This window comes from Cygnus olor, chromosome 3 (genome assembly GCF_009769625.2).
Source record: "Cygnus olor isolate bCygOlo1 chromosome 3, bCygOlo1.pri.v2, whole genome shotgun sequence".
Classification (NCBI taxonomy): domain Eukaryota; kingdom Metazoa; phylum Chordata; class Aves; order Anseriformes; family Anatidae; genus Cygnus; species Cygnus olor.
Genome location: NC_049171.1, coordinates 26890912 through 27179269, shown reverse-complemented (window position 1 = coordinate 27179269; position 288358 = coordinate 26890912). Strand labels below are relative to the sequence as shown.

Genomic DNA, 288358 nt, shown 5'->3' with positions numbered 1-288358 from the left:
ATTTCATGGGCAGGTCTAAAACCAGCTTGCAAACAGAATAAACTTTTGGCGGTAGTTTAAATGCACTGCACAGCCATGCTTCCCTGTCTCTCTCTATGAAGTTACACCGGTGTGAAAAAAGAGCTTTGTAATAAACTCTCTTCCTCAGAGAGGCAAGAACCTATTCCAGTGTAATCGACCTTCAGAGTGGTGTAACAAAATGTGCATTTCCATAAATTACAACCCTTGAATGCATAACAATGAGCATATTGCTTTTTTAATACCCCATCTATCCCAGAAGCCCATCTCCAGCACTAGCTGTTAGGGAATCTGGGTGGAAAAGTGTGAGAACAGAACAAAAGCATACACTTTTCCCCTGAGTGCCATCCCATCTCACTGATCCCTACTGGAGGGATATTCTGAGCCTGATGTGCTTTCTATATTTAGACACATAGGTGAGATATCATGAGATTCTACATAATAACATATACAAGTCTTTTCCACTTCTCTGCATGATTTGCTGCATTTTGCAGAATACATACACCTGCGGTTCTCATTCCAGGTTTCCCTGCTGGTATTCAGGACGGCTCATGGGTTCTTTCTAATCTCCTCATATCTGGCTCATCAGACTCCCAGTATTTCATTCCCTTCTGTTCATTTCCTGCAATTTTTAGAGGAATTGCTCCATTATTTGTTCTGTCATGGAGATCTTGTTTTGCTCACCCATCCTTTGTGTGTGTGTGTGTGTGTATCTGTGTGTGTGAGTGACCTGCAGCAGAAAACCCATGTAATTCTCTGTATGAAAATAGTGGAATTTTTTTTTTTGTATGACAAAGTAGGAGATTTTCTTTCATTCTTGGTCAAATTATTGGCTGTCCTCTGAAATAAGAAGGCTTTATGTATTTTATGTATATTTCAACTGTGCTTCTACACATACATTATTCTTGAATGTATTGTAAAAACTGTTTGTAAAAGATACATTGTTTCACTTTTACAGGTAAAACAACAATAAATTTATGCAGATTATGACATCTTTGAATATTTTTAGGGATTAGTTTGGTGGGTTTTTTTCCTTTTACTTCTTCCAGTTCAGGGTAATGGCAAATGAAATGTATTTAATTGCCAAAAAAAAAAAAAAGGTTTAAATGTCTGCCTCATTGAAAAAATATGTTTGATTAAAACTTCCAATTTAACATCTACTTTTTCCAAAATTTTATGTATGTAGAGGAATAACTAGGTATTATGTTATAGACAAGACTATAGGCAAAATATGGACAAAAGTAAATACTGAGTGACAAGAATAGCATGAATGCAGGATGATGATGATGACGTGAAGAAATGACCTGGAGAATGATGATTCACACACACACACACACAAAAAAAAAAAAAAAAAAAAAAAAAGAAATTTTGGAATGATTATTATTTTTGTACGAGTTGTTCTTAGTTCACATAAAATATTATTTCTACCCAACCTCTTCATTAGTTTGTGCTGGATTTAAAGATTCTATTTACACAGATAAGGGCACTTGCTCTAACAAATGATCCCCATCCTAGGCCAACATGTACAGACTCTCTTTATCTCAATACCTAACGTTGCAGGCTATGTTGCCAAGGGGAGTATCATAGAACAGATTTCCTTACACATCTGCTGCATCTCACCCGGGAAGCTTCCTCAGTGCTGAACCTTCTCTTAAGATGTGGACAGACCTTTAGTCTCAATAAGTGATCTCCAGCAATTATTCCACAAAAGTACAGGAATGAACACAATATATATGAGACTGGGATGATGAGGGGCAAAATAAGGAAGGAAATTTTTGTCAGTGTAGGTATACTTAGCGAGCTCTGTATGCGGCAGTTGAGTCTCAGATAGCCTCAGGGGTTTCCAAAGAGGGCTTTCCTGCAAAAAACTTGGTGTTATGGGAATAAATTAGAAGCTGCAAGTAGTGAATAGGACAGATTTGTACAAGAAGAAAAATGAAGGTAACAAATGTGAAGGTAAAGGGAAAAGTTTTGCAACATGGAAAAGCAGAGGAATTTAACAGGAACAAGAATTCTGCAAAAATATACAGAACATTATGGTGATTTCCTTGAAATAACTTTGTATCCAAAAGAAAACTAGATCAGACTTGACATTAATAGGTTATGAGCTTGTGGGTTTATGTTATTACAGAACTTAAAAATATATATATATAGGTGTAGAGGAATCTATGTGCACTGTGGAGCAATACCACTCTTTCTCACTCAGTTTTTCCTTTTTCCAGTGTTTCTCCATATTTATTCAAGGTGCACTGGAGTAATATAAGCTTATATTTTCTCCTTTTTCAGTACTGTATACTTGAACAAGACAAATAACAAATTTCTCTTAGGTTGTCAGGCTAGTAGGAGATAGCATTTTTTCCTATAACTAAAGCTGCAGTTTCTACAACCATGTCCTGTCAATTCAGCTGTGTATTTTTAAACAGAGATGGTACTTTATCAATATCATCCAGGTTTTCCTATGCATCTGTTTTAGATTATGGAAAAAGCCATACAGTCTTTGCAGAATATATCTTTAAACCCTTTTCTGTTAAGACCCTAGTTAGCCTGCCAATTAGGTACTCACTCTTGGATCTTCAGTTGCTCACATATTTATTTCACAAGTAGAGGTGTATTCCTATATCATATCTTGTAGATCCTACCTGATGCTACATTTTTCAGGAAATGAATACTTCTTAATCATCAATGTCATCAAATTGGTCATCAAATCAATCAGGCCTATTTTTTACAGTAGGAAAGTGAAGTTCTTAGTCTCATGTTCTTCTCCAAGCCACCCGAAGAACAGTTTGGGAAGGGAACAGGGTGTAGGCAGTCACTGTCTCATGAAGACAAAGAAACATGTATAGGGTATATCACTGGCCTCAAAGCCAGAGAGCCAGCCAAAACTTTGCCTTGGCAGGTGCAGGTACAAAATTTGCACCCACAGGGGAGGCCTTGGTTGAGTACATGTAATGATTTGAAATAGGTATGATTGGAAAATATCAGTTAATTTGAATATGAGCTCTGGAAATTAATATGGACTTAACTAGCTTCTTTGTTTGAAACTCAAATGTTCTAGCTGTCTAAACTGAAAGATTTAAAATGTAAAACATGGAGTGGTCCAGCTGAACTAGTCTGCAGAAATGTCTTCACACACAAAGAAACCAAGCTTATGTACCCTTTGGTGCTACATCAACATCAGAAAGCTGAAGAAACCCCACCTCTTACCAGTTCCCAACTTCTGTTCTGAATTCTTTCCATTTTACTTCCCATACATACACTGGAGAATATATTAATCCTAAAAATATACTGGAGTAGCAAAATAGTTATCTAAATAATCCATTCTGGCAAATTCCTTACTCTGCATGGAACAAGGCACAGGAAAGAAAAGTTCAGTAATTACCCATTAGAAACATGAAACATAAGGCAAAATAAAAGTAAACACAAAACCAAATTACATTAAAAACACACATCACACACACAGAAAATTGCTGGTCTCTACTATTTGAAAAACCCCTGCTTTGTTAATGAAGAGCTAAACAAGCATTATCATCACAGGATTTCAGGGTGGTAAACCAAGAAGGGAGAATAACATTTTGCTGACTTGACAAGTCTAATATTTTGAGAATAATTTTTTGCCTCAGAATATTTTATAAAAGGGTGAAATTATAGGATAATAATAATTTCTTTTTCTACCTTTCTATGTACTTCATATGAATCCATAAATGTGAGAGGTTTTAGTGTTTTGTTTCTTTTTGGATCATCTCTTTTTCTGAGCTTACATTTTTGCTTGATTCAATCTAAAAGTGCATTATCCAAATTTAACAGGTAAATTTCGGGACAGAAGATCTTTCTAGGTGATAAAGCCAAGAAACTCCTTTATCACAGTGAACAGCTGAGAGTGATCATTTTTAACCTTATCTTTAGAGACATGAAGTATAGAGTAATCTAATAGTTTTTAAGGAATTATTTTTTTAATAATATTCTGTAAAAAGCAGGCTTCTCAAATTTGGAATCCATCTATATCAGCTTAGATGTAATAACAACATAAAAACACATATTTATATAAGCCTTTGACTGGGAAATGAGAAGTCAGGAAGATTACTTTTTCTCATTATACTATTTATTAGAACATAATCTTGAACTTAAACTGAGCTGCACCTACTTCTTTTGAACATATTGAGGATAATTTCTGTGTGGGTACAGGAGAAAAATATTTTTTCATTAGCCACTGTCTTGGTGCTAGTTACAGCAAAGTCCTTCCACCATTCTATAGCATTTGTTTTTTAAAACTTCTTTTGTCTATTCAAAAGGGATTATAATTAGCACTTATCTGTCATTTTGAAGTCTAATTAGTTAGCCTTGCATTCTTATTAAATTATGAAGAGTTGAAGGTCATGTCATACATCATTTCAAAAGTAAATGTCCCCTCTGTTTTTAATACAGTCCTGAAATTTACCACTTTTACAGATATGACATTTGGCATTAAAGATTTCAACATTGTTAGAACACGGGTTAAAAAGAAAAATCCAAGTTTTAAAAAGTGTATTGATTTCTTATTTATAAGGAGGAATTTGATTTATTATATTCACTTTCTAAAATCACTGCAGAGATTTATACTAACAAATCTCAATTGCTTTGCTGGAGTTACTCCGGTGTATTTTGGAACAATCAAACACAGAACTTAGTCCAATTACCATGTTTGTGAACATTTGCAAGGTCGTGTCCTCTTCTCCCTGTCCTACCAAATATAGAAGCAGGATCCTCCAGTGGCAATGGAGAGATTTTTTGTGATGGAGGAAGATGGAGCTGGGAAAGGGTCCGGAGACCAGGCAGTCATGGGGGTGGGGAAAAGCAGAGGCATGGGAAGCAATTCCCAGGTCCCCTGAAAAGGGCACACAGGGGCAGAGCCAGGGGAGGGCTCAGGGTTACCCACAAGAGAGAGGTGGGAGACTGCAGGCTGCAGGTTTCACTTGTGGATGGCCCTGGATAAGACAGCTTTTTAGAGAAGAAGATTGCAGTCCACAGATGTTGCCTTTTGTTTTCATGACCCACACTACAGATGATACTATTTCCTTTATGGCCTTGGCTGAAGAGTCCTGGCTGTTCAGCATCTCCTAGGTGCTCCTTAGCCCAAAAGGCAGCCCCGGGGTACCCTCTCCATGCTGCAGGCAGACTGTTTAGTATGAAAAAAACTCCACATGAGCCTGTAAAGGAATAGGTCACTTCTGTGTGTTTCTCTCTGGTTTCCAGGTCTGTGCTCAGAAGCTGCACCTGCAGTTGTTGTATGGGCTGCTAAGGGAAGAATTTACACTTGGAAGAAACTGGACATTAAGAATCAGCTGCAAAGGTTTCAGTGACCTTGGTGTTTTGCTTATTACAGCTCCTATAACTGAACTCAGAATATTTGTTAAAGATGAAATATTCTGCAGCAGAATTGTTTCATTTTTCAAAATAATTTAGAAATAAAAATTCATCTGTGTTCTGATTTGTATGTAGTCAGTACTTCAGACATTACCTTTGGGTCTGTATCAGTATAGCTCAAGCAATAGATTTAAATGGATAATATTTTTTTCCTGTGGTTTCTTGTTCTCCAAGGCTCTCTGATGGATTTTAGTTTTAAGGCTTCACTGTGCATTTTGCTGCCAAGTTAACAAAACAACTGGGATTCTTTCCAGGTAAATCCACATGCGCCTGCACCGTACTTGCCTTTAAGTAGTAAGCTCAGAGGGAAGGGGGGAGATGTGAAAGATCTCAACAAACCAAGTGCAAAGTGGTAAATCCAACTACATGTCAATGTGGTGAAACCCTGGAAGCCCTTCATAAGGAGGTTTGCATATCTTTCACTTCTGTCTTAACAAACTGGCAAATATCTCGATTGGCTTGAGCAGAGCTTCTAGTAAGTATTCCAGAATAATTCTCTGTGGTGGATGATCCATGTCTGGGGGTCAGCCACTTCTTCGATAGCTACAGCTACAGAGTTACCGCTGAAGATTATTAACTTGCTCTAAACTTACAGCTGAAGATGGGAAATAGGGCGCACACCAAAGAATATCAGTCTTATGTTTTTCTCAAACTGAAATGTGGGGAAGTAGCAGGGAAAATGAAAGGTTGAAATTAGAGCACCTGGTGGGAAGCATGAGCTTCTTCCAGACAAAGAGGAAATTCTAACTCTTCTAATAGCCTACTACAGTGACTTGGAAAAAAAAATTTAAAAAAAAATTAAAAAAGCAACAGCACACCACATTTCAACTTCATAAACATTATTGCTCTCTACAACTACCTGAAAGATAGCTAGTTTCCTGAAGCACCCAGGAATATACTCATTTGATGTAGCCTCACTATTCCCATACAAGCCCACATTTTTACTTGCAGTAATACCCTAAAAAAACAAGTAAATCATTCTCAATCTCAGTTAGATCTCAGTTCAATCTCAAGATCAGCCTCAGGTCTTACACTGTTAACTATCACATCTGGACTTTAACATGGAAGCTAAGTCCCCATGCATTTTTCTGTAAATAATAATAATAATAGGAGAAGTTTAAAAAAAAAAAAAAAAAAAAAAAAAGAATGCAAATCTTTGTACCTGCTCAACTGAGAGGCTGAGGATGCTGTCAATATGCTGAGCCTACTTTTTCCCCATGTGATAAATTTGAACTAAATAGTTTTTGACATTTTTTAGGGCAAGTCAGAGTCAAAGCAAACCAGTCACCTGGTTTATACCTTAGGCATATCCAAGCAGGATAACCAGAGGACAACCATTAATCATCAACAAATTACAAAGCAATCACCATGCCAAGTCAAAGGTAAAATCAATTACAGTGACAATTAAAGTGGTCAGATATCAGACTTGAAAGCCTTGCAGTTAATAGATGTTCTAATACAAAATAGCAGATCCTATAGACTTCAGAGTACTCCCCAGAAGAAATAAAACAGTTAATAAGCTAAAAACAAAACTTTGTATAGAAATTAACCTAGTGAACTGACCTCCTCCTTTGCAAAGAATAACTGTTAGTCAAAGTAATGACAATATTTAATATTAAAAGCTTGTAACAATCCCAATTACTTTTGGCTATAACTATATTGCTAGGAAGATGAGGAGACAAGAAATCAGCACCTTTCTTTTCTCTGAAACGAGTGGTGAAAAGGCAAAGTGTGGATTTCATAGTGGTCGGTGTCAAAAGGAATACAAATTGCGCCTTCTACTCCTATTCCTGGAATGAAGCAAAATCTACCTAGACTTTTCTAACCTACCGTTCCGTGCAGCTAATTGTGTTCTTCCATTAACATACTACATAGCATGCATGTTTTTTAACTTGGGTTGAAGATGTTAAAGAGAGCTGAGTTCAAATGTGAATTTCAGGTACAAAGAAAAGCAACACTCAGTAAGGAGAAAGAAGATCCTACCATGTGAGAGGGACATGAAAGTTCAGGAGAATGAAGAGAATTCAGGTATCAGCCTCCCAACAGAAACTCAGACTGATATAAATACACAGTGTCTGGTCTGAGGATAAATTGCCATCTATCTGCCTGCCTGAGATCATGAAAGCAGATACCTCCTGAGAAGACCATGAAGACACCAGTAGAAACATTACTGGTGGACCTGGATTCCTAAATGTATTTCCTTAATTTAGAGTGGCACCTCCTCCAGAGAGCTCCCTCAGGCATCTAGACTGCAAGCAGGACCTGTATTTCTGAAGAAAAAAAACACCCCTAAATCAGTTTACATTCACATTTCTTCCAAGGGACAGCCACAGAAAAATGGCTCAGCTCATCAAGGATCTTTGGCATGGGGTCCATAGTTAACATTAGCGGAAAAGAGCATCCCACTCTGTTATATCTGGGTTCTACTTCTTATTTCATTCTTATCATCATTTGCCTTCAGAATTTCTCTATACTATGGATCAAAATTGCTAGGGTTACAGATTTGAAAATTTGTTGCAGGTATGCCCTATTTTGAATTCTCAACTGGACAAATTCACTTCATAACAGATAGCAGATGGACAATGCATTCAAGCAAAAGGAATTAATGAATTAATGCACAAACTCACCTTCCTTGCCTACTAGAAGTAAAACCTTGAAAGAATCTTTTGTCCTTTAAAAACATTTATTCAAAAATAATAATATATTCATATAAAGATACATTTGAAAAACATCTGTCTATAATAAAAAATGACAAAAGCTAGCAAAGAAAATGTAAGAGTCCAAAAATGCATGCAAACTGCTCTCATGCTTATACTTTCTGACAGGGAGTCAGCACAAGCAGGCCCATGCCTTTCAAACCTCTGTTTTTGTTTCCATGAAGTAATTATGAAATGGCATCTGTTTATCACTATGAAAATGGATGTACTCAGTAATTGAATCCAATGTACAGAATAACTAACTACATACGTAAGTATTCTTTAAAAGTGAAATGGGCTGAAGCCTAGCTTATCTTCACCGACAAGTTTCACCATGGGCCAAAGCTCATGTGCTTATTATTGATTTTTAAAGGGAAACTTTCTTAAATATATGTTTATTTAACTTGTTGCTGGAATTTCAGTTTAACAGTCCACAGAAAACGGTAGCAATATATTGCTTTAGTATTATTTTAATTTTAACCATGAAATAGTTTTGTTGTGTTTTTTTTTTCCTATCAAAAAATGGGGCCATAATGAGCACTGTTAACTGTCTCAAACTGTAGGCACTGCAGTGACTATTTTTCTCTAGCTACAAATATTATATGTTTTAATCAGCTGAGGTCAATAAATGTTTCACCACTTGGACCAAAAAAATGTTACTTTAATGCTTCTATCATGGAAAGCTTTTATCTGAGAGAATCTATAATATTTTAAAACATTTACAATTTAATATTAAAACCTTGAACTTCTGCAACTCATTTATCTCCAAATATTAATCAATTCATATAATGATGACTAGTCAAAATTATCAGTGTTTACAAGGCCAAATATTTCCATATTTCCAAATAGATATGGCCATCTTCTTTAGGTTGTGGGGCTACTTTTATTCCTAGATGGATGCCAAAGGTTGAAGCAGCCACACATGTGAGGCACTGCACCTGGCTCAATAAATTGTAAAGGATTTGTCCTGGCTCTACAGGATGTAAGTGTCCTTGTCCTCTCCTTTCCATGCAGTCATACCTCTGTCTGCCTGTCTTTCAAACAATATATTCCAGAGGCCAAATATATCTCCCTTGCATGCTAAGTCCTAGTATGCCAGGACCTAGGCCATCAGCCATCCTTCTCTGTTTTAGATATGCCTTACTTTTTCATATTTTTGTAATTTACTTCAATGGTTAACTTATTCAAAATTATTTTTCCCTGCACTTATCATTAGCCTTCAATAACATTTTATGTACCGAAGTCATGAAAGTAAAATCACCTGCTCAACAAAAAATGGAACACATCTTTGAAACAAAAGAAATTAAGACTCAGGAAATTTGAATTTGGTTTCTTTAGTTCATCACTAACTTACTGTGTGTCCTTGAGCTTTCTGTATTTCTAGATTCCATTTGCAAAATGACAAAAATAATAATTAAATACATTCTGTGCACACTGATACATTCTATGTTATACACAAACACCGTTGTCCTTCAATATTTTAAAGCCTTTATTACAGGCCTGTCTCTCAAGCTTTCAGTGTTAAAGCTAGGTTGTGTTAAACACAAAATGGTAAATTAGAACAAGGCTGCTCTTGTAAAAGGAAAACACAAATATGCTGGGTGAGACAAATTGAAATACAGAATTTTTTCCGCCCACTGGACTTCTGCAGGATAAACTGTTACTTGCAGCCTTGCTTTCTGGTACAGCAAATTTCAGCATTTTTCCAAGTCAGAGCAAAAGACACCCGGCTAAGCACCCGTGAAGCTCTGTTCCCAGTTACTTCCCAAGACAGCCACATCTGTGAGCAGACGCCTGTTCTTCAGGACAGACAAGATCGCTCCTCTGTGGGGAACCTGTTTCCCCCATTGTCCATCACACCTGCATCTCCAGGGACATCCTCCAGTAGTGCACATTCAGGTTTTGTCTAGCAATGAAGAGTAGAGCCCCCAGACAAAGTGTTTGGTCCAAACAGCAGGCAACCACCAGAATAGTTGTTAGGTTCTTCTCTGCTTTTTTACCTGCAAAATACTGGCATATCAATCAAGCAAGATGAAAATAGACACACCTATATGCTCCAGCAGTCCTCCTACCCCAAGTTTGTAAAGTCCTTTGCATTATAGGGAACTGCTAGACCCTTTACAGGTCTCTTATATACACCTGTCCACAGACAACATTGTCCTTGTGCTGCAGGCTGGAGACCCTGTAGTTCTAAAACTAATTTGCTTGTTTTCATCTTGCACCTTCATTACTCTAAAAATGAAAGCTCTTTGAATCACTTATTTCTTAGCTGGACCATGTAAGTTCTGTGACAATCCCCCAGAGACCAGCTTGCCAAATAAAAATAAATTGTGCTGCCATAAGTGTTATGAAAAATCTACTACCCAGCAGAATATCTCCTCGTTATAATGAAAAATATCAATTGCATTATGGCTTGATTTTTTTTTCTGTCTGAATGATAAAGGCTCAGCAGACTGATTGCTTCCTGTATAGCAAAAAGGTCATTCTATAAACTGAAAGTTGAGATCATTGGACAATCTAGGACTACATGGGATTTTGTTTAACTGGAAATGTTAAATAAATGCATAACGACCCAGAAGCAGTTTCACAATTTTTACAGCAATTCCAAAGGAGCAGATACCATTAAATTATTCGATACATTTCCAAGGAATTGTGTGATGATGCTGTAGATATCACAGAGACAGCGGCAGAGGAAAAAATAGACATAAAGTTAACAGTATTAGGGAGGAGATCTCAGTCTAGGACCTCTGGAGACTACAGGTCTGACAAACATTTGTTGATGATTCAGTAGTGTTTGAATTAAAAGACAGAATGAAAAGAGGGTGAGATAAGCACTAGAGGTTGGGGGGAAGGGGGGGGGAGGAGTTAGAACCTATAAATAATCATAGGCTCCAACAAGACTAAAATCCATTTGTACCTATTATGTTAAAATAAGACATTAGAGGAATGTTATGCTCCACAGTATGGTCATTAAAAATAAAAAGGCATAAAAAATCCACCAAAACTTGCTGAAATAATGCAACAGGTGCCTAGAAAATTTATTGAAGATCAACAACACTGTCTGTGAAACAGTTTAAACTGCAGAGGTGGCAGAAGAGGTATTCAGCAGCTAAAAAGTTCAGAAAGCCCAGTGAGATACTCATCCTGAAAAAAATGTCCAGCCAGCAGAAACTGTGTTATATGTTGATATAGATAAAGACATATGTTTTCACTCTAGGCTGCAGTTTAATGTTGGAACAACGTGACCTCATTTTAAATAAGCTAGCTCAGGTGAAGCAGTATAAATGCTATGCTATGCTATGCTGCAGTATTTATTCTGCAAAGGCAATTAGAGCTCTCTCAGCTTGTATGGCTAGCTTCCTTCTAATGAGTTTGATTGCTACTTGCTTATCAAAGCAATCTAGCTCACTGAAAGCTATTTCCAATATCTCTCCAGTCTTTAAAAGATACATGAACACAGATGTCACAATAATGTAAGACCAAAACAAACATTATTGAGACCACTGTGCCAGTTTCCTCTCTGGTAAGGGAAAGAATACTGAACAAATTCTACTGAGATACCTCAAATAAGCAAAAAAGTCTGAAAAACAGACATGAGGGCAATGTCAGCAACCCATATAAATAATAGTCTTAAAGGCTGGAAATTACAGGGGCAAATCAGTGGCTTAGTTGCATTCTTCTAGAAATATTTCCTGAGAAACCAGTCTTTGGCCCAATATCAAGTCTAACAACAGGTAATTTCAGGTAATTTCAGCTTTACTACCTGGAGTAAGTCTGGAGTAGACTTAAAATGGAAAGTAACTTCCCACTGCACAGATTCAGAAGTTGAGGCACCACTTCTCTTCTTCCACTTTACCCTCACATCAAAACATAGCAAGAGAAACCCCTCCTTCCTTATTCTTAGGTCCCTAGTCCATATAGTAGCTCTGTTAATTGAATCTCTTTTATATCACAGTATTACAGAATGGCTGAGGTTGGAAGGGAACTCTGGAGGTCATCTTGTCCAACCCCTGATCAGGCTCATGTGTTAGATCTATTTGTTCCTTAATACAATACCAAGACAGCTGCTTTGTAGATATATTTCATTTGTCAAAGGCTTATATTTATCAAACCTGTGGTAATCTGGTTCACTTTTCAGACTCCTTTATGTTTACCTTCTAGTGAGTTAAGCATCTTTTTACTTGATTGTTATCAAGTAATTCTTCTTCAGGATAAAGTAAAAAAATAAATTTCAACTGCCTTTAAGAGTCTTGCAATTTTATATCTTAACTAGAACTTTAAACAAATCCCCCTTTAATTATATTATTTTCTGTAGTAGTGGGAAATCTACTCTGCTATAGCAAAAATCGACTCATCTACTGCAGCTCAATTTTGACTTGTAATTAAATTCTCTACTGCTGAAAGTGGCATCTTCTAAAACATCTTTAAGATTTTGTCCATGACAAATGTTCTTGGAACTGCCTGCACAGTAAGGTTTAATTGATGACAAGAACAAGTAAATAGAAGAAAGAATCAACACAAATTTCACCTATTGCCTTCAATGTTTCCATGAGAGACAAATCTGTTCATCGATTATTTCAGAAGCAACTGTCCTATTTACCCACTTCAAGAACCCTTTACTGGGAATGCACTCAGGTAAGGAACCTATTCCATAAAAGCAAGACTACATATTCAGCCTACCAGGATTTAAACGCGGAACCTTTCCCCACAAAAGTTCGGGAGGGTGGGAGGGGTTGTTTTGGGGTTTTCTTTTTTTGTTGTTGTTTTGTTTTTCCCCACACAAAATGTATGAACTTGATCTCCCTCAATGCAAAAGAAAACATGTAAACTTTAATGACCACTCATTATATAGTCATTCTGGCAGAGGAGAATCCTTGCTTGTGATGTCCAACACGACAAAATTCAGGCTAAATAGCTAAAATTCAGGAAAGATAAAAGCAACTGAAAACTTATCTTATAATGGTCATAGTCAGAGGCATTGATTTGTCACACAAAGATGCATACACACCCACATATACAAAATAATTGGTCTTTGTATTTTTTTATTCTTTCTTCAACCACAACACAGAATCTTACAAATTTTACTACTAAGCAACCAAGAGAACAGTAGACATTATACAGTTCCATGCAGAGCTACCTTATGCACAAATGGGGTCTAAAATTCTGGGTAAATTTCAGCCCTAGACACAACCTGCTGATGCCTTAAAAAAACAATTGGAAAATGAAAGGAAGTAAAAGGGCTATACAGAAATCTTAAATCCAAATAGTAGATCTGTTCTTATTCCTAGAATCAAATGAACTGATCTTCCAAACACATCTCAGGGTTTGATCCAAGTTTCAAACAAGGTAACTATGAACCTATCTAAGAGGCCCTCCAAGTCTCTAGCAAAGGAAAAGAATTGTTGGTTGTCGTACAAACCAATACATTTCTTTAGATCAGATTGGCTGTATGCCTTGGTTCAGCCACAATTGCATTTGAATGTCTCTAATGAATTCCCAACCTTCAAGCACATATACAGTCACCTATAGCCTTTACAGCTGTTTCCAACTGCAAAAGGGTCACCACATACCTGTCTCAAGTAAAACTAGGAAAGATAGTGTTCTGTTGTCAGAATGAGTAAAACATGTCGACAAGCATTACAAAAAAAGTAATGATACCTTCTTTGGTAACAGCATTAGGTACTTTGAAGTTATTTTTACAGGTCTTCACTTAAGTATACTTTGGGGCAAAAAAAACTTTTCACTGAATTCAGAGTACAGGAAATAATGACTGCACTGCTGGCTTAAATGCTTCTTTCTATAGCAAGACTGGAAACATGGAGTGCCTTTGTGCTCTGAAATTCTCACCTAGACGTTGATGGGATAGGTGGGATTCATCCCATCTTACTCAGAAAACAAGTTGTCGAGTAAGCTGGCAAGATAAGAATGGCTATCTAAAATGGGTGAGGTGAATCAATCAACGTAGGCACGTTTTTGTAACCATTGATGATAGCAGGACTCTAGCACACCTACCTGAAATATGGCAGTTAGGAGAATTAGTCACAGTGCAACCCCACTATGTGTTGTATGCCAATCTCAAATAAAAAAAAAAAAATGGCCTTCAGCATCTTTATTGACACTCCCACCAAAGTCAGTCTCAGTATTATGTTACTGCCATTGTGAGATTGCTATATCAGAGTCTCTAGCAAAGACAGTCTATGACAGTGCTATATCTAGAATCTCTAAAGAGAGAGGAGAGGAGAGGAGAGGAGAGGAGAGGAGAGGAGAGGAGAGGAGGAGAGAGGAGGAGAGAGGAGGAGAGAGGAGGAGAGAGGAGGAGAGAGGAGGAGAGAGGAGGAGAGAGGAGGAGAGAGGAGGAGAGGAGAGGAGAGGAGAGGAGAGGAGAGGAGAGGAGAGGAGAGGAGAGGAGGAGGAGAGTGAGGACTAGAAAAAGAGAGGATCAGTGAAATAGAGATGAAGAAAACGGAAGGAAATGGAAAGCAAAAAACAGAAAGGAGCAAGAAGTGGACAAGAAAGAAGATGTAATTATTCCACTTACTCCAATTAATCCAAATGATTAAAAAGTTATAAAGAATTATACGATATCCTTTATGAGTAATATTTGCTGATAAGTCAACCTTGATCCTGCAAATTTTTAAGGGTAAAATCCAATATAACTCTTTGAGGAGCAGCAAACTATAATAGCCTACAGGTTGATAGCAATAGTATTTCATTGTTGTGAAAGCTAAATAAATTTAGCTTGTCGTTGGAAAAATGAAAACAAAGGCATTTTTTTTGAATAATTATGTCTGTAAAACTAATGCAATTTTGCAAATCCATGTCAGTAAAAAGATATCATTCCCTAACACCTACCTGCAATATAACACAAAAGAGTTGTTATTGTATCAAAGTGAGTCAACAGGAGAAACGCAGTCTCATTTGAGTTCTTATTATTTATATTATTTCTACTAAATCGGCTGCCTAGATAGTTGAAGTAAAATTCATGTCAGCATGGGAGCATTAATGCCTCTAATCTGAACAGAAGAATCTTGAAACTTTAGTCTGAATGAAAGGTAGCACTGTCCATTTAATTCAAAGGCCTTCTTTTGTCATTTGTTTTTGTTTGTTGGTCTTAACCTATCACGGATCCTCTAAATTGCTTTATGTGGAAAGAAAAAACTTTGTGAAAGTAATCAGCTTGTAAACTGTTTGCTGAAGAATAACATAAACTGGTCCTGCTGACTATATATTATTTCACTACTTTGTGTCTGAAATCATGTAAGACAGTTTATAACTAAACAAGGTATCGCCTTCTTACCAATCATATGCTGCCATAATCCAATTTACTGGAGTAAAATCCATTTTACAGGGATACAAAGAATATATAGGCTGATACACTGATAACATATAAACCTCCTAATACAAAATATACGGCTCAAATCAATTTGCCAGTTCAAGTTTATTGCTTACTAGTTTACTAGCTTACTAGCTTACTTTATTGCTTACTTTTCTCTTTACATTTTTCTGTGAGACACTATGTAAACTAAAAAGAGATTATAGTGTTTGTGAGAAGTAAAATCTAGAATACCCAAACAGGAGACAAACCAAGTATATTTTAAAATGTGAGCAAATTCACTAGTAGCAATGATTATGATCAGACATGGTATTGAAAGAATAGGGATTTCTAATCTCTGAAATATGGTTCAGTTGTGCTCACTGTGGACCAGGACCTGCAAGACATTGTGCTGAATATCAGATACTATTCTATTCTATTCTAAATAATAGGCACATGTTTATCTATTTTTTTTGTCGGCTTTCCAGACCAAACTGCTTCACAACACTCTAGCAAGATATGGTTCCATGTTGGAAGAAAGTTTTTCAACAGATTTTCAAGATTACAGTTCTGGGAAAGAAAAGTGCAGATTCTGGTACACTTTGTAGTCCAAGAAGATTATTTGCAGTAAGTGTGTGTGTGTGTGTGTGTGTTTGTGCACGTGTGTGTTAAATTCCTTCTTCTTATGTTTGTCTAGCTGCACTTTATTATATAAAAATTATTGACATGACCATATCCAAATGGAAAAGAAATGCCTTTGCTCCTGGTGAGATTCATGCTCTTGAACTTTATATATAGACTCAGTCTAAACTGGAACAGAGATTTCTCTACACTACAGTCCCTGTTGTGCTTGAATAAGCCTGAAAACAGTAAGCTCACATAGACTTCATAGTGTAGCCACAGTGCTACTGCTACATGGTAATTAGTTTAGTGAGGCTTTCACTTCAGTGTTTCCTCAGTTACCTTGATGCTTGAGGTAGCCAGGTTATCTCCACCACAAGCTGAAATCACTGCTATAGCAGTGAGAGATGAATGGGATTGTTGTTCAGTCCTCTGTGAGGACTGAAGACCAGTTCTGGCCTCAGTCATTGGTAGGTTATGTGATTAAAGGATAGCCACCATCAACATTATGGCCTGGCAAAGAACAGAGGAGCTACAACAAGCAGAGAAACCTAGTGACCTGAGCAGTGCAAACTGAAGCACACAGGGGCAGCTGTGCCTAACACTATCAGAGAAGGATTAATCTACTGTGGGTGGGAAACCCACTGGGAGAAGTTTGTGAGACTTTCTTCCAGGAGAAAGTTTCTCCCAGGAACACCATCGGATCATTGCTTAATGTGATATAGGACTTCTAGCGTGATGAAGGGGAGTTTGGGACAGAGAATAGAGAATTTTGGAGAATGGGTAAACCTTGCTATGGGATGTTTAGAGAGAAGAGCCAAAAGTGAAGAAAGGGGAGGATCAAGGTCAACCAGGGAGGAAAAGAAAGGGAAAAGGGAATAAAGGGAACAAAAAGGGTCAGTTGAATACAGTTTACTAGTCAGTACGCTTGTCTGTCCAAATTCTGCACCTGATCACTGCAATGTCCTGCCATCTTACTCTTGGGGCACTTGTATGTCCAGGTGCCAGCAACGGGGTGATTAGGGATATGGGGCCAGCTACTGAGTAGATCAAGTGGCTAAGGCCAGCAATTGGAGAGATGCATTTAAAGTGCATGTGTATGTAGATATATATGTATGTGTATACTCCACTAGTGGACTTCAATCCTGAACAAATAGAGGAGAGAGGAACATGATCAGGCTGTCCATGCTGTTCATGCTTGTGCAAGAACTATATCTTTATGTGTGACGCTGACGAGGTGCTGTTTTCTATCTGTGCTGACCTCTGTGGCTGCCTCTGTATGTACATGTGTGTCAGTAACATGCATCAGCATTGCTGCTGGCTGAACCAGGGCATAGGGAGACACAGCAGCCCCCCAGACTTGGGGTTAGCAGATGGAGCAACCTCTGTGTCACTTTGGCCATCTTCTGCTGAACTCCAGAGTGTCCCTTGTGAATTTCTTGGCATCTGGCCACCAAGATGACCACAGCTCATCCTACTCAGAATTACTGTAACCCCTCTGACTGCAGGACAGATAAGTCACATCTTGAAGGATCATATCCCCATAGTCATCTCAGATTGCTAAGCAGTGTGACAGCTTTTCACCTCTACCAATTCAGGTCTGAATTTAAGCTTATGTAAGACTCCTAAGAGTCTCTGTATCAATTAACAAACCCTGGGGTTCTAGTTCCCTAAAAGATGCTGTTTCGTCTTTTGCTAATGAAAACAAAACTTACTCTTACTTTTTATATTTCAACTACTTTAATGGTAAATTCATACTGTGATAAACACCTTGTATAAAAGTGGATTCCAAGAAAGAAATGCAGAACATGCATTCAAATTAATATCAAAAGTTCTGAATAATATTAATGTTTAAAACACCTGTAAATAATTTTTAGATTTAGATTATAGCAGTCAGAATCCTGTAAGCAAACACAAAAATAAGACAGTGACAGTCTTTATATCAGCAGTCTGTATTTCTGAAAGTAGCAGAAGAATGTGAATCTGATGCAGCTCAACAGAAAAAGAAAACAAAAGAAACCTAACAGAAATTTCATCTCAGTCAGTGATATCTAACACTAAATCTTAAATGATTATGGTTGAATAACTGAAATTGCTATAGAAAAGTTTGTAGAAATATTTGGGGAGGATTATATTAGCTTTCAAGGAGAAAATCCTACTAGACAGTCAAGTCCATCTGCCTTCAAAAGCAGCATACTGCTACTGACCAGGAGACAGATCAAATATTAAAATAATAACTTGCTCTTAGCCAAAAAGCTGTAAAAATATGTATGTATTTACATTTAGTTTCCTTATTAGAGGAACTACTGTCCAGTTCTAAACAAATAGAACAGACCTTTCACCTTAATTTTGTCTTTTGTGAACTTTTCTTGTTTGCTTGTTTGTTTAAAAAGAAAAAAACAGATGCACCGTGGATTCTGACCTTACTTTTTTTTTTTAACAAGTAGCCTTGACACCTATTTGTGGAACTGCACTTAAAAAGATTCTGAAAGTAAAAGATACTCTGGGCTATAAAAACACATTGCTGTTTTAAGTATTGTGTTGTGACATTTCTATGATATTGCCAAGGCAATGCATTAAGCCACAACTCTGTCCACACAAATATAATCCACCTCTTTTCATTTTTCTTCTTTATAAATATCATATACCTGATAAAGAATACCTTGCAGGTATCCATTATGAATCAGACTGCATCTAGCCTATGTAACCACAACCATAATTTATTGTTTTCCTTTTCCTTTTCTATCCAAGCCATTAATTAATTCTTAACTCTCCCTCAAATTAATTTCCTTCCTGTTTCTGAACCATCAGCTCTGCTCCCTTCACAGGCAGATCCTTCAGAAAATTGCTCTCATAATGGCCACTTAACTTTGCTCATCTTTTTCCCCTTCACTACCATCATCAACCTTGTTTCCTTCTTTATCCCTTGGATCTATCCTCCTCTCTTTGCAAGCCAAAGGTACTCAGTGTTATCCCTTTTGCCCAGTTTTCACTTTAGCCATACTTGGATGTTTGGAATTTTTTCTATCACTTGTCTTCCTCTTCCACTCTTTCTACCCTCTCCCTTAAAGACTCCCTCACATTTCTTCCTATGCGCTTTTTCTCTGTGCTGCATCTATTCCCTCTCTAGTTTGGTTAATGCCTCAGAAAAACTGTGTGATTTTTTACTTATTTTAAACTAACAATAATTTATTGCACTGTTTCAGAATACTAGATTTGCCTAGTAATCTAGCCAACCTCTTCTTGCTTGCTGTATTTCCAACAATGTGACACTTGCATGCATGGTTACACAGGAGCTCAAAAGAAAAAAAAAAAAAAAAAAAAAAAAAAAAAAAAAGAAAAGTCAAAGATTTATATCCTCTGGGATAAGCCTTTCACAATGTTAGGTTAGTTTGTGGGATGTGGATTCCAGGCTACATAGACCTGAGACTGACAAAGTCACATTTTAAGGGGAGTCATCTAACGGAAATGTGGATGCTTCCATGACGATGTCTATCAAAGAAAGACTAGGCTGACTTTACACCTGCCTGTGTTAAAAATTCCAGTGATTCTCAATGGAGAGTTCCTTAAACAGAAATTTTTCTTCTTAGAGTCAGTACCTTCTCTTCCTTTTCATGTGCCTAAAAGTGTCTTAGGCATCTGTGTTAGCTGTCTTGCTTCATCTCACATCACCAGTAATCTTGCCATGTAGCCCTGCACAGTTTGAATTTCTGCCTATACCATATATCAGTTCCAAAGTATATTTTAGTAACTGCTCTGAAGACCATAAACAAGGGAATATTATAGAGCACAAGCCTCCCCAGGATGAATCAATTCTCACTGACCCAGAGAAACAAATGAAATACAACCTCATTCAATAGAAAATGTAGCCTTGTCTGTTTAGAATGAATAAGAACATCATCAAACTCAAAGTACAGACATTAACACTGAAACAGTTATAGACCAAGTCCAAAGTCCATCGACTTAGGCTAAGCTCTTGACGATTTCAATGAGTTTTGACCCACCTGCTTGCAAATTAGGACCTTCTGCAAGTCCAGCCTGAAAGAAAAAGAGCATTTTCTTGTCAATCTCATACAAAGTTATTCAGCATAAAGATTTCTATCGAGCACCTCTGATTTCTTGGCAGCAAGCCTGAATATTTCCAGTCATAGTTATAAAATTGTTCTGGATTTATTCTATGATTACTCTGTTATGAATATGTTTGTCACTTCTGCTCAAGACCAGCTTTCTTCCAATTACCTCAAATCTGAATAGGATATGCATGTTTTTTAATAAGCCTTCAGCCATTGCAACACTCTTATGCCTTGTTTACATCAGGACACATTAATCAGCAGCAGATAAATCAAGGTAAAAATTATCTCTACAATTAGTCTTCTCTGTGATGTGAAAATGGTGATGTGTATTTCCTTGTATATTCAAATACATCTTTTATTTGCCAGCTGTGGACAAACAATGTCATAAACAAGAACTGAATTATTGTGCGTTATGAGAGCAATCTAAAGGGAAAAAAAGGATATTCACATTAAATCTTTTAAATCTATTTTATGTTTCCAGATATTAAATGCAGTTTCATTCTGAAAATAATTTTTAGCACATAATTTATGTGGTTTCAACATTAATTCACAGCAATACAATAGTTAATCTCTAATATTTCTTAAGTGTCACTTTACAAATATTCTGAATATATTCTCTCTAACTTTCGATACACCAGCAAACAAATACCCTGTAGAATATAAAAAAGAAAAAAATATTTATAATAGCACTCACTCTTCCTGAGATATGAGAAAGCACAGTAAGATCTTCTATATCCTATTCAATAAAACCTTTACAGATTTCAGAAAATATTTTAGGAAATTATATCTATAGAAACTAAAAATCAGGAAGTTATGCTATTTCTGTTACTTTGTACATCTCAGAACTTAAAGACTGTCCTAGGTAGTTTGAAAAGCACAATGCCTTGATTTGTTTGTACCTTTTGTCCTTTTGTTAAACAGAGAAAAGCCCCAGGAGACATTATTTCATCTTTCACTGTTCACAAGCTTGGGATACAAATGTATCTAGTCCAATTTTATTTACTGTACTCTCTTAACTTTTGCTATTTCTTTGGGAACTGGCAGATTGAAAATAGCAAAAGCAATGGCAAAGATTTCATAAATATAGCGCTACTTTCACAGTTTTACCAAGTGCTCTGTCCTAAGGTAAGCAGACAGACAATTTCCACATCTCTTTTCTTCCCCATACACATTCAGGTCCTTTCACAGTAACATCTGCCCGGGCTATTGATCAAAGTTATCAGACTGTTGAGTCTAATACTTACATATTTATAACTCGTACTTTCAGAGTATATGCTCAATAGGTCACATCAGTCTGTGATGTAACTTCATAGAAACCAATATTTGCACCAGTAGTGACATGGAAACAATTTCTCAGGGTTGGTACAAGCTGCACATCATCTGTTTTCATCTGCTGTTCTCATGTAAAGCATGCTGCAGCACTGAGTTGCATATTGCCAGCAACATATATCTACAGCAGCTCTTAATTTCCTTTTTCAGATTCCTGTCTCAGACATTTTAATTCAATAACATTCTTATTTCCATGTCTTTTAATGTCATGTTGTTTATGACAGCGCTACTTCTCTCAGCGCACCACTACACTTACAGCATACTGAAAACCAATACCAAGCCACAAGAAGCCAGAAAATTTTCCTATAGTGTTAACTTCTGGTGTCAATGTAAGTATGCATATGTTCATGCATTATTTTTATGTGGCAGTATATATGACAGGATACCAAAGAAGTTACCTAGCCCAGATCCTACCTTAAATTTAAATTTAAAAAACGCTTTATGCAAATACATTTGGTGTTTCCTCATTAAGATAATATATTTTTTCCTTTCTGTATAATTTAAAATTTAATTGTTAAATGACCTGACTGTGTATCTGCATTTCTACTACTTAAAAAGTGAACATACACATTCAGAAAATCCAGATGTACAAGAGTACATTAAAAATGAGGAATTTTTATTTCACTTTGCATGGAATAACATTTCATATGTTTTGCTTTGAGTTTGTGATTAAACCTTTTTGAGTCTTATTAACATATGTCATATTTTGCCAGATTTCAGGAAGACTATGCATAGACTAAATTTGCCAGACCTTTCAGTATAGATAGCAGAGCTGTCTTGATAGTTGAAATCTGCTAATTTACAAGTGGTTTTAGATTTTCTTATGAGTATTTCACACACAATGTTATTATTCATCAAATAAAAATTCAGTCTGATTATACAGGACCCATGCCTCAAGAGGGACCCATGATTTATTCCTATCCTTCAAGTATTAGAAATATGGTGCGCTGTCAACCAGTCCCTGTGCTCATTCAGAAACAAGACCCCTGGAAGCAGGCAACATGGACAGATTCAGCAGAGGCTTCTGTAAACAAAGCTGACAGTTTAAGATCTCTTTAGAACAAATTTGACTTTCAGATTCTCTCAGGAAACAGAACATCACACCACAGTAATACATAAGCAACTTTCACTGTGGCAGCTATATGTTTAAATTTTATGAAGTAACGTTACATAAGGCATTACTTCCAATTGCATAATACACTTCAAAGCTTGACTGTGTACTTTTTTCACATACAAAAATTCTTTTTTTCAAGCAAGTGATTTCTATCCTTTTTTCTTTATATTTATGCCACATTTCCTTTTCTCTAGTAACAAAGTTTCTTCAACATAAGCACAAAACTTTTCTATAATCCCTTCAAAACTTGCCTCTCAAATTTTACTAGTCACTCACACTAAGTAAACAGCAGTTGAAATGCTATCTCTTAAAAAAATGAATAGAAAGTGTTTGTATCCTTGCTATGACATTTTTCAGCAAATTATATTTAAATTATTCCCAAAAGGCCAAATTGTTTATTACATGTTGAAAATTCTACTGTCTCGTTTAAGATAAGATGTGGACTTTATATGATAAATTACATATCAACTATTATTTTATATTTAATGTTTCAGCTGCAGCAGATGATATCAAAAGACTATTTCAACTACGAAAAGCAAGAGATATTGCCACTAATATTTACTTTTACCAGTTTCATAAGATACATTATAAGTAAATATCTTGCATACAATAACTAACCAGCTGCTAAAAAAATAGATTAGCATGGCAATTAAATCACATGTAAAGAAAATTATCTATGCTGTGAATTAGCTCCAGGCCAGGGTCACAACCCAGATTAGCATGCTGTCCATGTATGGACTGTACCTTTTTTTTCCCCCAGTTTCTACTTTTAAAGAAAACTCATCACAAAAGTTTAAAAACAATATGTTTTAAATTTGAGCACAGATTGCTCCCCTTTCACAAGTAAATTGAATAACAACCTGAGGCTGAAGAAAAGGTCATTCACTAAGGGGAGATTTCCAACTAGAGAAGCTGTCTTCCTTGTCCTTCCCTCTCTCCACCTGGAGCCATGCTCTTGCTGAGCTTTTGGCCCAGTAGTGGAAATCATTTGACTCTGCACTTAAATAGTACAACCAAAAAAGTGAACAGTCTTCTGAATAACCTCACTCTGAGATATGATAAGCAGAAGCACTAGTGCTGGGAGAGATGGGAGCATGTGACCTATTGGAAGACCAGAGAAGCATTGTCCCCTTTCAGCTACTGCGTCCATCATCCTGCCTAGCACCTTCTATCCATTCAGAGGGAAGCAACATGAAAGAAGTAACTGTGAGACAGAGGAGAATATGTGGAAAATAAATGTTTTGGCTTCTCTCTAATTGAGAGGCATCAACTATGTGAACACAGATAGATAGTCTCCTGAGAATATTTTCATGCCCTGTTTAATTGCAGATAGATAGATAGTGATGGTGTTGTCAGCTTCACCCAACGAGATGCTGCTGCTTTTGAGTTTACTGGAGTTGGTTCTTTGTGAGAATTTACATGAGACTGTTGGCTGTAAAATAGCAACCCCCTGCTAACACCTTAAAGAAACAACAATGTTGGCAAAGAAGTCTGTCATATATAGTGGGCTAGCAGCTCCATTTTAATAGGGATAAAGACAGACCTAGTTTTACCACACACTTCAGAGAAATTTTTGGCAAGGACAACTTAATTAATCCCATTATAGCTATAAGGGTCCTGTTCTGAAGTGAATTTACACAAACTGTGATATCCGATGAGCAAATAATAGCTGTTCTTCGGTATGATGCTTTGGTGATAATTATGTCTGGAAATACTTCTGTAGATGTAAATATTAAGAAGCTGTCAGGACAGGATCTATAACTGTAATGTACAATCTTGATATGTAGGTTAGCATAATTTCTGCTCAGACAAAGAACATGTTTAAGAAGGCCTACCTTTTTTCTTTTCCAAAGTTGTCTGTATTTTTGGTGTCCTTCTGAGTTGGTCTCTGACAGAAAACAAAATTATATTACTCAGAATATAATCCTATGAACAGCATTATGCAATTGTTCATCCAGCACTGGGCTACTCTGCCTTTCACACTCACACATCAAGTTTAGCTACAAATCCAACCTACTTTCTCTAATACAACAGAAGATTTATTTTGCCACCTGTTTTCATGTTCAGCACCTTCATTTGCAAAAGCAATGAGCTGCAGTGTAACTGATTGCTTTAAGTAATACAGGGACAGAGATGGAATTTTCCATTAGGACTTTAATTGTTCATTTGTACAAGACATAAGCTAGTGAATTGCAAAATAAAAACCTCAGGGATTATTGACCATAAGACTGATACTGAATTCTAAAGCTTGGACTTGAGGTCTAAAACTTCATAACATAAATCGGTTCTTTCAGATTCAGTAAACAATTTGACTATTACCAAACCAAGAATACTGCCCTGATGAGGAAAGTGTAAAATGTGACCAGCCTGAAGATTCATTGCTTTCCATGCCAGGGTAACACCTACTCAAGCAGACTTTAATATTTTAATGTTTTATTGCAGGATTGCTTCCCACAGGAATAAGTACCTATAGTGCGGTGATAGTAATCACTCATCAGCTGAATATCTATTCTGCATCCAACATTTTTAGTAACACAGATTAATCTGTGTTAGCATTAGTTAACTTAGAGAACCTTGTCCAGGAGGACAGCAGGTCAGAGCATCAGGAATATTATTATAAGGTCTACAGGATCTCTAACAGTTTGTGCAAATATGTCCTCACTTAAATGTCTATTCAAAAGTCTGCACATTTAAGTCAGCTGTAATTTCTACTCAGTTTTACACTAATTATTGGCATGCTGCCTGTGTAACTTTGATTTATTATCTTGTTTTTCAAAAGCAAGGACTCTAGAAGCTCCCAGTACTGTTAATCCTGGGAGATGCTCAGGTAGAAAACTGGATTCAGGAAAAATTCTGGGAAGTATTTATGATACAGAGTTAGTAAAACATTGAAACTGATACAGAAAATAGGGAGTAATCCATGCCTATCAGAGCTTACTGTATCACTAAGTCTCCATTCAACGGTAGGATGTGAATTGAAGTATTTGCTTATGACTCACCATCCACAACTAACATATTGATTGGTTCACTTCACAAAACAGATTTAGCGCTGACAGACAAGATCTTCTTTGGAAGCCTCTGCACAGCAAATGTACTTCATCACCTCCTGGGAGTGGAAAACATAATGATCTAAACAAGTGTTTTTGCTTTGGGCAATTTTAAATCACACCCATGACAAGGACATACAGTCAAGGTGAGTAGATTAAATCCAATCCAAAATAAAGTCTCTTAATAGGGCTGATGTAGGACTATCTTAATGATAATGCACATACTCTTATCAGGCTAATGTAGCCCATACTACACAGAATGCAGCAGCTCCTGGATTCCTATCTAAATATAATTCCAAAATAATTTTTGTTACAATCATTTATAAGGACCTAATAAGTGCTTACACACTATTTTAGGAGAAACCTGTATGGGATTTCTAAGCCTAATCCAGTACCAAAATGAACTCAGTAGACATCTTGCCATCTGAGTTTTCATCTAATTAAGGTTAATTCATAATTAAAATGAATGTCTTTTTTTTCACAGTAGTGCAATACTGAACCAGTAAAATCAATGCGACAGGCAGGAAATCAAATTTCACTGGAGGAAAAAAAAAAAAAAAAAAAGACAAAGCTATGACTTTCAGACCTACATATTTAAACTGTCATTTATGTGTGCATATTCATAATCCCTAAATCAAGCACTTTTCAAAATATTGTTTGGGAATTACATTAGGTAATAAAGTATTAACCAAAATACAGACCTGTACATAAAATTAATCAGTGAACTTATGAAACAGGAGATTTTCAGACACATTAGGCAAGGATTCACTCTATAAAGCAACTTCTAAATTCAGCCCTATGAAATGTATCCCATCCCTCTCTATCATGTATCCCATTAGTTCCCTTGATGTCTTCATTGGCTGCTGCTTCTCAGCCAGGGACCTCCCAACAACCTGACTGCCTACAGCTTGAAATGTCTGTCCCAATATCTGCCCTGCTTCCTACGACTTATCTCTTATCCTAAGTTTCTATTAGTTATCCAATAACGTGTATCAAAGCATGTATTTGTGAAAATATGTTAATAGCTATCAGACCTGGCAACATAAGAGGATAGATTTTCAAACTTTTAGCTGGGTCAACATCCACCTGATTTCTACTCAGTCCTGTAGTAATGTATCTTTCCAACATGTTTTATTTTATGCCATCTTTCTAATTTCTATGTGTTACAATAGTTGCAACTTCTTTGTGTCAGACTTGTGAGCAACTGAAGCCTTGGTAATACGATAGAGAGTGATTAATTGTTTTGTTAACATTTATAACAAAAGGCCAACCCTCAGCAGGTCAATTGTCTTTAGAGTAAATTAGGTAATAATCCATCAAACAGTTGTCAGAACCCCATAAAGATATGAGCATAAGTGTACACTGACAAATTCATTACGTGAAAATCATACAGATGATGGCATGAGAATATTTTGTAGTTCCCTTAAGCACCAGGTATGAAACGTAATTTCTGAACTGCAGCTTGCCATATTTTACTGAATCTGTGATAATAAATAACGGTCATCTGGAAGTGGCATACCACTGGCAATAGAACCACAATATGTTCACTAGCTGTGACAGCAACAGGATCTGCCAAGGAACGGCAAGGAAGAGGCAAGTTAAGGATCAGCTGAAGGAATCAACTTTCAAACTTATGTCACCTGCATCCCCTTGCGCACCCTAGAGAGACATGCAGACATACGCTTGTTCTCTGCCTTAACTCCCAGAAAATGGCGATCCAAGTTCCCAGTTTGGAAAGGATCTGTGATGTGCCCTGGCCAGGACTCTATACAAATGTCTAAAGGACCACAATTTTGGGGTGTACCAAAGCACCTACGCAGACTTGAGTCCAATCCCTAGTTCTAGTCTGATCCCCAGACTCTCCAAAGCCCAAAAGTCTGTCTGTTACTCAGACAGAGCCAACAGAGCACCCAGCCACCAGCCTAGGTGTTCACTGAACAGATGTACTACTTGAAAGCAACAAATAGTAAAACTCCATTGGGTGGCCCCAGAAAAGGAAAGGCAAAGCTACTCACAAAGGGTCTTTAGATGTAGTCAGTCTCTGTCTGGAGCATGTCAACCTTTTGCCATAGCTGTTTTCTAAGATAGAACTGAAAATTCAGCTTGGACACCTGTGTAGCCATATTGACATAACCTAATATAGGTGCCTAACTTAGCAAATAAGATGCAACAGCACTGACATTCAAGAGAGCAATGAGCAATCACACTGTTATGGAGTTATTGCAGAGAGGTAGTCACAGCATTCCCATTAGATGCTTGCAGTAGCTGTTCTTCCTATCCAGGGCATTGCAATGACTGTCTTCCCTTAACTGCATAGGGAACGCGGGCCTAGCATCTCTGGTTAGCAAATGGTCTGAATCATAAGTTAGACATCATCATTAGCTGGTCTGAATATAGGCCATTGCAATTATCTGCACCTGTTGCAAAGGGACAAAACCAATAGTGTCGTTAGTTATTCCCATTAACCCTGCAAACCATGAATGGATTGTATTAAAGGGACTCCACAGGTAATTTCCAGCAGTTTGCTTCAATTAATACCCATCTTACCTTTCCTTTTCAAAATTAATGATAGCTCATAAAAATTATAACATGAAAAGATTATACATATAACACCTGCACAGAAGCATTTTAATTCTCTAATATTTTTATACAGTTCATTTCAGTGACTTCAACCAGTCAGAGCAAATGTTTTTTCTGGAAAATCAGGTTACACTGCGGAGAAACACAATGGTAGTTGATAGGAAATGGAGACTGAGGCACTCAGGTGGGGTTCTAGATAATTGGCACTCAGCTGTAATTCAAAATTATATTGTAGCTAAAATGTGAACATTTCCCAGAAACCTAACAACTATTTTTAGCTCTCCGTTTAACTGCAATAATGTCACCAATAGATGTTTTCTTCTGGCAAATTAGGTTTCAGTTAATAAGAGACATTAAATCCATTTTACATTAAACCTTTAACTAGGTTTTTTTAACTTGTTTCTTTCTCATGTGCCTTTTGAGATCTTTTGTTTGTTCCATCAGAGTCAGTTTAAATTAAAACTCATGTGGTACTCCTTGAAATGCATGATAAAAAGCACCTGACAATATCAAGAGGTTAAGTAGCCATGATCTGTGCGCTGTCCATACCACAGCTGACAAGAAGATGCAGTTTGATACCATATCTAATTTGCTGTGACATTCAAGTTTTAAGTGATGTTCAAGGAGATGGAAGGGCTGGCTCTGAACATATCCTAACGTGTGCTGGTCTTCTGTCTGTTAACTTGCTAATGAACCATGATTGAGTAAAGTAATGAAGAGTTTACAGAGAGCCCCAGGAAACCAATTTCCAATTTTGCGACCAGCAGGCTTTAACTTCACTGCAGCCTTTGCTAATTTTGTCTAGAAGAGGACTTCTATACTGAATGCCATTTCTGCTTTGTAAATCAGACAGACTTTTCTAATCCCTGAATACTTACTTGCTAATGAATGTCTCTTCTTCAGATCCATTTTATTTCCATCTGTAGTTGTTAAAAATAGGCTAACTGAAAAATGATTACTGAGAGAAATGAAATTATAATCACTGAAAATCAGAGGAACTGATAGGCTTGTGGAGAGAAGGAGATTTTAATCTTCAGTCTGACCTAAGATGAACTGTGGAGAAAAATGCAAGAGAAATACAGCAGATTAATCTTCAGGAAAAGAAAAAATCAACATGAAAACTTTTATACATGATGCCCATATGTGACTGTAAGGAACCAGTGCTTCTACCCACCCTGTGTACACAGAGCTCTACGTACAGTCTATAGAATAACATTTGCTTCAAAAATCTTTCTCTGGAGCTAGCATCTTCAGTGTTTGTCACACAGGATAGCCAAAGACAGATGGAAAGAATCAACAGAAAAGTAAAAGAGGAGAAAAAGCAAATGTCAAGACAAAAGATAGATTTCTAAGGACAGGTTTCCTACATGTCTCTCTTCTGAACAGACAGGTTTCTATACCGAGGCCTGCTGTAAATTACAAAGACCACACTTGTTTTGTTTCCCTTTGTTTCAATAAAACATCATTTGAAAGTCTCAATTTTCAAAGAAGATAACTGTGTCTTCTATGGCTGAACATGACTAGTACAGCTCTTATGAATTCTGGGTGCTGCTTTCAATTCTCTGTTCAAAAGGTACTTAAAAGTAGGGTGTACTTTCACATGTCAGGGCATCTCCAGATTAAATATTTGAGATATTGATGATCATTGAAGGAGTCATGCTTCATAATTAGCAACAAGAAAAGAGGCTTTTTTTTTTTTTACTTCAGTAGTGAGGGAAAAAAAGCATTATCGGGGAACATCGGTCTGGGTTTCTGCCTCCGATGCTGTTAGCTCACTCAACCTTCTACTTATCTCAGCTGAATGAAGAATTCTGAGTTACTGTAGATCCTATTGACAGTGAAATACATTGTTCCATTTAATAGCTGCACATATTAATAGGCATTCCATTTTCACAGCAAACCCTGATGGATACATAATCTACATGTATTGTTATTTACTTAATAAATCAAATTTCTGCTTTCCCAGAAAATAACCAGTATCTCCAGTAACGAATAGAAGCTTATTAGGGTCTCAAAACTCCTGCCATAATCAGAAGTTTTTAAGAGAAACACTGTTAGAAAGTACAGACATTTTCTTCAGAAATTTTAAAATCTTAGAAAAACAACTACAACCTGGGAAGAGAATACTACCTGCAGAACCAATATACCACAAATCTTGGCACATGATGTCTCAGATGAAACTTTTTTTTTTTAATGTGAGTTTTATGAACGTCTGTCTATCATTAAATCTGCAAGCACACATATAGCATAGATTACAAAGAAATTTGACATATTGAGAAATGCTAATGAGACATACCCCATCGAACAAGCTCTATAAATCCCTCACAATGACATCGTCAGGCAAAAACCTGAATAAGTTTTACACTAAGCCTTGAAGGTCAACAAAAATAGTCGTGGTCCAAGCTGCAGAATTAAAATCAAGATTCAGGGCTACTACAGCAGTTATATTCTGACAAGGCTTTTGAAGATCTGCTCAAGGACTGTAGATAACCTTAATTGCTATAGGACTAGATAGGGAATGACACACCCAGCACCAGGTCTTGAATTTGCACAGGACAATAAAATTCCATCAAATAATTTATAAAAATGCATGCAATGCTGATGATGAGAGCAAAGATTTTTAGCATTTTAGATTGCACTGCTTCCCAGGACCACCTGAAAAAGAAATGAGGGTTTAAATGCCTTTTGAGAGTCATGTATACGTCATCATCTGAGGCAATCTAGTGCTTGTGCACCAGAAGGGATACCAGGCTGGTCCAGTGCCCAGTCCAAGCCAGACCTTGCCTTTCAGCTCAGCTTCTTGGCTCACATTTGCTTCCATAACATTTGGAGGGGAGTTGGGAGAATCCTGCAGCTCTCTGTCCAGGTGTGGCAATTGACAACACTTAGCTCTCACTGACAGTAGTACCCTGTGCACCCTGATGCCCTCATACCAAACAGAACAGATGCTTACAGCTGTCACTGGAATGGTTGGGGACAAGAAGCAAGTAGCTGTGGTGCATGGACAAACTAGTCTTAATAGTGATTGGTGGGAACAGATGCCTCCTGTGAGAGGCCCAGAAGCACCAAGATTTTAGGATTAGATTACCAGAGGGCTGGAGACCACAAAGACCTATGGGGACATAAGTGGTCTTTTGCCATTGCTGCTAAAGAGGGACACCTTACCTTACCTTACCTGACCTATCTTGACTGACTGAAAAATCAGAGGTGATAAGCCTCTTGTAAACTCATGAACAATACATAAGTTTTTAAAGCTTCTTGGGACAGAGGTTATGTTCTTCCATACGACTAAAACTTGGAGGTACATGTGTAGGCTGCAAATAGCAAAAGAATAGAGATGGAAGAAAGAAGATGGAAACAAGGGAGATGTGAATCCCACAGATTATATGTTATCTTTCAGTGAGCAAAGTTAATCCATTTGTTTTAAAAGCCTGTAGGAGACAAGCCCTTTGAGGAATAAACTTCTTCAGTAAACAGACTTGTGCAATCATTTTCTTCGGCCAAATGAAATTGATTCAGGTTATTAATAGCTGCATAATGAAAGGCTTACCATTTCTTTTTAGAACTCACTGCACTGTACACCATTATTAGGGAAAAAAAAAAAAACAGTCTATATTGTATAGAATTCCAAAGCCACTAATTGAAAATGTATTATGAAAAGCAATGCATGAGATACTTTATTCAGTTCCAGTAACAGATTCAATGACATTTGCAGCAATAGCTCTCTATTACCTACATTGTATTACTTGGTAAATTTAGCAGAAAGAAGGGGATGGGAAAATATGAACACAAGAAATATGAAAATAATGAAACTTTAATGTAGCACAAAAAGTGTGACAGATGTAATACCACAAAGAGTCATTAAATACTTCCCAGTCCATCTCTTTTTATCTCTCTCACCCTGTCACTATCAATTATTCCTAATGTTTCTCCTTATTCCTGCCAGACTTAAAAAAAACAAAATTAATTTATGCTTTTTGCTTGTTATCTCTCCATCTAAACTGGCTACTGACATTTCAAGATGCTGAACCATGGGATACAAAATCACTTTTATTGGAGAAAAATATAACCTTTCTATGAGACAAGCCATGAGTCATTTTAGTATTTGTTTGTTTCTAGTGCTCACAACTTTATTAAAAATTCTAAACTAAAGTAATGGTTACAGTTCTTAGCTAACCTCCTTATCTTATATTTACTTTTAGTTTTCAGGCCCACAACATATTCCAGCAGAACTTATATTAGTCTCTTTAGCATGGATCAATGCAGATGAAACTGTGCCCTGAGCAGAACTCATTTGTCCTTGTCAGTTGTGGATACCCAACTAATATACTTACAATAAAATTACACTGAAATAGCCTTATCTTATTAGGTTTACTTAAAGTAATAAGTGCTATTAGGTCTTTAAGACCTAATTTAAAGTTGCAATAGCCCACAAGGATGTACTGAATTCACCTAAAGCAGTATTTTATATTGCAAACTGAAATAGTCTAGCATATAGAATTAAACCATTTTTTTCCAATAAAAGTAAGATGTTCCCTCTGCAGACAAAATAATGCTGAAACTAAATTAATTATTGCATAATTCTGTTACTTCTTCACAGTTCAAAAAATATTTAAAAAATACAGAGGTCCAATCTGTTCCAGTCCAACTTATTTGAATATTTAGAGGGATGGATATGTATTAGGGTGATGTAAGTTGCAAGATTGGAGTTGTCTAATTTTTACAGTGGGACAGAAAGGGTACTTTCTACAACTTTGGCAGATTCATTTGTGGATGTTAGGGCCCTGTTCTTTTTCATTTTGAAATATACTTTTGCAAGAGTCATTAAAGTCACATTCAGGAGTGCATTACAAAATAATGGGGAAAAACATTATATGTAACTCTTGAAAAAAATCTCATCCTGAATGAATAGTTTTCCATTTCCTTCACATTTTGAATGTACAGAACTGCCTTTTTTAACGTAGGACTTAATTATATGTTTAGAATAAATTGGATTAGTTCTGTGTGAAGTAAATATTGAAAGATTGGGAATATATATATGGAAAATACAACTGTCACAAGTTAAATTACCAGTTCTGCAAAATACGATTGTATCTTATACCAGTGACACTATTCAAAATACAAAGTAATACATTTGCTTACATATATTTAAGACACAGAATCTGGTAATATGAGTATGAAGAACCAGGAATATTACACCAATAACATCTATTCTGTTGGCAAATCTGAGATACAGAGAAAATCAATGATGACCATTGCATATTTCAATCACCTTTAGCTAGAAGGAGGTTCTAGACATTTTCGATTTGTAGGTGGGAATTTCGCTATGGAAATGAAATTGCTAGTGAAGAGATACACCGTAGCCATTTTCAATAGAAATTGCACAAGATATTTTAGACTGAGGTAGCCAAACTTCTGGCCAGAATGGCTCAAAGATACAGGGTGTCTCTTGGCATCCCAATGAAAGCCCTTCTGACTTTATTCTCCCAGTTTATATACTGGAACTTTCCTCAATTTCCCTGCTCAGAATATAACACTAGGAATGAATATCATGATCAAGACAGCCTCCCGCACGGTCATGAAATCCAACACACAAGAAAGCCTAACACACAGAGTCTATCACCCCCAACTCTTGTTTTCATCTGGTTTTGATGGTAAAGAGGGAAATATGTATTTTGCCATGCAAGCAGGCCAAGAGGGAATGTCTCCTGTAGCCTGAGTTCCTTAAAAAAAAAAAAAAAAAAAAAAAAAACTTTAATTAGAATATATAAACATATATAGAGATTTCATTTAAACATAAGGTATATTTTTATAGTGAGGATGACTGAACACTGTAACAATTGCCCAGAGAGGCTATGGAGACTCTGCTCTTGGACATATTCAAAATCTGACTGGACATGGCCCTGAGCAACGTGTTCTACTTTACCCTGCTCTGAGCAGGAGAGGGGTTGGACTAGACATTCTCCAGAGATCTCTTCCAGCCTCAGTGATAGTGTTGTTCTGTGAGGAACTGAAGTTTCTGGGCAGAACTGCTACATTAGGTACTCCAGTCCCTTTTTAAAATGGGGCATAATTATGTTTGTGCTACTTGGTATGATGATTTTTACACAAATTCCTTTTCTTGTAGTTCATATATTATGATTTCCCAATTCTGTAGATAATGTGTTAGCATGCCTCTAAATAAGTTATCTATCACTCAGCCTGAATTCTTAAAGAATAAGAAAGGATCAATCCACCTGAGATTTTAACAGTTAGTATTTCAAGAGGGAAATGGGAATTAGCTACTCTTGAAACATACAGAATGTAATTTAACATTTCTGTCTAGGAATGCTCTTTGTCCACTTAACTACAAAGAATGAAGCTTCATAGATTATGTCAGTAACATGTACTATAAAATTAGTTTGGTGGATGCCTAAAAAATGTGTTCTCAATTAGTTCTTATGTTTTTTTTCTGTGTTCTCTCAGAAAAAACATTGAGGGGGAATAATTTATGGCAATATCTTACAAGTGATTTTTTAATGAGGTAATTGCCATGAATAATATGGCTTTCAAACTCATGTTCTTGGTAGGAGTTCTTAGGTTAGACATCACTTTCATTGGTCTTGTTAACTGTTATGAAATTCAGTTTGAGTTTACCACATTATCCACCTTTTTCCTGCCTGCTTCAGTGCCTGCACAGGTCTCTCCCTTGTCTTTTACAAAGATGAAAATCATCGATATTCTCCCACTGACATGTCTGTGGGTCCTCTTGAAAGAGTTGACTTGGCTTTTGCCAAGATCCAAGCTATATTCAGCTCAGGTCTCCAGGATACTCCTTTCTGAGTGGTCTGAGCTGCCCCTGTCTCTGATGGTGTGACAGGAGCCCATAGGTTTGAGGCAACCCTGCATGGACTGTTTTCTTACAGAGATAACCTGGAAGACCAGAATAGCTTTTAAATTCAAAGACACTTTTCTTCTTCTTCTTCTTCTTCTTTTTAGAATATAAACTAGTGTGCTTCACTATTATGTAAAAAATACTCAAAGGAATTGTGTCAGTTAAAATCTGACAAAACCTTGTGATTTTACACCATGCTGCTTTTTGGATAATATACCCTTGTCCTGTGGACCTCTACTTGCACACTCGGCTTCAGCTGACTAACTCGAAGAATTTCCAAGATGCAGCAAAATCTGCACAATCTCCTCTGATCCCCTCCATCACTCCTGAAACCTTTCTGTCCCTTCCCTTCTCTTTCCAGTAATCCGTCAGCGTCTGTATTAACTGCAGGCCCCCACCTCCTTGCTGTGCCTCTTTGATTGCTTCTCCTTCTCATGTCATGCAGTCCTTCTGACTTTCTCTCCTCAAGAACCTGTTAAAGAGCAACTTCCCCGCCCCAGGAGGCTTCTGCCCTAGCCAGTTCTGCTTCTTACAGGAACACTACATGAAAGCTGAGAACAAGGCACGTACGTCTTCAGCTGAAGATTTTTTTAGTAATTTTTTCTTTCTGTCTAATCATCCTTAGTATTTTGAATCTTTTTGTTGGTGTAGACATCTAGCAGCTTCTAACCTCTGCAGTGCTATGGTTTGAGTCAGTTCTCACTGTTCAGCTCAGCAACCTCCTAACCCACAATGATGTTTTATGCCAGAAAACAATGAACATCCATCACTGGATGCTGGTTGTTTTTTTATTAGCTGGAAATGAACTAAGAAATGTGCAATGAGAGTTTTAGTGCCAATTCCAGACAGATAACTAAACAACAGAGATGACATACAAACACTAGCTTTTTCAAAGTTAATAATAATCTCTAAATCAGCAAAGTTGTATGCTGTGCTGAACTAGAAATTGGCAAACAACTTGCTGAGTGCTGTCTAACTCAAACACTAGCCACCTACTGTTTTACTCCAGAAAACTGAATCTGTAGAAGGAAAAAAATGTTTCTAGTCCTCTATGCAAAAAGAAGCTTTTAAAACCAAACTACCAACATGGTTCATTAAAAAATAAATGTTCAAAATGTTATTTCATGTGTGGATGAGTATGAAATGCAGTTATGAATATGAAAAAACATGTATTGTCTTTTCCCCTTTGAAGATGTTGGGATTTAATGATTAGATGTAAAAATCAGATCCTAAAAACTTGTATATTTCTTTTCTTAAGATTCTGAGACAGTGTTCCAGGTTTGGTTATGGCCTTGGTAAAGAATGAGGCTGCTTTGCACATAGGAGCAGACTCTGAGAGTGAGGCAGGGGCCAGCAGCTTCATGGGGCCAGGAGCAGCTGGGGCTCCCCAGGACTGTCAGGGCTGGCCCTGGCACCAGGTCCCAGCCCAGCCCTACCACCCCAGCCAGGAGCAGGTCAGCTGGGGGCACCATGGCAGCCTCAGCCCCAGGCGTTGGTACCTCCCTGGGAGAGGGGTTGGGCCAAGGCCAATCCAGGACATCGGCCTGCAGGTGGGCCTGGCTTGGTGGGACCCATGGCCAGGCAGGACAAGTCTATTCGGGTGCTGCAGACTGGCCCTGCTGATGGCTCTGGGACTGGCATGGGGTCCTGGGCCAACAACAGCATGGGTGGAGCCACAGGGGGTGGGCAGAGGCAGGATTGGTGGTGCAGTCAGGGCTTGGACACATACACAGAGTATCATATCACAGAATCATAAAATCATAGAATATAGAATCATAGAATGGCTCGGGTTGGAAGGGACCTTAAAGATCATCTAACTCCAACCCCCCCCTGCCATAGACAGGGATGCCACCCACTAGATCAAGTTGGCCAAGCCTCCATCTAGCCTGGCCTTGAACACCTCCAGGGATGAGGCACCCACAACTTCTCTTGGCAGCCTGTTCCAGTGCCTCACTACTCTTACAATAAAGAATTTCTTCCTAATGTGTAATCTAAATCTATCCTCTTTTAGTTTAAGACCATTCCCCCTTGTCCTATCTTTATCGACCTGAGTAAAGGGTCCTTCTCTATCCTTTTTATAAGACCCCTTTAAGTACTGAAAAGCCACAACAAGGTTTCCCCAGAGCCTTCTCTCTCCAGGCTGAACATCCCCAGCTCTCTCAGCTTTTCTTCATAGGAGTAATGGCCTTTCTGACCATTCTGGCTGACCAGGACAACTGATTAAAGAAAATAAAGCAAATAAACATAACATTTGGAAGTTTGAGATGGGCAAAATTAGAAAAATACACTTTTTTAGTCAACAGATCAACGGGAGAAACTGAGTACAAGGAGCCAAATACTTATTATGACAGCTGTGAAAAACAAATGCTTTGCAAGTGCCATAGGGTTTGGAATACCTGCTAATGCACCAGAAGTTGTAAAAAACCCTGGAGGGATTTTCTACAGGGAAATGATCTAAAACAGACTTGAGTTGTTTGCAAATTTATGTCAGGCCTGTAAATATTAGGTAGTATCATATAATATGGAGAGCCCAAGAATGCAGATTAATCTGAAAACCTCTTCAGACACAAAGAAAATACTCTGTAAAGTCCTGTGTGAGAGAGTGACTTCTCTTTTTACATGTTATTAAGAAACACATAAAAACAGTCTCAGTAGTTTTTTGTATTTTGTCTGTTTGACTACTGAATACTTCACCTGAGTTAGAAATGCAGGTCAAGCTAAGCATATGAGCTTAATTTTTCAAAGAAATCAGATGGTAGATTCATCCCATACGGACAGTAAAATCTGCTAGTTAATAAGAAACCATAAAATTTAGACTTTCCATCAACCCCTAAACATTAAAACTGTCAAAAGACAGATAACAATACCAAAGGGTCATAGGATTTGTCAGAGAAAAATTGCTAGCACGAAGACCGCTTCTTAGGAAAGCAGTGAAGCATATGCTTAAATCAAAGCAAAAAGTTTGGAAGTTTGGTATAAAAGAAAATCTGCATTTTGCCCATGATTATGTACATACTGTGGACACACTCTAAGCTAATGACTGCTACCATATGCCAAAAAATAAATGTAAAGTCTCCTGTTACTTCAATGGATTTGAACCAGCCAAGTTAGCAACTATGTGAATGTTTATGTATCATCAGAGAAACTCAATGAAAAACCATCTTTTCTGGTCTTCCTCACTTTTGCTCAATTTTTCACATCAAGTATGTAATCTGAAAGTTCCACTCATTAGAGTAATACTATTGTAAAGCAGACCAACTAATGCATAATGCAATTTTTATATCAATATTCATATTTCTTCCCACAGCAACTGTTGTAAGGGTGTGGTGCTTTGTGCCACTAAACTGTAAATCAAATTGTTCAATATTCTAAGAATTTCTTTACTTGCAACTTCAATACTATTTCAGGGTTACTAAGTATCTTTTATACTACAGAATACAATTTTCTAAAGAAAAAATATTTGTGTAATACATCTCAGTTTAAATATTATCAAAGATATAATATCCTAAGGACTCTGAAATAAAGAACTTCTGAGAAATTAATATGAGTTGTTTTCCAGAAACACCCCGACCTCACAGACCTAACATTTAATGCCTTAAGTTTTAAACATATTTGAAGTTAATCATTGTCCAGTACAAGATTTAAAAAATAAATAAATACATAAATAAAACCGCCAATTTTTTAAGATCTACAACTTCAGCTGTATACAAAACAGACTGACTGCTATGTTAATATGAAAGGCTGAGATACTAAAGTGAAGAAATACTTCAGTACTAAGATCCACTTTCCATAATTTAAACAGTTTGAATCATAGATGCCTTGTGAGGAGTCTCTATAAAGAAAATTCAGAAGTTCTCTGTGTATTCAGTGAAGATGGCCTTCATGCCCATCGGAGCAAAATCTGACTACAGACTGTTGTTGGAAATTAAGAGTACTGTATCCTGTTGCAAATCCCTGTATAGTTATTTTAGTCCTAGTCTGAGAGATAGCAAAGAATGTATAGACTGCAGAATATTTTTTCTTGTTTGGAAAGCACCCAACACAACAGCTAATGCCAGGTAAAAGAAAGTAAAACTGTGCTGAGATTTCACAGGGAATCAGAACAAGGAGACCTGCTTTGAATCAGAGGATATCTTGCCTCAAATGATAAATTGACTTAAATGAGTTGACCAAGAGAATTGAAGTGCAACTTTACTTGGGACTTTTGTTTTCCCCTTTATTCCTACAAACTGCATGGATAGGGAAAAAAAAAAAAATAATAATAATAATAAAACTACACAGGACAAGAACTACGCTAGGGTTCAAGCTGGTTTTGCCCTCCTTAGTCAGGGCATGTGTGTGATGGAATGCTTTGTATCTGGAAGAAATTACTTGACAAGCATAAAAAATGAGAAAAGAATCTAGAAATCCTTGTGTTAAATCCAAACTGACAGCATCCCTCAGCCGACAGGTTTGAGTTAACCTTTAGTCCCATATAAAAATGCACCAGTTTTTGTATGCTGCTCTGAAACAGAATGTTTACAGATCTTAGTTCATCCATCATCAGAGTAAGAAGGTAGAAAATAATTTGCATAACAGTTGTAATTCAAAAGTACACATCTTGGTTCTTGAACCAGCTCAGGTTTTCACTGTAGTAAAGCAGCAAACTAGCTGTCAAGCACAATTGCAAGTGATAAGGGAAAAAGAAGTTGCTGAATAAAAAGCTCAAGTATGTACTAAGTACATTATTCTATTGTTAACAAGTCTATTTACTCCTGCGTTCGCATTACTGTCAATAATTTTTTGTTACATCCTGGGGCTTTAAGATTCTGCAACTTGCTTCTGTGCTGACTTCTGCTGAAAATGGAAGAGAGATTTTGGCAGTTGTAGCTGTATACTGTAGGGGAAAAAATGTTAAGAAGCCTGAATGTCTGCAAGATACCTTAGAACTTCAGAGATGTGAAACCATTTTACACCCTTCCTGTATGAATATCATTCACTAAAGCTGTAGGAACTGCTTTGACAGAAACACTCTCAACTCAGCATATCTCCAGCAAATTAAATTAAGACTCTAAGAGAGGCTGCTCTGGATTCCAGCCAAATTTCCCCACAATCCATGACCCTACAGCATTTCACCAAGTCCACCCTTGTAGCGTAGGGATTAGAAGCATAGGGTTTCCAGCTCTGATACAATTTATCTGTTGGGATTCAAGAGTCTGTTTGGGGCAGATGCGCTGGCTGGAATGAGTTAGGACCAGAGAATGTGCCAAGTCCTCTTGGCCAAGACAAGTTGTGCAGACTAAAGCAAAGGTAGAGGAGGAATATTGCCTGCATTCAGTTATTAAGAGCATGTGAGCCAGCTGTAGGGTTGATTTTCTGCATTTTAAATACTTGTGTTAGGGAAAATATTTGCACTTTTTTTTGACTGCAGGGGAAGACAAGGCTATGTAAATTCAGACTGCAACATCTATTGTGTGATACATAATCTCAGGTAAGATTAACTCCTCTTCCAATTACCCTACTTGGCATCTGGAAACACTTGCTCTAAAGAAAGCTTGACTCCCACATGATGGCATGACTTTTGGATCCATAGAACAGTAATGCCTAACAGTTGAAACCCCACCTCAGAAGCTGACTATTGAAATGCGTGGCAGTGAAGCTCACATCTGTCAATAATGGTAATTTACCTGGGTAAAGATCAATAGGATCAATGGCATTGTTTTAGAAGGATTTGAGCCAAACAAAAGTTTTGAAAAGCAAGAGTTTTTGCAGGAAGGAAACTGTCCATTTTAGTCATTTCTAATAATGGAACCAACTTCTAATGCTGTCACCACACACTTGGTAAAAATATACCTTAACTCACTGGTGTATGTCTTCTGCCTCTCTTACCATCTGTGTCCATCAAAGCAGTGTGATATGTTTTACCAAAAAAAGAAAAAAAAAATGTGTTTTCATAACACTGAGAGATTTCCTGTGGTAAATTTTCATAGTGATTAAAATGGAGTGGCTCAAAAACTGACACAGAACCAGATCATCAGCAAATGGCTGTCAATGGCTCACTGACCTCACTAGAACTGGCTGTTCACCACTATCTGCGATATCTAGTTTTACTCACTTTCTGTTTCTTGGTTTAATGCAAACTTAGTGCAGGAATACTGTCCAAGCTAAGTAATTATTGTACTTTCTTATGCAGTGGGTTACTGCTGGAGAGCAGCCAGCTGCCCACCCAGATGCTCACTCACTCTCCCTCCTCAACAGGACGGGGCAGAAAAATAGGATGAAAAAGTTTGTGCGTTAAGATAAAGACAGGGAGATTGCTTAGCAGTTACTGTTGTTGACAAAACAGAATCAACTTGAGCAAAATTAATTTAATTTGCTGCTAATTAAGATAGATTTGGGTACTGAGAAACAAAGACAAATATTAACACTTTCACCCTCTTTATTCTGCAACCTTGTTGTTCGCACTACTGTTTTTCACTCTTTTTATTTCCTTCTCCCCTGTCTGCTAGGCATTTTTACCCTTCCTTAAATACATTCCCCAGAGGCCCTACCATCTTGGCTGCTGGGCCCTGCCATGCGCTGCAATGGGGCCATTGGAGCCAGATGGAACCATCTGGGGCCAGCATGGGGCAGCCCCGGCCTCTCCTCACAGAGGCCACACTGTAGCGCTCCACTACCAAAAACTTGCCACCTATGCACAGTACATTTATGCTTGAAGTTTTTACTTCTTTTTGGTGTTAATTCCATCATACACAGTTGGCTTACTGAGTCTTCTCTTAATGCACTAATGTTCTTCTAAGAGGAAAGTTAGTCATTTGCAGCTAGACTTCACAGAGTGCACAGTTCTCTAAGACGTGCTAAAAAGATGGTCAAAGACCTCGGACATAAAGCCTTTGAAGAGAGGTGAAGAGAAATCAGCTTATTTAGTCTGAGGAAAAGAAAACTAAGGGGTGATTTAGTATCTGCCTGCAACTATTTGAAAGGCAGTAACAATGATGAGAGAACCAACCTCTTCTCAGTACTGTAAGGTGATGTGGACATAACTTTGTGGTCTGGAAGACACCAGTTGGATATAAGGAAGAAAATTTTCACCATGAGAGTAGTGCAGCATTGGAAAATTTTGCTCAGACTATAAAACCACCATCCTTGTAGTTCATTAGTTGGCTAGCCAAAGTCAAATCTGATCTCATCTAATGTTGATAGATCCACCTCTGCAGCAGTTGTCCAGCTTCTGTGGGAGTTTGGACTACTTGTTATGCAGAGCTCACTTCTAACAAACATTTCTATAATTTTGTGATTATCACTTTTCACCCCTTTGTCAATAAAAATAGCCAGCACTGGATCATGCAGAGCCATACATTTGAAGACTGAGAGACACAATGATTTTGCTTAATCCATACTACTCAAGTAGAACTCTACCTGCTCTCTACTAAGGAGCCTTCTTCAGTTTTATTTTAAAAAGATATATTAATTTAGGGAAGATTATAGAAATATGTAGTCATAGATAAAAAGGGTTCTGTAGCAGTTATTCTTTACCTCTTATTATTGAAAAATACCTCAGATGTATTTATTCTATGAAAATTTTCCTGAGATGGTAAAAGATCAGATTGCTGATTGGAACTATCCACATACCAAATATCCCACACTGAACAGCTACTAGTACCTGGACACAATTTTTGGATTTTTCCTCATAAACCTCACTGCTAAACTGTAAATAACGCTTCTCATTTGATATAATCTGGATTATCCAATATTTAAGTCCTTCAGCAGGTACAATTATTTTCATAAGACAACTAGGTATATATTTGATACTCTTCAGCATCTAATCATGATTTGGAAAGAATATTTATTTTAACTTTTATTTTAAAAGATGTGTAACCTGTCTTAGCAAATAAAGATATATAAATAGGTATACTCTGCCAAACAATATAAAACACCTACAAAAAGTTTTGTGAGAAACAACATTAAAAAAGGTTATTTCACTCCAATATTTTTGTGAGGTTTATGTCTGTTGTAATTCTTTTTTTCACTGGCAAGTCTCAGGTGTGCAATCTTCTATAGCACTTCAGAAATCACTTTGTAGAATATAGATGTGACAAATCTTGCATTCAATGACATTTGAATAGATTCCAATACCTTTGAAGTTGTCATGACCTCCTTTTGCAAACTCTTTGAGACCTACAGATGAAAAGTACTGTAAGATACTATATAGATATCTAATTCTCTGCACACTTAGGGTCAACTTCTATTTATTTTCATTTATTTGTCACATCAAACAATGTTTAAATTGTGGATTTACTGAATGTTCAGAAATCATTTCCATCTGCATCACTGAAAGTCACTTTTTGCCTTGTGGCCATATTCTGGAGAATTTCCAGAGCCACCTGCTGAAATGGACAATTTCAACAGCTAGTTATATTTTGGTATTGTTTATGTATAACCTGTTTGTCTGTATACTCAGAGAGAGAAAAAAATAATAATAATCTTTTCAGATATCTGCCTGTAATGTTCTTCCAACAATATACCCTGTCTGAAAACTGTCATTTACTAGTACAGTCTGTCCAGAGTAAGACTTGATGGAGTCTAGTCAGAATCACAAGCACATTCTGCCTACATGCCAAATAACAAAATGCAGACAGCCACTCTTACACAACGTAAAGTGTGGGCTTATTGTCTTTGACTCCGAATGACATCAATTTCTAATTAAAGCTACACCTCTTTTAACTAAAGCAGCCTTGTATCCTGCTCTTTTGGTTCATGAATGAAGCTTGTGCAAATTAATTCTTGTGGTTGTACCCTAAATGCATTTTTTTAACAGCCATGAAAGAGCAAAAAGCTAACTTTCCAATTGGAAAGGCAGAAGATGTGAGACAATCGCTGTCATAACCTATCCTTTAGCTCTGAGCAGTACCAACTAGCCAGTCAGCTGTGTTGTAAGTGGAGTCACCAGAATGTACTTTGCCTGCAGCTTTTGCTGCTGCATGATGATTTAGTTGTTCCTTCTCCTTACCCCAAAGAACGAATTAATCTCTAAGTTCCTAGTGCTGTGCACAGTACATGAAGCCATACCCAGCATGGGACTAAGATGCATCACTCTGCCTAGCTTATGGTTTTGGAGCATGTGATATCCATCACTGTAGACAGGTCTGCATGGCAAATCAGGTGGGGACAGTCTGGGTAAAGGAGTGTATCATGTATGTTCTGTCTTTCTTGTACTCAGGGCAGGCAAAGCCTGATTCCCAGGCACATGATGTGGAGTGACTGACATTCACACTATGTGCAGGGTGCAAATCTTGGTGCAGATTCTCTTCTCTCCATTTTGTGTGGGTGTGTTGTTTCTTTTTTCTCATCTCAAGGTTCACCCCATATCAGTGACTGGGAATGAACTGCTATGTATTTCCAATATGGATAATCATAGTACTAGCACTGATATGTACCAAAACAGAGATAGGATCTATTTTGAAATAGAGACACACCTAAACATTGTTACACTACTTATCGTAGCTTAGCAAGTACATTTAGGGCTTTATTCTTGGTACCCCTGAAATGCTGCATTGTACTCTATAGATGTTTCTATTTGTAGGTAACTTTATTTACAAGGATCTGCTATATTTATACTATTCTCATAAACCACTAAAAAATAAGGGCCACTTACTCTCAGGAATTGTTTTCTGCTATATTTGCTATCATATTTTTTTTGCTACATTAAATCTCTGTTATTAAAGAAAAGAGGTAATCCTAGGCTTTCATTGAATGATACGGAAGTGTCATTGCTAAAGAGAACTACATTAGGAAAATGCATATTTTTAAATTTTTGTGTAGAGTTGCAGAAAGGAAAAAAAAAAAAGGAAAGAAAGAAAGAGAATGTTCTGCCTTTATTTTGCATGTGGTGCACAGTATTTCCAAAAGTAGGATTATGAGAACTCTTTATAATTTTCTTATGAAAAAATAATGGAACTTTTAATGAACCCTAAATGCAACATTATCTTTTTTTTTTTTTCTGAGAAAAGTTCAGATGGCTTGGCAGTATTCTAAGATTTGTTGGGAAACAAAGGCAAATGTTCAGCTAGTACTGCCATGTATTATTTAGTAGAAAAACAGAAATCTGTTTGTGGGAAATTAAGCTACAATTTAGAAATGAAAATCAGATGAGGCAATTCAAATCCCTAAAGTCTGAAAAAATGTTGTATTAATTGTAAACAACTACTGGAAAATTAGTTTAAGCATTATCAATATAATTTTTTATCTTGCAATCCAGGTACAATATCTGCTTTTGAATACCATATCAATTCCCTTCTCGAATGTCAAGCCAGTAGTGATCTGAATTCTATTGTTCAGGACACCAGATGACAAGAGATCATTTTTTGCTAATACTATGATCCTTTCACCTTTTGCACTGTGCAACTTCCTGCACTACCCATCTTGAGCCTTCAGGCACTTCCATTCCATGTCTACATAGACCAAGAAGGTAGGTATGTAGCTCATGAGGCAGAAAAGTAAGCTGAAGGGCAGACTGTGCAAGCCCAAAGGGGGCTAAGATGGTGATGAATAAATCTAAATTAGAAAATAATAAAAGAAATCAATAGCTGAGGAAATTCTTTTTTTTCATTTGTTCACACAGGGCCCAGGTAAATGTACAGTTCAATGTGTTTAAACAACAAAATATAAGACCCTGCAGAGACTGACTTTAAAACTATAACAGGCAGTAAATGCCAAGTGGGAAACGGGGAACTATATGAGCTGACAGACACTGCAAGCACAAGACCAAACAACCAAGTGGAAGTCTGACTTGGCATCAGGATGTTTTAATGGCCACAGAGGGAACTTCTTGGGTGATGTTTCCCTTGGAGCAGTGGGGACACTTACAAATTTAATGGTAATTTTCAGCTTGATAAACTTATGAAAGGATTTACACAAGTACTTGTCTGTGACTGCTTTGTGCTTTCCTTAGTGAACTAAGGCACCCCATCTAGTACTGTGTGTCCTGTGTGTGCTTCTACCTTCTAAAAGGTATCAGATTGACACCCAATTTACTGAGCCTTTTTGTTTGTTTTTTTTTGGTAGATTATTTCAGTCTAAAAAGCTTACATTGTAACTTGATAATATAAATCAAGGGTGGGATCATAGGATCATAGAGTGGCTATCCACCATTTGTGGATAAGAAACTGAAACACAGAGAGGAACAGCCAAATACACACAAGAATTTAGACAATTCAGTCTGGGTCTATGCAGCACAATGGGATGCTGTCTAGAGAAAACAATTTCTGAAGAAGTAGAACCACAAAGTGTGGGAAAGAGATACTGGTTTGGGCCCCAAAAGCAGTGTAGCCATAGTAGAGATCCAACATCTTTGTTCACGCTGGGAAAGGAAACTGTTCAGAACCATCCTCTAGGTTTTGGGCCAAATGGTACACCACAGATTGCATCCATACAGCTACACTCTCTTACCCACCACAACCACCACAACATGGTAGCTTGACAAAAAGCCTGTTAAGAATGTTCCTTCACAAATGCAAAATCTCATACATGTTTTGGGGTTTATCTGGAAGAGTGCCAGCTGGCCCCAGGCCAAAACCACACTATGAACTGCATGCTGCATAGATGGGTACATGCTCAATCTTGTTCCTAACTTCTCTTCTCAGCTTAATATTATAGATGCAGCCACAAGAACTAACTAAACTAGGCACTGCGTTGTATTGTTACAGCTGTAATGCTTCCCTTTGAAGTTCCCATAAATTCAGAAAAAGTTCAGAACTCTCACAATTCTGAACCTGTTAATTTTCTTTTTCAGAAGAAAAAAACACTTTTCCTGCTACTACCAATATGAGGACAGATTTTTTTAATGAAATAAGCCCAAAGTTTTGAATTTATTTTATCAGTATCCCAATTTTTATTTCTAATATCTTTGCACCTTAGTATGCAAACAAACAAAAAAAAAAGTAAGTGTAGAAAAGTCATCATAGTTTTTATCCAGTTAAACTCTATTTCTCAGAAACATTTTACCGCTTCACTTCTAGACTGTGGATGTCCCAGAATGAAAGTTATACAGTATAGCAAGACAGCCTCCAGAAGACTAAGGGAATGCTCATGGACCATCTGCACTGTTAGGAAATAAATTCTGATGGTTGAAAGATTTCAGCCACTCTCCATCTGAGCTGTATTTGAGCAGTGTTATGGATACCTTCCTGACTTTTCCATCTAGTGGATGCATAGGCACTTGGAGTTAAGAAAATGGTTTTGCCTGTATAATGCACAGTTAAGAGCTCATTAGATACCTTAGGTAAACTAAAGTTGTGTGGGTGGAGCCTATACTTACTTCCTTTGAACAGGCAATTCCTGTTGTGTAATACCTGAAGAACAGCCAAATGGAGGCACAGTTGACACCGTTGCTTTCCTGTGCTTCATTTCAGTGATTTAAAAATGTGACTGTAACATCACTTCTAAGACTCATGAAATTCTGGTGCAATTGATTGCTTGCCACAGCCACTTGTCCCATTAAGATGTTTCTGTAACAAATATATTGTAACTTAATCTTGCTTTGGAAAAGCAGAAGCTCAAGAGAAGAACTCTGATAATGTTAAATATATATATATGTGTGTATATATATATTACATATATATAAGTATGTATATATTTAGAGACAAATATCTTTGTCTAAATTAGGTCTTTTTGTCTCTGAGTACCAACATGAGATTTTTCATCTGATAAAAGCAGAAACCAAATAACAATGCATTTGCTTCTGAAGCTTACTGAGTAAGGTGAATTTTGATTGACAAAGCAGAGTAGAAGCATGTTACACTGTGATTAACCTTTACTTCATTATTTCAGTAAGTTGCTCTATCTCTACATTTCGTAATAACTAATCCTGTTTTAGAATGATGGATGTTTAATTATTTGTATGTTATCTCTCTGAGCTTCTCACAGAATTTTACTTTACCTCTACTGATAAATATATGGAATATACATATAAAAAGGCTGAATATATTTTTGATGCTAATTGAGCATGGCCAATTTTGATTCACAAAACCATCCGGAAGTGTGTTGTCTTGTGAGCTTATCATTTTAATCATAACATGCTCATCTTTAAATTTCATTAAAATTAAGCCAGTATTAAGATAGATTTAAGTTATTGATATTTTATCTCTTCTAACTTACAAATGTATTTTTATCTCTACTGATAAAGAATGAATTTTTATCACTTCACAATGCACAGGCACCAGAAAATGTGCAGCGCTGAATGGCAATGACATAGTCTCTTCTGAGTCATTGTACGGTATATCATGAAATGTCATACAGTAACTTCTTTTTGCTTCAGGGGACCATTGCTCACCCTTATAATTAAAGGAACCAGTAACACTGGGGTTTTTAGACTGGAATGGGAAAAGTTAAACTTACTCATGATAATGGATTGTTTCAGTGAAGGCTGGATTTCATTATAAACTTCATTTGTAAAAGAAATATGAAAATTATCCTTGGCTATGGGAATATATCTATATTTTCTACTGCCAGATGCTGGGAAAGGAAAGATTAAAACTTTCTTATGAATTTCTTTATTTTTTTGTAATATCAGTTAGCAAACTCAGCATAGCAGACCCATTGCAATGGTCATTTCAGCCCACCTTTAGTACAGTCTAATGCTTTGCTCTGTGAAGTTCACACGGACTTTGACTGGTTTCTTCAAGGACTGGCAGGCTTGCCTTATGCACACATTCTGTAGGAATGAGATACTCATTCAGATACTGGAAAGTAGCTAGAAGTTCATGTTCTGGTAAGCTGGAACCATTAATGAAAATAGGAATTGACACAGCACCATGAGAGAAGGAGATGAAGAGGATACACTTTGATAGGAAGCCTTATCTCCCACCAGCATCCCAGCAAGTACGCTGGGATGCTGCTCATCACCACTTTATTGAAGGCCCTAGAGAACATCAGTGCAACCATGAGACCTCTTCCTGGTTTGGCCCACCTGAAAAAAAGGATTGGAGACAAGACTAACGAGATGGTGCCAGGTGCATAAATTCAGTCTGTATCCAGAGTAACTGTTTTGGCTGACTGTCAATCCAGAATCTGGATTGCTGACCGAAAGATTAGTCATTTTGAGTCACAAATGTCAACAAAGAGCCATGTTTTTCACACTGCTTCTTGTCCTCTATTTCTCTTTCTATCTGTCTGTTTTGTTAAAGCAAGAATAGCAGCAGACCTTAAAGGTGAGTTAAATATCCTCCATTAAGAGCTGTATGACAAATCACAGAACTCTAATGTCTTACACAAAGGCTTTTTCCTTTCCAATAAACAGGGAATTGAAAGTAGCTTTCGCTCTGGGATTTATCATCCAAACTTCAATTTATTGAGAGTAATACACTAATACTGCTAAACTTAAAAGCAAGAAAGCAATTCAATTTCACTTGCTGGGAACAGCAATATTACTGTTATCTGTTGGAGAGAGCTCAAGGTATTCTCAGCCTTTCAGTTTTCCTCTTATCTCCCCTGGATTTTAAGCATATTTTTCATTGTAAAACTCTCCAACTATCCCACAGGCGGACTGACTTTTTATTGGCTTGCCCTTCTATGCTAGGTCAAATTTCCCATATTTTCTCTAATTTGCTGTAATTAATTTCTTTGTTTCTGAGGATTTTTAGACAAACTGGAAAAAATAGTTCTTCCAATTAGTAGAGCAACAGGATGCAGAGGCTTGTTCACATTTTCTTTCCGGACTAAAGAGAATTGAGGCAGAGAAAAAGTGTTGCTTATCAGTTTCATATCTTTATTATGTCTCCTACATTATTGATTTGATTTCTAGACTATTGCTGCAGTCTACCCACTTACAGTTTTGTCCTTTGCTTTGCCTAGCATCTCATAACAACAGAGATATCATTAGCAATATTTAGGTTATTTTCTACTGGAGAAGTTTTGAAGGAACCCCTAACCCAGAGCTACAATTACAGTAAATAGCAGTACACAAAATTACATCTTACATTAATAGACACTTGCATATGGTACTGATACATATATAGCTACAATTTCTATAAGCAATTAGACTCTGAGATCCCCCTTCTGGGAGGCTCCTAGCTTTTACCAGAAGTACCTTTCATCTAAAAATTATGGTATTTTGAGATGGTTGAGATGGCTGAGAAGGTAACTTCTTTTACACTGCCTGTTTTATATTCAAAACACTTTATCCCAGTCTGGGGTAGTTTTATCCATCAATCACAGTCAAAACAGGTAAATGGGTGAATCATATGAAATCTTTATAGACAAACAGGAAAATACTGAGATTGCTTAGCTAGGACAATAATAGTGACTGAGAGGATGAGGATCATGAAAAGCAAAGGGAAAAAAAAAAAACATAATGAGATTCTATCTACTGTTATATAGCCTGGATAGAAATAACTTTTGCAGTGTGAAAACAAGACAGTTTTTCAAGCTAGACAAATAACAGTTTTGTAGGACCTGCTTTGAAAATCTACTTTTGAATACCCCAATAATAAATAAATAATAAATATCAATTTTCTTTTCAGACTACAAAAAGAAATACACTCACTTCAGCAGTGCTTAATTTCAAAAAGAATTATATTTAAAAATGAGAAAAACTGCCAGAGAGAAGCCATAAGAGGAAGCCAGAACTGCTAAATGTTGGCAGACAACATATTAGGTATTCAAAACAAACATGCACCACTAGCCAAAATACTTTTAGAAACATCACAAGGAAGAAAGCCAGCATGGATCAGCAACACAATAAGGGAGGCTATTTGAAATAAAAAGATGTCTTTCAAAAATTTGAAAGAAAGAAAGAAAGAAAGAAAGAAAGAAAGAAAGAAAGAAAGAAAGAAAGAAAGAAAGAAAGAAAGAAAAAGAAAAAGAAAGAAAGAAAGAAAGAAAGAAGGAATGTTGAATGGGAAAAAATAAAAAATGACAAAAAAAAAAAAAGAATTTCAGGTACAACATATAGAAATATATTAGCCTGTCCTAAATCCTTGTTCAAAGATGTATTTGGAGAGAGCAGCCTCCCCAGAGAGGCCTCTGAAAAGGTGGTCAAGGTATAAAATACAACTCAGAAAAGACAAGACTAGAAGAGAAACATGAAATATTTCTTTCCAATCCAAGTTAACCAGCAAGCAAGAAAAAGTTTGATGAGATACCTGTGTGACAACCCTTTTTACAAGAAATATATTGGAGGAGTAATCTAGAATTGGAGGGAAAGCAGAAGGTATGAGCACCCTTTAGCATGTTTGAGTTTTGTTCATTTCCTTCATTTCTGTGGACATATGCATTCCACTTACAGAACCAAAGTTTCCAGGGTGGTGAAGTCCATGATTAATTTCTAATTTCTAAAGCTTTCATTTTTAAGAATTTACTAACTGAAAGTCTTGAACAAAGGCTCTGGTTGTCTTTTTCGAGATGCTTTTCCAACTATTCTTCATTAAATGATGCAGTGAGCATCGTCTGTATAGCTGCTTTAGGAGAAAACAAGGTTGCCAGGGCTATAAACCTAGAAATGTGTCTCTTGCCATGTTAAATGTCCTTACAGCCTTACTTACCAGAGATACATTTAATCACTTCTAAGCCAATACTTCTCTGAAGCAGAGGACTGTCCAAAAATAAGCTAAAGAAAGTGCTGTAAACTGTTCTTTTACAAGGTTTGGGAATTTTTTTGAGCTACTAGTGTTATGGCTCATCATAAATAATGATGATCAGTTAGAAACCAGACACTAAATGTAGCTGATCCAAGCCGTGCTTCCCAAGGGTAGAATTGATCTTACCTGATATTAGCCTTATAAACATCAGGCATCATGTCTAAACTATCAGTTTAGGCTTCCTCTGTAGTTTGAGAGATGTGCTTTCAATACATGATTCATCCTACCAGTTTTAATATGAATGAATGGAGAAGCACCTATCTTGCTCCTCTTCAAAGCCAGGAGTTAATTCCAGTGTCTGTGCTTCTAACTTTTCACAGATAAAAAATCAGGTTGGATAAATCTAGGTCTGACAGATTCATGAACATCTTTAAAAGGTTTTTTTCCTTCTGAATACAGAAGGGCCAGATGTCTGAATCAGAGAGTAAATCAGAAGCAAGGTGTTTTTTAGAAGTGTAAATCATGTCAACACACAGGGTTTTCATGAAAAGCTACACTAGCTAAATCCCATTAAAGCAAACGAATAAATAAATAAATAAATATAAAAATAAAAGAAGCAAATAGTTTATTGAATATATTAAATTAAACTTGATATATAAGTGACTGAAATATTTTCACATTAGTTGTTATCTAAAGTAAAACCTCAGGAAGAAAGTTTAACAATGTATAATCTTGTGCATGTGTGTGTAAACAGATACATCTATGATATCTTTGCACACAGTTAGTAACAATAGGAGGTAAATCTAATGATAGAAGGTAAACATGCACTTTGGATATTGTTCTAAAGTTGTTCCCTTGACTATTAAACATTAAATATTGTGCTCCTCTGTATGGGAAGGCACACATCTGAAAAAGCTGTATTAATATTTCAGCTTCATTTTGGAAATTGGTATATGTGATTACACTGTGAGCTTTCATTTCCATAAAAAAAATGGGCACCTAGAACTGTCACTACTATGGAGAAGAAATAATGCCTTCCCTTAATTAAGTAACTCGTGTACAGCTATGCCTTTTTCCTTAAGTAATATTGTTTTAATATAAAACTGATTTTCTCAACTCTATAGATGGGGCCAGGGCTTTCCCCTGAGCTCAGATTAGCAATTTGGAAATCATTCGACATGACAGTTTGAACCAACTTAAACGTGGAAGAACAGAAACACACTCTTGTTCATCTCAGCAGAATTACTTACGTCAGAGCCAAAACCAGTTAATTTGCTGTTCAAAAAGCTCAACAGAAAGATCTTTTTTTTTTTCTTTTTTTTTTCTTTTATGTCACAATAGCCTAGTAAGTGTGACAAAGGGGATGAAAAAGAATAAATAAACAGATGGGCTATACTGAAATTAAGGTCACTGTGCATGAATTCAGAAGTAATGTGATCAAGAACCATGCAAAGACATGATTCAATTACAAGAGTACAGCTCTCACAAACATGTGGAAACAATACTGTTTTCACACATATTAACCAATCAGTTCTAGCTTCACACAGAACTCTCAGACCTTAACCCCTTAACACCATAAATTGTTTTTAAAAGTGTAAAACTAAAACAGGCAGGGGTTAAAGAAGACATTTTTACTTAAACTAATTCCACAATTGTAGTAATGAAGACTCTGCAACTGGTTTGGGTTCATCTTTCACTGCAATATGTGGCAATCAGAAAGTAATAACTAATAAATCTAATAAAATCCTCCTCTTAATTTCACATAAACAAAGGTCCGTCTTACCAGGCTGCCAAATAGGGATTTGCACCACCCACCAAGCAAGTGAGTCCAGCCAAGAATGGTTATTATTTGTGACCAAGATGCATCTGAAGGACTGACAGATTTCACATTAGCTATCAAATTTCAAATGCCTTGTCTAAAGCAGACAGGCTTCTTGGAACTGAATGACAAGGAAATGCTGGCCAGTTTTTCCCTCAGAATTTCCAGGGCTTCATAACTTTAGTTATAGCACAAAATAAGCTTCTAGTGGGCACAAATGAGCAAGCAAGAATAGTAACTCTTGAAAAAATAAAGGAACTGGTATGCTTCATATCTAATTCAGGTTTTATTAGTATCTTGTAAGAAGATTTATCACCAATAGATCAATACTTCTTTTACCTAAACTGCTATTAATAGTTTAAAATTTAAGAAAACATTCTGAAATATTAATCCAGCACTGGAATAACTTGACATTTCAGTAGGGATATTTCCATATCAGAAGTGGGGGGGAGGGGGGGGACGACAGCGTGGTATTTCTATATTTTTAGGAACAGGCAAAACATAAGTCTGTCAGGAAAGATTTAAATAGAAGGTTTGAATAGTCCTGGTTCAGTTGTGACCCATGGGAGGGAATAGTGACTTCCCTTTCAATCCTATTTTCTGTAAGAAACTCATCCCAAAAGTAGTTTTTCTTCATTTTAAGCGGTTTTCTAGGGATAGTAATAGAAAAGAAGTGATTCTTCAGCATCTTTTCCTCGTTAAAATTTGTTTCATTGATGACAAGAGGTGAAATGTATTTCTGCTGTGAAAAGACGATTTTACTAATCCAATTCTCAAAGTCTACCAAATATGTAAAATAAGGTAATTACGGTAGCTTGTAGTCAAGAACACTTTGTTCACCTCCTTGTTGCTAGTACATACCTCCTTTCAATATTGGTTACCTTATTTTTTTCTTTTTTGTTTAATTTTCTGCTTTGTTTAACAGAAAATACAACACAATAATATTGACTGCAGAAGATTCATGAGCCTTTTAAAATTAGTATATGTTTCAGGGAAACGTTCCAAATTTAGATTGTGGCATTACCAAATAAGATTATGTAATACTTCCATTGCTTTTGAAATTAATTTTCTTCATGTAAATTAAATCTTATAGATAAATATGCTGTTCAATGAAACAGATGGAATGTAGCCCCTTTAAGGCATAGATTTACACATTTCTTCTGAACAGATGAGATATTGATCCAAACACTTAGTTATTATTATTTCTGCTAGTCAGAGTCAAAGATGCCCCATTTCACTAGACAAAAATATGGCTGCAGATGCACAATAACAGGGAAAAGGAATAAGTTGAAGATGGGGATTTTGATTTATGAAAGAGTACAACAGACACATAAAATGAGAATAGAAGATTACAAAAAGGAAGAAATAAATGCTTAATGGGGACCAGGTGGAGTGGAACACAAACCAACAGCTGAAAAATAACCCTTGATTGTCATACTGGAGGACAGAATCAGCCTCAGCCAACACAACTCCCCTTCTTACTCCACAGTATTGCACATATCCTTAAAATTTAATACCATGGAACATGATCAATGAAGACTGAAAAATACAGGCCAACTTTAACAGGGTTTTCTTGTTTTCTCTAGCCCAAAGTGCCAGTAAAAGAAAAAGAGAAAGGCAACTAGATACTTAGAAAAACAAGTGAAAGAAGAACACTAAACAGCAAGGGAGCATGTATCCTACTGATTTTCTTGACTTCTACATTATTCTTAACAAAATTCCTTAACTCTTTTCCTTTTACTTTTATTTTTCCTGTTTCTTTTTCCTTTCCTTTTTCCTTTTCTTTTTCCTTCCTTTCTTTCCCTCTTTTTTCTCTTTCCTTCTCTTTTCTCTTCTTTCTCTTCTTTCTTTTCCTCCCTCCCTCCCTCCCTCCCTCCCTTCCTTCCTTCGTTCCTTCCTTCCTTCCTTTCCTTCCTTCTTGCTGCAACATGGTTTAATTTTTCAATTCAAAGAGTTATTGGTATAAAGCATGCCTCATTAGTTTCTAGGAGGTAGCTAGTCTTCATTAATTCAGTTCTCACTTCATTTGCTTTGCATACAGTCATAATTAGCTTCAGAATAACTTAGGTAACTTCAGCAGATTTATAGCTTCAGTTTATTCTGTGTTTGGGTTTTTCCTGTTGTTTCAGCGTGTTGTATGGGTTTTAAAAAATCAAGAACAGCAACGGTTGCTTTAGGGAATAATTTCATGTTGCAATTTTTAGAGCAACAATCTCTCTAAATCCCTGTCTGCTCAGCTACGTAAATAGTTCAAACATTAAATCTTACACAAACTCAGATGATTTTTTCTTTAAAATGCACAGAAATTCCTATTCTGCATGCATTCTTTTCCATGTCTCATGTTCCAGTCTCTCTACATGATCTATATGGCTGCAGAGGAACCCACCCATACTGTTCAGAGCTAAGGAAGGAATCATGTCAGTCATTTATTGATGTCCTTCTAACTAAAAAAGGGTATGGTTTATTTACTGGGGATGTACTGCTGTAGTAAGAATACACGCACAGTACCACTTTTAGGTCCAACTGGCTTACATAGGCTGAGAAGACACCATTTCTATTTTAAGAAAGGCGAAGAGGAAACAGCTGAAGAGAACACAGCCACAGTACCTCCTGACCCCTGTGTAAGGTTGATAGGAAGTGTGTCAGTATGTCAGTATAATTAGTACGTCAGCCCACCTCCCTGATGAACTGATGATCTCTTTCTTTTTGAGGCAATGCCCCATTCCACTAGAGTGGGCCATATTGACTGAGAGGAAGGAGGGGAAATAAACCCTTCAGAGAAGTCCCAGAACGTTTACATAAACTGTCACTGTCTTGGCACAAGTACCAAGGTAACACTACAAGAAAGATGGAAACTCTCCCAGGAAGAAGGTACAGTAATTAGCAGAGATATTCCTAGACACTTCTGATGCTGTAAAGGAGCTTCAGTTAAAAACACCTGTGTCAGAAATAAGGAGTCCAGTCCCCAAAAGGTGACATTTAAGAACTGAGCCAGTCAGAGCAGAGGACAAGGGCAGGAGTTATAAATACAACAAATAGATTGAGAATAAAGCTGCAAAGCCTGTTGTTTTCCTCACTTAAATAAAAGTCACCCTCAAAGCTCTGGAATGTGTGTGCATTCACTGTGTGCATGTATTGTTGTGCTATCTGGAAAGTCCACCAAAAACTCCAGTATTTGCCAAAGAAAACCAGAAACCTATGAGTTACTGCTCCATAGCTATTATAAATTTTCCTTCCTTAAAAAGCCAGTTCACATAGTCTGAAACAAAGTGAGGTTCTGAGGAGGTTTTACCAATAAGCTGCAAGTTCAGTTCATGGTAGGAGAGAAGTGGTACTGTAAATGTTAATAACCTGCCAAAGTCTTATTAATTGCTCCATGTGGACTGCTAAGTCATGGCTTCTCTGTAGCAGTCCATATGCTGGAGGTACATTAACTTGCAGAATAGTTCTCCCCCATGGTCAGCCAACATGTGAGCAGGCAGCAGGGCCAGGCTGATGGTGTTCCCAGCACACTCCACATGTCTCTAAGAAATTTGTTTTATTTGCTCTGCAGCACCATGTTCACTTTCCTCAAGAGTTGGACTCTGAGGGATGTCATCAGTCCACACCTCTGCCACTTGGCAAGCCAAAGCCTAGCACTTAGTGATATCCTTATATCTGTCATAAAACCCTTGGTGATTTCAGCCTTCGTGTTCATGGGAATGATTAAATGACAACTTTTCAGCAGCAGGCCATCTTGCAGAGCAAATTGCTGACTAGGAGCCAAACATGCAGCAAATTGAGCTGATTTAGTATGTGAAAGACTAACGCTCCTGGCAAAGCCTCATAAGCAGAAAATGTGTTGGAGCAGCTTGTTGTGCTCATCAGATTTCAGACAGTTCCTGGTACCTGAAGGGAAACAAGGGCAACCTGTTTTCAGTAAACCCTGAGTAACCTGTCCCAGATGATTGGCTCTGTGATATCCTTACCATACAAGGGTAAAATAAATGTTTATCATATTGGACCTGCAACCTTGCAAGAACAAAAGAGAGATGAGCTGTTTAATTGAGGAGATGGGTAGATATAGTTTGTAATCTGGTTTGATGTAGAAATCTCAGAACTTGCTTGCCTGGTTAAGTGCAAGAGATCTTTGTATCTGCACATATCCCCTCCCTGAAGAGGGACTCTTTATCAGGGAGTGTAGTGATGGCAAGTGTAGTGAGATGGAGTGTAGTGAGGGCAAGGGGTAATGGCTTTAAACTAAAAGAGGGTAGGTATCAATTAAGTATTAGGAAGTTCTTCACTGAGAGGGTGGTGAGGCACTGGCACAGGCTGCCCAGAGAAGGTGTGGATGCCTCATCCCTGGAGGTGTTCAAGGCCAGGTTGGACGGGGCTTTGAGCAATCTGTTCTGGTGGGAGGTGTCCCAGCCCATGGCAGGGAGGTTGGAATTAGATGATCTTCAATGTGCCTTCGAACTCAAACCATTCTCTGATTTTATGATATGTTTTTCTTATTTGTCAGATAGGTTGTTTTGTAAATATCTGGTGTTCAGATTCTCCTGTCTACTTTGTACCATAGAACTCATTCTGATTTCATTCTCCTTTTGCCATAGCCTTTTGTGCTACAGTCTCACTCAGCCACCAGGCCTGACTGCCCTTACCCCAATGTGAGGTGCAGGTTCCTTTGGCCGGCAGGTACCAGGATGTCTAGTCAGCTGTGGGAGCAGTATCCTAATAGTGGGAGGTGGCTGGCAATGATGCTTCTCAGACTTCTATGTGCCCAACACCACAAAATATTCAGAAGGAAATCAAGGTGCCCTTCTTAGCCTCTAAAAACTCCATATGATATGCCTACTCATAATATGAAAGCCCTATAAAAATAACAAAAGTGTTACTGAAAGAAAATTAAAGAGGGGTGGATTAAAGGGTACAGGCTAACACACTAATGTATATAAAACATCAGGTTGCAGTCCTGTCCTGACATATATGTGAGAACAGCAGAGCAGTGACAGTCCTTGTGAAAAATACTGCTCAGTTCAGTACCTAGTAATGTCTGTTTAAAATACGTCCTTAACTAATGTATATGCAATCGGTAATGTCTCTGTTTAAGGTATGGGGAATACAGGGTTATCATTTTTTAAGTCTGAGAACAGTTACTCAAGGTCTGTAAGGGAAAGCTGCAGGGTAGCTGTTCTAGAATATCAGGAGAGTTCACCACAGGGACATTGCTGTTTTCCCAAATAAATGTCATGTTCTGCACAGGGTGGAGTGGAGCGTGGCTGGGAGGCAGGGACAGAGATGGAGTGCAGGGTTCTTTGTGGATGTTAAAAGAAAGGACCAACAATAAATAGCATATTTAAATAGCTGCTTTAAGAAGACAGAATAAAAAGAGGACTACAGAGAGCAAGTAAATCTTATGTCCATTCAAATGCTGGGAACTTGTGCTTGGTCTCTGCAGCACACTGTGGAAAATCCATCTGGGTTTCATCTGATACTGCATGGAAGCAGGGGTCCCAGCATCTCTAGTCCTCTTTTTATTAGATTTTCTTTAATATGCCATTTGTTGTTGGGCCTTTCTTACTGACGTCTGCAAAGAGCCCTGCACCATCTCCCCACTACCCACCCACATCTCTGTCCCCAGTGCACAACATGCATCCAGACAACTGTTATTACAGAATAGCTGTGGCACTTTAAATTCATAGCCTACCTTAATGATTTCCCTGTGCAGCAAGATGCTTCTCACTGACAAATATGACACACAGTCAGAGGCTACTGCTTACAGCAGAAAAGAAATGCCTGAAAACAATTTGAGAAACTTTAATTCCTGGGCCTGCAGAAGCTGGAACAGTTCTTTGTCAATTTTCAGGGTGATGATCTTGCTTTTCTCATCCCAATTATCCACCACGTAAACGGAGAGGTCTTAGGTGAAGTACCTAAGGTTGTCCATGCCTCATTCTAGCATGGAACCTTTCTTCTACAAACACTAAAAGAGATCATGACAGACCTGGCAGGATATGGGGACTAATTGCTAAAATAATCCATATTTTATACTGGGGAAAGTTTTGCAAAGTTGTTGTTAATATTTGGAAAATACTACTCCCTGCTTAATGCATCAGTAGTCTGCTTCACATGTTTTCTAGTTAGAATACAGCAATGAGATGTACAAAGTCATCAACAAACGTTTTTATGTGGATTTTCTCCAATTTTTCTTTTCTAATTGCTTGCCATTTAAAGATTCAGTCAAAAGACTTTAAAAGTTTGCTATAATAAGGCAAAGACTGCTGAAACAGAACGTAGGTTCAGCTTTAAAAGACTGTCTCTTAGTTTTTGAGAGATGCAACAAATTGCTTTAAAAAATTACAAGCAATGCTGTGAAAGTTCCAACATCTGGAAAAGCATTTTTGTTGCTCACCGACATGAATAGTCTCTAATTATACTGAGCATCTCTACACCAAGAAGCAGGGTTTATCAGCACCAGACGCAGGGCCGCAATCAAATGTGCACTGTGAATTCTAGCTCCCAAAACTTAAAGATGCATTGAAAAGTTATAATGAAGTGTACAATTGGGAACATTTATTGGTGATTTTGTCCCAGTATGAGCCAAGCAATTGTCTGAAATCATTGGAAGCTGGTCTGTTGGCTATTCAAGGTCTAGACTGAAGAGCTGATTGAGCTTGCATATAATTTTTTAACTCCTTAAGCTTTCTGACTTCAAACCAATAGGGATGCATGCTGTATGATTGAGAGGAACTTCGACTAAGTGCATTCAAAATCTGCCATTATATCTTGATATAGTCCAGCTTTTGAACACTTCAGGCTTGATTTCCTGTTCTAAGTGGAAGGCAGCAACAAGACTGGAGGGCCTGGGGCCATTTCTGCTGCTCATTGTCATAATTCAGCATGAAGCCAAGAAATTTCAGCAATAAACGTGGGCCTAGATCCCTGTGGCCTCTCAAATCTTTTTTAGCCAGGCACTGTCAGCAGAAACACTCCAACCATATCCTCACATCAATTTCACAAAGGTGTCTGAAAGAGCCTGAAATCTTTGCACTGCTTTTAGCCACTTAAGCATACAAATTTCCTGATGGTCATAACCATTTCATGTGTCCCTCTCTAGTTGTTATAAAGGTTTGTTATGTGATGAAGAAGTGCAATATTATTGCAGTTCATTTGTCAATTGAAGGCATCAGTCTAAGCACTGTCACTTTTTAAGAAATCAGCTTTTAAGAAAAAAAAGTCTCTCTTCATTAATAAGCAGGTTTTCATGTAAGAGGAAGATGGAGATAACATTTCAGATACCATCCAGTGTATATCTATCACTTACCTAAGAAAAAGTAACCAGGAATCTTGCTTGAATACCAAAAGAAATTGATTATACTAGGATACAGGTTACACAATACTGTTCAACATTTGAAAGAGGTGAAGCAGATCGCCGAGGATTATTATCTAAAAGACAACTAAATTTCTGGATTTTTTAAAAAAGACAACAAAAAAAAATCACCTCTGTGACCTATGCCTAATACAAAGCCCATCTAATATATATGTTGCCAATAAGTGTTTTGCCACCTTTTTGAAGCTGATGCTCGTAGTTTCTATCCACTGTAAGAAACGCTGGCTTGCCTCCCAGCCATACAGACCAAATCGTCTTTGCAGCTCCAGACAGTGGGAGGAATAATGCTGAATCTCCCACCCAAGGAGGGTGAACTGGGGTAGACCTAAAGGACCTTTAGCAAATGGGCATCAGACTGCAGCTGTCTATTTTTTATGTGCAAAGAAAGGAGGGGGTGAAGGACACTGTGAATGAATTTGGAGAAAGAATAATGGTTACCCATGCTGTCAAAATAAGCATAGGTAGATAACGGAGAGGCCACCTAGTACATAAGCTTCCAACTGTGATGAATTCTTTGGGTTAAGTGAATTGAAATAGAGGATAGTCTACCAAAAACCTGAAACAGGCTCTTAAAGTGCCATCCATTGACCAGAAAGCCTTTCCTTCCCTCTGAGCCAGTCCAGATGCAGCTGAATGCATCTCCTGGCTATGCAGAGCTGAGCTGTCCTGACAGCGGGGCTCCTAGCGAATGCCTGTAGATCCCAGATCAGCACCAAAGCCACTGATCACCTTCTCCCAAAGCCTTGCAAGTGCTCCCCCTTCTAGAAGAGCAGGCAGAACATAGCCTTTATAAAACCACCACCAAAAGCCAAATAATAAATCAATATTCTTTCAGTCTGAAATTAAAACCAATGGCAGAATGGCAGAAATTTGTTTTAAATTAGACTTGAATTGCTTTCAGCAAAAAGATATTTGAAAGCATCATGAGCAGATTGAAGGTTCCCAAGAAATGGCAGCTGCCAACATCAGTAATCCCCGAATTGCTGCAGAGAACAAAAGAGCTTATCCCATTGAATTAGGAGGTGGAAAGCCACTGCAGCCCAAAGTGGCTGGGTGTGTGAGAAACACATATTTTTAAATGAGTGTTAAGTGGGTCAAATTATAAACATGAAAAAAGCTTGATATTTCCAAGAATATGGAAGCCTACCAGTGTAACTGAATGCAGCCTGAATTACAAAACTGCAGATTTTTGTTCTGCCAGGATTCAGTTTTATGAGTGTTTAATCAGTCACCCTAACAGTAAGACAAAGCTGTGAGCTGCCTTGCTTGCTCACCAGAGTGTGTTGTTGGCATTATCCTCTAATGACACAACAAATTCCATAGATGAATTTTGCTGCAAAAGCACTTTCTCTCATTTTCACCTTAAAAAATAAAACTGTACAGTAATTAACTTCACAGCAGTTTCATTTGGCAAAGTAATACTGTACATGGAATAAAATATTCATTAATAATTGACTATGAAAACTGTAGTTAAAGTATGTGCAGCTAATTTAATAGCTAGCAGCTATGAGAATTCAGAGGGCACGGTTCTTTGCATGAACAAAATATTTCAAGCCAATAGTGTCTGAGAGAGATTTTGTAAAGAATAGCTGTAGTAAAACTGCAAAAGTCCCACTACAAAAAGGGGTAGAGAGAAAATTACTGGGGATTCAGAGAGCACTATGTAGTGTGCAGATTTTTGATCCATAATACACAAAACTTCTGAGAATAAGATCCTTGATAATGTCTCCAAACCCAAGTAGTATATTTCTTCAAAAAATTTACAAAGGACAGCCATGGTTTCTTTTCAGTGAGGACTCAAATTACAAGGAAACAATACTGCATTAAACATAATGAAATTTGATAGCAACACATGATGACATGGTGGAATACAGAATGAAGCCACTGAAAAGTGTGCATTGAATCAAGACTTCTGTTTCCAAGTTAACACTCTAGACTTATCTTTTTACACTGTCTTTCCAGTCCATTAAATCCAATTTGCTATTCCTTAATGGGAAACAAAACACATTCCTACTTACCACATTTGATTGTGATATGTTCTCTCTCACTCTCTCTTCTTTTTTGTGTGTATCGAAACTTGCAAAGTAATTTTACTGGCTCTATTGGGTTTACGCAGCAGGGTTTTGGTAGCGGGGGCTGCAGGAGTGGCCTCTGTGAGAGGAGTCCAGCAGCTGCCCCATGTTAGATAAGGGTCAGTTTCAGATGGCTCCAAAGGGACCCGCCGCTGGCCAGAGCCAAGCAAATAAGCAAAGTTGTTTGCACCTCTGTGAGAGCAGATTTAAGAAAGGGGAAGAAAAAAAAATGCTGTACAACTGCAGCTGGGAGAGTGAGGAGTGAGAAGCAGCCCTGCAGCCCACAACGTCAGTGCAGAAGGAGGGCAGGAGGTACCCAGGCCACAGCAGAAGTTCCCCTGCAGCCTGTGGAGAGGCCCCTGGGGGAGCAGATGGATGTGGCCCAAAGGAAGAAGATAAACCAGAAGCAGAGAATTTATATGTCTTTCTAAAAAGAAGCATTATAAACCAGCATATGAAAATGTTTTTAAAAGAAAAGACATTATGACATAATGACCATTGGATCCGCTGAAGTTACAGAACATCATTTGGTACAGAATGCAGAAATACATTTGCTAAGAAATATAAAAACACGTTTTTAAGATTGTTTTCTATTCTCTCTCAAGTGATCAGATCTGAATCCAGGATCACTCTTTCTTTGACACTTCAGTGTATTAGGAACCATGGTCCAGATTCAGACCTTTCAACAGATTAAATGGACAGGATCCTGTTCTACTTAATAGTAGACATCATAGTTTAAGTCTAAACTCCCACTGTAGTCTGTGGAAATCTCCTATAAAATTCGAACTCAAGATATTCTATAAATCTATAAAATTGCCTGAAGAGCTTCTGAGCTTCTGAGCTGACCAGCCCCAAGGAGATCTGTTCAGCTGCCCACACAAATTCTTCCCACCTTGTCCAAAAACTGCACAGACCGATAAAGTTACACGAGACCTATAAGAGAGTCATGCAATTAAATGGTCACCTGTGTGTTTACAGATGCCACAGGACACCCAAGATATTTGCACAGGCTGAATGGACATGATGTAGGACTCACAGGAGATCTTTGCTTCCTGGAGAGGCAGCTCAAGCCTGGGTAGCAAACCTCACCTATCTAACCAGAACCAGCTGCTAAAAGAAGGTGACTGAATCTCATTATAGATTGCCACAGAGACAGATGGAGTGCTTGTAGATAACTAAACATCTTAGACATCTTATTTTGAATTAAATCCCACCATAAAAGCCTGCATGTGAAATCCAACTTCTCCAAATTTCAAACCAGATCACAGCGTTCTGGGTCACTTAACCACCAGAGACCCAAATAAGCAAACAAGCATTGTTCATGTTGAGTAACTTTAAAACCCATATCCCAAAATTGCCTCTAGCCTTCAGGCCAGGTGCATATCCTATCAAGGACAATCACGCCTGTCCCCATCTGTGCATCTAACATTTCTCAACTGGAGATATATGAAATCTTTTTACTTTATTTAACTCTGGAAAAAAGAAGCGAGCTTAATCTCTTGCTGGAACAAAAACCAAACACATCCTTCTATTTACTTATTTTTCCTAGTTGTTTCAAAACTTCCAACTGCAAAAAGAGAGAAAAAAAAATCTACCCTCATGCAGTAAAAATAGATTCTGATTAGTGAAATGGAAAGTTTGGCAACTGGCATTGAAAGGCCTGTCTGTTCAAATTCTTCTTCAGACAGCATTTCCAGTTACGAGCGCAGAAAATACTGTATGTAGGCATTTACAACTCTTCCATGCCATCATTATAATCACATTTCTCATTTAGATCCTGTAAACTGAAAACAATTACAAAATTCACTAAAGGAAATACAAATATATACTTGTTCTTTGGAGTGTCTAGGAACTTACATAATCATCTTTCATCACATACACAGAGTCTTGCTACAATTTCAAACATAAAGTAAAAAAACACTAGAGGTGAGTATTGTCTCAGAGACATTTAATAGCAGAAGAACAGAAGCTCATTAACAGTACCCGCAGCATACAACAATTTTGGATAGCAAATGAGAGCTAAATTTCCTATTGTAAACATGGGATGAATGTAGAGAACCGGTTTCATCATTACACTGACTTTTAACTAGGATCCTTATTCTTGGAAAGTACCTACAGTTTTTTAAAGGTTTTAAGTAGCCAGGACATCTGTCACTTTCAAAAGAAAAGTAAAGTTTCATAATAGGAGAAAACTAGAAGAATTATTTGCATTTTTAATATACCCATCACCTGCAAATTACCAATTAGATTATCATTCAATGAGAAAAGGGGAAAAAGTTTCTTTCTCAAAACCAAATTTTTAAAGCAGAATAAAAAGAGCAGGAACTAGGCAGTCAGCCATAGCCTGATGTTTTTATAGCTCACTACCAAGAGAAAGCTAATGCTACTCTGGTGAAAGATTCCCAATGATACAGAGGTGATCTTCCTAACATCACCGAAACCCGGTACAAATCAGCAGTTTAGCAATGAAGAGTCCGTGCAGTGGAAAGTTTTGCTTTCTAAAGAGTAACAGTTGAATTTCATCCAGCTGAAGGCAGAGGTGCACAAAAGCAAGCTTCACTCCGTTCACAGAGGAAGTAGCATTACTTTGCCCCAGAGAGAAAAGCAGAGAGGATTTACTCCAGAGGAAGTTAATATGTGAACTAGCAGAGCAAGCTGCCCATCCAGGAGGCACAAACATGGACGGTTCACACTTGCACCTCTGTTAGAAATCAGTTACTGAACATTACAGGAGAATTTCCAAGAGCTGAGATGAGAGCATAATACATGGTTAAATTTGACCAAGAGGAAAATAAAACAGCAGATTTAGTTTTCTTTTTTTATCAATATGTCACCTGACTTTTTTTAGGCTGACTTCTCTTTGTTTACTCCCAAAACCAACTAGCACTCTAATTACATTAAAAGAAAGAAAGGGGAAAAAAAAAAGCTAATGGATTATAAATGAAAAGAGAACAGGATTAAAGTCCATTGCATAGCAAAGGCAGACAACCTGCTTAGCAGCAGGCAGTGATTCTATAAAGTGCAAAGATAACATTTATTCGCACTTTTATTCAGGCTTATCTAAGGAAAGCTTTCATTTATTTTCAAACTCCCAAAATGAAATCATTCACCATTTAAACAAGAGAGCTGATCAAGAGATTCCAAACTTCAGAATGTGATGGACTAGCAAAGATCTAACATTTGAAATTGCCAACTACACGAGGATTTTTGGTAGCATTCCAAAAGTTTCTGTGATACTTCACATAAAGCTGATGAGCTTCACATAAAATAAAATCACATTTATAATTTGAGTGAGGGTCTTGGGATTCAGTGTTTCCAGGTACTCCTGTATCCCCAAAATCAGGTCAACTACTTCAGTTTTTAGATACAGCCTCATCTTCCTTTCTCTATAGTTTCAAGTTATGTCAATTTTTATCTTCTCTATTAACTAACACAATCTATAAATAATTGTGTCTATGAAACCCCTTATGATCTTGGGTTGAAATGTGTTCTCACTGTCACTTTCACTTGTGCATACTCTCTCTTTATGTATATGGATTTATGTGATTATTTTGCCTGAGAAAAGAACAGCTGGCCTTCAGGTGTTTGGCTCTCTTGAAAATGTATTTCCATGCTTCATAAGCACGTAAAGTAGTTTTGTTTGCATATTCTCCTCTCAATTTGATTTTATTGAGACCAGGGGAATAGAATATGCAACACCAAGCTGCTTTTCTGATCTTTTTCCCTTTTTAAAAGAAGGACTTGTTTCTTCTCATTGCTATAGTTACTCAGCACAGTACATATGCCCTTTCAATTCTGAGTGTTGCTAAACTCTGAACAAAATGTGGTGGGGCTTTATCCTGTCAAATGCCATTCAAAAATAGCTCAGTATACAAATAACCTGTTACTGTGTGTCTACATTACTGGAAAGTCTGTGTGCCGTGTGGATGGAGAGGCTTAAACCAAACAAGTTAAAACTAACATCTTCAAAGCTAAGTGGCCAATCATCACTCAAAGTTATTTGATACTGAGATCATCCATGGGCCTCTCTGTGTACCCAGTGTACTGCACAGCAGCTAAAGAATCCCACTGTACACAGAGGAGAACAAACAGACACAAACATAATGCCAGTTTCTTTTCTGTTTTATTAACAGAGCCTCTCCTGATGCTCTAGAGACCAGATTTCCTGACTGGTCAAAGGCAAGGCAGAACAGCAACGATTTTGGATTGTTCACTTCCTCCTGTATGCAAACACACAGAAGTCAATCAGCAGAGGTATTTTCTGGGATACAGAATATTCCCTAAGCTGTATAGATCCAGATGCTCATTTAATACTCCACGCCAGTTCTGTTCTTCCTGACTCAATCATTTCTCTTACTTTCTTTGCCATGCTGGCCTACTTCTGAGGCAGAAGATGGTGCCCAGCCCTGCACAGAAATATCTGACTCCTGGGCAGACACTTGCTGGCCAGCCATAAAGATTTGGCAGAAGCAGGGTTCAGAGCAATTTGGGCTTCTCTTTGAAAGTGGATAGCATGGGGCCTTCTCAACCCATTTCCCTACCTAATTTGTGCTATGCATAGGACTGATTACCTCCCTAGCCTGATATCTACAGGCATCTGTCTATGCAGTACATCAGTTCTCTGAAAGGATATAGTCTTTGTCCTTTTTCAGAAGTTGGTCCTTCGGAGACACGGCGATGAACATGGCCATTGAGGTACTACAGGGGTGGCAAGGTGAACAGGCGTGACGCTAATCTCATACTGGAAATAATGTCCCTGACTACTCCACCGTCACTGCCCAATAGCAGAGGTGTGGCCAGCTTGGGTGGGCCCCTGCTGCTAGTGTCCTATGGGCAGCGCAGCAAAATGGTGTAAGCCAAAACAAGTGAGCACTGCCCCAATTAGTCTACCATTCCTGTGTCAGTGGGAGATTAGTCTTTGAGCACCTTTTAAATTACACAGGTCTGCCCATACCTAGGGTTGCTGTGAAAAGGACAGGATAATTTCATGCACAATATATATCCAGCCATAATACTGTACATGTGAAAAACAAGATCGTGATTACCCACACACTTCAAATTTGTATTTTGGGGCATGCAGAGATGAGCAGAAGTCAGGAACAGTTACTACTACTAGCAGGTTTCCAGACACCAATTTAGATTCATAAGGAAGTTTTTGACATCCCAATGACAGCCTGCTTTTTGTCTTTTAACATTTCCCAACATGTTATTAAGACACTTTTTAATAGCAAGCTTCACTGAAATTCTTGCAAGTCCCTATATTAACTATTGATACATCATAAAAATGGATATGGTCGGTATCAATATCAATATCCACAGGTTTTCTGAAACAAGCGTGCTCTAGGCTCCCTCTCATCTGAGTGCAGCAAGAATGACATCTCCCCGAGGGTCTAGAAAACAGTAAAAAATGCCACTGCTGAAGATATGATCAATACATTTTTAAATCCTCAAAGGAATGCTTGTATGATTTATCCCAGATGGGCGCGAAGTCTGTTTTATGTAGTTCATAACGAACTTGGCCTTTTGAGGAAGCAGGATGTCTGAATTTGCTACACAATGTTATCAAAGATCCACAGAAGTTCTGATGTGCTATTAAACACTGGCATTTAATCTGTGTGTTTCGTCTTATGCCTCTGCTATCACGTTTATCAATCATGTCCTAATTACCATGGCAAGGTTTCTCACAGTACACATTCTGCTGCCTTTAACTTTAGACTTGTAGCTTTTGCACTTGCTTCAAAGCTTCTTTTAATACTGCTAATCTCCTGTGTTTGCAAAATATAAGCATCATGGGTACTAAATTTCAATCCTGTCAGGAATTCTGGTCTCATACATTTTCTTTTGGATGACTTCTGGTGTTCTTGTGCTGGTAAATGGAAAGTAGCAGAGGAATCACTGGATTAAAAACTTGTCTCTTTGATATGATCAGGTCAGGGTAAAATTTGGAAGACTGTGCCATCTGCAACTACTCAGTAACTTCAGTCTATTCACTGTCAATCTACTCACCATCTATCTTCTAGATGTCTCCTGCACTAAGATGCAAGCACAGCTTTCTTGCTTTCTTCTTTTATTACACACTACCACAACAGATGCAAACAATGACTTGTCAGTTCGTTCATTTTATGCCATTCTTGGTCTTCCTCCCAGTACAGTCCTTCTTGTTTCTGAAAATCTTTGACCATGCCCCACTTGACATACTTTTCCTTCTTCCAACAGAATTTACATTAGCTATATTTGAAAAAGACATTTGTGATGACCATCATCTCATCTCCCTCTTGTGTTTTGTGAGGTTTTACTTCTGCATCTCTATTCTTAAGTGTTGGTTAACAGCTTTCATATGTCTTATTCACTAAACTTCCTTTGTGGGACAGAGGATGTGGAGCAGAACTCAGTATACCTCTTCTCCTAAACTTTGATCTATGTAATTTGCACCTGGTACTACTCTACACTTTCCCAGATGAGCATTAGGATTTTTACTTTATTTTCTGCTGCCTGAAGAAGACAGGTGTGCACCCAATATATACCATGTTTCACGTTTATGTGTCTAAAGAAGTTTTATAAACAATCTGCTAGCTAGGCACTTACAGACCCTGTCTGCCCTTTCTGGGAATGAGACTGTCTGTACTAACAACATCAAAGCAATGAAAACAACATCATTAAAAACAGTTTGGGGAAAAACAAAGGAGTACAGTTTCACACAAAAAAAAATCCTCTCTGGCATTCCCAGTTTTAATTCTCCAGTATTGAGTGTAATATAATTTTATTCTTCCATCTGTCTATGTATAGTATATGTGAAGCTGGGGACAACTTACAGTGACTAAATCAATTTTGAAGTAGTACAGATGCATCTATAGGTGAGAGAATACTAACATATTCACCCCCTTGAGGTGTTCTAAGAAGCAGGTTTCTTCCTTTATTCATGCTTCAAGAGCCATTATTGAATATGGGGTGGTCTTCTGACGTCCTGGCACCAAAAATGTGTTGTATTCTACAACAGAAGACAGCAAACATGAAAAGGCTATTTGAAAGACTTGGGGATTTCTAAGCTTGGTATTATTTCACGTTGTCAGCAAAGTTAATCTAAATGTTTCTTTTATAAAGTCCTTACCTCAGTTAAAACAGCAGCTTCTAATTGTGGGGGTTTCACGCATAAATGACAAAACATGATCCAGCTCATTTAACAATAAAAACATTATAAATAACTAAAATGATCACTATATTGGATATATTCATCCATCACTGTTCATTCAGTAATGTTTGATTAATTTCCCTGGCTATAAGTGGGACTTATTACTCCTCTGTTATGCACAAATGTTATAATTTGGAGGATAACTTATTGCAAACCTCAGTATCTCTGTGTTCCCTTGGAGAAATCCCAGGCAAACTAATGATTTTCATTTCAGACTCTCATTTCACTCTGCACTTTTCATTGCTGTGAGGGGTTTGTGATGATCTCAAAATGTTTACCCAAGCAAAACAAAACTAAAATTCATCTAAGGTACCCAGAAGTCTACTGTAGTAGTACACTTGGAAAAAGTGTGTTATTTTATTTGGTATTGTTGGCTTAATGAAATGCGAATGTGTAACCTATTTTATTTATTTATTTATTACTTTCATGTAAACCCACATTATCAATACTGACACAAAAGCAATATATTTGCAGGTCCAGAAATAAAACAGTCCTCTTCCTGTAGCTAATTAAAGTCAGCTTAATGTCCTTTTCTTAAGCCACAGTCTGTAGTAGGTTGTCGTATGGAATAAAATTTGTCACGTGTTTCATTACATGTAACTGTCATTTATATTTCATCTTCTATCTTCATAAATAAGCTATCTTGTACATCATAAATATGCTACCATAAATAAAGATGTGAAAAATAACATAAAAGAAGAATAACTCCCTTATATGGTGTATGTGAACTTTTTATGAAATAATTTATCTGAACTCTTTTTTATGTTGACAACTTCAGAAACAAAATCCATCACTTGCAAAGTAATATATGAAGAGTAACAAAATGTCCTGTGTACCAACTCCAGCATGTGTATGGAAGAAAGGAGGGACACGTGAAAACTCAGAAAGGAGACAGCAGCAGGTAAGTATTCTGGTCAAAATCAGCCATTAAAACCACTACTGAAAATAGTGTTGTTTTGTTCTCCCTCCAGTGTCACTCCTGAAATGTGCCATCTTCTAGGTAGCACAAGTTGTAAAACCGATACACAATAATTTTCTTGGCAGTCACAATTTAGTGATCTATTAAAATATATTAAAGACTTATCTTTAGGCTCCAGATCCCTGAATCCGTCAACCAGAGCTAAAGCAATAAAAGCTTGCTGAGGGCAGAGGCTTTGGGACTCATTTTCAGAACTGCTGAGCAACCTCAGCCATCAAAGTCACAGCTGCAGGTACCCAGCACAATAAAAAATAAATTAAAAAATAAAAAAATAAAAGACCTCTATTCTGTCTGCTGGTTTCTTTCTCCTGCACTGACACCGAATAGAGAAAAACTTCTTTTGTTCCTCTCCCAATAAGTCAACTCTCACATTTCCATAACTAATCTCACATTAGTTTGTTAAACTCAGAATCAGTCACTGAGCAGTAGCAACAAATTTTGCTTGGTCACACCAAAGAACTTACAAATGCTAAGGTAGACAGGGCAAGAGCTAGGAGTAGCCATTAAAATTATGTCATTGTGAAAAGGGGAGATCAGGTGAAGCTGGACAGTCTCCTTGTCTTGCCACTGAAACTACAGACTATTGAGTTAAAACCTTCATAGGGAATACTTGACAATAATTCATGAAGAAACTGTGTTTATTGGAAATGAAACAATTTTTTCATTGTATGGACTAAATTTGCATTAGGGGGAGTTGGAATGACAATATTTGGATTTGCATTTCAAATGTGTCTTTCACTTCTCCATAGATTTAGAACTGTTTATACCTAGGGTTATGACTTAAACCAGTTTAGAGATATGAATCATGCCTGAAATTCAGATCCAGAACTAAGAACTGCAGTTCAGAGCTTGAAAATGTCCAGATGTTGGTTTTTTTTGTTCAGTCATTTGGAGTACATACATGATTGCATATCATCCCAGCTAGGAACCTACCTAGCTGAATGTATTTCCTCCTGCTCCAGGTGCTACACTGAGTTGAAGATGTGTTCTGGTTAACTAGAAAACTTTCCTATACAAGGAGTTGTGATGGGATTGCCAAAACTTCTGAGATGCACACGAGATAACACTGTTGCCAGCTCCCCCACCATTGCTACTTTGCTCATGATAATGATATTTTTCCTCAAGCTCCATCTTCTCAAATGAGAGTCTCAGTTTCTGTTATGTTAAAAAAAAAAAAAAAAAAAAAAAAGGATTTCTAGTTCTTTCTGTTGCAAGAGAAAATTTGAAAAGTTTTAAAATGAGACTTCAGAACACTCTAATGTTTTAGAAACATCAGTACAAATAAATGGATCTTTAGACTTATTATTACTTTTTATTATTATTTGGATTTTTTTAAACTTGTTAAGATTCATCTGGGAAATCTGTTTCACTGTTTGTTAATGCACAAAATTTGTAATGATGAAAAATACACAGAAGCTTCTTCATGCCAGTGAGTGGGAATACCAAGAGAGATACAGAAGATATTTACAGAAGATATTTTTGGATATTTTCGATACCTCTTAGCTAGGTAGTATAAATTGCCACTGGGAAGACAGCTGCTATGACCTGCCTTCACTATGTTTTATTTTCCTTTCAGAGCAGAAATCAAAGCACATGTGGTAGGCCTGTATGAACAGCGCAGCTTGCACCATGTATGTGAGCCCTAAAGTCCTAGCTAGAGGCTGGCTGGAAGACAGCTAGCTCACGGGGAGAAGGCTGTAAAGGGAAATAAAGTCACTATCAATTTGTTACTGGTTAACAGAAGTATGAAGTCAACAAACTCAAAGACCAGAAATTGTTCAGTCTCATATACCAAATGCTAGGGTGACAAGAAGGGCGAAGTGGAAATTCCTGTGGAGAAGAGGACGTGATTTAATTGGCAACAATGAATCCAAGAACAATGCTTCATATTATTGGAATGTTAGAATCACAAGGGAAGGTCTGGAAAAGAGAGGTGAGTAGATAGTGTGCTACATGGCAGAAAAAACATTTCTTGTGGAATAAATGAGGACTCTGCGCAGCAGGTTCTGCACATAGTGTTATACAGATCAACATGCTCCTAAAGGCCAAGAGAGTCTAATAATGGGGTGTGATACAGACAAGCAAATCAGCTTGGCGAAGAGAATAAGTCAGCCTCCTGTAATGAGATAAAATAAAAGCTCTCCAACAGGAGATTTGGTTGGGCAGGAGGCTGCCAGTGGCAAACGGGATTAGAGGTTCTGGCCGATTCAGATGATAATTGACAAACACAAACTCTACCACAGAAGTTACACGAGTTGACTTTGTTTTGGGAGAAGTTACGGATAAAGGGATGAATTAATCACTTGTCTGTGATAGGGGCAGATGCCTATTGCTAGCTGTCAAACTGCATTAAGGTTACCTGGGGTTCAGCTTTCTCTTTGCTGGGTTCTACTCTGAGTCCTGAAATTATTCCAGAATACTGCCAGTTTGTTTAAACAATAATCAAGAGATAGGGCATTCATGTTCGGTGAAATTAAAGTTGTTGCTTATTTTGTTTATCTTAACCCAGCATGGCAAAAGATGAGTGGCCTTCAGGAACACGATCTACAGAAGAAAACCTGATAAATCCTGTACAATCTGCCCCAGCTGAGTTGTGCCTCTGTTAAATCTTTTCAGTATCACATGGAGCACGTAGGCAGAATGCGTGCCCCCACACAAAGCGCCTGAAAACAGAAATATAAAAAAATCTATTTAAAAATGCAATTGCTTGTAATGAAACCAGAAAAAAAAAAAAAAAAAAAAAAAAAAAAAGTAGTGTGCAGTGTGCAGAGCTGTCAGCACCAGATAAACCCCAGGGATACTCCTGGGAGAAGTATCTTCGTAATGACAGCTCTGAAAAACCTATGACACATCCCAACATCTTTATATGCTGTCAATGTAAGGTGAACAGGGCTTGAATCTCACTGCACCACCCTCGTACACTCCTTCCTGGCACTGGCAGAGCCTGAGAGGCAGCTGAGGCATGGATCACCGTCATATGACGTGGAGAACCTTCTCTAGCCCTGGCCAGGGACAACCTGAAACCGTGTTGTGGTAAAAATACTCGTTCATTAATCTGGAAAGTTTATGGTGCGCACGTTCACAAACATTCATTAAGTACTCACAATTTGCTGTTTGGGACGGTCTCTTAGATTTCATTGTCCTGGTTTATGCAGAATTAAAAGCCTCATTCCCAAGCAACATCTTTAGGGGGATAATTACATTAACTGGATTTTGTCTGTGTATGTATATTTCCGTAATATGTGGTCATGACATTCTTTTTTATTATTATTATTATTTTCTTATTATTATTTCTGCTATCCAGATTGCATGGGACATGGCTATGCAAACCGTGGAAGCCATAAACCATATAATCCTAAACCACCTGGATTTTTATTTTGCCAACTGTACTCTTTAGAACCATCTCCAGGCAGGAATTTGCAAAGAATGTTGTGTGCTTGGTTTATTCTGTCACACGATAGATATGGCTTGAGTTTTGAAAACATGCTAAACTTATTTTCTTATTCCCTTTTCCTTTAATGTGGCCAACCTGGAATTGCACCCATACGAAGCAGAAGCATGAAAGTCAGAAGCCATCAGTAACAGGCACAGACAGGGAAAAAAAATCATCTGCCCATTGGGAGGTTTTGGGAGAGGCTGGAGAGTTTGCACAGCAAGTCACAGTCATTAACTCCTTCCTCTGCTGTGAGTACATTTGAGGAAACTGTAAGAACTGTGTCAAGGTCACGTTTACCCAGTTCTAATGAAGCAATGTATAAATCACAAATTGTTAACCATCCGCTGGGAATAAAAGTGTAATTTTTTTTTCTTAACAGCTAAGTAATTAAAAAGGCAAATGTGTTCCATATTGAAAGAATGTTACTATATTAGATATGGGAATGGCCCATGACCATGTGACATTATTAATATGACCAAAAATGATCTGGTCTCTTAAATTACTTTATTTCCCTTAGCAGACTATTAATTTCAGGTTAGTAATTTAAATTGCATTAGTAACTGACTGCTTAAAAGTGGCATTTCATTTCATTTTCAAAGTTGTTCCTCTTTTAATTTCTTCTCCTTCTACCCACAGGGTTCTGTTTATTTTAATTGGGAGTTACTTATGCCAGATTGTGTACTGACTCTCCATGACATTTTTTAAATAGGCTGTTCTTTTCAAACCCACCATACTGCGGAAAGAATCACTAGAAGTAACAAAGAGAATTTGAAATCCAATCTCACTTGAATGGAGAGTCTCTCTCTTCAAGCTGCAAAATGACCTAATAATTTCATAGACACTGTCTGCTTTTGCTTGATTCTGTCACCCTTCCTCATAGTTATTAGCAATGTCTTTTGCAAGGAGTGCCAGTAAAATCAGTGAGGGAGGCAAATAATACATTTTACTTAAGTAATCTATTTTACACAATGGAGAAAACATAAGATGGCTACTTTCTCCAATGTGGAAATATACAATATGAGACAATAATTATGTAAGTGTTCCTGTTCTATTAGTTTTGTCACAAAATTACAAAATACATTTACCTCTTTCCCATTAAAGGCAATATTTGCATTGCAATTTAATTCTTCCTTTGCCACAGCATGTTTCCTTGGTAACCAAAAACTTCCCCACAATGAATGACGAGCAACACAACCAATTACTTTACAGTGATGTTTACTGAAAAAGCAGCACTTACCATCAGCAACCACACAGTGGTATCTAAGATACGGTAGTATTTCTTAATCAAGTGGTAGGTGCTGATCATGTAAAAACAATGCGGAGGGGGAGAGAAAGAGAGAAAACTGACAAAGATTTGTAATCAGTGCTGAATGGGGAACATTTTGCTACTATATGGCTGAAACAAAATCTGTCTTGACTTCCTAGGAAAGCTGAACTGGAACAGAAAAATACCTGGGAATTTTTGCCAAAGAGGTTACTTTACTTTATCCCTTATTCAGTTTTGAATGAGGTGCTTACTTGGTACCCACCAGGTGTGCATTCTTGTACGGAAAACAGCAAAAGTGTCAGCAGTGTATCTTTCTAGTGGATGAAATGTGACCTGCAGTTTTGTACTCCAATATGTTGGCATCTCAGTTAAATGGATACTGCTGGCCTACCTTAATAAAACAACCAAGCAAAGGGTTAGTACCCACCGTATCCACTGCCTGCATGCTCTAATGCACACCGTACAAGGTGCTTGATGAATCACAGGTTAGAGAGAGCCAGCTAAGGCAATGTCTTCTGACTGAGATTTCTTCAGGATAAAAGACCTCACTTGAGTAAAGAAGAGTTAAAAGCAGGAGACAGAAGTGTGTAGGTACATGATCATAAATTAATCTTGTATGATTGAACAGGAGCACAAAGATGCCATCTTTGTTACTCAGACCTTAGTCTTAACAGACACAAAAAGGAAGAAAATCAGAGTAGAGACACAGCAAAAAATGGTTGTCTTCCAGGAAGTAGACTTTCCAATGCAATTGAATCCTGATGTATTCAAGATAGTATCTAGACCAGCAACAAAGAGGATTTTTTTCACCTTATACACAAAGTCTGTTTCCATTTCAGGTTTGTTCATTCATTTGTTTTCAAGACAAAATGCATGAGAGCTGTTTAAAAATAATAAAAGTAAAACCTTACAAAACAGCACTTTGATGTTCTTTAATATTTAGTATATAATTAATAAAGAAAACTGGTGAATTCATAGGATTTGTGGAAACTTGTGTTCAAACACTCTAGAAACACTTTAGTGCATGAACTGAAATAACTCTGTAATCCAAATAATTACATTGGTCATTCTGTTACCACTAACTGATATAGCTCATGGCAACTGCAGTGTAACAGCTACCAGATTTTTTGGAAGAAAGATGTAAGTTCCATAGGAATCAAAGAAAAGAATGTGTTGCTTTTCCAACACCTGCAGTGTTTCCAGTTAAATCACAACCTCAGTGATGCCTCTTATTATAGCATTACTAAAAATAGTATTGATGAAAAATTATAGTACCATTTTTTCCTGGCATATAATAGAATAGAAAATAAAGAATACCTACTGATTTTAAAAATTAGTAGAAACAGGTTGAATCAATTCTCCTCATAAATGGCATGATACGCCAGTGCAGCTTTACTTACAGTTCTGAAGATTCTCAGTGATAATGATAAGAGTTAGCTAACTGGAAAAGACAGAAAAAATCCCGTAATCAGCTTACTGTGATTAAATATCCATATAAGAAGTAAACAAATTCTTCTCTTTAAGAACAGCTTTAAATTGGATACACTACAGATCACACAACATCTGGAATTCTTCATTGATAAATGAAGCACTAAGCATATCCATAAAACATGCTCCTTTGATGAATTCAGATGCACATACTACATCTCAACACTCCGCTTTTATTTGAAGGAACGTGATAGCAGAAACTCGCCATTATATCATGTGCATGTTACACAGTCCTAAAGAGACTAAAATACTGTACAGAAATGCAGAACAAATGACCCAACACATCATATTTTGGTAACTTTTAAAAAGAATATGAGTAAGAATAAACTTGTTTTGCAACCCCAGATCTGAGGAAGTCGTAGTACCTCCAATGCTAACTACATGTTCTTCTTACTTCAATAGAAGAGAGGTCTGGTATTATGGCAAGGACATGACTGTGAGGATTTTTTTATTGTTAACTGCTGTTAAAAATATTGATCTAACCAGTAAGTGAAATATGGTGCTGAATGACCAGGTCTGAAGGCTCCAAGAAGTATTTCCAAGACTAAAATTGCTACTTTTAGCAATGGATGGGGATCTGATGTATAAACTGTTCATAGACCCTGAGAATCACCAAGTCTGGAGCTATTGAAGAGAAGTAGTTCTGTTTTCTAACTGTTTTCTTACTTCTTAAAGGAAGTATCTTTGGTATTTTGCCTGCACAAAATTATACATAGCTCTTAATTATGTGCTTTAGAGGCCCCTGAGAAAATGGTTAAACTTAGCCAAAGCTATTAAGCATTAGTGGCTATTAAAGGCTGGTGAGTATTGCAGAGAGTTATTAGTTTCCTTGTGATCCCGTAACAAGTTTTTCACAGTGGCTGGCTTCTTTTGGTGAGTTCTTCTGTAGCTGTACTACTTATAATCAGAAACTCGACAAAGTGCTGCAGCGTCTAAAGGCTGGAGTGGGCTGGCATCATCTGTTCCTGACAACAGACAGGGGGAATTCAAACACCATATGCTTTAATCTGCAAAACGCCTACTTCCAAATCCAAGTGCCCCGTAAAATTATCTTCCTGCAGAATTCAAAGTCATTTGCAAATCTGCTTCTGTTAAACAAGCTCAGAAATAAGATTAATGGAGTAATGAAATTAACTCTGCACCAAACCAGCTTTATCTTCTGAGTCTTTCTGCAGGTTCTGAATTTCCATGACTCCTTTGCAATCACATTTTTGCAGGACTCTAGTCAAAATTGTTTATCATCTTTCCTGCAGTAAATACAGGTTCTCTCTTGCTAGAGTAGCATAGCTCTCTTTGTGACATCTGGAGATTAGACAAAGTCAAACATCATTAAAAAAAATGCTTAGCTTCATTCTTTTTTCTTTGTTTCTTTAATTAATTCATGTCAATTGGTTTGAATATTTTAAACATACCGAAACAAATTCACAGATACCTTGGAAAAGTGATGCTTTTATGTCATATCACCAGGTCTTGTTATTAGCATCACTCTTGTTCTAATTACCAAACGTACGAACACTGCATGCTGCAGTCCTGCTGAGATCTTCTGCAGTGCCTGGAGGTGATACTACAGGAGAGACACAACTTGCTTGTATAATGTACCCACGTGATCTTTTATCGCTCTCTGGTAACGAAGACTCAGTAGTAAGTCAATTAAAAGTGTTAAAGCTACTGGTAGACTAGCAGGTAAATACTGACAGTGTGGCAAATTGAGAATCTCGTTTTGGTATCAAGGCAAGAAGGATGGTTTAATGGAGGTGTAACAGAGGGCTGAAAGCTCTGTGTAGATAGCCAAGGATAAAGCCACCCTTGGAGCACAGTGCACAGGGATGTTAATTGGCTGTTGTGAGAATGCAGAAGGGAAGAACACTGGGTATGTGCTGCATTTCTTCAGCTGAGGCGTGAGCAAATGCAGACTTCTGATCTGTGAAATTAATACATATATGTGTTTCTTATTGTATTTTTTGTGGCAGGGAGGCTAGCACAGCAATTACATAGTATATTTTTCTTTTTTTATTTTAAATGGATTTGCGTGAAAAGCTCATAGTACCTGGAAAAAAAGAAAAAAAAAAAAGCCAGGAAAACTTTTTGTTCAAGCTACATTATCCAGAACATTTTGTAGCTTTCCAAAATGGTCTAAACAGGACAATACCAACCCAGGGATAGATGGTTATTCCTTTTCTCAGACTGACACAAAAGACTTCCAGTTGGAAGGAAATTGTGCTGTGACTCATATGCCATCGAGTGACTGTTTGTGAAATACAAAGGGTTCCATGTATGATAATAAAAGAGAATGGAAAAATTTAAAACAAATTTTATGGCGTTATCAGCCCATCAGGAAGTGATTCAACTCCAGAAAGTCTTCATTTTTTATTTTGAAATCCAAATTCCTCTCTGCCAAACCCTGGTCAGGTTCATCTTTCATTTCTGTTGCAGCAGACTCAGATGCCTGTGATGTGTTACAGAACTGTTTCCCTTAAACCAAACAACTCAGCTTTGTTATCAGAGCTATGTGCAGAAACACTACTTCAGCCTAAAATTGAATGAAAATCTATTTTCAGCTTTTATATTGAGTACATTTACTTCTCCACTAGGATAAGAAGACTTATCAGAGGCACACAGTGCTTAAAAGAATTATTGATTTTTAGAAATTAAAGCCAGTTTCACATAGCTCTGGGCTTCAATGAGTCATAAAAGCCCATCAACAGTTAGCTCAGATCGTTTTTGTTCCTGGAAGACAGTGATAGGTTCTTGTGAACTGACAGGTGCAAATGTATGCAGTGAGAAAACTTCTGAAGTAATTTTTGAAGTGGGACTCTAAGCAGAAAGAGGTTGATTTTAGCTAACCTACAACCAGCTCAGTACAGAGACAAATTTGTATTGAAATGAGGTCACAACATGAGGGATGGCTGAGACTCAAACCTGTCAATGCTCATGCAAGATGTTTATCTGAACCTCCAGAGTCTTCAAAGCTGTGTTTTAAAAAAAAAATTATTTCATGAGAACTGGTATTTTTCTCTTCTTGTGACACTTCCACCTCATAGTAATGCAAAAAAATAAATAAATAAATAAAATGCCAGATCACAGTCTCCAGGTCAGCACTTCTTCAACTTGATTCTTTCAACATACGTGAAGATCGAAAAGGTAGAAATACAATTTAAAACTGAAAGGAAAACATCTTAAGGAAATAAGATAATACATTTCTTAAGAACTGTGATAAGTTTTTTTGGATGTTTCTGTCACATGATGACTCAATGTATTTCTTTAGCAGATGTTCCATTACAGATGACTGTCTAGAAAAAACACTACTTTTCTCACACAAAACTTGTATCAGACCCTGCGTGAATTCAGACATATTCAAATATGGAAAATGTCTGCTTTCATACTCAATATGTGAGTAAGCAAAATGCTGTAATTACTATCATTAAAATTAAGTTATTACTCAGACATAGGCCTCTGATTCCCAGTATCCCATCCTATATCAAGAAATCATCAGGTATTCTGGCACCACTGAAATGCACAAAGGTCCCTGACAAAGAGCAAGGAAGAACTCACAGGTGTTTATCTCTTCCTATAATTTCTTCATTGCTATTTACCTCCCACCAACAACGGTAGGCAGTTTGGCAGTATTTGACAGTTTGGTCAGTGTTTCCCAAACTGTGGGAAAAGTAGCAGGGTTCACAGTTTCATCTGTCATGAGTTAATGGACGCGTGTCTCCTGCCCAACTATAGCGTCTAACTCTTCCCCATTTTCAGTTAGAGACTGTCCATAAGATCTAAAAAATGGGTTGAGTTTTCCCTTTCACTCATTATAATATTTGTTCTTGTCATCAGTATTGTCTTCACAAGATCTAGATGTCAGAGGATTCTCTTCTCAGCACACAAACCTTTCCAGGCATTTCATACACATGGGTGCTTTGTATGGTTAGGGTTGCTGTTGGTACCCGGCTGGGCCATTCTAGCAGATAGCAGTACCATAGGATAATTAAGGTGTGGAGGGACCTCAGGAGGCCTCTAGTCCAACCCACAGCTCTAAGAAAGATCAGTTATAGAGTTTATCAGGGTTTCATCCAGCTGGGTCTTGAAATCCTCCAAGGGCAGAGACTGCACCACCTCTCTGACCAACCTGCTGTATGGCATAGCTGTCCTCATGGTGAATAACCTCTTCCTTTTATTTATTTATTTTTAGTATTTTATTTGTTATTTTATTATTGCTTTTATTTGTTTACTTCGTTCTTAATCTGTCTCTCTCATATCTGTTTATGCCTCCTGTCTCTCATCCTCCTGCCACACACTGCTGGAAAGAGGCCGTCTCTGTCTTCTGTTGTTCTGCACCATCCTTAAGCTGTTGGACTTCTGGAATTTCTGCCATTTGTCCATAAGGCTTTGCTTAGGGTTCATTCAATTCTCATTACATCTTTCTAAAGGCAGTTTGTCTTTTACTGTTGATCAAAGGAGGACATTTTGTTCCTCTGCCTTGCTGCACATACCAGTAAGTTATCTAAGTAATTCTTGTTGGGTCAAGGAAACTACCTTCTTCTTACCTAGGAAAAGTAAATTCTTAAATGTTTCTTCTCCAGCATCAAGCCAAGAATTCTAGTTTGGAGTACCAAGCAACTTTGAGAAATGCTGAGAACTCCCAGGTCCCATAAGGTGAGGCACAATTTATTCTCATATCAAGTAGCAAGGTGCTTGGGTATGCTTCACTTCACATTGCAGTTGCAGGAGAACAGCTGATGAGTTGAACTATGAATATAGGAGCCATCTTCATGCTTAATGTGAACAAGATATTACTGGACTTCTTTCATTTGCAAACTTTGCATCATAACAGCACTATTGAACCTTTTAGTTTAGGTTTAGAAATCCTAAACATGCAGCTGAAGCTAATTCTCCTACTTCTCAGTTAGATGGGCTGAAAGCACAGCCAGACTTTAATAATAGTTATCTGAGAAGTGCTAAGATGCTCGCCTCATTTCTATGATGTTTCTTACCCTCGTTTTTGTGCTCCAGTCCCATGAGTCAAAATCGCACCATTTAAAAACTCAAAAGCAAGCAATTACAGTTTAATCTTTAAATAATCTGTATAACAAAGGGATCTAGGACCATCTATAAAATGACACTTGAGGATTAGTTGATCCAGGTTATACACACTATTTCCAAAAGCTCTCTTTCAGACCATATGAGTGATTTGCACACCAGTGTAAATCATTGCTTTCTCAGCAGTAACATTCCTGTAAACTGGTATTAATGTCAAATTTATACTCATAAAAACATGCAAACTTAAAGAATAAATGACAGGCATTGATTTAATTTCTTCTCATGCATATATTTGCATAGTATTTACAGATTAATAAATGAGGCATACCTCACGTGTAAATCAATATCTGCCCTCCCTGTACAGTGCAAACTTCATTATTCATGCTCTTACACTATGTTGAATAAAACTTTAAAGATACATGTAAAACTGTTGTGGATTGCTTTGAAGGACACAGGTAAGGTCATTATCCTAGAAAGAGAGAACAGAGATGTAGAGCATTTTACGAGTTCCACTCTGTTCTTTTCTCCAGTCTTTCACATTCTTTTCCCTGTTTCCAACCCTGTCATACAGAGGTGAGAGCATCTCAAAGGGTCATTGTGAGGTGTTACTAGTGAATGTTTGTAAATGTCTGAGAAAATGATAATTATTTTACAGGCATGAATGCCTTCTAATTTATAGTGTCATTAAGCCATTTCCTAACCTTGTAAATGCATGTGAAGTGATTGCTTACATTTCAATGAAAGGAAATTGCATGAAAAACAAAGGACAGCCTTTGTTTCCCATCTTTCCGTAGAACTTTATCGCCATACATTGGTATCATGATTCATATATGATTAATGTTATAAATTAAGACAACATAATTTCAGCCCCATTCTGCTCCCTTTACTCAAACAAGCCACTTTATGGAAGACATTCCTTGTATAGTGAAACAAGTCCCATAAGCTCATCTCTGCAAAACATATTGAGGACAAATAGGGTGAGGATACAGGGAGAGAGAAGAATGGTGATATACTCAGCAAAACACAGCAATTGTTACATCCCCAGAGGAAAAGTGCCAGCAACAAGAAGCTTGATCAACATTTAGGCCATATTGGCATCACTACCAATGACTAACACTGGTCAGCTGTGTGGTGTAATGGGCACTGGACCGAGGCTATCCCAACTAACAGATGGAACAGAATTCACCATGACAACATTAAGTGTCCCTTTAGTCCCGAGCCTGCTTATGACAATAAAAGTTTCCTGACCAAAACTACAGGAGCTTCATAGCTTCCCAAGACCACGCACGTTGCTTGAGCATCAGGTTCTTTCTTACTTCCATGCTGAAATTCTTCAAGTGTATTCCCCTCATGTTTCTCTGTCTCAGAGACAACATCCACCCCAAAACTTATATATTCCCTACTAAGAAACCGGTACATCCCTAGCGTTTTTCATGTCATGTGCCATACTGGCTAAAACAAACCATCTGATTTTCCCCATTCTTCCTATCCCATTACAATTCTAGTCTCCCCTCTGTTAGCTTAATCTGACTAAAGCTTGTACCAATTAAACACAAAGGCCCAGTGAGGACAAGAGGCAAAACAACAGGTAGAGGAACCCAGTGACCTGACCAGTGGAAAATGGATTTCGCAGGGTCAGCTGCACCTGGGGCTATCAGAGGATAAGGATTAACCCACTATCTCAGGTAGGAAACCCACTGAGATGAGCCAGACAAAGAAACTGCCTCCCAGGAGCACCATGCAAACAGAAGGATATCATTGCCTGCTGGAGTGTAGGACTTATGGGATGCAGGAGAATCTGGGATAGAACAGAGAGACTTCTGAGACTGCATAAAACTTACTACAGCATGTTTTAAGTCAATTGTGGCACTAAGGGAGATGGTTTAGTGATGGGACTTGGTAGGTCAGGTTGATGGTTGGAGTTGATGGTCTTAAAGGTCTTTTCCAACCTAGATGATTCTATGATTCTGTGATTATGGGATGTCTAGGGGAAAGACCACAGGCAGGGAAAGAAGGGACTGAGGTGAACCACAGAGAAAGAATCATGGGGTAGCAGTGAGTAGTTCGGACAAAAGAAGCCAGTCACGAAAAAAAAAAAAAGCTGCTGATCAGTGCACATCTGACTGAGCACTGTCCTTAATTATGGTAGTCTCTCCTTTTTTCTTACTAAATCCCTTTTTCTAATTATCTTCTGTATGGCTGCATTCTCTTCTGACCCTAAGTGGGTGTTCCCTAACAGCCTTCAAATCAGAGTGGCCATTGAGTAAGGTATGAGGTACAAGGGACCACAAGCCTAGCAAGCTCAGAGGTCTTGGGGTGAGCAACTGGAGGATGCCAGGGCCTGGGGACCAGTTTCTGGGTATAATGAGCATTTAAAAATGGCTTTTGGATAAACCCATAGCATTTCAGTGTGTGTGAAAGCACTGCTCTTTGTGGTAATTTCTATGGCCAACCATATTAGTGATGTGTATACATGCCTCACTACTGGCTGAACTTACAGACAGGAATGGCAGCAGTCTGGCTCTACTGAACTGGGCCAGCAGGTATCACATCAGTTCCCACTGTCATTGTCACTGGATTTGTCTCCAGTGGACCAGTAGGCATAAATCTCCTTAAGGCAGAAATCTCATAAATCTCCTAGATATTAAGCTGACCATACCCAGTGACCTCCAGCACCTTCCCCATACGAAAAGGATGAACGTTCTCTTCCCTCAACAACACATCAAGTGTCTACATGACCCCAGATTCTTGCAGGAAATATCAAATCATTCCAGTCTCTCCTTCCCACACTATGATCACATGGATCCTTTCTTTCTCCATAACTATTATTTTTGTGTTACCTTTGTAAGAGAGGTGGACAGAGCTGAGGTTAGGAATATCATCATGCCATGCCACATAATATGTTCCCACCAATCTACAGACACTATTGAACGTTCTGTGCCCAGAACCTAAAATCCTTCACATACCTTGTTTGAATTGTTCTGGTTTCCAAATCTGCAGTAAAACTGGCAGAAGCCAGCCCTCTGTATCTGGGCTAGTAATACTGTATGAATCAAAGCTGTATTGCTTCCAAGCAGAGAAATGCTATCACATTGAACCTGGAATTCATTTTGCTTTTCCATAACTGAACAAAACCAAAGCTGACAAATCCTTGGAGCTGAATTCTGGAAAAGAAAAAAAAAAAAAAACAAAAAACAAAAAAACAAAAAAAAAAAAAAAAAAAAAAAAAAAAAAAAAAACAGAAGAGGCCATAGAGTCTTTTGGGAACTCATCTCTCACCTGAAAATGGGAGCTGGGAAACAGGAGAGGATGCTGAAAGGGTAGGCTGGTCAGCTGCTAGAGCAGAGGAAGCTGTGAGCCCTTATTGCTCAAGCCAAGCACAGAAAGCCAATGCTATGAATTTATGAAGATAAAATGGGACCAGAAAAACCTTCTCCATGCCCTGCCTGATCCTATAAACCCTGGCACGTTGCACCACGCAATCTAATCTTTTATAGTTGACAGCACTATTGGTTCTTCATAATATGAAAGAAAATAAATCCTCAAGAAAAAAAAATAAAAAAAAAGCTCACATAAAAGCATGGTTTAACTTTTGTTTTACTTCTCAAACACCTTTTGCTCTCCCTGACTGATCTTAGCTTGATCAAATGGAAAACAAATCTCCACAGAAATAACACAGCTGTCTTTCTGGGCTCTTAGATCATTTGGAGGAGAGGAGAGGGCACTCAGAACTTAAAAGTGTTGTTTTCTGGTTTTCTTCCCTCCTTCTCAATATCCCCCAAAACAGAGAGTGGAAATGGTGGTGAAGCACTTAAAGGCAGGAAGGGCTAAACCTTCAAGTTTCTTAGCAAAGTAGAAAAGTAAAAAGAAGCTTAAAGAATACTAGTGGTCGTGGCAGCAGGGAGATTGAACTATAAAGCTTTCAAAAATGTTTAAACATAAATTTTCAAGCATGCCGAATTTTAATATTCAGCCTTCAAATGCTATGGGCACAAACTGGAACACAAGAAGCTCTGTCTAAATATCGTGAAGCACTTCTTTACTCTACAGATGATGGAGCACTGGCACAGGCTGTCCAGAGGGGCTGCAGAATCTCCTCCTTGAAGATCTTCAAAAGCCACCTGGACATATGCCTGGGCGCCCTGCTCTGGGTGCTTGAGCAGGGGTTGGACCAGATGCCCCCCTTCCCACCTCAGCCATTCTATGGTTCTGTGAAATTCTGAGGCCACAAGGTCGGGAACAAACACAGTAAGAGAGCTCAGAGTTCTTCTGTCATTTATACGGGAGAGAAACAAGAATGAAAAATGAAAGGAGCAAGACAGCAGCCACGCTTACAGCAGCCATAAGCATCTACAACTATGCAAATGTAGGAGGTTGACCAAGGGATGGGGAAACAGGATGGCAAAACTGCCCATTTGATCTTATCATATTTCTCACACAGTATGAATGAAAACTACAAAAGCATATGGAAAATATCTCTTTTGAGGGACATACTAGGCTGTGCATTGACAGAAACCTGACACAGGAACTTAAAAAGAATATCAATAGAAAACAAGGGGATAAAAGGACAATAGGAGAGCACTGTCAGTGCCAAAGTAAAAGCAAGATTAGGACCTAGGCACCTGAAGGAATAAAAAAATATTATCTCACTACAGCCTACACAAGTGTACAACCAGCCTTGCAGGATACCACCAGCACTCAGTTGCAACAGAGAGGTGAATGACACAGCCTGACTGATCCTGTTCCAGCCGAGGTGTCATAAGGCTCACAGAGGAAAAAAGAAAAAAAAATATCTTTTTATCCCTTGTTTCTAATGGTTATTTTTGTTATTGTTCTTCAGCAGCAAAAACAAAAACACTGAAAAACTGTACTGAACAGCAAACTAAAACATGCCTACGGCGAGAGACAGCTTTTTAAACTTCCGTCTCACTAGTGTCTGTCTATATGAATAATGTCACCATGTCACTGCCTTTCCTGCATTCTGTTGCAGTATATTCTCTCCCCACTTTTATTATGCTATTCTATTTCAACTTGATGAATTATCTATATTACATTTTTTTGAGAAACATTCCCTCTAGGGATGGACATACTTAGTTTAGAAAGTTTCCATCAGAAAAAGGAAAAGAAAAGGAGAAGAGAAAAAGAAATTTCCACATCTCCACTGTTTCTAAGCTACCCTTGGGAGTTGGACATAATTATCCACATTCTGCCATTGCCAGCCACTTCTTAGCAAAATCAGTGTATTTGGGGGGGGGGGGGGGGGGGGAGTGGAAATCAGTGTTACTGAGAAGTGATGCTTAGGCAAGCCCAGACAGAAGGAAAAAGGAATTTGTTAGCAGAGAGCAAGAATGGGAAGCTGAAAACAAAAGACAGGGGCAAGTTAAATAGTTTCATTGGCATTAGGATTGTTTTTATCTTCTCTTCTCCATTATTCTACAAGTGATGTGCTTACTCATTCAATCAAAGACAACAGTTTCAGTAACATCCTCTTTGAAAGTAGTGCAAAATAGCTTGCCCCACAGCAGCCAATAGTACAGAGTAGGAGTGTTCACTCTAGGTTACATAGCAAAGTAGTCTTCACCTCTGACAGAGATTTTTTGAGGTCAATTTGAGTTCCAAATCTGTGACTCTGTGAATATAGTTTTCACTTTGTCCTTCTCAGCAACATCAGGAAAAGAAGTACCTGCTAAGTCACTTTTTTTTTTTTTTTTTTTTTGAGTACGTTTCCTAACAGATTTGGTTACATTTCTGCATTCCAGCAGACTCCACAGGCCAGGCACACATGGTTTGGCTTGTTTGCCATTGTTACAGCAGCCTATACTTTCATGTGAATATGGAAACCCATTCTCATGGTGTCAGCCTCCAATAGAAATTCAACGGGAACATGTAAGCTTCTGTTCTGTTGGGTTACTGCAGACACACTTTTATGCTAGGGACTTGTTTTGTCAGTGTTGTAGTTTTGGACAAGGAGGCCCTGTAGACATTTTTTATATGAGAAAAAAAAAAAAGTCATTTTTTGGAAAATAAGTTTTAGCAGCTGAGCTGGGTTTCAAATAAATCTGTAACTAATATGCTACTGTGAAAATCTTTATAGGACTAACGGACTAATTAGTCCTTGAAGAACTGTAAGCCAACTTTCCTACATAGGATGATGCCAGTGCAAAGCCTTCTTCTCACCTTTTTCACTAACAGCTTTTTAAGAATTCTTAATAATTAACTTTCACAAGTGCCTGTTTGTTTAGAACTAGAAAATGGTTCCTATGCATATGCATGTTCAGTTAAAATCCAAAATATTCTGCAAACAATCTTCAAAATTCCACATATAGCACAAAAACATTACTCGTTTAATGCCACAAATTATTCCTTGTCAAAGATACAGCTCATTGCTATATGTTTCCTACCTAAAGGGAATGATCCACCTAGAGAGCCCAGTAGCTAAACAAGTCTGCATGACTTAAACTGAAATGAGGTAGCATGAGAAGTCCTGCAAACTGTAACATTTCTTACTGAAGACCAATATGATAAGTTTTAGACTTGTAGTCTAGCTATAATTTTGTCTCGCCAGTTATTATATTCCTGCCAACCTTTCCTTTTGTTTTGCATTTCCCATGCTCTTCTGGAGAAATTGTATAGGTTTCTATTCATCTCAAAACAGACCAACTGAGTTCTCCATGGATTTGTGACATTCACAGGTGTGTTTCTGCAGTGGCCATATGTTCTTGTTGCCCAGTTGCAATTTGGCTACAATAACGCTGAGACGAACATGATTTCTCAAATGGCTTCTTCCTAAAAAGCAGAGCACTTGGAGATTTACTACTGCCTCATTGAGAAAAGATGTTTGTGAGGGTCCCAGCTACATTTATTGCTTCTTGCAAGATTGGAGATGCAGATCATTTCTAGGACATTAAGATGGACCCCAGAAAGGTCTAAAGCTGGGAAAAATGGTCTTCATATCCTGTGGCTTCCTATCAAGGAGACATGTCCTGAATTTTCATTACCAGGCACAGTACATTTTAACATGGGACAGAAGAAAGAAGCTCCATCAGCAATTTCACCCTTGTTTTGCAGGGCCCCAAAATCTGATACTCTCTCATGATCAGAAATATATATATATATATATATACACACATACGTATACAAATATACATGTGTGTGTATATATATATATATATATATATATATATATACACAAAAGTTGGTATAGTAAAGTTACTCTTTGGTCCCTGCTATTTATCAACATTCATATGATTATGATCAGAGGGCTGGAGCACTTATCCCTATCCTATGAAGAAAGGCTGAGAGAGCCAGGGATGTTCAGCCTGAAGAACAGAAAGCTCCAGGGTGAGCTTATTGCAGCTTTTAAATACTTAAAGGGGGGTTATAAAATAGATGAGAATGACTTTTTTCTTGGGCAGATAATAGGACAAGGGAAAATAGTTTTAAACTAAAAAAGGGGAGATTTAGGTTAGATGTTAGGAGGAAATTCTTCACTCAGAGTGAAGCACTGGAACACATTGCCCAGAGAAGCTGTGGATGCCCCATCCCTGGAGGTGTTCAAGGCGAGGCTGGATGGGGCCCTGGGCAACCTGATCTAGTGGGTGGCATCCCTGCCCATAGCAGGGGGAGCTGGAATTAGATGATCTTTAAGGTCCCTTCCAACCCAAGTCATTCTATGATTCATGACCTTGAAAAGACATTTGCATTTAAGAAGAGGACTTTACTGCTTGACCTACGAATTTCTTTGATGTAATCCCATTCATTCCACATATTCAGAATATATATGTTTATATTCAGTTTTACTGAATAAATAAGCTCTAAACAGGTTGTTTCCTGGAGGACTCCTGATGTTTGTCACAATAGAGAGTTCATTGTCTACAGATCTTTTCCTCCCTTCTTTTAAGGTCACATTTTGAACTCCTTTTTCTGGTCTTTAACTGCATCAGCTATATACAGGACATCACGGCACAGAAGCCATTTGGCTGACACAAGAGCTCTGCTCAGAGCTCACCATGCAACTCAATAAACTAGGCAGTAGTCCCTATTATGTATAGTTTGGGAACACAGACCTCATGGTAATGGCCATTAGCATCCAGATCAAAATTGTGTAAAAGGCCATCCTTATAGGGCAGTCACTGGAGGATGCCCCACTGTTCTTCACATCATACTGCTTAGTCCTTACCTGAAAGTTGTTTCTATTATGAGCATTTTTGCCATCTCCCCAGACAGTAGCTTTGGATGGATTTTTCCTAGATATTGAAAACAGAGCCTATCATGATGTATATAAGCAAAGATGATGTATATATGATGTATATATCATGATTTATATAAGCAAAGCAGTTCAACAAATTCAAAAAACATACTCTTGTCCAGGTTCGCATCTTTCTTGAACATACAACAACCATTCGTTTCTCTGCATGGCAGGGGAGGAAGTTATACATTTTGGAAGAAGTTCGTACAACAGAATTCATTACTACATTTCCATGTTTTTTTACACACGTTCTCTTGGGATGACAAATTATTACTTCATTTAATGTGCTTACTCTTTAGTGCCTTAAAAGAATTATCATATTCTTAGCTAAGAGCTTCATTACACATAATCTTGACTCTTTTGGTCTAAGTATCCTTATATTTCACAGAGGGGAAAAAGAAGGTTTGGAGGCACCTTGTAACACGGTTATTTTTTTCTTGACTAGATGTCTCATTACAGATCAGAAGTCAAAACATGTTTTAACTCTGACTGCGATAGGTCTGTTCTTAGATGGAAGGCTACTCACTTGACAGCACTACTGACAGTCCTTGAGTGCAATGCCACCATTCCCACCCTAAAAGAGAGATACATTTTATTTCAATTATTGGGAAAGAACCCTAAAGAATCACTATTCAGAGTCACTCTTCTAATTGCACCTAGCCAAAAGCAAGAACAGCCTGGAGGTATGGCTTTGCAGTGGGCTAGGTTAAGTTAGGTCCTCAAATTAACAGCTACCTGTAGGCTTACTTGAGGAGGCTCTATTCTCTGAGGCCAACTTTGCTCACTTAGAATTAGTAAGGGGATTCAGAGTCGAGCTTTATAGACTGAAACTAGAGAAGGATGCTGCAGCCCATTCTCAGTGGGAGCTCTACGCCTTTCAATTTCATACTTTATTCCTTGCTTGAAAAAGCCCAACTCTGATGACCTCCGATTATATTGCACAGCCATTTCTTTTCCCATAACTTTGTACATAGTAGAACAGAGGAGACTAAAAGGAATTTCAAAGGAATGATTTTTCAACGGGAAAATGTCTTTCAGTGCTGCACTTATGTGTTCTATATTATGTCCAAAGTTCTGGATGCATATGCAGAAAAATTCTTTTTAGTGTTCCTAATAAATCTAAATAGATACACAAAATTCAAACTTCATAATGACCAGCAAACTCCAAAGTAAACATGAATTTTAAAGTCATATTTCATTTTCAATAAATGACCATCTCACAATCTCATTGAAATGTATAATGGTCAACTAATGACTATTTCACAATACTGCATTCAAACAGCAAAACTTGAAGAAAGAAATATATATATATTTACAATTTCCTAGAAGATATATTTTTCAAAGCCTTATCATCTTAACAAGAAATTTCATCCACACTGAAAGAGAAAAGGGGGAAAATAGCTTAATACACAGGGTACTTTTCTGTAGTATGATTTCTCAGCAGTCTCTTGGTCAAAAGAAATTAGAGGCACTAAACTTTATGAATTTCTTGAGAGCCTTTAACATGTTGTTCCAATTATTAAAGGTGCTAGGCCAAAATAATATAGATTACCTTTATCTTTTAAAGGTCCCTGAAAAACATTCAAGTATCTGGTGTAGTCTTGAAGAAGGTAAAGTATGACTGTCTCCCGTAACCAAATCTGTCCCCTTTCGACTCTATATTCAGCAGCTACATCTGTTCTCTTTTGACCCATGATAAGGTAATAAACTCCCAGATCTCAGTGTGGCCTGTACTGGCTGAAATTATTGCAGTTTTGCAGTAAAGTAATTTTTCTAGTGAAACAACGCTGCAGACTTAAAACACACAGAGCATATAAACCAAAGTTAATTGGGCACGTAATGGTTCTTGAGCCATAAGGTTAAGTAGTGAAAAACAAGGAGATAAACAAATCCCATACACCAGACTACAGTGGATGCCATGTTGCAGTTGATGTAATACACTGCTCAGCTTTCCTTCAGAATGAAAGAAGTGTTAGGGAGTGAAGTGGAGCAAATAATGCCATACGTTAACTGAAACGATAGTCGTCGTATTAATTCAGTAAAGTGCTGTATCAGAGCAGCCCTTCTCATCTTGTAGAAATTTATCACAGAACTGTTTCACAGTTAGAAACTACTGGATTTAGTTCCTAACAAAAAAAGACATTAAACCTTGTTAAAAAAACTGACCAACCTCTCTATAAAAATAACACATTTTGCAATTATGATGCTGCACTGCCAACTTTGTTTTTAAGAGGTTGGTTACACGAGAGGTTCTTTCTGCACATAACACTATTTCCAGAACCAGCTACTCTGAATGCAGGATCACAGTCTACTGCTAGCAGGACAAGGTCTCACAGTTGTGGAGGTGTTTTTGTCTGTCACCATTTGCTTCTTTGCAAGGTTTAGGTTTTTATACACTACCAAAACAGTCCAACAAGCCGAATCCATTTCATCAATTTTACTTATTTTTCCAAGGCATTTTCAGTTTCACTTTCTTCTACTAAAGCTATTATTTTGCTTTTAAAACTGAAAGCTATTCTTTAAGCACAGAAGACTTTTACTGCTTCTTGGTAATACATATTTAGACTTCACATTCCTTTGATTTAGGAGGTTTTGTAGGTGTACATTTTCTAAGCATCTAAATATCTAAAATCTGCTTTCAGAGATTAAAGCAACTGGTTCACAGATACCTCCTTTCAGCCACCTTTCATCTAGGATTGGATTTTCTTGCTCAGCTTTAAACAGAAAACAACTTCTTATGCTTTAATGCTTACACTTGTCAATTAAAACAATATAGTAACTGTTATAACCTCAACTACAACAATAGCAAACATTCCTTCTGTGAATCAAAACCAGGAATTTTTCAATAATGTGAGACAAAGTAATAGGTTGAATCATTCCAGAATGAAAATAATGATTTCATGCCACAGACAAGCGATGCTTATGAAGCAGTCACTAATCTTGAAAATTTAAGCCAAGCTGGAAATGCTTTCTAGACCACTAGCATAAGCCATTTAAGGCTATATAGAGAGTGATTTATACTTTCATATAAAAAGGCTGTTTGTAGCTATCACCTTCCCTTCTCTGCAGATTATTTTTATGCAGCTTGACACAGGGCGACGTAAGTACTGTATTCTAGAAACATGGATATATGCATTCTACTACATAAATGTGAGGAAAGGGAGAATCCAAACAGCGTTTAGCAAGCAGGGTGAGCAAGCATTCTACACAAAATGGCAGTAGATGCTGTCTTAGCTCTTTCAAAATTCAGAAAAGGGGGGAAAGAAATTAGTAAAGGTGTCATGCAAAATATCATCCAGATGCCTGAAATGCCACAAAAGCCTAAAGTTTCCAAACTAAAATTTTACACACACATGCACACTTTTTTACTGCTTAGAAATTCTGTCATTGTGCTGGACTGATTGTTCCCTTCTCCTTTGGAGGGAATTTCTTCCAAAGTAGATATTCTTGAATCCAAAACCAAAAGAGACTTGATGTAATAAGTACACAGTAAGTTTATCATTCACTGTGTTGCTGAACATAATTATTAAAAGTGGGTAGAAGAAAGAAAAATAGTGGTGCCTTACTTTCCTTTTGCTGTACCTCCATAACTGGGACACCTCCCAGAATGAGAGAGAAGAGAAAACCCTATGAGAGCTACTAGCCTAATGGGGTGTTGGTCATAACTCCCTTACAGAAAAGCTACATGCTTCTGTGCAGAAAAATCTGCTTAAAACTAAAGGTGTTTTTCATGCCTCATTCACAGCACAATGCAAAGAGCTGCCTAACAATAGGGAGAGCAGGAGAGAGGATTTCTGATTTTTGAGGGCACACCGGGAAAGCGATCCTGTTTTCAAGTCTGTGCTCCCAGAAATGTTCATTCTGGGATGAAATAGAGGAAAAATGTAGTTGGAAAGGCTTGAAGTTGTTTTTTCTCAAAGATAAATTGGGCATCTAAAGATCTCATCCAGTGCTAAAATGGTCTCTCTTACTCTCAGTTAGATGCAGTAGGGTCTTTTTTCAAGTTATTTAATATCATATCCTTCTTTTAAAGTTACAGTTTCTAACTGCAGATAGCAGACACTATCAGAAATCATAAGAACAGAGCGCTGAAAAGCACTTAAACCCAACAGGATATTTTGAAGCATTCTTAGACCACCCCTAGCAGATGTTTGTTTCAGCTGTTCTTCAAATCCCAAATTCCACAAGCTCCTTAACACAGTCTCTTCCAGGTTTTCACAATTTAACAATGAGAAAGCTTTTCTTAATATCCAGTTAAATCTCCTTTCCTCCAAATACAACTGCTTTCTCTTTTTCATGTTCCCAGTGATAACAGGGAACATTTGATCACAGGCATCATTACAAAAACCTTTAACATACCAGAAAATGTCTCTATCCCCTCTTTCATCTTCTCAACTTTTGATTTAAAAAAAATAAAAAAATAAAAAATAAAAAATAAACAAACAAAAACGGCAGTTCCCTCAACCTTGTTTTGTTCCTTGGGTTTCATAAATCTCTCATAATTGCTAATGCTCTTTCTCTCCAATTTGTTTACATCTTTCTTGAGGTTCAGTACACAACACTGGACACAGTTCTCCAGATAATCTCACTAGTGCCAAGTGGAGTGAAATAATTACCTCCCCTGTCTGACATAACCTCTTCCTTATAATAATTCCAGAATAAGATTAAGTTTCTGGCAACAGCTTTGTTTCTCAGCCTTATTTGTATGCATCTCACATTATAATCCCCTGCCGCTATGAGAAGTACCATTGTCTACTTATTTTCACCTTTCAAGTATTTGAGTTTAATACTTCCCTCTGAAGAACAATATCTTGTATTTGCCCTTATTTCATATTGCTGATACCACAGTATTTATTCAAACTATTAGCTCATATGAAGGATTTTGTTGATGCCGTTTTGATCCCTTTTCATATAACAATTTGGATGAAGATTTCATATATTTCTGTGATTTCCTGTATATTCTTGGCTTGATCAAGATCTAGTCTTCCCATTTTCTTACTTCCCTCACATTCTTCACCCAACCAACCAACATCTTCATTCTCTCAGCATTTTTTCTAATTCTTGTTCTCTTTTACTAGGAAGAAATCAGAGAACTATTAATAATTTTTTCCTACCTTGGAAGAAAGGAAGGTCACCCTTGAAAATATAAAAGTGTTACAAAAGGTACCTGAAATAAAACAGAAAATAACAATTTGCACCGAAAATGGAAATATATACAAATTGGGACCCAAAACTATTCCATTGATATACATTATTACCTGAATTTGATATACATTATTACCTGAAATGAGAGACTTTGTAGGTTAATTTGTATCACAGGTCTACTTAATGTAATGTAGAAGATGTTATATTGCTCATAAAGGTAGATGTCAATGAGCATATATGTCAATGAGCAAACTAAATGATTCAACAACAAAACTGACCCATTGGAAAGAGTTTTTTGAAGAAGAAAAGACCATAGATACTCTAATGATTGACTTTTCCCTACAGAGCCAAGCCAGGAGGAACTGACATAGAATTTATTTTGAAAATTTGCATTTTGATTATTCCTATGACAATTGTTTTGAAATTAAATGGCACAGAGAGACATTAGGAGTTTCTAACCAATGGGTGAAAATGGTTGCAAATACCAAGGGAAAGGGCATCTGGAAAAAATGTGAGAGCGAGTTAAGAGGAAAGGAGAACATGAATAAAAACAGCAGCACTTAAGAAGACAGCCTTCAATATATTGAGGCAATTTCAAGATAAAATATCCTGGGAGGATAATCATGGTGCAAAATTTTTAAAGAGACTGAATTCCTTAAAGAAACTCTATTAAGGGCAAATATGCAAACAATCCCACCACAGAGGAAAGGAAGTATAGCCAAGAGGCTGACGTTGCTAAATCTCAAGTGCTCTATGGACTTCAAACCCAAGGAGAAGATATACAGGAACAGTGATGAGGTCAGCTTAAAAATAAAAAAAAAAAAGGAAAAAAAAGAGAAAAGTTACACCACAAGTAGGGACTCTCCATGTCCCCAGACTTAGCCATGTTCCTATTCTGAACATTTTTCTTACCTAGAAGTTTTCTATACCAATCTGAATTTCTCTTACTGCATTTTTATGTTTTCCTTGTCCAAAATGAAAAACATTTTTTTACATTGTTTATTTTACTTTTTTTTTTTTTTAATGTACCCCAAACCTTTTAGCTTGCTCCCTTTCATCTTCTCTTCTAATCCTTAGATTAACGCTTTGCATTTTCAACATGGCATCACAACTTCATTCAGTACAAGAGTTGCTATTCATTATATTGTTTTAACCTTCTTATTCAGTTTCTGGTCCATATCTCTTCTGCTTTTTCTTTTTTTTTTCATTAAACGTATATATGGAAGCTCTACACAAATCACAAAATTGCCTATTTTGTCCTGACTGTTTCCTTTGTGATGCACTACATTTGGGAGTTTTGGAAGCATTAATTATTTTTTCTCCACAATACAGTTATGAGATATATGATATTCTTTTTTCACTGAATACTTGGGAACCTGAGGCATAGATTTTCAAGTGAAAGTAGTTAAAGTTTTCATTGATTACTGATGCCCATGTTTAACAACATAGGAGAGTGACCCTTCATATTTCCTACATGCTCAAAGCATAGTTCCACCAGGCATAGCTGGAGATGTTAAGTATTATCTGCTTTAGCAAATTTGTCCTTAGATGTAACACACTGAGAATGTATTCATGGCCTAAAGATTTAAATGACTTACCCAGCACCACATGGCTACGCTCCAGCAGTGAAAGGAATAAAACCTAGTTTTCCAAAACAGCACTCTACTTCCTTTAAATATTAATCAATGGCTCTTTAAGCAAAGGTCATATCACAGTGTATAGAAGGAGATCAAAATTTGCATGGGTAATCATGACCCTGGTTTTTGTATTCTGCTTTTGTAACTTCTACAGTATTCTAAAGAGTAGTCAGATGTTCTTGCTGTGCTCACTTCTAATACTTAGTTTATGATTCTGATTTTGGTTTAAAAGTCAGATATCCCAAGAAATTGAAATCTCTGTGTTCTGAACAGATAAAATTCTCAGGCTCCCCAGTATAGTTATCTTTGTATTGTATCCAGATAAGATTCAGTGTTGGACTGGTGGAGGATTTTCGTGTCCATGCTGTTCATATACCACAATGCCAAGCAGAGCCAGATTAGTAACAGAGTGTGTCACTGGGGAGCAGATTCCTGACTCTGGAGTCAGAGAAATAATTTGCTTGTAGCTATGGAAGGGCACATTTCTTCTTACCAGGAAATTTAAACACAGACAGATTCACAAAACCTGCTTATCACATGTGGTTCACAGCCAGTCCAGCATATCTGCCAGCTTGTCCCGCCCCACGTTGTACTAAATGGGAAAAAATCTAAACATAATGGATTTAGTAAAACCATCCTACCTACACTACGCAAAAGAGAAGGCACCTGTAAAGGAGCAGTCGGTGTGCTATAGGGGACAGGCCATGCTCCCTGCTTCTGGCTGTGTCTGAAGGGAGATGGCTTGCCCAGGAGTCCAGACCCCATCAACAGCCAAGGAGACACAGCATGTGGCATGTCAAGGCAAGACTGTCATCAAAGGCCTGGCCAAAGCTTAGGAAATCAGGGTCTGTCTACAGTAAAAAAAAAAAAAAAAAAAAAAAAAAAAAAAAAAAAAAAGGTACTACAAGAAGTGCAAAGAGGCAGGAAAAACTGGTGCTAGGCAGATCAGGAATCACAGCCAAAATAAAGTGAGTTTTGAAGCTGGACGAGGAACAAGGCTTACAGAGCTGGGCTGGAGACAAGATCAATAGCAGGACTGGAGACAGCTCACAAGGTCTGAGGGTGTCTCCTCCATGCACACACACTTACCTGCCAACAACCCATCACCAGGAGGAGTCATAGCCGGAGGACAGCACCCCCTAAGGCAGGCATTGTGGGCAGGAGCTCCCACCTACAGGGAACCAGCTTCTGAAACCATCCCCTCTTGATGGCTTTCATCTCACAACATGTCAAGTACCCAGCATCACACAGAGAGGAAAATTCATATTTGATGAGGGTTTAGGCCCAAATACAAAAATGATCAACTGCATCAGTATGATGCATGCACACCTCAAACACATCAAAAGTAAAAAACATGTCATAAATATGAGAAGAATACTCGTTTCACTACTTACAGGGATTACGATTCTTTTGCTTTTAAAGAAGTGTTAATTCCCTCATTCCTTTACCTTTTTAGTGTCAAAACTGACACAGTAAAAGTGTTGTTGAATCCTGGCAAAAACATCAGAAAAAGAATGAAAATGAGTAGAATTTTGATAATATCTGCATCTGATCCCCAACATCACAAGAGAGTCAGGGAAGTAACTACAGTGCTAGAAAGATACTTTATGTGAAAAGAATACCTTTTTCTTTTTTTTTAGATCTAAGCCTTGCAACATCAAATAGAAGGAAATAACTTGTGTATGGCAAGGAACCCTGTGTGGATGACAGAAAAATATCTTCACACATATTCCCAGCTAAATTCCGGCTGGAGCGGACACACTCTTTGTGAATCGTGAACAGGGTACAAAAAGAGAGCAAAGCATTTGAAATAAACTCAGTGCTACAGTCAGGACTTGAGTCCTATACTCAGACTTGGCACTTTGTTTTCTGGTCTTGGTTCCACAGATTGACTGTACCTCTGTAAAACAGATGCCTCAAAGGAGAGCTGTGCCACTCTGTACACTGTGTTTATGCTAGTAAGCTGAACAATCCCAGCAAATACAACCAGGCACTCAATTATCTCTCCAGGGAATTGTTAGCACTGGCACAGATCTGGCCTCTGCTTCCAGATGATTTCTGGGCTTAATCAGGAATTAGAAGAGGCCAAAAACCTTGCTCAATAGGCATGCTGGGTATCAGAGGAAAGATTTTAGTAGTGCGTTATTAGCAGGTCATTTCAAGTCAGTTGGTCTCAGTGCCAAACAACACTCTTGAACACATCTAATTTGTTAGTATAGGCACAGCCTGAGTGTCTGTAAACTGCTTTGATGCAGAATTCAAGGAAGCTGTGTGTACAAATGCACAGGCATCAGTAAGCCTGCAAACAGGCAGCCTCCGGTGACTCCAGCATGGGCAACCTCAGCATTCCCCAACATGCCCCCAACAGAAGGATGTGCCAAAGCAAACTGTCACAGTATTAATAGTCCATTTCAGGACAAAGTCATCCAGATTCATTTCAGCTGCCTTCACCCATGAGTTAAACTAATCTAGCTAGTTTTAAACTCATCTGTATTAGGAACAGCTGAGCTACCATGGGCATTACATTCACTGCAAGAGAAAAATAAACCCCAGAGGACAGATCAAAGAGGCAGCATGGGGACAGAAGTTTCTGACTCTTCTAACTACACGAGAGGACACCCACCTACACTCTAAGATGGATTTGTCCAACGGCGGGAATAGAGCAGCAGTATACCTGTTCATAATTGTATGTTTTTCTAATAAAAGCTCTTCTTCAGAATAAAGAATTAAACCAAAGTAGGAAGTGGCAAAATTGATGTTACTGTATTTTTGTTCTGTAGCTGCAGAGTGGGTAAAGTACCTAGAAGGGAAACAAAGGTGAATATTAGCTGATTGCCTTGGGTAAAGTTAATGGCATGCACCTTCACATACAGCTTGATCATACCATAGAATCAGAGAATTATTTAGGATGGAATATTAAGATTGTCAAGTCCAACCACCAGCCTGACACTACCACATCCACCACTAAACTATGTCCCCAAGTGCCACGTCCACACATCTCTTAGATACCTCCAGGGACAGCGACTCCACCTCTTCCCTGGGCAGCCTGTTCCAATCCTAACCACCCTTTCTGTGAAGAAATCTTACCTGATATCTAAACCACCCCAGAAGCAACTTGAGATGGTTTCCTCACATCCTATCACTTGTCACTTGACAAAAGAGATCGACACCCTCTTCCCTGCAATCTCCATTCAGGTAGTTGTGAAGAGTGATGAGGTCTCCCCTCAGCCTAAACAAGCCCAGTTCCCTCAGATGCTCTTTATATGTCTGTCTATTATAAGATTTGAGGGAAAAAAAAAAAAAGGCATTTTAATATTTTTTGCTAATTATTTAGACCTTTCCTATGCTTCTACGCATAACAAAGAAGTAACTGAAAATTACAGAAATCTAAAATATATTATTTTTACAGGAATATATACAGACAATCCAGAAGAATGAATGTTGGAAGCTTTGCAAGTCTTTTTACATTGATTCTATTTACATCCTTCTTGGCACACCACTGAAAAATAAAATCTTCTGTCATCACAAAATGAGTGTGCAGATCTACAGACCTGATTCAGACTCCTTTTACAAATGTCAAGGCAGAATTAGACACCTCAACTGGTTTCTCCAACATCATTTTCAGTCAGATGTCTTCAATCTGTAGAGCCCTAAAAACTTTTCAGAGAAATGTGAAGATCCTTGTAGAGCAAATTTAAGCCTATTCTGGCTTGTTTTTCATGCATTTTCCAGACCCTTTTAGACACAGGCAACTCATTATCAGGTTTTAGGTTGCAAATCAGTGATCAAATGGAAACAAAAGTGTGTCACCTTTCCATTTTACCATAAAAGAAAATTATTTAGGAAAATTTCAGCTGCCGAAACAGCAGCTGTAATTCAGCTGGGATCAGGATGGACCCAATCCGTTCACAGCTTCACAACACTTTTGAATGACCAAAAGCATCAAATGTTCACGTGATGTAATACAGATTGATGTCAATGAGGAGCCACATGCAAAATCATAGAGCCATAGAATCACAGAATGGTTTGGGTTGGAAGGGACTTTAAAGATCATCTAACTCCACACCCCTCCCCTGCCATGGGCAGGGACACCTCCTACCAGACCAGGTTGCTCAAAGCCCCATCCAGCCTGGCCTTGAGCACTTCCAGGGATGGGGCATCCACAGCTTCTCTGGGCAACCAGAAACCAACATGGAGGTCATTCCCTATGGGAATTCACCACAGGATGGTAGAGCTGCAGGGTTTACTCAGCAGAGCTGGGAAGGAGGCATTTGGGTTGCCTTTAAGCTGTGCACTGTTTCAGCTTTATGAATCAGAAGCTGGTATTTCTATAATGCAATTGATGTAGGGCATCATAATTTCATATTATACTCAATTCTATATCCACATTCTACATTAAAAGGTGACTTCCCCCTCCATTCATATTTTCTCCAAAGAAATTATACTTTTTTCAGTGCTCTTTAATTCTTCCAGATGTTTTTTTGGGAGACAGAGAACTGACCATGGCTCTTTCTGTTCATGTATGTGTCCTTTCCACTCCTACAACCTCCTACTGTGAGGTTTTATTTCGCAGAATTGAAAATGTCTGATGTCCTCCTTTCTCCAACCCATGGTTTCCCATCAAGATAAGTCCACTTCATCCACTTCAATCATTCCTGGCATGTATCTTCCTGTCCATTCCCTACATAGTGAAATACTACCTCTCTCACAAGAGTGATATATTCTAAGGGTCCGTCAGACAAGTGGCTCCTCTGCATGTTATTCCCCATCATCAGTCCAGCCACAATATGTGTCTCTACCTGGCAGACAGCCATGACTGTCCCCACACCTTCTTCTTAGCCCTCTAGATCTTCAGGTTTCTGTCTGCCCTTTATATCTTTGCAGCAAAGAATATTGTCGTCACCTCTCACAACCAAATGTACCCAGTTCAACTCCTACAGGATCCATCCACTTTCTTTATGACTTCCTCCAGAGTTCTCTATAAATACAATCCAAAAAAAAAAAAAAAAGTATACCACACATTTACAGCAATATGTAATTTGCAAGAAGAGACATTATAAGCACATTGTTTTAAATATAGAGCCTGATTTTCTTCTTGTCTATGGAATACATTAATACTACAGAGCAGCAGGCAACACTGTAGGAAATAATGTCACAGTGTTGTAGGAACTGTGTAGGAAGTCGCAATGCAGGAGGGGGAGGTGATTTTATTTTTAAACAAAACCAATTTTAGTCCTTCATACTCAACTTCTCACATCCACATACTCACAACTCCAAAATGTGTGAGCCCAAGCCATCTGTCCCGCATACAGGCAAGAGACCATGCACGTGCAGGTGCTGTGTTTAGGAGTCCTTGCAGTGAAGTGGGGATGAGGGACATTGACAAAGGTTGAATCCTTCTCACATCTGGGCTTCATTTATGCTGATGACCAGGTGCTGGCTTTAGATATACTTTCTTGTACACATTAGGAACTGGTGGTTTCTTCATCCCGATCTCCACCTCCCTGAGTAAAGAGAATTTGCTCATTGCCCTTTGTTTCCAAGTCTTAGTGGGAAGCTGCAGACAGACACGTGCAAGGATTTTGCTGAGCATCAACTCGTGCTGTTCTCACAGCCCTTCTCCTTCCTCAGTGTCTCCACACCCAGATATTCCCAGTCTTAATATTTCTGTAATAATTCTCTATAATGTCATCTACAAGAGAAAGCTTCTAGGATTCTGGGTTGCAATACGCATGTGGAATAGGGATAAGAGTTCAAAAATGGCTGTTTCTTCAGAAGAAGATGCCTACAATACCTATTTGGCATGTAGGGTGGATTGAATTTGTACCCAAGGACTAATATAATAATAGAGGACTCTGTCCTGTGAATCACATATGCTTATTGCATTATTGCGAACAGCCCACTATGAGTAGCTGGAAACTGCAGAAATGCAAAATCAGTTTTTCACTTGCTACTCTCAAGGTTCATTTATGGCTCTCAGAGCCTCTGTAAAATCTCATCGAGGGCAATGCATTGCTTTTAAATAAATTGATTGTTAGGAAATTTCCAGCAATAATCATAATTACTTTAGTACTGAGTAAGACAAAAGTTCCTATAAAAACCCTTCCAAGCAATTCTTTCCACAGAAGACCACACATGTTGGCAAATGGCAGACTGTTGATAGGAAACAGTTATGCTTACAGGTCTCTTTATGTGCTCACAGCAATCAACCTAACACAGAAATTGTGAGCAAAATAGGAAACAGTCTTCTGCATTAACCATATGAAATCTAGAAATAAAAATTAGACCACAGATGACTGTATTTTTCTGGCTTGCTCCAGATCCACACTCCAGGAGACATCCTCAATTCCTGCGCTCCAAACTCAGTCTCTTGGAATATCAAGCCACTTATACTCCCTAAACACTACGTTGAGATGCCAGAGATTTCCTACTTCCTAATCCCTAACTTTCTCTTCCAAATATTAGCAATAGTCCTGCCGTAAAATTGAAACTCACTTTAGTGGGCATTACTTCCTTCTCACATATTACTCATTTCAGACCTTGGCTTCTTAGAAGAAAAAAAAAATTTACTTCTCTTCCACAGAGAAGCTAGAAATCAAGTTTGTAATTCCTGGGGAAGGACCAAGCTATTGCAGTTGCACACAATAACAACACAGCAACAACATATAAAATATGAAATATTAAAAAAGAAAAAGAGAGAGAGTATAGGTACTTGTCTGTGTGCCCCTTCAGGTGGATATGGCATTAAAACAGCATGCAAGTGATGTTCACTCACCCTGCTTGTCTATGCCCTTTTAAGATCTATTCTTTATTCCACCATTGAAAATTATTCATTTTTTCTTTTATTTTGTTATTTCAATTACATTGATAGAAGAGCTTCTGACAAAAAAAGTATTAACGCCTCTAAAAATTCAGCACTGAGTGCATTGGTGGATACCTCAGATTTCTGTGGAGCTGGTGCTGCTAATAACGGTAATAACAACGGGGAGTTGTGTGATGCTCCCATGGGAGAAAGAGCTTCCCCGGGCTCCAAGACAAGCTCATTTGTGCAGGTGCATTTCCATCCTCTCTGTTTTGTCATCCTGAAACAGAAAGCCAGCAGTGAGCTACCCTGGCAAAACAGCATTTGTTGGAAGTGAAGGACCATCCGACATCCCTGAAGAAGAGAAGAGAAAAGAGCTTAATCTAAATATGTCAGTGGCTCCATGCATAGCCAGGGGATTGCCTGCATTCAACCCTCAATATGAATTTCATGCTGAGACTTGGCAATGGGAGTGATTTGCAACATCATGTTTTAGAGAGCTAAGGTCACTGTGGGGCTAGGAGGTAGTCTGTGCCCAAATATCTGATTTCAGACCTTTACAAAAATATTTAAAAAAGGAATTGTAGTGAAATTTTTATAAAAAATGCCTAAAAACATATGATGGGATCCCTAGAGACCTGCACCCTGCTCAGCTTCCCACCCAAGAACAAATCTCACTATGTGAAGCAGGCATTGTGCTAAAATAATGCTTCTTGTGTAAACTGAAATGGCACACAACCCGCTAGCCTCATTTAGTAAACACTTCTCATATGTAATACAATAAAATATAATGGAAAAGATATCTAGTTAACTTAATATTGAAGTCATCATGACTTTTTTACTTAAAGCTCTAAGTAATGCATGATTTTTAACACAGCAGTATAATTATTAGACTATTTCCAACAACTGCATTTCACAGCTGCGTACACATTTATTCATATATATATGACTTACACTTATATATGATGTGCTGCAAGTTTATGCAAGAGAAAACATTTTACTCAGAGAGAGCCGTGTCAGCTGATCTCATATATTTTAGGGTAGAAGATCTGCTGAAGAAGTCAGGTCTCCAGATTACAAACTGGGAACCTGTCCCATGAAAGTGTCTCTGATAAACAACTTGCAGTAATAGCATCCAACAACATGTTGCCATCCAGCTATGCAAAATCAGAAGCCTGTGCACATCAAGGGAGACTAGAAGAAACAGTCCTTCAATCCCTCTTTGAGTAAATAACTTAGATTTTTATGCAGCGAATCATCACATCCAGCCCTACAAAAGGAAACCATCTGCTGAGTTTAAGTTTTTAAACACTGTGCACATGAAGTTTTCATCTGTATTGTCAGTTCGTGCTTTTTTTCAGATGTTTTGTAACACACCTGGAAATGAAGACATTTTTGTTTCTGCACAGAACAGGGCTGCAGAGCAAGATTGCATCTGCCAGAAATGACATATCTTTGCCTCCGTGCAATGCACTGACTGCTTGACAAACAGAAGCCATCCCGATAGTGTCACGAGTCCGTACAGGTGTGATGGAGTGCCACTCTTCATGCAGAGCTCTGATTTATCTGACTGCTGTGAAAAACATGCCCAGGTAGCAAGGCAATTTCCGGGCAGCCACCGAGGAGGAGCACACACCATTCCAGCTGGGAACAACATCAATGAAATTTCTGCATGTGGCGGTGCCGCTGCCCACCTGCCCTGCTCACGTCGCTCTGACCGAAACGGAGGGGAGAAGGAGCCTGAAGTGAAAGGAAGCTGGCTTCACTCCCCATGGGCACAGCTGGGCGTTTTGCATCTTTGGCAGTCCATATTAAAATCGTCCTGCAGTCTGGGTAGCTGTGCTTTTAATGTGTACAAACAAGAAGAAACATTTGTACGGACCTGAAGATGAGCACTTTTAAAGGCAGGCATTTTATCAGAGCATCCTGACTGGGAGAGGATCCTACTTAAAACTGTTGAATATTTTAATAACGTCACCCTTGGGAGCAAAACATAGAGCTGACATTACTACGTGGGCTGGCTAGAAACAGAGTTACAAGGATGGAAAATTTTCTCTCATATTATTCACTGAAACAATAAAAGTGACAAGAGCAAAAGTAACCTTTTTTTGCTGTACATTCCTGGATGAGCTTTCTCAGAACCCGTGGTCAGAAATACATAACAATTTAGCATTGCAAAGAGCAGATGAAAAAAAAAAAAAAAAAGAGTACATTGCTTTTGCTCACATCTGTTTGCTTGCACTGAAATGGCAGTAAGTAAGTGTAAGAAGGAAATTCCAAAAGCACTTCAAACTTGGCCTGAACTTGACTTCAAAACTGACAGACATTGCTGCAGGATTTTTCTTTCTCCCCCTGGACCCACTGGGCATGAAGGGTGCTCAGCACCTTGCAGGAGCAAAGCATTTCCTTCCTTTTCTTGCCACGTGTCTCTTCCTTTCAGATAGTCTCTGTTGCCTCCATGCCTTCTCCTTGCTGCTTCCTTATTCCTGACAGCATGACCACTCTATTTAGGTACGTGTTCCAGTGCACATCGTAGGCAACCCCACTCTAACTCTAGCTATCAGTTTTCTTGTCAAAACACATCCACTTCACATTTTCTGTAGCTTTTGTCTAAGCACAGCAGTGCTCCCATGTTCATGTTCCTCTCTCTATATCCTTTCCTGCAACCCTGCCCAGCTGCTAGAGCACACGGAGCTCTCCTGGTGGGGACAGAGGAACTTGGGAACATGGTACTTCGAACACGTGCTGCTGGCTGCACTGTTTCTTACTGACTCTTTGTCAGCTTACCAAGGTCAGGCAGGAGACACATGCCCAGGAGGAAGCATGTGTAGGATGATTCCCTGCACTGTGTCAGTGCTCTTTAGTAGTTAGATGATATGATTAACTAAATTTCATGTTGTATGATGAGCAGCTCTAAATTAATCTTAAGTTTTGGATTTTATCGAGACACGTATGTATACTTCTACTTCTTGTGTTTGAATAAAAAATGTGGGGAAAAAAAATCAGAAATCCATGAGAACATAGCACATTTCTGTCAACCCATACTATACGATCTGAAAAATATCATTTTTACCATATTAAAATACCATATTAAAACACCTGTGCAATGACATATAGTTCACAGTGTCAAGAGCCATGCAAGTGTAAACCATCTTTCTCCACAGCTGCCACCTTGTGTTAGGAGAGCAAAGTCTCTTAGAACAGTCAGCAGCAGGAATATTTTTGGTCTCAAGTGTGCACAAGGCCACCTGCATGTTCTCTAAACCAGTAGGGCAAAAACGATGCTGTGCCTCCTCGTGGCACTGGAAAGTCTGGTGGAGCGAGCAGGAAATCCTGAGCTGTAACTAATCCGACACAGCAATTGATTCATTATGTGGCCTTAGGCAAATCCCTGCACTCCTCTGCTTTCATTTCCCCATCCGTAAAGTGAGAACAGCAGCACACGCTTCACAGGGATGCTGCGACTGAGGGCTGCAGTGATGCCAGTGCCTCATAGCCGCTTCTGCCAAGGGAACTTTAGCCTGCCCATATAGAAAACAAAGCCAGTTCATTCCCATGGTGCAGGCTCAGTGGAGCAAAAACAGAATTGTGTGGAGGAAATTACCAAATTAGAGAGCAGAAAGCAGAGCCTGGAAAACAGAGGCTGAAAAGACATTGCATTCAAAGAGGCACCAGCTCCTTTGGGAATCACTGAGCCTCCTCTGGCAACTCATAATTTCTGCTTTTTCTAACTCCTTTTGGAAGTTTTGGCAAAGTCCATGAGGTGGAAAATTTACCTGAGGTTGAATTTAAAAGCCATTTGTTGCGACTGTGATTCTGAAATCTAAAGGAAACTTTTTATGCAGACATTAGAGCCAACATTATCAAATCCACAAACAATATTAATTTTCTGTGTATGACATGTTTCTCTTCCGAATGGCTCCTAACTATCGCCAAGCAGCCTTCATTTGTATAGAGTAGTGCAAAATGCAGTACGTATTATCAAGAAGAAAAACACCAACAATTGAGGCACTCTATCAAAGTCTATCATATATTCACTGAGGCTCAACCACAGCAAACAACAACATGTGCCAATGCCAGCAATGGGGGGAAGATGCATTTACAAGATAAAGCTCAGCCTCCTCCATGCTAAAACACCCACCAGAACAGATGAAGGCTGTGCATGACTACTGCTGGGAAGGTTTACCTACAGCCGCAATAGCAGGCAGTAATTGAAAATGTCTGTCCCATTCTCCGTCCCTGTGCGACAGGACAGCTGTGATATGTCTTCTGACTCTGCCATCCTCTGCCAAGTCAATCCTCTCATTAGCTTCCTTAAACACCACCTGTCCCTGTTGAGAAATTGCTCTGAAACAACAACAACAAAGTGTCAAACTCCACTCTTACTGGGAAGCTACCTGCAAGCATCACGGGTGTAAGAGCAAGGTGCGCGGCCTGAGCAATGACACGTGTTTTGACCTTTCCCTGGGCTTTAATGACCTGATCTTTTAGATCTAAAAACTAACAGGGCACTTATTTTTATGCTGGTTATTGGAGGGAAGGCTGAAATGCATCGTTGTGAATTATTTCCAACAGCTAGTCCACCGTTTATACAGACACAGGATTTAATCAGTGGAGGAAAGATTTTCAGTTTTGCACATAACTGTCCACTTTATAGGGAGTCATGAAAGTTATATTTGATCTGATCCCTTTTCCTAGTTCTTGGGCACCTCTTTACAGGCAGCCTGGATCCCTGTCAATGGCTTAAGAATGATCTTCTGCACTTGCCTGACACATATTGTCATTACTCAACTGAGTCCCACAGATTTATGTTAATTACAGCCATTAATCTGCCAGTGCCTCTACAAGCCCATGTTCCTGCCTTCAGTATAAGTCATCCCTTTTATTTACATAGTCATCAGCTTTTTTTTCCACATAGCTGAGTCACCAGTCCCAATAGAGTGACGACACTTCGTGTTTCTTTGAACTCTCTTGCTGACGTCTATTCTGTACTTGCTGTATGAATTTTGAGATGAGGGCTGTTGTGACCTTCTCTGGAGATCTACGCAAAACCTTCTGACTTTTTTTCAGCCAAGATGAATCCATTGGCAGAGCAAGGTGGGGGGCATGCACCTCATATTCCTGGCTATAACATTGCACAGAACAAGCCTTCACAGGAATCCTACCACATTAAAATTACTTTCTTATAGTAGAGAATGGCATAGTAAGTGTCCCCAGCCACACAGATACAGGCCTGGGCACTGCACTCACCTAGAGACATTAGAAGACAATTACCGTGCAAAGCAGGGAATTGCAATCTGACAGCACAGAAGTTTAGTCATAGATGGTGCTATCTGTGTTAGAATGGATGGCACAGCATCATCCACTGCAATGTCTGCAAATACAAACCCTAGACTAGGTTAAATAGTCCTTCTGTAATCTTCCCTGCAGTGGGTTCTCCACGTTAGCTTGTGACAGGAATATGAGAGAAAGGGTGAGGGAAGGAGACAGCTATTTTCCTTCCATTCTATTTGATGCATTGAGTGTAGTTTTTCCTATTCTGTGTCAATAATTCATCACAATTGCATGCAGTGCCTCCAAGATCCACTTGCAGCTTGTAGAGCCCCACAATGTGTCCTTGCAGTTTCACAGCAAATCCTCCTTTTGAACCTACAATGCTGCTTTCCAATCCCCACACTGAGGGCTAAGGATGGAGCAGCAGATCACCGGGACTTCAGCCATGAGAAAGGCCCAGAAGGATTTCGGGAGTATCATATAAGAAGATAAGGATTAATTTGAATTCCAAGGACCTAATTGCACAGCCACTGCAAGCCTATGTGGTGGTTTTACGCTGCTACGCAGCTGAGCTCCACCACAATCGCTTTCTCACTCCCCCTCCTCAAAGGAAAAGAGGGAGAAAATATGAGGGAAAGGGCTCAAGGGTTGAGATAAGGACAGGGAGATCACTCAACTATTATCACCATGGGCAAAACAGACTCAGTACTGGGAGATTAATGTAATTTATTACCTATTATTAGCAAACTAGAGTAATGAGAACTAAAAACAAACCAAAAATGTCTTCCACTCCATCCAGCCTCTTCTACCTCCTCCCCTCAGGCAGCACAGAGGAACAGGGAATGAGGACTGCGGTCAGTCCCTAACGCTTTGTCCCCACCGCTCCCTCACGGTTCCGCTCTGCCCCTGCTCCACGTGGGGTCCCTCCCACGGGATGCCGTCCTTCCTGAACTGAGCCTGTGGGGGCTGCCCACAGGCAGCAGCTCTTCAAGAACTGCTCCCACATGGCTCTGTACCATGGGGTCCAACCCCCAGGAGCAAACTGCTCCAGCACGGGGGCAGCTCCCCCCAGGCCCCCTGCTCCTGTGTGGGCTCCTCCACAGGCTGCAGCTCCGGCCCGGGGCCTGCTCCTGCGGGGGCTCTCCATGGACCGCAGCCTCCTCCAGGCCACATCCACCTGCTCCACGGGGGGCTCCTCCACGGGCTGCAGCGTGGAGATCTGCTCCATGTGGGACCCATGGGCTGCAGGGGGACAGCCTGCTCCACCAGAGGCCTCTCCACAGGCCACAGGGGAACTTCTGCTGCATGCCTGGAACACCTCCCTGCCCTCCTGCTGCACTGACCTTGGGAGCTGCAGGGCTGGTTCTCACTCCTCATTCACCTGCTGTTGTTGCGCAGCAGCTTTTTATTTTTTTTTTTTTCCTTTTCTTCAATCTGCTGTCCCAGAGGACCACCCAGCATCACTCCATGGCTTGGCTCTGGACAGCAGTAGGTCCCTTTTGGAGCCTGCTGGAGCTGGCTCTGATCTGACATGGGGCAGCTGCTGGGCTCTGCTCACAGAGGCCACCCCTGCAGCTACCCTGCTACCAAAACCTCCAAAACCTGGCCCTGTAAACCCAATACAACCCAGCAGGCTCAAACTGCAGGAAAAGCTTCTTCATCTGCAGCTGGGGTTTGAGGACAGGCACTGCAGCACATGAGGCTCTTCTAAAAGGTTAAGCAATTTATTTTTCATGTCCATGAAAGTACTTGGGCCTTGGGAATAATTCCCATCTCCCTCTCTGCTTCTGTTCAGCCCTGATACACATTAAAGTACTAACACATGGCTAATGCCATTGCTAGCCTGGCTTATAGCCCTCTGCCTGTTTTTCCAGTTTCTAAGCATTAACCATCTTGGAGAAATGTGCCAAAGAAGTATTTGAAACACATTCAAAAATAAACAGCTGGAGCAATAAAGGGGTGGATGCACAGGGGCTACTCATTACAGTCCCTCCTACAAAATGCCTTGAAAACAAAGAAGATTAAGTTGATGGGCAATTACTTTAAGATGCAAAAGGAGTTGAGGAAACCAGTGCATTCATTAGAACTGTGCAGGTAGCAGCAGGCTATTGTCAGCACCTAAATCATGATCTTTAGTACAGCAGTGACTAATGGCTTCATTTTGCCACAAGGACACAGTCAATAGCAAGGTGCTGTTGTACTAGCATGAATACTGTAGGATGGGTGCTGTGGTTCACAAGACGGTTTATCCTTCCTAGCTCCCAGAGGAAAGGGGTTTACTGCTGGAGTGTATTTGTGCCAAATTATCATACCCACATTGGCCAGAAAGTAGTGGAAAAGCAGTGTGAGTCTGCCCATTCCTCTTCCCTTGCCCATTTGTTCCCAAAGGATGGGAAAAAGCAAAATGTTTTCCTGATTACCCCTGCCTAGTCAGACCCAGTTTCCCAAATAACAGCATATGAAGTCTGCAAGGCAGGTAGCCCATAGGCACAAATCCAGATCTCTGATGCCTGAGCTGTCTACTGCTGTTCTGAAAGAAGAGACTTGCAACTCAGGTAGGATGTTGATAAAATATCACCATCATTCCTCCTGAAAGTGAATCAATTTATCACAATGTTGTTGGCTTTTATTCCAGAAATTCCAGATATGAAGTGAAAAATATTATGGTACTACATATTTTGTGGTAATAAATTAATATAATTACATATTTAATACCATCTATAAAATGCTCTTCCTAAAGAGAAAACAGGTATTTTTCTGCTGTTATGATATTCCTGGCAGTTGATAGAAATGCAAAGTTAAACAACAGAACCACCTTTAATTTCACAGTCTGTGATTCTTTCATAAAATTTTTAAAGATCAATTATGTCCCATCAATGCAGAAGTCAGGCTGAACTAAGTGATTTATGCACAAATAGCCTCATACAGGCAATGGGGAGAATGAGCGGTTCATCTGTTAAACGTATATTCAAGGAACTGTTATTTTTGGCACCGTATTGTACCTTACCATTACATCAATCTTTCCAATTCTTCATATTTCTATCGTGGTGGCATCTTGTTGTACACGTAGCTCTGTGCAACCTTCAGAAAACATACGCAGATGAATAAAACAGAAATTGAAATCAGGGAGCAATTGTTTACTGATGGGACTGAGCAATATCCCAAACACAAAGTGGAAAAGGTGAATTAACGTTTTTTCAAAGCCATCTTCATTTTTTAGGTTTGTTTAATCATAAGAAAAGATGAATTTGCTTTCCTTTCCTCTGGAAAATAGGGGAAGTGTTTTGGATTCCAATAGAAGCTGAAAACATGACTGGGCTTGACTTTTGAAGAAACGACATAGCAATAGCTTGTTGGGCATTTAATTTAAATGGAAGGCTTGCCTAAAAACTAAAGGAACTCTTCCTCATCTGGAGCAGGGGTAAGCACCTGATATCCTGCTACCAACACTCAATCAAGTTTCTGAAAACCAGTTCTCAGAGAAGCTGGAAATATCAACTAGTTAGTAAACAGTGTTAAAGCTTGTGTGCTCTGGTGAGAGCTGAAGAGAAGCGTGTTTGTCTTATTTTTGCTTCTACAGTCCCTAGGAATCAGTAATTTTATCACCAGGTACCTCTCAGCACTGCCACAAGACAGCAGGCAGTGCCCATGTTAATGGAGCACACGCAGGACCTGGCATTTCCCTTTCACACTTCCATGCTGCAAAGGTAAGGTCAGGAGAAGAGTGGAGGGGCAGGATTTCTCCCAGACAGTGGCACGACGGAGCAAATTCTTGGCATATGCTGACACCTCTGTGAGTCTGAGAAATGGTCTGCAAAGTCAGTATGGAACCAGAGATCTTCAGAAGTGTTTGGGGAGTAAAGCAGTACTCAGTCCAAATTCTAAAGGAACAAAGAAATTCTACCAGAGAGAAGAAGAAGGCAATATGTATTCAATTTCTAACAGAGCACAGCAGCAACATTTGGAAATCCTTTTCACATTAAGGCTGTGATCATCCAGTGGAGTAAATGAGTTGAGGTACATCTTTAAAAACCTCCCTGTAAAATATATAATTGGAGGACGTTACAACAATGCGAGCCTTATTGCACTTCTAAACCTATTATCTACAGGACAGAGTTACAACACAATCATACCCAAAAAAACCTCCCTAGAAAACAGGAAAGCAGAGATTTTTCTACCAGCATTGGGGTGACCATGAGAGAATCTAGAAAATATGTTTCAGTTTGGGCCTGATTTATTATTTGTTTGTGGCTGAGCCCCTAAGCACTGCAGAAAGAAGACCTTTTGGGCTGCTTCATACTGTGGAGGTGGATGGTGGATGGATGGCTCTGCCCTCAGACCAGCGCAGCACTCCCTCTCATTCATAATGGTACCTGGGTGGGGAGACCAGAATGTGACTATTTCGGTGCGTTGCAGGAAGTTACAATCAAATCCCCTCTTTCCTCAAAAAAAAATAATAAAATAAAATAAAATCCATAAAGGCTCACAGTCCTGTATAATACAGCAGTCACCACAGCTCTTAGAAGGAGAATGAAAGAAGCAGGGCCTGAAAATAGGAGCACAGCCTATTTTCAGAGGCAGTTCCTCTGCCGTGTTCTTACATGCTCTGAGCACACAGTACTCCCAGAACGTCATGTTTTATTGATCATCCCATACTCAAGTTTAGCTAATGGATGGTACCAGTTATTCAACCTGTTGGTAGGGGAGAGATATTAATCATGCTCGAACGCAAATATGACTCACAAGACCATGCTATTTGCAGATTTTATGCACCAGCTAGAGCACTATAGACTACAATTCAAATACAGAAGGGATTTTGAAAAACAGAGTAGAATGACTGACTCAACATGGTTTTGTATCCAGTAATCACTTATTTTCATTCAAAATGAGAACATAACACAGCCAAATGAAAGCTGTGGTTTTCATCCACTTTCCATTGGCATGAGTGAGGCATCTATCCAGCAGATCACTTAGGAGCACATTTTACCTTCAGCACACAGTGTAATGCCACTTTTACCCACCCAACAGGGTAGCAAGAGCTTCTGCTTTGCTGGACTGCATCCTGAATAATCACTTACCACACAAGACAAGGGAAAATACAGTATTTTCTCCTAGATAGCCATTTTAACCTCTTATTTGAGCAAACAGAGCACAAACTGAAGGTTCAGCCTAGCTGGCAGGAAAGCTTATTTTGTTAGTAATGGGAATTTAATCTATAGTAGGAATCGCAGGGGAGGGGGAAGCAGGGACAAAATAATTTCAAACAAACCCGCCTGAACACATGATCGCAGCTCTCCAAGAGGCACCTTGCTTTGAGGTTGCTGGCACTGACGAGAAAGGTTTTATTATTTTCCCTTGGAGAACAGCAGGCACAGGAAGGAAAGGGAAACCTTCTACTCTTCAGCCTGGAAGGGGTTGCAGCAAACAGATATGGACAGCTGCAGCACAGCCACCCTTAACAGAGGCTACTTCTTGCAAATGAGCAGGCTGGGGGTGGAAAGGAGTTTCTGTGAGGTAAGGGTATTAATCCTCTTCCTTCCTGGAAGGGATGAAGCAGGATCATATCTCAGGATGGCCAATTGCACCTACATTGAAGAAAGTGTGAGAGGCTTGAAGTCTCCGTAAACGTCACATTGCTTTTGTTACTATATAGTAATATAACAGGCAGGTTTTTGTTCCCATTTCTCTGCTATGCTGAGTTTCTTCCTGAGCTTACTCTTCCTTTCAGAATTTTGCTTTGCTGCAGCTTTGTTTTCCTTTGTAAAGGAGAAGAGCACCAGCATCTCCTGTGGCTTAGGAAGGACTGTAAAGCTTTGAAAGGACCTCTGGGCCTGCCGCCTGGCTGCATCAGACAGCAAAGGATTCACGTACTATTGAATTATGGTATTCTGTGGCCAAAGGAAGCAGCAAGGGAACACCACGCTTGCTGGCTGCTAGCACAGCTGCTGAAGCACCTTTTCACAGATTTTAAACATCAGCTCTCTCTCCTGCAGCAGCTATGTTGCATAAACAGCATACGTGATGCCTGAGCTTTCAAGCTGGCATCCACACCCTCAAAGCACTTAACGTGTCTTCTGGTGGTGTTAGTCTAAAAGTGTATGTAAATGTGTATATATATTCTTGCATTACTGAATTATGTCATACACACATACAGAAATGCAATCATCCCATATGCAAGGTAGGCATGTTTACCTCACAACACAGACACCTCTAAAGTCCTGTGGAACATTATATCGATATTATATACTGTAGAACAGAATCAGGTTTTGTAGTATTTAAATATAAAATATTTATAGTTTTTCATTTTATAATTATAGGTGCCCAGACTTTAGAAAATGTTGCAGGTATACACACAAATGTGACTCTTGGTGCATACATTTACGATATCACATGCGCATGTATACTGCACATATAAAATCACAGGCAATACATATATATACATTCTCTGTAACATGAAAATGTTATTATTTGAGGAGAGAATATAACAGCATGTTTCCAGGGAAATTATAGCTAGGGTCTTTAAGCACATCACTCCTCTGCCCATATGGAAAGTGTTTGAGGTAGTGGGGTAATGAGAGTATGCTGAGACCTCACACTTGCATGCAAGGCAGAAGTTTGCAAGGATATCTAGGAGGACATACCTTTTTCTCAGGCTCCTAGTGACTGCTGAGGAGACATTCCCTCTCACAGAGCTGAAGCACTACCAAGGCACTGGTGACTCCCATCTTTTTTCTCAGCACAATCTTCCACCAAAATGAAGAAGGCAGCATTTTGAAGATAACAATGAAACATTTCGAAAGCATCAGTGAATCTACTCCTTCTCCTCCTCCTTTGACAACCATACACACACACAGTCAAATACACGTGCAGATTATCTCTCCTTATATTTATGAATATATTTCTTTAACATGTACATACATGCTCAACATAGAGGGGCTTTATGGGAGTTAAGGACAAATGGTTAAAAGCGTGTAAAAACATAAACAGTTCTACATATGCACAGATTATCTAGGACTGACTGCTATTCACAAGCAAATCAAATGCAAGCAAATGCAGAAAACAGCACAAGGCTGTGTCTTTTACCTATTTTATTTATTTATAACATTTATGGAGGGTTTTGCAAAGCTAATTCTCAACCGTTACTTGCCATTTTACAAGCATGTTTAACATCTGCCGTGTCAGGTAAATGTGTAGCTATTTACTCTTCTGTAGAGATGGTGCTGATTGCATAAAGGAGCAGGTGTATTTCTTGGGTAATACAGCTGAAACAGAAATATTTTGTCCCAGGGGAAACCAGCCATGATGTACGAAATGTGCTGAGGACACAGGACGCAGTGCTTACTAGGAAAACCTCAACAAATTTCCCTGCAAGGTACACATAAGGAGCATCGCCACCAGGTACCTGAACACGCTGTAATGAAATTATTGCACTGACAACAGCAGACTTTGTTCTTCAGATGGGGAGGCCAACAGCAAATTCCCTTCTCAGCATGAGAGTAACAAAGCCTTTTCTCCCTCTCACTCTCTCTCAGGCACACACACACACACTTTGCAGACAACATCCCCTTATATGCTGCTCTTTTCTTTTGGGAACATAGACGTCCTGACTCTGCAAGTGTGTGCAGCTGGCAAGAAGCCTGCTGTACGGCTTCATTACTGTGATGGTTGTGAACCAAGTTAACACCTATCACCTTCTGCTCCTGTGTTGGTACTGCCGTTTGCTCTATGGGCTCTTCTCCCATATTTGACCTCAGATTACAGCCCCTACCCATCGCTCTGTCTGCCTTGATGTTGTTCCTCTAAAAAACAAAGTTCTTCTCCCCCATGATAGGTGTTCAACTCCCCTTTCTCTGTTTTAGCTTGGCTTTGCTCTCTATTCATCCAGCCAGAAATAAAACCACCCCCAAGCCATAACACACATAGGCAGCCTGTCTTTGCACAAAGTTATCCAGATATTTACTACATAATTTGGTATCTCAGTCCTTAATGGGCTCTACTCTGACTGCAGGCAGATCTAGTCAAGGTGTGTTAATTAGCAAGCAGTCAGACATATGCAGTATTGGCCTGGTAATTATCCACTGAAAATTTTCATCTTCCTAAAGTGTTTTTGAGCCCATCTAAATTGCTTCCCATCAGCCCAGCGGGGCTGATTCAGAGGTAGTGACTTGTACAATACAAAGAGGGTGAATTCCACTAATGAAAAATCCTCCCTGTGAGTAGTATGCAAATGGGATTTGTTTTATCCTTTAGAGTCATCAACTCAAAATGCTGAATGGCTGCCCCACTCATTAGAGCAAAGGCGTCATGCTGGATATATAAGCTGCCCTCTATCCCTGTTGTTATCCTCAGTAAAATTCACGCTCAGGAAGAACTGCACGGTAAATCTCATTCACTGAGAGACACAGCACAGAGGAACGAGGCTCTTGCAGAGGGTATATATAGTGTCACACTGCAGCTTTTTCACTTTTGAAAGCCTGAGTGGTTTCCAAATGCTGTACCTTTCATTGTACACTCTGCTCACAATCTGGAAATTCATAAAATGGTTTTTACTTTAGAATTTTGCAGAAAGGGCAAGGAAATACTGTTTTGCTGTCACAGTTCAGTTTTAGGTGCTGTTCTGACTTAAGAAGCTGCAAGAGACCATGGCCTCTTGCCTGATGGAGGACTTCCTCTGTGGATTTCTAACAACTCTTTGATCTGAGGCTTCACAGTGTGATACATGGATTGACTGCAAGACACAGTGATGCCACTGAGGTTTGAGTGTTGTTTCACTGGTATAGAATTGCACTAGCTCCCCGTGTCTCCAGTGTCATTTAATTTGATCTTTCTTGAGCTTCTTCCCTGACATTTCTAACCATACAGCAGATTTTTGTAGGGCGCAGAACACCAGATGGTTCTCAACTTTTTGCAAATGCAGTGGCCTACCATGGTATTTCTCTCCTTTGTGGTAGTGCTTTCCTAGAATTTTCCTCCATACTTCCATCACTTCCATACAAGTACATTCAGAGATGAGAAGAATTCTGAAAAAAAAAATGAGAACAGACCTTGCAGGAGGTGAGTTTGTCATTATTCTCTTTAATGGCATTGATTTCCTTTTCATTTTCACTGCTGAAGAGAAAGGAAGAACTGTAAATAAAAGAATAATGCTACTGTCACACTGACATACTGTAATGAACAGCACAATACACCATGAATGAAAAACACAGGAAAGCAGTTCTGCAAAACTACCATTTCCAGGGTCATAGGTGATGTATTTATGGAGTTTTATTTTTTCCTGGCTTACTGTGTAATGGAATCATTGAAATGCAGAAGCAGAAGGTGCTCAAGTGGTCATGTAGGACAGCCCTCAGTGAGACTTTTAACATCCTCCAAGGACGGGGAGTTCGGCATCCTGCTGCACCTCCCCTGGTGTTTGGTGAGCAAGGCTGCAGATGCCCCAGCTGTCACAGTACAGGAGGTGCTGCACCTATCCAGCACATTCCTTCTGCCCCCACAGTGCAGCCCTGGACCTGTGTGGCAAGGGTGAGCTGAGGAAGACTTTGGCCCAGAGCAGATCACTGCTGCACCAGTATCTCACCCTAGTACCCTCCTGAACTGCCTTTTGGGCACACCAGAGACAGACAACAGGCTGAATACCTCTTGCCCAGCTTGCTCATCTGAACTTAACCCAAGACAGTCTATAACTGTATGTGTTGCATCCACCATAGAGAGAAAGCTTTTCCTAATATCTCAACTAAATCTTCTCCTGATGCAAATTAGACTAATTTATTCTGGTCTTTCTGCAGAAGGTAAACCACAGCATAAATGATGAGTTCCAGAGAGATCTTGTTCCTTGCTCCTGTCATACTCCAAGCTAAAGCATAACCCTAAGTGTTTTGAGACTTATACTTCTCAAATAAGACTGTCATAAACATAATCGAGCAAGAAGGCAAAGATAGAAAGCTTTGCCATTTCTTAATGAGTAAGAGGCTTGGAAACACCTCTTTTCCGGTGATGCTGTGAGACTCGGAGTAACAACCCTAAATGGTAAAGTCAGAGACAGCCTGAGAAGATGACCTGGAAAACTTGTTTTGGTGATGATCTGTAACAAATGAAAGTAAGTCTGCTTGAATGGAAATATTTCCTGACATAACTATTTAGAGATATTTGAGTTCATCAATAAGTCAGACCCAAAAGGGATGAAGCTATTTGCACTTATTCAATCAAATCTTATTGAAAATGACCTTCATGAAAAAGAGCTTTAATGCTGCTGGAGAAAGAGGCCTGGGATGGGGGTGTTAAACACCACTGTAAGCTAGTTAATAAGGTAAAAGAAAAAAAAAGGGATTTGTTTTGTAATTGCAAGAGAAGCACAGAGGATATTGTGAATTCTTCTAGGTTTCGGCAGGCTACCAGTCACAGCGACTTTGACCCTCTTGTATCTACCGATCATATGCTCATATTTTACTTGATCCTGGTCACAGTTCTTTAATCCTTCTTATAGAGCAGAATTTACTGAAACAGATTATTGTACAGCAAGGTCTTTGCTATTTCCCTTGCTGTATTTATCTCTCCTGAGACTTGTGTAGGAAACTAATCAGAGCATCAGCTTCTTTCCATCCGTGCAGAAGCATGAAAGGTTATGAGCTTCACTGTTCAAGACTGCCTTACAGCTCAGTATTTTAAATGTGACTATTTGAAAGAGAACTAAACCTCAGAAAACACCATAAATTTCTGTGAAGGATACGTATGCTTCTGCAAGTTAAACTTAGTTAGCAAGACTGAATTACTGTTAACCTTAGTATACACATGCAACAGAAGGAAGGAGTAAATGCCATGACACCACACTGAGAAAGGCCTTTACAAGAAAGGAAAAAAATACATATGTGAAATGTTAAAGTACTTGGAAGCAGTGAATCTGAGTATTAGTGTCCATATGGGGAATTTATGTGGTACTCAGATTCAGCTGTCCTTATGGGGTCAGATATTTTGCACTACAGGCATAACAGTAAGGTTTTAGCTTTCGTGCCCACTACAGTTTCTGAAGCTGGTTTTCTGAATACTTCTTTGCCTATCAAGCATTCACAGCCAGAGTAGGAATAAAGATCAATGTATTTTTAACTTACTTACATGGTACATTTGTTACAGATTATGCCATTTTGAAGACAGAAAACAAGCCTTAGAGCATGACAGGGAAGCAGACCTTCAGCCAGAAATGAGTTCTGCCTATAGGAAAAGATGCATGAGAAAACACACATAGATGAAGAATCATTGTATGTCGGACATTTAATCACAGGCAGAAGGAAAGCCACAAGGAGAAACAGCAATGATTTAACTGTACACCAACAAATACAAGCTGGAACTACATGAAGATCATCTAGAGACAACCCAAAAAGCTAATACAGCAGGCAATCACTGGCTCAGAGCTGTCAGTGTGACTGTATGTTACCGGCCAGATTTTTGTAGAATAAACCTTCAAGCAGCCGGGTTTATTTATATAAAGTGTTAGTTACAAAGAAAGAAAAAGGCAGAAAAGAGAACAGGTGTTGAGGGTAACTGGGCTGCCAGATAGTTTGTGGGAACCTCATGGGCAGTAGCCTGGTCCTCTGGGCCATGCTGAACAATACAAAACATGAACAAGAAGGGCTTCAAAAGCCTGACCATCACCCAGAGGCCTGAGGTGAGGCAGATACTGTCTGAAGCCAGAGCAGCAATCTAAGGGGTTGAGGCAGGCTGGCTAGGCCCAGCGCAGCAGCAGGCCTCTACACTGGACCCAGCCCAGGCCAAGGAGCTGCGAGATGGTCATTTAAGAAAGGGACTTCAACTCCTGCAGCTGAAAGCAGCTCCTCCAAGGCAAACCTGTGACAAGGATGTGTTTGGACTACCGTACTGACTACTGCAAGATCATGCTGGTCCTGGTTACATCTACATGAAGCACCAAGTTAAAGCACTGTCTGTCTGCTCCACCACGTGAAATGGGCTCCACAGAGCTTCCTGGTCCTGTAGAACATACCAGCACAGGGACAAGCAAAGGACACATCACAGCCTTTCCCAGGCACCGTGATTCAAACTGACATACATCACTGAACCGCTCTCCCAAGCCGTTTGCATTTACAAAATGAGGAACTCACACTTGAAGTTCATATTTTTACTGGTTACTGAACTTCTGATGCTTTTCTCAGGTAGTTTTTGGATATCCATATTGCCTTCCTGCGATATCAAGGTATCTGGAAGGCTATGCAATGTGTTTGAGAAGCAGAAGACAGGCTGAAGTCCAGCACTCCCTCACAGAAGAGTCAATATAGCCGCATGATATTTGCAAGTAGTTTCAGCAACATAAAATGTAAAGGACATAAAGATGCAACTGAACGCTGCTAGCTTGTGTATGCCAGACAAAATCAAACTGTCGCTCACTCCAGTGTATTCAGAGGCTTTTTGGAGGCATTGCACAGCTTGTGATCAAGAAGAGTACATCAGCACCACCTCCAGGCAGCTGCCTATTTCCATAGATTTATGGAACAAAGAACAGCAGGAGAGGAAAAATCTGATCTCTATGTGGGAAAACAGCAAAATGATGCTATCCATGCACTAATGGTAACATTTTCAATTCCTGTAATAGCCTTTTAATCCCCAGAGCACCAAGATACATCCTTGATATTTGGGAGCGATGATCTTAAAGGTAGGTGACGCTTTAAATGAATTCAGTACACTATACAGGGCAAGATGAGACATGAACGCACCAACACATTCTTGAAACATGAAGATTAAGGTGAAGTAAGCCCCAAAACTCTCCCAACGTCACATGTTGTCATCTGACAATCAAAGCACTCCAAAATTTTAGTACACAGGACTGAAAGAGTTTTTTGAATTGTACATAAAGACTTTGCAGTAAGAGAGTCCGAGTACATGCCTGCTTTACTTGGAGGAGTCTACTTACTCCTCAGCCCATCACAGACCATTTTGTAGCCAGGACTGTGGTCTACTTAAAAAAGCCAGAAAAGTAATGTCAATATTTGTCTGGAGCAAAGAGAATAAGCAATCCAGAGATAAGTGCTGGCAGTTTCCTTCAGAAAGTGTTGGATCCTGTACCTGAACATGACAGCCTTGCAAAGGGCAGCAGGTTGATAATCAGTGCTGTGAAGAGGACCAAGACAGCTTCCTAGCTGTTTCTTTGAACACTTGACAGTGCAAAATGGTGATGTAGGAGGGAAATTGCTAAAGCATAAAAGATTCCCTGACTCTTGAAACTTGCATGGAGAAAAAAGGACAGGAACTCTTTCAATACCAAATGATATTATATTATACTTATGCAAGTTTTTGAAGTTGTGAGATTACTCAAACAGAAGCTCTGGTAACCAGGAGGAGGGCCAACTGACAGACTGAGGCCTGTTTATGTCTGGGGGAAGGACTGAGGTCCTCAAATAGAGGTAAAATAAACCTTATAATTTTTAACTAAAACTAAAAAAAAAAAAAAATTTGTTGGAAGAAATCCTAACTTCAGTGTCTCAGAAGGAAGCTGCAAACTTCAGCATTTCATGAAAGCTGAATAATGAACTCTCAGGATCTGCACTGAGGGCTTCTAATTGAAGGGTTAGAAAACTCATTTTCTCACTCCCAAACTTCACTGAAAAGGTTCTCAGGAGTCCTCTTCTTTTTCTGGCATGTATAGCTCTCTTCACTTTATTGTGGCCAAATACAATTTCTAATATACATCAATAGAAGAGCTATTTGCAAGTATTAGCAAGGGTTAGCACCTTTTTTCCTGACATAGATGCAAGGCCTTTATTTTTATAAGGATTTAATTTATTAGTCATTTTAAAGGTGATTTAAGGATAGCTTTTCTAAATTGCTCATTCACTGAAAAAAGTGTCATGAGTGAATTTGGCTTCTGTGGGCATACAGAATGATGCTCCAAGGACAGATTCATTCCCTCTGCTCTTCAGTCTTCTGAGGAAGAGTCACCCAGGCAAATTTCACTCCGGTGCTTTTAGCAGTTTAAGTTCCAGTAAACCCGAGGAGAGAAGGGTTTTTTCTCTGATTCAGAACTGACTGAATCTCACAGATTTTGCTCTAAAAATTAAGCTGATCGGGGAATAAAGCAATGTCTAAATCTGCTTGGAATCAGGAGGAGGGAATATTAATGTGAGATGTGTCACAACCTTGTTTCTTACCTACCACTCCCCGAGCATACTGAAAACATGATACAGCATCCTTACCCAAAAAATCAGCTGAAAGTGTCTGTTTTACTGGTCAGAAAGTTACCAAAGGAGGAGGCCAGGCAGCACACATACATGAAAAAAAATAAATAAAAAAAATACGTAGGTACCTCTGCTTAAATGCAATATTTTCACATTCCATTAAAGCTTAATATCTCAAAGCAATATCAAGTCAGTTTCTAAATGGATATCCAACACCTATTTCTAGTCCCAGACTTTCCTGAGATGTTGATACTGAACCTTAAAATTCAAGAGAAGGGAATGATTGTTTCCTGAGCAGTGCATGGCTCCATCTCAGGTGGCTATGTTGTGATGGTGGCAATCAAGATTCTAAGGCTGAAAATATTTTTCTTTACCATTAATACCCAATGTCCACTCCGATTGATCAATGTTTTCAAACACTGTGAATGCAGTTTTGCTTTGGTCTGTGCAGCAACATCTTGTGCAAAACTGAAGTTTTTACAGGACAGAATTGAGCCAAGCTTCTTCACTGATGTTCAAAGCAAATACCTACCTTCATTCATCAGATACCTCGTTATAATAGATGCATTCTTTCTATAAGTGCATTCAAATATATGATACTGTGCAGCATATGTTTGACAAGTGGGACAGTAGGAATTCATGTTCCCAAGCTAGGGGATAGATAGTTATTCAAGTCTGTTATAAAAAGTAGAAAGCGAGCATTGGTATTATTTATCTTTCCTATAAAGGAGAAAAATAATGATTATTAAAAAGTCTAGGTAGCTGGAAATTAATTCAGGAGAAACACTGATAAACAAAAATACAGCCCATAAACCCTGTGCTTACACCACTTTCATAAACTATAAATAAACAATTTCTTAATGACAAATAGATATAAGCATAATAGTCATTTTCTCTTAAAAGGGGCCTCAGGATCAACTGAGAAGTTTGGCTTACTAAAACGTGCTCACATTTTGCAACAAAATGAAATAATTCAAGTTAGAAACTTTTAATTAAAAGAGCTTTATAAATTGCATTCATTATGTATGCTTGCAGTGATATATTTCTTTGCTCTCTAGAGCAATCTGTTTTCCTTGGTCTCTTTTTCTTTCACTTAATAAATTATCCTCATTTACACAAAATGTTAATGCCACGCTCTTTATTAATAGGATAAATATGGACTTCAGTAACAACAAATTATGTGGTGTCACTGTTAAATGATCTGCCCCTTTCCAGCTTAAGTTCACTGTTGAACACCAAGCCTGCCAACGGGTTGGCAGCTGCTGTTTGCAGCACAATGCAAGACTTTTAAGGCAAAGCTTTCGGAAATTGCTCCTTTGGGGTGGTCTAACACCATCTGAGGTTTGCCGTGCCTGAGTTCGAAACAAGGCTGTGAGCACTCCCCTCTCTGCATTGACCTTCCTCCCACTGTGCTGGGTTAGGATGCTCAGGGAAGCCAGTGGCAGGGCTGACCAACTCTATTTCTTTGCTGATTTGAAGAGTTTGTCATTTAAACACATTTAAGACATAAGCCCCCAAATATATTACGTTTTCTCACAGATTTTGGCTGCTATGCCAGATGCTTCATCTTACAGAGACCACACAAAGACAGCTTGATGGAAAAGGGCAAAGACTGCTTCCATGGTAGCATTAACAAGCTGCAAGGCTTATGCAAAGCTAGCAGAGTATCTTGCTTTTCTTATAAAACCTTACTGATTTTTTTTTTCCTGTTAAGTACATTATGGCTCTAATAATAATTCTAGTCCAGCTGCTAAGCCATGCAGTTTCAAATCCATGTGCTGCAAGCAGGGTACCTAACTCTGTGTGAGGGCATCTAAACACAGCTGGCTTGGTTTGGTACCGTGCACTTGGAAAGTCAAGGGAAATTAACTGCTTAGAGGAGGATTGCACTTGTCTCTAGTTAGGGAAATGCTGAGCCCTCCTGGGGAAATACCGTACCTCTAAAGGAATTGTTTTTTGTGCAGCTGCTATATTAAATAAAAATAAGTTTAAATTTTCCAGCCATCATCTGGTGAGCTCTGCCTTGCCTTTTATTGTGTCACTGGTACACTGATCACCTTAAAGACACACACATGCAGCACAGAAACCACCCTTAAGCACCAGCCCAGCCCTCTCCATACTAGCCCAGGCTTTTGCATTTCCTCAATCTGTTGACAGGACTGATCTCAAACCATCTGGTGGCAATTTCCCTGCATTTCCCCGACTCTTACACACCACTTTCAGAACATAACAACAGTAGAGAGAACAGTATTAGTGCCACCTGCAATATGCTTAAGAATTAGTGAGTCCTCTCATGTAAAATAATCCACCTATTTCATCAATAAATTATGGCATGTGTTTTAAAGGAGACTTTTGAGTTTGGCAGAAGAGTTTTCCTGAAGGCTGGACTTGTTCCCATTTCTGGGATCATGACACACAATGCCTACAGGTAACCTGCTTGCAGCTCTTCCATTTTTATACAGTAGGTCGGCAAGACCGTTTCCAAACTTGCACCTTCCCTTGCCATTGTTCCTCCACGCTGCCCCAAAACACAAGAACAAAAACACAAGACACAGCCTTCTGTAGTCAAAAAATAACAGTTTTGGCACCCAGGTGGCAAGAAGAAGACAGCCACCTGATGCAAAAACAGGGGACAAGGAAGAAACCATGGAAGGACTAGGTGAGGGCAAGAAATGGTTAGGGACTGGATAGGAAGTCAGGAGAAGCTAACAGTGAGGTTAGCTGAGAAAGAGCTTTCTTGGGAGGACTTGAGAGGACTGAGGAAGAGACCATGATGGATGGGTCAAGAAGGGTCTCTAATCACCAATGGAACTTCCCCTCCAAAGTGCAGAAATTCAAATTCCTCAGTCTCACCACACCCCTGATATCAGCCATAACCTACAAAGCACCTTGGAAAGGGCACTTTTAATTCTACTTTACTGCTGGAAAACATAGACAATGACATTCTGAAGCGGCTATCAGTTATTCTACCACTGAAGTGCCAAAGGTCTGTGCGATAGAAGGTTCCAGCTCCATCAATGGACAGTCCCTCATGAAAATGGAAACTTTAGGGATTTTTTTTCAGCTTTGCTTCTAAACATGCCAGGAATCGATTGGCATTTCATCAAAGATTCAGAAGTTAAAAAACAGTAGAATTAAGGTTTTACAGACAGTATCACTTTGTGCTAATTCACCATGACAGAGTTAATAACTACAGAAGCATGTCATTATGCTTTTTAAAGGACCTCCCATATAATTTAGCATATAAAATAGCCAGTGCTCAACTAAATGAACAGATTTTGTTGTCATTGTTCAGTGTGATGCCCCAGGCCTTGCATGCCACAATATTGTTTACCAACCAAGCAGATGGGATGCATCTAAGCTTCAATGTCTTCAGTGCAGGCAGCCATTCCTGAGCTGGCCATCTACATTCTCTTTAAAACAAAGAAGAGGAAATAGGCAGTTATGGGAAGCAATTCTTGAGACAAAGTTGAAAAGCCTCATTTAGGATAAGATAAATTACGTCCTGTAAGCGCATGCTTCTCATCATCAAAAGGCAAGGTACAAACATCAATACCCAGGTAGGATAAATTTATAGCCTGATATTTTTCCAGACTCCTTATGCATGGCTTTTAATCCCTTCAGTGGTAGTTGTTGAGTCTTTTTGAGACTTCTCTTGAGAACTGGACATGGATATACCCAGTCAGGTTCTAAAAACTGAGATCTTTATATCCAGTGGCCATTTGAGAAAGGTCAGTGGACAGGCAACAGCTGGGAGTTTTGTGGCAGAGCTGAGGGAAGACCCTCTCCCAGGGCCATAGTATTCCCTCAGATAAGAAACTGTGCTTTCCCTAATTTACAGTTCTCTCAGCTTCAGTTTGGGCATTTTCTATTTGCAGGCAATTTTGCAACCAAGTGACCCTTAGGATGTAAGCTGTGCATGTGCATAGCAAAGGTATAAGACTGGAAAATGAAGGCTATATCAAGGGTATCACATGCAAAGGTATTCCTGATTGCTTTAGGACTACTGCAGATGACTTCCAGAGGGTCAGCAAACAGACAAAGCTTATTTGCTCTGCATAGATGGCAGAGGTTTTAGAGCAATTTTCAAAGGTGTTTACTGTCTTCATCCCAACAGAGAAAAAAGCAGGCTGAAGAGCTGATCATATTGCAGCCTGAGAAAATATGGAGACAGACAAGACTACCAAGAGAGGGGTCAAGATCTGCAGTAAATCACCTGCTTAGTTTCCTTAAGGAATAGGGCTCATTCCTAGCCTACCTCTGGGCAGAACTGTCTTTTTCTGTCCTTGGCCTGATCCTACACCAAAAAAAGCAATCTTTTTTGACCTTTACAGATACTCATTTAAATGTAATATGCATTTCTTTCCAGTATCATCCTGACATTCCTTCTCAAAACACCCTGCCCTCTGCTGTCCTGCAGGCAGGAGCCCTTGCAAAGGTTGGTGTTCATGATATCTGATTATAAAGAAATCAGGAAAGAGCGCAGAAGGCATCAAGAAAATGAGTTGCCTGGCTCAAAAAAAGTCTTTTAGTAAAACGCCAGACTAAATATGCGTTCAGCTGCACACCTCAGCAGAGCCAGTAACATATGCCTGAAAACAAGGTATGCAAATGGGCATACTTAGTTATGGAAAATGAGCTGCATTAAGAGGAAAACTTAATGTAACCACAAAGCTAATGGTTTCTATCACCATGTGCTTGTTCATATTTCCTTGTGGCATTTTTGACATGAAGCTTAGTCTGGAATGGAAGAGATAAATATGTATTTCATTTGGCAGCCTGGCCTAGATAAACAGTATATCACTTTTGTGGATACAGGATTTACAAATGTCTCTGGAGACTAGAAACTCTTGACAATCCTCAACACAGTAATTGATCTTGCTTGCTGGCCTTTTGCATTTATATCACTTTGGTCTCTTGTATGTTAAATAATTCAAGCATCTTATTTTCTGATTGCAGAGGTTTTTTTAAGTGGCACGAGCCTGCAGAGTAAAGAAATGGTAACAGTAGGCTCCTGGGTGGTAGATAACTTTGGTAACAGTATTTTGTTCTTGTTGCAAGTGTGAGCTACACTAGTGCCTATTTATATTTTTCTTGAATAAATCAAAGTTTGAATTCCAAAAATAAAGGCAGAAATGTTTCTTTTGTGGGGAAAAATAGTGGTTAAATAAATGTATTTATTTTTGAGGACACGAGCATATTAACAATATGTTTAACCCTTACTAAGGAAGGGTACCTCTGCTATTCAGGTGAAAAAGCACGTATCACTTCTTGTGCAAAAGCTTAATGCAACATAAATAATTAACCACTAAATGTGGATTCATTGACTGCTTTCCCAAGAGAAGCTGTGCTTGCAGTATGTTTCACACCTGGTTTATGTTAGCTCCTGTCAAAATATTCCTTATAAACATACGGAAGGGTCATTTTAATCCCCTGTAAGTAGATTGACTTGAAAGTACTCAGTGGAGGAATGCTGGTGACAACCAGTCAGCGCTAAGAACATTTTCAGGATTTCCCTAATTAACCTTTCAAGCCTGAATGAGCTACTCTAGAGTAAATCTGCAGAAAATACAACTGGAAGATACCCTGCGATGTCCCTCAGCTTGTGCTAAATGGGAGGCCTTCTGGCTCTTCCCCCTCTGGGGCAGGACTTGCTATACAGAATTACACCCACCCAAACGCATCCTTCCTCCTTGCTGAGGAGAGCAGTGTGGCCATCACACAGGACATGATGGTAGCAGCCACAGGGCCTGGGTCCCCTTCTTACTGCGCTTGTTCCCCTTGGTCACTGGTGGCCATGCACCACTGCCTGCTGCTGTGCTTCACAGGGACCTCGTCGCCTCTCTGCACCACAAAGGAATTTCATGCTCCAAGACAGTGTCTGCATACATTGGAGGTAAGACAAAAAAAGCAATGTTCACATGTGGTCTAATAAATACTTAGTAGCCCATTACAAACTAACAAAAGTTCCTAATGCTGCTCCTACGATTCTAAACAGATTTGACTGCAGAAAAACCCTGCATTCAAGTTGTTACGTTCTTTTAAAGGCTACTCTAAGCATACAGCATACAAAAAACATGGCGGAAGGTGTTATTTTTAGCATTTTATAGGCTTATTTTTGCTTCCACAAGTATGTTTAAGATGGAGAGTACAATATACATTACAGCATTCAAAGGGTATGTTCAGCTTGTGGTTTGGCAAAAGCCCTGCTTGGAGACATACTCAAGGTTTTCTGCCTTTGACAGCTTTATGCTCTTGTTATCAGCATGTTCATCTTCTCTTGGGGTTTTAGCATTCTGAATGTTCCTGCTACGGTGTCTTCAAATCAAAATAATGAGACACAAGCAGGCACTATCTTACATATGTCATTGTCGGTAATTGACAGGGACTGCTTACTTGCAGACCCTCATGGCTGTAACCCAGGCAAAGAGCTTAAACTCCGTATTGAACCATAACTCTAAATTTAGAACCATTATGGTCCTTTATTAATAATAGCAATACTCAGCACTTGCGTATAGCTGTGCCTTTTATAGGAGAATCTTGAACATGCACTGCAAGCAATAAATAAGCCACAAAACATCCTTGGGTAGTTCAGAATGATTATTGTCTCTTCACTTTACAAAGGAGCTTCAAGAAGTCCTTTTTTTTTTTTCTCCTTTTTTTTTTTCATAGCAACCATTACTGCTTCAGCTAAATTTCTGCAAGAAATAAAAGGTCTGCCCAGCTAAGGCATTAGTAGGTTTTGTGGACCACTCTGCTTTTGCTCATAAATTTTAAGGGCATGAGGAATGACTATGATCTTCAAGTCTGACCTCATGGACAATACAAGAAGACATATGTTTCTAAGACATATTTTTAGGTTTTAGTCAGGTGTTGCTTAGATAGAAGTTAGACCAAAGGAGAAAAATAACCCCCTGCATATCTGTTATTTCATTTGTGGGTGAAAAATGGAAATTTTCCACACCTGTACAGTGGTATTATTTTCGTACACTTACTACAGACTTTATACATTATAAACAGATGCCATACACACAGGCTTAGTAAATCAGTCCTATTAGAATCAAATCAGAGTTTTTTTGTGACATGTCAATCTCTCTTACAAATTCATTCACAGTTGACCTTCCTCAGCTGAGTACGTTTTATTGCCAGACTCACACTGCAGCAGGGTGGTTTATTGAGAGTGAACTTTTTTCATCCACCACCATGACTAAACACTGCAGAGGTTTGTTGCAATTAGAGTAGCATGAAGCTTGGTGTCTTATTGCCCAGAGTGAATTACATCCTTACTGTAAGCAGAATATTTAGTATTCAACAATAAAAGACGATAGATATCTGCAAGGAATATTTTCTAACAATTACCCTGAGCCACGTGCTCCTCATTAGCATAGAAATGAACTCTCTTTTGAGATAATGTGACAGAAATTCTACTACAGAGGTTTTTCTCTTTCTCCTGTTATATTTAACTCATTTCAAACATACAAGATGTGAGAACAAAACAGAGTGGGCAAGCCAAAGCAGTTATGGTAATGCATGAGTACATGTACAAATTCACCAGGGAACAATAAGAAAAAAAAAAATAAAAGATAAACACAAGAGGTACAGATATACTAGAAGAAGTATACACCGTAATGAACTGAAACTGTTCCTTTTACTGGTTCACTTAATTCTATAGAGGAATCATTCTGTTCATACACTCTTCGGGGGGGTACGCCATATATCAATAACCAGACGCTGTACTTTTAGCATTCAGAAGTGTCTTCTATTAGACATACATCAAGGATTTTTCCTATTTGGAAATCTTTTGTCTACTGTTGAACTAGTGACTGATGGCACATCAGTGGAAAGCTCTACTATGGACCCCTTTCTAAAGGGGTCTTTTGGAAGACGAAGAGAAGGTCTTTCTAAAGGGGTCTTTTTTTCTAAAAGGGTCTTTTGGACTGGGCTTTCTAAATATATCCCTTCTTCATCATCATCTGGCATTTTTTAAAAGCAGCACTATAACAACAATATTCCAGGTCTTGGGAGTATCTTCAAACTGCTTGCAAATAAAACCCAGGAAATGAAAAGAGAAGATGCAAAGAAATGAGGGGGAAAATACTGCTTCGTACCCACAGCATCTTGCCAACAATTAGAAATGCTTGAGGAAGGTTATTATCCTCAGTGGCAGACATATAACTGAATATAAGTTGGTAAGATCTTTTCTATTTTTATTAGAAACGGGGCAGCAGTTGTTGTTGTTGTATCCTATCAGGCCTCACATACAGAGAACAAAAAAAAAAAAAAAGTGTATATCTTAACCACCAATCTGCCTTCCAATAAACCCTGGAACAAGAAAAGAAATGCTCATAAGACACATGTTAAAATCAATAGTTTCAATGTCCAGCAGAAAAGAAAGATATTAAAATTTTGATGTCGAACCATCTGTGATTATGAGAAAAAAGGAAAGGTGAGGACAGGTGAGGACATACTTCAGGGACTAAAAAATAATTGGAAAAAAAAAAGTGGATGAAACTCTTTTGGGCTCTTGATGTACCTACATTCACTGATAACCTGAATAAGTGACATGTCAGCCCATGCCAGGATGTTTGCTCTCACACGAACATAGTTGTTCCTACAGTAAAATTGTCCTGCTGTTACTGAATTCTTCCTGCCCGCTGTGTGAAAAGGTTTGTTTCACTGGGGTAGTCTATTATCGCTTCCCAGTCAGTGGTGCTAATTGCAGGAGAACTTCTCCATCCCTCAAAGAGAGGGTGAAAAAGATATTATAAGACTAGAAGCATTTATGCGATCTCTGAACGTAGCTGATGCTCGGCATGGTTTTAATCACACCGTCTGTCAGATGAGGAATCACGGGTTAAATATCTGCGCTTGACAGCTGTGGACAGAAGGGCTAAGACAACAGGACTTGTAGAATGAAAGGCTAAGACTACAAATTATTCCACTCTGTGAAATCAAAGTCTTGATAGCTGTTTGTCAGAACTGCTGAGTGCCTTTTCTGACAGGTCTCTTTAGGAGAGACTGTCTCTCAAGAGTAATGGAGGTTGCACTAACTTTTGAAGAAGGTAGAAGTGGGAGTACGAGAATACAAGGGGCTTCTACACAGACAGAGCTGCAATAAAATTGGCATAAGTGAGCACAGAAAAGGGGAGAAATCAATTGTACAAATGATGCTTCTGTCTCTGTGCTTCTCTCTAGAAGTATACTTTTTTTTCTTTTGATGCATTTTGAGTTACAATGTCACTGCTTTTTTTCAGGTAGAGAAAATGCAGTTTTTCATGATCTTCAGGCTGTATCTGCCCCAAAATCAAATCATCTGTAGCACAAGACGTGTCCTACTACCTCTAACACACATGCACACAATTCCTACTCTTATACATAGAAGATTTTGTCATTGACTTGTTACTGAGAGCTCCCATGAGGTCAATGAAAGTCTGGAAAATGTAACCATATATTTCAGTCTTGCCCTTGGTTAGGTAGTTATTGACACCTTCCTTATCCAAGATTAAAGCTTCTTTATCACATTTTATGTTTTAAAGATGTGAGTTATTTTAAAGAAATCGACTGAGCTAGTGATCTCTGGAATTAAAATAGATGTGATTTGCATACACATCTGCTTTGTCGTAAATTATTGGCAAGGAAAGGCAATATCTAAACTTCAGCTGCTTTTATCATCCCTGTGTTATATTTAAAATGCCCTCGGTGAGAAATATGTGAATAATAAAATAATTTAGCTGTGAGTTCCTTACATATAAGAAAGACAGGCAGACAGACAGACAGGATTCTTTCTCTAAATAAAAACCAGAATGCCACCACCAAGTCCCCTACAGAGGCACTTACTGATTGTTTCCTGTACTGAAAGGTTTTATCTTTTGGGTGATGATAATAAGAAAATAAGTGAAACAGTGTTTCCAGGTATCTGAGAATGTTTCTAAGACATATTTTTAGGTTTTAGTCAGGTGTTGCTTAGATAGAAGTTAGACCAAAGGAGAAAAATAACCCCTTGCATATCTGTTATTTCACACATGTGTGCCTTTGACTTATCCAAAATATATTGCCTGAACTGCATGACATGAAGCCTTGCTTGTGTAACACTCTCTCAAGGTGAGTCAAATCCAACGTTTCGAAAAGTTTCAGACCAGTCCTATCCTTTCAATGCAATGCAGCCTGGAATGCACTCTGGCCATTCTTAGGACATTTATATTGTAAATGAAGCTAAAGTTATTGATCAAGCTTTTTTGCATAGTGGAATTCACAATGATTTATAATAATGAGGAAAGCTCTCTGCATTTTTATCCAACGTCAAGCAAAATTAGAATATTTCTTTCACAGCCCACCACTCAAGAATCCCCCCAGTTCTTTGACAGTAAGTTTTTGGTTTGATTTTTGTGTATTCAAAACCAAGAGATTTCCAGTGATTCTATTTTTAATCTTATTTGACAAATATTGTTTTAATATTTTAATTTAATATTTTAATTTTGTTTGCCTATAACAGGCATCTAGGTGCCAACACAATTCAGTCCTATTTTAGTAGATGTTGTTGGGGAAAAAAAAAGAAAAAAGAAAAAAAAATGTGTGCCAAAAGATACATAAGCTAAAAGATAACAGGCAGCCAAGGGAAACAAGGATGTTATAACCAAAATTAAGAGGGAGTATAATGAAAGGTTAACAGTGATTATTTCCTATAACAGCTGTTTGAAATGTTAGGTATTTTTGGCAAGCACAAACCAAAAAGGCTATGAAAATTGGAGGAAAATAGTAAAAAGACCATGGGGAGCTATGAAGATTTAGTAAGAAATGGAAATGTCCAGAAAGAAAATTAAAGGCTACAAAGATGCTTCTGAAGAAAGGGGAAAGCGTGAGAGAATAATAACAATAATAATTTAAAAAAAAAAAAAAACTGAGGCCCATTGTTAAAGCAGCCATAGGTGAAGGTTAAGCAGAAGATGAGAGGGCAGATGTTCAGTGTCTGTCACTTCAGGTTAATTGCACATAATCATCTGGGTTACAGTGCCCACCACCTGCTTGTCAAGGCCTTCCACTGGCTCAAAACACAGATTATAAACCATTCAGAAAAACAGAGACCATCTCTGACATGAGATTTAGTAATTCTGTAGTTAGCAGAATGGAACGATGATTTCTGCTGTTGGTCTACCACAACTGAAGGACCTTTATGAGTTGTACAAATTGTGCAGGACTCTGCACTTGTCATTTACCCTGCACAGTTAATGCAGTGATTTTCCTCTTATTGGCCTAAAGACTCTCAGTCAATTCATATCTCTAGGTCCACAAAAAGTAACTAAAGCCATCATTCTGTTATAAATAAGCTAGTAAATAGACTCTGCAGGAATCCGTAGCTCTCCTGGGAAGTGCTGAAGCATTAATGCTTTGAAAAAAAGGTCTAAGCTACTGGTCTTTTATCATTTTGCAATAATCAGCAGAGGAGAAAGAGAGACTGCCTTCATGGGCAGCGTATGGTCTGTCCTTTGTTAGAAAGCTCAGGCACAGGGGAGGGCCCAGGACCTCCAGGCACCTCGCGTCAGGATGCTGCCTTCTGCCACTGTCTCTCTGCTGGTAGCAGAGCTGTGTCCCCACAGGTGACAGTTTACAAACTGGGTTAAGAACTTTCTCAGGTCTTCATAATTTGTGTAATTTCTATATTTTTGTTGCACACCTATACTTGGAGACATTATACGCTTCGTCTAATTGAATGTACACCAAGGATATTTTCCGTGGCAAGGCTGGTGTCTCTGCTACCACTTAGGATGTAACAGGGGCTTGAGAAAGTGGACTGAGAAGAAATGATTGTGCAACATATTGCTCTGGGGTGCCTTTCTCTTGTTTTAAGAAATGCAGCCTTAGAAAGCTGTGGAGTAGAGCAGATGAAGGTGTATACCAGCTCATCTTTCCCCTTCACGCTGGGCACTCATGCTGTGTTCATTTCACAGACTCAGACAGAGAGAATAAACTGAGTGCTAACTACATATTTATGGGAAACATGCATTTAATTGTGGGCTTGCTTTCAGTACTGATTAGTTTCATTTCTGTCCATTTTATACAACCCTCCTGCAAAAGATTTCCATGTTTTTTCCCCTGTATGTTTTGAATAGTTCTTCACTGACTTTATTTTTTTTAAATGTTACTTATTATTAAACACCTAGAGGAGGAATGGCTACAGTGGTTTGTGTTGTTGTTTTGTTTTGTTTTTCATATAATACAGGGGGAAAAAAAAGTCTATTTTAAAAGGTCTGTTTTTCAAATAGTTAATATCAGATGTGAAAATAAAACAGAGTTCAGCTGTACAAATTTCTCTATTTTGCTAAATAAGAGAAAATGTGATTTTTATTAATGATATTATAAAATAATAAGCATCTAACTTGAAAGGAACCTTGAGAGGAAATACAATATATTTCTTACCTTTAAGTAGGATCAAAAATACTTACACTATTCCTGGTAGATGTTTGTCTAACCTAATCTTAACAATGTACCAGGATGGAGCTCCCACAACCTCTCTAGGCAACCTGTTTCCACAAATAAGCACCCCTTTAACATCAGGGTCTGGGGTGTTTTTTTATTTGATTGATTGATTGATTGATTGATGTTTTACTGTCTTGCCTTGCTGCACTGAAAAGCCTGTTTCTTTTTGTCCTATCCAGAGAGAAAAAAAAATTTACATTTGGAAGGACTGTTTTTCTCTTATTCAGAATAAAGAATAAAATCCTTCTTTCCCTAAGAAAATGAAGATAGGTACCAAGTTTTCATTCCTTCAGAATTTCACTTACCCTCCACAAGTTCCCAAAGATAATAATGACTCTCAACCAGTTCTTCCAATATCCTGGGACAGAGTTCATGATCCAGACAATGCATTAAATTGCTTTAAGTGTTTTCCTACCAATCTTTCATGGGTCTAACCCAAGCTTTCATCCATTTACAGCCTCACCTCGAGTACTGTGTGCAGTTCTGGGCACCACAGTACAAAAAGGACATTAAACTGTTGGAGAGCGTCCAGAGGAGGGCAACGAAGATGGTGAAGGGCCTAGAGGGGAAGACATATGAGGAGCGGCTGAGGTCACTGGGCCTGTTCAGCCTGGAGAAGAGGAGGCTGAGGGGGGACCTCATCGCAGTTACAACTTCCTCGCAAAGGGGAGTGGAGAGGCAGGTGACCTATTCACTGTAAACACCAGTGATAGGACCCGTGGGAACGGTGTGAAGCTGAGGCAGGGGAAGTTTAGGCTGGACATCAGGAAGAGGTTCTTCACCGAGAGGGTGGTCACACACTGGAACAGGCTCCCCAGGGACGTAGTCACTGCACCAACCCTGTCTGAATTTAAAAAGCGATTGGACTGTGCACTTAGTCACATGGTCTAAACTTTGGGCAGACCTGTGCGGTGCCAGGAGTTGGACTTGATGATCCTTATGGGTCCCTTCCAACTCGGGATATTCTATGATTCTATGATTTATTGCCAGCCTAAATAACGGTTGGCCAAGTGATGGTCTTTTAGTGAGAAATGAAGCGAAGAAAGCTTTAAATATTTCTATATTTTAGGTTTCATCTGTCCATAACTTTCCCTCTTCACTGACTGGAAAGTTTTCTTCTTCCTGTTGTATCTATATAATGAGATCTTTTTATAATGAATGTTCCTTGTTGCCTATCTTTGTAAGTCTTGGTCTTTCTGATTTTTTTTCTCTTATTCTAGTTTTATTGTTTACAATTCATCTTCAATAACTTCACCAAATCTCCACATCTGCTCTTTTTAGACTTAGAATTTGCTTTTAGCTAGCTTTTTTTTCTTATAGCACTTCCTATTCTTCCTCCTCATTGAAATGATTCATACCCACACATTTAATACAGTTTCTCAGGGAACTGCCAACTATTCCTAACTCCTTTTTCCTCTCAGACTTGCCTCCCATGATTAGCAATACCACTGCAGCCGTAAATCTGAAACCACATGCAGAAACTTAACACAACCTTTGCACATTGGAAGGAATGAATTTCAGAAGTGAGAAATGACTTGCAGAACAAATATGAACTCCTTCTATATACACGAAATGGGAAAAGTCTCCTTTCAAATGGTACAGGGATTTGTCAGGTTTTGAAATGTATAATGACAGGTTAATGTTACCTCATTGAATCCCAGCAGTCAACGGTGAGGAAAACAGTATATATTTATTTCATAAAATATATTACTACAATTCAGGAAGCCACATCAAGAATTAGAAAAAAAATAAAAGCTGAGAATGGTCTTTCTGAATGGCAAGAGGCAGCTTAAGAAAAGGCTCTGATGCTAGGACAGTATTCACTAAATGTCAGGATGACGTGCCTTTGCTTTAAATAACAAATGTTAATTATGAATTTGCTTGACAGATAATGGACAATGTTATCCCCAATGTATCTTTTTCATATAAAATCTGGGTGTTCCCTTGGGGACAGAAATGGGCCTCAGTGAAGTCAGTCCAAAGCCTCAGAGTTGCCTCAATGGCCTCTAGATCCACCTTTAAGATAATGTCAAGTGAAAATCTTGAAGACAAACATAATTAAAGCATGACCGAAGAGCTCTACAGCTGCGCAGACTTGTTAACTGAGTAGAGGTACACGGCATCACTGCTTAGATATATAGAAATAAATAAATTCTATCCTATAAGTCAAGTCTGGGGAAAGAAGAAATAGGTGCTGATGTAGAAAGATCTATGGAGCTGTTTATCCTGTTGGTGTTGAGCCAAGTTATGACTATTGGAGAACATATCATTCAAGTGACTTTTATACTGCTGTATAATGGACTGATTAAATAGGCTTATAAAACATTAAAGAACAGAAAAATGACTACAGATTAACAAAAAAGGTTTGGGCATTTCAACAAATCTTCATGAACGGAAAAGGTGAAAAGAGATACAGGCTTCTGCAGGAATCCAGGTAATTACACTTCTCAGGTCATTGCCACCCTTACTACCAGGGGATGACAGTGTGTACACGGTGGTTGCTTAAAAAATTGAAAATGGAGAAAGGTTAGATGCAATTTGTCAGGAATCTTCATAAAATCATGGAAATTTGTGGGATGCATTATAGGATCTGAATATGCATTTTCCAAAATAAGATAAGATCTTTTCTATTTTAACTGTGAAAAGGTGATATTTAGAGCATATCTCATCTTCTGGGCTCTAGACAGCAATGGATTAAGTCATAGTGTCAGATCTGTTATGTGCCAAAAGCCACTTAGTCAACTACCCATCCCAGCCAAACAAATAGCTCAGTGCCTTCAACAAATAACTCACTGCAAACCAAAACATAAGCAGTAACAGCAAGATGACGTTACCCTGAGAGAACAGAAAACGCACAACTCCATCTGACAGCAGCTCAGCTTTCCCCATTAAAGTAACCACCAAAATTTATCCTTCTTCTCTTAAAAGACAATATATATCGAAGTGTCAAACTGAACTAGAGAACAGAGCCACATACAGATTCCCCTTCTGAAAAAAAGTTTTCATGAATTGCTGTCTCTCACCTGTGTGCTATTATTCTAAGCTTAAAGAGAAGGTAATGCTACAAAAAGCTGGTGCATAACATGTAGATATCTATTGGCATTGTTGTGGTTCACAATTTCCTCCTTAGCTACTCAAAAATAACTGAGTCAATATTAAAGATTCTGAGAGGACTGGGGGTTTACACAAATTCAGCATGGAGCCGGAGGAGGGGAGACATTTCTCTACCTATGACATAAATGCAACTGCAAGTGAAAACACCTAAGGAATAATGACAACTTAAAGCTTTCACCTTATTTTTTAAATGTCACACAGGTTTTTAGCTTCTTGAAGAAAAAAAAAAAAAGTCATTTCTGTGGCACCAGGTGATTGCAGTATGAGGCCTGAGCCCAGCAGCTTCAAGGGTTTCCTTCCCCAGTGACAGGATGAAAGCCAAACTCCAATTACTAGTATGGAGTCCAAACGTATGTATAATGTGTATAATATGTGTAATCTACAGCTTATAAATATATATAAAACATAAAACATCTACATTTCCACCTGTTCATTGCTTTTAGCCTTCCTATAGACAATTCTGAAACAGAGAGACAATCTTTAGGGTAGCGGTTGCCCTTGAAAGAGTCACAGAGGGAATCATTTGGCCCAACAGGTTTAAGCTGTGCTTGAGCAAGGAAAATGGCAGGACTCAAACTGTCATTCTCTTTACAAGAGCATTCTCTACTATCCTGTCTGTCCGTACAAAAGTCATGATCTACTTCTTATTTTTCTTTTATACATATTCCTTCCAAAGTAATGCATTTTAATTTATCTGTATAAGGAGTTTATGTTAAGCACTCTGTTATTAGTACCAGTAGCAATACTACCAGATGCATGATCACAGAATTTGGTCATCTTTTCTTGCAAATATTTACAGTAGGAAGAGTTATGCTACAGTATTTGAAAGGATATTCTGACAGTGCAGCGGTACTCACACAACCAGATGTTTATGATCAAATTAAGTAAAGGTTATATGTCCTGTGGGAACGACTCATGAGGAGCTCAAGATACCCCTGAAGCAAAAAGCTTCAGGTTACCTCTTCCCGGCCAACACTTGGCAACAGACCACATGCACTTCCAGTCATTTGCATTGCAAAGTGAACAACGGACATGTAAATCAGTTAAAATCTCAGATGTTCACCTGACAATATTACAAAGAGTAGATGATTAACAACACTTAGCCATGACTTAGTGAGAAGTGGCATGAGGTTTTTTCCACGTTTTACAGTTGATATTTCATTTCTGTTTTCATCTATGCTTTGGTTTTGCATTGTGCTTTGTTAATTGCTTCAGGAAATGGCTAGAGTTTATAGGCTGCCTGGAAACTGGGATGTTTTAAGAGAATGTACTGAAGCGCATTGATCTGAATGATATCAAATCTATTCTTTTCCAATGGTGCATAGCAAGTGACCTTACCTGATTGCAGGAGTCTACTGCTCTTCCATTAATAGTTTACAACCCATGGTTCCAGTTTTCATCCATATTAAATATATTATAAATCTTTAACTTGAGAAGCAGCCAGCCAGCACGCAGGACTCTGTGATGTGTTGAAATGCCTCTGCTGTTTGAACTCTGATTCGCTGTGGAGGATGGGTTTCTTTTTGGGCAGGGAAGGGTTCTTTGATGGATATTCTGCCAGAAAAAAAGCAAGGATGGGTAAACTTCTTGCTTTAAAAAAAAAGAAAAAAGAAAAGAAAAAAATCACCTCTATGCAAGTCATCATGAATATATTAACATATGCACCCACCTGTACTCTATCAAACACAAATTACCTCCTAAATATAGTGCAGCTACAGGACAATCCCAGCATGCAGCTCCATCTTTCACCATTGAGTGAATCACCTTAAATCATGATCAGCAGCTTCAGCAAGCATATAACATGTTTTAACTACAAAATTACATTACTTTTGTCCTCTGTTCTTTAGCTAATGGTCCCAAAGCCCTGTGTAGGTTGGTGCTTGACAGCAAGCCTATGCACATCCACACCTTACAATAACAGGTGGAACAGACACCCAGACTCAGAATTGTCCTCCAGCAGGGCTGTTTGGTCTGAGAAATAGATACATTTAATTTCTTGGTTTTCATCTCTCATATCATTCATTATTGTGTCACTATAACTAACAAACGTTTTCAGAAGATACTATAAACTCTTAAGCAAAACTGCTGTTAATTGCTTGAAGCACTGTTCACAGCGTGAGGGGATTTTTGTACTTGTCATTTGAATCACTTGGAAATAGACCCCAAAATTTTGATATTTTAGCTTCTCTCTTTGCTTTTGAAGTAACAAAATGTCAGATATCATTAACTATGTGTAGTATCTGTAACTTCGGGTCCCCCCAAGGCAATCCCTAATCTCCTGAGGCACAGACTGATGGAAAGGGGTTGCACAGAATCCTCTCCCTCCCTCTCTGCTTGTTTCCACTACACTTTCTGTTCTTAAAGGTTCACTTTTGCTGTAAGTTCATCCTCCAGTGTCTCCATAGCTTTCTATCCCTGCTCTGCAGCCTGACAGGGGCGGATTAGAGGGGGACCAGGGAATGATGGCTTTGCTGGACCACGGCTGGCAGCTGAGCAAAGCTGCAGCTGAGCCTCCCTGTGCCCATCAGAATTAATAAGCCTGGCCTTGCTGGGTGGAAAATTTTTGCTGCTAGAATAATCCAGGACCCTGAAAAGCTGGCTTTTCCCACAGGCTTGGGAGCCTGCTACAAGTGTTTCAGTTTTCTAATATAAATTTTTTCATAAGTAAGTTTCATAACTTTCTCCATCAAAAACACAGGAGTTTTGCTAGTTTTGAGGATAGTTAGAGAGCTTGCTGGTAAGCCTGAAGAGGTCACAAATTCCCATTTTTCTGTTCCAATATCTGCTTTTGGATTAAATTTTGTAGGGGAGCTTAAACAACATCTTTTTTCTTTTTTAAGGGAACCTTAAAAATGCCTGAACATACACACTCCTGGCTAACAAAATCCATCTTTGTTGGTACTTTGCATTTCTGATTTCTGATGCTGTGGCACAAACTAGTTGCTTACTGAGGGAATTATACACTCACAGAACATCCTAGTAAGTCTGTGCTGTTCAAAAACCCTACATAAACCAAAACTCCAGAGGCTTATGCAGATTTAGCTTCCTTTCTCACTAACCTTGTCAAATATGTGGAGGACTTTCCAGGTCAACAATTTTAACACCTCATATTTTTAAAGGAGCTGCCTTACTTTATTATAGTGATCCCTGCACATCACCAAACTCTGTGTGAAGACCAAAACTCTACTTTAATGCAAAAGTGCTGTTTTACCACTTCGTTCCCCGTAAGCGTGAAACAAGAGCAATGGAGGCTCATCTTTGCCCAATGTAATAATGGCATTATATTGATATGGGTGATATTAAACCTTATCAGTAAGAGAAAAAGTATGCGATATATATATGGAGAAACAACCCAATAGAAATTCTAGGCATAATATCCCAGACAGCCATTTTACAAAGTGTCTAACCTCAGTGAGCAATACCTTTCCTGTGACTTGGATGGAGCTGCCCTCCTGTACTGGACACGAGCTCTCTTGACCATGTTCAAACAATTCCTGTTTTCCAATTAGATAAAGAAGGAGCAGACAAGCATTCAGGCACAGCTCAGATGAAAGTCCACAAGTTCAGCTACTTCTCTAACGTCATTTCCACAATCTCTGTCTAACATCTGTCACCACTAGAGCAAGCTATGACAAATTGCACAAGCAGGCCCATACCAGATATGGCCAGCAGCTAAACCTGCCAAACTTCCCCATCCACTCAGCTCTAATTTGTAATGAGTATTACTGCTAAACTCTTGCAAGTTCAGGAAAACACCCATTAGACATGTTCAATTACAACCATTGATCTCTTGGTCTTATAAATATACAATATTGGGAGGAGACATAATAGTCTGTTAGGTCATATCATAGTATATAATTTTAGGCAAGGATTTACCAGGAGGAGCTAAGAGAGGTTTAGGCCTTTCTTACAATCTCACTAACTCCTACCACCAATATTCCTGCTACAGCACTAGCAACACTGCAACACTCACTGTCTTCAGCTTTACACCTCTTACCCAGAACCGATGGACCTGTGACCATGACAGCTGGTCTCAAGGGAGCACATGCTGCCCCCTCATATGATCTGCATGGCTTCCTCTCTTTGGTCTCCCTGCATATGGGGAGACCAAAGGACCAAAAATAAGACCAAAGTAAGAGGAGACCTCCTTACTAATAGATGCTATTCATAAAAGAGGTTTTTTGTTTGTTTGTTTGTTTGTTTGTTTAAATTAAGACTGGCCTCAGTCTCTACAATGAAATACTCCTGTGTGCGGCAGAGGAAATGGTCATAAATGAATTGCTGCTGCAATTTTCCATAAATGACAAGCATATACAAAGTAGTGTCTTTCACATGCCTGCAAGTTTTATTCATCTTCAAGGTGGAGTCTCAGCGGTATGTTGTTTCTAAAACAACAAATGTTGTTTCTAAAACAACACAACTTTGCAGAACAGTTCAGTACAAATAGCATCAAAGGGTTTTTCATGTCTTCATGACCCCACAGAATCATAGAATACCTCAACTTGTAAGGGACACATACAGATCATCAAGGCCAATTCCTGGCTCCACACAAAACCACCCCAAAATAAACCATATGTCTGAGAACATTGTCCAAACACTTCTTGAACTCCAGCAGGCTCAGTGACAAGACCTGGAGAGCCTGCCCTATCACTGGTCACCAGACAGCAGCTTCCTCATGAGGCAGCTGCAGGCCACCATGAGGCCTCCCCTCAGCCTCCTCTGCTCTGGGCTGAACAAACCAAGGGACCTCAGCTGCTCCTCAAACATCCTGCCCTCTAGGTCCTTCCCCATCTTTTTTGCCCCCACATGCAACAGTGGTTCATTTCACAAAAAAAGGGGATGGGTATTTCTTATTCCAGATAACCTGAAACTCCTTCTGTGTTACTCCTGACTTCCACCACTGAAGTTTTCACAAACTTTTTCTCTGTTCCCTTACTGCCTTCCTGCAGAGGTAAGTTGGGGTTCAACCTGGCACCACCAACCAGATATTATTTAACAGCTCACTTTAACTGTTGTGAAAATCAGAAGAAAATCCATTTCAGTCCTTTCCAGATGCATTTGCGGGGCTAAGACCAAGAGGAAAAATAAGCAGAAAAAATGTAGAAAATTCATCAGCAATGGGCAAAACTAAATCAAAATCTGAATACCCACAGGAAATGAAATAGCTTCATAAGAATGTACTACTTTTATACATTAGCTCTCCAGAGATAAAAATGCCCTTTAAATGTGAATTCTGGAAATTGCAGGTAAGCAACAAGAGAATGAAATTCCAACTACTCACCTTGTGCACTAAGAGAAAAACTCAGACAATAACAAACTGCTTCTACAGTCCCTAGCAGACTTACCAATGCACAAGAGGCAGAGGGAGCTTGGTATAAAGGGGATCCCTTTCAAGGTCATGCCTGTATAATAAGGATATTTTGCAATTCTGTTTTCCTATATCCTGAGGCTATTCCACCTCCAGTCACCACAGAAAATGGCATGATGCTACTTACAAAAAAAGAATAGCCTGACACAGTTTTATTACCATGCTTTGGTAAACTGGAAAGTAGTAACAATAACCTAAAAAAGGAGGTCTTACCTTCTGAATGTAGACAGGTGAGCATATGAACAAGATGCCAAAGAGAGTCTTTGGTGGAAGCAGCCAGCTCTGAATTTTGATCCAATGCAATGGTCACAAGAGACTTTCATGGAGCTGCAGCATGCTGCAAGACAAAGAAAAGAGAGGACATTAGATGGAAGACAAGCATGCAGAGAAAAAAAAAGCCCTCATCTCACATATTAACACCCAGCTTTATGAACACACACACTTGGGAAAAGGATGGGCTTGACCACCGAAAATTACTCAATTGCACATCATTTCCCACTGCCAAATGGAACCCCAGGGTTTCCCACCAGTTGAAGAGCCTCGGGTGCCTGGGTCACTCAGCATGAAACCTCTGGTGACACTGTGAGGTGAAGGCCACCCCTTCTCTCCTCCACTGCTGCCCTATTGCTTCTGCCGAGTTCAGCAGCTGTGCAGCCCAGCAGCTCATAGCATTGCACTAGGACATGGATTACAGACATGATCCTGAATGAAACAACCCTCCCAGAAGAAACTGTCTGATGGGCCATAAACTTTACTTCCAATTATCTGTTAAAAACATCTTTCCTTTCCCTACCAAGCAGGACCATATAGCATTGTCTGTAGGAATCAGCTGTGAAGAACAAGCTAGAGAAATATATGAAGTGCTGATCACTCACAGAGTGAAAAAAATAGCTTTATGTGCAAATTAGAAACGTTCCTGGAAGTATGTTTGCTCTGCAACACTAGAAGTTTAATTCACTTGATGATTTTGAATGAGAACAAGCAGAACTAACTATTTTCATTCTTAAATAAAAAAGACAACTGCATTGCATTATCTTCCAGTTAGTAACTCTTGCTGAATAATTACATTTTATTGTATCTTATTCTCTTAATGTATTTTTTCCTGAAGAAATAAAGAGCTTGTGTGGTACAGTGATTACAGGCAAGTAACCACTTGTGGTCCAGTGTATTCCATAAAAAAAGCATAATTTATGACCACAATTTATTTACCAAAATTAGTTACTGGACACCAAGAGCAGAACTACTCAATTTCCTTCCTCGGTGGTAGAGGATGAAGAACAGAAGTAAGAGGGGTGAGCATTACAGCAACATTGCTGAGTGACCCTGTCTGCATCACACAAGTGAAACTCTAGCACAGCCCTGATGATTTTGCAGTCCAACACCAGAACTCTTCTAAAGCGTTTTTGGTATTTTACCTGTAAACACACAATATTTTTGAGCAGTAACAAGTGGGGAAAGGAGCAAGGAAGCATTTTCTACCTGTCATGAGATAGAAATTACCCAAGGGCCACCATGCCAGGCCCAGTCAGAAGAGGATGCCTCCAGCATCAATGGGAATCATTCACAACTCTCACTTGCTTCTTTCCTTCCCCCATAAATAACAGGCACATCATTGCCAGGACACTCCCAGACTTCTTGAAAACTTCTGGCATTTCATAGCTGAAGACAGGAATTACATGATGAAATGGGTCATTAAGTAAAGCAGCTGCTTTTATTGTAGCACATTAACTTCTGTGTTATTCTGGAAAAATGCTTACGGTTGGGCTAAGTGTATGCTCCATTCCTCCAAAGGCAGCCACTGAGTTTAAACCATTTGTCAAGTGTTAAGTGAGTCAGATGCACACTATCAGAGGTCACAGACTGCCTCATACATTCATTTCCTATGAAATTATTTTTTCTAAGCATCCAAGGCACTTCTTTACAATAACTGGTGCATGGTACCTGGCTCCATTTCTTGTAATGTCATATAGAACTTACACTGCCAACATCTCTAGCTGCCCACAGAGTAATTTGGAAGGTGGGAAGGTGACCATCAAGGAACAATAGTTCTGCTGAGGGATCAGCTTCCTTGGTCTTGGAGCTCTGGGTTTTAGTTTTAGTGTAAACATAGTGCTGTTGTATCTGTCAGCCCAGACATTTTTTCTAACACACATCAAAACACCTCATGGGATTCACAGAGCAAGTGGTGCACATGGGGTCTGGGAAAGGAGCGTGAGGCTTTTATTTTCCAGGAAGAGTCAGAGAATACTTCTTAAAGAAGGACAACAGAGAAAGTTTAAAGGGAGGTAAGGTGGAGGGCAGAGGGAAACTCTGAAAGTGCACCCCACAGCATGCTCAGTGGTAAAATCAGTTTTGTTTCTTTTAGCTTCTAATGAGATAGCTGCTTGAAGCTTGATTTTTTGTTTCTGGTCAAGAAAGCGCTGTGTTGATGCTCAGATGAATATTCTCCCACCCAACATGCACTTCCAGTTTATGGAAGTACAACTTTTAACGTTTCAACTGTGTGTATGAAAAGTCATTTTGACGCCAGATCAGAGTTGCTTACCATTGTTTTGTTGGAGGTGTTTTGTTTTGTTTGTTTGTTTGTTTTTTGTGGTTTTTTTTTTTGCAATTGCAAGGTGTTACCAAGGTAGGAAGAAAGTAGCTCCACCAGAGGTTTGGGCAATAGGATTCTTCAGACAAATGTTCTTATTAAAAGAATTCTGCACTGGGATGTCCTCACCCTTTTTAATTTTTTTTAGTCCACCTCTAGGCATAGGCATTGCAAGAGGCATCCATTGCACCCACTGTCCTACAGGAGCAAGTCCCAAACAGGCCACATTACAAGAAGGAGACTTTTAAAGATAAAAGGCGCAGCATTGCCATACACAAGGGCATTGCCCTACAGCCTGGGGTGCTCTCATGGGGGCCACCTGGATGTCTCCTCCTCACTTGGCACAGAGGCTGAAAACAGGGGCTAGAAAAGCCATTCTCTTGAAAGGAGATCTGCAGAAACCAGCAGTCTGGCTTCTTTAACCACTGGTAAGCCAGGAGCAGACTTCCTTCCCCCCCATAGCAAATTTGTACATTTGCTCTATTTGACAGACCCGTTTTCTCAGCATGGCCCAAGCAGCAGTATCACCTCTCACTGCCGCCCTGGCAGGCCAGGATGCCTTGAGCCACCCATGCTGATAACGTCTCAGTATTTTCTGTCGACTGCTACATCTTCTCACATACTAACCTCAGAATAAAGTATGCTGTTCAAGGCTGTCCAAACTGTCAAAAGCGGCATACATGGTCATGGCAAGGTCACAGTCATAAGCAGCATCAATCTATGCCAGTCTCTTTTCTCCTGCATCACTTCGCAGCTGAGGGGACAGTAATTAAAAGCTGTGGGTTGATACTTTTAAACCCTTCTATCAAAGGGGCAGAGTTCCTGGGCTCATAGCTTTCCACAACAAAGGAAATTATACCTTAGCCCTTAAAGAGATTAAACACCTGTTTCTCACCAATTTCAGAAACTTTAGTGATTAACCAGAAACTGAAGCTTACTCCAAGAAGGAGATTTACTAACTGCTGCTTTGGACTATTGAAATGTAAATTAAAATCTCTCAGGGCAGCATTCTAGCAATTTATTTTGAGACTGTGCAGAGCTGTGGAGGAATGCCAGAAAATAATCTCACTCTCCTCGTTAAAGAAAAAAAGAATCCAGATTAAAATATGGAAGATGTTTTGCTGTCCTTTGTGCTCACCCCACGCTACCTGCATCAAACAAATTACTGGTAATCAGGCAGTCACCAATACATCTCAAACTGTCCATGAATTTTATGTGCTTTATATGGCATCCCTGAAGCTCTTCTCCACATGAATCCTCCAAGGTAGAGCTGAAGAGCATCTGTGCTTTACACCTGCAGACAAGCAACCACTGTGGTATCTGCACTGGAGCAAAATGGGTGAAGCTCTCTGCAGAAAGGCTACGCGGGTGTAAGAAAAATGTGTTTTATCTAAAGCCACTGAAATTGTCGGACACTGGGTCTGTGAACTGTGCAGGAGGTATCCAGATGCTGAGGTAGGTGTTCCTCTGCCAAACACTGTCATATGGGATGAGAAAAGTGACAGTAAGCTAAAACCACATCATTTCCCATTTTAAATTGGAAAAGAAAACGAAAATTTGTCTTTTTCCCTCATCACAATAGAGATTAAGCAAGGGAAGAGGTCTGGAGGGAGCAAGTGCTCTTCAGAAGCCATCTGTGTTTTTACTGAGTTTACACAGCAGGGTTTTGGTAGCAGGGGGGCTGCAAGGGTGGCCTCTGTGAACAGAGCCCAGCAGCTGCCCCAGGTCAGAACAGAGCCAGCTCCAGACGGCTCCAAAAGGGACCTGCTGCTGGCCAGAGCCGAGCCAGGGAGAGACACTGGGTGGGCCTTTGGGAGAGCAGATTGAAGAAAGGGAAAAAAAAAAAAAAAAAAGAACATCCTGTGGAGCCCCCACAGGAGCAGGCCTTGGGACAGAGCTGCAGCCCGGGGAGAGGAGCCCACGCAGGAGCAGGGGGTCTGGGGGGAGCTGCCGCCCGTGGGGGACCCGTGCTGGAGCAGTTTGCTCCTGGGGGATGGACCCCGTGGTACAGAGCCATGTGGGAGCACTTCCTGAAGAGCTGCTGCCTGTGGGCAGCCCCTGCAGGCTCAGTTCAGGAAGGACGGCATCCCGTGGGAGGGACCCCACATGGAGCAGGGGCAGAGTGGGACCATGAGGGAGCGGTGGGGACAAAGCATCAGGGACTGACCACAACCCCCATTCCCTGTTCCCCAGTTCTGCCTGGGGGTAGGAGGTAGAAGAGGCTGGATAGAGAGGAAGGTATTTTTGGTTTGCTTTTAGTTCTCACTACTCTAGGTTGTTAAAAATAGGTGATAAATTACATTAATCTCCCAGTGCTGAGTCTGTTTTGCCTGTGATGATAATTGTTGAGTGATCTCCCTGTCCTTATCTCAACCCTTGAGCCCTTTTCTTTTTATTTTCTCCCCCCTTCCATCTGAGGAGGAGGAGTGAGAGAGCAGTTGTGGCAGAGCTCAGCTGCCCAGCTGAGTAAAACCACCAGTGTCAAATTTAGAATAATTAAAAAGACCAAATGTTCATCCCCTCTTCTGCCTCACTCTTCTGTGTTTCCAGCACACAGGATGATTGCTGTGGGGTTACAGCAAGCACACAAGGCAAAGACATGATCCCACAGTTTATGGCAGCCCTGCACATCAGGCTGTCCAGGCCACTGTTCCCAAAATGGCTACCAGGGGCCTGCTCCACAAACCATGCTTTCCATGCAATGCAAGATTCGTTCCTTAACTACAGCCACAATTTGGTGGCCCTGCCGTGCCCGTGGGTAAATTGTTATTGAGGTCAGCAGGGCTGAGCCAGTGCCACATAGTTTATCCTGGGAGAGCTGGGGTAAATTTTGGAGAGTGTTGAAAGCAACACTGTTAGAGGTGAATTTCACCACCACCACCACCACCTTTACCAGCAGAAATAAGTCTGCAATCACAACTGATTTGTCCAATTGTGGGCTTAAATTAAATATGCTGGAAGTACAGGGAACAAGAAACACTCTGATTTATTGTAACAGGCACCAGCCCTCATTTATAAAAACTGGAATTTGTGCTGTACGTTGGTTCAACAAAAAGCCTCGGTAAGTCATTCGCTATCCAATAGGTACATTGAGTTATCACATGAGCAGCCATTACTCAAGGTGACAGTCTCAGCACAACAAGCCCCTGTTGAGAGCACTTGAGTTTATGTCAACATGAAACAAATGAACCTAATGGATATCCGCCTGGATGAATCCAGCTTCTGTACTTAGCCACAAGCCCTACTGTACACAGTGTGGCAAATCGACCAAGCAGCGTATCTCCACAACATTACTCGCTGTGCAAAAAGACTGGCATTTTTTTCTGCTTTTCTTCGGATAAGCCTGTTTTTGCTGCTGTTGTCGCTGAATTTTTTTGTGAGGAGGGAAGTAAAAATAACTCCTAACACCCACCAGTCACATCTGGCAACATGTTTAAAGTTGGGATGGGTAACCTTTCAGAAGTTTAACCAGAAAGGGGAGACAGCTTGGCTTTGATTTTCTCCAAAATCTATAATCTTTAGGCAATGCCTCTGTCGTTTGAGAGCCCCCCCCCCCCCTTTTTTTTCCCTCCTAGTATGCAGGGAAAAAGGGGAGGAGGGGGAGGAGGAGAATGCCAGCATGCAATGTGTTTGCTCCTTATTCATTCCTAAGACTTCCTCCATGGGGTCTGCTCTACAAGCTATGGACCAAGCACCCAGTCGCATTTGCCCTCCCTGCCCATGCAATACCACTGCCAGCATGTCACACTGCGACAAGGATGAGCTCATCCACGGGCAGAAATACAATGGCTCTGCTCCACGGGAAGACAACATTTCTGAACTGGGATACACCATTGCTGCTGCTACCCACAGCCTGGACAATGCTAGAAAAGCAAGAGAGAAATAAGGATATTTAAGGATTTAGAAGGTCATAATATGGGAACAGAGAAAAGATATGCAAAAAGGGAGTGAAGGAGAGAGCAAAATGAAGATCTATGGCATCTTAATTCTAGGAAACTGTGCAAGTACCGGCGATGTCCCTGGAACGGTGCAAAGCTGCTGTGTGCAGCACACTGGGCACAGGCAGCAGAGAGCTGTGCTATTCCGTAGACTTACCTGTTTTATCAGACATCTTGAAAGGCAAGTTTTCTAAAGCTGCTAGCTGAGGAAGATCAGGATTTCCTTCCTGGTTCTCTCTCGTGATTAAGAGAGATTTCTTTTCTGCAAGCAGACATGACTGTTACTGAGCTGATCCCAATTTTTTTTTTTTTGTCATAACCTATGGCTCAGCCTCGTGGCGCAAAGAGAAGATTCATTCCCTAACTAGGAGCGGTAGAGAACAAATAGAACACACACCGGTTATTTTTCTGCTGCCAAAGTTACTTCATTGTCATTTTCTAATACACAATTCACTAAATTACACACGTAAATTTCCTTCTTCCTGTAAAGAAAGCAATGAAATTCAATGTCTGAAAGCAGAATATTCATCTTCTGGCTTTTTTACTGCACTTTCAGGCTTTTATATCTTCATATAAGAAGGGGAAAAAAAAAAAAGAGAAAAAGAACAATAAGTAGCTAATGAGATTGATTTCCGTAGCTGTTATTTAATCTCTGTGTGTTTTCTCGCACTTAATACAACATAGCCAGTAGGGAACAGTCACATTTTGCATTCATTAATCTGATTAGGGAGAAGAAGCCACTTCCAAGTGCCACGCACTCAGTAGGAGATTAACCAAATTACCGGAGTGGGAACCACCAGGGCTGTAACCATCCCACCAGCAGGACCCCAAGCCTCGGTGGTGCCACCACCACCAATTGGGCAGCGTCCAGAAGAGCCAGGAGGCAGCAAGATGCTGACAAAGACCTCCTCACCATAACCGCCATGGAAATGTCACCACACGCAAGCCAAGAGGAAAATGATGCATGTCTGCAGTCTTTTATCTGGGCCTTTGTTTGAAAGAAACACGAAGCAGAAGGGGAAGGAATAAATCTGCACTGAGAAGTGAACAGGGATAACAAACTAGAAGACAATACTGAACTCTGCTCTTCAGGGAGCAAGTTAATAATCTTATCTAACAATGTGTCCCTTCAGTGATAATACACGGTAAACAATTCAAAATCATATTAATATAAATAAGGGGTAGCTGTTACCAGAGCTCAGTTTAAATGACAAAGTCCTCTATTAGCATGAATGCATTAGTATCCTCTTCCTGGGATGTGTATCTAATTTGCAACTAAATTATTTGGCGGTTTATACTGTATGTGACCCTGACCTGATTGTGCAGTACTCTTACCCCTGGAGAAGCGGAGGTAGGAGGAGCAGGCTTTCTCCTGTACCGCTACCAAACACCCTGGGACAGCAATTTCAGTACCTGATCAGGCAAAACTCCTTTAAAGGCTGTGGTCATTTGCAGAGAGTAAGGAGCGAGAGATCAGAGCTCTGCCGTGCGGCACAGCTACAAGAAATGACACTGTGTTTCTGCCCAGAGATGGAGAACGCCACTCGCAGAAACCGCAGCAAAATTGGTCGAGTCGTCCTCCATCCATCACAGCGCCCGCAGCTTCCTTCTCGAGGCGGGCAAGATGATGATAAATACGGCGTGAGCATCTTATGCTGTGTCTTTTTCCTCAGCTACAAATAAAGCTGCCGGCAGGATCTGCCTCCCCAGGAGTAAGTGCCAAGGAGAAATGCAGGGAAAGCAAAGGGAGCTGCTTAATGGAGTGATGCCCACATTCCTCTGCAGACATGATCCTACAGAATGGAGCATGCAGTCCCAATCTGGCACTGTTTACAAACACGATGCAGCTGGCATCCCTTCAATATCATCATAGCAGGTGAGCACATGGAGGAAATAGCATTTTTATTGACGGACAAATTGCAGTACTGCATTACATTGGGCATGCCATTGAAAAACAGAGAGAGCCCTACCTAAAATATGGCAGTACACAAAGGTTAGCAGCACAGGGGTCGTTTTTATCAAGGCTAAGTGCACCCCATAAAGCTTTGCTGGAACAGCTACGTTGGTTATGAATGTTTAAAATACATATATATTATATATATCCCATCTCAAAGCCTGCTTAGCTCTGCCTGGAAAACCCCTAGAGTAGATACAGATATGCTTTTATCAGCTTAGTTAGGCTGCTTGAGGAAACAGTGTAACAAAAGCAGCATGATATCTGCATCTTTCCTGCAGGGCTCAGCAGACACCAGCAGTGCCAGCACAGCTCCTGCAGGAGAGCTACTGCCAGGGTGAGCCAGTCCTGACACAAGCTGCATGTATGTGTGCACACACGTGTGCACGTACGTATGTGTGCATGTATGCATACCATGGCCTTCAGCTGCTTCTAGGGCAGACACAGCACCCAGCAGCTCCTCACGGTGCTCACAGACACTCCACTGCCACCTCCCTTTGTACTTTGGCCCTGTCTAAGCTCAGATCCGTGAGGTAGAAAAGGGATAAAAAAAGTTATTATGCACGCAAAACATCAACACTTAACACGGAAGATTTGGCAGGCATCTGCATTACATCTCTGCTCATTATACATCTAGTTTTCCTTCACCCTGACAACTCCAAGACTGGAATCTTTGTTGTCTGATTTTCGCACTAAGCTTCCATTTCTACAGCAACCAGTGCTCACGTACTAATCAAATGCCATTATTCATCAAATACCGCAGAGAGTAACTGTTCTGGGTTGTCAAAAGCAAGTGCTGAGCAATGCCCCATGAAAGATTACTTCACTTAAAGGCCTTCAACACTGTGGAACAGCCAAATAAGTCCGCATGGGATGGTTTTCCTGTCTCAAAAATAATAATAATAGGAACGTGAGGTCAGGTATTTCTCCAAAATGACTGCTATACCAATCAGAATATGTAACCCAAATGAGGAAGGAGATGGGAATCAAATCCCCCCTGCCTCTTTCAGATCAGGAAATTCCCTTCAAAACCCATTCCCTCAGAGATACTAAGTCCAATTCATCAATAAGGTGTGGCATTGCTTGTGAACATGGACAGAGAACCCCCAGTGCTTAGCTGACTAACGAAAACCTGTTTACTACACCTGGACACCCTTGTTCATCACAGCTGTAGCAACTCATTTTTCAAGTGCTCCAGAGCTCGGGACTTTGACAACAAATGGCCAAAGCGGAGAGCAGGGCTGGAAAGTAACTCGCTGTCTGAGAAGCTGTTTTCTCTTGAGCAGAGCGCACCAATATTTCTTCAGAAGAGAGAAATTCTTCCTCAGCCTCTCCTTCAGCACAGCAGAGTCCAGGGGGAGGAACCAGCAGAAGAAGCCCCCTGCCCCAGGCGTTGCACTGGGGGTAGGGCTTAGCCCCCCTCCACCGGCATCGCTGCTCCCACCAAATGACATCTCCTGAAATGTGTGCACTACGCTTACAACTCATGGAAAGAACGAAATTATGAACCCTTAGGACCTGCAAAAGTGGGGGAGGGAATCAATGAAAAGTGTTTTTTTTTTATTTATTAATGTCTTCCAAAGTCTGAAGTAAAGATAACCTATAATTTTTTTTGCAGTTGCTCCAGCCTGCTCACATTCTCTCTTCCACTGTACTCTTAAATTTCTTTGAAATTACAATTTCCAAAACAGCGTTTAAAGGCCACACTAGGTTCAGAACTTTTTTTTTTTAATCATGAGACAGAATAATCTGTGCACCACAACAGATAAGGTGAGAAGGAGCCAAAACCCACTGAGGTTGAAAAATAACTAAAAGCTCCAGCAGGATTTTGTCCAGAGTTTGTCTTGTACTCTCACCATCCTGAATGCTGCTGGCAGCAACATAACATAGTGCAATTTCTCTTTCTTCATAGCATGAGTCACACGAATTGACAAATGCTGCCTCATTTGAAATCCAGGTGTTTAGTCCCTGACTCTAATAACACTCTGCAGACTGATGACTGATTAATTGACAGGCATTTTTGGGATACCTAGTGATGAATATCAACAGCTGAGTGAAATGTCAGCAAGTGAGTAAAATATATTGCAAGGCTTACGTGGATTATGAGAGGTTGTATTATCAAACAAGAGAAGGAAGCCAAGGGATAAGCCAGCGTAGAATCAGAGCAACCAGCAGGCTAGTGATAATTAAGTCTAAGGAGATAATTTTATAAACACAGATTTAACGGCTTTACTCCGATTCTCACCTTTTCTTGTATAACCAGCATAGGTTTATTCAGAGACCACGGTAGCAATCAGCTCGAGTAAAAGTGATAATGAGAGTAGGAAAGGGGCTGCACAGTGGAATAGTTAGGTTGAAGAAAAGCAAAATTACAATTTCCCTGCTGCCTGCTAATGACTTAATGACCCCAAATGAGATCCATGGGGGGCTCAAAAAGGAAGCTGCCTTTTGAAATTCAAGCAGGAGTTTCGTATCTATTATGCTAATTTCCAGACACTAATGCGGCCAATTTATATATAAACAACAATTTCATCTGTCATTTAGGGCTCATGTTGCAATCCTTTTCAGTAAAATATTATCAGCAAGTAAGTAATAATGTGCCTTGAGCTAGAAGTGTGACCTTGCTGCCATCTAGAAAACAAGCCATGTTAATCGCCCAGCTGCGATGCCACAAAAATAAACACATCGGTTTATGAGCAATTGCCTGTTCTTATGTACCTGTTACTGGGTACGTCATAGACACCATCTTACATTTTTTATGAGAATGGCCAAAAAAAAAAAAACTCTGCTTAACAAAATTGTTCATATTTCACCACTGAATTTTGCCTCTTGTAAGGATGAGCTGAAAGAACTGGTCATGGATTTGGGAGGGGATCAGAAAAAAAACACAATGGTAAGATAATTACTGTGGACATCCAGTGTTAAGCCACCATTTCTTGAGATACCTGATTTGCCAGCAGTTCCCCAGCCACTATAGTGCACAATCAGTATTGGACCCTGCACCTATAAATGAAATGACTGGCTTCTGATTTGCACCCTCTAGACCCTTAAGGAGTCCATGGAGTGATTTTAAGTCATACAAGATCACAAGAACAAGTTCTCATATTCTACATTTGGTTGGGTGAAGGAGTTCTTTGTTTGTTTAGTTATCCAAAATTGCTAGACGTTGACATTTTCTAGATGAGGTTTTAAACAGGGTAAGGAGAGCAGTAACCACCAAAATCCCAAGGGCTGACCTGCGGTCTCATAAAATCACCACAAGCACTGCTGCCCTCAAGGGCTCTCTCAATCTCTTTGCCACACACACAAATCCAGCACCTGAGGAGTTTCTGTAGCAGATAGCTTCCTGAAATATTTCCCCAAAACTTTTAATTTCAACACATGCAAATTTCCCAACACCAAAGCCTCTCCCATTACCTGTAATAAACACCTGCGTACAGATTGCAGCAAGCACTTCAATCCTTAGGTTTTTTAAGCTTAGAATTAATAACTCAACTGGAAAATTGAAAAAAGCCTCAGTGTAGTGAGAGACTACAACCGAACAGGATGGTCATGTGAGAATGAATTAATTTTATTTTTAAACACTTTAAAGTCTGATTTCAAATCTAAGCAATTGTTTTGTTATAACAACACTTAAATACCTATAATTACACATTGGTTTCTATTCTTCAGGCCATTTTATATGTGCATGTAAGGCAAATGCTCAGATATAAATCCCAGGCAGTGATTATTTTTAATAGTGCTATTATTTTCTCATCATAATCACTGGGGTACAATTCCTGTTAAACTATTCAGCATTCCTTGGGAAAGTTAAGTAAAAATCAATCTGATTTACTTTAAGGTAAGGGCTTCCCAGCTCTGCTCCCTCCCCCTTCTCTGCTCAAATAAATATAAATGGGTATTAGCTATGGGGAAAATCAATGAAATTATATTAAACTTGTAATTCAGCCAAGTGTCTGCAAATTCCACTAATTATTTATGTTTTGAGTCCTGTGTTGATGTTGCTGTTATACAAAAGCTCTAGAGCCCATCTCTTTAATGTAAGCAATATTTGAGGCTTTTACACCTCCTTTTCATTAAAGTTGAAACATTCTGTTCCCTAGTTACATGGTTTAAATAGTTTGATAATTTTTTACTGGAAATCCTGAAAAAAAGGTTTGGTCTTCTGAAATGCATTTCATGACGTAGTAAATTTCAGTAGGTGCTGATAGCTTAGTGTACATGCTGGATGAAAAGATTTGGGTGTTTGAGCCTTTTAAAATCATGAGTGACCACGTGTCCTTACCACAGGACTTCTCCGAAGAGCTCTTGGCTGAGGTTAGAGAGAAGCAGGTCTCTCCAGCCCCTGTACACCTGGTAAAAAATAAAATTAAAATTAAAATTAAAAAAATAATAAATATTCATTCTCCTTATTTCAGCAATTAGCCTGTGAAAGCAATTAGCCTGTTGTTGGTACGCCCTGGCAGGGGTGAGGAAAGCCTTCCCATTGACTTCAGGGCAGTGAATTTCAGGCAGTGATATGAAAAACGCCGGTTCCAACACCTCAAAATCAATTTGAATCCACGGGTCTGAGTTCACCCTCCCACGGTTGCTAAACACCCTGTGACATTTATTGGAAGAGTGCGGGTAACGATCTCGCTTCTTCTTGGCAGATTACATTCTGCCTCCATGAACTACCTGTAAAATTTCAAACGGATTGTACATTATTCATTTCCCATTTCAAAATGTCCATTATTAGTGAAAATGACATTTCTGTAGCAAGAGGAGCGATTTCAGTGCAATCTGCAAATCAACTAGTAAGGATTTCTGCAAAGCAGTTAGGGGAATTTCTAGCCTAAAAACACTATATAATGCGAGATTTCATCTTGACTGATAGACCTGTCAGGATTTCCACCCAAAAATACAGCTGCTTTTCCCTCCTTTCCACCCAACCCTTTTATGAGTTATATCTGAAAGTTTTATTCTTGTATTTATTATTGGCACTCTGGCTATTTTCCCAATTTTAAACCATTTTAATCCTCCTGTTGTCCCACTCAGCAGAACAGATGCCAAGCAGGGCTGGAAGGAAAAGGACAAATCGATGCTGCATCTACAGTGCTCAGGAGCCACAGATGAGAAACGCAAACCCAATTAAACCTTTACCTCTGAAATGTACCAAGTGCTTGCTGGGTAGATGAGAGCAAAACTGTCCAAAGCTGAGCTTGGGTACATCATGTTTGGGTCTCAACATTTCCTAACAAGATAGGCAAAATGGAAGACCACAAGTCACAAGGTCTGCCAAAAGGCCCCAGGGTGGCATCTTAGGAAGCTGTATGGCTCTCTCCTTTTCTGAGCTTTTCTTTCTTTTTTCCCCTCTTCTTTCCTTCTAAGTGCAGTGAATTCATAGTTGTGTTCCAGTTTCTTTTCAACTATGCACCAGAGACACCATAAATAACAACCTTGCTGCCATCTCATTAAGACTCAGAAATTTTCCAGCCATTAAAAAACTGAATTCATTTCACATTTTCAGGTCATGCTGTCTTGCTAGCAGCTCCCTCTGAGAGCTTCCCTGACATCCCAAGCTTACTACAAATAAAATCAAGACTTTAATTCATCCTCTGTCTTCCCCCTTCCATTCTTTGTTAGAAATGTCACATCCACACTGCTGCATTTTTGGGCCCGTACATCTCCAGGGTCAGCTCCAGTCCCCCTTCCCTCCTGTACAGCCTGTGCCACTCAAATCTGCTATGATCTATCATTCTTCTTTTCCTCCTTGGAGGTAGTTATGTCCCATTTTGATTATTGCACTTTTCCTTCTGTGGCCATTTCCTCCCTATTATTTTTCCTAGCCCATAAAAAACAGTCTCCATTTTTGCCTGGCAAATCCCCTCCAACCTAGCTGGTAGGTTAGGGTAATTAGTTAGTTAAACAGGGCTTAGTTTAAGTAATTGAATCTTGCCCTTGTTTTGACCTGTGGCATCTTATGAAACAAATTCATGAAGTATTTAACCAGCACCCAGAGCCTTTGTGTTGGAAGCAGAAACAAACACAGCTGAGCTGGACAAAGCCACCCAGCTGGGCTCCTCCTCCCCAGGCTCCAGGCACAGTCACCGGCTGCAAGCACGGATAAACAGAGCAGTCAGAATAATTAGATACCCACAGCACCACAAATAACTTAAATAGGGGTTTTCACACTCTGGAGGAGTGGGATGGAGTTGGCAGTGGCAGGTTTTTCGCGGTGGCATCTGAACTGATGATTAGAGCACACAGCAGAGCAGAAGAGTGAGTGCGAGGTCAGAGCAGCCTGCATCGGCAGCACGGGGGGTGTGAAAGTAACACCAAATGGCGGGTGGAAATCCAGGAAGCCCCAGAGCAGCATGAACTTCAGCACATTACAGAACTAGCAGCTGAGATTGCCCCAAACATCCAGAGCTTGTAGTGTCAAGATGGTAGAGCAGGCCACCTAGAGTATAGTGGACAGGGCCAACAGCAGCAACCAGGCTGTGCCTGCTACGCCAGCAGGAGCCTGCTGCACTTCTCAAGAAAGGAAAGTGAATGTGTTTCACTCACTCTTGTCCCAAAATTTCCAGCATGTCCCCACGCAGAGGGTTCTCTGCCCACTGCCGGCACTTGGATGCTCGCAGCTCCACTGGTCAGATCCCATTCCCTCATCTCACAGGAATGTATTTTCCTTTCCCTTTGAACATCCCTGCAATCAGTTCTCCTTATTAATACTAATTTCAAGCTCTTCTTAAAATTTGGCACTTCAGATGAAAAACAGGTATATGCAAAAAAAAAAAAGTTACAAAATTAGCAACTCTCCAAACACAACCAAAGCCTCGAGCCTTTCATCCTTACCCTGGTCTCCAGCCAAGGCCTTCGTTGTTCACTTACTTATGCAGAAAAAATACCAAGTAATTCAAGTTTGGGAGGGAAGAAGAGTGAAATGCTGCAGCTTGTGCTGGAAGCCGTGCACTGACCACACACCGCACCCCTCGGGCAGCCCTGCCTGGCTCCCAGGTCATGCTCATCAACAGGAGTGCTGCATATTTTCTCCAAATATCAGGGAGCACTGAAGAGATTAATGGGGCAGGAAAAGCCAGCATCAAAATCGAAAGCTGTTACTGCAGCATTATGAAGTTTTGGGCAGGAAAAGGTCCATTTGCATCCTTCCCTACAAACTTTCTGGGGAGAGCACGCCATTTGTGAGATGTGGCTGCAAATCCTAAATACAGGCCCAGCCTCACCAAAACTTGACCTTATCTGGCTTTGCAATCAGGTCAAAATTCTGGAAATATTTGGCCTTTGGGTCACACCTGGCATTCAAATTCTGGCAGCTTCTGGCAAGAAGGCAGGATGACATTATTCTCATTGTACTTCAGGGGTTCTGCTACATCATCTCCCAGTTCACCAAGGTAAACCCTATTCCAGGGGCCTCTGAAGGGCTGTAAACCTTCTTTAACTCAGCAGGATTACCTCCCTGGCTCCCATTTACCATTCTGTATTATGCAAGCTTAATGCTGTACCTTCTTCCATAGCCCGAAGGTGCAGCTCTGCTGATCTTCTTTATTCTCTTTGTCATTCGAGATGTATCTCTCTGTAATGAGGTAGGCGAAACTGTTTTCCCCCTCCAGACTCCCCACTGCTTAAATATTGAACAAATCAAATAAAAGTCATGTTTAGTGACTGCTTTTACGTATATTTGTGCCTGAGAGAAGCCATTTTGTCGCACATCAATGAGAAATATGCATGTCAGAAGGTAGAAGTCAGTCAGTCGTGACAAAGCATTTTTCTGAATTTCTATTCAGCCATCACCTGGGGCCCACCACACTATCTGAAAGCTGCCACTGGTGGTGTGACCTCCTGAGCAATCCCTATCGCTACAGCTCCTCACCCCATTGTTTAAGAAAAAAGCAAAAGGCTGGGATAGCTCCCAAGCATGCACCTCTCCTACAACTAAAATTCAAGAAATAGGGCAAAAGACGGAGATGTCAACATATTTTATATGCTAATCAGCTTCAGAGAGCAAATAAAATGCATTCTGGAAAATAGAAAATTGACTTCTCCCAAATCAGGAGAGATTGCAAGAATATATTCACAGTCTGGAAAGGAACAGAAAGCGTGTTGCTCTGTATGCAGGAGCAGCCCCAGTGAAAGGCAAGGAAGCTCCCGAGCCTGGATGCTCTTCAGCAGACAAAGAAAACTCTCAAAGGCTGGGTTTATGGATAATGGAAAGTGCCTTCCCTCCAGTGTAGGCTTCAGGTGTTACTGAAGGGAGTAAGGTCAAAAAAATACTTTGTCTTTTTAAGTTCCTTGTTTGGTATCTTTTTAGGCTCTTTGATATTGTGTCCTTGGAACTGAATGCTCAAAAAGCAGCTACAGGAAACTCTGAATTTTTGTTTTGCTCCAGCCTTTTGTCAGGAACAAAAGCGTTTGCTTATCAAACTACCTGTGGAGAAACACAAAGCAATATTTCAATCACTCACTGCAAATCAGAAACACAAGGTAAAAGTCATACAACTGGGAGCCCGCTCAAAGGATCATAAACTTCCTTCTGTGACTCCATTACTCTGACAAGCGCCTGTTCCTCAAAATACTATTAAAAAATATACATTTCTCCTTTACAACAATCCTAGAATGGCAGAAAGAAATTAATAAAGTAACTGGAGTACAGTTTTGAACCATTTTTCAGTGCTTGTGAAATACATTGAACATATTCAACTCACAGCTTCGTAAAATAAAAACTTATTTTTATTAACAGGAGACAGCACAAGCTTCTCACTTTGCTCCATGCATATGTCTTTAACCTTAACATATTAGGAGGACCATATCTAAAGGAAGGAAGATAATGAATAGCTCAGCTATTATGCCAAAAAGGAATCAAGTATCCCGTTGTCCCTTTTGGATATCTAAGTAGCCAAAGATTATTTGTCATAAACGATCGGGTTGCATTTAAACTGATAAGCTAACAGGGGAAGTTTTCTTACTCCTTAGTCAATCAAATCTGCCAAGCAAAAGATATTTTTGTTGCTTTGTTTGACTGTATAATAATTTGCATATTAAAAATGTAAATAGTTACTTATGATTATAAAATAATAATTAAAATATGAAATAGGCCAGTTTTATGGCATCAGTTCAAAATCATTTGCTGCAGCACGTAAGCCAGTGCATGAAATTTGCTGAAGCTGGAGTTTCACTGGCTGTAAACACTCACGAGACTGGAATACAAAATGCAGCCTTCCAAATTCAAACATTTATGAAGCTTAAATACCTGTTTTTAGAGACTACAGGATCTGTGATGCTCAGAACAAGAGAAGGCTGGTACAAAGTACAGACAATCTAATTCCTTGGTCGATCAGTAATTATAAGAACAGTTTATATTTGGGGCATTTCATCTCATCTTCAAGATCTCTCGTAGAGGACTATGATGATAAAACATGGGGCTTACTTTAGCTCTTGCAACACTGAAATCAATCAAGTATCTGTATGCAGGCCAAAGGGACAATAAATCGTGTTTGTCACACCTACAACCAATCTTCTGAAAACAAAAGATGTAACAATTTACAGACCCTTGGATGCTCTATATTTATCCTTTGCTAGATGTGAAGACAGAATCCACTTTCCCCCCACCACCTTTTTATTTATAAGCATCTTTTTTAACAGACCACACTTTTTTTAGCAGTAGATTTCTTGCTACATGTGAAGCTTCAGCCGAGGCAGATGATGTTTGAAGCAGAGCACTCTGGGCTCCATGGAGTGGCCTCGATTATACTTCATACAAATGAAGTTATATTAATCTCAGCATTCATCATGAAGTATGACAAAGTTTAAAATGCCTCAGATTTGTTATGAAAAATGGTATTGTGAAAAATCCTTCCTATTACATCTGTTTAATTTACTATCTCCTGCATGTGTTTTCTAGTTACAAGGCATGTTTGTTTTCTTTATTGGTAAATATTACAACAATATGAGATTAAATTAGAAAAAATGTGTGCTGTTGCAAACTCTTAGTTAGAGAATTACTTGTTTCTGCTGCACTGCCTCAATAACTCACTGATCTATATACCCTGATAAATATTCAGGCATGTCAGTCGCAAATACAGACCCTTACCAGGCAAATGTGTTTGAGGCATCTCAGCTTCTGGAGCCAACAAAACACAAGAGTAGTTTCTGCACATCATGCCCAGCCACCTTTGGATGCCCCCAGCTGAAATTATGGGGTTCCCAATTACTGGTGAGCTAATTGGCAGCAGGTACAATGCGAGATGTGAACCCCCGCCTCTGGACATGCAGCGAGACTCATTGGCTCCTGGATGAGCCTCAGGAGCACCAAGACACCGCCTGGAGTAGAGAGGAACCACATATAAAAACGGCACAGGAAGAAGGAATATCAGAGGCATGGAATAACAACCACATGCAGAAATGCAGGACGATTCTTCAGTTTGTAAAGCAATAACTGAGGAAGGATACAGTTGGGACCTGCGATATTGTGAAGGTGAAAAGAACAATTAGCTGCTGCTTCTCATCATATAACATAATGATATGATCAGGCACAAAGCTTAAAATAACAAAAAAGAACGTGTTTTGTTTTGTTTTCTCACATAATACCTAATCACATCATGGGAACTATTACTGAAGTGTCTGAAGGTCAAAAATATGAACGACTTCAAAAACTGTTGTAGCAATTAATGGAAGACAGGTCCAGAGATAGCAATCTTTGGCTATCTATGGCATCTGCTAAACCCTATGAATCTGGGTCCCAGGGTTTAGCCCAGGAATGGTCACTGGGAGGCAGGTAGGACTGCCTGGAGCAGGATTGCTGCCCTCTCTTCCTTTTCCTAAGCACCCAGCCAGGTGCAGCTGCCAGGGATGAGATGCTACAGGACTCACACACAATGGCAAAGCTTAGCTTCATCGGATAGAAAGCACTCATCTCAATTCAAAATGCCCAGGGAGTTCAAAGCAGCAGCAGTAACAATGAAAATTTAAGATTTGTCCATCAGAATAAAAAATACTCTGAATAGGCAATAAGTACACATCAAGCTTGTTGTTATCATTTTATGCTATGAGGCTTGGAGCTGGGATTGAGAGGTTGCATGCACCTCCAGTATTTCTTGCATGAAACATGGAGCCTCTTTCAAGCAAGTCTTTCAAAACAGGAGTCATGACTATTTGGTGTGCATAAAATTTACGTATTTTTCTTTGGATTGAAACAACCAAAGAAATCCAGGCTCTAGATGCTCTTGCTTGGTCATAAATGCAACCCAAGCACACCAAAACCCAACACATTAAAACAATCTTGACAAATAATTAGGAACTGAAAACCTGAGAGCTGACATAGCTGAAATGACAAATTAGAAATGTCATCTCTCTATGCACGTTCGCCTAGTGTCACACAAAGCCAATGTATTTTTACCCACATCAAATTAGAATTGCCAGCTACTGTGGATTTTTCCTTGGACAAGGTACAGCTGAAAGCTCTGCAAACAGAAACCTGACTCTAAAGCATTTATTAGGGAGCAATCCATAAATCATCTGCCTGCATGATTAATGTTGGACATAGGAGCGGGGTTGCTGTTTGTCACAAGGCTCACCTGGCAGAAGTGTGTCTTCAGAAACCAAAATATAAGGACTAATTCCAAAAAGGGCAACATTGTGAATGAAGGTCTTGTCAGACACCAAAGCATCCTTTTCACATATGTATGTAGGTTCAGGAGGTAGAGTATGATCCTTGGGGGGAAAAAATAAAAATAAAAATAAAAATAAAAATAAAAATAAAAATAAAAATAAAAAAAAGAAGCCTTTCATCTCTTTCTACCTTTTGGTCCATCTGCAATCAGCCCTTTGCTGGCTGAGCCTCCTTCTCAGTTGACCATCTTCAACTCCTCCTTTCCACTGGCAGATCTCACCAAATCTGCATTGTTTTTTCAGATGTGTATGTTTTCATACAGCTTTCAGGCAGTGATTTTTGAATTGCTATAGCTCACAGGCTTCTGCTTTCTACATAATGGATGACCAGAGCAGCAACAGAGACAACAATTATTCTTCTCTAGCCATTGCTAGTTGAAATCAAGTCTATGAAGCAATGCTGTGCACGACAGACCCAAGATGGTGGATGAATTTTCATTTCTATGCACCAGTGAAACCTTAAAATGGCTGTCCTTAAGGTTGTTATCACCAGCTGGAAAGGTGCAAACAGTTTGCAGTACAGCCTGCACAGCTGCCTAAAATTCAGGAATGCCCAACTGGTTCTGGTTTTGAGGAACAGGTAGCAATTGGTGTCTTTCTGTCTTTTGCCTTATTGATGTGACACTGCAGTGATAACAAATGAAGAGCTGGAACCTGAGGGCCCCTGTTCAAACAAGAGCTTCTGCATTGTCAAAGATGCTGCAAAGTTTGTGGGCAGCAAGAGAAGTGAAGGGAGTTTGGTGCCTCCAGTAAGGGAGGCACAAACGTCAGCTCAGGGTTATTTAGCATTTAATTTGATTTCATCCGTTTTCCTGCTTTGTATTCATTGATTTCAAATCCTTCCTCAGTACCCATTTCTGTCACAATAGCTATGGTAAATTGCCAGCTTTTATTGGGTAAGCAAGTGGCCAGCTGAGACTATGGACATAATTAACGTGTCCATTTTAACAATTCACCTCAAACCTTCAATTTATACAATGCATCTATGTAAAAACATCTTCTAGACACAGTCCTTTCCATTTTTTTTCTCTTCTGCCCCTCGTATTTGTTACATTCACTCATCACGACATCGCATAATTTAAAACTGTAAGCTTTGAGGAAAAAAAAAATGGTCTTTCTATATTCTGCAATGAGACCATGACCAATGAGACACCATCACAATTACGCCTCTGGAAATTAATATACGTAGTAATAACACTATATTCTTCCAACCATTTCCTTATCATTTCTAAGTATATTTTTCCTTATTATTTTTTAAGCAGAGCAATGGAAGCTGCTTTGATTTGTGTTCAAATGCCAACTTTCAAATGCCAAGCACTGCACCTCTTTGCACTGTGCGCTCCTTCCAGCATGCGCTTTTCTATAGAGAAAAGCATGGTGTAGCAGCAGCAGATTAAATGAATCCAGGCAGTTTTTTCCTTCAAAGAAAGATCCTTTATTTTTGTCATGCTCCAGCCTGTCGGTGCTCTGAAGCCACAGCGAAGCAATTCCCAGCCCTCGGCACCTCAGTATGGCGCTGGAGATTGGAAATGGAAATGCTGCTCTTTGGGAATAACGAGTCTTTCAGGCAGTATCTGTTGACCAAAACACTGCAGCTCTGGTAAGCAGTTATCATCTAAGCCGCCTTTGACTTCCCACAGACTGATGAAGGAAGCAGATGGGCCTTCATACTTTCCTGGGGCGTATTTTCCCTCTTCCAGATTCCCTGAACGCAAAACGCACAAAACCGGACAGGGACAGCATGAAGTAGGAGTGTTTCCATTAAGCCAGACCTATTCTGAAGAGCAAACCTGACATCAAAAACCCATCTGGGGACCTTTTCTGACCGAAACCCCCCTCAGAGAGCATGCACAAATGGAAAGGCTTGCTGCCTGCCAAAGGAAAAAAGCTCTCAGGGCCACATTGCATATCCATTAGTAGCTGTGAGCAGTAACAGCAGCCTGTAATCATTTGGGGTTTTGAAGACTAAACAACCAGGTTGAACATCACGATCCTTTTGATAGCGTGATTCTGTGAGTTCACAGAAATGAAAACCTGTACATGAAATGTATTTATTTTGAGATATCTGTATGCTAGCAAGTTATAAACAACGACCCTAAGTCATCCAGGAGGACTGCTGTTTTCCTAGGGCTGCGACAGCTCTTTTTGATGCATGCAGCTACCAGCCAATGTGCCTCTTAGCTCACTGCTCTACAACCGGTTCTTCCACGCATAAAATTAGTATATTGATGCTTCTAGCCCTTCCCTATTCCAAAGCCATCCCATGACCCAAAGGCCAGGCCGGGCACCTGTTAATGCTAACGAGTGCTCCAAATCACAAGCAAGAGCTGAAGCGATTACCAACAGAAACCCTACACACGCCTCTCTCTTTGCCCACAGGAAGTTAAGGCTTTACCAGTCACAGATGTCCAAGAGACTACAGCACATGTATTAGACATTAGCCCTCCACCTGGCAGAACAAACAGGTGCAGGGTAACCCATGGCTTTAGTCATTTTTCCTCCACAGACACAATCCTGCCAGCAGCTCATTTATGCTGGAGGTTCTGCCCAGCGAAGCACAGCAATGTATGCTCACAAGCTAAAAACTATTTCCAGAGAGGAGATTTAGGTTAAGTATCGTCCACATATTTGTATGCAAGACTCTCACCACAGTGAACCATGAAGACGTGAACACCACGATACATGGAAAAGATTTGCTGAATGTATTTACTCATTTGGGGAGCAAAGAGCCAACATCTCACTCATGAAACAGTCAGTCAGCAACAGCTGAAAATTAAAACTACAGCTACGAGATTCTTCAAAAATACTCGGGAATAGCATGCAGCGGTGATGTTTTTAATTAAAATATGTAGACATCTGGAATTGGAAGATATGACAACATCCTCCAACTTACTGGTAGGAAGAAGCGATAAAATATTTCTAGTATATTCCTACCGCTTATGTTTTTATTTGTGTGAAGTAAATTAAGTCCCAAAGAAGTCTCCTTGCATAGCTATATATTGAGCATGTGCCTTCCTGTAGTATCTCCGCATTTCCTAAGCAGCTGTCGAGGCAGGCCCACCTGCCTGACCGGGCTGCACAGGGCTCAGCGGAGAAGGATGATGAAGAACAGGCTTTTCAGTCAGCTGCTCAGAATCACAGTTTTAGGACATCAGTTAACACCAACTGCAATATAAACCTGGCTTGGCAAAGTATAAAGACATCAGTTTAATAACTTTTGTTAAAAATCATCTTTACTGAAACTTGGAATGCATTTAGATATTTTTTCCAGGTTTATGGACTACTTCAGGTCTTAGCAATTAGTCTCTAGTTACAATGGTTGAAGGTGACAACTGAATGAGTAATGTTAGATACAGGAGTACTACTTTTCTCTTTTCTGTTTTTTTTTTTTTGTTTGTTTGTTTTGTTGTTTTGTTTTTTTTAAGATGCTGTTCTTGCAAGCTACAGAAATATCCCTCGGGTTAATTTCTGTTATAGAAAAAGAATCTTGGAGCCATTATCCATGAGGAAAATAGTGACTTGGACAGGTGTAGAACTACTAACACATGGGGAAAATAATTAGCTTCTTGGGAACAACCTTCATCATTGGCAACAGGCTCCAAATGGCTTTAAGAAATTCTATGAAACTGTCATTAAGAAATGCAGCGTTCATTAAAGTAATTTATATGTGCTTAAAGGCACTTTTACTAAGCTTTTTTTTTTTTTTTTTTTAAATCTTAAAACATTACCTAGAAATACTGGACCACTACAGCTAAGGGGTGCGAATAAAATTTTTGAAACAGCACTAAATTCTAGTAAAGGAATAAAGCATCTCTGGAGTTTGCTACATGTTCAAAGATGAGAGCGACTACTACCCTTTGAAAACCTGGATGTGAACCAAAAGTACTGGCTGCTGGGTTTACTGCAAAGATTTGAGCAGCAATCCTTGAGAAGCAGATTTAGCATGTTTTAAATTCTGCACAACAGGGAATTTAATAAGTATTGAACCTAGCACGGAATAAGACAATCACATGGCAAGTACATTGCCTGCAAAAATATCAAAGGTCCATTACCACTACCGCTATTGTTTTTTCAGTCATGAAAACTGTTTATCAGAAGCACGTTAACAGACCCAGTTATAGCTGGCATACATCTATATGATATAGAGAGGGATGATTTTGCCCTCTTGGAGCTCTGTTTAAATCTCATAAGTAAGTGTCGCACAGGTGAAGTGCTTTAGAAAAAAAATCAGCTACCTGTAGGAAGCGAGTGGCTCTTCTCTGCTCAGCAAGCTGGCTTCACACTTGCTAGGAGCCCAGGAAGGACCCTAGAGAAGAGTAAATGTCCCATCAAGTCTCCTTGATAACCAGTTTGGATACACCAGCTCCATGCTTCAGGTTAGATTTGGCCTTCAGTTTGGAAGCAATTAAAGCAGCTGAGCATTGTACTATCTGCATGTCTGATGAGGACAGCAAGTTTGGTTTGTTTTTTTTCTCCAAAATTTTATCTACATATGCTCAAAAACAATTTGGAGATCAAAAGCAAAACCCTGCATCTAGAACTGGCATAAGCATGTTGTCATGGGCTGCCTGGGTGGAAACTTCTGCAGAAAACAGATCTAATTTTACTTCGATGCTTTTTTAATGTACATGCACTCATCATTTCACTTGGGGGAGGATGTTAGATAGGCAAAGAAAGGAGTTAATTTCATATGGTCTGTGAACAATTTTGGAGGTCTTCAAATTTTTATTGTGTGAGGGGTTTTTTCTAACTGGTGCTTGGGGAACAAATGAATGAAATGGCATTTTTTGATCCACAGTCACAAAATACTAAGGTTTCAAGGGGGAGGGTGCCTTATATCTCTCATAAAATTCAGTTTACGCAATAGTATGGAAATGCATAGAAAGTCCACAAAAATAAGTGATTTAATTTAAAAGGACATTTAAATGTATTTTCCAATGAATAATACATTTGAAATGTTTACAGTACAGAAGTCTAATTTTCTTCACCTGAATGTTAAAAAGGTGAGAAATATTTTCTCAAGGATCGCTTCTAAACATGAGTAGAAACAAGCAGAGAGAGGAGTACCGTACAACCTCATAGATGCTTACATTGAACAAATTAATATATATGTGCAATACCAACAAATTCAACTGTATTACTGTATTATATTATTATTAAACTCGTATTACAAATCCTACAACTGATTTGAAACGGACTTAATACAATTTCCTTCTCCTATTTGTATGTTGATTCAGGTATTTATACTTGTTCTTCCTGATATGTTATCATAATGATGAAATTTTAAGAAGCAAGGTTATAGGTAAGTAAATTGAAATCAAAAGTTCCCTCAACTGTCAAAAAAATGTACTTCTGTTAATACCAGATCCTGAAAAACATGGTTTTATAATTACCACTTGGGACATCATAATCAATTAAAAAGAAAAATGTAATCAGCTGTAGGTAAACTATTCTACCCAACAGTGCCTCCTGACAAAACAGTGACAGCGTAAGCATCCTCTAACCTCCATTCCGAGACACAGTGACAAGGCTCCTCTTCCCTTCAAAACCCTACAGCAACAGCAAATACAACCACTCCTTACCTACAGGACACAAAGAACTCTTCGTATTTCTATTTACATTCTAATGGCAGAGATCAAAGTAGAACACAGGCCATTCAGCAGGTTTTGTGGGATTTTTCCCCAGCCAAACGGTTCTCTGAAAACTATAGTTGGGCAAAGCACTGAAACCCCGATGGCCCAAAGACCGAGTGGCTGCATGAAGCTTTTTCTTTCTATTTAGGTTTCCTCTGTACTCTACCCAAGTGCACTAGAGCAGCTGTCTCTGAACCAAGGGTGCTCTGCAGCTGTCAGAATTTGATTCTTTTTAAACATAAAAATAAAACCGAGTGTCATGGATTTCAAAGGCCAAAAGGACCAGTTGGATCGTCCCCTTTGAAGAGTACAAGACAGACCAATGCATTTCATCCAGTAGCGCAAGCATAAAGTTGACTCGTTCAAGGTTGAGCAAAGATATTTCTTCTAAACTGATCTAACTTGATTTTTACTGGTTCACTTTTTGAGTGCTGCCATTAAGCATGGCACAGACTTGTCTTCCCTTTGTGTAACACCTCCCACAGTACAATTCCGATCCCGAATAGAATGTGATGTTCTCTTGAAACATAAATAATTACTAAGGTTATGCTATATCTGACTCTGCTGTATTCATGTCCTTTTCGTTATCCCATTTTCATCTTAATTAAGGTCTATAATTATATGACAGAACAGCTTCAGTTTGTCCAAGTCCTTTTGTTTCAGCTAGGAGCAGCATCCTGCGATACTTTCATTGTGGCATCCACTTCTGCTTCAAGAGATGTTGAGAGTTCATACATCTTTCTGCTGGTTGCAGCCCAAACACCAAGTCCTGCTCTCCCTCTACAGGTGACAGAGCTCTCAGTAGCACCTTCCTATCTCCAGCTATTGACCTACTTTTCATCTACCCTAAAACCTCTTCTAAAGACTTCTAGTGCTTCCCCTCTGTTGTCAAGTTACAGCTTAAGTATCTATTCCTGTTCATTTCCCAGCTATAATTCACTCGACATTATTCCAGCCATTTTTGTACCTGTTTTCCAATCAATTTACCTACATAGATGCTTCAGGTTCCTTGGATGATCAGATTGCACCCACCATTCATAACCTTTGTCCGATTCGAACGCCCCAGACCCTTCAACATTTAAGGGATTTAAACAAATCTTAGCAAATGAGCACACTAAGGGACAAGCTATGTTTCTTTTGAAGCATCCTCCTCTAAATTTAATTGTTGTACATTTAAGATGATGTAAAAAAAAAAGAGTACTTTTTACATGAAGATCATGTCTGTGCAGACATGCATCGCTCAGCAGCACACACAGCTGTGTGCATCCTCTCAGAAATGCCATCAAATATCCTCGCAGCACCTCCTTTACTGACCCAAAATACACAAGTGTCTTGTCCAGAACACTTTCCAACTACAGAGGCGTGTGTCTCCCATTTTCTTAGTTACAAAATACAGTGGAAGTTGAAAGAACCACTTAGAAGGAGAGCTGAGACTGCTGATGCTTGTAAATAGATCCATCTGTAATACTTCGGAAATAAATTATTTCCGATTTGTAAAAGAGTAGGGTTTGTTTCTTTTGTGTTTTGGTTGGTGGTGTTTGTTGTTTCTTTATTTTGTTTTGACTACTGCATAACCATATCAGTCAATGGCTTTCAGAATCCTTATCTTCTGTCTAAATGCAATTTTTAAATAGCATTACAACAATGCAGGATGAGTTTTTCAAATGACTGATTTGCATATTCTTACTGATTTTGCCTTTCCAGTCTCAAAGAGCTCTGTAATCAAGGAACAAGTGATTCTTATTCAAATTACAAGGCAGTAAGAGTTTAAAGCTCTAGGAGACAAATAACTCTTCAGTGTCCAGCTGCTAAGAAGGAAGATTCTCATTTTGGGTTTTTACAAAGGATCATATTCAAAATATTCTGCTTTCAAAGTCAAGATGGTCAAAATGTGTGAAATATGAAAATAAATCACCTTCAACTGCCTTCATATAAAGAAAAAACATTAATTACACACTTTTGCTAGTTACCTGTAACTGTATGTACTCATTTGTATGTTTTGTTATTATGTATTTTTTCTTAGAATCCACCTGACAGGTAATAAAAGGGAAGAAAATACAGTTCAAATAAAAGGGAAGAAAATATAATTCAAAGCAATTACTAGTACTTCCAGAGACGTAAACTGGCGATAATGATGTAAACCAGTGGAGGACAAAGGCTTCGTCAAATCCTGCTGTTTGCTGCAATTCAGATGAAGATTTTTCATTCAACAGAGGGTTTGTGACGTTATATTCTCTTCCCTGTAACGAGAGCTATTTTTAAATTCTATGAATTCCTAAAAATAATGTTTTTCTGCTAATGTTACAATCAATACAGATAGGTGAGCAAGAAGCCCACGCCCACCATAACAGATTTCAAAGCACAGGTAGAGCTCACAAACGAAGCGCTAAGAGTTTTATCACAGACAAAGTGACAAATGTCATCATTAGCAGGGTTAGGGCAGAACAGAAATGTTTCTACTCAATCATAAATTACAATTTGTGGGCCTTGGCTGGGACAGGATGCCTGCATCCAGTACACCTCGACCTGCTTGATCAGCTCTTTCACCAGGAGCATAAGGAGCACAAGTCACTTGGGAGGGCTGAAACAGTTTCAGCTCTATTACAAGGATCCACGATGTTAATTAAGGCACTTCCAACTTCAATATTCAGTAATTCAAAGCAGATAGCACTCACGAGCACACTTCAAAACCTTACGGTCCAGTTTCTTAACCATCTAATGCAACCAGTGGAGTCCAACACTTCCACATGGAGATTAACTGGAGATTAACATCCACAGGTGTCTGTAACTCCCTGCTGTTTGGGCCCAGAACAACAACTGCCCTTCAGCACCCGGCACGCAGAGCTTTTTCTCAGGATAGGTTTCTGTAACTCCTTTGGATACAATGTATTAAAAGGAGTAAGGCTTTTTGGTAATTTACACAAAGCAGACACTAAATAAAGGAATAATTCAAGGAACAGTTAATCCTGGTTGTGAATGGTCTTCTAACACCACAAGATGTATTTTCTTTTTAATGCCTTGTGTTGCACCAGCCCTGTGCAAGTTATGTGCCCTCAAAGGAACACATTGCATATGAGAAGCAAAGAGATTGACAGCTAGTACAAAATTTAAACAGTAATCAAATAATCATTAGTCCAGCCACACCATTAATAGTCTAAATCGGTCAAATATTGCAGAGAAAATAAAGCCTCTAGCATAAGACAACTACACAGGTTACATATGTATTTCTTTGTATCTCTCCCTTTTTTCAGTGGTGCATGCCCCTTGCCATTGCCCCTTGGGGTCCTAAGGTCAGCAGCATCCTCCTGCACGCAGCAAATGGTCAGGGTCCCAAGTTGTTCGTCATTAATAGGAGGATGCTGATGGTGGGCATTGGTCCTTCTCCTCTTCAGCCTTCACTTGGGGGTAACGTTACACATTTCCAAAAATGCTCTGCAGACTTCTTCATTGGTCTAGCAACTCCACATTACATCCAAATACATTCTATATAGTGTGGTTTACTCATGTTGGATACTTCTATTTTATTTTATCTCTAAAACCTGCTTTGCACCAATCTTTAGGTTGTATTTCTTCAAGTATCAGCACTTGGCTCACCACTGGTGAGTTGTTTATATCCAGCACTTGAGGTCATAGATCAAATCATTCTACAAGCAATAGCTACTTATTACTAGCCATTAGCTGTAGAAACATACCCAAACTGTTACAAACATGGGCAGTACAGTTGTACTGTACAAAGTACAAAGTACTGTACAGACAATTGTACAAAGCAAGACTGCCATTAGGCAGTTGCTATTAGAGTTAAAACAAAGCTCCAAGTAGGCCAAGACAGGTCTAGAGAAAACAAGCCCTGGAAATCTTGGTACTGAGGGTTTGCACAGTTTCTAGAAAGCCTGTTGCCTGTCACTAGCAACAACACTGTATTTATTTGCTTACAGGGCCTTACTGGTAGCTAGGTCACTCTCCAGAAAAGGGAGAAAGTCTTTGGCTTCTTCAAGATTAACCAGCTGGTGGTGTCACTTTTTTGGATTACCTTCTTCATACAATTGTCTAAACTCTACTTGGTTCTATTTCAAGTACCAAAACAGGCTCTCAAAATCCAGTGACGAGGTACACAAACAAGGAAGTTGATTTCCCTCAGCTCCTCATGTAGAAAACAGAGACTGGCTCATGCCCTTCAGAGGGCAATTTGAATCACAAGAACTCCTATTTAACTACCACACAAAGACAGCTAAAAAGGAAATACCACAACCTTGTATTTTACAATTTATTTATTAACAAGAATCATATAAAAGTGACCAGAAAATGGGATATAATAATTAAACATTTTGAACAAAATCAAAAAATATAAGTCAGGCAAAAATCACTTAAGAATTGGGAATGCATTTTCATTTCCCATCCTTCGACACACTTTATACAACAGTATCCTAAACCAGCAATTATAAGTATCGGATACGATTACAGCCTCAGTAACTTTCTTTTCATCAGCCCATTCAAAGTACTAAATGCCTGCGTCTTCTAGGTAGTGAAGTGCATATTCCTTAGTATAAGGACACATTCAGCTAAAGAAGAAAGACAGAAAGGAAGAAAAAAAAAACATAGCTGCTTAATCTTCAGTGAAGTATGCCTCAAGTCCCTCCAGTTCTGCATGAGCTGTTGTATTTGAAGAGCTGGGAGTAGAAGTTGAAGTCATGCTTTCCTGACTATTGCTTTTTTGTTGAGAGTTGCCTAAATGACTTTGTTCCTTCTTCAGCTCTCTACCACCAGTTAATAACTTTTGACTCTCTGCAAAATACTGATTAGGATGATTCAAAGAAAATCCAATGTCGTCAAGCTGCACAAAATGAAAGGAAAAGTTATTGTATTTCAGAAAAAAACATTTTTTCATATTCAAGAACAAATTAATTAGCAACTTAATAAGTTTCTATACTGTTGAATAAAAATGCACACATTTGTCAATACTAGTCCAAGAAATATTAGGATACCATAGATTTATTTTCATCACAAAACTTCTTCCTTCACATGGGGAATAAAATTACTGCTTTGAAATAATCAGACAGTATTTTAGACTGTCTTTCCTGTACTAAAAAAAAAAAAACAAACCCAAAAAACAATATAGGTAAAATAGTATACCTTCACAAATTTAGGACAACCGAACCCTATACCTAAATCTTTATCTTCCTACCCTAATAAATGGACTTCAGTAAGTCTAGAATGCAAACAGCAGTAGAGAATATAAACAGAACTTGTTACAACTGAACAATATAAATGTAGAGCTTGAGCATCAATGGGAAACTCTCAACAGAAACCAGTAGCTTCGCCTCTTCCCCTTTTTTCCCCTGGCAGCCACAAAAACAATATTTATAAGGAAGCAGATTAAGTTTGTTCTTATATATTAGAGCAGTTGTTGGAGAGGAGCCCATGCAGGAGCAGGGGGTCTGGGGGGAGCTGCCGCCCACATGTGGGGGACCTGTGCTGGAGCAGTTTGCTCCTGGGGGATGGACCCCGTGGTACGGAGCCATGTGGGAGCAGTTCTTGAAGAGCTGCTGCCTGTGGGCAGCCCCCGCAGGCTCAGTGTGGGAAGGACGGCATCCCGTGGGAGGGACCCCACGTGGAGCAGGGGCAGAGAGTGACCGTGAAGGAGCGGCAGAGATGAAGCGTCAGTCCCTGACCGCAGCCCCCATTGCCCCTTCCCCTGAGCCGCTCGGGGGGAGGAGTTGGAAGGGGGCTGATGGGGGGAAGGTGTTTTTAGTTTCTCACTGCTCTACCTTGTTAGTTATAGGTAATAAATTACATTAATCTCCCTACACTGAGTCTGTTTTGCCTGTGATGGTCATTGTTGAGTGATCTCCCTGTCCTTATCTCGATCCATGAGATTTTCATTCTATTTTCTCCCCCTGCTCTGTCGCAGATGGGGAGTGAGAGTGTGGTGTGGTGGTGCTGAGCTACCACCACGGTAGTTACTAGTTACCAGTGTCAAACCAACGCAGTGCTTCCAGTGACCAAAGACTCAGGAATTTTGTAAAAATTCCCAAACGTGGGACACAACAAACCAGGAATCAAAAAGGCACAGACTAGGAATCTTCTGCTGCCACAATCTTCCCGTTTTCCCAGAAAGGTTCCCGTTTTCCCAGAAAGGAGTCAGTTGCAACTTAATGAGCAACTTTGCACGTGCGCACACACACACTGCATGAGGATACATACTGGTGGCTGATTTAACATGCAAAACCATCAGCTTAAATTTCAGCCACTTGTGAAAAATCATAAAGCGGAGAATCAGTGTGCGTCCTAAATGGGATCCTGATTAAATGTATTACTGCAGCCTATCTTAGCACCACCAGAAAATGGCTGCACGTACAACAAAATCTAATTCAGGCATGAAAAAAAGATATTAGCAACTGTACTAAGTGACCTTGGTTGAAAAACCCTAAAAATAAGTGGCAGGCCTAGCACACTAATTTGGAACTCAAAATAAAAGGCACATAGCAAAAAAAGAAACCTAAAACCACTACTGAATTTCATTTCAATCTTATCTGGATGAGTTTCATCCAGCCAGCTTTCATCCATGTCCCAATTTCCATTATCTGGGAACTAAATTACTTCCTTACACCAAAAAGGCTTAAAAAATAAGCAATACAGTGAAAAGCTGGTTTTCTTAGGAAAAGCTCTTAATTATCTTTTTTTCCTTAAAATCTCAGTTTTCTTCAGACCAATTTAAGACTCATTTTGTAGCTCTAATTCTGTTCTATGGCACTTTCCCCAACAAATTAGAACGAGCTGTAGAAGCAGCTCGTTGTATAAATAAAACCCACAGCCACGTTTCCAGAGGTGACTGATGGCATTTGTCTAAAAGCTACTTATAGACTGTTAGTTAAAATTGTCGTATGATCCCATGTACCATTTCTCCTTTTCAAATCTAAATGCTGCTAAAATAAAGCTCTAGTGGATGAAGTTTAGACAATGCTATTTTAATTAAAAGAATTCTGCCCAACACCTTTTTTTTTTCTTGAGTTGGAAAAGAGAAAGTTTTGTTTGTAATCATCATTATCCTTTGTGATAGTGATAAATAAATCTGTTCTGTGAAATTTTCAGTACGTTTCGGTGAATATTTCTCCAAACAAAAATATTCTGCTCTGACTGGAACTACACAATAAATCTTGACCACAAAAATGCAGGTGAAGCAGACAAATTTCCTTGATTTTTTTTACATTACACTGCTCATGTTACTTCATGCAAGTTTTACTGTGTTTTAGTGTTTTACACCAAAAAAAAAATCACAGCAAGTTGAAAACCTTCATCATTAACTTAGTAAATTTCTGGTAACTTAGAGCTACCAGAAGCAGAGAAACTAGATTTCTCTGTCAGTTTATCCATTCACACCTGTAAATCCATCTGGAAGCCACTATGCCCAAAGAAAAATGTATTTTCTGGGCAGTCAAATTTAAGCTTGTAGAGTCTATCGATCCAAGTGAAAAGACCTGTCACTTCAGACAGAACTCTTTATTCCACCCAGTAGCTGATGCTATCACAAGACTGTTCTTGGATTCAACACATTTTGCACATGCTGACCTTCATACAAATTCCAGTTCTACAGTTTTACAGTTCTGCTATGGCAAATGTTGTTTTGAAAGAAATTGAAGCAACCGTTTTATAGCTATGGTACCTTTGTTTTCTTAACCAAGAACTTTTAAAACAAAAGCTGACATTACAGAAAAAACGTGGAGCAATCACGGTGTTACTGTGATATCAATCAACCAAATCCTTTTTTTTTTTTTTAATTAAAAAAAAGTCCAACGTTCTTGTGATTTGGTCACAAACTAAGAAAAATGGTCTTTGACTTAATTCCTCCCCCCTCTTTTTTTTTTTTTAATAAACTATGCAGAAGTGATTCCTTGGCACCAGAAAGCTTGCTAAGTGTGCCAGATTTCATTTGCTCTTTAAAAATACACAAAGATTGCAAAACATCAGTACTCAGGAATAAAATGCTGAGAGATGGATGTTAATATATAAATAATCAGCTGTACAGCAAGTAACTGGCACAGCAACACTCATGCAAATGACATTAACAGTAGTTCATCTGGAATACAACTTAGTAACAGAGGCTCTAACCAGTTAGGTTTTCTTTTTCATAATAGCCAGTCTTAGATCAGTACAACTGTGATCTATTTACAATCAAATTTTGAAGCACTAATGATTTCTACAGGCAAGCTGACACAAGAACATTAATTTAACCTACTGGTAGTTCACAGCTGACTCATATCATCAATCTCTTTTACTTGACTATATGTATGTTGCCCAGATCAAAATTGTTCATTCTGGAAATATTTTCCTCTATTTTGAATTGTTATCCAATTCTATCAACTAAATTAAAATAAAATCTCTCTGCTATTGTAACTGTGCAAGACATTCCTCATTACTGTGACTATTTACTTTGGGTTACATTTGCACTCCTTACATTTGCAGGGTGTCTCATTTCCTCTTTACTTAAGCTGCCTTCTGCCCACTCTTCAAAACAAATAAAAACTCAACCAATCTAAAAAGAATAACCAACGTGAAATAGCTTACTATGAACTCACGTACAAATACTAGAACTTCAAACAATTATGGTTCTTTCTATAAGACTTAAAATCTGAATTTGACTAAAAAGACAAGATAGTTCAGTATCTTGGTAGTTTGAATACTTACTCTAGTTTCGTGTATAACAAACATATATTGTTTCTTATTAAAATATGATAATTTGAAAATATCTAGCCATTTGGTCATACTTCTATCATATCTTTTCTATCATACTTCTACACAGGCCATTCATTCATAACTCTATCAAGTCAAAATGGATTTTCTTCTCACATGTAGAACAGCTTGTCTTGAACAAATTATACTGTTATCATTTAAAAAATAACTTCCCCAAAAAGCAGTGTGCCTTAATATCCCAGAACTTGAAATATATGTTAAAGCCAATCATGCACCATACGCAGTGCTCCCCTTTTCCACACTTTCTGAAAGACTTAGCAAATTTCACGTAGGTACATTTCTTTAACACATTAATTTCTGCATGAAGACAATACACTGGACCGCAAAAAATGATGGTCACTTTTGTTTTGTGATTGTGAGATAGTAAAAAAAAAAAAAAAAAAAAGGTTCAGGTGAGGTGTAGCACTAAAGTCAATAAGCCCAGTTTACACTGAATCTTCAGATAAGCAGCATTTAGGTATCCTGTAAACCCAGAATACTGAGGTGCAAAGCATCCCCCCATTCTCCCCACGTAGTTGTAAACATCCCATTCTAGTTCAGCTGGACTTACTAGGACAGACTTAGTGTCAAGCACTACACTACTGAAGCCAACAGCAAAGCTGCTGCCAGCATGAAAATAAAATGTAATATAGATTTGATAAATGATAATGGAGAAGAAATGCAGAGAGTTCTTAGGTAGACGTAGTGTGAACTCAGCGAACTCAGAAAAATATCATCTTAAGCAAGTCTCTGCTACAAAGCCATTCGTGGTAGATCAGAAAGTCTAATCTACATAAGCACTACAAACTCTCAAGAATTATAGGTAACAAGAACTGCTTTGCATAAAATATATCAAAAACTTCCTTGATAAAATTTTGGACAGATTACAAAATTGAAGCTGAGAATTCTCCAGGTGAACCAGTCCATTATTTCTGGAAAAGTTTTACTCAAGATTTTTGAGCTATTTGACGAAACAGTAATAATCAACATTATACTGCTTGATTTTTCAGGAATTTCTTCCACTGAAAAGCTCTGCTCTTCGTATACAGGAAAGCAAAGGTTATATTGCTCGATTAGCTATCATCAATTAGAGAGACTTTTTTTTTTTTTATCCTCCCCTTGAAAATAAAATTACTAAAACATGTAGTTGTAGGACAGAAAAATTATTCTTAGCACACTGTTAATGAGTTTAGCAGCTAAATTCTCAAAAAAAAGAGCACCCTCATAACCATGTGACATTCAAACTGCAGAAAGTGACTTTCTGTGTTTTCTGCTTTTGCTGCTGGAACAACGATGACAGGAACTAACAGCAGGAACACCAACAGCGTCTGTCCATGTTCTGCCTCTGTCAGTTTTGCAGCCACTGTGCTGCTTTCTGTTAAGTAAACTTCAAGAAAATAACCAGACTTCAGTAAAATTACTTAGTGGACTATAGAAAAAATTACCAGGATAAAAAAATCAAAGACCTATCGCCTCAAACCATTCAAGCCACCTTAAGAAGTAAACAATAGGAGGGGACCGGAACGCACCATATTGTACCACATAAAATTGTTCCATTTACTTTTGTGGACAGCATTCCCAATATCTCCGTTTACAAGCTTTTACATGTCAGAGGATCTTCACAGGGGGATTTAGAAAGCAGTAAGTTACTCCACATGTATTAAACGTGATTTTGTAGAAACGAATAAGGGTTACTATAGTAACCAGATGAACAAAAAAACTTGACAAAATCTTTTTCACTACTTTGATTACTAGGTCTGAAAATGATGGCACGCAGTCTTTGGGACAGCAGGACTTTTAGAAAGCTCTTCATCTAGAGATTCTAGTTCCTTCTTCCCCAAAAAGAAAACACGATAAAAACTACAGTTCTTGTTAAAACATAACTCATATTAAAAGGAAGTGTGCTTGTGGCTTGAAACCTGTCCATAGAATGCACTTATTCCCTGGAGGCTACATTTACATCTAACCTATGCAGAAATTCTCAGGAAAGTTGAATGCATGAAAAAGAACAATCACAATGCTTCCTATTGTTTCTTGGAAGATTTTGATAACCTTCAGGACAGAGCTGTTGTTAGGTGACTGTTTCATTTCTACATGAAATGAATGAAAACAGAACAAATAAGATGAATCTCTAGCTAAAGTACGAAACAGCAGCAAAGCAGAAAGATGATTTTCTTAGCGCAAGCTGCGAAGACATTCATATCACCCAGGACTGAAAGAAAATAAAGCTTTGTGGGAATTTACCATAGGACAATGGAAAGACAGCTTTACTAAAACACAACACACATTCAGCACCATGTTGATTTATTCTTTGGTGAATACTGACCTTGGGTTCATAGTCATCTTGGGAAAATTATTATTTCTACTGACTTAGCCATACATAGGGTATATATTATCTAAATTTCAAATAATACATAATTTTGAATTTCCTTTCAGATTATTACAGCCGTTTTATCATCATCTTCGACGATAAGACAAAGTGTTCCTCTCAAATCACAGCTGCCAAACTGGCAATACTGACTATGGCTTCAAAGTATACTTTTGCTATACATTGACCCTAATGATTGCTGGGAATTTGAGGAAACAAGCAGTTCCATCTAAATCAAATGTGAAAACCAATAAGAACAAAAGAAGTCAACGGCAAACGTCTCTGGGTAGGTCATCTAATCCTCAACCAGATTTTGAACAAGACCGTGTTCTGATATTTGAAAGCGATGTTTCCATTTTTTCAGCTGTGGAGAGGACAAATTTATAAGAAAGACTGCACTCTCTTGTTTTTTCTTGACAACAAGGAACCTCGAGCCAATGAGAAAACTATTTTTTGAATCAAGAAATCATGCAGGAGGTATGCTACTGCCATTCTCTATCTTACAATTTTGTGGATCTTGCTTTAATATTTTATAGAAGCTTATGATTAAGCAAGTGGGAAAGGTCTGTGAATGTTCAGTTTGATTTAAAAAATCATCACACGTGACCAAAGACATGAAAAAATGTCAAACGAAAATAAACAATATTAACTCTGTAAGTGCTGGAAGATTAGAGTTTCAGTTACATTTCTTAGATCTATTCTGTTTATTTTTTAAGGTGTATCTCAAAATATCAAACATGCATTATGGGTTAAAAATAACAGTTTGTTTAAAAAGAGGATATTGAAAAAGTTAAAGGACAAAATTTTACATTATTGACCATTTTTAGGAAGAAATCGTAACTTTTTACTGTATCTTTAACATTCAGGATAGTAAATAACATCAATATATAAATGTAGGAAATTACAAAAGAATATGAGAAATTATTAAAATGAAAGCTAACAAAGCTGATGGATGTGAAAGCTGCAAATAGCCTCTGGATTTCATGCACGATTTCCATGGCCTTCCTCGAGACAAAAACGGTGATTATAGTATAACAAAAGTTAGTAGCTACTTACATCGTGTGTCAATTCAAAGTACTTCTGACAGGCCAACTGGTAATGCATGCCCTTCACCAAATCCAGGATCTAAACAGAGGAAGAAAAAAATTTAAAGGCTTCAGAGGTAGCACAGACATACAACCAGAGAATTCTGCATCTTGTTGATATTACCATGACAAGGTAAATATCACTTTTCTCAGCAGACATGTATAATACCTTGCAGAATTCTGCAGCACATGACATCTTTGACTCATGTATTCTATTAATAAGTGACAGCATTTAGACACGCTGCAGTTCTTTAAAAACACCCTGGCCACATTAAAAACAAGATAAAACCCCAGGAAGCTATGTCTGGTCCCTAAAACTTAATTTTAATACCCTTAACTTCAAAAATGAGTTGTATATATATTTTGGTAATACAATTGTGACAGTTATTGCTGAACTATCATATTGCAACATCTCTTCCATAATTGCAGACATAAATCTAGTAATTCAAGTGGTTGAAGCATGAAGCAATCAAGTACACTATTTGTATTTTTATTTTCCACATTACCAGTTTGTACAGATGCAGAATAAAACACTACTGTGCTCCCATCAAGAAAATTTAATGCAAACCCTTTAGACAAGTGTCTGCAAGACGGGAATGCTTCTACCTTCAATCAGATTTGTCCTTTTTGAAATGTAGTTATTTCTAGCCAAGCTCAGCAGAATACATGAGTGAATAGCCTGTTTTCAACACCTATTAGGAAAATCATGCTATCTTTTGTAAATACAATTTGCTTTCCCAATTCTACCGCATGTAATCTCTTCTGTGCTGTATAAAGTTCCATTCTTATCAGCAGAACACAATGCCACCTGAATTTTTTATTTATTTATTTAAGTTTCATCACCTCCTCCCTCCTTCATATAATCAAAATGTATGCGCTCTCTGCTTATCAAACAGAGAAGATTGCTGGAATTAAGAGATAACCTCACTGGAAGGAAAAATAGTTTTCAAGAAATGTTAATTTCAAGGCCCTTTCCCAGGTTTGACCTTTGTGTCAAACACAGCAATACACTCCGGCTTAAATCCCTGCTGCACTCGTTATTGGATGCCGCCTTGTATTTATTGACAGATATATAAATAAATTACATTTGCTGAACGGATAAAAATGGCAACACACTGCCAGGAAAGTACTTAACCACATTGTTTCTCTGTTACAGTTCAACTGATTACATTTCTATGCCTCTTGCCACTTCCTGTTAAATCTTCTGTAAAAGATCAAGACCAAGGCCAGCCAGGCAATGAAGTCTGAAATTTGGCACTCTCTCTCAATACACACACACATATACACATACACACACACACACACACATATATATATATAAACACACTTTCTTTATCCCCCCCCTTTGAAAAAGACTGAAAAAATTAGTGTCACATTAAGCAAAGGGTTGAAGAAAGTTCATCTATTCGAAACACTTCAATTACATTTTGCCTTACATCTTCCTCTGCCTGTTCCTTACAATAAAATCCGTACTGTGCAAAAGAGCTCTCTATTTTCAAGTAAATGCTAACAACATTGTATGTATTCATGTGTTTTTTTTTTTAATAAAAAAAAAGTTGAATCCCAAATCTTTACATTTATGTGTATTTCAACAGGACAGAATTGTTACAGCAGTTTTCATTATACCAAAAAGCCATTATGCCCCACTATATTTTCCTCATGATTCAGAGTCACGATCAAGAAGACCTACGGGTGCACTGGCTAGCTGAAAGAAACATTTGCACTGAGTTATTTCATAGCATTCAGATTTTTCTCAACTAACCCTTCCGGCTGGAATAAGTCAACTAATTCAATCTAGCTCAAGAACCCTTAAGGTCTCCTAAGAATTATTCATTTAACCAAGATTACACCTCAATGTAAGTAAACAGTTCAAAACCTCAGGTGGAAATGCATTTTAAGACTCAGAACCGAGTGAGCAAACAGAAGCTTTCTGAAGTATCAGCAACTTCTGAGTATAAAAACCTCAAAGTTTAAAGGCATCGAGGTTCTCTTCTAATTTAAGAGAACTTTTAAGAAAAGTTGATCAGTTAAAAGGCTAGTAGTCATACCGCAGCTTTACTTTTCAATTCCAGACCACACAGTCATAGCTGCTTTTTGCATCAATGCTACCATTATCCAACTCTCCTGAAAAGCAGAAAAGACAAGAATTATCAAAGCTGGCTTTTGATTTACTAACTCGGTGATTCACAGGATGTGAGATCAAGCTGCTGTTGTTGTCTCTGACGGTTCAGTGCAAAAATGGTTAACTTCAAGTGACAGATACCAGAAGAGGGATCACTGACACGGTACAGATGATGAGAGAATGAAGTGGCACTTACAAATAAATTCCACTTTTGTAGGAGAGATTATCCAGGACAAACTATTCTGAAACCAGGCCCATTTAAGCCCTGACCCATCCTCAGGAAAACCTTGACCCATCTTTAGAGTGGAGAAGAGTACTCCATTGAATCGATACTGCTGACACGTAACATTACCAGAGTTGGCCCTGAGGAACCTAAAATTCTTAAGGAACAATTTTGTAATTGTGCAGCAGCTCTATCTTCACTGCCCACCTTTACTGCACTTTCACCAAGGACCTGCTGTCCCACTCCCTCAAGACTGCTCAAACCTCCCAGAGCCTGCCATTCTGTAACCACACTTTTTTTTTTGCTGCACTACTATATGAAGACACACGTAGCTTGGAGAACAGCTGTTAAGAGGAACCCCTGCCAGCATTCTCCAGTGAAATTAGTAATCACATCTTCATAGCTCTTCTTTTCCCACCACTGACAGTGCTCCATAGATCAGCATGGCAGCCAGAACAGAGCAGGGACTTTCATCCATTTCTCAAATCAATGTATGTGGTTGCACCAGTAGGCATACTTACATTGAAGCTAGATTGAATACGTTTCATTCCTACTCCTTTCCCCTCTCCATCACGTTACCTCCTCAGCTTCGGCTGTTTAGCCAAATTTCAGCCAAATTTGACAGGTAGAAGTGACAAAGCTAGACAATTCTTACGTGGTGATTAAAAACTGTGGCTGGGTAGAAAAGCCAGACAAACATTTGTGACTCATTCAGGGAAAAGCAGTTGTAATTCAGCTCCCATCCGTTCTGAGAGGCACACAGAAGGCAGCCAAAGCATAAATCTAGTAACTGGCACATAACTTTAAATCAGCCACATCACATGGAAACAGATTAACTTTTTTTTTTTGTATATGATGGGGTTGAGGAATAAGGATTACAATAAACATACCCGAAGAAGAACAGCTTTAGTAGATCAACTGGGTGTTCTGAGATGAAATAAAGAGTTAATAATGGCAACAGCAGAACCAGCTAGGAAAGAGTGCTCTGTGGGAGAGGAACGAGCAATGCTCTATTTTAAATAAAACAGAATTATCATTCATAATAAATATTATCATTCCTACTACAATTGTGCTCATAATGAAAGCAAACTTGCAGCTGCTTTTCACTGGTGTTACCCAGAAACAGACCTCCACTCAAAACTACCTTAATTACCAGCAGCAATCTTTTGCCTCCACACATATTCAGACATTTACACTAAATTGCTTTATTTTGCAAGTAACTGTACATACTCAAGGACTCCTTTTGTTAGTTCTTATGTGCCTTTTCTTTCCCTGCCATCTGCAACTTGCTTTTGTGATGGTGTTTTACTGACTACTAATGAGGTTAAGATGATGTTTGGCAGCTGCATGCAGCCACCTGCTTTATGGACCTTCAGCTTTTACAGCTAAGACACTGCATAGCTGGGTAGTTTGAGCTCTGCAATTATCCATTGTTAATTTCACTTATTCAAAGTTAGTTCATTTTATCTGAAAACGGCTGAATTACCTTATATCTTCCAAACCCGAAATCTTTCTGCTGTAGATTCAGTTAAGCGTGACTCATTTCTAACCTTCATTTTATTTCAAAGGTGACTGAAGATATGACGGGGGGCAACTGCTGGAACATACATGAACACATTCGTGTTTTCTTCTGTTTCAGGTCAGTTTGTGACCACCTGAGCATAAGTCCTGCCCCAAGACTCCACACTGCACTTCACAGAAAAATCTTTTCTCCATTTTTTAATACTTCCTTTATATTTTAAAATGATCGCCAGCAATTTTTGAAGGTTTTCTTCGTATAATGTAGCACAAATCTTCTCATATTTAAGTTCTGTTTTCCCTCTAGGACTCCCTCACAGGCTGGAGGACCATTGCTACATCCTTGCCACAGCTCCTGTTCCTCTTATACTCTTTCACTTGTCCTTTTGTAGTCAGAATACTTGATCTCATGGCACTCAGCATCGCACATGGTAATATTCAGGGCACCGTAACAGCTCAGCTTCTCCCCTGCAACTTGCATCCCAACCATGAAGTAACAAAACCTAATCCAGTATGCTTTGCAAAGGTAAAAATAAGAGGCAGTCATGACCTTGATGGAGGTATTTTATGAACATCTCTTAAAAAAATACCTGTAGTTTTCCCCCCTCCATTTTTAATGTATAGGCTTTCCAGCCTTAAGTTCTTGTTTTATGTATGACAGTGAGGAACTCATTAAACACTTAAGAATAAACGAATGCCTGAATGAGAAGAAAATGTCAATATGTGACTATATTTGCTGCAGCAACCCCTGGGCAGCTTATTTAATAAAGACAGACATAATTTAAACCGAGTTAATCATCTTAAAAGGAAACAGCTCTAATGCTAGTTGTGTTTGTTTGCTTGCTTACTTTTTCAAAGTTTTACACAGCCTACTGCTGAAAGATAATGGTGTGAACATCAGGTGCATTAGCCCTTCTTGCATTTGAGTATTTCATTTCTCCGATACCAAAAAGTTTTGAAATAGCACGTTGTAAAACGTACACTTTTAATCAGAAATTTGGGGCTATGATTCCCCACACATTTTCATTTAACTTGACAAATCCTGTATGAGTTTACAGCCACTTACTTTAAAAGCCAGCGCTGCCTGTTTTTAGATTTGATAGATAACCCACGTTCCCGTGTAGCAAGGAAATGCTCAGTCAAAGTCTGGACTGTTATCAAGTGTAAAAGCAAGCATCTGAAATACTTCAAAATCAAAACACCTTACAAAATAAAATTTTTACTTCATGTACATTTTAAGTTTACAAAACAGCAGTTTCAGGAACAATGACCTAAGACAACTTGCTTCATATATATTGTTGTGTTTTCATGTTTTTCCTGTATTCTCATCCTGAACGGTGCATTTAAACCTTTGATTTCTTCTGTGCTATTCCTTTTTCCTCCTTTCTCTTCTAAATAAAAATGTCATGAGCAGTTTAATACTCCATAAATTGAAGCTGCTGAAGTGTAAAGACAGATCCTAATTCTGCCCCCTCATTCCTGCCATCTCCATTTTAATAATGACAGGCTGAAAGTGAATCTCAGTCCTCTTCCCTTTTCTCAGGTTCACCTACAGCTGGATAATTTTTTCATCTATTTTACCATGTAGTCGTAAGGCCAGCATGAGGGAAGGAATGGAAACTCAAGAAGCACAGACAAACAGAGGGTAAAACTGCCTTCCATAGCAGCAGGACCAAGTTAGGCTAATAAGCACGTGGTACTGAAGTCTAAGATTTGACTAATGAATTTAAATACTTTAAATTGAACTTGCTGAAACTAATGACATTCTTCTCCAACAGTGGGAGAAAGTGTGCTTTTTAATCTAATTTTATTATTATTTGCCCTAAACAGCAGGTAATTCTATTATTCTAAAAGACAAATTTGATTGTGTGCTAGCGCAGCGTGCCCAGAGAGGCTGCGGAGTCTGCCTAAAGATCTTCAGAAGCCACCTGGACATGGGCCTGGGCACCCTGCTCTGGGTGGCCCTGCTGGAGCAGGGGTTGGAGCAGATACCTCCAGAGATCCTGACCACCTCAACCATTCTGTGATTCAGTAATGGACACTCTCAATATCAACTGAACATACATTTTTATTACATTATTCTGGTGGTTAGAATATCAAATCCAAGTTTTTAAAAGTGTATTTTCTAGTCCAACCTTTATTGGTTTCCAATATAATAAAACATCTGTCTTAAGTACTTAAAACCATGTTCTATGTAGAATAAAATCCGTGCATATACTCTGACTATACTGTATTCTTAAAGCTTTTTGTTATCAAACAGATTAGCTATGCTCCTCACTGTGTTTCTGTACCTTTCTTGCATTCTCTTTTCTTTTTGTATGCTGTTTCATACACACAAGCCAGTTCATCAGTCCATCAGTTCAACAGTTACTTTTTCAGTTACCAGCCCTTCAACCAGATTTTAGAACAACCCACTCTTACTTAATTGCATACACCCTTTTTAACAACAATCTCACCCTCACCTGAATAGCCATACATACCTTCTCATTCCTAACATTTGTTTCAACTTATCAGGAAAAAATGAAGATTGGGAAAACTAAGTCTGAAATACTGTCACTCCGATTTTTAGAATAGCTTTAATCTATGTCATGTTAAGATGTCATGAAACACTTAAGACATTAAATTATGTCATGCTAATACTCGCCATTGATGGTGTCAGTAATACTAACACCACAACACCAACAAACACATACTAGGAAAGTCAAAGAAGTTGATCAAGACACATTATACCTGAATGATAAAAATAGGTGAGAGTTTTAATACTGGAAAACAAGACTTGCTTAGTATTGCCTAGATAGACTTGTATTTGTATCTGTTCAGCTTATATGCCAAAGTAGTCCTAGTGAAATCAATAAGCATATTCATGCTTGAAAACTAAAGACAACAAGACACACAGTTTAGCTGAGGAACCATAAGCAAAGTACTGTATTAAAACACCGGGTCTATGGAAATTTACAGCATTTGTAGTTACACAAATCTACACCAGAGTGCCACAAAGATTTATTTTCACTAACGAAGTTTCCTTGACATAATCTTATTCTCAAGACACTTAACTGTCCACCTGGAAAGATTTAATCATTTTAAAACATTTGCAAATTTTGATATAGTAAAGACAATAACCATCTGAGCAATTTTGGAAAGCAAACAAGCAGTCTTAACTCACCATTTGAGAGATGTGAATGATGTACAATTTCTAGACTGAAGGTCTAATGCTTTTTTAAAATTCCTTGGCAAGCTATATGTAAGGGTACTCTATTTTAGGACTTGAATTTTATCTAGTTAATTTACTGGGGAAGAATCCCGCCACAAAAAAAATCTCATAATATCTATGCTCTAAGTAAAAATGTGAATTTTTGAAAAGAGTTAGATTAATAAATATTAAGTCCCATATGGTATCATCATCAATTAAATATTTATTATAGCCACAAGTCAAAAAAAGACAAGAATTAAAATTGCAATTGCTAAGAGAAATTTTAAGGAACTTTAATGCACCAAATTTCACTGTGATAGCAAAACCAGTCTCACATGAGATTTGTCTGTATTAAGAACATCAATGGTTCTTGTGGTTTTGTTCCTGTTTTTATATATCTCCACAATAAATAATAGTTTAATAACTATTAGTAATTCTTACTTGAACAGTATCCTCAAAACTCACAGAAACACTACCAGCACTAACTGCGGTTAGGGCAGAATTCTTCAGCTGCAAGGGAAAACACTTTTACAGCTAGGAATGATCTAAAACTTTTCTAATATTAAATCGTCAGAAGGGGGAGTGTGGTCTGCCCAGCCATGGCTTAGCTAATTTATTTCTCTCCCTTTTAAGACTCCCCTATCCCCCAAAACATCAAACTTGTCAGAAAACATTGGCCAAAGTTCAATGACTCATTTAGAATCTTTAATTTAATCCAATTATGGAAAAAAGCGGCTTTTTAAATTAAGAGAATAATTCTACTAGAAAGAATATTCTTCATTCTAAAGTTATCTATCTTCTGTTCGTTTACATTAGCATTTTTTCTTAAAAAAAAAAAAGTAGTAATTGGAGAAAAAGCAAAAATGAGTCTAGGTCTCCTGTTTCTCCCTACTGCAGAACCACAAGTTTTTATTACCTTTTGCTATTGTGATAGCAGTGAATTGGGAAAAAAACCTGGGCAATTTCTTCAAAAACCGGTATTTTAAAACGAGTCTAAATCAAAGCCTATCACTACTATTTTTCTATTTGAGATATGTCAGCAACATATTATAGTGCATTTAGTAGAGCACCAAAACAGATGCATTTATCTTGCATATGCTTTAATCTTCATATTCTTCAAATTGATTAGCTTTTCTCAGAAGCGGTTTTATAAAGATTTTACCTGATTAGCAGTATACCAAAAGACAGAAATGAAATGTGGTCCAAAACATAATGCAAATACTGCGCAATCACACATTACATTGTCAGCTAACCGTATTACTTCTCCAAGAAGCAATTTTTAAACAAACAAAAAATCTAATTTCACAAATAAAGAAATAGCTTATCCTAAGGAAAATGTGAACTAAATACAAGTCAAATAATTTGGTTCTTGGAATAAACATCAGGATTAATTCTTTCTGCTTCAGGGTATACAATAACTAGGCAAGACCTGTGAGTCAATTCCTGTATCACCAGAGAGATCATTTCAGCAGAGACAATCTCAGAAAAGACAGCCTCAGAAAATCCAACCTGAGATAGCTGGCTGGACTGAGGTACTTCACATCAAACAGATTTACATGTTCAAATATCTTCATCACTTTTCTCACTACTGGCTCTACTACAAGATGACTGCAACGAAAGCAACGCTCAGACTGACCACCGACTCATGTCAGGTCTGGCAGTATTTACTTTGCACCACAGTCCCCAAGTCCAGCTTTCCTGTTTCACACCTTGTCCATGCACAGGGAGCCCTTTGGAAAAGCACTGTGAGGATGGCTTATGTTCCCACCACTGGTCAGTCAAATGCTTTCTTTGTATGAAAAGACTCAGGAATTTCCTGTCTTATGAACCTCAGAGGGAAAAGAGTACTCCTTATCTCAAAAGTATGAAAGACAGCCCTAGAAAGAGAAGACAGAACAGCACTCTATATGAGTACTCTAAAAACACCAGATTAAAATCCCAGAACTAAAATTGAGTTGGAGCACAGGTGATTTGGAAAGAACCCATAAGAACAGAAGGCATAAACCAAATACAGGATGGGAAACGCATCCAAACCAATCGGTTGCTGCTTGCGATTATTGCTGAAAAAATAAAACCCACCTGCAGCCATCTCTGATCAACTCGGGATCAACTAAAACAGCAGCCTGGCTTTCATGATTCAAGGACCTTTTCAGGTAAGCTGTGAAAGTTACAGGAGAACTGGGGAAAAAACTCACTGATGTGGCTGTTGACGTACTACAAATCCACATCTGATGGTCTGAAGCACTGTTAACTCGCTTTCTGGAAGATAAACCACCACCATTCAGGAGTCTACATCCCCTTGTTGAACACAGCATATTCAGGAATAAATCACAGTTCTTTGTGCTGACAGACAGCACAAAGATTATTGAAGAGAAACACTTGAAACATCAAAAGAGCATTGGATGTAACAACCCCTGGGACTCTAATCAGCAAAAAACATCCTCAAGATTAGCTTGTCACCACGACCTTGACGAATATTTAAAAATGTCTGAACAAATGGAAAGGAAGCACCCCAAACAACAACAGTTCTGATCCAGATCACTGTGCATGAACACCTTCTCTGGCACCTCTCTTCCACAGCTTCTCTGGCACCTCCTCTTGAGGGAAACTGATACTCAGGGCAAGCCTGATGAGTTTCCAATCAACCTTAATTTCACAATGAGAAGTTAATCTTAGCAGGGAACAGAAACTCTCGAACTGTCAACCCCTTAAAGCGAGCTTCTGAGTTCAGGAGAGAAGCATCTACTACTGCTTATCTGAAGTACGGAGCGCGATATACTCCTCTCACAAACACCATTTACCCAGAAGAGGGAGTGCCCCGGAGCATCGAGTTCAGGAAGAACTACAGGACTGTATGTAACAAAATGCTTGGTGGGCACGTGAACAGAACTCTAGGTGGTAAGCTCAGAAGACCTCGTGCCCTTACACACAGAGATGCTGCCTGAGACCTAGCATGGAGATGCCTTTTGAAAATCTCATCTGTTTCCATGACGATGGCTGCATAACAGATTCACACATTGTCAGATAAACATAAGAAACATTTTACAGCACAAACCATCCACCCACGAGGTCTCCTGGGTATAAACAGACACATTCTTGAAAAGAAGCACGTCTTATGGTGATAGCATATAAGGAATCTAGCTCTGGAAACATTTTGTTTAGGTGAAAAATGTATTAACTAAAAATAAAAAAAGGTTAATCTCACAGTAGCTTGAACCAACTCTTATTTACTCAAACGTTCTCCCAGCTTACATCTTGACAGTGATACTGAGGGAGTATCACTTGCTGCAGCGGTGATAGTTACTACCTTGCTTTTCAGGTTCGTAGTGATACATCCTTCCATCTACTCCTCAGAGGAGGCTGTAAACAGAAAACCTTCTCTTCTGCATAGGGTAATGAGCCCATAGCTGTAGATCCTACTAACTCTTGTGATAATCCAATTAATTCTCCTCACACACAACACAGTGAAGAATGATTCCTTGACCTCCACAGGGATCTGCTAAGCCACTGCATTGCTAACCACTTCTAGAAATAGTAGAAAGGTTACTTCTTAGTTGAACCTATAAAACTGAATATAAAAAGAAGGAACTACTTTTGACATTGAGAACATGAAGTACAGGTACGTGTTTTGGGAAACGGAGAAAATTTTAATACTAGACTTGTTTGGGGAAGTGGGGGTCTGCAGGACCTTGGTAATGGAGCGGGTGGATATTATATTTACATTACCCACTTCAACCAAGCAACGAGGCCTTTTGGGCTGAATTCTCATTGACACACTGACTTACTCTCAAACAACTTTGTCAACACATCCTATTGATCTGGGTTAAAAAAGGAAGTCTGTTATGGGATGACCCCATTCCCAAAAACTCTCCAGGAGGTCACTGAATTGGATCTTGGATCACCCATTAGTTGCTGAGAAAGACAACTGTATTAATTTGTCTGCTAAATAACTAGAGAGTCCTAATAATGAATTGCTGACAGATGGGTCCTACAACCGTGTAAAAACAGTAACAGACTTGTATGAAAGTGAAGACACTTCCTAACAAAACGGGTATCATGTTCTTCCATGTGTGGAGGCAAAAATTAGCTAAAACTGTAAAAACTGATGGGTGGCAGACAATGCTGTGCATGTGCAGGGGCAGGGATAAGGGGGTGGGAGGTAAACAGCCAAAACTGAACTTCCAAACTGTCAAGCACAAACCTGCTAGCTAGCTACAACTGGTATGAGCTGGTTGTAAATCTTGATAACATTTAGACTAAACAGAAGTGACATGTTCCGATTTTCCAGTTAATAAAGAAACATAACACAGAACCATCAGTTAGGAAGCTGATTGCATATTTTGCAGGCAGACTATTAAGATGAAGAAAAATAGGGACTTGGGAACACAGAAAAAAGAGGGTGAAGATCCTGGGAAGTTGGGGATTATTCTGGAGATCAAAGATGCATGGTGATAAATGCCAAAGAATTCCCTGGGATCACAGCTTGTAGTGCCTGAGACTCTTAAATGCAAGCAGCTACAAAACCGGTATTGATATGACTTTCTGCCCCATCTTCCCAGACCAGCAGTGATTTTCCCTGACCTGAGTAAACACAACACCAGAGTGGGGAGCAAGAGAGGGCTCACGTGAGATAATCAAGCACGGGTATAATTCTGATCTCCTTGACTGTAAAAAGCTTTCAGATCCACTACAGGTTATTTACTGTCTCTCACCTGTGGCATCAGCACACACATCAGCTGATGACTCAACTACTGTGCATGCTTTCATTAAACGGATGCGAGAGACTTTCATACACTGCAGGCATCTGAGTCCTGGAACACTGATGTCAAACTCTGGCTCCTCCTGAGTTTGCTCTCCTCTGTATGAGGCCACTTTGGTATCCTCTCAGTCCAGAATAACGCATTTAGTACTACCATAAACCACCATGCAGAGAGAACTGAAAAAGCACTGCAATACATGCACTGATCTGGTTTTGACATCACTGAAGGGAATTTTTCACTTTGTGACAACCTGCTTGTCTAGAACACACAAAGCAACAGAAAAGAATAAATGAAGACACATTTGAAGACAGCAAAGAACTCTGAAACAAAGCAAGGAACAAGTGTAAGAAGCCATGAGCCCCAGGAAAGACACTGTTTATTAAAATACGTAGCTGAAAGGTCAAGCTTTGAATCATTCATTAAAAACATAAATCTGTTGAGTTTTAAGAAAGCTCTCGCTGATCTGGAGCTAGCAGAATGTCTAACAGACTGAAAGGGTACATACAGTTTGAGTGAACGTCAATCTTGAGGCTGATACACTGGAAAAGCAACTATATCAGAGGTTTCAAAGGATCGACAAACCGTTCACCCCTCCTAACCATTCACTGCACTAAAGGAAAAAACATTTCTGACACCACTGGAAGGTCAGCAATTATCACCAGCATTGGAGAAGACTCTATAAAGTTGCAGTCTGGACTGAAGGACTCTGAGTTGTTATTGGTCACGTGTAATGGGGAGTGGCAATTATAAGATAGGTAAAAGCTCTTGGAGACAGATGTGAAGCAATCCTCGTCCTCCTCCTGAATATCTCAGACTGACTGATGTAAAATATCAATTTCTGAAAACCCAGACAGAGCCAGCTTTATTACTGGACTTTGTTTTGTTTTTATTACTTAGAGTGGCCACTGCAGAGCCCTGTACTCTCAATGCACTTAAACTCACCCCACAGAGTTCCTAGACTGCTCTGTGTCCTTTTCCAGCCACTGATAGAGATGGTTTCTCTTACTCAGTTTTGATAAGAAAATTTAAGATTTGTAATGAGTCCCAATCCTACTTTACAAACAAACAAAAAAATCACAAATGAGCTAAGGAACCATGTTAAATATAAAGATCCTACCTCACTGTGCAAAAGCACTGAAGAAATAGCCTCAACTGAATCCTACCCACGCGTAGCAAGGCAGCTAAAACAGGAAATCCATACCAATCTTTCCAATGATTAGCAGGATAAAAATCTCAGAGCAGCATGATTTTTGATGCATATAAAAAAGAAAAAAGCCAAAGGAAGGTATCTCTAGTGCCTGTCAGATAGATGAAAGACACTTAATATGGTCCAGGAGAGAAAGAAAAGAAAAAAAAGTTCCAAGAAAAAAAGTCTGGGGATTTCTAGAATTTGTGAAGAATGACTTCCAACGAACAATAAAATCTTTTAAACTATTCTCTTTTAATCTATCTCCTAATTACTTCTTCCAAGGGAAATTACTTTAAATGAAACTTTCACATTTTTTTTTAACTAGTGCAACACTCTGATGGTGCCTGACCAGCAATGGTGATACTCCACATGAACAAAAGATATTTTACTACAGACTTAATGTAGACTTCACGCAGTTAATATACATTACTTTTTCCTGAACTCTCTCAGCTGAGCTCTAACCTGTATGTCTCCCTCCAATGAAGACAACAGCGTTCTTTTATATCCTTAACCTCCTGCAAGAACAATGAATGGGAGGTCAATGTCCTTCAGTATGCATGCGAAAAGTTCCATTTTCTGATTGCCCGTTCTATAGATGACAGGTTATCAATTTACTGTTACCTTTTAAAAAGCTGCTAAAATCTGTTAAATTTCACTAGGCATCTCATGAGCTGTTGTTGTCTAGGGGAAGTCAGCACAATGGACATATGGTGGTTTTTTTTTTTATAAGTTTATTACAGGAAACAGTGACTAACATCCACTATAGTAATAAACAAACTCATAATATTAAGCAAAAGAAAAAGGTGATGACAACAGTCAACACATCAATGGGAGCACTGAAGCAAGAAAGACAAGATTCTGGCTTAAGACTTCTCGAAGAAGAGATATTTTACATACTAACAAATTGCATGCAGCATTTCTACTCCAATATACAGTACAATTGAAAAACAGGGCCTCATTAAAGGAAGTTCCAAACAAAATATGCCTTACCTGAGCTATTCCACTGGGAGGGATCTTGTATGACTGCAGCTTCTGCTTCAGTAGCTCAGGCTCACTGTGGCGGAATGGGCACCCTGACAGTAAAAACAAGCTAGCTCACAAACAAGGTTGTTTACCCAGGAGTTAGCAGAGTAACACACTCGAGAGACCAACTAAACTGTTTCTAATTGTCTAACAGCTTATTAATAAAAAAGTTAATTGCCCATATGTGCAATTGCTTTTTTCTTTTTTTTTTTCTTTTTTCTTTTTTTTAAATAATTAGTCCACTGCATGGTTAGTAGGGCACCAGACTCTCAAGAGTTACATAAAATATCTTAACATAAACAAGCCACAGTTCTCATTCAGTGACAGGAAAAGAGATTGTTAGCTTCCTACCAGAGGAAGAAACTGAAATCCATTTGGCTCTCTTCCTTAGCCAAGGAAAAGGCTAAAGATTTCCCTTTGTTTTGAGAACTCACCATGATAATCGCCTTGACTCGGTGGATTGGACATGATAATCTTCATGCAGCTGTACGGGGTATAATCCGTTCTCCTTCCTTCTTTCCCATAGCTGTGGCGAATGCTGTAAGCATATCCTTTGTCAAACTACAAAAAAAAAGCATATATACTTATATCCTGTACCAGATTTTTAACTTTGCAAATAGAAATGCTGGATTATGAAGTCAATTCTCCAAACCTACTCAAATTGAGAAAAATGAAAATAGATTTGTTTGCTGCTAGCTTTGATTTTTACATTATATGGACTTGTATATGCACATATACATATTTTACATACACATCACAAGAGAAATAAGAATTATTATCTTTCAAGCTGATGCAGAAATCATTAAAGACCAAAATCGTGAGCCCCAAGATGTTAGTAAATGGTGAAGACATGGCAATTTAAAACCTTTCATAAATGTCCATAAAATAATTGTTTTATCATGGAAAAATAATAGAAATTCAGATTTCCTTAGTCAGGTTCACGTTTTTGTTCCCCCAAAGCATAATGCTTCACCTATACTTTGTTTCAGCACTAAAGTTCAGTTTGTTAGAGTCTAAAATTGAGTGCTTTGCATGAGAAAAAAACAAAATTTTTAGCATATCTCTTTTGTCCAAAAATCAACTCCCAACTCATACCAACTCCTGCAATAAAATTAAAAGTTCTAAAGAAATATAGGTGTAAACAAACATTTATTTCAGCAGCCCGGTACATTGCTATCAGTACATCATTTTAAGTAAGTCCTGTGAAGAGGACTCAGTGACACGAGTTCATGCTATTTTACATATGGCCATAGCTGACGTAAGATCCGTGGTAGAATCAGAATAATTTCACACCCGTATTCCATGAAGCTTTATTAGCTACTGTGAGCCATCAAGGAACATCTGTTCAAATACATACTCCTAGAGGAACTGAAGTACAAGTTAGAGACTTCTCATTAGCAGCTTCTTTTTACAGGATTTTGCCCAAAGTATCACAAAATAGTTCTTAAAAAATAAATAGGATGAAATAATGAAGCTTTGTGTGCAGAATTACACTTCTGTCTCTCTCCTCCTCAAGAAAGCTACAATACATAAAAGAACAACTGTGCTCTTCATGCTCCAGCATTAACTTTACATTTAATTCAGGCATAGAACTTCAAAAAAACAATTCCCGTAAGAATTTGTTTTCTTGTCAAAAACAACTTAAAAATCATTTTAACTCCAATATTTTACTAACATAGGTCAATACAGACAAAAAATATTGAAGCATATAACGGGTTAACTCTGTTTATTTAACAGATAAGAGCAATTCCCTGCTTGGGCTGCGGATTTCCAATGGTAATTCAGAATATTCAGACATCTGTGAAATTATCTTGACCTGCTAAAACTCATACAAAATAAAACAGAAGAAGAGGTATGCTTTTCTTAATATAGTATTTGAACGGTTTTGACAAAATCTAACTATATATGATGGAAAACCTGTAACATAATATGGAAATATATGTTGAAACATAAAAGACAACCTTTGAGAATAAAAACATAAGTTGCACCTGATTCTGGATGGGTGAAAAAAAAGGAACTTCCTTATCAAGACACTGCCGTAGTCAAGTTAGTATAACAATATTCAGCACTCACTCTAAATCAGGCTTAAGGCATCCAAACCACTGAACAAACATTGACTAATTAATCCTTACTATACATTTGACAAAGTGACTTTATTTTAAAAGAACACCAAAAAACACAGATATATCAAATAGATAACGTTGTGTTTTCCAGCACAGCCAAGGCAGGCTGCAGCACATCAGCATATCCTATCTAGTCAACCCTTCCATCCAGGGGAGAAAAGAAATGTTTGGTTGAACAAGCACTATTTTTGCTTACAATGAAGAACTGGGTTTACCTACAGTAATAATTTAGGAAGAAGTGGAAGAGTGTAGGAGGATGTGCTGTAGGCATGTGCATGCCCTCAGGAAGGGCAGGTGCAGGAGGACTCCCTCACCTTAGCAGCGCAAGCAGCAGCTGCTGGCTGAGTACTGCTGCTCCTGCAGGAGCTGCAAAAGCTAAATACAGCCTTTGCAGCTGCCAGCTTTAGGAAAGCCTAATACAGCAAAAGACAGCATTATAATGGTGAAAATGTGATGTTAGCACTTACATATGTGCATATATACTTACATATATATGCACACATGCCAGTACATATGTATCACGGCATGGAACTTAATTGGGAGCTGGGAATTGGTATACTTATTCTTTCAAAACTCCTGAAAAACAGCCAATATCAGACACAAAGATGTGCATATTTTAATTCCCAACCTCTGAGAGAATCTGTTAAGCTAAATGTCAGGTTTGTGATCACACAGCCACATATTCTTCCATCCAGAAACTCTGGAACCTTTCTGCCTTCTTTGCAAAGATTGGATGAATGCAATTTCATTTGCTTAACAGAGGGTATTTGAGTAAGCAAAGCAGATAGGTTTTTGTAAGGCAAAAGCAAATCTTGACTGCTTCCGGATGTATTGCTTAGTTTGCCAGAAAATTAACAACCCTCTAACAGTGCTGTATACTAAAATCTTCAGCTATACTTTTCACATCACTTGTCTTAATGCCCACAGAAACTACTTTTACTACCTAACTCATTATTTTATGCTGAGAAGCAGCTTTTGCAGTAAATAGAAACAACAGCTACATAATAACACAACATGGCCTTGGGACAGGTTGGGGATTTTCTCATTGCTTTCTTGTAACCCTGTTGGGATCTTTTGAGGCCATTTGACATCAGTTTCATTACACCTATATGTTCTTTGGGCCAGGGTTACTTTTGGTTTTTTAGTAATATTACAGTAGAATAGTATTTTGAGAAATTAAAATGTATAGAAATAGACATAGCTACCACATGTGAACTTAAAACTAAGGTATCAGAAGACTGAGTCATTTACTTATTAAGGTAAGAACCCCTCTGTGCTGAACAGAGTAGCATAAAATGCTTTTTTTTTAAAAAGGCAACTTTATAAAACTCATTTTATTTCTGCCATTGTAATTGTGCCACTTTTTTAATGGAAACACTAGTGATAAGAAAGAGAGAAAGAAATTGTGCAAAGGCATTTTTGCTTGCCTTTTTTTCAGTAGTGGCCATTCTTCTGAAATTAATACTGTAATGGTAACGGGCAACTGCTGGTAATGCTCAATCTCTTGAATTCATTGCAAAATGCTTAAAGTAAGTATTGTTCCAAAATTATTTTTAAATTTCAGACAACACACAGTGTTTTTGTGGCTATTTGGCAGATTTAAAGCTGTCCAACACCACTATCATACTTCCTGGTCCACATTTACTACCTTACACTTCTGGAATTAACCATAAACACCCCAGCGCTCCTGAACAGTCCCCTTCAAAATCCATCGTCCATGCTACAGAGCCTTCACGTGCAAACCGGTTGTTTCGCTGAAGGAGAAGGAATCTGTCCAATAGCAATGGCTGGCAAATCTAACTTCTCATCTGTAAGAGAAGACAATTGATAGTGACAAACACTTGCCCAGCCGTGCACTTGCTTATGCACATTCATAACTGTCACCTGTTCTCACAGCCTTTGGAGCAGCACAGGGAAGGAAAGACTAACACAGCTAAGTTGGCCCCCATAGTGAGATGCTTCACCAAGACCTCTCCTGTCCTTGTGATTCGGTTTCTGTTCGTTATTCAAGGGAACAGAGTTTTAGCAGCGTCAGTATCCAAGGGGCTGTGCGGTGCTCCTCAGTAGGAAGAAGCCATGAATTGTGGCATTTCATTTCAGAAAGCACATCCTGAGGAACAGCCCTCTGTACGCTGGGGGATGAGCTCAGTGATCAGACTAGCTCCTTCCTAATGCTATTACTCTAGGATATGCACAAAGAAAAATCCCCCTCAGAAGCATTCCCTTTCAATTGCCAGTGAAAGTACACATATATATGTATGTAAGTATAATTAGATGTGCTTGAAATTTGCACAAATTAGAAGGCAGAGAAATTGTCCCTTCCTATTTATTCCAAACCCCCAAACAGATGCTGTATGATTCTCCCAGTTCCTTCAACAAAATAGGGCATTTGCAGAACACATCATGCATGTCAGTGTTTGCAGGGTCATTCTAATTGCTTATAGACAACTTGTTTTTAAACTATTTCAGAAAAAAAACATGTCAAAATTGTAAAACTATTACAGTACAGACCAACTATGCAATCTACCAAAAGGTCATTATGATAGAAAACTATGAAAGGTGAAAACTCAAAATGATTTGAAGAACCACTTTTTTAGTGATGGCCCTATAATAAAAACGTTCAAGGTTTTTATTGAAGCCTGAGATGAAGTTGCTCAATAATAATGATGCTGCCCAAGTGGGTACATCACCTCCTACTGTGTGACAGTTTCCACTGAGACAAAAGAAACAACAGAACAGCAGCACTAAAATAACACCACCATATTACTGAGTAACTACATATACTAGACCACCTACTGTTGGGTAATACTTTAGAATGGGGATTCTCTGCAACTTTTTACAGTATGGCCCACAATTCTACTACCTAAACTATTTTTTCCTCTATTTAGTTTATTTAGTTCTCTGAGCTTTCCAAAATCTGCAAGGCATTTGTAATTTATTTCCAAGTGCTAGGTCGATGGGTCACGGTTTTAGTGCCAGAGGAAGTGATCAAGAAACACGTCTTATTTAAATAATGAACTGGTTCACCCTAAAGCCAAGAAAATGAAACAAAGACAACCTTCTATCAAATTTGTCACTTTAGTGCTGGCATGCACAAACCTCTGGATTAACAGCTGTGTGCATTTTTATTTTTTTTTTAATTTTAGGAGTAGAAGTCAATTGCCTGATCTTTAACTTGTTCCCTAAAATATAAAAATTTCTGGGGACAGCTCTTCTCTCTAGACATAGCTGTAGAATGCATGTGATGTCTGGTCTGAGATAAAACTGCCCACCTATGTTCTGCAGTGTATGTTTTCATGCATCGGTATTTGTTGTGATGAGCTGTGGTGTCCAGCGTATGGTGCTGAACGTACTAATGATCATTCCAGGCATCCTAACACAAGTGACACTGAAGTATTCTTAGACTTCTTCCTACAGGAAAGTAAGCTCTTAGCACTGATGGGCATGGCTAAACCAGTGGTCCATAAGCCAGAATCCAGGAGGCTGGAGGACATTTCACTGGGCATACGCGTGTAAGATAGCAAGGAATTCACCTTTTGCTTTTATCTGATACATTTAAACAGGTATCAGACTAAGGCAGATGAATTTGCCTTAAAACTGTTAGTTAAGGCATATATGCTGTATTAGATTTCCTTCACTAGAAGATATGTATGTTATAAGTTAAGGTATAAATAAGGTATATGTAAGATGATAAAAACCTGAGATATATATATATACACACACACTAAAAGTTTGCAACTGGTATAGCCTAACATCAGATTACTGTGTTCTAGATAAGAATTTATGGAAATGTTATTTTCATTAGAGTTTGATCACATAAACGTGAGATATTAGGGTATGGAATGGCAATGTCCATCATACAGACCATGTGGCAGATACACGCTTTCCTTTGAAGAAAAACTTTGTTAAAACAAAGCAGAGAAGCATGGCTTATGTGTGCCTTAGTTATCAATTAGATACAACTGAAGACAACTTCAAAAGAACAGAACAATTATATACAACACTTGCAAAGCATTTCAGCCACTGCAGAGTAAGTATCATGTCATAACCGCAAGTTACTGGGCTTATGTCACTTGTCATACTTGCATTAGAGTATCTAGAAATAGCACAAAGTCCTCCATAAATTTTGTCATTTGCAAATTAGGTTACCAATTCAGATATTCAGCATGCATATTAACATGGGAAATAATTTGCTGACAGGTGTTCCGAGCACTGTATGCTCATGTTCACACTTCAGCAAAACTTTCATGTTTCAGTTTAACTACTTCTATATACTCACGTGAGTTTTTATGCGTTTATTCCTTAAAGTCCTGGAATATTTATTTAAAAATCTCACAACTAAGCAAAATGACTGAGGCAATTTTGTCTAGCTTCTTGGCTGACCACCAGATTAGTTCCAGCTCTGCAAAACTCAAAGTAGTAATGCTGTTAAACCATTTTGTTCAGCAGTCATTGGGTAACTTCTTGTCTAAAATTGTTGAGCCTGTATGGATAACAGCTTCAAATTCATAAATTTATTGCACAAACTTGTGTATCTTGTGAAATAATTGATTCACTTTTCATCCATTCCCTAGGCAGTCACTCAAATCATTACTGTTGATCCTGCTTAGCTGGCACATCTTTGTCCTTTTTTTTTTTTTCTTTAAGCTCATTCTTAAAATAACCTCAATTTGAGGTTATCTTTTCCCAGGCATGGCTTTCATTTAGGAACATAAATAGGTATTTCGCCATCTGCCAACTACAGAAAGGTTCCATTTATGCTAAATTCTCAACCTGTAGCACAATTTCTATGCTTTAAGGTACAGATCAGAAACCTCAGCTAAAATTGAGCTGGAAATTTTGAATATGCTGTGCGGCAGTCATTACAGATTGATTCACATCAAGTACAAGACCCCTCTTCCCCTCCCATTTCAGGTTTTCCATATCTGATGAGGCAAGAAGTGCTCTGCCCTGGAGGTGTCTTCATCTGCTACAAGGAAATCAAGAAGTTTACGATCAATTAAATTCCTTGTGTAGTGTCCACATCAGTGTAAGCTGCATGACTCATGAACTAGTTTTTGGGCTACCCCAGGCTACTCAGGCAAAAATACGTCCATGTAGGCTTTTTAGTGGTAATCTAAGTTTGCCTTAACAACTTAGCGGAACATATGCTACTGAACATAGAGGTGTAAGCTCTTTGTTGATGCAAATGAAACAACTACATTAAGAAATAATGTATTTTGTGAGTTATAGTTAAAAAATAGAAAGATAACAATAGAACAAAAATCAAATTTTAAATGGTAATTAACACTAAACAATTAATGACATGTTTTGCTTTGTTTTTAAATAGAAAACATTAATGTTTAAAATAAGATTTATTTAATCTGCTGTATTAAAATGACAGTATTTGATAGCACCACCACAGATAACATGCTTTTCTTAAGTATCTATAAAAATACATTGGTACAATGTATAGTACCAATACATTCAAACGAATGAACACTCAGTAAAACTCATTATTATTTGTTTTAATCAGGTTTCTGTAGGCCGTTCCCTACGTTTTTAATGGAACTCTCAAGTCCTTTTAATATAAGAGAACAATCTTGAATTAGTTACCAAATATTTACTCCACAAAAGACTTCGTTAAGAAAGCTTAAAATTAGATGAAAAATAATCCCCTTTTTATGAAAGAATTTTATCTTTCTGTCAGACAGAATTTACCACAGCATTTTGTGTGTACACTTATGTTTTATGTGGCTGTATATTAACCTTGTCTCAAAACACAAAGGTTTTCATTCTTCTCTACCTCAAAAGCAAGGCAAAGATGGCAATAGCTAGGAAGGTGATCGCAGCTTTCCAGTAGGGCCTACATCTGCCAGGGATTGTCCCAGTAACACATCCCCTAGAGAACTACCAACCTACAAAGAGCAACGGCAGGTCTCTCTTTCCTAGGTCCTGTACAAGTTGCAGTCCTGGCCCAAGGCTGAGCCATCTGAAAGGACATGAGAAACTACTAGTCACGATGTAAGAAATATATGAAAATAAGTATGTGTTTATAAACATATATAAACATATAGATAAATATAAATACTTCCTGAATATCAGAAAAAATGAGAAGTTAACAAATCTTACAGTGACTTCACTGGTGGTTAAAGCAGAGCTACATAATAGCCAAACTTCACAGTTGATTGAAGTATTGGTGACCTTCTGGGGAGCACAATGTCTCAAAGCCTGCAGCACCCACGAAGCCACATCCATCGTACCACATGAGGCTGAGATCATCTATGAAGTTCCACCAGAAATTTCACATTTTGGTACAGATGTCGCTAAATGGGGATCAAAGTAATTAGGGATGCTTTGTTTGTGAGGGGTGAAGGTTGTAAAAGGGAGCAGCTGGGAGGTAAAAGTGTTTTGTGTTTCATCTTTTATACAAAAATGAGCTTCTAACTCAAGGGATTCCATTCAGTTAAAGAAAAAAAAAGACTTTTCCAATACTCCATGATTTACAAGCACACCAATGCCATTCACTGATTTTTCTGCTCATGTTCTTTCAATCAGTGTTTCCCGCATTTCAATGTTCAGAGATGTCAGCTGATGGAATTTCTAAGTGTTTCTTTCAGCAGAAGGTAAGCAGTAAACCAAGAGCATTATTAATTTTATCAGAAGTGGTCATCAGAGAATAATCTTCCCCAAAACACTTAACGGCAGAGAACACAGAAAGCATTGTCACTGAAAGAGATGTAAGACTTGAGAGATTGCAAAGCGGACAGAAACGTGGCAATGTAGAACAGTAAAAAGGACTAGGAAAGTTAAAGTGAAGTAGAATAGTAGCTGACTTGGTGTGCATCTATAGGAATAAGATTCAGCTCCAGACATCTAAATCCAGACATCTCCCATTGCTGTCAATGGAGGTCAATGCAATCAGGAGCCTGGGGAGCAATTCAATTCGCCCTACCGTATGCACCCAGAGGCTCATTAAATGAATCATCTCCAGACACTATTGACCATATTGGCTAGATCTCTATTGATCAAAATGGCAGCTTAGGATCCTAGTGTAAAGAATATGTATACCAAGGGAAAAACAGATTCAGCAAGTTTGTATCAGAACTGGGAGAAATCCATACTTATATGTATACCGCTGTAGCATGTATTACAGGTTTTAGACGAAGGTAGATGAAGACAGGCCAGGGCCCCTTGCAAAGTCTAAAAACTAAATTCCTACTGCTTATCCAAGCTCTATCAGTACTCTATAAAAAACAGGGGCTTTTTTTTTTTTTTTTTAAGTTTTACTTAAGCAAGTAAACACGTAAAGCATTTAGTCTCATATAGCTCATCATGTCTTATATATAGTGTGACCTGGGTGAGCATATACAATAAAAACTTTAACATTTAGGGAAGAAATGGTGAAGAAAACAGATTGTTTTTCATAGAACTGTCAGCACAGTCACGTTGTCATTCTGTGAAGAATCCTGAAAGGTGTCCAAATGGATTCCCTTCTGTACAGATTATAAAACAGACCAAAAGTAAAATGCAGGACTGGGACAGGAGGTTCAGACTGCACTCTGACAGAGGGAACATTCATAGTAGCCTGTCAGAACATTTTAAAGCTGGGGATGAAAAGGCATTCCTCAGAGCAGACTGCACTATGCCAAAATGGCAGCCAAACAGACTTCAGAAGAGATTCAGAGGAGAGCCACTACTCTCAGCTCCAGCCGGCACCCAAGATACCTGGAATGTCTTCTGCTTCACAGAGAATAGTCCAACACGGATACTAAACAAAAAAATAGCGTTTAACTCAAAATGTGTGGCAAGCTCCTTTGTTCTAATAATATTTTTTGTTCTAATAATAATTTAAGGAAGGAGAAAGAGCATACCAGAAAGCAAAGATACCCAATCAGCCACACCACAAGCTGGAACTTTAAGAGGTTATGACTACCCCCAGAGTGTGAGGATAACAAAAAACAACTCACAAATGAGAGAAACTCTGAGGAAAAGCTGTCTCAGCCACTCCAGTCAATCAAAATTGACAGAATAAGATATCATTGAATTACTTCATTAAATTATTACTGCATTTGCTTACAAGCATCCTCACAGTACAGTAATGAAATCTTTTATATATCTACGCTCTTTATGTCTTATGTTTTAGGAATCCTTTATATATGTATACTCTGATCAGAAAGACATCGGAAGACAACTTCAGAACTGGCTGATAAAGACACACAAGAAGCAATGTAAAATTCAAGCGTGCACTCTTGGTTGATCATGAGATTGAGTGGTACGTTGCTGCTACCATCGAGTAAAAACAAGCCTGCCAGCAAAGCAGTCCTCATTCATTAGAAATCTATGAGTGACCCAATCAAGTGATACGCAAGAAAGTCCAGGAGACTTAATTTTACTGTAAGCCTCAGATCTGCCAAAGTGGCAGCAGCAAAGAGATCCAGTGACTTGGGAAGGAGAATATCCCTTCAGTCAATCCAAGTTAAAGTTATCAAAACGTGCTACAACTGTGGGGAAAAAAAAAAAAAACACAACCCACACCTTTGCAGTTACTGTTATACCTCTCAGACAAGGATGACAGCGTCAGAACAGAAGGACATCATATGCTCAAACACATAACGTCCCAAGGTATCAGCAAATCTCTAGTATAAGCACACATTACAAAAATGGGGGAAAAAAAATCAAATAATTCTTAAAACTATGAGGAAGCTGACTAATAAATGTGTTTCCTCAGATAGCTATGTAAGCCTTATGTCTACCCTTGAAACATGTAGGCTTACCTTTTTTATACAGACATAAAAGACTGAGAAAAACAAGGTGTTTAGAGATCCGCTATTTGTCAGCCCTTTTGAACAGAGTAAACCAGACATCGGAGCCCTCCAAACAGCATGGTTTGGCTCAAGAATGCAGGCATTTTCCCTGTAAAAACAGATTCCCTCCTTTATTAGCAGGACAACAAAAGACAAAAATCACATTAAGATGATGATCAAAGAAGGCTGAAGTGTTCAAAACCGCCGATGTTAGTCCTTACTGTCATAAGCAGCATAACTGCTTACATATACAGACCCCTCTAACTTCTTTCTCATGTGCAGAGAGAGTACTGTAACCAAGAGTTGAACTCTAGACTTTGCATGACAACTTTCTGCATTCACTGACAGAAGAAAGCTTGTTTTAAACCACTCAAGACTGTTTTTCCATTTTTTTATTCTGTTAATTCATCATTCATTAAAGGATGACTTGACTACATAGAAAAATGCAAACAGAAAAATAAAGAAACTCTACTAACAAACTGCTCTGAAGTATTTCAGAAGTAATATACATCCGATTTCTTAGTGCCTGCTGCAAGGTCCTACAAACAGGAGAATACAATTTCTGGGAAATAACTAAAGTACAGGAAAGACAGCCTAACTACTGTAATACAGCTAAAAAACAGCCTTTCTTTATAAACAAAACTATTTCCTCGCTGTTATTGGCCCAGTTCTCATGCCTCAAGACTAACTCAAAAAAGACCCATCAGAAAAAAAAAATGGAATTTAAATCTAAGGAATCTGGACTTTATAGAAAGACCACTAGCTTCTGCTCCCGTATGTACAGCAGGGTTAAAAAGTACATATATTTGACGGAAACATTTTGTTTTCCTTGCTGAGTGGACTTCAGAATGGACACAATGAACAGGAAAAGCCAGAGCATAACACATTATGCAGAACTCAGCTTTTCAGCTAAATGGCGCTGTACATTACAATATAAAATCAGTGTCTTACTTTCAAGAAGTAATAACCTCTCTCATCTTGAAATACTTAAGCCTGATCCTAGTAATTTAACTTTCTCAGACTGATATAGTAAATTTCTAAAACATAAATTGTGCACAGCACAAGTCACATTTAAAAAAAAACACCTTGTCTTTATTCATGAGATTCATTACGTTTCAGAAGACGTGAGGCACAATTCTTAAATCGATTCTGAAAGTAAAAATACTTTCTTATTTATATCTAAGCTTACGTGGTATATCAGCAGATCGCACATTTCATACGTACAACATGCTGCTTTTCTAAATGACTGAATAGGAAACACAGCCACGATTTGCTGGTTGAATATAGACGTATGGCATATGACAGTCATGTGATGTTACAGCAATGACATGGACATTATCAAAAGAGACAGTACACAGGATTCTGGCTTTTGTTTTGGAAGTCAATATATACAATTACAGCAAATCTGAACATCTAATAAAATGATTTTAGAATAGTTTCAAACAATTATATCAAGATTAATAAAGTATTCTACCAAAACCAGTATTTTTCAGTTCAAAACAACACAGGAAAACAACTGGAAAAGATCTGGCATGTCATTCAGTTTCTCCTGGACATTAATAAGAAGATACAGATGAATATATTTGTATCTAAAAAGTCATGAACGTCTGTCTCAGAAACTGGGGTAAACACCCAGAAAGGTTCAACACATTATGGAAACACGCAGCAGGTATTTTTCAACAGATTGCTCTAAAGATAAAGCCGTATTATTAGGAAGGTATTCAAGACAGCCTGCCAGAGAACTTAGTGATACTCAGATATTTCACAATCACTGAACTTATGGCAACCAGACAGACAAATCTATCATTTTCCTTGAAATGTCACTGACATACTAACTTGCTGCTGCTGTAATGGCTAATCAGATGGAATCCTCTTTTAACAAGTACACAGTCTTTCTACAGCAATAAAGCACAAGTGTGACAAGCGATTCGAGGCTACAAAATCTTCCAAAATTAAAAGTCTGGTTTTAACATCCATTTCTATTCTTGCAATTCAGAAAAGATAATACAGTAGGGAAAGAAATGCCCTGAAACTTTTATTCTCTGGAAACATGTCAAAAAGACTGGATTTTGTTCTAAATTAGTTTTAGTACAGGAAAGATTATTTGTTGCTTTCATTCTTGTCAGTGCAAGAACTATATCACTAGCCTGCTCATATACTAGATTAGTAAATACAAATTTCAGTGCTTAATAGGTAATAAAGAAAACCAACCCTATCCCTCTTTACAGTAGAGAGACCAATTAAAAAAAAACACTATGCCAATACCACAATTAATATCCTGAAATTACGTTCTTCTCTGCCCCTAGGACATGCCAAAGGCTGAAAGACAATCTGAAGTTTTCCCTTATAATACAAGTTAAATGATGAAAACTGAAAATCAAAGGTAAGGTAGATATATTTTTAGCAGTTTTTTTTGTTTGTTTGTTAAAAAAAAGTACTTTAAATTGAGCAATCACAGGAAAATGCCACCATAACTTTGGCCTCACAACAAAAATTGGAAAATTTTAGTTTTAAAATAATTTAATTAAGATATCTGGTAGCAACTCCAAAAAGGATTTTATGTTTTCTAGTATACCCTCATCAGTCATGGTCTTTTTGAATACCATCCGTGAAACAAAAATATGCTGAAAAATAATGTATTTTTATACCAGCTCCACTTCACTTGAGAGTACTGCTTTAAAATTTTTCATCTATTACACAAATTTATTTATTTCTAAGTTTTTTTTTTAAACAAAGTCTCTGTAAAAAAATATTGCCATAAAAAAAGACATGTTAAGTATAAAATGACAAATAATGAAACAGATTCTTGTCAATATTCAGTTAGCTTAGACAACCTTAGGGTACACCAATATGCTGGTTAGTAATTTAAGGCCTGAGTAAAGCAAGTTTCAGAGGAAAACACACAGAAGCATGATTGAGTTTAATATGCTTCTACGTTTGCTACAGGGCATAATTAAAACTACATCTCTCTCTCAAATCTACATAATTATGTCCCACAGACACCTTCCCTTTAGTATCCATAACTTTACTGTTAAACCAGGAAAGGCCTTAGGTTTAAAAGGTCACACAATACTGTTTAAAAGTAAAATACACCCTTACAAGTAAAAGGGTTCAAAACAACCAAAAAGTCAGGTTTTTGTTTGGATTTGTTCCTTTTAGTGCTCACAAGTCCAAACACACGGTAGGCAAAACAAAAGTTTAATGCACCTTGAAAAAAACCAATACCAAGTGAGGCTGCAGGTTATTCCCCCATCAAAGGTACGGGGAATTGACACAACAGCTACCACTGGGAAAAAGGAAATTGAACATGGCTTATTTTGGAAACATCAGTAACTCCTTTAACGGATACTAAAATGAGCCATTAATTCACCAGGGGGACTGTCCCATTACCAATGTATATTCCTACAGCAAATTTAATAACATCAAGGCTAACTAGTTCAATTTAATAGTACAACATCATGCACCACTTACCATGTATTACTATTCTTACTGGAATTTTAAAAACTTCCGAACATAATTGAATCATGTACTGTTCATATATATAGATACATGTATATAAAGTCATTATATATATATATTTGTATATATATTGTTAGTTGTAGGTTAACAGTACCATTTCAGTGATGAGTACATACGTTATATACAGGCAGAAATGGTGAAAGATTGATTACTTTCATCTTGCTTTGCTGAAATAAGCGGTAGGACTTTCCTACCATGTATCACAAAAGCTATACAGGGCTTAGACACTTAATTTTATATTCATGTCTCATTTCTCATCAACTGACTTCTTATATGTCAACCGGAGCTATGATGTACTTCGTTTAGTTGCTCAATTTGAAAAAAAAAACAAAACAAAACAAAAAAAAAAAAGTAAGAGACTAAGAGAGAGACAGCCACAGAACCCATCTGTATTACTAGTTTAATAAAAAGGTCAGAGCAGCAATACCTACAAGCTTGCAGCAATACCTACAAGCTTGCATATATTTGTGTGAGGACTGCGAACAATGTAGATGTTACTGCTAAATTCCTTTGCAGCAAAGTCAGGTTTTCTTATATGTCAGAAAAATAGAAACTGTTATCAATGGCTTTGTATTACCTGAATTACAAATCATGCATTCAGTAAGCAGGTAGTAATGTCCATAAATGCAACGAGGCATATTATTTTAAGAATAGCAATTCTATACTTGTAAACTCCTAAAGTTTTAATAAAAATTGCCATCCAAAGCAAACCTTAAACTATTTTAATTTGATCTCACAATGCTTAATTAAATGGGAAGCAAAGTGCTACCTCTGGCCCTAACTAGACGAGCCGGTATTCTGGAGTCTTTGCAGAACGACGCTGTCCACAACACTGAAGAGAAATAAATAACAAAGACAACACTGACAGTGACTTCCTTCCAGCCACAGGCCAGTGATTTATGTTTATAGCCATTGCTAATACGCTTTATAACATTTGATACCGTCAGTAAGGAATCTTTTCCTTCCTATGACTTAGCAGAATTTGCAAGAAGTCATTCACATTCAACCATGCTTCTTAGAAATAATCAAATGCAAGCACCACGAGCATGCTTCCTTGTTCCTCTTACTTCCAGAACCCACAACAGATCTGACTACTTTCTTCAATAGGCATACAAAACAAACTGAAGAAATCAAACCATGCAGACCAGTCTGTCAGAAATACACAAACAGTACTCATCTGAGTGTTTCAAAATGTTGAACTGCTCCAAAAGAGAGAATGGACCAGAATGCTAGAAAGTATAAATGAGGGCTCACAGGACAGGAAGGGCAAAAATCCCCACTGATAAAACACAACTTTAGATAAAAATAATATGTAATTGCAGGAATCCTGCACAGATTTAACATATTATGACACACATATTGCCAAAAATAACCACATTGTAATGGCAAGTGAAACACTTCCATTCAGCTGAAGAAGGATATTATGATTCTTTGGACTAAACTTCATGGCAAAACAACAGAGGTTTTGCAATAAACTCCTAGTTTGACTTGAGGATTTTCAATTATTTGTGTGAAACTGCTCACTGCTTCTTATTAGAAAGTAACCAGAAACAAAGGAAAGAAAACAAAATCCTCTTCCAGCTACAGCCAACAGGGACGTTGTACTAATTCGCCTTGATTCAGATGCAAAAACAGCAATCCCTGCATTTGTGGTTTCAAGTCATGCTTTTCATTCTCATGTCTAGCTGTATAAATTCTGAGTATAAGACAAACTCACAGACAATACCTCTCCTGTTTGTTGTTTATTATAAAACAAACTCCAGACTCTCTTCTTCAGCTGAGATCACACCAGCTAATCGATCTCAGCAGCTGCATCTCTTTTCACACAGGTATCACCTTCAACACTAGCACGGTCCCATTTGAACGATGCACCTGTTAACCTCCAGGCTTCAATTAATATGCAGAAAAGATTAAGTAAGCTATATGAAAGGAGATCTTGATTGATTCACTGCCATGAAACTGTTTTCCAGAAAATAACAGCAGTTGAGAATTCAGACTATGGACATCTCTCTCGTGTTCAGTACATCAGAAGCTGAACAGCCTTTGCAGCATTAAGCAGGAATCTTGGTCTGTTCACTCCAGTTTTGCAAAAGTTCTCTGATCTCATAGATCTGGCTGTTCAGAAGAATGCCACAAAAAGATATACTAAAGAAAGAAAAAAAAAAAGACAAACACACAAAAGAACTCAGGAATAGAGAAATCTGAAGGTCCTTTTCTTTATCCTTTGAGGCTGAAATTTAAAATTGGATGTTTATTTATTTATTAAACTTCAAGCCTAAAGGCACAAGATGCAGTTGCAGCACCTGCTTTCTCAAAACCCCCATAACGGTTGTATGCTACCATGGGATGTTTTGTTTTCTTTTTTCTTTAAACTTGATTTGAAAGAAAAGACAATGCAATAGTAAAAGACAATTCAATAGTAAGTTTGGGAATCAAAACGAGGCATTTAGCTGAAAATGCATTTTCATGTTTCTTCTAGCAATTAAATCATTTAGCCTGCTACTAAAGCAGCTTCAAGAGCTAACTTTGTAGAAAAGAAAAAGCATCTGAAAGCATATAGGAGTATTTTGACTTTCTTTATGCTCAGCTATACCAAGTAAGCATAGCCGTTCATATAATAGTGTTATGACTACAATGTCATTTTTGCCAATACAGAATAAAAATGATTCACCCAAAACCTTTAATACTCGTATTCTCTATCTCACTACAGCTAGAGTATTAAATGATAATTTCTAAATAATGAGAGAGGAATACAGACAGTACGTGATTATACTGAAGATCATTTTTGCAGTCACTAGTAGAAGTTTGTGGGAGTTTAACCCAAAAATATAGTTTAATCAAGAGCTTGACTATTCACTCCTCCAATAGCCAACGAAAGCAAGAGCACCATGCTTATCTGTATCATCAGTACTTTGTTACCACAATATACTCTTCCATTTTCCACATGTTTCACAGGGATAAGATTTTACAGGTAATATATGCAACAGATATTACATTCTTGGTAACCAAGAAGACAGTAAACATTTCCTTCAAGTTCTATAGTAGCCTTTACAGACCTCCGGGGAATTCAAGCTTAGCCATCTATTTGCACCAGTACTACTGATGTACAAGGAAAAGGCAAAGATCAAATTTTAATCTTTATAGAGGAATTTCAATTTGATTTATATTTTTCTCTTAGATGCCCAATATTGTGGCTTGCTGTTGAACATGTCACTGGACTTTGGCAGATTTGTAAAGTTTAAATAACTCAAAAATAAAAGCAAATGACATCCAATTAGAGAACTATAATTGAACACGACAGAATAGAGATCCTTTTCAGATTTGTGAATCAAAACATGTTCCCAAAATAGTAGGCACCATTACCCAGTATAAAAGGGAGAAGTAAAAAAAAGAAAAAGGAATCGAGCTGCAAATCAACCCTCAAATCTCAAACAAATGAGAAAGTAAAATACCAAAATCAAATGCAATCAACTTACTGATAAAGAATATATTCTAGGGGATTTAAGGAGGCAGAGGTTGTTTTAAAGAACCACCACATTATTCCGTGCATTACAAATTCCACTGTGAAGAGTTGTGAACGCTTAAAAAGCACTGCTCAGCACAGTAACAGATGTCTATTTCTATTTTCATGCAAAAATATGGTTTGTTTTTATTATATAAATGTATAGACCTACAAAGCACCATAGCATACACACGTTAGATCTCCATGTTTTATTTGCTTATTCCTTATGATCTTGTCTCCCTCTAGTGGCTGGCCATCGCAAAAATTTAGTTCTACCTTTCATCAGACACGTGCAAAATCACAGGGTACTTCAGCCTGGAAGGGATCTCGGAAGATCTCTAGTCTGCTCAAAGCAGGGCTATCCAAGGGATTAGACCAGGCTGCTCAAAGCTTTATGCAGTTGGGTGTTCAAAGCTTCCAAGCATAGGGACTGCATAATATCTCTGGGCAACTTGCTCCAGTTCTCTGTTGTCCTCATGCTGAGAAGTTTTTCACTATAACCAGTCTGAATATCCTGTCTGAACTTAGGCCTGCTGTCTCCAGCCCTCCCACCATGCACCGCTGTGCAGAGCCTAGCTCTGCTTTCTTACTAACCTGCTGCAGGTCCTGCTAGGTTCCCTCTCTTCTCCAAGCTGAACATGCCAAGCCTCACAGGGCAGGTGCTCAAGTGGTTCTCTGCTCAGCGTGCTTCTGTACATCAACTGCTTGGCTTTGGGAAGAGGGCAGGAGATGGGCACACCTGGAGCGCTGCTTCTGAGGTGTCATTTAACAAGTGCTGAGCAGATGGGGATAAACCCTGCCCTCCATCTATCATCTGTGGCCCCTGATAACACAGCCCCAGAAGTTGCCGTAAAAGGCACTTTACGGATCTGTTCAGTGGACACCAGCGTGCTACCACAAACAGTCTTCATTTTGACAGTAACCTTTCAAAATAGGAGTATATGAAAGGTATGTAACAGGCTCTTTAAAGAGGCAAGAGGAGTGAATTCAAAGAGGATCAGAGATCATAATCCACCCTGAGGAACCCCTTCATGGCATTTCTGGTTGGCTCTGGTAGTAACATTCCCCACCAGCTGCCTGCAGTCAAGGTAAAGCCCTCATTCTGCAATCCAGATCCAAGGACCTCCTAAGATCACCTGGAAAAAAAATGGAAGAGCCAGGAAAATCAAGTCACTGGAACCAAATGGCATAGCCATTCAGTCAGAAGTAACACAGCTACCACCATTTGACAGCTGACACTAACATCTGAACAATAATAATTTACCATTTAGGCACTCTTAGCCTAGCCATTTTCAGAATAACTTTAATTACAGTGCCTAAAGCAAAAGCATATTTTGTTTTGTGTTCTGCATTTGTCTCTGTTGTGAACATGCTACGACTCGATCAATTTCCCCCACACAGAGGATCACTACCTGTTTGAGCTCATTCCTTGGAGTTTCTACTTCATTTTTTCATTGAATACAAAGTTTCACACTTCATTTACAATGTACTTTACAGTTTTCCTCTCAAATGAAAAAAACTGTTTCCTGCAAACTTTTCTAAAGTGTTTCTTTTTATTATTGTTATTTATTTATTTATTTAATCGTGGAAAGCTATGGGATGTCCATACCAGTGATTCAGAGCACCAGAGGGGTTGGGTTCTTTTTGGTGCAAATTTTCCTTGCACCTATGCTTAGTCTGTAGTATGCACTCCACTGTACTGCTGATGTGTTCAAGATGATTCCCTTCCTGCTGAAGACTGAAGTTGTGCACAAAGGAAATTCAGGATTGAAAAAGTGTAAATGTTACTGCCTTTCCAAGATTCATGTGAACACACAATTTTGAAATCATAACCATTTGCAGTGAATCAAACATTCCCCTTTTGCAATACCCCACCCAGTAATGAATAATTGACTTTAATCTCTAGCAAGATACCATTCATATATCTTCAAAATGCTCCAGTAGGACAAAACAGTGTAATCACCTCTATTCGACAGGAAAGGAATATACCGTGATTCAGAAGATAAAAACGTCAAAAGAAGAGAGAACTGATTAGGATGGCATTCATCTTCATTTTTTTCAGGACATTAAACATTATATAACATTTTACTATGAAAATCACAGACCACTGACTTCAGTTATGGGTGTGAAAAGTCAGCTTTTTCTTTCCACCCCAGTCTAAAGTTGGTACCTAGAACATGAGCAGAATTATGAAATAGCAGCCTGCTTATAAAAAATACAGTAACTATAACCCCTTGCTTCACTCATAATACGCTTTCAAACTTCCACAGATAAACACAGGGTCATAAAACTTGACTGAAAACAGGACACAAGATGCATGCACGTCTTCATACACGTGCAGGCATCTAGTGTCAAAGCACAAGCAGGTGGAATCAGACATTCCACAGTTCACACAGTATTTTTTTTTATTTTTTTTAAGTCAGAATAAATGTAGGTATTTCCACTGTTTTTGCTCCTGATGGCTTGTTTTTATCAATTTCCTTTAAACACAGGAAATCACAAATGAGAAGTCTGCATTTTCCTGAATTTAACAAAGAGTTAATTGGCATTTAACTGCAAAATTAAAGTTATTACCTATCTTGAAATCTTTTCTTGAATCCTTTGTAAACGATTGCATCCTGGATTTCTTCTGTTTTAATAAAACACATATTTCCTCTTAAGTCATGTCCAAATAATGGAGCTAGATTTACAGAGATTTAAGTCCTTATTAAAATCCTGTTTTCATATCCCCTCCCATTTCCAAAAAAGGATCTTCAGACCAGTGGACATATCTTCCAGAACTTGAAATAAAAGATGCAAATCATAATTCATTATAGCCTGGACTCCTTTTTTGCCCCATACATTTTTTAAAGAGCCAAGTTCCAAGAACTTAAGCTAACAAAAAATATTCTGCCAAACACTCCGATGTACTTCAGAGTATTCTGGAAAGCTAAGATCTCACATCAAATGCAAAGTAACATAGTCCAAACAAGACTGACATAAGGTGTGAAACATCTGGTCTAAAATCACACTCTCAAATCCTGAATGCCACGTGCCACAGGCCAAGCATACAGGTAAGTCAGGACACCTGCTTGGTTTTACCTGTATAAACTCTAGACTGTGTAAAACAAGGAGCAGATCACAAATCTCCAAGAATTACCATCATTTTTTCAGGCTCTCAAAGCACATGTATGTCACACTTTCCTCCCTCATGATAACCTCGAAACTACTGGCAAGGGTTAGGCCACTAATTTGTCAACAACACAGCCTATAGCACTGAACAGTGTTTTCTCACTATTTAAGCATACCTTTCTTTCACCCACAGTTTCTTTTCAGACTATAAATTTACTAACGCAATCTTACCTCTCACACAACTGTCCGACTAATTTTATTTTTATTAACCAATAAAAGAGGCTAACCTCTCCTTTCAGACAGTACTGTTTCTGGTCACTTACCTGCATGGTGAAGTGAATCGATTTAGTCACATAGCACTTGTATTTCATGCACAACATTGGTTTCCTAGTGATTAAGTGGTAAAACAAGATTTTCTAGTTCTCATCTAAAAAAGCCTCTGGCTTTGTGACTAGCTTGTTCTTCCCATGCTTCAGGAGAACGACCAAAAAAATTAATAAAATCATAACAAAAAAGAAAGAACAATTTTAAAAGACAATACTGTACCTTTTGTAAAGTTATCTTTTTAATAAGCACCTATCCAAGTATCTAGCAGACATGCACATTAACTACATCCAGACATTCATATGCTTAGGTATTTTTCATTTGTTGAATTACCTTGTCCGCATCTACTTTTCCCCTGATGAATTCTTTCTTCCAAAATTCCAGTGCTTGTTCCAGAGTCAAACCGATGCCTTTCAAGAAGAGTCCGTATTGCATACGGCCTCCGTGACGGAGATGGTGGTTATCACGCAGGGCTTTGTGCAACTGGCGCATGCAGAGTGGGAATGATTTCACAGAAAGCTGTTGAGAAAAAATGATTTAAATCATACCGATCATTTTTAGGATATAAGCTTATCGCGATGAATCATTAGCTCCACTTGAAAACGCCAATGGCTGGGAAGATGTGCATGTGCAGGGTGACTTGGAACTAATAACAACACAAAAGCGTCATTAAGCTATCAAATACAACAACCATCTCGAGAAGAAAATCCAAAAGACAGTAGCACTGGTGGTAATACCAGAATATCTTCTGTCCAATGTAACAAAGGGATAATTGCTGTCAGGAAAGATACATTCACAGTTCTACTTCAATGCTTCTTGCTTCTTCCTTATTTTAGTTTCTGGAATGGCAAGGTGACCGGTGTTTGAGGTTTGTTTTTTTATTTGTGTAGTTGATTGGTTTGGTTTTTATTTGTTTGTTTTGGTGCTGTGGGTTTTGTTTGTTTGTTTAAATATCTTTTAGAAACTACAAGCAAGAGTAAAATCCATTGCAGCTGATCTGCAGATTTTTTACCTGAAGAATGTTATTTCTTATAAAGCAAGACCTCAGAGACGAAAAAATGAAATTCAGTTTTACTGGGGTTTTGCACTACCAAAAGGAACCCTGTCATGTTTAAGACGGATACTGAAAACAAACTATTTTCTAAGTTCCAATAAAAAAGAGTTGGAATAAGTTCAAATTGCAACAGTATTATATATGAAAACTTTGTTAAACTCTGTGATTATGTTAGGTATTTGTGAAAGCACACAAAATTAAGCAGCAAATTAAGCAAATTCACGATAGCTCCAGTCTAAATTCTGATTAGATGCACTTTCAGTTAATTCTATTCCATTTTAAAATTTGTCTCAACTTCATTCAAGCCATTCTCAACAGTTACATAACAAATACTGAATCAAAAAAAAATGTTGTCTGTACATAAGGAGTTTGACCTTAAATCATAATCAACATATAACTCAATAAACACAGAGGACTTACAGCATCGATTTGGTCTAGAGAGATTTTTCCTGTGTTTTTTTGTACACTGTAATCTGGACCAACATAAGAATGGCTGAAAAAAAGCAAACAGTATAGCATCATGTAAAGCTTTCATTGTTCAAAAAAAAATTGAGTTTACAAATACAAGAAAAAATATTTTATCAATTAAGGGCTACAAATATTATACAGCCGACAAAAACAAGAACAAAGTAGTAAACAGTTATGTAAGTAGTTTAGATTTACAGAACCAGAATTACAGTCAGTATGATAAAGAAACCCTCCCTTCCTCTATCTGAAAGGAGTGGTGAGGGGTCATTAAGAATTTAGATCAGAGAATCACACTATTGTTGAAGTCGAGACTTCCGCGATCATCCAGTCCAACTCCACTGCTCAAATCAGAATTAATTAGAGCAGGCTGCTCAGCATCTCATCCTGCTGAATCTTGTGCGGCTCCAAGGACAGACTCTACAACCTTTTGGGTAACCTGTTCCAGTGTTTGACAACCCTCTCATTAAAAGTGTTTTCTTCTGTTTAAAGGGAATTTCCTTTGATTTAGTTTGTGCCTCTTGCCTCCTGGCCTATCAGTGCCTACCACTGAGAAATGTCTGGCTCTGTCTTCTATTTATATATATCAGCAAGACACACACACACACCCTGGACCCTCTGTCATCCATGCTGAACAATCCCCGCTCTCTCAGCCTTTCCTGACGTATATTGGGAAGCCCAGGACTGGACTCAACTCTCCAGAAGTGGCCTGAAAAGTGCTAACCAAAAATGAAGGACCTGCTCCCTTGACCTGTTGGCAGTGCTCTGCCTAATGCCACCAGGAGACAGTTTCCTCACTTCGAAGTACATTGCTGGTTCACAGTCAGCTTGTTGTCTATCACGACCCCAAGGTCCTCTTCTGCAAGCCTGCTTCACAGCAGCCTGTAGTGGTATATGGGGTTATTCCTCCCCAGATGCAGTGCTTGGCATTTCCCTTTGTTGAACTGTTGAACTTCAGGGAATTGCTGTCAGCCCACCTCTCCAGCCTGTCCAAGTTGCTCTGAAATTCTTGTGCCTTGCTACCTTGCTACTTGTGCAGCATTAAAAAAAAAACATCACTTATGTATTGCTACGATCATCTACTGGGATGGAAAAATAAAAACTAAGCATCTGCTTCTTAAGTGTTCCAATAAAAAGCTAAGAAGGCTTTTACTGCAGTAGTGACATAAAAACATGTTAACTTCTGATAGTAGCTCACTAGCCAAGATAGCACAGGACTTGGTAAGAGCTGCCTCATCTTTCAATCATATTCTAGCAAAGCTACTTCTGTTACCCAAGCTAAGCTCGAGTAACCCTACGTTGTATCAGGCATGTAGGCACCATCGCTGAAGTAATTTCAAATCAAACACAAGCACATTAGGTGCCCAGCTTTTGCTTTTAACTATACAGACTTCTTGAACGATGATGTGCAGTGCTGCAGAATAGGCCAGGAGAGATGGTCACAGCAGAACCCAACAGAAATCCTGAGCTGACAATACAGCAGGCAATAAAGCAAGCACGAAGTGTCTCTGGATACAGTATATTGGACCAAAAAACAGTGCAAACTCTAGATAAGATCAAATCTCTTTGATTTTGTAAATAGTTTGCAAAGATCATTTCATAAATCTTCTGGAGGCAGAAAGAGATTACCTCCCGAAAAAAGGAATTCAGCTAAATGATGCTACTAGGCGTTACTGATTATTTTGCAACCCTTCTACATTGTAATGTGTGAAAAACATACAGCTAAGAGTTGATTTTAGCACAGTGCAAATCACTTGCTTAATTATATGTGTATTCATTGGTTCTTTAATCTTGTTTTGGTATAAATTGGAGCACTAGACAAGCTTATTGTCCCTAATAGTTGTTGTTTTTCGTTACACAACAGCGGATAAATAATTTAAAAAGAATTTGAGCTGTGTATGTCTATTATTACTGATTTTACTGATGCAGTAGCTGAATTTCTTTGTAGAAGCACATCTGCATCACTTTACTTAGACAAGCTACAAACAAAACAAAAATCACGGTCCCAAAGATATTACAATCTAAGCACAGAACAACAGAAAACCGCTGTTGCTTTGGCAACCTCATTTTATTTTGTACTACAACCAATTAGGGAAGTGACCATTCAGTCACTTCTCACATCCTCAGACGAGCGCTGGTAACTTCAACTGCTCTACCATTATCACTTCAGATCTCCTTGTACCCACCCTACAGTATTATTAGGATCATATCAGTAGAGGCATAAAAATTGCTCAGCTAAAGAAAAACACTTCCTCTTAAGCAAGCTAGAAAGGATCAGCCTGGGGAAGAGAGGCTTCAGAAGTCACTGCTGAAGAGAGCATACTCTTTGAAATTTCCTGACTCAAAGGCCAGCCACGGTAAAAACATCAAGTTTTTACATGGTAGAAACACCTTTTTTTTCACTGCAAGGACAGAAAACTCAATGCAGGGGGCAGGGGGAAAGAAGGAACAAATAACACTTTTCAGACCCCAAAAGAACTAAATATTCCCCACCCAGTAAGCGAACAGGGAAAGTTTTTCACTATTTTTAGCTTCCTAACTTTTACGTTAAAAAGAAGCATATGGCCTTTGCAAAGTCAGAGTTTCTTGATTCCTGGCACCACTCACCACAGAGCTGAGCTCTACACGCTGCCTTCCAAGGTGACACACTGCCAGAACACCTTTATCCATCCCGAGTATGGGGCCACGACGGAAGGAACTGGGCACAAAGAGGCCAGCACTGGTAACTTCTGCAGGTCCCTTGACTTCATCACAAGAAATCAACACTTTACTGTCTTCATTGATTGCCATTATTTTCTCTACATTCCTACTGAAAACCTCAACAACCTTGCAAAAAAAATTAAGAATATCCTTTGTTCTATGAATAATGGTCATCATTTTTTCACACCATTAAACATCGCCAAACAGCCTTCCACAAATGGTTTGAAAAAGCAACACAAACTGATCAGGCTTCCAATCACCCTCTCTCTCCTTTTTTTTGCTTCTGGCTCTTGTTTTGGACTTTTTTTTTTTTCCTAACTCCACATAGTTTGTGTGTGTACTTCCTGATCAAGTTTTACTCACCTAGAAATATTTATAGTTCTTCATAATTTCTTTTTCTGGCTTGCTGGAACATAAACAGGCAATGTCTTCTCCTTTCACTTTAAAATAGCTTTATTTTTCCTCCACAGAGAAATTCCTGCATCTCTCCACTCAGCCCGATTCAATCACTCCAAAACTGAAATCCAAAAACCTAGTAACCAAAAAAATTCTAAACCTATCTTGCAACTAAAGATCAATATCAAGTTCAAATAGCAATGCTAAATATTTTTGTTGTTGTTGTTGCTTTTTAATTCTTTGGTGAAGTTTTGTTGTTCTTTTTTTTTTTTCCTTCTTAATTAACACATGCAAAGTTTTTAGATGTAATCTATTTTTAGACTTTCTTTCAAAAGTACTCCCAGGACAAGTAGAATAAAGACAGGCATTCTTTTCTATGAAATTTGTATAAAATATAAGAATATTAATATAACTGATTCAAAGCCTGCCTTTAGGCAGATTGAAAAAGGAAGAAAATGCAAAGTCCAGCACAGGAGCAAAGTACTGCAATTTGGGGTCAAAAAATGGAAACACTGAGTAGTTACAAAGAACAAAAACACTTCTACTAGCGTTTACACATTTTTTCCTTGTAAGTTTATGTTCTTGCACAGGACACAGCTCTAAATACATTCTAAACACATTTTCCACAGGAAAGCTATTACAGATATATATTTTGTAAATATTTTAGCAGGCAAAAAATATTAAGTTTTGTAATGACTTTGGGAAGCGGGTCACATTCTGCAGAATTATTAGAACAGTAGTGATGCTGGTTTGGGCAAACAATGCTAGGAAACATTTAAGCCATTAATGCAACACCATCTGCAAAATAATTTTAAAAATACAAAGGAAGAAAAGCTTATAAATATTTTTTAATTTACACAATTCACACAAAATGGGTTGTATCTGTGTGATCTATATTATTCTTTCAGTGTCTGCTTTTAGGAATTCAAGAAATAGGGGGGAAATCAAAATTATTCATAATTCATGACTAATATCCGATATGTTTAAAACAGTAAGACACACAAAGCCAAAATGTCATAAAAGATAAGACGGCAATGCTTAATATTCATATAGTTAAATATGTATTTATGATAAGCAAGCCAAGAAGAATAAAACGGATAACTAATGCTACCATTGTATGGTAAAATTGTAATCCTGTAATACTGAATTATATTTCCTGTAATACTGCACGTCAAACAATTTAAAGTTCCACTAAGCCAAATAAAATAAGTGGGCATTAAAAAAATTGCAAGATTACCCAATGCCAGTTTTGTAGTGACAAAGTCAAGTGCGGTTCATGGAAGAAACCTACTGAGGGGTCGTGACAACACTAAACACTTCTGAAGGTGCCTGGAACACTTGAGGAAGGAGGAAGACCCTGAGCTGGCAATGGCTGGAGCTTAGGACATTGCTGCAGGTGAAGGAAGAGAAGTGCTACATTTGCTTACTTCTTGCTTTATTTCATGATCTATAGCTGTTCAGAGACAGTGGCAGAAACAGAATATTCAAGTTGGTGTCATTTGGTTTGACCAAGGTAAGTTGCTCTAAATAGTCTACACAGCTGATCACGTGTGAATAGGTTAATATTTCAAAGCTGGATTATAGACTCAGCTGTGACTGAAAATGAAGGAGACAACAGAATTAAAGATAATTATGTCTACTTATCGTAAGTATTCCATTTGCTAGGAGTTAAATTCTCAATGACCGCTCAAATGTACATTTGTATTGTTCTTGACCAGGAAGAAATCTCCATCATGTCCACGTTTCCAACAGTGGAATTTCTGTCTTTCAAATAAACACCTGTAGGACCATTCTGGCAAGTACAGTGTTTATGACACCACAAGATTTAGTGAGGATATGAAGGACACATTGCAGATGTTAATGATAGGAAATGACACCAGTCTATTATGGTGTGCATCCTTCTCTACTCACGAGACGAGCGTAAGCGAGAAGGAGGGTGGACATGGGGACATAAGTACTGAGCTATTCTTTTTAAAAAAAGTAGTCTTGCAAAATAATTGGTTTCTGTACCGCCTTTGAAAATTATCATTTGAAAACAGAACTAATAGAATCATGTAAACATTGCTTGTAAAGGATGTTAGAAGACCACTTAGTTCCACATCCAACTTTAAGTGGGACTATGGCCAACAGTGGTCAGGTCACCCTTGGCTTTTTCTAGCTAGGTCCGAAGAATTTTGAAGAGTAAAAGACTCCACATCTCTGGGCAATATGCTGCATCATAATGCTAGCGGAGAGATTTTTCCTAATATCAGATCTGAATCACCCAAGCTGCTACATGTGACCACTAACATTTGTTATACCGATAACACCATCAAAAATTCCGTACTGTGATGTTTGCCCTTACAGCTGTAGGCTGCTATGTGATCATCATTAAGCCTCCCTTCCACCAGATTAAACAAAGCCAATTCAGCCTCTCCTTTTAATTCACGTACAGGCACAGTCCTACAGTAGTTTGATGGGATTATGTATCACAACTTTTGTCTATCTTTGAGACTATTCCTGCTGAAGGTTTTAAACAGTAACGTCATGACCCTGTAATTTTACCATATAAATTCCTTTGAATATAGGAGCTACAGATGTGTTCTTCTCATGCATTTCACAGAATCACAGAATCGTCTAGGTTGGAAGAGACCTCCAAGATCACCCAGTCCAACCTCTGACCTAACACTAACAAGACCTCCACTAAACCATATCACTAAGGTCTACATCTAAACGTCTCTTAAAGACCTCCAGGGATGGCGACTCAACCACTTCCCTGGGCAGCCCATTCCAATGCCTAACAACCCTTTCAGTAAAGAAGTTCTTCCTAATATCCAACCTAAACCTCCCCTGGCGCAACTTGAGCCCATTCCCCCTCGTCCTGTCACCAGGCACGTGGGAGAATAGACCAACCCCCACCTCTCTACAGCCTCCTTTAAGGTACCTATGGAGAGCAATGAGGTCTCCCCTGAGCCTCCTCTTCTCCAGGCTGAACAACCCTCATCTCCCTCAGCCACTCCTCGTAAGACTTGTTCTCCAGACCCCACACCAGCCTCATTGCCCTTCTCTGGACTCTCTCAAGCACCTCCATGTCCTTCTTGTAGCGAGGGGATTTCGTCAGTTTCCACTTCTATTAAAACAGCTAGTTTTAGCAATTCAAATCTCCTCGTACAACCTACTGTGAGCACATGAAATCCCTAAACATCAAATAATTTAACTTTTTTTTTTAACTAAAAGTGTTTTAACTAAAATGTTCTCTTCCCTACCCACCCATCCCAGTCTAGTACAATCAGTATTAAAGAGCGCCAGTGAAACAGAATATGAGAAAAACAGCACCTAGGTCGCAGATAAAATATGTATTTAGTCTAAACTAGTTCAATCACAAAACATGTTATGCCCATTTAAAAAAAAGCAGCATGGATTAAAATGTCTATGCAGACTTAATCCTCAGTAAGGTAACCTCTTTTGAGGACTAGCTAATTTAAAAAGTCACAAGCAGATATGAACAGCTGCCAACAAATGTGCAGTACATTAATAACCAAACAATGCTCTCTAACTTTCAATTGTACGCTTTTTTCATACGTTTCTATCTAAGCTTTTGCTCCCCTGATAAAGCACTATTGGCATATGCCCAAAGTAAAATACTGCTCTAAGAATTCACTCACTGAAGGAAAATAAAAGCCTACAACTAATATTCTCCTTCTCTATGAGCAAGATAAAGAAAAAATGAATCACAGATTCATGGAAATAAGTAACAGAAAATGCCTATTTGGTCATCTGTTTGTTCACTGCCAAAGCCTATTTTTTAAGTTGTAAGGCTTGATCTACCTTATTTATTTTAGAGGAACTTGCCAGAAGACAAGGAGGACACATTTGTGTAGTTTTTTCAGTTGGGGACAAAATGTACTGGGAATAGCTCCTCTGTTTTCATAAATGTAGAATAAAATTAACTCACCAGGTACGAAACATACACATTAAAGTTATCATTAAAATGTGCAAAAACTGCCTTTTTTTGCATAAACATGGGATTTCAGATTCTGTGAAACTTCAGATTCCTCAGTAATTACTTCTAGAGAGCATAATTTATCAAAAGTTAGCCTAATAGCTCTTCAGCTTCAAATGGAGAAAGGTATGCCACTGAGGCATGTTTTGGAAAATCCCAGCAAGATGTATAGTAATAAAACCATGAAAGGTTATTAGCATTCAAAAGTAGTCCCTAACCAGTAGACTAACAGTTACACTGCACTTTTTTCACTCGATGCTCTTGAGCAAAGTTCAGTTATATGTCAATAAGCTATTTTTCCTATTCTCTACACTAACGCAATAAAATATGAAGCTGTTCTTATGTAATAAAAATGATGAAAAAAATTTTGAATCAAAATAAAATGCTTATGTTTTTTTAGGTACAGATACCTCAAGCAGCAGAGCACCACAGGAAATGAACAGCATACTAACTAGGTCTGCATCCTAATTCAGGTACAGTGCTGGCATGATGGAGCCTTGCTGCTTCCATTTCTAATTCATTTAGCATCATTTCAGTGGTCTTAATGCAGAGCTGTATAATGTTAAAAACAGAGCTTTCATTACGGACATTCAATATTCTACCTTAAATTTCTATCCTTAGAGATTATAAAAATTGCACTGCAGAAATACCTGAGCAACCCAATCTAACTGGATTGGCTTTGAGCAGAGGCTTGATAATATGATCTCCTGAGGTTCGCTCCAAGTGAAATAATTCAATGATTGTAAAACAATGCAGCTCCCTCTCATTTTATGGTCTTTGTCTTCCTCCATACTATCACAGTAAGAGAACTCTCCCAAACAGCATAACATGGTAAAAAGCAATCACATTTATAAGAAAGATCTACGCTTAACCTGAAAAAGATCTAAAAGTATTTTTTCTTACTTTTTCCCAAACACATCAAAGAAACAAGAATGCTTCTATTCTTTCCATTTTGTTTTTCAGTTTTGGTTGTGTTTTTTTTTTTTCCCCAGTCAAAACCAATCACACAGATAAATCATCTGAAAAATCTGTAGGAGACTGTACTGTATGAGTAGAATAAGCCCCAGTGGTACCTGAGATGATTAAGCAGAGGTTGTAGTCTCTCATCAGACTGTATGGAAGGCAGTGATCGTGCTGTCAGCTAGAAGAAAACAGAAGTTCAATTAATAAAACATAGCTTTTAAAAGTACAGCACAAAGCAGGAATGATGCAAGAAATCACCCTGTATTGCTACCACTTTAAACATCATTCCTAAGACATACTTTCTCCTACTAAAAATGATTTGGCACAGCTTTCCAGAATCTGAAGTTAGCAGAAATATTTATAAATTAACAAAGTTAAACAGTGAAAAATAGTTTTACTAAAATTACAATGTTATTTTAATTAAATAGCAAGACATCACTGAAAGTTGAATACTTTTTCCAAACATATTTGGACTAGAAGTCATACTTTACCTAGACAGCCTTCTAGCAATCATGTAATGTAAATATAGTCCATTAAGCCGTTATTATATACAATTTACATACATGTATAAAGATTTACGTAACATTTAGCACTGTATGACTTTTATATAGATGTGCTTCTCTGTGCACAGTTATTGCTTTTTATGGGAATCATGTGTATTTTGCCATTGGCCCACCTTAAACCAAATATGTATTTTTTTCTTCTAAATATTTCAAGTGACTAGTTAAGACATTTAACTTTTTCTGAACAAAATACATCCAGTAGTATATAGATCAAATACACATTGCAGTATTTAATAATATTAGTTAATTGGCGTATTAAAAAAAATATATGTATTAGATTTGCCTGATATTACATACGTATCTACCTTTACCTGTAAAGGCTACAAGCAGAACAGTTCTGATAATGCTGATGCCTATCTAACATAATATAATATTAATATAGCATGCCTTTCATGATTCTATTGCTGCCCAGTTAGGTTGTATTTTGAAAACTATCTTCATACAAATTTAAAATGTCAGCTTATTTTACATTACATAAATCACCATCAACTTCTTAAGTATTTCACAGGTAACTTAAAGTAACGTGCATACAATTATATCTTTTAAGTCCTTAAAAACAAAAAACTTCTAGCACCAGCAATGCAGCTCTATTAGTGTTTGCTGGCTCCAGCACACAAAGCAAACCACTGAAGTAGGAGCGCTCCAAAACGCAGCTCCTCTAAGCCTCGGGTAACCCCCGCACACCAACCTGGTCCAACTGCTGCAGTCAAGGGGGGTCACACAAGTCTCAGCAATCCATTCATCTTTAAAACAGGCTGGTACCTTGGCAATTAAAGCATTACCTGCATTCCCTTATCATTCTTAAGCTAGATTGTGATACATATGGCATACTACGAATTCATTAAGCTTTATGTTATTTATTCAGAAGTTTCTTTTGAAGAAAAACCTCATTTTCTTACTATTGAGTGCTAGAGGCTCATAAAGTGCTAACTAACATACTAGTTATTCTATATTCATGCCCTCTATAACAACAATCTAGTTTTGGTTTAAATACACTCAGACAACCAGAAATTTCTGAATAAAACTTGGAAGCCCTCTAAAAGCTGGTTGAGTTATTACACTTGGCTAAAAACAGAACAGTCTGAATTGCCTGAAATACCAGCTGCTTCTCTTGCTATTAATACTTAGCTGATACACAGAACAAGATTTGTGTGCACACTCACATACACAGATTTTTACCTAAGACAAGCATGTAGTATTTTTCTCAATACAGTACTAGGAGAAAAAATTATATTTGTCTGAAGCATCACCGAATGTATTGGCATGGCTTGCTTATATCCATTTCATATTGTTTAGAAAACTAATCCTTCATATTACATTTAATAAGTAAAAAAAAACAGATATTTTTTTCTTGATATAAACAAACATGACAAGACAATGTTTTTGAAAGTCACACTGGACAGTGATATAAGAAGCAAACACCTTTCAAAGAACGGTGAAATTCGAAAACTGCAAAATATTGATATTGTCAAAGATATATATGCAATCAACTAAGTTGTATACAAACATTATCAATGAACAGAGAGCTACTGTCTTAAAAATAATTTGGGAGCCTTGTAGGAACTGAGGTAGAAGCAAGGACTGGTGATCTCTGGGTTTAATCAAGTTTTACTTTGATGTTGCAGTGAAAGAATAAAGAAGTGGCCTGTGCAGCCTGTTCAGGAATCACTGCAAACGGTGTAATCCCTTCATCACTGCAAAGTATAATCCCTTAAAGTCACAGGAGAATCCATGTCACGCTGTTGTTTTTTTCCTTGTCCTTTTTTTTCCCCTGTGATTATGGAATCTGCAAGTGTTAACAGCAAAATAAATCCTGATTTCCTCCTTTATGTTGCCTGGAAGGACAGGATGAAGATTTCTGCAGAATATGCTCCTGTGAAAACGAGATCATCCATCTTTCCACAATTACAGCACACACTTCGTTAGGTTCGTTCAAGTGTTTATTTTCAGGAAGACGTGGGATCCTCACAACACTGTTCATTTCCATCTAAAATGAAGCATCTCCTCAACACAGTCACTTGTTCCGCAGCCGCCAGGAGCCTGTTTTGGTTTGCCAGGTTTGGTTCAGGACAGGAAGGTGCCTCTAGCGCTTTTCCAATATTGCTACACATTCTTCCCTTACAGAGGCACTCAAGAGCTACTAGAGAATCAGGCGTTATAAAATTATGCAGAATGCAAAAATAATGAACATGGATACGACCAACTAAACACGCTACGCTAAATGCTACCTTTAAACAGGAACGCTTCTTCAAAAGAAAAAGGGAGGAAAAAAAATACACTCAGGAGTGTTTCTATGGATGATTCTGCACAGACAAAAAGAACAGACCCCAAGATATCAAGCCTTCCTCTTATTTATTATTCTAGTAAATAAAAGAATATGCACATGGATCCTGTGTAAGGACAAAAGGTGGGGGGAAAAAAAGCAGAAAAGGAATGAAAAACCACCAGAGGACTCTCATATGAGACACCATTGCAGGCAAAGCTGATTTGTTCAGCTGAAACTTTGAAGAGATTACCAGCCTGAAGCGCTGCCATCACTCCTTTCTGTATCTCTTACAGGAGAGCGAGATATTTCCCTGAACAACTGCTACTCAATCATACAAACGAAGAACAAAAAATGAAAGCATTGAAGTGTTGAGTAAACCATCCTCACACATCTGAGTAATATATTGTGAATGGAAAAGCAGGAGGATTGATGTAGAACAATACATCCTTTGCTTTGAGCAGGTGACTCGGTAATGCTTATATGAAAACATACAGAGTGTCAGAAAAGGAGCGCTTACAGGTTTGCTTACAGGTGTTTCAAGCTTTGCAGAAATGAATCATCTTGTTAGCACCACCTTTTTTGAAACAGTAGTTTAATTTAACCCCAAAAGCATCTTTTACAACTACAGAAGATATATTTTAACTTGTAAAACATTTCCTTCTTGCCAAGGCTTAAGATCTGAGCACTTGCTACCAGGTGTACTTTGCTTTCTCCACCAGAACTTTGAAAAACGGCAGGCTTCTAGGTGGTACACTTTGGCAGATGGCCAAGTTAGCTGGCTTTTTCCTGGTCCTTGGTTCTGGATGTTTTTGCTTAGTTGTACTGTCCAATAGGATTGTTTTTTTCCCTGAAGAGCACTGTAATTCATGTCAACATAGCAGCAGTCACTGCCTTTTACTGCAGCTGCCAGGAGAACCCACTAAAGTTGTTTTGGTTTGTTCTGATTTGTTGTTTGTTTTTTTTAAATAATTTTTATTGAAACAGCACGTTTTCCTTTAACTCACCCGGATTATAAAATTAAAAGGTAAAAATTTTTGATGTGTCTTTCCCCACAAGTGAATTTTTTCTGAGAGACACTGTAAATACAATTAGCTTTAACAAAGATGGCGGCAAATTAACACCAGTGGTTTTGAACAGCTAAGAATTATCATAGAATAACAGCGTCTTTTAGGTTGGAAAACATCTCCAAGATCATCAGGTCCAACCATTAACCTAGCAACAAATAATCAGCTAAAAATTGTCCTTTTTCAACAGCAATTTGCTACGAGAACAATGTAATCCCAATGACAGAATCCCAACAGATTCTGCAGCCTTTTTTCCATCACTCTGAAACCAAATTTAGACAAATTCTTGCAAGAACAGCCTTTCCTTCACCTACATAAGGCAGTGAGCACAAAGATCATCCAAACAGTAGAAAAAAACATGCTATTCAATGTTAGATATGAAAAAGACATCAAAACGTTGTCAAGTTAGGAACATAGCTCCCACTCTAATCATGCAGAAGCAGTTTAATTTCGAGAGAACATAAAAGACTGCAGACCAGATATTCCCAGCTGAGAGACCAGGGTGATGAGAAGAGCAGGCAGAGCAAGCCTCAGACACGTGGGCATCTCACAGCTGACCCAAAATCACGGAAGCTGTCAGGAGAGACGCAGATCATTAAGGCAAACTAAGCACCACGTTGTCAATGTCACACAACATTTAAGAAAGGGGAATGGAGGAAGGATACTGAACAATGAGGAAAAGGAATGAATAAACTGAAGGCTGAGAAAACCTAGGTCCAGCTTCATGGAAACCTCCCACGATTCTCGCCCCCATCTCTTCAGGGAAGAGGAAACAAACCACAATCTTCAGGCATTTGAAATAACCAGCATTTCCAAGAGCAAGCTTTCCAAAACTTTGACAAAATTCAGTAATCTTTTTATACCATCTTCTCAAAGCACAAGAGTAAGAACCTGGTTTCGATTTTCTGTATTTTCTATATATATTTTCTATATTTCTATATATATCCTATTCTTTATTCTCTTTATTTAGAGCTCTGTGCAACAGGCACATCTCCACTGTGCCCAGTGCTGCGTTCATGGCAAATGAACAAAATGACATTCTCGTGCAGCACAAAGAAGGGAATGATTTGAGAATGTAGGAAGGAGGCGAGGACTGGAAAACTACATAAATAAGAATTAGTTCAGGTTTGGTTGGGGCATTTCAAGCAATAATGAAGGCAAAAGGATGACAACTCACAGGCTGACATCTAAGAAAGAATTTGTAGTTTTTTCTTGCCCCCATGAGAACTTGAAACAGCAAGTTATTGAAAACTTAGTACGAACTTAAAAAAAAAAAAAAAACTGACAGAAAGCCTGAAGTTAAGTAGCAGCTCCACATGCTATCAGGAAGGCATTTTTATACATAGCAATTAAGAACAAGATTACCATGACTCAATTAACTTGTCTCCATTTTTATGGGTGTGAATTTCTTGATTTTGAGGTTACGATGTGAGAGCTATTCACTAAGTGATTTTCTGTGCAAAAAAGATAAGAGAATTTTTATTTTCACAAAGAGTTTGCTCTCTAGGCAAGATGTCCTAATTAGCTGCATTGCGCAAGAAGATTTTAATATGCTGTCAGACCATTTGATGAATACATTTTTTAAAAATCACATTAAATTGGATGTTATTTTGCAAAATGACATGGAAGACTTACAAGTAAAGCACAGCAAGAAGGGTTTTGACAAAGGTTACTTTCAGCTGAAGCTACTGAATTACTCCAAGCTCCTTCTACAAGTAACCAGAAAAATAAAGTTCCGTTTAGAGGATGTATCAGAGACCCTGAAGTGTACATTATTACCAAGAGTATTTTCTTATCAGCTAGTAAGTATTCCCAGAACAAGCAGGGGCGTCTCGAGACATGCTGTCGGCACGCACATCCACCGCCTGTGATCCGCCTGCACACAATTAGTCAAGTCTAACTTTCCCCCTTTAACCTGAGAGCCCCCTGTGCTGGTGTTCGTGCTGTTTCCTTCATGTTGAAATGAACATTGTATAGGCAGGCTTGGCGTCCTTTTGCCGCCTCAGATGTTTTCAAACCCAGCCAGGCACAACCATAAAGTACAGGACTCCTATTTAAAGGGTAGACATTAGGAATCTCAAAAAGTGCTCAGTCCCTGGATCATTACCCTACTTTTCTCCCCAGTAAATCATGGAATCATAAAGCTGCTCAGGTTGGAAGGGATCTTAAAGACCACCCAGTTCCAATCTCCCTGCCATGGCATGGGCAGGGACACCTTCCACTAGACCAGGTCGATATTATCTATTGAATGTTTTGTACCATTAGTCTAATAGCTTCTAAACCTAGGTGAAAACCAGCCGAAGATCCCTAAGATTTGTTCTCCACCCACAGAAATTTATACAAAAAAAAAACAAGTAGGCTCAAAGTTGATATACCATTAACAACAGCAAGAAGTAACAGCAAGTTGCTGCAAGTGCCAAGCTCAAAAAACAATTAATTACATTGTATATCTACTAGAAAATCTTCCTTCTTACACCTTCGACTATCATTTATTTGTTCCAGATGAGTACAAGCTTGGAGAATAGTAAAGTGAAGAAGAGAGAGAGAGAAAGAAAGAAGAGAAAAGATAAATGGTAAAAAAAGATGAGTAAAATACAACGCTATGGTAGTACCTGCAGCAGTAACACATGCAACATTGCTGTAGAGAATTCGAAATCATCTTTCAAGAAATAAAACAGTTACATTATAGGCTGGTAATTCAACACCAGTTTACTTATTTATATCTTTCTCTTGAATTTTTCAAAGAGAGATTATGTTTAGAGATACCTATTTAACATTACATGGCATGCTAAAGAAATCGCTTGTTCCGGTTAAATTAATACTAGACAAGCTTTATTCAAAGAGGCATCTCCAAAGAAAAACACAGGAAATGGTTTGATTTGAGTTGTTTTTCAGATGTAATCATTCCTACAGAGTATCAGCTTTTATCTAAAAAAAGCAGACTACACAGTTTGTTACTGACAGTGCAGTAGCCACGGTACAGCAGAGAGGTAGGAACACAGAACCCAACTCTTCCCACTCACCAGGGATAACCAAAAAACAAGGGAGGCCAGTAAAACGTTTCCTGTGAAAGTCACTTACCTTAGCAATTTTTTCTTTACCCCAACCTACCTCTGGAGTCTCAGCTTGACCAAGAGAAAAAACAGTATGCAGGAGATGCTAAAGAGACTTTTGGGAGCCTTTCCTCCATCCCCTCAATCTTAAGATACAGAATAGCTTCAAAATAATGCTATAGGAAAACCTCAGTTGTTTTTAAAGACTGTCATACCATTCGCTGTATTATTACAGATGCATTATACAAGAAAGTACTCTATGCATTTTATAGTATTTAGGATCAACATGAACCATGTACACACCCAGCATGGTTACAGTAAATATCAGGCCTCTAAATCTCAGTTTTCCTTATCCTGATTCCAACTGTGTTTCTCAATGCATGTATTCAAAATCATAGCTTTTTAGTTTTAAAAGGGAGAATCTATGATGTATTGACATTTTTCTTCAGACAAAGCTCTCAGACGAAAATCCTTCTCCCTGCAACCCATCTTCAGATACAAACGCTATTTACTTTGTGCCTTTTATTCCAGAATAAACAAGGGAACTAATAGTCAAGAAAAGGCTTGTTAATAAATTTCGCTTTGATTAAAAACATTGTTAATGAATAGAAATTCATAAACATTAAAATATCTTTGTTTTTAACAAATCTGTATTTTAGCTAGTAATTCACTTAACAAGTAGTTTTCAAGCTTATGAACTCTCCAACTTAGTAGCCTGTTCTTATATCCTGTATTTTAATGCATCAGACATCAAAATACTTGCTTTAAATTACCATATAATTTCTGGAAAAGCTTCAGACTTCTGGGGAAGTTTTGAATTGCCTTTTGAATTGAGATTTCAGAACGACTGCTTCACATAGTCTTCTAAAACCACACAATTTCACCACCTCTACGAAATCATGAGATTCTTATATTGCCAAAACCCAAGAACTCAATTTAATTGCGTTTCCATTAACATCCAACAAAAGTTACAGGCTCCCTCATATCAACAAAACCTGATTGATTCTGAAACATCAACTATCCTGCTAATGTTGTAACAAAATGTCACAATGCAAATGCTATGCAGCTAGGGAACCTGGAACAGGAGAGCGGTGTTTGCATGCTGGCATACTGCTCTACCTAGACAGTTGACATTTTAGCACTGATCAATTTTCTTCTGAAAAAAAGTTCAGGTTTAACCTTTCACAACACGCTGCAAATCTCAAGTGTTGTACAAAAATAATAAGTAGTTTTGCCAAGGCTTTTTCAGCTATTAAAAGTTATTTCAACAGCACTTCCACTGAAATATGCTCAATAAAAACCAAAACAAACAATTAATACTACATTTATCCCATTGGAAGCAGTAGCACAATCTGCATGGAAGGAGATGACATTTTTCAAAACTAACAAAAATGTTTTTGACGTGAGAAAATGTTTTTGCAATGAGCCAATCGGATTTAGCACATAAAACATTTATTTTCATATAGCACCACCAAATGCATGGAAGAAAGGAAATAAATAATATAGATTGGGGTTACTGAGCTCTTAGCACAAATGTCACAACTCAGTGACATTTTCAAAGGACAGGAAAAAGATTTTCCTCATGAATCTCCAGTGATTGATACACGTATCAATACAAGGCTGAAGTCTGTTTGTTTTTTTTTAATTAAATAAAACTCCCAACACCTCGGTCTCACACCTTCACAACAGCACAAACCAGCCCAAAGCAACTCATAGAGAACGTAGAGTGGGCTTTTATATTTTAAGGAAAGCAAAGCAAAGGCAACAGCTAACTCAAGATTTACTTTAAAAAAGAAATTCAGGTCCTAACCTTAGCATTTTTTACTTATTTATTTTACTCTGAAGTGGAGGGACAATGTTGCCATGAACAGTGCTGAAATGCTATACCTAAGAATTGAAAAGCTGTATGTAAATAAAAAAATATAGTATAAAATTCATGTTTATATACAAATAAAATTAATGTATATTTATTTAGGCAGTCAATTCGAGTTGCCAAAAGACAGGTGCTCCATGGCAGAAGAAACAAATCAGCAGTCGTGAAGAGCTTGATTGCTAGCATGTGCTAGATACTTACCGAATACTTTAAGAATTTTGAAGAGACCGAACTCAACTAATTTCAGCTCAGCGTCTGCCAAATGCGTTCAGAATAATAATTAATGTTTTCCTGAGGCATTTGCGTCTGAAAGAAATTGATTTCTTTTTTTTCCATTTGCAAATGTCTAGCTTTCATATTCACATTGTGGTATAAATAACATTTGGGTTGAAGATTAATATTTAGTCTTTAAAGCAGAGGTTTTCAATAATTAAACCTTGTTTAATTGGTAAGCGAACTGTTGCTAGTTTTTGCATCATTACTTGTGGAAATACTTATTTCGCTTGCATGTCTGGGCACAAATATGTAAATTAACTCATCTCATGTATTTTTTTGCATTCTAATGTAAAGCTAAAGTTGACAGATACCGAGATTCTCATTAGATATTTTTTCCCCTAAAACATTATAATATTGCAGGGAAAACGGAATTAATACAGTGTCTTTCAGGCTTTAATTATATGTAGATTGAAGTAGCCACTCAGAAAGCTACCTTGTCAGCAAATCCCAACCTTCTGGTAATGCTGCTTGCCGTAACTGGGACGACTCTTCAGGAATTTCAGCAACTGTTTCACCGCTGATTTGGCCTTTACCAGTAGCTTTCTCAACTTTTAATTTAGTCCTCAGTCTTTCTGCTATCTAGTTCCAGATATCTAGTGGTTTTAAAACTAAGCCAAGTGTACTAGAGCATTGGTCTTCACAGCAAGACTGGAAAATAACACCACTTGCTTTAGGTCACCACCAGCTTGATGCAAGGAAGTATTTCACTCGTCTTCAATATTGCTTACTGCTCTTTGACTGCCTGCAGATTTTGTTTCTTTTTCTAGCAGTATTTACGAGCAGAAGCTTCTGATTGTTTGCTGTCTTGATCCCAGTTTCACAGACTGAATATCCCAGTGCTCCCAGTACTGGGATCTGTTCTTCGGTTCAGCTGTATATTGCTGCTGTAATTAACCTGTGGCAGTGGGGAGGAGGGTGGTTTCACTCAGAAGGCAGTGATTTGCTCAAGGTCTTAACATTATCATTGTGACTATTTGCCTTCTTCCCATCATTCAAGAGAAAAAAATTAAGAAAACTAACATCCCTGCATAACCCAGTAAAAAAAATTACTAACCAGTATCACAGAGGAAACAATTAGCCAGAAAGCATGAAAGACTCATTATTGCTTCATTAAACACCCTCATAAAGTCACATCAGAAATCACGACAGGTTTTCCAACCAAAAACTGCATTAATCTAGCACTAATTCTACGCTCAGCAGTACTAAAACTGTTTTAAGAACAACCCTAAACCATGCCAGCAAAGCTTCTCCAAAGGTGAAGACCAAGAGAAGAAACTAGCATCTATAGCCCCACCCAATCCACTCCATTAAAATCTCATTTTCCGTAGTCATTATCACTACGACGTGGCTTCATCTACTGTTCTGCAAAGGAAGCCATCCCCAAAAAATTGAGTTGAAAAGGTATTACGTATTTATCATTAATCTTGACAAACTGTTACTAAAGCCCTATGTGGCTTGGAAGGCAGTGCAGGAAATAAACAGGTCAGGCACTGTATAAAGTCACAGTTCCATTATCCTCAGAGATTTCATTTTCTTAATAGGATTTTACTGCTAGGAACCAATTACTCCGTCCTTGTGTCTTATTACTGCACTCAAAGAAAGTTTTCCTTAAGTGTCAAAATTTGGTCCTGTTTATCTCATACCAGAGCTGACCTGAATTCTCGGCGATTTGCTCTACGACACTATGTGAACTTATTATAGCTACAGCCTGTAAAGAAAACTGTCATTTTGGAAACAGCCTCAGAACCAAAAGCTGTGTCCGGTATTTTTCTACGACAAAAAGCACAGATCAGACAAGTTCTGCTGATCCTCTGATCTCAGCTGTCCACGTATCAAAGATGGTCAAACAGAATCCCAGTTGTTTAAACCAAATAAACAATACGTAATAAATTAGTCCAGCACCAACTATTTCTGAACAGCTAGCAGCATTCCTACTTTCCTTACAAGATCTTAGACTCTCTGAGCATCCTCAGAAGTCTCCATTTTCATCTGTGATGCAGAAGAATTTTCACAGGTACCAGTGTTTAGCAATTCCAGCAAGACTGTTAAACGCTTACTCAGGAGTTATAAACACAAAATGAAACTGGTTTTTAGAAACAAGAGAGCATCTTCCTCTTAAACTGGTTTCCGAGAAAAATAATTAACTAAAATCTCAAAAATAGTTGTTGGTAGGGACCAGGATTATTTACCAGTCTACACTGCCTGAGGCTATGTTCCTATTCTGTCTTTAAACTACGGTAAAGACCCTAATATCTAAGGAAAAAGGATTCCACCACCAACCATTTTCTCTGTCTAATGAGCTGGTCAAATCTTCGTAAATTACTTTTCCTTGAGAAAGTTATTACACCACTTCAGATAAATGAAAGTAGTCTTTAAGAAAAAGTTTGTATTAAAACAGTCTGTGCAATGCCAGCCTCTTACTTCCAAACCTCAAAAGAAGACATCTGAATTTCAGTGTTTTATCCTCTCAACATGTGGGTACTGCTTGGAAATAACTGCTGCGTTGCTAAGATTTAGAAAATATCCATCTTCTAAAAGTAAAAAGGCATTTGGAATACTTTTGCTTAGTTATGCGTATTTTACAATATTGACTTTTTTTTTTAAGGTAGAATCAAATTGCCAACCCTTCAAAAAGTGTTAAGCCCTAGCTCCCCATATGTTCAAGTATCAGCGACTATGTTCTTATCTGTAGTGAATACAGCTAAAAACATGACAGGCACTCCCATCTCATGCTCCTAAAAAAAAAAAAAAAGCATAAATCTGAGCCTACTTATCAGCATTTTTAAATATTTTACTTAATCTCAACTCTCAACTGCCAGCCATGACATTTCCCAAATATGAGTAAGACATAATGTTTAAATATTTTCTCTTCAAATCAAAGAAGGACATTCACATTACAGAAAATTACTAGCAAAACATGTATTTCTTAAAAAAATCCTTTTTAAAATGTTAATTATCCAAGTTTACAAATATTGCATATACTTTCCTTCCGAATAAAAACAGGCTGACATAAGAAACACTACCCCCAGGACTCCAGTGCATGAAGGAGGAAATTAAGGCTTCATAAAAACTAATTAACTGGTATTATGGAACACACTAACATTGCCTGAGAACTTAAGTATGGTAGTAGGACCTCCATTTCATAGAATCATAGAATGGCCTGGGTTGGAAGGGACCTCAAAGATCACCTAGTTCCAACCCCCCTGCCCTGGTCAGGGATGCCACCCACCAGATCAGGTTGCTCAGGGCCCCATCCAGCCTGGCCTTGAACACCTCCAGGGATGGGGCATCCACAGCTTCTCTGGGCAACCTGTGCCAGTGCCTCACCACCCTCTGAGGGAAGAATTTTTCTCCTAACCTCTAATCTAAATCTCCCCTCTTTTAGTTCAACCCCCCCACTTTTGTCCTATCACTATCTGCAAAAAGTTGCTCTCCATCTCTTTTATAAGCCCCCTTTAAATACTGAAAAGCTGCAATAAGGTCACCTCAGAGCCTTCTCCAGGCTGAACATCCCCAGCTCTCTCAGCCTTTCCTCACAGGAGAGGTCCTCCAGCCCTCTGAACGGGTCCTCTCCCCTGGACCCGCTCTAACAGCCCCACGTCCTTCTCGTGCTGGGGTCCCCAGACCTGGACGCAGCACTCCAGGTGGGGCCTCACAAGGGCAGAGCAGAGGGGCACAATCACCTCCCTCACCCTGCTGGCCACTCCTCTGTTGATGCAGCCCAGGATGTAGTCAGCCTTCTGGGCTGCGAGCACACACTGCTGGCTCATGTCAGGCTTTTTGTCCACCAGAACCCCCAAGTCCTTCTCTGCAGGGCTGCTCTCAATGAGTTCTTTTCCCAGTCTGTCCTCATGTCTGGGATTGCCCAGACCCAGGTGCGGCACCTTGCACTTGGACTTGTTGAAAGCTGTAACGTTCACGTGGGCCCACTTCTCAAGCTTGTCCAGATCCCTTTGGCGTCGCTTTCTTCTGTTGTATCATTTGACCTCCCTGTAAGGCCTGTGGCTTGGTGCTCCTACGTAAAAGAAGAGCACGTAGCAAGCTGCTCAGCCAAAGCCCAGGGAATTCTTCCCAGCCCACCAGAGCCAGGCTGCTGCCAGCACCTGACCCCAGACCAGGCAGCAGCAAGGCTGAAGAACACCGCAGACCCCACAGCAGGCACCACGCACAGACAGCACACACACAAATGGCCTGATCCATCGGCACGTGGTGGCTGACCTCTGTGGCCCCCCGGAGCTGGCCACAGGCTTTGGTCGCCCCAGAAGATGTCTCTCAAAGCCCTGGAAGCTGGCTTGGTTGCCAGCTTTGCCCTCTTTGCCACAAGCACACATTGCTAATAGTCAAGTAAGTCAAGAAAAATCAAAAAGTAAATGCCATGACAACTGTTTTGCACATTTTTCCCAGAGAAATGAGGCTAGAGTGATCTTGCTATTTACACTCACAGATGAGTGTTAGAATTAATAACTTTTGACCATTTTAGCCAATCCCACCAGATTTGAGAGAGAAAAGAACCCAAAAGACACTACCTCCTGACAAGTTTCACGAGGAAAATACTAGGTGAGAGGCACTGGCATGTCTCAGAAACACACACAAGCTGTAGAGAACAGCAGAGACTCCAAAAGGAAAACACATCCTATGTCAAACACACGAGAATTTCAGAGCTGACAGTTTGGTTTTGTGCTGATACTTTGGAGTTTAACAATCCCAGGAAACAGCCTCCTGCCCAGATAACACGTAATTGCAAAGAACACCAGACCGAAATAGAACAATTAACCAGTACCTGAGCTGCACCTAGCACTTTTCAAGGACAAACTTCAAGAACCGGACCCCAGCAAAGTATCAGAGGGCACTACAAACAAAGTGTAGGGCCCTGACCCTCACCAGCCTGTATTTTTTGCAACTCTTAGCTATCTGGAAGAAAGCCTGAAATCTCTCTCATCTTTAATGTATCGGACTTACTGTAAGATGACTGATGAAATAATTAGACCCCAAAAGAATACAGGTACATCATGACTACAGCACAAGGGCTGTAAAAAAGACTATCAAGCCTGTAAACCAACAATGCATAGGAAAGATACAAGAGACTGAAGCAAAAGAGTACACAGCTCAAAGAAGTGCCAAACCAGGTGTTATCACTGTGCTTTGAGACAGAAGCTACATTACAGTAACGTCCTCAAATAAAGGGGGCATTTAAAAAAGTTTTTATGAGGTATTTTTGTTCCTACTCCCAAAACATTACTTTTTGAACAGCACCAGTACACATTTTTAAAAGCAAGGTCATAATACAGTAAGCCAAAATCTGTGAGTAAATATCTTTTGTATTCTTAGCCCAGCACCCACCAAACCACAGCTTACGATCCATTGGGAAGCAGGAGAACAGCCCACGAGCATTGGCCAAAAGTTCAATGGCACCAGACAGCAGAAGTTTGGTTCCTCCTGAATTGCAGCAGTTCGCTGCCCCTGGGGCACAGGCATACGGGATGCAATTGCTATCGGCAGAGCATCAGAGGCTGTCATTACTAGTTCAGGTGCTTCTAATAGCCAAGGGCAGCTGAGCAATCACAAAGCCCTAAAGGATCTAAGCTGCTCACAACTCCTTGTAGCAAGCTCTCATGACAGAAAACCCTTGGAGATCTTCAGAAGCCACCTGGATGTGGTCCGTGCACCCTGCTCGAGTAGGGCTTGGAGCAGGTGCCTCTAGAGGTCCTTTCCCACCTCAGCCATTCTGTGAAAACAACCTGGGTAGAGGATGGCTACCTGAAATACATAAACTGATTTATAGATTGTTCAAAGTCGTTTTTAAACATAGTATCCAAAGTAATGCCTGCATACCGTTAAGCTGGAAGTGACTAGACCCAATAACGGGTCGGTCATTTTCTCTGTAGTTTATCACCTCATCATAGTAGTAACAAACAATCACTTCTCAATGAAAGTAACTTCCTAATTTTTTTTTAAATCATACATCTTTAAGACTTATCCAGAAGTAGTTTTTTTTTTTTTCTTTTTCTTTTTTAAGAGCAAAACACTGTAAATACATCAGCTGCCACAGTGAGGTATGATCAGGACTTGACATCACCTCTCTTTTCAGAGCAACAATTATTAGAAAAGCAGACACCAAAAAGGCTCAGGTGAACTTCTCACTAAATTTTGTCAGATGTGTTGACTTTTTTTTTTTAATACTCAAATATTTTCTTATTTCCTGAAATACTCTGATGACAAGTCCTACTAAACATACCTTCTATAGCACTCAGTATATTCTTGCAGTTGGACTTGATGATCTTCATAGGTCTCCTCCAACTTTTGTTTTCTGTTCCTTCATCCCTATGAACATAAAAATCTGGACTCCAAATCAGCACTGTTCTTGGACTTAAATTTCACTTTTTACATTTTCTCCAAGAGTTACTGAAAATCATGTGAAAAACCCTACTCTCCATCCTGCATAACAAAAGTAGCTTCTTTTCACACTAACTTATGACCTCCTCAAGGCTAAGCCTGTACAGAATATGTAAGAAGGAGAAAAATCATCTGGAACAAGAGCAATAAGGTTACTGAGGTTGGGAAAATAAAATTGTTTTCAAATATGTACAAGAGAGAATTGAAGAGATTAGGAGAAAACAGAAAATAGCTCTGACAAAATGCCAATCACAGTCAAACCACAGTCCATATATGACACTGTTTAAGGAAGCAAGGATTAATGGGATATTATTTGTCTAAAAGCTTATCTCTGCTCTTAGAGGGCAACTCAATAAGTCAAAACGGAAGGGCACACGCAACAAAACACTAACTGCATTTTTTTTTATTATTATTATTTCAAAGCTTCTGCACCTCATGCCTTTAATAGGTGACAGATGCAAGTAGCTGTATATTGCCTAAGCCTGCTTGGAAGCATCACTGAGAAGCTGAGACCTTGCCTAACATCTGCCCAGCTCTAACTTATCAGATGATTCGAGTACACACTGGGAAAACGAGGAGAGCACTGATGACTGTTATGAGGTATGCTTGGAAAAATAAACTCTGGACTACATTGCCTTGCTCTAATGGCTTAGGCACTCACGCAACAAAAACGAAGAAGTATGGATGAACTCTTAACAGCTTTACATTCTTATAACACATTTGGGTCAGAAAGTCAAAAAGACAGCACCTCAGGTGAGTGGGCTTTAGCTATGGAGAAGGTCAAAGAGGTAACATCCCAGCCAGGCCACTGACAGCTTACGCCAAGCATCTAAATTATAGAACAACAAATTAAGTGAAAAATAACAGCCCTGGAGGTGATATCCATCAGCTACAACACCACAAATGGCTGAGCCCAGGGGGGAAGCAGTATACACGGAAGCCAGGCCACCTGCCAAAACCTGGACCCCTTGGACCAGCTACAGTGCCCCATTTGGAGACCACAGTGCCAGAAACAGCTTGACTTGAGGAGAAGCCGCCTTGTTTGATACAAGTCTGTATTGTTCAAAGTATTTGAGAGTAGGCCACAAAATAGAAATCCTAAGGCAATATGATGGGTTGATAGGATGTATGATAGGATGACCTCAGCTAATGCTCAACTCCCATACAACTGCTGGCTGTGGTAGGGCCATTGGAGCCGGCTAGAACCACCCATGTCTGGCATGGGACAGCCCCGGGCCCTTCTCGCAGGGAAGCGGCTCCCCCGCTACCAAAACCTTGCCACCTACACCCAGGACGAACAAAAATCATTATTTGCCTGCTATAACCTTCCCACGTTGTAAATACAATTTAATATTTATGCAATTGAATTGGTATGGCTCTGCATTTGCAACTACCTCAATCCTATGATATATATTTTCCTCAATTAAGGGGAAAAGTGCTTTGCAAAGTGGGAAGAGATTCACTTACTTTGGCATGCAGAGGTGATTTGTGTTCGATTTCTCCGAACTAGAAGCCTAAACATCAATGGAGGCCCTCCCGGGGTCCCAGATCACCCTCCCATTTCTCTAATAACCATACAAGGGGACCCTGAAGCCTCTAATTCATGTACGTAAGAGACATCTCAGCTTACTTCAGATGAACATTTCTCTGCACACATTAAACAGTTTGAACAAATACCGTCCACAGAAAACCCAGTGAAGAAAATAAAAGTCAGCATGCAGTATAAATAATTTAACAAACTGCAATGTTTTTAATTATGTGTTCGAAAAGGCATGTTATTGTTATGCTATTTACAGGGTTTTGATTTGTACTTTTTCATGATTTTATCAACTGATCTTTTAGCACTAACTTCAATGAAATAAACTATATATAAAGTGCAAAGTACCAAAACTGTCCTATTGGCAAACTAGCATTATTTAAGATGGGCAGCTCTTTCGTACCATCTAACATGAGGTAGGTTTTTGGCACAGTGGTGTTGTAGGACCATTCGCCTTGCTCTTGAGCTGGCAGTCTCTAAAGCACTTACCAACAGAGCGGACTAACCTTCTGCTGGACTGCAAGAACAATGCTTCCGTGCAAACACAACCGGAGAGTAAGACATTACAGTCTTGCACCAAACAATGGAGACATCAAAAGCAACAGAAAGTGCGGGAAGGGTCACAGAACTCGACTGTCCCACCAGGGTTTTAGGCTGGAAACAGACTGCTGATAGAAATTACACAAGCTTGACTGATTAGTCAAGCCTCAGACGACAAAGTACAAATTTCTGGCCAGCTGAATAACAGGTTCATTCAAATTTTTTAAAATGCATTCCTACCTCATCCACAGTAACAGTCTGATCCAGCAGTGACACATACCCTCAAATTTAAATTAATAGTAAATCCAGTGGTTATACCGAGAGATGTTTCATTTTCCTAAATTAGCATTTCCTTTTGATTGAAGTTTTAAATACTAAAAAAACTTAGCATACAAATTAAAACATCTTCAACTGATATTACAAGCATTTAAATGCACTGTGAGGTGTATCAGAAATGGTGATTGACTCTTTCTGTAAGCAGAAACAGTATTTCACCAGGACTAGCTTGCAAGTTGGCTTCAGCTCATACAGTGCAGTTGTGTGGTTGGTTTAGAATCACTCAGTATGCTGAAGACATTTCACTTCATCCTGCAGCTAAAGAAAATTTCTCTTTTGAATAACAATTAAGTAATCACACCTGACACCACTCTTCAAGAACAAAGGCTTTCAGTTTAATGGGTCTGTAGTCAGCAACGGTCATAAAAAAGCCTTTTCAAGTGCTTGAAGTATCTCCAGACACCATGTTTTTTGGAACCCATCTGGGTCCTTCTAATCTAATGCTTCTTAACTGAATCATAACAGGGTCGATTGTACTTTCAGTTCAATGCAGAACACAAGTATAGGCAGCACATAGCTAATATCCGACTCAAGGGTCACAAATATGGTTTATAAATACAAGATACTAACTGAAAAACAAAGGAAAGCCAACTTCTATCACTAAGATCTTATGGTTATGATTTATAAAGTCATATTCTGTTCCTGAGGAAGTACTATTTCTCTCATTACTTCCACTGTTTTGAGAAAGACCATGGCAAACTGCAGGAGGAAACTTCATTACTGGAGGAAAACTGCAGAACTGAACTATATCAGAAGTGCTTCTTACAGACAAATTATGCCAACAAATATGTCAAATATGTTTTCAAGTCTATTTCATTGCTTTATCTTGCCACAAGGGCAGACAACTGAAAAATCAAATAAAGATATATAAACCCAAACGGATGAACACATTCCAAACGGATGTATTTTTGTTACTCAAGCTTCTGCCGCTTCCTGGGTTTACCAGCTAGAACATCGGCAGCACCAGGCTTTCAACCCACTCCTGATGTGCAAGGCAACCAAAATGTGTATTGCCTTTTGAATCCGGTGGACCTGAGCTGAATTGAAAGCAAATCTGAGATACGTTTGCACTATATTCAACTTACATGTAGTAAAGCCGTTATATATGGAATCACGCTTAAATCACAGCTGCCTCCATCCATGCTAGACAAGCACAGCCCTCACTAGAAATACTATCACAAATCCTAAGGATAAAATTATGTTAGCATGGAACTGTATCTGCCGCTGCTTTCCTTCACTGTTCAAAGTCATCAGCCAGACCATGACATAACACAGATGTGGCTCTATTACTTTCAGCTCCCTATGTAGCTAATTCTAATTATTTTATTTTTTTTAAAGCTTACAACAGAATTGGATTTGTTGCCAGGTGAGAAACACACAACACAATGTAAGACAGACCTGACGAACTATTTCAAACAGGATATGAGTGTGTGGGAAACACGATTCTAATATTAACACTTTATTTGTCAACTGCCTTAGTAAGCTGATCTGAAATCTTTTTCTTGGCCTAGCAAAAAAAAAAAGATCTGCTTTCACTGACAGATCAAGAGAAAGTGATAAAGCACATGGAACAACAGACGCAGGACTTTGCAGCACTGGCTTGCAAAACTGAGCATGAGGAAGGCCACTAAAACACATCATCTGGCATCTCAGGTTCTCCTATGCCTACTGCTGAGGAAGCTACATGATGCGATTGTATAAGGAAAGGTTAATATAAGAGGCAAAAAAAATTAAATGAACTCATGTAAAACTTGAGTCATATTCTTGCATGACTGTCAAGGTATCAGAACAAGGAACAGTGACTGTACAAGTACGCAGTCATACTGAACGTGGAAACATACGGTTGCATACAGGTATGCACATACATATTGAATACTGAAACACACAAACATATCGGTTTTAATACTAAACTTTTTTAAAAGGCTATCCCAAACTCTAATAAACCTCCCCAGCTGCCAGTATGACCCAGTATGACCCAGTTGAAATTGAAGGCCTTTTGCAAACTCTGCCTGCAAGGCCCCTGCCCATCATGGGTTGAAGACAGGGGACCTGCAGAGGTCAGGTCACGGAAAAAACAGAACAGCTCAGGACTGGGGATATGAATGTTACATCCTCTCCTTGAGAAGTCTTAGACACAACCTTGTGATTCTAGCTAAAACCTGTAATATATCTGCCTTTTCTACAAGAAACATAACATGCAATTTCATAACTGTGCTGACAAGAATAAAAAGATACAACACTGAGAGCAGAACCACCATGATGCTAGAGCATCAGCACTAGTCTGAGTTCTTCGGGCAATATCAAATGCAGTAGGTCTCGGAATATCCAACTGGTGAAATGCTATCTGTAGAGATCCAATATGCTACATTTGCAGGAGTATCACACACACACACACACACACAAACCCTTCAACCAGTTACGGAAGATTGTCTAGATTACAAGTTAGATTAAGCTTAGGTATGATGTTGTTCCAGTCATCAAGACCAAGAACAAAGCTCTAAACGCAGGACGTCCCTTACAGCCAGACATCCAGACGATGATGCATCAGCAATAATGCTGCAACACAAAGTATCTCAGGTTGTAGAAGCCTACAGGGAACCCAGAAGGACGCTGAAGGAAAATGTCCAAGTAATAACCTTTGAAAGTCCAACAGACAACAAGACAAACGACCGGAGTTTTCAGAACGGATGAATTGCTAGTTGATTAAGTAACACAGTTTCCTGTTTTATGGATAAAGAAATTAATGCTATCTGGAAAGGATCGTTATTAGCTGGTTTGAAAAAAAATCTGAGAGAAAGAATCACTGATCTTTTAAAGATAATACAACACTTTTCATGTAAACGATTAAAAAAGGAACAAGAAATGCCTATTTAGCAGGAGTGCAACAACACTAGGAACAAAGTTAATTAAGACACTAAGGAGAACAAACAAGAACAGGAATTGCCCACATAAAATCAATGCTATGCAGTCTAGACAGTAAGTAAGAGAAAAACATAATTGCTCATTTACAGTCAGATTTTAGTTGATGTTAAACCTCATAGAAAGAACTCTCATGACTCCAGGATTAACCTCTGTAGTCATAACATCAACTGGACAAAATCAGTGGTACCTAACTGACACGGAAAACTTCAAATGCACCAGGTGATATCTGATATAACAGATTAAAAAACAGAATGGCTACACATTACAAATACATAAAAGCCTGATAACTGTGAATGACGTAGGTGAGCAGATTCATGAAGATACAGTTAAGACATATTCAGATTTAAAAAACTTTTTACTTAACCTTTTACTTATTAGCTCACACTGACAGATGCACAGAAATGAATCACAGAACAACAAATTACTGACACTTCATGGAATGTTTATTTGCATTTGGTGTATACAAAGAATAAAATCAACCTCATTTGCACACATTCTGCATTACACCAAATACAACACATTTTTCTTCAGAATTAGGAACTTAGTCCCATGTCTTCCCTCCTCCCCGTGTGTAGCAATGCAGTTGCAACACAGAAAGGCTACATTTCAGGCACAAGTTTTCTGCTTTACCTTGTTCAGCACTCCCACGGTGCCCTCTGATGGCCAAGGCACAAGATGCAGCTCTAACCTCTCAGGGCAGCTAGACATCTGGACACATACAATAACCATCATGGAAGGGGTGAAAACCGTGAGAAGAACGTGTTGGCAGTTTGATTGTGAGACTGGATGCAGTAGCAAGACAGAATCTTCTGCCAGACCTCACGCATCCACTCTGTGCTGACTGGAACTAAAACTGCCAGCACAGCTTATAAAGAGAGCCAGTTTGTAAAGCATGAAACCAATAAAGCTGTTCGAAACTCCGCACTCAGCAAGCAAAACGTCTGATTAGACTGCAAGAGATAAGATGCAGAGCTGCAGTGACCTCAAGAGAAAGCTGGTGCATAGCTAGCATTAACTTTCAGGTCTTTGTCTCAGTTTGCATCTGCTTTTCTGAAAGGTTCCTTGAATTCAAGCCTAACGCAGAAAGTGATGCTTTCACAGAGCTCACTTCAAAGAAATGAATAAAGACTGCAGACAAAACATTAATAAAAAAGTAAAGCTAACTGAAAATTTGACAGAATTACCTATAAGTAGTTTGCAGTTTCCACCCTTTGCGCTTTGGATCCTGCAAATTTAGAAAAGCTTTTAGTTTAGTCCAATCATGCAAAGGATTATAATTACTGTACCATGTCCAAGTAATACTAAAACTGCATAACTATTTGCTAAGTGACAGGACACAGGAAACTCTACCCCTACTACTCAGTAGGATTCCTGCCTAAGGAACAGGAACAGCCGCCCTCTGAAGGAAGTGCTCACAGAGACCCTCATCCAGCTTTCTGCACAGGTTTGCTACCAACGCTGACAGAGAATCCTGCACAGAGCAGGACAGGAGTTTTACTCTCCACTACTCCTCAGCTCCCTCTGCACAGAGCACAGGGTTATGCTCAGGCTTTGTGGGACATATTCTTCTTTGCATCAACTGAACTGAGGAATCTCCCCATGAAACCATCCAGCTCTTTAAAGAGGTGGGTAGTAGGCTGTGGACTATACTTCCCAGGAATGACTATCACCTTTGAGCTGTAAGTTGTTACCCAAAATCGCTGATGTAACCACAGTGCTGACTTCAAGCACTGCAGCTTGGATGAATTTCTCATGATTAACTGCCCCTCAAATTATTACTTCAAGCATCTCTGCTCTTCTGACAAGAGGATAATGCTGGTAAAGCCTGCAATAAGAAAAAGATGTAGAGATGAACAGAAGTGCTATCCTCTAGCTTTCCACTAGCAAGTCGATGCCAAGAATTACACCTTACACACAAGTCTAAATTTAAGCAACTGCCCATCAGCAGATAATCCACAATACTTCCCTTTCTTCCTCCCAAAATAGCTTCAGATCAAACATTCTGATCGGTTTTTATTGTATTTTTATTGTCTACACATTGAAAGACTGAAGTAAAAAGAAACCCAAACCTCTGGGATTAACAAAGCTGGTAACAAAACAACCTTCACTTCATTTTGGCAGCATAAGTAGAAAAAAAACACAAGGAAAAATCATGTGTTTTTTTCTATTACTTAAGAAGCTTTAAACACTATATCCACATTAATTCCCTTTCTTTCACATGTACCTTTATAAACAAAGGCTGTAGTCATTAACAACCCATGTCATTTTGCTTAACTCATGACAGATGATAATAAAAAAAGCCTTTGCTTCTGATATTTGTTCAAGACAACAGAGTATTTAAATTAAACATCAATCCTTAGGGTAATGCTACTATTTAAATACAATGGAATTTTTTTTACATAAATAGAGAAAATTGTAATAAAAAAGATATTTCACAAGCTACAATGTAAAATTGAAGCCGTATATCTGCATTCATCCATTTCCCTGATATTTCACCGTATTTTCTACGATTCCATAACTCAGACACTGAACAGCTAATTCAGTGTCCTTTCAAAATCTACAGAGCACATTTTTCACTTCTGTCTGGAAACTTTCCTGTAACCCTGGATACAGAACAATCCTTCATTACCTTTCAAAATCCATTTGTACTACAGAACATGTATATTACAATATTTATTTTTTTTACCTCTTTACTCAGAACAATGAGGCATCACCAGACGGATGAGATGGATACAAAACAGGGAGATGGCACACCACGATTCCCACGACAGCCTGTACAGGCTGCCTGTAAGGCACTGGGGTGTGTTTTTACACAGCATGCTCAATTTTTAAAACTATTCTTGGGGCAAAAAACTCTGGGTAAGTGTTATATATCAATAAGTTTGTGTTTGCTTTGTTTTGAAGCAGCAGCAGCAAGCTTTGCCTTTTTATAGTAAAACTTCTGTTTAATTATACTGCCTTTGAAACACCCTACTTCCCTAATACCAGCAAAAATTATTCTGACAAATATTCATTTACAAGAACTACAAAAAAGGTCCATTTCCTCTCAAGCCTAAATATGCAGATTAGCAATTATTTGCAGAAGAAATCCATTAACAGATGAATCTCCCTGTGGGAAACTGCAGTAAAATGGAAAGCCACACAATGAGCCCACCCAGAAATCTGCTGCAGCAGCACTGACAGCGACCAGCATTTCTAAAAACTAGTCACTTCACCTATATTTAGAAGTTTAAAAAAAATATAAAAGAAGTTTGAAAAGCTATCGTTTTTCTTAAAAGTTCAAAACACTTGAACCGTGCAATCAGTAAAATTAGTATTTCTCTTGAAAGTCTTACAGCAGAATTTCTTTTTGACAAGTCTTGGTATAGGAATTTCTGAGATAAGACTCGTGCATACTTTATTTTTTTCTTTCATTTGCTGCTTAAAGAAGGGCTCCAACCTCTGGAAAGCGTACATACTTTAATCATACTTTAAGCGTCATCTGATACAACAGCCAGCTGTTCAATTTATTTCATATCTAACTTTGAGCTACTAACGTTAGTTTCCCATTCTTCCTGCGGATTAAAACGGAAGGGTTTAAGCTATAGTCCTTCCCCCCCAGTCATACGATCTTCATCATTAGGAGGAATGGCAAAAAACACGTTAACATCTCATATACAATGTACATTCACTGTTTGAGGATATCAGAAAACATGACATACAGAAACAGCCCCTCTCCATAATACAAGGAGAAATGTATGCAAAGAATTTATTTAATTGAAAGGTAGTTACCACAATTTCTAGAGATTTAGAGTATTTCTCTTTGCCTGATCCACAGACTTAAACACTTCAGAACATTCCCTCTTCCTGTCCTTCTCCATTCTACATTTATTGCAGCCTTTTTTGCTTTTAATCCAAGAAAATTTGGCTTCACACAAACACAACTGCAACCGAAACTGCAGACACTACAGCTGAATTTAGGTCTCAAAATAATTCACACGTTAAATCTGGTAACTTGCTGGACTCCAACTCTTTCTTCAATGCCCAGTCTGACGCTCACTGCTGTACATGTTGATTTCTACAGCTACAAGACTTAGTCATTTCACTGTGACTATTTGCAACAGCCAGTCTTATGAGCATCTGCATCTGGTGTGATATTAAAAACTGTTTATAACCAAGGTGCAACTTTGGGGATACCTGTACGGCAGGCTTATAAAAATGCCTGATATGCTACCCCAAATATAACATCTAACCAAGGAACGTGAAAAACATGGGTTAGACAATAGAGGCAATGAATAATGAATGAATACAGGTGCATCTATTCTTTGTGATTTTTCCACGATTATAGATTTTTTGAGGATTGTACTGCAAAGCTTTCAAAATTTTTTTCCAGAATAGCTTTTAGCAAGTAAGCAAAACAGGAAAAGAATCGCTTTGAGAAGCGAACACAAGGTGGACACTTCAAAACATAATGAAGAAAAACAGAAGCAAAAAACAAATTCTTGTGAACTACCGGGATTAGCAGAACAGAAAGGATGATAAGCTGAAGCAGGAGGAAAATGTCCAGTTTTAAGAAATAGGCAAGTGATGAGATGAGTTGGTAGAACAACTAGACAAAGACGCAAGCAAGAATAAGAGCATTACTTACATTCTTTTGGAATGGGAAAGCTAGCGTAAGTACTTGTAAGGTTTAAGCCATAAACAATTTGAAAGTTTAGGACAAAAGTGTCACATACTTCAGCAATGTCATGAAAAGTAACTGTCAGGATTGGACCACATTTGTTCAAATGTTTCAGTGAGGTAGCGCTATTGCTTTTCAACAATCATCAATTTAAGAATCCATTCTTTAAGCCCGGTGAATAACTGTTCTCTTCTAAAAGCAGCCTATCAACTACATCACTTGAAAGAATTGGTTTAGACAAAGAGTATCTAAGATTTATGCTCCTTTACAGAATTCTGCAGAGTTGTATGCAAAGATTCGATATATTCATTTCGAGAGAATTTTATGATTAATTGCACACGGTAATAGTAGCTAAATTGTGCCTCTTGAATCATATACAAAACTAGTAAGTGGTTGAAATTTGGATCTCAATAATGGGATCTCTCATCTCCATTAATGTATAGGCTGATAGGCAATTCAAAGCTCAACTAGAGCGGAAGGGATTCAATTAGCATTATTGAGACATATGAATCAAGTTTTCCTGTGGAAACAACTGCATACACAAATCAGTCTCAGTCCACAGTGAAACGCTGGGATGCTGAGGAAAACACGAGGTACATCTTCACTGGCAGTTTAGATGGCTCTCTTGGTCACTGGAGTCCTGCTCCATTCGTGGTCCAAAGCAAACATCAGCTAGATCACTTACCAGCTCCCTTCTAAAAAGTTAAGCAGTTTTCTCCAAGACAAAGGCAGTTCACAAGGTTACTTGTCATTAACTCTGGTGTAAACAAACTCCAGACAAACACTATTTCCGCTATCACTTAGACACTCTCTGTGGGTCACAGGCAGCCGTAAGAAAGAAAAAATCAGGAGAAAACTTAAATTTCAAGCACAATCATATTAAAAACAGACACTTTGGTTTACTTACTGACCTCATATGCCTGTACAGTTCGTTCTTACTGACTATAGCGCATCATTCTCAAATTACTGTTACCAGCATGTTAATAAATTGTTAGATAAATAATTGTTGTCCTGTGACATTAAACAAGTATTATATTAACTGAGGTATTTCCTGGTTATCACCTCTATTACACAAAATAGACATAAATTGTATTTCCTGTTTGTATATTCTATTCCAAAAATATTTTTCTGAAATTTAAGGAATATCTAAGAGTTAAGCAAACCTTCCACGTATTTCAACTCCTGTACATCTTGATTTGTTATTTTACTACCACAAAACACTTCAGTTCATTTGAGGATGGGATTAGTTCCATCTGAATCAAACCAAACAAGACCCATGCAAAGGGACCACAGCAATGGTCTAGACAGCACAGGCACATTTAGTATTTACCAAAAATCTTATACTTTGTAGCAGATGCAAGTAGCAGATAGGAGAATTAGGAAGCCAAAAGACAGAATGAAGTCAATTTCATTTACCCTCCTAATGTTTTTAATAGTTACTTTATGCTAGCAACCACTAAGTTGCTAAAAGAAACACGTCCTTCAATTAGCAGAAGGGAGAAAACAGCATATAATGATTTCAGAAAAATAGTCAACAATGGAACAATTAAGGGGACACAGTAAAAAGCCAGTCCACAAGGAAAAGTGCAATGATTTTCACTACCTTGGAGGTATCTATTCTGCATAGGGGAATGAGGTCTCTGACACAGAATCACACATGCAAAGTTGCTTCCCTTGATTTTATTTCTCTCAGTCCAAATGCCACTATTTTCTTAGGAGAACTGTTCCTTAGACAACCGTACAGCAAAATATTAAGAAATGAAGACCAGCTTCTTCTCTGCAAAACTCTCACAGCAAAACTTTCATGTGGGAGATTCAGAGGACAAAGTCACTGTAATCACGTTTTACATTATGGTGCCAAAGTTATTACCTTACTAACCTTGTATGTGCATATTATAAAAATCATCCATTTATGTTACAGTGAATTACTTTAAGTTAACACTGGGAACACAACACCTGAAATGAATTTCAAGTGACAAGACCATCATTAATCATACCTTTTCAACATTAATGCCACTACATAAAGCCTTCTGCTTCACTGCCTGAAAACGTACGTGTTTTAGGAAGAAAATGTTTTGCAGGTGGTGTTACAGTGGCCTAAAGAACCTGCTAAGTCCCAGATTAGCAGGTTCTTTGAACATCCTGCATACATCAACCAAAATTGTGTATTTGACTGATGTTTAATTTTAAAGGACAAATCACCAGGAATTATTAGTAAAACTAAAAGCAACTTACTTGATCAATATTTCTAACAATTTTGAAGATTACATCCTAAGCAGGGAAATGAATAAATGAAAAAAAAAATAGATAAAAATTAGAGAAAGCCGGTGATGTCTTCTTTTTGCAAAAAGGAAAAATTGATTTGTAGACATTTGATCAGATTAACAAGGTCACACCGCAAGGTAAAAAGAGCGTGCTCTTATCAAGTTAGGAGGAAAACATGCTATCAAGATTATACATATCACAACTGGAATCTTGAATTCTCACAGTTTATTTTTAGTCAATAGTTTAATTTGCATAAAGTTAGATCATATGTGATGTTCTGTCGAAGTATTTTCACAAAAGCAACTTACTGCAATAGACTTACAATAATACAAAGACCACCCAAGCTATACCTTCAAATGATACACTCAAGATGGGGAAAAGGGCATGGGTTTAAACACAAGTATGGGATTCCACTGAAAAATTGCCATCAGGCAATGATTGTAAAGCTCAGTTATTGCTACCAAAGATAATTACAAGTCTTTGTAAAGTAAACTCTTCAAACCCACAATGAAATCATTCATGTTAAACAGGAATATTTACATTTTCAAGCATTTGCTTATAGCTTAACAATGTAACATTTAACAAGCACTAAAACTTAAAGACAAAACATTCTCTGAGCTGTAACGCTCATTATGATAAAAATTACATTATGATTCACTCTAGTTCAGGCAAACATCTGCCATGAGCAGAAGCATCCCAGTCAAAATCAGGTTTTACAGTATCTATTATCCCCATCTCTGGAATTTACCAAAGAACTGCTTCAGTAGAGGAGTCAACAAAACAAGGAAGCTAAACTAACACTACTGTGTGTGCTGGAACCAGAGTGCCGAGCCTCCTTTCCTCTAGTAGCCAACCTCAGCAGGCCTACAAGGCCAGGGACTGAAACCTTCAGTTGTGGTGGGCTCTCCTCAGCTATGGTCCAGCCGCCACCCAGCCACTCCTCACTCCCCCTCCTCACCAGGACAGGGGAGACAACAGGATGATAGGGCGCTTCTTTGCTGTGAGGGTGACAGAGCACTGGAACAGGTTGCCCACAGAGGCTGTGGAGTTTCCTTCTCTGGAGATATTCCAAACCCTCCTGGATGCCATCCTGCGCCATGTGCTATAAGTGATCCTGCTCGGCAGGGGGGTTGGACTAGATGATCTTCAGAGGAACCTTTCAACCTCGGCTGTTCTGTGATTTTGTGAAAAGGCTCGTGGGTTAGGTCAAAGACAGGGAAATCGCTTAGCGATAAGCAATACGGGCGAAACAGACTTGACTTGGGGAAAATTAATTTACTGCTAATTAAAAATGACTCACGTAGGAAAACGAAGACAGGCCTTAAACCTTTTCTCCCCTCTCTTTTGAGATGGGCTTCACTCCTTCAGTCCAGACTCCTGCACAGGCAGTGCTGGGAAGGCTATGGTCAGTACAGACCAGCTCCTCTCCCGCTGCTCCCACCCTGTCACATTTTAACCTTGCTCTGGCACGGGCTCTCTCCCACCGGCCACAGTTGCTTCAGGAATAATATTTTTAAAAAGTAATCATTACAGCATGGGCTCTCCACCAGCTGTAGTTCCTTCAGGGAATATCCCCGTGCTCCAGAGCGTGGTCCTCCATAGGTGCCACGAGTATCTGCTGCAGTGTCACAAAGCTCATCCTCTGACCTTGGTATTCCCTCTCTCTTCTGTTCTCGTGCCTTTTGGTTCCCTTGTAACCTTCCTTAAATACATTCCCCAGAGGTGCTGCCATTTTGGCTGCCGTACCCTGTGGTGGGGCCATTGGAGCCAGCTGGAACCAGCTGGGGCCAGCACGGGGCAGCCCCGGCCTCTCCTCACAGAGGCGGCCCTGCAGCTCCCCGCTTCCAGCACCATGACACACACGCCCAACTCACAGCTTTAGTCAAGACTACTTGTGTTCTTTTCAAATAAAAGAGCATTTTACATGCTCAATCTAACACCGTAATCTATATAAAGGATCCTGTTCAATCACATACGTAGACAGTCTATACCTGACACTAAGCGGTACTATTAAAAGGGTAGTTCAAAAAAACTAAATGCATCTTTAAAGATTATGTCAGTCCTGGGGATGAGACATGACAAGGACGAGGGAGCTCACATTGAACACTGCAACACTTTCATCAGATGGGAGACACCCGTCCACCCGTACAGCCATTTTGGTTAACCACACGAGACTGCAGTTGTGAAGGCGAACTTGCCCAACATAAATTCCAGTACAAACAAGTCAGACAACTGCTAAAGCAGTATTAAGTCAAATTCTAATTTGTTTGATTCAAGAAAGCAGAATTTAAAACAGCTATCCTCAAAAAAGATCCAGCACTGCTAATAATTTCAGAGCCTAAGTTCTCTGCATCACTACAACTGAAATTAAAATCAAAACACAACATAGTATTATTACTGCAGAAACATTTGTGTATCAGCATAAACCCAGTGAAATCTTCATGAATAAAACATAATGCAATCTGAATTAATAAAAGTTTGCTCTAAGTTATAAAACAAATGTAGAGCTAATATTACAACTTAGAGGAACAACAAAATATTTAGGCTTTCTACTGTTTAATCATCATTAATGGGACAAAGGCAATCATTTACCAACGAATGGGTCAGAAAAAAAATACAGAAAGAAGGGCCTTGCAGTATTGATTTTGCACATATAATGAACTTCAGTTGCATTTGCAACCATCAAGAAGGCTTGAATAGTATTAATTCCCCCTATTAATAAGCCTCAAAGAACAGAGGCATACTCAAGATGTTAAACTTATTTTTAACAGGATGAAACAACACGACTGCTTCGTGGAGTTGACTAGTAAGCAACTGAAGCACAACTGTAACCAAAATGAATTTGTGCCAATATAAAACCTTTTTGAAAGTACATATTGTGAGTTATTTACTATTCTCTCAAACATCAGTACCGACACAATTCATTCCTTCTGTTCACCCAGATGATATTCCCCTTCCCTGAGAAGCCTGGCTAGAACCACTCCGTAACACGCAGGTAGGCAGTGGCGTCAGCCTGCACCACAGTGGGCAACATAGTAAGGCTAGGCCACCACTCCAACCATTCAGTGCTTTGGTGAGCTACAACTAGTAGCTCTAGCACTCGAAGGCCTTAGAGTATAACAGCTTCAGAGCACCTTAGAGAAGACAGGGCAGGACTTCATCATCAAATAATTGCTGTATATACCTCCTTCCAAAAATGTATGCGTGTAACTCCTCGGGGGTAGCACCAGAGAACCTCCTGGTTCCAAAACATGCATCACAGTACATATAATCAGTAACACCTTTCAAACGACCAAAACTTAAAAAACCATGCTTCTTTAGCATTTAAGAACTGAATGGCTAATGAGAACCATAAGCACAAAAAGATTCCTCAAAACTACATACCTGAAAGACCATCTTTCCACTACCTATATTGAGGGCATTTTCTCCCTTAGAAGCTTGTAACAGACAGTCCAAAAGCCTAGGAGGCAAACTACCACATAGAAGATAGAATATTTAGCCTTATTTTTTGATGTTACCCAGTGAAGGCAAATGCCGTCTTTAGAAATAGCATCTGAGTCTAATTTGGATTATCGCATCATTAAGGTCTTTAATTATCAAATTCTAATAAAACGGGGATTGTCTATAAGAAAGTTCTGAGAACAAAGCATAAATAACCAGATCATGCAAAAAATACTAAAACAGACTCCTAAATGCATAAACAATTATGCTCACCACAGCACTATTATCGAATCCATTCATTAACAGACAGATTAAATGACAAATCAGTGATGCTGTTTAGGACTACCACTTCTTAGCTAAGTCTAGCCTTTATGCACAACTTCTGTACAAAGTCATGAAGAGCTCCATACAATCACAGAGCCTGAATGCAGCATGTTCCTTGATTTTCTTTGCAGCACCAGACATACAAACACACCCATGTGCTACAAAAGCACTGCTATGCAATACTAAACCAGCTATATACGCAGAACTTAAGCCCAGACCAAATAATATTTCAACAACTACTTTTCACAAACGGTACTAAAAGTTTGTGACTGTCATAACTTCAATAGAAATGCATCTCCTCACTTCGGGTAATGCTGAACAAGAAAGGTGCTTTACTAAAGATTATCCTCTTAATTCCTTTGTTGTCGAACAGCAACTACCATCACCTTTATATAAAAAAGACCCTTTATGCACACTTTTCTTTAATGGTATATTCTTATATTTTCACTGAAATGTTTTTTTTTTTTAAACCATAGCATTGCACAAAGCATATGATATTGCAGAAAACAACTTCCAATTATAAGTTAGAGAGAAATGTATGCTTACATGAAAATAGTGTAGCCCCAAAATCTGAAACAGTAATACTTAGAATTTTATGTGGGTGTAATTGATCTGTTATAGTTTTGTTCCACTGAAAACGACACTAATTATCCAGCTACCAAATTTATACTCCTGTTGTATATCAAACACTCCTGTTTAATATGACAGAATAACGTTAGATTGACACCTGTAGAACACATTGGATATTTGGCCTTCATTTCCATAAGACTCAAATAATATCCCTAGCATCCCTCACCAGTGCACTGTGCAGGTTAAAATTTGCTGGAACAGTTCATTCAATGTGCTTTCACAAACTCAATTAGCAATCAGAAGCCCATAACTTCAATCAGTTTTGGAATAGGACAGGAATCACTAATCTATTATTTCTTATTCTGAAAATATGGGGAATGGTAATAAAAAAAATCTTACATCGTAAAACAAAAAATTAATGCAAGCCTGAAATAATGCAATAACTTAAAACGTACCAGTTCTATAGAAGATAATTTTCCACACCCATGAGAATGTTAATATTTCTAAACTATGATTATGGGGGATAAGAAAGAAGTAGTTCTTTACAATAAAGCCGCTATTGGCTCTAATGAGTTAATCTGGATTAAATGAATCCCATATAAAATGGCCTGGAAAATCAAAGGCTCATGCGGAAATCTCATCAATGAGATGATAAAAACCTGAAGGGAAAAAAATGTCCTATTTTTTGTTTCAACAAAAAATGTTGCAAAATCTCATGGAAAACACTGATACAAAGAGAAAGTTGTTACTGGGCTAACATTTTGAGTTAAAAGTCACGTTACTCTTATGTAGGAAATAATTTTAAAATCCTCTATTTGAAAATTCTTTACAATTAACATTGTAGGTATGATAAATTCCATTTAAAATTAAGAAACTCTCAGCTTATTCTCTCAGTTTATTAATGAAGGGCTTTTTTTTGTTTTGTTTTGATCTGTAAGCACTTTTGATAGAGTTTGGTAAAACCAAATTGATGTGTTTTAAATCCAAATGGCTACTGTTCAAGAGTGTCATTAAACAATGCAACAAAATTTGTAAAATCAGACTTACCGCCAGTGCTTTAGATAACTTTTGTCTGTAGTTATTCAAAACAATAGCATCAATGTCCTTAAGAGGCACAAACGCAAAGCCATCTTTAATAAACACTCTTCTGGCTCTGAATAGATCAACAGCATCTGAAAGTCCAACCTGAGAAAGTGAAAAAAAACCACTGTAGAATAGCAAAAATAGTGCAGTAACAATTATTACAACCCCAGGATTCAAGACGGACCAGTACAGCTTTAAGTCATTCTGTGTCTTTTAACAAAGCTCTAGGCAAAACACAAAGATTTTGAAAACAAATGTTAATTTTTGGTGGAAAAATATTATTTGCTTACAGAAAGTCATACAACTAGGCAATACAAGCTACCTTAAAATTTGTATCTACAACTAGCAGCCTGAGATGAAGTTCAGCAAAGCCAAACGCAAGTTCCCGCATCTGGGAAATCCCCAGTGTCAGCACAGGCTAGGTGTAGATGTGGTGCTTAGGGACATGGTTTAGCGGTTGACTTGGTAGTGCTAGGATTACAATTGGACTTGATTGTTTGAGGTCTTTTCTAACCTAAACAATTCTATTATCATTTAACTTTCCATCACTTCTTTCTTCTCACTCGCTTCCATAAAGTATTTCACACTAATACCAGATTAAACCTAGTTTCAGTAACGGATATTTGAGAATGTCTCCATCCTGACAGTCTGTCAGCCAGTTAAGTCAAGTGATTTGTCCGGGACACGATAAAACAGAAGACCTTTTTTGTGAAAAAAGACAGGGGATGACAGAAGATGTTAATGGTAGTCTGAAGCTCCCTTCATTCTCCCTCTACCCTCATGCTGACGTGAGAAAGAACTCTCATTAGTCTCAGTTAATTTAGACATTTTGATTTATTGTTCATAACAATACCGTATAACCTTAAAATAAGTAACTCCAAGTTTTAAAGAGAAAGAATGAATGTAAGTTAGTGGCACTTAGAAATTTCTACTTACCTTATAGAACATTTGTTCTTTTACTTTAGTCATAGTGAAGCCAGGGGTTGATGTAGACAGTTCATTTGCCAATTCATTTTTCAGATCTTCACTAATCTAAAATAAAAAGCTTCTTTTAAAACCGCTGAAATACTTCAAAAATACTTTTTTTTTTTAAAATGAGCTAAAAGATGACTTGATCTGTAAATATATCATCTTTTCAATTGACAAAAGAACAATTACATATTCAACAAGTGATCTCTAATAATTAAGTATAAACCAGCAAAACACTAGTGATCAATTGTGTGAAATACATTCCTTCTAAAGTAGTAAAACAGACTTCAAAATATAATACTATAATAATACTTTATACATTAACACAAGTATAAAAAAACATGCTTTTCAAAAATTGGCCTCTTCAAAATCAGCCTCTGTGAGGATCCCTGCTTATATCTAGATTTACTGCATTCACTAAAACAAAGCATGGTAACCAAATGGCAACTGGAAAGACAAAGTTGTTGTTTTACAATTCCAAACAATTTTGTTAGATTTTTTAAAATATTAATATCAGGTCATTTTCAAAAACATTTTTAAAAGATCATCTTATACGTATGGATTTTTTTCTTCAAGATGAGAACAATTGGACATTTATTGTTCACCATGTGTTAGTGCTTTCACAACTTTAGAGAATTAAGCAGCAATACTCTAATTTAACTTCTTTAAGTACCTACACAAAATTTCTAACTTGAAAAGAAAAATCATGAAAAATATTACATTTCCTAACACAGTAATTTATTGAATATGAATATGCAAATACATACATATACAAATACATATATACTATGCTCTTAACTACTTAATAACATGGGTTTTGAATAGCACCAAATACAGGAGAAAAGCCACACTTAAAATTAGAATATTTTAACAATTCTACTATTCCATCCATCCATAATGCGATCAGCAAGATAGAAGAATGTAACTTGGAAGGCAGAGGAAATACACAGTAGCATTATATTTCTGCATATGAAAGTCTAATAGTCAGGGAAAAAAAAGAGCCTGTAAGTAAATCACTTTTCTTTAACAAAGTAGCTGTACCAAAACAATTGATTGAGTTTCTAGAAACAGTGAAGGAAAACAGTCTACAAAAACACTCTCATTAATGATCTGATTTTTGTTAGTCTTTGAGAAGAACAATTCCAGCTTTTAAAGCACAACACCCTGAAAATATATACAAACATCACTTAGTACTACCAAAATATTTCTTCTACTTTTAAACGACGTATTTCTTGGGTAAATCTAATTATCTTGTATCAGTCTAAGTCACCATATCGGCCTGCAAGCTTTCACCCATTATAGACCGAAGTTCCAGAGCAGTGATTTCCATTTTTCAAACCTAACAGTTCTGTGATTTCTAAATATATGGTACACTTGAAGATAGAAATTGCTTGAGAGCTCAGTCTACCATGTCATTCCAAACCCATAGTAAAACAGTCTTTGAAAAAAAGCAGGACAACAGATTGCATCTTCCAGGGTAGTCTCATGGGAGAGGAGGGGCAGCCAGGCCGAGAAAGTTTTGTTTGGCTGGTTGGGGTTTCTTTGTCTGTGGTGGTTTGGTTTTGTTTGTTTAAATAGAAAGCCATTAAAACACAGCCCAGTGACTATTTTTATAGACAGGATTGCAAGTTGGGGTAAGATTGAAAACAGGGAAAGGCAAGGATTGCTTGCTTTTGCTTTTTGAAACAATTGATTAGTTGATTTTAATCCACAAAACCAGCTTACTCCGTATTACCTTAAATTTTAATTTTTAATATACTCCTAAAATAATTATACTGACTCCAAACTTCATGAGTTGTCTCAATCCTTCTTTATCTGTAATCAACTGTCTAAAATTTGTGCAGATGTAAATCCCAGTGATTGCACATTTTCTTGCATCTTACCATTTAAAAGAAATTAATACTGTTGGGTAAAAGTGATGCTGGTGAAAGCTCCAGAAGAAAACTGGTTAATAGGCCATGACTAAAGTCTTGGATAAGTTTGTGGACAGGGCTGTCAATAAATACAACTAGTTTTTTATAGTTTTTAAACACTAATAAGTATTATTATAAAACAAATATTTATTTTAACAGTAAATAATACTTATGAAGCTGTTAAATAATTCACTTCTCACAGCCTCAAGTATCTTGTAGGTTAGGAAAACCATTTCAGTATTCTACAGCAACCCTACAAACACTCTACCTCCCTTTTTGACCAAATTCCCATTGCTCTCCTTTTTTCAGCTAATGGAGAGCAGAAGAGGAAACAAGGATATCCTTAGCCCTTAACTAAAGCTGGGTGAAAACTCCAGAACATACTAATGGCAGTTAAAACATTAAAAACTCGCTTCCCTAAAGAGTGGAACATTAAAAATAACCTTGCATAGGCATTAAGGACTTCACTTTTTTAAAAAACATAAAACTATTTAAAATTGATTGAAGTTGTAATGCAATAAAAATAACTACCATATTATAGTCTAAAATGTAGGTAATACATACACATCCATACACGGAGTATCATGAAACATGTATCCTATTTTTTCTTGGTTCATGCAGGCTGGAAAAGCTTTTCTCTCTTTTAAAGCAACACTACGCTTTGTACATTCAGTAATTCTGTAGCTAAAATGCCACCTGCATTAATACATTCCAGTAATCATTAAAAAATTAAGATGGTTAAACACAGCTTTTAGGATTCTAATCAAGATCAGAAAGATAAACAGACTGCTTAACTTTTGACAGCACTCAAAGATGTTTACAGACAAAATACTGTGATGTTCCAGAGATAAAAGAAGATCAACAGAAGTCTTCTGAGGGTGGCACAAAAAAAAGAAAAAGGCATTAGCAAGCAGAACTGGGCAGACTTTACCGAGCAATTCTGAATTTTAAATTACACAAAGTACCCAAGCTGACCCAAGAGCAAAGCACAAAGGGCTTGTTCTCCTCCCCACAGCCGTGCAGCTCTGCCCTCTCCTCGCTCTGCCTCCGGCACCCAGCTCGCCCTCGACACGGACCTGATGCAACCTGTGTACCCACAGAAAACACCTCACAAGCTTTGCCTGCCTAGCTCATTGCCAGTTTCTTAACCTGAAACTGCTTATTACCAAGACTGCCCAAGGCAAAAGCAAGAACAGTAACGCTAGGAGAAGGCTTTTCCCTTTTCAGTGACAGCAGGTCACATACTGTAGCTTGAAACAGTCCAGCAATTCATCGCAAGTCTTTGAGACTTAGAAAAATGAGAAAAGTCAAGACATAAAACAAAAAAAGGCAGCGAAGGAAGGAAGGAAGAGATGATGATGGACACGTTGCATTGCTTCCAGTTTTCTTGCTTACTATATACAGTTTATTCTTTGATTTTGATCACAGAATTATCCTGGAAACACAGACATAGAAACTCAGATCGAAAGATGAATTATTTAAGATGTAGAACTTGGTTAGACAAACTTTAGCAGTGAGGTTATCAAAAAAAACAACCTTCAAATAAATCTGATATCCCTACTGTTTTAATGAAGGGATAAAGATGCATTCACCATTATACTACTGTACATACACTTCTTATCTCTGCTGTTACTACATCTCCCAGGAGAGAACAAAAACTTCTCTTCCTTTTCCAGGTCTCAGCCCCAGGTATTTACAGGCACATGTCACTGGTGTCCGTAGAGAGGGCAAGTTTTAAAGCTCGCTTTTAGTTACTGAGCAGGTAGTACTTAAATAGCGTAATACCCTTCTCAAAAAGTGATGGTGTCAGTCTCTCAGTATTACTATACTGCAATTTTAAGTGTCAAAAAGACAAAATCTTTCTTAGTCAATCTTTTCCATTAGCGCACAGCACTGTACAAAGTAAGCTACAACTGGAATACAACAAAATTAGCTTAGATACTGTTAAATTTAAGTTTAAAGTGTATTCAACTAGTTAATTAATTATGACTATGGAAGGTAATCATGCCCAGATGTCCTACCAATGAAGAGCATGAAAAGCCTGTAATAAAACACTCCAGAGGCTCCCAAATCTGTTGGCCAATCTCACAACAAGGTTTCTTAAGAGACAAAGTCCATTTTGGCCAGGCATGGATGAAGTGAGAAGAAACTTCTATTTCCTATGGTACTCGAACTTACTATTTTAGCTCCAGTTCGGTTGCCGGCATCTGTATAAACATAAAGGGCTGCACTTAGCATTATTATGTACTCTTATACATGCATGCAGTTTTATTTATTTTAAAGACAAGAGTGGGCATGGAAAGACATTTTATGGATCCTTCTCAACTATGAAGATCCTTCTACAGATCCTTCTCCTTGTTCAATCCATCGTTATTCATGGTTACCATGATCAGAGAAACCCAGTGACACAGGTCCAGCTTCCCACATTCCTGACAAACATTTGACTGCCTCCCTGAAAATGAAAGCTAAATAAAACAATTACTTCAGGTTGCACATGACTGAAGAGCTAAGGGAAGATCCTTATAGAATCACAGAATGGCCTGGGTTGGAAGGGACCTCAAAGATCACCTAGTTCCAACCCCCCTGCCCTGGTCAGGGATGCCACCCACTAGATCAGGTTGCTCAGGGCCCCATCCAGCCTGGCCTTGAACGCCTCCAGGGATGGGGCACCCACAGCTTCTCTGGGCAACCTGTGCCAGTGCCTCACCACCCTCTGAGGGAAGAATTTCCTTCTAACCTCTAATGTAAATCTCCCCTCTTTTAGTTAAAAACTTACGTTTAAAACTTAAGTTTAGTTTAAAACTTATGAGAAATATGGCAACAGGTTCTCCTCCATTTACAAATGAGAAAGCTACCGTCAGACTAATTTTACAGAAACTTGTTAACAAATGTTTATCTAGATTTAATCACTGGATTAGCAGGGAAGAGTATTTCCGTGTTTGAAGAGGGTTTTATGAAGCTTTTATCCAAAACACCAGTGAGTAAGTCATACTTTTAGCTTAATTACATACTGCCCAAATTATCCTATCAGCTTTCACGCAGCTGTATCAAAGAACAAAATAAACATTTCCGAATTTACTGCATTCACTGCTATGTGATGAATAAATTCATTTTGGAATCATTCTTAACCTCAACCACTGCAAAAAAAAAAAATGACAGCTTGACACTCCAAAGCCTTTACTTTCTTCTTAAGTAACATATGGATACCATTTGGGGAGGGGGGAGACCACCCACTATTGATTTCCCAATTTTCTCTTCCTTTATGGCAAAACAGAAGGATCAAAATATTTATAGGAAGAGAGAGAACACTTTATGAGATCCTCCTCCTTGTCTACAGTAAGTTCCTTCCAATAAAATCCAAAATTGCCAGTTGCTAAAAACTGAGGATCTACAAGGATCAGGTTAGGACTTGCTATTTTTTCATTTCCAAGCCATTAGATAATGGTAGTCTACCGTCACCTGGACAACCACAGAGTGCTAGAGCACATTAGCACACAACTGGTGCCCGTTCCCCTTCCACCTCTTCTGCCATAAGCTGAAGAACATTGTGTAGAAGACACCTATTCTGCCCCGCATTTCTGGCACAGCTGCCATTTCACGTCACTTCAGGAAGCCAGGCTTGCAGCAGAACACAAGACAGCTCAGGATTCAAACTGTACTCCGAATGCTGTCTAGTTGTTTTCAGCTAGATTAAGTGGAAGAATGCTTTTATTCATTATCTCATTTTTATAGCAGCCTTTTTTGCTATTTTTATTTCCAAGCACATAACTTTCTCAAAGCAGGAAAAGACCGTATTTCAAAGCAAAAAGTGTGCACCGTATCCAGTACAGAAGAACTCAACCTTAAGTAAGATCTTAGGAGTCTACTGTAACTGAAATGATGAACTGCACAAAGCTATTTAATAAGAATCACAGTCCACTAAAAGAGGCATAAGTAACTTAGCTGTGTAGTTTGTGTTTTAGCTTGACTTTAATTAGTTTCATGAGTCAATTTTAAGCAATAAAAGCTAACTTATAAGGGTCCGTTTAGATCTCTGCAGATAATCAGCATCTGTTTCTAATCAAACTTAGATGATTACCAAATTAAAACTTTTAATTAGCATTTTGCATAATTTACTTAAACTGTTATTCATATGTTTACGAAGGTGAAAAGGGACGTCCCCAGCAGCTATATATTCTTCAATCACATTTATTCCTTATTTAATTCCACAATTCTACAGTACATCACCAACACCATATGTGCAAATAAATACATGCAACTAGAAATACTGCAGCAAAATGCTTGTTTAGTTGTGGAGAAGCTAAGCCGTGCTTATCGTTCAAGGGATCATTAAAGAAGCGTGAAGACCTCTCCTCATCCATCCTGTCAATACAAAAATAGTGGCAAGTGCATGTTCTGCCCTCCTTCCATTCAAGAATCCTGCCTCTTAGATTTACGAGGTGTGTTTATACTCACCGGTGAATTAAGCTTTATTAAAAACGTCTATAAGAGAATACTACAATTAGCTTTAAGTCTAAACATGACAATTTTAATCAATGTTTACCCCATCTCCCCAACCTTTATAACGTTAACTCACTAAAAAACTCAAGCTGCTTTGCAGTCAACCCAATTATTTTAAGATGAGCTGGGAATAAGGCATACAGCCAGTCAGTAAGACTGCTTTGGAAAAACCACTGCTTCGCTATTACTTTGCGAACAGAGCTGCCAGTCTGACTTCCAAACCTAGGACTGCAGTAGAGCAGACAGAGTACCACCAGCTGGTTGAACTGGCTCGATTCCCCCGCTGCTAACAGTGCTGAGGAAGGAGGGAGGGAGGTCTCCTGGGGATTTTCTTCCCCTAAAACATGACTACAGTCAATTACAGGAGGTAGCCATTGGCTTAGAGATCAGTGCATTTTTCTCTCTATCAGGGCCAAGAACCAATTTTTGTCTGTGACAAAGAAGCCATTGGTTTTCACTTGATTTAAGTCGAATCCATCTTCTGAACCTCAAATGATCAAACAGAAATTACTTCATTTGAAAGGAGGTACTTGAGGATGAAAAGTAACCCGTTACATTTTTTGAAGTGCTCATAGCGTATGTTTCACTGCCTTAGCAAACTCCAGCACTTCAACCATCCTTAAGCTTTTCCACATACAATTTTGTTTCTATTACGACTTTAAGCATGGCACAGCACATATACTTTTAGCTTACAACGACAATAAGGCACTGTTCCCCACTCGGCCATGCATTTTTTCTGACCTTTGCTATCACCTGTACGACAAGTATTGTTGGTTTTCACACAAATGGAAAAATGCAAGATCCAAGTAGCAGGAAACGAAGATAAAATTCAGGACCATTTCCTTCACAAGCACAAACTGCAGCCTACTTGGACACAGTTACTGTTTTAGCTTGACATGTTTCCATACCATAAATAGAGGCTTTAGACAGTTTCTACTTTTAAGCAATCCTCCCCATTCTGTTTGGGAACAGAAGAAATGTTATTTGAAGCCTCTGAAATGCAAAGCTATAATAAACCCAAAGAGCAGAACGTTATGGTTTATACACCTGGCACCAAAATGACTAATTACAGCCATGACCTTTCAGTGGACAGACACAATATTGAGTATTTTCTTTCACCTGTATCTGTACTTGAGGACACAAACTAGTCCCATTCTCATTAATCCAAATCTGACTTCAGGATCTTCCGTACCTTCTAAAAAAGGCAACCATTAAACATTTTTCCAAGAAGCTACACTACAAATATTTATCCATCTGCCCCACTACTGAGATAAATGCTTTTTGAAGAAAGCATAACAGTAATAATCAGAAAGTCTCTCACAGGAATGCTGTGATCATAAAAATGGAAATTAAAGAAGTTTAATTTCTACCGATTAAAGCTGCTAAAAAAAGCACTTTAACTTCAACATCAAAGAAGTGCAATAGCAAAAAAAATTAGCTCCACTAATGCATTTTGCTCTTTCCTTTTATTTTGCAGTTCTTATTCTTTCCTCTCAAATGCTAGCGGATGCACTACAGAGCATGGGCTCCCCCAACTGACTGTTCCCACCTGCTGTTCCTTCCCCATTGCTATGATACAAAGCATTTTGTTAAAACAATGTATTTCATAACAGCAATAAAAAATAGTTATTTCTGGGAAACTGCCAGTTGTGGTAAAATTAAAGCATTTATCCTAGAAGTTATAAAAAAAAGACATAACACTTTTTTAGATTTCAAGAGGCTTTTCAGAGGTAAAGGAGTTCTCAGATGATTTAAACAGGATCTTTCATGCTGTATGGAGAAGCAACAGCAACAGAGAAAAACGTATCTGAGAAGAAAGCACGCTTTGAAGTTTATCTTTCTGCACTGTGCAGAACAAATAATACAAAACAGAAACATTACAGGGAATCTAAATTCAATTACACATCATCCTTATACAGCAGATATACATGATTATAATTCTTAATTTTCGTTTCTTGTGGAAGCGACAACAAGGAACTACGTCTGTTTCAAGGAGCTAACAGTCTGAAGACAAGATGAAAGAAGGGTCACAGGAGATCAGAATAATCAAGACAATCACCAGAACGTCAGTGAAATACAATCTGAGATCAAACTTTACATTTTATTCTGCATTCCAGTATATCAAGTTCAATTCTTGGAAAGATATATCAATAAATCAAAGTATCTGATAGCACTTAGGAAAAAAAAAACACAGGTGGCAATTAACGGCCCGCGTGGATGTGTCAAAACCAAACTGTGCTAAGCCAACCTCACTGCCTTTATGACAGTGCAGCAGATCCTCCAGGATGGGAAAAATGCAAACATTATATTGTGTCAAGAGCCCTTAAAGTCACTATAATCTGACACTTTTCACAAGCAAATAAAGCAGATGAAATGAACCTCCTATAGCCTGGGCACAAAACCAATTGAAAACCATGCATAGAAAAATTGAACTCAAAAATAGAAAAGTGGATTAAGCCAAATTCTGCAAACATCCATCCCAGTACTCGATACATGAATTTTGTATCATCTTAGCATTAGTAATGGTTCAGCTGGAATACTGTGATCAGCTGATGCTACACTAAAAAAAAATGTTCCCCCCATTAAAAAAATTGGAAGGAACAACCACAAAAATGAAAATCCAGCATAAAGAAAGCCTAAAAGAAGAAACAATGAAATATAATTAGAGTCCTCTTATATGTAGAAGGCAAATACAAAAAGAAAGAAACTTTCTTAGTAGACAGAACAAGTAGAAAAAGACTTAAATTACTGGAAGTTAAACTTAGGTCTGACAATAACGAAAAAAATTATAGGGAAAGTAAACCAATAAAATGACTAAGAATGTGTATACTGTTTATGGGGCAAGCTTTTGGTAGCAGGGGGCTGCAGGGGTGGCCTCTGTGAGCAGAGCCCAGCGGCTGCCCCATGTCAGATCAGAGCCAGCTCCAGCCGGCTCCAAAAGCGACCCGCTGCTGGCCAGAGCCGAGCCAGGGAGCGACAAGGGGTGGGCCTCTGGGAGATTTAAGAAAGGGAAAAAAAAAAATACTGTGCAACAGTAGCAGGGAGAGAAGAGTGAGAAATGAGAGAAGCAGCCCTGCAGCCAACAAGGTCAGTGCAGCAGGAGGGCAGGAGGTGCTCCAGGCACGCAGCAGCAGTTCCCCTGCGGCCTGTGGAGAGGCCCCTGGTGGAGCAGGCTGTCCCCCTGCAGCCCATGGGTCCCACACGGAGCAGATCTCCACGCTGCAGCCTGTGGAGCCCATGCAGGAGCAGGAGAATCTCCCAGCGTTCAAGAGCAAAATTAGGCATTGCTGCTACAGAGATTTGTACACAGGAAGGATGAATGCAAAAAACTGAGCTGGCTCAGTTACAGAGGGTTACTTTATGATAGGAGTAGTGAGAAATAGAAGCGAATGGTAAAATGAGTATGGCAGAGCCATTCCAGGAACTACAAGTTAAAAGCTCCAGAACATGGCAGTTGTCTAAAGGTGAATTAGACAGTTAAGTGACAGTCCGTACAGTGACACTTCTATGAAGAGGGCTACAAAGAGAAAGGTTCTGTTCGCTGTCACTTTAGCAAACAGAAGGACTGAGCAACAGCTGAGAACAAAGTCAAATGCATGGAAGGAAAGAAGTGTTAATGATTGTAGGAATTAACATATAAATTAAATGGACAAGGAATGAAGAGAAAGCCAATTTAGACTTCTGCTAGTGACATTTCCTTCTAAGGCAGTATTACTCAAATACTAATTCACAGTAACTGACATGTCAGTTACCAATCCAGGGGACTCTACTTCTAACTACTGAGCAAACCTAAAACACCAGTATGGCTAGATAAATTTTGACCCAATTTCTCTTTTAATGCTATAAATGACAAATTGGCATATATAAAAAGAGTAAAGAATACTCTAAAAGAGTATTCTCATCACTTACAAAACACCTTAAAATGGCTGAAAGAAGTGAAACATATTAGAGGTCTATTTTTATTTCAGAAGCATGCAAACACCCAGCCTAAGATCTAGGAGTTACTGTGCAATGTGACGTGCACAGACGCAGCTTTGAAGGGAAAGAAAAAGATCAACAGCAGAGAGTGAAGGAAAGAATGAATTTACAGCCTGGAGAAGAGGAGGCTGAGGGGGGACCTCATCACGGCCGACAGCTTCCTCGTGAGGGGGAGTGGAGAGGCAGGTGACCTTCGTAATCACCAGTGACAGGACCTGTGGGAACGGTGTTAAGCTGAGGCAGGGGAAGTTTAGGCTGGACATCAGGAAGAGGTTCTTCACCGAGAGGGTGGTCGCACACTGGAACAGGCTCCCCAGTGAAGCAGTCACTGCACCAAGCCTGTCTGAATTTAAGAAGCGATTGGGCTGTGCACTTAATCACATGGTCTAAACTTTTGGGCAGACCTGTGCGGTGCCAGGAGTTGGACTTAATGATCCTTATGGGTCCCTTCCAACTCGGGATATTCTGTGATTCTGTGATACTCCATTTTTATGGCTTCAGGTTGTTAACAACGTGATTAATTAATTCCGCAGTGCTGGGTCCCATAAGAGCAAATACATGAACAATAGCAAGCTCAACACCTTAATTCAGGAATTGCTAGGAACACCACTGATCCTGTGGCTTTCCTTAAACTTACAGACATGCAGAAAACTCTTCAATAACAACTTGGTATACCAACAGTTGCCATAAATATTCTGATGACATCAAAAAGCCAGTCAGAAATTCAAATCAATAAACTAGGATTTAGCTCACACTATGAAGGTCCAAAAGCAGTATTACAATAAAAAAGTCTAAGAATGGTCACTTCTCAAGGGCTTTTGATATGGGTACACATAACCATCTACAAGAAGAATATGGAAAAGTTGATGCAGGTGCAGGGGGAAGGATGAGGGGCACAGAGAGAGCAGGGCATTGAAAAAGCAGAGACAGCAAACCTCAGTGATAAAGGCACATGACAAAGCAGGGCCTGGGCATAATGCCATCAACTGGCTCCAAACTGGTCATATAGGATAATCTGGCAGAAACATAATCGGGTACCCCTAAATTAAATAAAGGAAAATATCAGATGTCACAAGAAATTCAAAAAAAAAAATTACACTTAACAACCAAGCGTCATTTACCTGCAAAATTGTATACTTTATATAGCTCTTTCAAATTCTGAAAAACTTTGAGATTAAAATACTTCCTTCCATAGTTATATTATTTAAAATATTCACTACACTTCCCTTTAAATATCTTTAAAATATATTAATAGCTTTTACTGCCTGAAACTGTCAGGCATCGTAGCTGTAATTATTCATTTCTAGTAAGATTCTAATGGTTTAATCTCCTAAATTAATACAAGTCTTAACTGCACACCTGTGTTTGTGTATTCTCTTTGATGGGCTCTGTCACCTTAAATGTCAGCCTTTAGATCTCCTGAGCGCTGCTTAAGGGTTTCCCATGCTCCCTATGGGACTGACTTTGCACACAGACTAATGTGCCTTGAGAGCTGAAAATTACCTGCTATAGGTAAAAAGCTCCTGTATTTATCTAAATAGCGGTAACAGCACTATCCCTTCAAAACCTTTTTTCTTTCTTTTAATTATGAAATATGTGTACATTATGCATCTACAGAATAGACTCAAAGCTCACTGAAATACCTCCAGAATAATTCCGTGATTCTTCTGCTATTGTGGTAACTATTCAACTCGTCAGGCAAAAATAGCCTTAAAGAGTACAGGCTAAAAATAAGAAAGCTTTAGAAACATGGAACTGGTTAGCAGGTATTTCTTGTACACTGGGGGAAGATGAGGGAAGAAAACTATATTGCAGAATCCTCTTCTCTCATTGAATGTCCCCTACTAAAGTGTCAAGAAATGCAGTAGACAAAACCACAAGCAAGAAACTCTCACATCTCAACATACTCAAAGGCTGAGTGTATATTCATGTGTTTTCTACTCTCAGGAAAACAAGTGAACGAAATGTCTACCAAACAACATATCACAGAGTGAGTATGTGTGTATAAAATCATTTATGTTTGCTCCCAAAAGTTCTAAGTACTTTCAAAAGTTCAAAAGCTATATTTCCGCCCTGTCTTTCTCTTCACTGGAAAGAAGGATATGTTGTAAACAATGCTTTTGACACCATGGTTCAACTAAAACTTGCTTCCTGAGAAAACACAGGCTAAACTCTCAATTGTTCAAGTTGATAGTTGTCAAGACAACAATTTTTCAGGGTGAAGCTATTTATGAAAGGCATGCCAATGATTTTCAGATAGAAAACTTCTTCAAAATTTAATCAGTTTTAATTTTTAAAAAGCAATCAAAAATGCAAAGAGATATAGCTATCAAAGCTTGTGTGTCTGAACAACACAAATCTGAAGTCGTTTATTTTCTAAAAGCTGTCGGTATTACATTAGACAGTAAATAATGGAAATGAACCAATTAAGACAGCTGCTCCCAGATACTACAAAAAACACTAGTTTCTATTATTTTTGTACTATTTGCAGTCAAAACAGGACTTTATTAAAGCCATCTTTCCTTTTTTCTGCTGAAGAAGCTGTTTTATATTCTGATTAAGAGCCAAAAACTTGTTATACTACACAAAATAGCACCAAGCGAGGGGAAATGGCCTCAAGTTGCACCAGGGGAGGTTTAGGTTGGGTATTAGGAAAGATTTCTACACTGAAAGGGTTGCAAAGTATTGGAACAGGCTGCCCAGGGAAGTGATTGAGTCATCATCCCTGGAGGTATTCAAAAAACACATAGATGTAGAGCTTAGGGACATGGTTTAATGGGGGACTTGGCAGTGCTAGGTTACAGGCTGGGTGTTGATGTTCGAGGGCTTTTCCCACTTAAGTGATTCTATGGTTCTATGAAAGCTTTAACCAAAACGGAACAAGACAGTAATTTCATCGCTGTCCCAAACTAGTGCCAAGAACTAAAAGCTGAAGCCAGTTATTGTCAGAGACATAGAATACAGCCTCTCAGAAGTTGAAACTACCAAGTTTTTCAAACAAAAATTTTAACAATAGTAAAGTTTCAAACGCTCCTCATTGGTCTCTGTTCTTGAGCACAACGTCAGTCCTTGCCACCACAGTCCTAACAATCTCTTTTTACCTAACAAACTCTTGCTCAAAGAAAAGCAAACCACTGCTGCCATCTATGTAATGCTTTCCCCCTCTACCATTTACAACCAACTGGAACCATGTCAGTTGTCAAAGGCTCCAGGAGGGTCTCAATCACAGTAAAAGCCTACAAATGTTTACGGAGTTTAAAATAAAAGTGTAAGCAATTAATAACATGCAAAGGCTGTAATAAGGCACTAAATGAGGCCGTCATTTCACATGATGGTTCAACTCCAGTTAACAGCTCACCACTAACCACAAAAAAAAAAAAAAAAGCAAGAATTGAGGTCTATCAACCCTGCTCACCCACTTTTACTCTTGCTTCCCTTTTATCCTTCTCCTTTATTGCCGTTTTATTCAAGACCACACGCACTACCTCTCGCCCATGCTGGCATCAGTAGGTAGGATTATATCTAGTGCTCCAAAATGTTACGTGCTTAAAGAGTTGAGCACTGAAAGCTTAGTTCCAGTTGCCTGAGCAGCAAGTCCAGGCATCTTGTACACTTACTTGCCAGAAAACATTGGTCAAAGGTATTTCCAACAAGTGATTAAAATGCAATCTACCTTTTAGTCGTTCACAAAGAGTGTCTCAAAGATACACTCAAAGCAAGCTTAGAGTTTTTGACAAAGCCCAGAGGTTTCAGAGGTTTCTCACAGAATTACTGAAGATGAATGGACTAACTCAATCCAGTGACAGCTTTGTAAAAACATCTCAAGAATATACTTAAGTTCCAAATTTCCGTAACACACTAACTGTTAAAGTTTGTGTGTGTGGTTTTTTTTGTTTGTTTTACACAAATACGGTATAAATTTTGAATGATCATAATCCTACGCATGTTCAAATACAAATTCATTATGCCAATGTCATTATATTTCATCTGAATACTTTGAACAGTTTATAGTCTCCCATTTATAACTAATGGGCTTTTTTATAGTCAGGTAAAACTCCACAGAGCAAATATTTACTTACTGAAATAAACCTTTTCCCGTTTATTTTGCTCCATTAGCAATATAAGTGTCAATCAAACTGCACAAAAAACCTTATTACAGTGAAGACATTTGTTTTCATTAGATTTCATTTCCATTTTTATTTTCAGAAAGTTCTTGCTCTTTGATTAAAATTCTCTTTAATCGTGAAATCAGTCCTATCATTTCAAACTCTTCACAGCTGTCATAAAAAATTCAGGAAGTCTGATATTTTTTCTTCTAGCTAATAACATCTTCATTTTTCAAAAAAAGAAAGCTAGAGAATATCCATCTTCAAAGAAGATCTTAACAGCTGCTTAAATATTATTCCTGACTGAGACTGCAGACTTCTTGATTCTGTAAAGCAGTAATTCCCAATCCAAAATTCGCAAAACCTCAGGAAGCAGTCTGCAAAACCTCTGCTGGAAGTTCTAAGAATACACATCTTGCTTTCTCATGCACGTAAGCAAACATGAAAAGGAGAGAAGTGACTTACTGAGTTCTTTATATTTAGCTTCACTTTGTACTGTAAATGAAGACAACTGTGACCAAACTGTACAAGACAATCCACTCATTCCCACTCCGCCACAAAAAAAAAAGTTGACTGGTTTTTTAATTAAATACTGAGGAACCACTTCTTACGACGGTTCTTAGGAGTTTAACCAGAGACACTGCGATGCCAGACTAAATCAAGGTCTGAACTTCAGGAGCTTTGGCTTATCCGAGATTACAGTTCTGAAATGCAGAGCCATTATCTAGAAGTTGCAAGGTGCTGTCTTCTCTTCGTAAAAGTTTAACTAGCTTTCATGGGATATCTTAGGCAATTAAAATCCAACAGGAGAATTTCCATCTGTTTACCAAGACAGAAACTGAGTATTAATTTCAGAATTTCCTTTCCCTGGAGAGGACCCCTATTTCTAACAGGTGGAATACAAAGCTTTATCTTGCTCTATGCACAGTAAGGCATGAAAGCATTGTAACTTCCAACAGAAAAACTGGAACAGGACAGTTCATCTTTAATTCCCTTTTAAAGCCTTTTACAAGTGCAACAAAGAGAATACTGTTTTTACAGTGGCTTTATTTTTAATGGCTCCTACATACCATCACTGAGGTTAGACCTCTTTCAGATACATATGAAAATCTTTCACACATGACAGAAGAGGATTTTCAATGAAATGATGCTTTGTTGCCTCACTAGGCGTAAGAAAGGAATACCTCCTTAATCATTTCAATAAACTAAAGGCACATTCAATAGCATAGAATCATGCCATACTCCTAGCTATTTCCAGCAGCCTGCAAACATTAATTTATTCTCACAAACCTGAGTGCTGAAACTGTGACAGGACAATATGAGACCGGGGAATAAGTAGCAGAAATACAGCTCCACAAACACAGCATTTGCTGAAATGTCTGTTGAACCAAAGAATGACATTTATAATAGTCTCAGAAAGACCCAGGAAAGCCCATGAGCCACTCTTTAGCTAGACAAATTCATTCTCAGTATTACACAAGTCATCTTTTATCATCAATATGTACTGGTGCCAGATCTTTCAATTCAGCAACACAATTACACAAAGTCAGCTACATCTTAGAATATTTAAGGGTGTTGTTGTTTTTGTCTTTTTGATTAAGTAGTATTTTAAGAGAATTTTTGTTCAGCGTAGCGATGATGATACATCTTTTTTATTAATTTTATTCTGAGAACTACAGGCAAACCTGGAGCTTTGTAACAAAATAGTTTGTGGCTGCCATGCAGAATTCTATTGAAATCATTAATCCAGAAACTGCAATATCCATTTTCCATTTCAGAGTAGGAATAAAAAGAACAAAAGACAGCAAAAGATTAATTTCATCCCATAACAAGATATCAGGTGACCAAGTATCTAATACCAAGAGGAATAACTATATACAAGTCAGATTTCCAAGGTTCCCCACTTGCTAAAATATTTAAAATATCTGTATGTTCATACCCTATAATTCACATTTATGCCTGGGTATAAAGTCTATATAAAACTTATTTACTTGCACATTAATACCATTTGTTTTAAAACTGTATATAAATTCTTCAACAACTGTATCTAATAGCTTAAAAAAAAGGTAAACAATAGTTCTGGTTACACATCTACATTCCAGTAACTTGCAGTAACTAGTACAAACAAGTAGAATCAAATTGATTTTAGCACGCACAAATGTGCAACCATGTGTTAGAAACACACTTGCACAACAGAAACCTATTTTTTTCACCTACACGGACAATTATGCAGTAAGTTGCATTCTTGAGCAATCCATACAGGATTTTCATAATTTCATTATAATATTCTACTGATGGCTCAACAGCTCTCTTAAGTGTTCCTTGAAAGCATTTCTTTTTAGTTTTCAGTTTTCCAGATTTCGGTATTCATGAAATGGCAAGGTTTACAAAGTCTCCAGATCAGTGTAATTTGTTTTGGTTACTAAAACAAGAAGCCAACATCTTAAAATTAGTGGACTGCAGAGGTTCTAGAACTAAGTTTATTAACAAAAGACATATGCTGACCAAGACTATTTTCTGAATTAAGTAATCTGATGAGAATGGGTTGCACAGTATGTACACTTTTGGTTAGAATAAAGCACAGCCATCACATTACCACTGAAACCTTTACTAAGAGGGAAGTGTATTTCACACAATTCATCACTAACATGCAAAAGAAAGCAAGGTGATTCCAACCTGCGTGTTAGTTGCTCTGATTGACAGTTGAAACATACAAATGCCTTATCTGAAGAACACAGTAACCCATCTAGAATCTTGATTCAAAGATACCTCCTATAAACTTTGGTAAAAAATCTTTAACTTCTTTTCATAATTACACAGTTTGCAGTTAAATGTTGGTAGATAAAACAGATGGAGCTTCTTTTGTTGCAGCACAAAATTACATCACTTAATCCTCATTTCCGTGGCAAGACTATTCTCCAAGTTCAGAAGGAGTTCTGTGTGTATTTTTTAAAGCCTCAAGATCACATCTATTTTTTAAACAGAAGTACAGAAACTACCTTTTTTTTTTTAAAAAAACATCAGGCACGCACTACATAATACAAATCCAGAGAGTAACATACTTACAGCTTCAAATTGTAAGTTAACGTGCTCCAGGAATTTCTGCCTTAAACCTTCAGTCAGTTCGTTGAAGCGGTATCGAAAGAGATCCATTTCTTGTTGAAGAAACCAACGCCTGAGATCCTCACTGCAGAGAAATGACCAAAACCAGCACATGTTTTCTGATTGTGCATTCTCTCTTTCAACATAAAGCAGATGTCAAGCCTAGTGAACACAACATTAAATGCAGGGCTGACTTTGTCATAGGACCCACAAACTGAGGAGCTTGTAAGAGAAGGCAAGAAACTGTCAGGAAGGAGCACTTAATCAGAAAAGACTTCTGAAGAGACAATACCTAAAGAAGCACGACTGCGCACGTTTCGGAAGAATGGAGGTAGTCAATCTCAATACTAAAAACTGCTCTGCAGGTATTGAAGTTGTTAGCCTCTTTTAAATGGTATTAACCATTTCTTACCTATCTTAATTTCATCATTTCTTAGTTGTTCTAGATAAGGATAGCCACCCACAGATAATATTCTCCTTAAAGGACAGCTTTTCTTCTTTAACATGGCACAATATTTTTTAGCAGCACTATTAACTTCACAGTTAACCTAATGATGCCTTACAAGGCCTACTTCTTTTAAATATTACTTTTGGGGTACCCCCGAGCTGGAGGAACACGCACACCTATCAGGAAAAGCTGATGAAAACTTGTACCCCTGGGTGGCACTGTTGGACTACTAGAAACTTAGAAAGGGGCTGCAGCAAGAAAACACACGCCTGGCAACACACCCTCTGCCAGGCCACAGGGAATTGAATCAAGCTAGTTTGCAGTTACGCCTATTTAAGCACACTTTTCAGACACCACTTGCTATATTAGTAGCTTTCACCACCTAACCTAATGATCTGTGCCAAGCTCATTTTTTCTGACCTAGTACAGTAAAATCCTACAGAGTAAGGTATTCTATTTGCCTCCCAAATTTATCTTTTGGAGAACATGACAGTTTTAGACACAGAAATATTTCATTCCTGCAATACCCGCTTTTCAAGACAGAATATACAGGATGCAGTGTCACGTCAGTGCTTATGATACCATTTTCCACTATCTGAGTAAGCGCTAAGTCCACCTCTTCAAGAAAAATAAAAAAGCTATTTAAAGCAGAAGCTGTTTAGCCAGCTTCTTCACTGCAGCGCTATATCAAAGCTACCTGTATACAAACATATGAAAATACATTTGCAAATAGTTTAAAGAGCGCCTTGGATCCCGGCCAAGTCTTCCCCTTCCCAAGGGGTTTTTCCCCCTAGACTACCAAGCCAAGCTCTGTCCTGCTGATTCTGCAGCCGACCGAAACAGGTATTCATTTCTGCACCAGATTTCACCCTCAACAAGCTGCTCACCTCTGACCTGCCTATAGCCTAGCTCTTAGGATACTTCCTCGAAACACCAGGTTTGAACCAGGTCTCCCATTTCCCAAGGAAACACCCCAATCAAATGAGCTATTATATAACAGACGAGGACCTTCTTTTAAAAAGATAAGTCACAGAGAAAAAGAAAACAGTCCAAATATCTGCATCTGTCATTAATTCCGAGAGATTCCAGAGCAATTTTTAAGAGATGAAGGGAAAAAACAAAAAAACATAAACACCAGAAATGAACAACTAATTATTCATAATCCCATACATGTGTAATAAAGAACAGTAGAAGGAATTTTACTTGTAATTGTGTTATTCATGTCATTTCCTTCTTTCAGGATTATAAACTATGCCAGAGAAGGGCCTCACCAAGGGCCATGGTGAGGTTTCCTCCATCTGGAGGCTTCTGAGGCCTCTGCTACATCCCATTCTGCTCAGGCAGTCTGTAGCCAAACTACATGCAATGTGCCTGGTCTGCACCACTCTGCACCAAAACTCTCACCTGTCCCAGGACCTATTACAAGGAAAATCTCCATCCATTTCAGCTCCATCTCTTTGCCTAGAGCAGCACAGTCCATCCTCACTTTCCTGGCCTGGCCTTCCCTTAGAGCCTGTATGCATCCATAGCAGCAATTCAGTCACCTCAGCTATCACAGTAACACAGTGCACAGTCTACCACTCTCGCCAAATTTAAACAAATGATACTGTATTAGAGTGCAATTGAACTAGTAATTCAAGCCAAACACACTTTGTATTTGCTGGTTTTAATTAGAAAACAGGACAGCAATGGCAAGGAGTTAGGAGTTCATACTGACGCATGACAAAGCTGCTAATAGACATAAAGCACTGACAACCTCTACCATCCAAAGACTGCAGCTGAGACAAAACAAAAGCACTTGACAGGACCAACTACATGCCTCAGATTACACGTGGAAAAAAAATGGTATGCAAGCAACCAAAAAAAAGCATCTTTCTTTTAGACAGAAAGAACAGTCAGTGGAGAAAACCTCAAACTCAAGCAGTATTTTTAGTTTCCCAGAAATAAGGCTCTCTTTTGACAATATTATAAGGCCTATTTACATAGGTCTTTGGTCACTAAGAAACAGCTGAAGTATATGCAGCAGTTAAATTTAATTGTCCATAACTGAAACAACGACTGATAAACTGCTGTACTTTATTCTCAAAAAGAGATGCCAAAAAGAATAGGCTTAAATCAATGCTCAGTGTGTAAAACCCAGAAGTTTATATATTACAAAACTAAAAAATAAAACTTACACCAAAAGCTGGACATTAATCTTAATCCTGAATATGCATTTTCATCACAGTTGAAATCATGCTTCTAGAAGAAAAGGTCTCTACTTGAACCTACCACCTCTCTGTTTAGTAGCCACTCAGCTCTGTAATACCTATAAAACCTATGATAAAGTAATGTAATGTAACATCTACATCTAATGTTATTAATAAGACTACAGAGTAATCCAAAAAGTACTTACGACTGACAATAAGCAAGGCGTAGTATGAAATGAGAGATATGGTCCTTTCTTCTTGCATCATAATCATCCTCAGCCAAAGCCTACAAAAAATGTATTATTTCAGAGAACTGATCTCTTCCAGATTAAAAATCCACAATTAATTTATCACGGCTGTTTAACATCATATTTATACTCACATTTAAGACAACAAACACAAGACTATTAAAGAAGGGGATCGACAAAAAAAAAAACCACAGTACCCTAGAAGACAAACTAGAACTCTGACAGAATACCAGAATTTAAGTTTTAGGAGTAGTATTTCATCATCTGGATCTTCATTCAGAATTTCTGAATGGTGTACAGAAAATAGCGCAAAAAAAGAGTTCCTCTTTTTCTTTTATGCTTACTTTGTAGGGAAACTTAAGTCTGCGGAACTCAGCCTCCAGCTTCATTTTGTATGAATCGCTACTTCTTACATAGCTCACACCAAGGTTTTCAACTACTTTAAGCACTGGGGGGAAAGAAAAGAAAAAAAAAGTTCATATTAGAGACAACACCTTAAAATGAAATCTTACTGTATCATGACTTGAGAAATGAACAGAACAGGTAAGGTCACATAAATTGCTTCTTGTGGTAAGGCGAGCAAAAGGGTACGAAATATGGAGGATAGAGCATGGCCCACCTTATCTGTAGCTCACAAGACCTGAGCAGCTCACCCAACTCCGAGACCCAGACAGTCAGTATGGAAGGGGAGACACCTGACTGATGGATCAGCCTCAGAGCATCAGTTTTCATGGTACTGGCTAAAAAAAACTTGGCTTCAACTGTTTGGGGGAGTTCAGGAGAACCCTGGCGCACAGTAATTTCAGTCGCTGCACTGAGCGACATCCAGTAAAGATATCCAGAAACCCAGAAACTAAAATATTCTCATAAAACACAACCCTACCGTCCAAACCCATAAAACCCTGACTGCTTACACACTGAACTTTGACTGTGAAATCAGACGTAGTTCTTTGAAATATCTACAGCAGCACGTTCTCCGTTAACACGGGTGTACTTTAGCGTGAGTGGGCTGCTAATTTCTATCAGTAACAGACAGACAGGGTACGTCAGCTTTGTCAAGAGCACAGAATTATGCCAGAAAGAACCCAAAACCCCACCGTGATCGCTTACACCCAGAAAACCCCGAGTGAGGCAGGTTTGGGCCGGCACCCCCGGGGCTGACAGACTTTGCCCGGGGACCCTACTCACGCCTCAGGCGGTCGACGGCGAAGCTCTCAAACTCGGTGAGGGAGATGTTCTCGGTGGGGGGCTCCTGGTAGAACTGCAGGCTGTGGGGGTACGGGTCCCGCCTGTCCCCGGCCAGCCTCGTGTGCCGCTGCCGAGCTCTGCTGCTGAACTCCATCCCCGCCGCCGGCAAGCCTGCGGGACAGACACGGCCGCTCAGGGACGGGGCGGGAGGGAAAATGGAGGCCGGGAAAGGAGCCCCCAGCCCTCAGGGGGACAGGGGACAGGGTCCTGGGTCCACCCCCCCCCGGCGGTCCCGTCCCCGCCGCCGCTTCGCGGCCCCCCCCAACCTGCTCCCGCTCCGGCCCCGCGCGCGCTCCGGCTTCCCGCGCACCGCCCGCCCCGCCCGCTTCCGTCCCGCCCCGTCCGGCTGTGCCCGCACTCAACATGGCGGTCTCAGCTACGGGCGCCTGCGGCCGCTCTAGGCACTGAGGGAGCTCTATGGTAGCTGCCTCAGCAGCCGCGGCGGGGAGGTTGGCACCTACGGGGGTTGCTGACGAGTTTAACTGTGGTGATCTCGGATTTTTTCGCAGTCGTGATAGGATTTTTGGTCAAGCAGGGTGTGTGTGTCCTGCACGGCGGCTTCGCCTTCTCCCCTGTGCAGCTGCCCCCGGTGGTGATGGTGGCAGGAGGTGAATGAATGCCCCATGGTGGCACCCTCCACCCCATCCTCACCCAGAGCGACGCACTTTCCTGAGGAAAAAGAATAAAAATAAACACCATAAAATGTAAAATATTCTTCCCCTCTTTTAATATTCTTCCTTTTTTTTTTTTTTTTTAACTCTGAATTTTCGGGGAATCTCATGGATGACTTTGAATGTCTGCCATGGCAGTAATTTGCACTACTTGTGTCCTGAGACATTTTCAATGTTCTGTACGCTGAATATCAGCATAATAAAGTGATTCCCTACAAGTCAAACTGGATTCATGAGTAGTTCCTGTAATTTCAGCTAACGACAGCTGAGCTAGGTACAGTCGTTCAGTAGTACCAGACCACAGCCAGCACTGGATATCCATTCCTGGATATCCTGGCCATAAAATCATGGTGCATAAATTCATCATCTCAGGTATCAGATGTTATCTCCGAAAGTTAAGGCATCCACTCGAGGGGTCCTCTGGTGCACTTGAAATGGTCAATGCTCTTCATAGTAGAAAGTGAGCGTGATTCCCAACCTCTTTGTTTTATTGCTGGGATTGCCCCGGCCCAGATGCAGGACCTTGCACTTGGCCTTGTTGAACCTCACGAGGTTCGCACAGGCCCACCTCTCAAGCCCGTCCAGGTCCCTCTGGATGGCATCCCTTCCCTCCAACGTGTCAACCGCACCACACAGCTTGGTGTCATCATCAAACTTGCTGAGGGTGCACTCGATCCCACTGTCCATGCCACCAACAAAGATGTTAAATAGCTCTGGTTCCAGTACTGACCCCTGAGGGACGCCACTTATCACTGATCTCCACCTGCACACTGAGCCATTGATCACAACTCTTTGAATGCTACCATCCAGCCAGTTCCAAACAAAAGATGTTGGTTGATCATTTTGCAACAAAGTCAGAGTATAAAGGGATGGAAAATCAGAACTACCGTGTGGCTTATACCGACAAAGTGAATAAATAAATAAATAAATAAAATCAGTAGCTTAGGCTGGCAACTTGTTTTTAAGAACAGTGAAGCTGCCTACCATGGACCAGGACACGTACTGTTCTCATGTTCATGGGCAACACCTAAGATACTGCAGAGTAACTGGATAGCAACTTTAACAAACGGGCCCCCTAGAAGCAAGCCTGAAAATGTAGACTGTCTCTATATTAGCCAATTAAAGATGGTGTTGAGTTCACCTGACATGGGATAACCCACTCCAGTTAATCTTTGAAACAAGGCAGCGCCATCCAAATTGCCTACTGAGAATAGTCCTGTGCCCATGCTACTTCTCAAACTGTGAAGTGTGCCGTTTGGTCCAGGCCAAACCTCTGGCAGGGACCATTTGAATAGTTTGAACAGATAAAAACACCTTCACTCTTTAGGTCTGCTCTGTTAGCCAGAGCTCATATCTGTGTGTTTTTTTTTTTTTTTTTTTTTTCTCTTTTCCAGGTGGGTGCCACAAAAGTTTCTCTGGAGTAGGAGTGAACCTGCCAAAATCCATCTTCGTTGCATGGGGGCAGAAGTTTTGCTTTTGGCAGTGTGATGTTTGATTCCCAGGAGTCGTTTAATACCCAAGAGATCTTATTCAGACTGGCAGCACATGGCCCAGGGCAGGTCAAGGAGAAAGGTGAGAGCTTGCACATTTGTTTTGAGTGCTGTACGTGACCTGGACAGGAGGGGGAGAAGTTTGACAACGCCGAGGGGCCCTCTGCAGAAACCAGCAATGTTTTTAACTTTTATTTAAAGTAGTGTTTTAGGGTTTGGCACGTAAGCAGTGCTACCACACATTTAGAACCCATGCCATGCATTTTGTTGGCTATCACCATTTCTTCTGTTGAACCGCGTCCTGCTGATTTTTCACGAGTCAGCAGCTATGTCAGTGCCTGCCATTTTCTATCTTTCTTTGTTGCTCTGCTCGTTTTATTCCATCTAATGCTGAGTACAGATACTCAAATTGTCTGCAATTAGGTGAAGACCTAATCTGTTTCTTTTTAAAAAATTAAATTAACTGTTTACACAGACATAACTGAAAAAAAAAGTCATATGATTTAGAATCAAAATTAACAACTATGTTACTAGACTCAAATCTTACAGTATAAAAACCTTATGAGGGGGTTGCCAGCCCTTTCACACAAAAATACTATTCTTGGGAAACGAAAACAGACGACGTGAAAAGAGATCATCTTGGAGCAAAGTTCCCAAACCGCAATTCAATGTCATAACCCAAACTTTCTTACTGACCTGTTTATCAAAAACTGTAGATGGTGATAGTTCTCACGATAGTGTTTTGCTTACTTTTTTTCATTTACATTTTCATCATTTCTACAGCAACATGACCAGTAGGGTCTAGTTTAGAAGATATTTTATTACAGAATCATTGATGTTCCCAACAACCCACCTCACAAATGTTTTGCAACAATATCCATATGGCCAGCTGTCAAACTGTCCCCATCACCCCATCCAAACACAGTCCCATCTACATACCCCAAACTCCTACTGTTGTGCTACCTAATTAAAAAATAAAAATAAAAAAAAACTTATTTTGCATTAGATATGTATGATTGCACATTTTCTACTCCCACTGTTGTTATGCTAACCAGCAGTGTCCAGTGCAAATCTTTTGGAGCCCAGTTCTTTTCTACTTGCATATCTACAGCTCCTAAAAAGAAAGTAAACAGGGTGATGCCAGCATCTTGTCTCTCCTTCAAACTGCCCCATTCATCCTTCAAGTCTAGGATGCTTGGACCTCGGCGGATAGCAGGGATCAGCACAAAATGTCCCTTCTCTGCTCCCAGCTCTTACTGTTAATTTATCCATAATCTTATTTACTGCTTGCATCGCCAGTCTGATTGAATCCTCATATAATGTAGTCTTTATATATATTCATAGCTTGTTTTCTTGATGTTTCAATTTCTTAAAAAAATCTACTTGAATATTTTTTAAAACTTTAATTTACACAGTTTTCAGATTTCTCCATCACTTAACTCAGTTCCTTTACTGACCTGGCTTTCCGAGAAGTCTTGACTGGTTTACACTTCTGTTGTAGTGTATTTGTGTCATTGCATCCACCTTCTCTTTGGATGACTGTTTTGCAGTAACTTTCTCTGCTCCATGCTTTATATTAGCTCATTAAATATTTTCCAGCCGGGTTATACTGAGACTTTTTTCTGACTGTGATGCACGGATACCTCTGTATTTACTATAAATAGCAAGGTAAATGTTCTGTGCTAGCCTTTAAATTCCTTCAGGCTCCACAGTGAGTAAAGCATGACTCATGCACTGAAGAGAGGTTCAGGGGGCTATTTTGGAATACATTCTCTGTCTCTCAATGTTAATTTATTTAAATAGCGAGGTTACATCCCTTGTGACATCCTAAGTCACTCTGGCTCCACTTGTGCTTTTGGATACTGGATTTAGTTCCCAACCTCCCTGCCCAAATCTCTAGTACACAAGAGATACAACTTCACAGTCATCTTTAATTTATCTCGACAGGTCTGCCTCTCACTGCATGCATCTTCTTCAGTACGTTTAGGATGCCATAGTGAACATGCTCGCTACTTCCTTTTTCCATTTTATATCTTATTTTCAGTCCCTGAGCATCCATCATTTCTCAGGCTACATATCAAGGAAGGATCTGCTCTGTCCCTGTGCTAGACTTCTCTGAAAGGATGCCACACTTCTACTCTGTTAGAAGATGTTCCAGGTGCTTTAAAAATTTTTGCCTGACATTCTGAGGCTCTGGAGTTTTCTGACCTTTTTTTTTTTTTTTTTAACACTAATAATTTTTGAGTATTTGACCAGTGTTAGACAGAGAAGCTGTGGATGCCCCATCCCTGGAGGTGTTCAAGGCCAGGCTGGATGGGGCTTTGGGCAACCTGGTCTGGAGGGAGGTGTCCCTGCCCGTGGCAGAGGGGTGGAACAAGATGGTCTTTAAGGTCCCTTCCAACCCAAACCATTCTGTGAGTCTGTGACTCTGTATTAACAAGTTCTCATAGATTTGAGAAATTAGAGCCTGGAAAAAAAAAAAAGGAGAGAGAGAGACTGGAATTTCTACCATGGGAAAGAAAAGCAGAACTCAGCCAGTTTTGTGTGCAGAGCAGCAGCAACCAAGCAGTTAACACAAACATCCTGGCTGATCAGCATAAACATAGCTTCAGCTCAGCCACTGAATGATTGTTTCTAAACAAAGAGACAGGGGAAGATTTGAAAAATTGAGCATCAGGGCTTAAAAAGTAGAATCAATTTGTAGACTGAGTATATTCTGCTGCACAAGTAACCCTTCTTTTGTTTTCCTATTGTAATGTCTATCTTTACCATATTTAAATTGTGAGCTTCTGAAACACCTAAACCAGTTTATCAGTCTGTCTACATGTATAGATACTGATGTTCTCTTTTCTTGGAAATTATTACCACTAAATTAATTTACAAGAAGAAAATTTGTTACATATTTG

At 38.7% G+C, this 288358-nt stretch overlaps 1 protein-coding gene across 5 annotated transcripts; it reads right to left on the bottom strand.

The window, feature by feature from the left end:
- Positions 1-174556: 174556 nt before the first annotated feature.
- Positions 174557-283773, bottom strand: PRIM2 (DNA primase subunit 2). Of its 5 annotated transcripts, XM_040554257.1 has the most exons (14): positions 283558-283604; positions 283232-283402; positions 282388-282491; positions 282002-282081; positions 279123-279243; positions 261527-261622; positions 260555-260692; positions 227535-227602; positions 219339-219411; positions 218198-218383; positions 196934-197060; positions 196467-196549; positions 182446-182514; positions 174557-175125 (listed from the first exon to the last, which is right to left on the bottom strand). In XM_040554257.1, exons 2-14 carry the CDS (start codon positions 283383-283385, stop codon positions 174898-174900), a joined length of 1527 nt encoding a protein of 508 aa, XP_040410191.1. In that variant the 5' UTR covers positions 283386-283402; positions 283558-283604; the 3' UTR covers positions 174557-174897. The 5 variants fall into 5 exon arrangements, with proteins under 5 accessions (XP_040410191.1, XP_040410192.1, XP_040410196.1 ...); XM_040554258.1 differs by lacking the exon at positions 283558-283604 and having other exon boundaries at positions 283232-283547; XM_040554259.1 differs by lacking the exons at positions 174557-175125; positions 182446-182514; positions 196467-196549; positions 196934-197060; positions 283558-283604 and adding an exon at positions 216060-216167.
- Between the last annotated feature and the right edge of the window lie 4585 nt (positions 283774-288358).

Excerpts from the sequence above, each read along its gene's own strand:
- PRIM2 (XM_040554257.1), bottom strand. The coding sequence starts at position 283,385 with ATGGAGTTCAGCAGCAGAGCTCGGCAGCGGCACACGAGGCTGGCCGGG. Across the intron at positions 260,693-261,526 it reads AAGAACAAATGTTCTATAAG|GTTGGACTTTCAGATGCTGT; the intron begins GTAAGTAGAAAT and ends TCACTTTCTCAG. Across the intron at positions 182,515-196,466 it reads CTCCCAGTGGAATAGCTCAG|ATCCTGGATTTGGTGAAGGG; the intron begins GTAAGGCATATT and ends TCCTCTGTTTAG.